We start from the raw sequence: 278,009 nt of genomic DNA on the forward strand, positions 1-278,009 counted from the left end.
GTCAGCACAGATCAGATGTTGGTTTTGTGCCCACACCTCCATTCTGGTTTTCCCCCTCATTGGAGCCCTAGTGTGTGTTGTTAGAATGGGAACGACTGCTTGTGAGCTTGGGGTAGTGTTTGTGGGGTCTAACTTCTCCTCAGTCCTTCCTTGTTCCCTTTGCAGATGTTATACTGCCCTGCCACCTGAGCACAGGGGTAGGAATTGCTGACAGGCAGGCAGAGTTTTGAGGAAGTGGTAGAAATAGATAGGAAATGTGTGCTAAGGTAGAAGATGGTGTTGTTGGAAGCTGCAGAAGTAGTGGCAGGGATGGGCAAGGCAGACTGTCTTTCTGGAAAGGCCGGTAATACCCTGTGTGGACAGTCTTTGCAAGGATTAAGGAAACAGAACTGCAGAAAACAAATGAATTCCTCAGGGCCCAAGGGCACTGACTGCAGCACACGTAGATACACTCGAGCCTGTTCTGAAAGGGCTTTCGTGGGCACTGATGTGTGGGTCAGTCACAGCACTGTGGAGCTGAGCTGGGGATCGCTGGCTCAGGGTCTTGAGCAGATACAGAACCCTGAGCTAACAGGGTTCTGTAACACATCCCTGCCCTGTGTCACATCTCTGCCCAATAAAGACTGAAGACATGAAACTGTTTGAGCTGCACTCATGCTTCTGACTGGTGTGTGGTTGCGTGCTCAGGCCTTCACTGTTGTGATGGCTCTGAAACAAAGCATTGGGGTGCTGACCACTGCAGTTGGTCAGTACAGCACCTGCTAAATGCTGGCTAATCATCAGGTGTACTAATATTAATGTAGAATAACCTAGTTGGGCTGAGAATAAATTCTGAGTCTGGAGTGACTTGTTCCCTATCAGTGAGCCAGATGATGTCGAGAATAGATTGGAGCAGCAGTGATAAGTGATGAGGTTGGTGGCTTACAAAGGTTTGGAGCTTGACCCAAGATATCACCAGTTGGTAGGCCCTACCTTGAAGGGATTTGAAAGTAGATGTGTTGTGGTAAGCAGCAGTTTGAAACAAGCAAAAAATGTTTTACTGTACACACCGAGAGTTCATATCCTGTTCCCTGGAGCCAAGGAGCTAACTGTTCTGGGATATGTGATTACTGGATTAATGCTGGAATTGGAACTTTACTGTGTCTGGTCCTGGAGAGACACTTTGTGGTTTGCTGCATCCAGTTCTTGAGTTCATATCTTGAAGAGGATGTGATAAATGCTGATGGCTTGTAGGCAGATTTTTCCTGCAACAAAAAAAAATCAGTTCCTTAAATTGTAATTGAGTCTTGTAGCCTGGTGTGATGAGCTGCCTCTTATGTGGAAGCACAATCTGATTGTGTGTGTGCTACCTTATCTTATTGAGCAAATGTGTAATTGGAGCCTAGGGCTGAGAGCCAAATCCAGATGCAAGCTGGAAATAAAATGCATATTAGCACCAAGAGTCACTTACCCACAGGAACAGAGTATCGGGGGGGTGAGAGGGGAGACAGTAATTCTAGTTGCTGTATTTCAGTCAGGAGCTAGACCCTGTCTGGAATGTTGTGTAGTTCAGTCAGCATTTGCTACGTGAAACAAGATGGTCATTGTGAAACTTTGCACCTGGTGCTTGGGGTAGTAAGGACATAAATGCTTGTGTGGGGTCAATGTGCATTCTGTTCTGCTGTGGGAATATGCTGGACCACATGCCCACCCTGGATCTTATGGAAGCAAAAGCTGCTGTTTGCTGTGTAGTGTGAGAGTGTGCAGGCATTCCTAGTAAGAGCTTTATAAAAATAGTCTCCTGTGTGACGGTCAGACAGTGTCAGAGCTAGACAGGGATCTCTGGACTTTTTGGCTTCTCTTACTGTCCTGGAGACCTTCCTCTCCTTTCAAAAGTAGCCTATATATTTTACTGGAACCACTGGGGAGCAGTAAGACCCTCTGGGAACAGTCATGGTGCTTTGCTGTGAATGTGGTGGACTTCTGTGGTGTTTTTGATAATAAGGAAGTCATTTTGCTTTGTTTATTCAGACCTTATTTTGAAGGACTGTCACACTCCAGCTCTCAGACAGAAATTGGTAGCATCCATAGCATCAGGAGCCAGAGAGAGCCATCAAGTCCTGTAAGTCATGTTTCAAGAGTTACCTATCTGCAGGTAATATAGCAGACCTGCACTAGCTCTATTTGCATGTGTAAATTAAAGCACCCTCTCTGACCTCCTCCAAAGACTTGGATGCAGAGATATGAATTTTCTGCTAAGAAAACACGTTTGGTTGTTGGTTTTCTTTGGGGGGTTGGGGCGGTTTTTTGTTTGGTTTGGGTTTTTTGTTTTGTTTTCTTTTTTAACGCAAATCCTGTATTAACTTAAGGATACATCTTCAGATTATGTATTAAACACTCGCTAATGGTATGATTAGTTTCAGATTCTCAGGTGAAATGACTGCCAGGGTGAGAGATGTTGCCTGGGAGTTTTAGGGACTTTTTGGCACTGTTTGGAGAAGGCTTTTACCTTACTGTTTTTGGCATATTTTTCGTGGTGGCTGAGAGCGAACACTGAGAGGCAGCTCAGCCCTTTTTCCATCCCCTCATGGATGGGCATATTGGCTGCATAAAGGGTGAGTCCCATTCCAGGGCACTTCCTTGCCTCTACTGTGTATTGTGCACGAGCTCAGCCACATCTCACACTAATATGTTTGGTCCTGGTGTGGCCAGGAAGCTCTCCTGTTCATCCTGCAGAGCTGTGCCACGTTTAAACGGAGAAGTCTATCTTTTGAGTAGCCTGATCCAGAGAGTGTGGCTGGAAACTGTGCTCGTGCTAAACCTCCTGATGATTTTTCTCCTCTCAAGCAGGTAGAAGTGCCTGAAAAGACAAAGAGTCTTGGAACCAAACATACAGGAGACAGTATTTCTGACACTGTCCCTTATGTAAGTTGAAAATGCATTTCTTGATGTTCCTCCTGTCAGTTTGGGTGTCAGCTGGGAGCTGCATTCTCTGCCATGTTTCTGTCTGTCCATGTAGTTGCACATGCAACACAACTTCCATGGGTAACATCAGCTGCAGTGAAGATAATGCTGCGCTCTCCTCCTGCCCTTAGTTGTTGGAGGTTCTTGTCTTTCAGCTTTTTGCAACTGAAATGCTCCACATGGCCTTCTGTTCAAACAGCCTTTCTCTTGGTTTGAGGAAGGCTGGCCCAAAGTATGCCACTGAGCATGTGTACCATCCTGAAAAGGGTTCTCAGGCCTGTTCCATTCTATTGGACAGAAGTATTACTTCGAGCTGAATTGGCAGAAATCAAGCTGGTCCTGGGGTAAAAATCCCAAAGCTCAAGTTGCTCTGCTGGGGATACGAAGTGTGTAATGTTTATCCTATGTCTTTCTCTTTCTGCTAGTTCATTTGGGTAAGCTGAATTAATCTGCATTGCATGAGGAGTCATGTCCCTGGCTTTCAGCTGGGAGAGTGCCTGTTCCAAATAGCATCCTACCTTTTCTACCTCAAGCTCCCTTCTGAGGCAGAGTTGGGAACTGGTAACCCCAGATAGCCAGTATTGGCTTCTCCCTTTTGTCAGTGAGTAGCATGTGTGGAGGAGGCAGGCTCAATGTGCCCCAGCCAGAGCAAAGCTCTCCAGGTGAGAAGAGGGGAGGATTTGTTCCTGGTAACCTTGTTCCCTGTGTTTTTTGCAGGAGTCTAACCAGCAAGCTGAGGTCCAGGAGGCTGAACTCCCCACACCAGATGTGTTTGTCGAGAAGCTCCCACCCAGCGGGAAGATCACTAAGACAGAGTCCCTCATCATCCCATCCACCAGGTAGAGGGGGGGGGGACAGCATTGTGCCTGCTGCAGGGCTGCTCAGGAAGTCAGGGACAGCGTGCTAGGGTTTGGTCATGATGCCACTGACTGCAAGGACACCCTCCTTGTGTTTGGGCATTTGAATGATGGGTCTTGAGCACTTGGTAAATGAAGGGCAGCACTGCCCTGAGGCTGCTTTGGTCTCCTGTGCTGTACCTGCTCCATGACCAAGGAAGTTTTATAAAACTCTGGAGCTGCTTGCTTAAAGATACTGTTGCTAAGTCAATATCTGATGCTGATTTTGGCCTCAAAGGTGGTTGGTTGTCAAGTCTAACCTTTAAACCTTCCCAGATAGGGTAGTGAATGTGGGCCTCAGCAATCCAACTGTATAGTTTCTCTGGTTTGCAAGTAAATAGATGTTCTTTTGGAGGTATTTCTGTGCCTTGGGAGTATGTGACTGCAGTTTGTATGGCTGGATCCTATTATGCTGGCGTAGCAATAGCAGAGCAGTGGTGTGGATCTAAGCATGGGCTGTGGAAGTCTTCCTGGGACTTCTGGGAATGTGCTTTGTAGCTGAACTGTGCACTCTGCACTATCAGAAGCAGAATTAACAGGTCTCAAGCTAACTCAGATCTACGTGCACAATTCCCCAGTGCCTTCACTCACATTATTGAGATTGCCAGACTGGGAGCTCTGGGATTTGGGAGGTGGGTCCCACTCAGATATGAGCCAGCTCTGGAATGTAAGCACGTCTCTCTAGCAGGTCTGAAGGGAAGCAGACGGGACGTCGGGGAAGAAGCACATCTCTGAAGGAGAGGCAGCCAGTGAGGCCACAGAACGAGAGAGCCAACAGCCTGGACAATGAGCGCTCTCCAGACACCCGGCACCACTTACAGGTGTGAAAAACATTGCTGTCTCTCCAGCCACCCATAGTTTTTCCTCTTTTCCAACTGTCTCCCATGGTCCTTTTCCTTCTGGTCCGAGTTCTGTCCCTGCTGGAAAGGAACTGGGCCCTGTAGCTTCAGGAAGGAGGGAATTTATGTCTTGGCTAAAATTGCATCTTCCATCCAATCTGCTGGGATTTGCCAGCTTGTTTTGTCAGCCAGCCATAAACTGAAAACACTGGAACAGATTGTTAGAATGAGAAATGAATAGGAATGTGTTGAGGAATTACTCCTTTGAACTAAGGCAGATTGCTAGGGATTGCAGTAGGGGACTGACTTGCACACAGCATATGTGCCATGCTTTTATTAGCTGCAGGATTCATTTATTTCCCTCTTTGGAGGAGACTGTTCCTGGCTTTTATGAATCCTAAAATGTTGGGCTACTATTAGTTGGTATAAAGTGATGTAAGCAAAAGTGCATGGCAGAAGAAGTAATGGCCAACCAGTCCAAGGTGGCTAACATTGAAGAAGCTGCTGAGTGTCAGTCCCAGCAGCCCATGTGCTCCTAGTGTGCCTTTGCTGATGGAATGACTGGCCAGCCATGCACAGCCACCTCTCATGAATTGCAAGAGCTAGAGCTGGTGGCTTGATGGTTACAGGTGACATCTTCTACTGTTCTCTTCTCCATGTCTTTATTTCCAGATCCCCAGGAAAACAGTGTATGACCAACTAAATCACATCCTGGTTTCCGACGACCAGCTGCCAGAAAACATTATTCTTGTCAATACATCTGACTGGCAAGGCCAGGTAAAGGCAGGAGACGTTACCTGAAGCACAGTTCTCCTGCGCTGTTCCTCCTCAGGAATGGACAGGCCTTGAGCTCTACCACTAACCAAGTAGGTTCTGTTGCTTGGTTGGAAGAGCAGTGGTGGTGCGTGGGGGCTGGCAACCTACTGAGTGCTTGGTGCCTACAGGTTGGATTTCATTTGACCTGGAGATGCTGTGGGTCTTGTAAAGCTTCTGCCACCTAAATGTTTCCACAGAGGTGTTTTCTCTTCTATAAAATGCCATTCCTTCTGGTTAGCAGCACACTGGGAATGGCTTGACCCTTGCACTTGCCTGCTTCTAAACTGTGGTAGAATGGAACAAAAGCAGCAGGGAGGTCTGACCTGTGGTTTAGGCTGAGATTTCTAAACACAGGTGGTGAACACAGGAGAAAATATTTTGGGTCAGCTTCGTAGCTGTGCACATGCACTCACGAATCCTGACTGCAAGTCTGTCACTCCCATCCTTTCTGAGTGATAGTTTTGTTAAGGAGAACCCTGAGCTGGCAACAAGGGGTGGTTCGTTACGGATTTGGAACACACTTTTCTCCTTTTGGAACCTTATTCTGAGAAAGCAATAAATTATGTATGGCAGAGGACCAATAAACATGTGCTGGGTGACTGTCGCCTGGAGAACTTCTGCCAGGCATTTGGAGTTACACTGTCTGGTTTGGCTTTCTGCTTCTGGAAGAACTAGGGTCTCAATGTGTGAGAGAGCAAAAATACCAGCTGAACTACTCGTTCCAGTTTCTCTATACTTGGAAGACAGAGAAATACCTTCTAGAGACGAGCAGAAAGCATTGTAGGTCATCTTCCAGTGGTTCTGGCAGCTTGTGCCTTCAGTGTCAGATGACATGCACTTAGCATTGGCTGGGTTGTATAGATTAGTAGTACAGAATTTGAAAGTGTGAGATAATTGCTAAGTGCCATAATTATGTCCATGTGTACCCAAGCTGTGTGTTGTTACCCATTAGCTGCATGGAGGGGAAACAGTCCCTCATGAGGAACGTGTATGTTGGTAGCACCCATCCCTTTTTTCAGTGCTCAGGGGTGGGCAGAACACTGCATTTGTTTAAAACCTTTTGAAATCTGGGAGAGATGCAACTGCAGTTCTAGAAGCAGGCAGGTAGACAGTATCTGCTCTTACCCAGTGCTGTCTGCTAGGTGAACAGTCTTCTGCTGGTGCCCTGCCCTCTGTGGCCATAAAAACCATACTGTTCTAGAGTTGTTGTTGCCTTGTTTGAGATATGGTCTTGTTGTCTGTCAAGAAGGTGTTTCCATTTTTCTAGAGGAAAAGCTTTCCTTTGGCTGTTGCACAAGGACGAGGTGTTTGAGAAACAGCCATATCACTTACAAATCAGACACGGGGAGAGAGCCCAAGTTTGGGTATGAGAAGACCTGGGAGGTTGGGGGAGGCACATTTTCTTCTTGTGGCAAGCTGTACCAAAAAAAGACTATAAAATGTTCTGTTCTCTCCTCAGTACCTATCAGATGTCTTGCAAAAGCATACATTGCCAGTGGTCTGTACATGCTCCTCCGCTGATATTCAGGCAGCTTTCAGCACTATTGTCTCCAGGATACAGAGATAGTAAGTTCTCACCTTGCTTGTGTTGTTTGTCTCAGCTGTGAAAACCTCTCAGTTCCTGTGCCCCAGGGCCCAAGGAGTTTATTTCTCAACTACTGGATGAAGCTTCTGCCTTTCAGTACTTCTTCCAGCCTGCTCTCCTGAGGTCGGAATTGTGTGACTCTTTAGCCCTCACCAACCCTACAAAGTTGTTCCTATTCTGCCATGTGTGGGGGGATGCAAGTCACCCACACCAGTGGTTATAAAAGGTTGTGCTTTGGAGGCTGCCTCATAGGTCAGATACATGCAGCAGTAAAGCATGAAAAACTAATAAGTGTTTTTTAAATAGTTCTTGCTTCCTCCTCCAAGTAATTCCCAAATGAATTCCTCAAGGCACTCCTTACTTATCTACTGATGTCTGTGGGTACCTGAGGGTGTTCTCTGACCCTGCAGTTAGTAGCAGTAGGTACATCCTAACCTAGATAGTTGAGTCCAGCCCTTTAGATGATCAAAATGTGTGAAGGAAGAAGCAAGGGGGGCAATTAAGAAACTACTGAAGAAATGTTGTATTTTATTAATAATGTTTTAAGCTGCTGATTATCATTGTGATACTGCCTTTTGTATTGAAGAAACTCTCTTCTACCATAATTGTTATTAAGCTGTTTTTTTTGTTGTTACTTGGTCTGAAATACGTGGTTGAAAGCACAATTACAAATATGTTTCCTCTTTTTCTGTCTAGCTGTAACTGCAATTCACAGCCTCCAAACCCAATTAAAATTGCAGTGGCAGGAGCCCAGAATTACCTCAGTGCTGTATTGAGGCTCTTTGTAGAGCAGCTGTCTCACAAAACTCCCGACTGGCTCGGCTACATGAGATTTTTGATCATCCCTCTAGGTAAATAAGGAATGGTTTTTCTTCATAGAAAGCTGAATGGGTTAAATGTGCTGTGTTTGCTCAGGAGAAGGCTTTCTGGAAGCTTTGGCTATAGGTATATGGCTGTTAAATGAGGCAAACTGTTGTACTATTGTGTAATGCTGGTGTTGCTGCTCTTGTGTGAGTGAATTTCATCTTTACATTCTTGATGCCAAGTCTGCTTGTAAACCTTTTATTTGAAGCAAGAGGTTAAGTACTTCTTCCCCATACAGAGAGATTCTTATATATCTTTTTATCATGGTACAATAAATGCACGGAATAATGTCCTAGAAACTCTTTCCCTGACCAAAATGTTAAATTCATTGGGCACCGTGTTTCCCAAAGCGAGAACTGTTCTGGCCTCCATGAGCCTGACTCCAAAAATGTTAGTGGAGAAGGGGTTGAACATTTTTTAAGGGCTCTGAAGCTGCTGAGGATTTTAATTATTCAGATTACATGCATCTTTTGACCTTTCCTTTACGTGCTGTTCTCCTCAGGTTTTTCCCTCAGTTTTTCTGCACCTTATGTCTGCCCTTTAAGCAGCTTAACAAGCCTGCCTGGCTGGAAAGTTACCCAGCTTCATTCGCCTGTGTTGAAGGAAATTGAGTGGACTGATAACAACATTAAGGGTCTTGTTCTAGTCAGAAACGTAAGGAATGTTGTAGTGGCAATGCCTGAGAAGCCAGGCAGTCACTGATGCTGTGGGCAGGGACCTCTGGGCAGTGCTGGTGTGGTAAGGGTGTGAGGCCAGGAGCTGGTCTAGTCGGAGTCTTGGCTTGTGTGAACAGAGCACTTGTGATAGCACGCTTGTGTGACAGCACACTTACACAATAGTACAACAGGTGATGTAGGCAGCAGAAAACTTTGAAAAGCCTTTTCTTGGTGTTTTCCAATTTTCTAGGATTGGGACCGGGTGATGGCAACTCCTGTGGGAATCAGAAGCTGGTGGCCCAGCACCATGAACAGTGGAGTTAGGCTGCTGATTCAGTGGTAGGATTTGCAGAAGTCAAATGAAAAAGGCAGAAGAGAGTTGGATCCTTCTGCAAGGAAAGGCATTTAGTTTCCAAAGTGGTTGGCAGGAAGAGAAGAGAGAGCCCTTTTGGGACTAAAAACAAAAAAATATTTTCTGCAAGGTTCAATGTGCTTTGAATGAGAATCTGTGTGACTGAGACTTTGATCCTCACTTGCTGACTGTCTCCTGGCCTCAGAAGAGTTTTCTGTCCTGCAGTCATTAATGATTTGAAAATGTTCTCTCTTTGGAAGTGAAACACAAGGTTCAGCTAGTGTGGCTTTGGGTTGGCTTTTTAATCGTAAAACTTTGTTTTGTAATTGAAAAAAAGAAAAAATTAACAAAGCACTTTGATAATGAAACTGCTTCAGAACTGTGAATCCTTTTTAAATGTACTTTAAATATAGAAACATCTCTAACAGGGCCTTTTCCATAGAAGTCTGCAGTGTTTCCTGGTCGGATCAAGAGCTTATTTCTGGCCAGCTTTCTGGCAGTTCGTTAAAGTGATTGAGGAGCAACCTCTCATTTCTGACAATTGAAAAAGCACCAAAGACAGAATGGTGACCGTGCCATAAACATCTTAAAGGAAAAGCCTCTGTGCTGCTATCAATACTTTTGAACTAGGGATGGTGGAATTTTTCCTCAGGTGGTTTTACCTTCTGAATCCACAACTACACTCTGCAATGACAGTGGTTTATTAATAATGAGAAATGTTTAGTGTCTGTAAGCAACTGTACTGGGAGATTCAGTCCTGCTTCATGCTGCTGATTCTATGGCTGGAAGACTCTTTTGATGTCCAAACCACTGTATAAACAACTGAAAAGGGGCAGGTAAAATAAAATAAGAAGTTGAGGGTTATTTTGGCTGTTTGGGGTATCTTAACATTTTATGTAGCTCCTGTGGATAGAACTTCTTGGGAGACCACCTGTTTTTTAGTTGTCTCCAACTGCATCTACCACATGCAGTGTGTTTTCCCAGCATGTGGGAAAGCTTCTCCAGTGCATGGTGCAGAGCTGTTCTGTGTGCGCTGTTTAAAAGTTCGCTGCAAAAGAAATGATGGGTGCGAAAGTAGCCATGATCAGGAGGGGCCGGGAAAGGATTTAGGCCTCAGTCTTTAATGACAATGAGGGGAGCTCAGAGAGACCTGCTGCTTGAACCTTTCCTGGAGGTCTGGAAATTAGCACTTTTTTTCCCTGAAAATTAGCAGGTTTTTTTCCACCATGGTCTTTACTGGAGCACAGTGAGTATAGTTAAGCAACTGGAGTCGCCTCAAGAGAATTTGTCAGGTTACCAGTTACCAGCTGGTGACTCAACTGTTGCAGCCTCTGGAAGTGTGAGATGTGAGAATGGAAGATGTGAGAATTTCGTATGCAGGAAAGATAAAAATAATCTGATTAGGAGGAACTCTGAGGCTGCTTTATGGCTGATTGTAAATGTACAGGATTCATGCTGAGCATGACTGCCACGTGGTGACTGGGAAGTGTGATCCTGGCACACCTTTTCTCTGATGTTGAAAGACTGGAGAGGTAGTTGCAAGAGGGTGCTGTCTGTTTTAGGGACATAGGTGGCCTAAAATGAAAATTTACCACCTCCCAGGGCAGAGTTTGTCACTTAAACACCTTCCCTCTCCTGCTCAGTGTAAGTATAAAGTCAGATCTCCATCCAGAGCTGGAGGCTGAACACACAAAGCTTCTGCAAGGAGGTCTTTCCATGCTCACAGAGGAGCTGAACCATGAGGCTTAGCTCGAGCAAGCAGGGACCTAATGCATATGCCAACATTCACTGGGGGCTGTAATCCTTGGACTCCGTCTTCTGTCTTTAATTGCAGTGCATTTATTGAGCTTATAGCCCTTTTCCACCGATTAAACAAGCCTCCCTGGGTTATTTTTCCTGGTTGAGGGCAATTGCCTGTTCTCAGTATTGGAGAACACCTGTGGTGTGTGAATGGTGATGGGAAGAAGAGGTCTGGCTCCTCCTGGCAGAGGTGACTTAGCCATGGTGTGTGTGGTGCAGTCTGTGGGCAGGGAGGGCTGTTTGGGAAAGCCCCTTGCAAAGCTGACAGACTGAGATGGAGAGTCACAGGGCCTCTGTGTTTTCCAAATCACTTATTTCCTCAGCAGTTTCCCAGTCCCGTTTTCTTTGGCCTTCTAAAATTTAATTTGTTGGGGTGAAGGGGTAAGTGTCAACTGAAGGATATCAGTGTGTTGAAGCAGTCTCTGCTGGGAAGCCTGTTTGCATGCTCTTGTAGAGATAAGCTGCACTAAATTACTTGGTTATAATTGAAGAAGTTTGTTTCTGGGATGTCTAGTGTAATTTTGATTTTGGAGTTTAATTCCTTACAGATAAAAATCATGCTTGTGTGAAGTGCTGGGAAGAACAACTGTCCTGTTCTCCTTTTTTCCTTAGGCTCTCATCCAGTGGCCAAGTATCTGGGGTCTGTAGATTATAGATACAACAACTTCTTCCAAGATCTAGCCTGGAGAGATCTATTCAACAAACTTGAAGCACAGACCACTGGTAAGACCATGTGTCTGTGTCTGACCTGTGTGGGATGAAAAGTTTGAATGAGTAATTTTAGCAAAGGTCAAGTAAATACAAGAGGAAGCAGACAAATGTTTCTGTTCCTCTTTTCTCCTCACTCCACCACATTCCCATTTCAGATCTGACCTTTGTAAGCCCTTCACGTGGCGGTTTGCAAAGAGTTGTTGGTTCCCAGAGGCACTAACTAGCTGCCTCTGAGTCATGCTGTTCTTACCTGGCTCTCAGCTTTGTCCTTTGATGCAGACATCTCACTGCCAAGTTCAGTACATTGCTTTCCTTCAGAAACTGTACAGCCTAAAGATTTGAAAAACTGGAAAGTCTGGGAGGATTAACTTCTCTTAGTTGTGTGTGAGAATGTTCTGAAGTCTGCTGGCAGGACCTTTCTTGTTAAAGAATTTTGTTCTTCACCGGTGTGGTAGCAAGTGGGAGCTGCCCTAGGTCAAATCAACAAATTCCTGTTCTGATCTGAGACTGTTCTGGGCTAGGTTAAAGCCTTACTCTATGTTAAAGTATTCATTTGCTTAAAATATTAATGCTTACAGTTTTTTCATCGATTTCAAGAATGGAAAGAAACAGGAGAGAGGAGGATTTGCATCTGGCATTTAGGGCTACATGAAAGCTTGAGATTTGATGCTGTCACGGCAGCATAGCCCATACGGAAATTTCACTAGAAGGAAAAAGCTTTGGAGTTTGTGGAGCACCGTGAGCGTGGGGAGGTTGCAGTGTGGTTCTCCCTGTTGGAATTGCAGTGCCTGAGACTCCCAGGATGCTCCTGGAAGTCCTTTAACCATGAGAGGAAGAGAGAGAGACCTCTTCACAGATAAATCTGCTTTTTTCAGCAGATGGGAAGGTGGCTGGACAAGGCTCTGGGAAACCTGTTCTGAAGGTGAAGTTAGTCCTGCTTGAGCAGGAGACTGGACTAGAAACACAGTCTACACATTTCCTTAATCCTAAGCTTGTGGAAGAACAGGTGTATGGAACTGGTTTCTTTTAATTCCTTACTGCACTTGAAAATGCAGACAAATGTCAATACAGACTTGATTTTTGTGTCTAGGTTAGGAATGCTTCATAATACAGTAGAAATCCAGCCCGAGAGCCACAGGTGTTCCTTGGTGAGATGTCATATGCTGGTTGTATGCTGCAACCCTTATTTATTTTTGCATTGTTGTTCAGTGCAAATCTTGTACATTCTGTGTTTTCATCTGTGCAGTGGGAACTGCACAGTAACCTTATGATGGCATAAGAAGATCTGGCAGAGAATTGTAGCTCTTAATAGTTCACTGTTCAAATACAAAGAGTTGGGTTAAAATGCCCATTTATGAGGTATGGAAGTGCCTGGTGAAGGTCACTTGCATTCCTGTGATCTCACATTGAGGCTCTTCGCTGGAAACCAAAGAAATATTGAAGGTGTTTAGGAAATGTCTTCCTGTCAACTTGAATCAAGCACAGTCTCACCTATCTGGAGCATTGCTGCCATAGATGTGATCTTTGTGCTTTTCCTATCCTTGCATGTCTCTCAGTCTTCTCAGTGAACTCAGCAAGGCCATGAGGTCATTAGGAATTCAGGTCACTGAATGCTGGTGTGAGCAGAGCAGCTCACCTGGGAGAGGTGGCCAGGCATTTTCTTCAGCAGATATCTTGCTGTGAAAAAGCCTTAATCTGACTCTGGGCAGGTACATGTTTTCAAAGAAAAGCTTTTAACCACTATAAAATACCCATGCCACTTCAGTCAGTAACGCTGTGTGCAGATGTCTGTACTTATGTACTTAGTGTTCCTTCCCAGTATTTTCACCTTAATGCTCTCGTAGGATGTTTGCTTTTGGTTGGACAGCTTTACTGTGCTCTGGAGTAAGCAGAGCTTCCTGTGGGAGATGGAGTTCAAATGCAGATGGCAGGGTACAATCAGCAAATGGGAGGACAGTGGTGGTGGTGGTCGGAAAAGTCACTTAAATGCTTTTCTTTGTTCTCTTGCAGTTCCAGAGGCGCCCGATGTCGTCTCCCGGATAACGCAGTACATAGCAGGGGCAAACTGTGCACACCAGTTGCCCATTGCTGAAGCCATGCTGACATACAAACAGAAAAGGTATGTCACTGCTGTCATACTGGCTGCCAGGGTGAGCAGCTGGTTGAAAACAGAGTGCTTTTCTCATCTCATGTGCCAGCAGTCTTGAAATCACTCCAAATAGCAAAACCCTTGGGAGCCTTACGGTAGCCTGCACCCAGTGATGTGTCCCACTTAGTGAATCTACAACAGTGGGGTTACTTCAAGTGCAGTGATTTTCTTGAAGATATGAGAGGTTTGGGGAAGTGGGTACTAAGGAGGATGAGGTACAGACAGGTTATATCTGCTTAGGTTCCAGAGATCTCTTACCACAGAGACCTTAGGTGTGTAAGACTGGACCTCAGCATTCCCCCTCCAAGTATCTCCCATGAGATCTAACCTTTTTACATTGGTGTTGATGGAACTGAAACCCTTTCTTTTTGGAGTGTAAATAGCAGAGCTTCTCGCAGGAGAGACAAAATCCTTGTTGATTGGCAGTTGCAGGCTACCAGGACTCCTTCTGGGGAGGGCTGATGTTCACCAGGTTTTATCTCAGCTTCTCTTAAGGAATAAGTAGCCTGCAGGAAGGTCAGTTGGGGTCTGAAAGCAAGAGCAGGAGTATGTAGAGCCTCATGTGGCCAGGGTCCAGGAAGAAGAGTAACTGTCACTGAAGGGTAAGAGAAGCATTGTTATCAAGGGACAGACAGAATAATAGATTCCAACTCACTTGCCAATAATTTCCAAGAGTAGGACAAACACTCAGCTCATGTGATTTTTCTCAGTTAGGGACTAGCAATTTCCTATGAGGCATGGATGGTGTTAACTGTTAATTACTTCTGTTTGGTTTTTCATTTTTGGTCCGTTAACATCCCTCATTGGTGTCTCCTTTGCATAAGAATTGTGAGGGATTAAAAGTGTGGATAGAGTAACTTTTTTCCTTCTTTTTTTGGAAATTCTCATTGTATATTGCTTTTCCATTCCTGTGTCTGTTCTTACATTACTTTGCAGAAATGATTCAGTAAAATTCTGCCCATTCTACATATTTTCCTAGGGAAAATATTTCTGAACTGATTGGTCCAGTAAAAGAGTCCAGTCTGTTCATGTATTTGTGAACTTCTGTAAAATTAACGTGATAATAAGCATTAAATTTGCAGAGCCATGGGGTACTTGAAGCTCTTGTCTTCAATTTTCCATTTTGTTTTTGTTGTGAAGTCTTACCCTAGTTACCAGCAGGGAGATCAGACACCCCTAGTGCAGTGTGAACCCCTTCTCAGGGCAGCCTTGTTCTTTCTCTGCACTCTTGGGTTGCTGGGTTCTGCACTGGTTTCCACTGCCTCCTCCATTCTGTTGCAGATTCATTTTTGTCATTAACACACATTTAATCATTTTGAGTTTCCAATGTGCTCATAAAGATCAACTCAGTACTTTGTTGAAAAACATCTGAAATGTACTTGAGCAACACATGCCCTTAGTCCTCCCAGCAGTGTGCATGACGGCTTTAGCAGGCTGGTCTGATCCATTTGGATTTTACATCCTTTGGACTCTGGTGCCATGCCTGAAGCTGTTGATAGGTTTAAGTCAGGCTCAAACCCTGCAGAAGGCTACTGGGAAGAGAGATTGCTGAGACTGGTAGTCAGACTGGCACAGCTGGCAGTCTCTCAGCGTCTCTGTGTGTCCACTTTAAAATAACTTCTGCGTTCAGGTCAGTACCGCACGAGGGAACCAGAGCGAGTTAGAGTAACAGGCTCTCCCATGGAGCGTGGGCAGTTGTGTCCTGGTGTGCCTTCCTTTAGATATGCCTGTCTCTCTCATTGGCAGCAGCTTAGGGAGGGTATTGTGAAAAACAGCACAGAAATTGTCTCCATTAGCACTATCTAAATGAATGCATCACTTTGTTGTAAGTATAATAACGCATTTATCTTTTTCTTTGGTTGCTTCCTGAAAAGGAAAAAGAGCTTTCATTTTGATTTTACCTTAAGGTATCAGTTCCTTTTAGGTTCCCTCTCCCATTTCCTATCTCTTTTCCCAGTGAACTGGTCTTTTGTGCCTTGTTTAACAGCTCCTGCGGATCTGGGATGCACAGTTTGTGCTTTAGGTTAAATTCTGCTCACTGCTTTGAAACTATGGCATCTGCTGGCAGAATGCATAACTGAAAGTGACTGCCGTGCCTTTGGACCACACATTTGGGTTCCCAGCATGTAGACTGAATGGGAACGAAGGAGTTATTGAGAGAGTAGCTTTGAGCAGTAAAATGTGGAGAAGGTAGGGTTTTTTCTTGCCTTTTTCCTGGCTATCAGAGGATATTGTGTAGCCCCAAAAGGATCAGAACTGAGAAAAGGCTTTTCAGTTCCCGTCTGTTGGAACTGGAGTGCTGTAGGTGGCACTCAGTGGCTCAGGGTGGGGTTCAGCTGTGCAGTGTCTGAGTGCAGACCAGCAAATCTCCTCCCTGTAATCAAAACAATTGAGGACTAGTCTCTTACTGGCAGGCTATCCCAAATGTATGGGACTTCTTTGAGCTTAAGAAAGAGAAGACAGATGTATGCTAGCAGTGGAGTTGTGCTCTCTGAGCTGCCTCCAAGACCCCCTTGCTCTGCGGGGTCCCATCCTTTGAATCGTATGAAAATTGGACATTGTTTATTTTGTCCTCAGCTCACAAAGTTACTGCAGCTCCCCCTCCCTTGAGGACAGAGGTGAATGGCTTCTCCAAGTCCAGCTTTCAATGCAGTGGTCTATGCAGAAACAGCAGCACTACCTACAAATTCATTGCAACAGAAATCTCCCAGAATCCTAGCATTTGCTCTGTTAAACAAGTCCTAGTGGTCCAAGGAAAGCCAAGCCAGTCTTTAGGACGTAGCTGTATGTGATGAGCTGCTTTATAACTTTACTGCCAGCTATCCCTATTTTAACCTACCTACACTCTCCTTCCCGTCCCCTCGTTCTGTTTGTCATGGCAAAAAGTTGGCGCATGTGCTGCCTGTGATGGACTGCAATGGTGCCAAAGCTTTGTCCTGTTCTTTTGGAGCATTTGCTGGCCTTACCTGGAATCAGGAGGGCTGGCAATGAGGAAGGGATTCAAGAGGGAAACGAATTGCCATTGCAGCTCCTCTGCGTTACACTGGGTGACTGACTTTGTCTGTGAGCTCTGGGTACTGGTTACGGAATTGTCAAGGAACAGTGCAGCCCAGGCAACATCTGGGGTGCTGAGACCATGGTGGTGAGGTGGGCTTCTCACTAAGAGGGGTGTCTCATTGATGTCGATGAACTCTCTGCATTGTTTTCCTGAAAGAGACACTGTGGTATTTGAGATCTGAGGCTCACCAGACACTCATTCCCAGTGCTGGGTTGCTGATCAGCTCTGTCAACCTGGGCTGGTGTCACCCACTGTAATTCAGTGCCCAGCACAGCTCATGCTATGTGGCTTCTGGATAGCCCTTCCATGAATCTGGGAAGCAGCTTGGCTGTTGGAAATGGAAGCATTGTTCACTTGTCAGGACAAAGGCTGGGTCATTTCCTGCCTGGTTTACCAAAAGCTCTTCACTGTCCTGTAGAGCACTTCCCAGCTTTTGCTCTCTGGAGCACAGTTGCCTTGGGTTGGAGGGTTCCTGGGCAATAGGAAGCAGGGGTAACACTGCTTTCTGCCTGCTGTGTGTCTTGGAGGCTCTGCAGAGTCCAGGTCATTGCTCTGAGTTCTGCTTTTCGAACACAACCTCCAGCAGTCACTGAACATGAACGCACTGAACACGCTGGTGAAGATGGCCCCGGTCTCTCCTCTGGCTCAGCAGAGCCCATATCGTCTGTCTGATTGCTTCAGGAACCTCCTTGGGCAGCTGGTGGAAACATAACAGGAGTTCACTGTGCCCCTGGCCTGGCCAAGCAGTGCAGCAGAGGAGAATCAAGGCTCAAGAAAGGCTGGGTGTCCTGTTGAGTATATTCAGCTCACTATGGGAATGTGAAGAGTGCTGTATGAGAGGTTTTTGGGAAGGTTGAGAGGTGACTCATATGATGAGTCCTGGGGACCTGGAGTTGCTTTGTCCCTTTTTTGGCTTGACCACTGGAGACTTGGTGGAACTGGGACAGTGTTGGCGAGCAGACAGCTGCAGCTGCCTGGTGATAATGCTTCATACCAAAAATAAACCTTGGACAGTTGTTGGTAGTGCCTGGTCTGAAGTGGCTCAGAGGTGATAAAAGTCCCCTCTTTCCTATTGCCCTACTTCAGGACTTGCCTGGAATAAAGGTAGTGTCTGAGACCCTCCTGCTAGGAAATCACAGATGTTTGGCTTCATTTGAATCTCTTTTGGGTTGCTTAAATTTTAAAGGCTAATAAGTGGCATAACTGCTCTAAGTGGTAATTCAGTCTCTTTTACTGTAATATCCAAGTGCTTTGCAGCTTAGCTTGTACACTGAAAGATATTATTCCTTCTGTTTGTCAGGTGACTGACTCCTGGTGATACAGCTGCTTCTCCTTTCTAAGAGTCCTAAAACATAAATCTGGATATATGTCTTAATCTGAATGAATTTCTTGGGGTAGGGAGGGAACCTGCAAGTCCATTTCTGGACAGGTTACCTTTGAGGCACGGATTACAGTTGCATGGATTTTGCCCAAGCAAGAATAGTAATTAGACAGCTCCGAAATCCAGATAAAGATTTTCTTTTCAGCCTCTCTGGTTTTTGTTGTCCTCTAGAATTTGTTGGTTTGTGCTTTTTGTTGTATGAGGGTTTTTCTTCCCCAGAATTAGAGACGTGAAATATCAATAACACTGTTGGAAATCACAACCCAGGGTCAGGTCTGGCTTTAAATTACAGCTGAGGCACCAGGGCCTTCAGAAGCCCTGTGGGTAAAAGTAAAGCCTTGGATATGGCTGTGGGGTTAAACCTCTGGAGCCTGGGAATCTGTGCAGCCAAGGTAATAAGGGGGAGCTGCCGTTCCAGGGGCAGGGGATATTTTTCATTGCAGGACTGTGGTAGGAGGAGTTGAAGAGGCTGTTACGAAGGTGAAAGGATTCTGGATTAATATTTTGGGATCTTGGAATCCTGAAGAACAAGAATTGTGAAAGAGCATGAAAGAGGATGTGGAGAACAAACACGATCATCTCATCTTTCCTTTCATCCACATGAAGAGCAACTGTTTTGAAAAGCTGCATTTTCAGAAGTACATGTGCAAGACCAGAGTTCCCAAGAGGACATGTGACAGGACTAGGCTAGCTGAGCTGAAATCCAGCTGGATTGCTTCAGGAACAGCCTGTGCATCATTGTGAGCTGTGATAAATGGTGACTGAAGCAGTGATTTATTTCAGAATTGCCGCTGAGCTCTCCGCAGTGGGAGTCAGAGCTCCCAGGGGGAACAAGAATGAGTTTTCTGCTGGAATTGGGCATGGTTTGTTTTTTGAGAGCTCGGAGTAAAGCCATTAGTAGCTGAGAGATGACTGGGCAACTGTTGTGCTTCCCTCACTTGGTCAGCAGGACTCACTTTCTGCCTGCTTCTCAGCCCATGGAGCTCAAGGAATGAGAAAAAAGCTGAGCCTCTGCTCTGTGCTGCACCCAACAGCTCAGTGGTTTCCCTTTTCAGAACTGGAGGAAAATATCACATGGAAATATCACGTTTGTAGGAGATGTGTTTGCTGGGGGCCTGCAGCTGTGTTTGCAAAGATGTGACCTTTCTGCCTTCCAACACAGAATCAGGGATTTGGTCACTTTGTCCCATGCTTTGGGGGAAGAATGAAGGGGTGCAGTGCCTGGGTCTGTGAGGTAGGAAGGGAGTAAAGCCCTATTGTTTGCCCTAGGAATGGATAAGAAGAGCTGAACCTAAGTGAGAGGCTGTTTGCAAAATTACACTCTGCTTTGGACCAGGAGAGAGCTCTGCCTGAGTCACATTTACTGCAGTTCTATGCCATTCTTTCCATGAGGCTTAGAGGAAAGTGTCCAGCCTGTGCTAATCACACAGTGGTTGACAACCTTTGTGCATTTGGTGCATTTCTGATCTGTGCTGGAAACAGCACAGAAACACCTGTGTTCCTGCAGTAGCCATGCTGCCACAAGCTCAATTCTGGATGGTTTTTCTGTGAGCAGAGGGATGCACAGAAAGAGAAACATGAGAAGTCTCAGTGTTTGTCTGTTTCCTACCTGTTTCCTGTGCTTGGTCACTGAGAAGTGAGTGTCTTGCCCATGCAGTCACTTCCGCTGCTGAGCTGTAGTTCTCGGAACATGTGGATGTGCTCCTGTGGTCCTCTCCTTACCCTGTGGGTCCATCTTAATCTCTGTTGCCCTTGAAGGGAGCAGTGGCTCTGCAGGCCCTTTCAGCCTGCCTTCCTCACTCAGATCTTGTTGCTCTTGTGTTTGTTGAGTCTTTCCCTAATTCCTTCTAGGTTTGACCGTGACCTTTGTTGCTGGCCCTTCTCTACCCTCTGGCTTCTGAATCCTGGGCAGGGCCAGACCAGGAGGGGCTTTCCAAGTGTGTGCATTGTCTTCAGTTGTTTCTGGGACATGGTGTGCCTTTTGTTCAGTTTGGTTTAGCTGTTTGCAGTTCTCGAGTTGGTGTCCTGACCTGCCCAGTGTGCTCTGGTGCCCGACCTCTCCGGTGTGCCTGTGGAAGGGACTGCGAGCTCCCGGTGGCCTGGGACGCGCGTGTGTGTGCGTGAGGGTGTGTGAGCACGTCCTTGCCAGTGCTTTACAAATAACCACGTGTCACGGCTTGTAACCCCGTGGCAGGCTAACTGCTTTAGCAGTGCCAGGATGTGCAAGGTATGGCACATGGCTCCAAAGGTGGGACGCGGGAAGGCCGTGCGTGCAGAGCGCTTCAGGGACTAGTAAGTAACGCACAGTTCTCTGTGTTGTTGTGGCACAAGATCCATTTCCTTGCAGTAGGAGGTCGTGTGTCTGTGATGACTGCCATGCCATCAAAGCATGTTTCTCTGTCAAGCGTGAGGGAGGGAGGAAGAGACTGTTCCCCGAGGTACATGCCATAGGCTGCGTGCTCCTCCCCACCCGTGCAGACTCTTGGCGTGCTGGCAGGGGGCCTTGAGAGGAGCGTTGGACTGGCGCTTGCATACTGTCCGTCCCTGCTGCATGCTGGAATGCAACGTATAAAGTGAGTACCGTGACCGGGGTGGAAGCAAAGCTGCTAACGAGTCTTTTCTCTTTGCCTTTAGCCCTGACGAAGAATCTTCGCAGAAGTTCATTCCCTTTGTCGGGGTGAGTGTTCTCGTAGTTACACTGTCTCAAGTCAGCTAGAATAAGTCCGTAAGCGTTAACCCGAACTTACCTGGTTTCTGGAGTAGAGCAGAAGCCATTGGGTGTGCTCTAAGGCAGAATATCAGCATGAGAATCTGATGGTTGAATGCAACTGCCTGGTATGTAAGCATATTCCTCTAAGATCCCTCAACAAACTACAGGGTGTATTTTACTTCTCAGACATGAAAGTGACGTGTCCCTGGAAATCTGATTGCTCTGGTTGATTTGGCCAAGTTTGCTGTTCTACTATCAGTCCTCTATGTGCTTGTCATGAACAAACTCCAGTTGTCTTAATATCCCATGCACTCCTGGGATGTGGGTAGTACATCCCACCAGGGAGATCATTTATACCTCTGTTAAGCTTGAGTCTGGGGCAGAGCTATTTAATGCATTTTATTATATGGACTTGTATTTGGGATAGTAGTCCCTAGTTTTCCCTCTTGTCCTTATCTTTAAGTGTTCCAGGCAGAGGTGGCCACATGCAGAGTATCTCGGCAGGGCCATGTTTGTTCTTCTGTCCATGTATTTCATGCACTGTGTCCTTTGCCTTTTCTAGCTTTCCTCCCCTTATTTGATCAAGCTCTTCAGTTCATTAAGTTTTAGGTACAAAGTCATTGACCTGCAACTAAAGAGGAATCCCCTGGCTGCTCTTCAGTTGTTGGATGTCCTTTTCAGTTTTTGCTGCTGCCTTGTAGCTTCTCTTTCTTGCATGCTGGCTGCCTTGCTCTGCCTGCTCTGTGTTAAGCTGACTTGTGTGCACTCCCGTTTGTGTCCCTGTCGTCAGAGCTAATCCGAAATCCCAAGGCATTTAAAGAGCTTAGCCTCTCTTGCCCTCAGGCTGACCCTGCTTTCACTCATGTGTCTCCTCAGAGTGAGAATCTCTCCCTGCATTATTCCTGAGAAGATACATCTTCCCAATTTGTTCCCTGCTGATGAGCTTTGCTTGATCTTGTCCCTCCCATGAACTGCAGTTTCTAGTGAACTGTTTTTATAAAACAGCTGTTTCACCTTTCCTAATAACATGAAAAGCTGAGAAGGGCGTGGAAGCTCCCAGACTCCTCTCATAGCTCTGTGAAGCTTTTCTTTGGGACTGATTTAGTTCTGTGTTATGTGCAAGCAAATGGGGCTCAAAGTGTTTATCAAGTTGCTCTAAAGTGGTCACTGTCCTGACATTAGCACTGCTTTTCCAGTCTGGATGTGATTGTCTGAAAGTGGTGGAAGAGTGAACAGCTGCCAACCCCCCAAAAAACTTGCCTTGAAAGCACAGACTGACTTCCTGTGTCAGCTGGTGATGAGGGTCAAATCAATGCTGCTTGCTTGTGCTTCTGAAGTGTTCCTGACATAGTAATTCCCCATGAAACACATGTAAAGAGACTCTGAAGGGCCAGTTGCAGGTGTCTCACAAAGTCAGAGGCTGGACATGAACACTGAGGCTCTTTCCCTCAGCTGCAGCCTGCTTGGATCCCAGAAGTGAGCAGGGCAGTGCCTTGCTGCTCAGCTGGGCTCTGAAGTGGTGGGAGTGGAGCCTCACAAGGGGCCAGGGTCAGGTGGTGAGGCTGCGTGGTCCAGTTGCCAGGAGAGTTAACAGGATGTGCCTCTTCCTGAAAGGAAGGGAGGCTGGCTGCTGACACATTCCTGGATGGAAGCATGTTGGAACTGCAGCAGTCTCAAGGGCCTCCCTGAATGGAGGGAAGGGAACGTGTTTGTGTTCCTCCCATGTGTCTGAACTCGAGCATCTTCAGTCGGCCAGCAAGGAGGAAAAAGCCAGAAGAGACTCCTGTCTGGCTTGCAGATCAAGGTGGCTGTAGGTAGCTTCCTGTGTTGCTTGTCTTTCCTAACTCTTCTGCCTTCCTTCCTCTTGCTCACAGCCAGTGACAGTCTCTGAAACATCCTCTTGGTGTTTAACACATACAGCACAAATGGCTGCTGGACTCCCAAGCCTGATTTGTTGCCCTTTGGATGGAGACTGGCCAAACTGAGCTACAGCCTCCTTCCCCCAAGCCAGTGACCCCTCAGGGAGCCTCAGTACACACTACTGAGTTCATGATGGCTTTTCCAAGACTGGATCTAACAGAGAATCCACCAGAAAGCCTGAGAGCTCTCCAAGATCAACGTACCTCTCCCCACTCTCAAAATTCTGCAAAGCTTTCTGCTTATAATATTAAGTCCTTTTTTTTTTTTTTGACCCCATAGCACAGAAACATGCTCCCTAGAGATGTGGTCCAAACATGGTCATGTCTGAACTTAAGGACCTCTATTTTCAAACTAAACAGATTGCATAGCGTCATTTCTCATCCTAAAGCAGATTTTATTGACTTGAACTCCCTTTGCAGCTCTTTCCCATTTGTCAACATTTACATAGGGTAGACATTAACCCTGGATACAGGTTTCTTAAAGACCTTAAAAAAGGGTCTCTGCTGTGTTAAGAGGAAGAATCCGTGTGCACCATAGCAGATTATCATTGCAGAAGGTCCTTGCTTTTGTATCACCAAGGGGCATTTTATCTTTCTAGATGTATTGTGTTCTTGGGAGCTTGTTTGTAGCATGTTCTGTTCCACAAATTATCACCAGTGGCATTTATCATTAATCTTAATGTACTAGCTGGTGGTTGGCCACACACATTTGTACCCTTATTACTGTGTGATTTGGATCGTTCTGACCAGTCCGTGTGGTAGTTTGTCCATGTCTGCATCCAGAGGCTTTGCTAGGAGCTTTATCTTCTTTGCCTGACACTGCCCTTGCTTAGAGCATAGAAAACTCTGAGCAGAAACTGTACGTTGCTGCTTCTGTGGTTTCCTGACAAACCCCAGCTATGCTGCACCCTGGAAGTGTCTGCACTTTGGTGGTGGAAGCAATGTGTATGTAATTAGCAGTGCTGAAGGGATATTTATGTCCCTTGCTCCTCCCTGACCCGTTCCCATAGGTGTCACAGGCACTGTAGTTGCCATAGCTTGGGGCTGATGGTGAACTGTTCAGAGCTGTCAGGTCTGTAACAGCTCCATAGGGTCTCTTCTATAGATCAGGGAAGGGCTGTGAGCTGGTACTGCTTGGCTGGGCAGTGCTGGAACCTGCCCAGCTCTTAGAAGACTCCACTTTTTCCACTTACTTCAGCTACTCTGACTGCAGGGACAGTGCCAAGGGGACTGCAGGGATGAGCTTAGGTTTGGGGTTGTGGGTTCCTGAAGTTCAAGGGACTCCTGTTTCATAGAGCTCTTCTGTTTTGCCCTCTTTAGGTGGTGAAGGTTGGAATAGTGGAACAATCTTCTGCAACATCAGGTAACGAGTATCCTGTGTGCCTTCTGTGTCCTACACATGGTAGGAGTCTGACTTCACAGGCTGAACAAACTTGTCCATTGCTGATGTCTTGGAGTGCTGTGAGGTGGAATTGGATTGTGTTGGCTCCCAGTTCCACTGCTTTGACTCCCAGTGGCTTGTCTGCAGAATGAGAGCCCTCTCAGTTGAGAGAGGCAATTTTTCTTGTTACTTTACAAGGAGCTTCAGGCCAGATGAAATTCCTGCACTTTCATCCATTTGTGCAAGCACCCATTTTTCTCACATGTTCTCAGTGGGGTGGATTCACTGCTATGGTTCCTGCTCCAAAATGGGGAAACAGGCCATCAGAAGTTCATACCTGTCTCCCTACACTGGGCTCAATTGCCTAATAAAATCAATCTCAGACATGTGCCTTACACTGGGAACTTTAGGATGGGCAAAATTTGTACCCTTTTATTTGTTAATGGGGGAGTGCAAGATGATTTACACCATACTGCCTGCTTACACACATGGATATGAGGTAGTGCTATTTTGTCAATGTGAACTTATTTTTTCCTCCTTCATACACAGTGCTAGTCAGGATTATTGTTTTCGTCATCTGTTGGAATTGTTTCTTGTATTGCTTCACTATTAAACCCAGATTCTGGTGGCCTGGGTTACACATAGGTTTGTGCATGGAGGCAGCCCTTCTGTGGGTTACTCCTTGTGGCCACAGTGATCCCTCCATTCTGAAGGGCTGACATGAAGGGAATGATGCCTTGGTTGTGGAGGGTGGAAGCAGATGGAGTGGGGAGGTCCCTGTGATCAGCCCAGAGGTACTGCATTCTAAGAGTGCTGCTGCCCTGCAGTGGTTGCAGGGGGAGATTCCCCATCAGAGATCAATGGGCTGGGCTCTGACTGTGCAGGAGGCTTAAAATCGGCTGGGAGCAAACCCTAGGAGAGCAGATGCCACATGAGGAGCCCAGAGGAGTGTGAATGTCTGTGCCTGCCTTGTACCCAAACATAGAAACCTGGTGGTTGAAGTGTGGAGGCCATCAAATCTGGTGGGCTGGCTGATCTCTGGATTGAGTGTGAGCAAAACCTGTGCAGCAGCAGCGTGGGCAAGGAGACTGAGCTATCCTGGTGTGTATGTGCTGGGCTGTGAGACAAACCCAGACAAACAGTTTGACTTCCTTTTTTTAAGGTGACTCTGATGATGCAGCTCCCTCAAGCTCCAGTGTCCTTTCTTCTACCCCACCTTCTGTATCTCCTGCTGTGAAAGAAGCCTCCCCCACACCCCCTTCCTCACCATCTGTTACAGGCAGCTTCTCGTCCTCAAGGTAAACCATGTTTTGTTTCCTCACAGCCCCCTTGGCTGCTTATCTGGCATATGCATAAGAGAGAGCTCCTCTAAAGGAAAACCCATAGCTCTTTCTTCATCCTTAACAAACACTCAAAGCCTTTCCCCTTCACCTCTTTTGCCTCTGGAGTCACGATATCTTTGCTGACTGACAAGGAGCTGGGGAGGGCAGGGGGGATCTTGCACTCAATGGGAAGGCTGCATGTCCCAAGGTCAGACACACTGGAACTACGAGGGGCAGCCTTGTTTCTGATAGTCTGGCAGAAACTCTGGTTCTGCTGAGCCATTGTGGCAGCCATTTGGGTAGGTTTGTTATTTCCATCTGCTGGTATTTTCCCTTTGAGACTGGATTCTTTTGAGGAGATATGTAGTCAAAGATATTACTGACCCTGATACACGTGGGTGCCAGGCTAATCCCTCATGATTCTTATGTTTTCAATGACCAGGTGAGTGTAAGGTCAGAGTGACTCTTGAAGGAGCTGACCCCTTTCTTTGTGAGGGGACAGCTGGAAGTTGTAAGGTGACATAGTGGAACTGCAGTTGCTGTTCATGTGTGTGCCTGAAAGTATATCAGAACTGCAAGGAGGCTTCAACTATAGATAATATTAAGTTCTGGCTTAGCTGAAATTTTTAGGGGTGAAGGGAGGAAACCTCTAGAAAACTGCCAGTAAAGATTTGCTCTGGCCAGGACTCTTTATTTTGTTGCTGCACAAAACATTGGCATAGCTGTCTAACACTTTGCCTGCAGTTCTCGTACTCAGAAGCACTTGGTGAAGTTCCCCTTGATTTGTTAACTCCTCTGAACTTCTTCAGCTGCCTTAAGAGTTCCCTTTTAACAAGAGGAAATGTAAATGTGGAAGGCCTAGTTTAGCAGGTGCCCAGCACTGGAAGGTGTTAGTGGCTGTTCACATGTGCCAGGAGGTCCAGTTCCCTGGGTCCCTCCTGTTGGCTCCCTGTGCTTTGGTGGCAGGAGAGCCCTGTGTGCCCCAGGCTGGTCCCAGCAGCAGCTGGGGGCTGTGCAGGTTCTGTGGAGCAGACCTGACTTCTCCTGTGTGAGCTTTGTATGGGCTTTCCAAAGGTGGAAGTGGTTTGGGAACCAATACCCACAGGAGTGTAGGATGTTCAAGTTGTGAGCCATGGATGTGATGTACCTGAAGTTGGCACCCAGGCTCTAGGAGTCTGGTACTTTTTGGTTCCATGCTGTAGGGTAAAATCATCAAGAAATGAGGAAGTTTAGGTTCAACATTGTTCCATTTCCCCTGACCTGTAAGTGACAACACAGGGGGTGGAGGGTGACCCAGACTGAAAGACTAAGCTACATGTTTAACAGGGAACGGAACATAAAATCCTGCCTGGGCATAGTGAACATTAGGGTGCTTTGTCTTTACAACTGAGTTGAGAAATGTGATGCAAAGGAGTCTTTAAACTCAAAGCAGCATCTCAAAAGCGTCATCCTTAAAGAATCTCACTTCTGAATATTGCCCTGAGAATCCAAAACCTGGTTTTGGTGATCAAAGATGAACTCAGCTTTGCGGTCTGACTCTCAGCTGAATAAATGGCAAACAAAAGGAAGTGCTGAAAAGACTCTAATGATGGGATGTCCTTGTTTAACCTTGAGAGTTTCTTATTAGACAGGTGGTGCAGAGGGATGCATATTTCATTCAAGATCAGATTTATCTTCCTTAACAATTGCCATTTCTCAAACAGGGGACATGGACTGGTAGATAAATTTAGCTTTTTGTCTAGTGCTTGCATATTATTCAACACTGATTGTCATTGTGTAGGAAAAAGTATAGGCTGTCAGCCATAGGTCTGCTCCCTTGGGGTTAGCTAGCAAGAGGCAGGGGCAGGCAAGGGCTGGAATTTCCCAGGTTGCTCATCTTCCCTTTTCTAGCTCAAGAAAGGCTGGCAGTGTGTTTTGGTGATGCACAACTGTTACCACACAATGCGCGGGAGTTTTCAACAGCAGATCGTGTCCTGAAATCTGCCATTGTTTAGCAAGCATCACAGGACTGGCAGAGCATTTTTCCATCAGTGGAATTCCCCAGCAAGTGGCAGGGCTTGGAAGGAGGCAGTTATCCTATGCCAGCTCCATAACAGGGACCTGGGGAGAGCAGAGATGCTGTTTGATTCTGAGCCAGAAAGGAAGCAGCTGATGGCAGGAAGAGCTCAAGAACATAGGATATGGAAGCAAGTCAGGAGACTGGGAACTGAGTGCTGGAGGAACTGAGTTCAGGGACCCACCAGGTCTTTGCTCACCCCAGTTCAGGGTTGATTCTGACAGTGCTGCACCTGGACAGAGTCACTCATCAGTGCTCAGGAGGCAGCAACAAGTGCTTACGGCCTCTTTTCCCCACTCAAAAGACAAAGTGATCTGGGACGCCTCAAGGGATGCCTTTGCTGGCTGGGTCACCGAATTCCACATTGTGGAAGGAAGCTTTCCCACTGCTCACCCCCATGGCTGTGCAACAGGTCAGCTTGTCTTGGCTCAGTGCAGTTCTGTGCTGCCAAGCTGATGCCCCTGTGCTGTGTGATGCAGGCTGCATCTCTCAGGGATGAGTTCTTGGGCTTTTGTAATTGCTGGGTCTCGCTCTGAAATGTTGCTGCCTGATTTCCAGAAGAGCCATGTGTTTATCCTTTGACCAGGAATGCCAGCCACTCTGAAAAAAGCACAGATGGGGGGAACTGCTGAGAGCTGTGCAGAAATTACCTTCTTGTCTTGTTTTCCAGCCAGGGCCTCGGTGCTGAGTTGATGGGCCTGCAGGTGGATTACTGGATTGCAGCTCCACCCGTGGATAGAAAGAGAGACCCGGAGAAGAAGGACCCCTCCACTACCAAAAACACACTGAAATGCACTTTCCGGTCCCTCCAGGTCAGCAGGTTACCTGCCAGCGGGGAGATTGCCACCACTCCAACCATGTCCATGACTGTCGTGACAAAAGAAAAGAACAAAAAAGGTAAGGTGAAGGTGGATACATTTGCTGCTGCCTAAGGCCAAGAATGCAATGCTGCTCTCCCTGCCCTGCTGCTCCAGGGCTGCCTGACTTGTCAGTCCTGCATTACAGCACCTCAGTCATGTTTTTATCATCAAAATCCTAATCTGTAGATGAGAAGTGACTACATAAGGTGATAGAGTTTGAAAGGATGGTTCCTCTTTGTGCTGTAAAAAGGGGATGTGTTCACTCTTACGGTTGAACAGCTAAGATGGTGTAGTCCAGAAGAACAAAGGTGGGGACAGAGTGCTGGAAACTTGGGAGAGCTATGCTTACTAGGATGATATCCCCATCCTGTGAGCCTTCAGCTCAAAAGAGCCACAGAGAATAAAAAAGGCATGTAAGGAAAAAAAAAAGGGGGGGGGGAGACAATAGTCCAGCAAGTACCACGAATCCCAGTGAGATGACAAAACAGGAGAACCCCCTGGAGTCTAGGACCTCCCACTTTCCCCCTGCACACAGCCTCACTCTAGAACCAGTGGGGTGATCTAGAACCTGGAGCAAAGTCATGTGGGAGTGGCTGAGGGAGCTGGAGGTGTTTAGCCTGGAGAAAAAGAGGCTCAGGGAGACTTTATCACTCTCTACCACTACCTGAAAGGAAGGTGGGGGTCAATCTCTTCTCCTAGGTAATGAGGGACAGGACAAGAGGAAATGGCCTTGGGTTCTGCCAGGGGAGTCTTAGATTGGATATTAGGAAAATTTTCTTTGCCAGAAGGATTGTCAAGCACTGAAACAGGCTGCCCAGGGCAGTGGTGGAGTCGCCATCCCTGCATGCTTGGAGGTATTTAAAAGATGTGTAGATGTGTCACCTGGGAACACGTTTTAGTGGTCCAGTTGGCAGTGTTAGGTCAGCAGTTGGATTTGATGATCTCAGAGGTCTTTTCCAACCTAAAGGATTCTGTGACTCTTATGCTTTTGTACAGAGTACTTTGTGGGTCAAAAGGAAGTAGAAGAGAAATGCTCTCAGTTCAAAGCCGCCTGTTGTCTTGTTTCTTTTTTATTCTTCTTCTTAAACTCACAGCTTTGAGCTTATTTTCTCAAAACAGACTAACAAAAAAGGCATTTTAAATGTTGTCAGTAATTCTGTATTTGCTCCTGGCCTTGGTAATGTGAAACATTTTTGAAACTGAGAACAGTTCTGCAGCAAAGTATTTTCAAGGAAGCAGCAAGGCAGTTCTGCACTTACTTTCAGCTGCCAGTAGCTGTCCTTCACAACATCTTCCTGCCTGTGGGCCTGGGAGTCACTCCTGATGGAAGCAGGGGTTTTGGGGGCTCTGAGAGAAGGCTGACAGAGCTTCCTTGCATGACTGTGTAGCAGTCCTGGGCCAACACAGCTGTGGCACTGCTGGTACCAGAGCTGCCACCGTGATGACACCCTTCGTAAGTGTCATGCTGATGGGAGAAGCAATCCTGAGGCACTCCAAATGTTCTTCCCTGGGGCTGGCCTAGCCTGCAGCAGAGGTGTTTAACACCACCAGCGTTCGTGGAGCTGGTTTGTACATCTTTGCTCATGCATTTGGACAGTTCTTAGGGAACTGGACCCTTTTTTAACTTCCCTTCTGCCTTCCCTCTCCACCAGCTGCCCCCAGTTTGTAGCCCCTCCTGCTCTCCAGGTGTCTGTGCAACCCAGCCCAGTTGGGGTGCAGTCAGTGCAGCAGACCTGCCACTGCAGATGCAGATGTTTTCCCTGCATGGTGTCTCGGGAGCAGGAGTTACCCTGAAGGTGCCCTTTGGGGCCTGGGTTATGAGCTGGAAATGCTTCACATAGAGACACTTAGGGCTAAGATGCCTATGTGCATATAGGTGATAGTGCTCAGCACTGACAGACTCCTGCCAAGAAGAGAGGATCTTAGAATTTTCAGACGTGAATGTTTAAATGCAAAAACTCAAATAAGTGTCAGTGCAGCTCCTGTGAGTGACATAGATTTACTGTGTGCTGGTTTGTTTTTCTTCCAGTGATGTTTTTGCCCAAGAAAACAAAAGACAAGGAGGTTGAGTCAAAAAGCCAGTGTATTGAAGGAATCAGCAGGTTGATTTGCACAGCAAAACATCAGCAGAACATGCTGCGTGGTAAGTGCATGGCTTGCATCCCGTTAGGCTCTGGGATGAGGCTCAGATGATTGTCCTCCAGGCAGAGGGCTGACTTGGTGTCCTGCCCTGTGCCCTGGTGCCAGCGTGATGGGGTGTTTCTGGGGAAGAGGCTTGGATGTATCCAGCACGGGGGAATGCTTTAATAGGTCTGGGATGTGGGAAAATCCTCCCTTACCTATGAACTTCTCTGAATCAGTGCTCTGGATGAGGACAAGGGCTGGACCAGGCTCCATTCCCCTCTGTTTCATTCTCTATTTCTCGTGCACAACTGGTACAAGTGTTGTTTGGTGGCAACTGGTGAGAGTGTGGCTGCTCCTATGGGCAGGTCGCTGGCACACAGACACGCCACAGCAGGAGCCATATATTCATCTGGCAGGCAGACCAGAAGTGGCTGTCACTGGAACTGAGCATTCAGGATCAAAAATATCCCTGTAGCCTGTTCAGTTGACAATCTCCAACAGAGGGATCTGCCTGGGTCACCTCCTTAATCGTGGCCCAGTCTGAGGCTGGTGAGCGTGAGAGGTACTCACAGAACATGTCACCCCTGTAAGAGACAAGGATCTCCTGGTTAGAGTGCCAGTGAGGAGAGACTGATGTGCATCTCTGTAAGAGTACATTTGCCCAAAAAAGAAAATGAAGTGTGTTTAGGAAATCTGAGCAATCGGATCAGATGACACTGAAATCAGCAGTCTGGGGAGCTCTGATGTCAGTGAGCAATTCTGGAACAACAATCTGAGCTGTTCTCCTTAAACCTGGTCTGCTTCCGAGCCTTTCTTCCCCCACGTGTGCAGCTGGGTGGGGTAGTCAGGCAGAGCAGTGCGTGGCCAGGCCTCCCTCTGCCGACTGCAGGGAGATTTCCAGCAAAGCCACTTCCCCTCCGTATTTTCTAACTTTCCTCTCTTTTTCCCCTCCCCTGCAGTCCTGATCGATGGGGTGGAGTGGAACGATGTCAAGTTCTTTCAGCTGGCAGCACAGTGGTCCTCCCATGTCAAGCACTTTCCCATCTGCATATTTGGACACTCCAAATCTAACTTCTAGCTGTGCTCGGCGGAGGAACCTTCTGCCTGTCCCAGGGACTGCACACCAGGAGCCAGGAACTGCGTGCCAACTCTGACTCGCGTCGCTCTGCCCTCTCCTGCAGAATTAATTACAGATGTGCTTGGATTACTTTTGAATTACTTTTTACTATTAACTCTTAAGTTTACTACAAGGGAAGGAAACCCCTTTAAACAAAGGCAAAAAAACCCAGTCTTAAATATAGATGTGCTGACAACATGAAGTCGTGGGGGAGTTGGCAGGAGCAGGCAACCTGCCCAAGAACACCTACCACTTACAAGCAGATAGCTGAATAACTGCACTGCTTATTAACCTGAGACCTCATTGGTGTGAGTGGGCTGGGGGAGCCGTGGATCAGCTCAAACGGATTTTGCAGAAGATCATGTGTGTTACTGTACATTTGGCCCCCTCCCTCTATATTTCTAGGAAAAAAGGGTGGCCAGTCTGTCTTCCTGCTGCCAAAGGACGGAGGATCAGCGAGTCTGGAGGGAGTTCAACGGTCCAGTTTGGAAAACAAACCACTTACATAGCTAGAGAGGTCTGGAGAGGGGATCCCCTTTGGAGCATGGAGCCTGCCACGGGGACAGGCAGGAGTTTGTGCTGAAGTGATGCCTGAGGAAGGTTGGTCAGGAACAGGAATTAGGGAAACACTAAGAGGAAGGAAACTCCAGTGTCCCAGGTCTGTGACAATGACCAAACCAAGCCAGTCACCATGTCCCCACAGCTGGCTGTGCTGCAGAGGGACACCATGTCAGTGGGGTCGCTGCTATTTACATACTCACACCAATTATTTACCTGTCAATAAAACCTCGTCCAGCCTCTAAAGGGAAAGGATTTTTTTTAACAGCTGCAGATTTTTTTTAATGCTTTCTAAAAAAAATAAAATAAAATAAAAAATAACAGGAAAAAATTAATTTGCCAAAAAAACCCACCAACAAACCCAGGAAGATGAGCCGTTGTCTGTGGAGTGATATATCACTGGAGTGGCTGGACTGGGAGCCAGCCAGGCGCTCTGCGTGTCCAGCTGCCTTCCTGTCCATCTGTCAAACTGCACACATGAGGTAGCGTGGGATGCTCTGTCTGCTGCCTGCATCCTGCCCTGACCACACTGCTCCCTGGAGCCTGCCTGGCTTCAGGGCCCTTGTCCTCGAACCACTCAGGATCTCTCCTCATGGGAACTGAAGGAATGGAACAGAAATGAAGGGTGCTCAGGGCAGGCAGCCTCCTCTGGGCTGCTCTGGAGATGGACATTGTCCTTCTGCTTCCTGAGTATTTCTCCCCACAAGTGTTTCTCTCTAGATCACATCCTTTCCCCAGCAGAATATGCTTTTCCTCTGGCACAGCGTTGCCCATGGGTTGAGGCCTTGTGAGGGGTTTCAGCTCGAGGGTGCAGAATGGAAGCTGTCATTGGAACGTGAGTGAGGATGTAACCAGACAGGTTTTCTGTCCACTTTGGTCAGCAAGATGTCCTGTGAGATGGAGGACTGAGATTTTAAAGTATCTGTTGGCTTGGCTCTGGCTGCACTTGTGTTCAGTTCGTATGCCTTGTTGCTGCCAGGGATGCTCTTACAAGGAGACAGCAGGACAAAGGTGCTGCAGATTGGGCCTTTTGCACTCCAGGCTTCCCAGAGCTTGCCTGGGATCAGGTGGCAGGTGGGATTTGGAGAGCAGAGTGTCCTTGATATGCAGAAAAACAGTCATCTCTGGCATTTCAGGGTAAGAGATTGAAATTTCTGATGGGTCCTTTTAGGTCCCACCCCTGCGCACAAGCCAGGCACTGGGAACATTTCCAGAAGGCACTTTCTGAGGGCAGTGATGCTTTTGAACCTTTTTTTTTTTTTTCAATCTGATCCTTTACCTTTGGGTTTTTAAAGGCTTGGGGCACCCGCTTTGTGCTGTGTAGCTCTGCACAGGACCCACACAGGTTCTTTTGGGCAGGGCAGTGGTGATGTGCTCTGCTGGGCCTTCTGCTGACAGGGAGTGAGGAGTTACGAGGTGAGAGCTGGATCTAGTGCCTGGCAGAGCTCACAGCATGGGCTGCTTCACTGACTGATTTCACAAAACCCTCTCCCAGCACAAGTGCAGCCTACTTGGCCAGGGGCTGGGTATTCCCTTCAAACCATGCAGGGGAGGAGGATACAGTCCCCTGCCCAGTGACAGGCTGCTGGGTAGGACAGATTGTCTAGCTGCAGTGCTCTGTGCCGCAGGCAGGTCTGCCTGCTGGCTCTTGGCTGTGGCAGAAGTTTGGCTGTAGTTGGGCTGCTGTCAGGTCCCTCAGTTCACGTGTTTTTGGTTGACCTGAGCTGGTGCTCTGGGACTGTATAGCGTTGCCTAGCAGCGGCAGCGTGGAAGATGGCCTATAAGCACATCACTTCTTTATCTTTATTGAGGCTGCTGCATCAGAAAAAGCTCTGTAAAGGAAATCAGTCAGTTTGTGATTTCTTCCTCGAGTCTCATGCTGGTGTGACAAGAGCAATCGGGCTGGGTTCCAGCATCGGGAGCTGCACGCAGCCTGGGCAACTCTCAGTGCTGGAGTGTGTTACTGCTGCAGAGCTGGGGTGGACTGACTGCAATAACTTTGTTTACTGGGGGGTGAGGGGAGAACCATCACTGTGCTCCTCTTTGTATTTCAACCTACTGTAAAGAAAAAAACTGGTAGCTAGGACAGGATTTCCAGGGTCCTGCCTATCAAATGTGTGTTGCCCTGCTGTACTCTGTGTGTGTGTGTGTGTATGTGTGAGAGAAACACTTCTGCTCGTTGCAGTTCATGTTGGTTTGTGTTTTGTTCTAACTATATACAAGCAAATTCACTGGGAAACTTTCCGTACACCTGAGGGCTTGTGTCTCTGCAGGGTTTCTCCCCTGTGGAATGCTGTTGTTGCTCTGAAATGCTCTTCCATGCAAGAAAACATCCTGAAGTCTCAACCTTGTCATCCTGGAGGGAGTCCAGCAGTAGCAGGCTGGGCTTGCCCAAGGGCAACTGTGTGCCCAGGGTGTGAATGTGGTGTTTCCTGGCCCTGGAGTCAAGGGCTGGCCGTGCAGATTTGGTGGTGCAGGTCAGATCAGGCTGTTGTGCCTCTGTTGTTTCTCTTGTATCACGTGGAGCCACTTTGTGTGGCTGTTTCTGTCCCTGACTGGAAGAGAAACAGATTTCTATCTCTAAGGAAAATGAGTGTCAAAGCATGTATGTGGCTCAGACCTTTTTGGAAAGGGGCTTTGCACCTGGTGAATAAGAGGTGAATGAATGACTGACCTCAAGTCTCCCACCCTCCCACCTTCCCCAACAGTTTCTGAGGGGACCCTACCAGGAACAAGCCCCACTAGCCAGAGGGATCCCTGCTGCAGGACCAGGGAAAGCTGCTGGGGCAGCAGTGGGCCTGTGCCTGCAGAGCTGTGCCAGCCTGTGTGGTTGGGTGATTGCAAGTCGGTGACTGCAGAAGGATGGCTTAGAGCCGAGACAGCACCACTCTGCCTTCAGCTCTCTAGAGTTTGGGCAGTGAAGGTACATCTCAAATGAAGAAAGGCAGTGGGGTTGTCTCCCAAGTCGGGCTTGCTTTTGAGCTGTGTGGTCTGACAGCAAAGGCAGGGGCTGGGGTGGGCAGCATCTGAGTGGATCTCCAGAAGGGAGGTGCTCTGAAGGCAATGTCTGTCCCCTGGTGTCCCTGTCCCTTTATGTCCCAGAGCTTGCCCCTGCTCCCTGTGGAGCCTGTCTCTCCAGCTCCTCTGGCTGTGACTTCTCAAAGCAGCTGCTTTCTTTTCCAGCTGCAGTTGGAGAAGGCCCCCGCCTCGCTCGGAGGTGAGCTCTCGGGAGCGGGCTCGCTGCCGCGCCGAGCTGCGTGACGCTGACCTACTTTAACAGCGCTGGCAAGGAGATGAAAGATGGAAGGGGTTTGTGGCATTGTGTTGCACCTTGAGTGCTTCCTGGTTTTCTGGCTTAAGTTTCCTGGAGACAAAGGCTGGGCTTCAGCCCTGCCAGCGCTCAAGCAGGGCTGGCTCTCCTGCGGTGCTGACGATGTCATGGACATCTTGGGCGGCTGTTTTAGCTCAGTGCTGCAGTTCCCATCCAGTTCAGTTGTTACCATTTACATTGCAGCGGTAACTGCAGAGTCCTCCTTAATTACACATGAGTTTGGGGAGAGCCAGGGTCTCTTTGGCTGTGTTTTGCTGCTTTAATTAGAACAGAAGATAAAGCTTGTGGCTTTATCCTGCAGAGAGGGCAGGGGTAGGTGGCTGGGAGGTTTCTGGGACTGAGGAGATGTGCCTGTTTGCTTTCCATCATCAAACTCAGTCAAGAACTACAATGCCCTGTGCTTAACCTGCGATTGCAGCACAGGCCCTGTTGTGTTTCTCACCAGCAGTGTGTGCTGGAGACAGCACAGGAGAGCCAGGGCAGAGGGCATTGCACCTGGCATTTCCAAAGTTTAAGAAGAAAATCCTGTCAAAAGGCAGCAGAGGTGATGGCCTTCTCCTGCTTCTTGGTGTGCTGAGGGATCGGAAAGGCTGGGATTAGGACAGTCCTCCCATGCAGTGGTAATGGACTGGGGGTCCTGGAGCTTTCTTGAAGCAAGGTAGGATGCAATGCCTCTGTCCCCTTCGGGGGGGCTTGATCTCAGTGGATGGCTGTGTGGTAGTGTTTAATGTGGCACTTCCTCTGGGCTTACCTGGCAGGAGAAGGCCAGAAATGAGCAGCAGCATCACCTGGAGCCTCTTCAGCAGTGTTGTCATGGGAGATGTTCCTGGCAGGGCCGGCTCCTGCAGGATCACTAGGGTGCTTTGGGACAGACCGGGGCGAAAGGGGACGTGCCACTTGCAAAGCAGCAGGTCACTGGCTTCCTTAAGGAAGAGCACCAGTTTGGGGCCACATCCAGGAAGCTGCTGCTTTGCTCCTTGGCCGGAGAGCTGCCAGGGTGTGTTGCCTGCCTGGTTGCGTACACGTGGTGGCTGTGGGGAAGCGCCCTGTGAGCACAGTTCCTGGGGCTGCGTGCCACCAGGCTTGTCCAGACCAGGACATCATCACTTTGTAGATTCTCGAGTTGTCCATCTGTTTCATTGTTGTATTGTTTGGGTTCTAGGGTTGTTTTTTATGAAGACAGATTAAATGTAAATAGCCTTTTTTGGAACAAACTGCAATGTGCTCGACCTCGTCAACTATTTTATGGTACTAATGCAACACTAATAAAACTGGACATGAAAGCACACACCCGTCCCCTGAGTCGTCTCTCAGCAGGGGCTGCTCTGGCATGACTGGGGCAGTTGTCTTCATCAGGAAACAGCAGCATGACTTTCTGGCGTGGGGGGATCTCTTGTGTTATTTATCCAGCTGCCTGGCAGCACTTCCAGGGCAGAGCTGGTGGCTTGGCACGTCCTGCCCAGCACTGAGCTCTCCTGTAGTTTTTGCAGCCCTGTTGCCCTCTCCACTGTCCCTGCTGCCTCCTTTCCCTGCATCTCTCCTGGATCTGACAGCCCTCTCCAGTCCTCACCTCCTCGCAGCAAGAAGGGACCAGGCTGGTGCCAGTTTCTGGTCTGGGGGCTGTGTTGGATGGACATGGTGGTGTTTGGGTATGAAGAGGGGGGCATCTCAGTGGGAGAAGATTGAGGCTGTGGTAGCCTGAAGCTGTGTGTGCTCCTGGGAGCACCATGGGAGAGGAACTGGGATGTATGCGATTCCAAGGCTGGGGAGTCAGCAGATGAGAAGAGCTAAGCAGCTGTTTTGAGGCAGGAAGGTGAAGAAATTTTGGGTAATGGGCCATGGCCTTGGTCTCTAGTACACAGCATGTTGAAGGCAGGGGGGAGGAAGCCAAGCTGGAGCAGCCTGCATCCCTGTGCTCCCCTGACCGAGGGTGAAGGGTGGAGGAGTGGCTGCTGATGGAGCAAGGAGCTGGGGTGAAGGGAGCCCCTCACAGTGGGCCAGGCTGCTCTCAAAGCACTCGGGTCTCAGTGGATGTTCTAGCCCCTCTGTGTGGCCTGGCCAAGTGCAGGCACATTTATGACCCGAGCCCTTTGCTGTAGGAGGGGACACAACTCTCACCCAGGTGGCACGGAGCAGGCATTGGCTCATTCCAGGCAGAAAGAAGGTGGGTGGATCAGGAGAGGGCAAATTCAGGACTCTTGAGTGCAGAAACAGCACCATAAGCCACAGAGGGAGCCTGGCTGCTGGTGAGATGGGGGGAGCACTGTGGGGCAGCTTGTGTAGACAAGCGTGTGAAGGCTGTTTTGGCTGTGTATTTTTTGCACAGGTTTAGCTATAAACTTGCACTGAGGGCACAGCTGTGTGAAAGAGGCACATCCTGAGCTTCACTTTTTAGAGTCCATGGAGGAGCACATCTCAGTATGGGAAGGAGGGTGCAAGTGGAGGGGACTGAGGTGATGGGAAGGCTCATGTGCTGGTGGGGGAAGCAGAGAACCAAGCCCCACATCAGTGGGGAACACACCAAGCCAAATGCCCTGGTGGGACCATGGGCACACTCTCCTGTTGTTCAGAAGTGAGGAGAATGAAATGAGGGCTGGGTGGAGCAAGGATGGGTCAGGGCCAGGGTGTGCCAGGTTGCATGCAATGGGCCTAGAGAGACTCCCTCACTCACATGCACTGGGACAGACCAATTTCTGCCAGGAAACCTCAGACTGGGCTCTCAAAGCACTGGTGTCCTTTTGCAGGTCTTGCCCTTTCTCAGAGGATGTGCACCCTCACTGCCACAGAAGAGCTGTCAAACAAAAGTGATGCCCTGTCAGGATGCACCAAAAGCCTTCCGAGAGGATGGGGTTTGCCACAGTGAGAGTCAGTGGCACCCCTTGGAGTGAGGTTTGGTGGTGGGAGACAAGGCATTGCAAGAGTCTGTTCCTTCCCAGGCTGCAGCACTGGCTCACCTCCCGCCCACTGCATAACACCCCGGCTCTGGCCACAGCTGTTGCTTAACCTGGAAGAGGAACGGCAGGGAAGTTCCGACACGTTTTTGCTGCTGTCGTTTAAAGCACACTTCAGCATCTGGAAAAAGCAGTCAACACCACGTGACCCTCCGCTTCTTCATGTGCAAACTACCGAGTGCCCTGTGATGCGATTTGTAAATATTTATTCTGGATAATTTTCCTTCGTCCTACTGGATTATTTTTTGCTCTGCTTAATGGTTGCTGAAGCAGCCTGGGGAGAGCCAGCCCTCCCTCGTGTCCTGTGGTGTGCTCGGTGCCTGTGCCGGCACACGCTTCCCTTGCTGGCTCAGAAAGGAGGAAATATCACGGTGGTGCTCCCTGGCGCACTGACCTTTTTTGGATGACCAACTTTCACCCCCAGAAGCGTTCTCCTCACTCAGCCGTGCTCCTTGCACACGTTCGAAACATGTAAGCAGAGCCCTGTGCCCTACTGGGATCTGAGGACTGTCAGATTTGGTGTTGTAGGGTTTTTTTTTCCTAACATGCAAAGCAAATTTTAACAAAAGCCCTGTTCTTTCTAAAAAAAGTATGTATTTTGGCAGATGTCAATGTTTGGGTGGTCTTGCATAGCTGTTTCAGGACTTCAGGAGAACCAGGGTTGAGAGTGCAGGTAGAGGCTGTGCCCAGCCCTCATAAAGGGCTCCAGCAAAATGTTTCATGACAGATATTTTTTGGCCATTCTGACCTGTCTGATTATGTAGAGGGGTCCTGGGCTGACACCTGGCTTAGGCAACACCAGGTGACTCTCCAGCTCTGCGCTGATGCTGAGGAGCAAGTATAGTTGTCCTGCTGATCCCAAGAGCCCAGCAGTTCTCTGGGTCTGCCTGTGCTGACCATCAGAGGCGTAGCTTTTCCTTGAGTTCATCAACCAGCCTTGGCCACGTGCATGGAGAAGTCTTCAGAGGGCGATGGACTGTCACCTCTGCTACTGCACTTTGTCAGTCTTTGCTGGGGGGACCTGCTGAAAAAGTGTTATGATGGTTTCTTGGGGTGTTTTTGGTGTCAGCCTGTTGCTTCCAGTAGGAGAGGAAATGGTAATGTGCAATGTGAAAGTTTTGCAGTGATCTGGACCAGACAACTGTTCAACAACTGTGTAAGCATGGCTGCTGGAGGAACACCTGGACAGGAGCTGTGCACAAGTGAAGAAGAGGTGTACCTGTGTGGTGCAGCCCTGGTGCACACAGGACCGGTGACCTCTCCAGGTTAGTGGGCAAGGGAGAGCTAAAGCCATCAGCTATATTTCACTTCTAAGGCTGACACCCGAAGGGGGGGGAAAGCCCCAGTGTGGCAGTGGGTGACACAAGTGCAGAGGGAACAGTCCAGGCAGCCTGTCACCATTGTGGGGATCCAAGTGAGACAGTGGAGGAGTGGGGCACATGAGCAGGAGGCGTATGTAGGGCATGGGACTCCTGTGTATGTAGGGCTGGAGGGATGTACAGGGAGAACAGGCAGCATATGGATGTAGGTGCAGGTGTGAGGGGCATCTCACACAGTGTGAGCAGGCTGTGGGTGTGCACGAGGAGGGCTGTGTCTGTGGAGTGACCTGTTGTTCCTGCCCAGGGTGGGGACAGGATGGGGGTGTGTGAGGAACACTGTGTGTGTGTGTGGACAGGCAGCATCTGCAAGCACAGGTGGTGCCTGTACATGGAGGCTTGTGTGTGAATACAGGTGACACATGAGAAGGGCTGTGAGTACAGGCAGATGTGTGTGTAAGAACAGGTGGAGTGTGTGTAGGGCTGTGTATACAGGCAGGGTGCTATGAGGAAGGCTGTGTGCAAGTACAGGCAGATGCATGCGTGAGGAGAGCTGTGTGTACAGACAGATCTGAGCATAAGTGGTATTTGAGAGAGAGAGAGAGAGAGAGTGTGTGTGTGTGTGTGTGTGTGTGACTGTACGTGAGCACAGGCGGTCTGTGCATGTGAGGAGGCTCTGTGTGTGTGAGGAGAAGCCGTGTATGTGTGTGTGTGTGTATGAGGACAGGCGGTCTGTGCGTGAGTGTGTGCAGGCAGCCTCTGTGTATGTGCGAGGACCGGCGATCTGTGTGCACACAGGCAGTCTGACCCCGTGTCTGTGGATGTACACGCAGTCTCTCCCTCTTTCCCTCTCTCCCTCCTCCTGTGTGTGTGTGAGGAGCCGTGCGGCCCCCAGCCCCGCTCCCTCCCGTCCCGTCCCGTCCCTCCCCTCGCGCAGCCGGAGCGCCGCCCTCTCACGCCGCGGGCGGGCGGCTCCGGCTCCTTCCCCTCCCTCCCTCCCTGCCGCCGCCGCCGCCGGGCCCCCTCCGCCGGGCCGCCGGGCCGCCGCCCCGCCCTCCGCCTCGCTCCCTCCCCGTCCGCCGGCGCGGCCCCTTTAATTCCCCCGCTCCCCTCCCCCGCCGCCCGCTCCAGCCTCCATTTTCCAGCGGATCCGGCACCTGGAGGCGGCGGGAGCGGCCCGCGCCCCGCACTCGGCCCGGTCGCGGGCATGGCCGCCAATATGTACCGGGTCGGAGGTAAGAGCGGTCCCGGCGCCGCCGCCCGCCCGCCCGCCCCGCGCTGCCTCCCGGTGCCTCCCGCGTGCGGGCGAGCGGCGCTCGGGGCCCGGCGGGGCAGGCCCGGGGCGGGGCGGCGGCACCGGGGGGGCCCGGGGCAGCCCGCGGGGGAGCCCGGGGGGGCTCCGGGGGCGGGAGCGGGGCAGGGGCCTGGGGGGCTGCGGGGAGGAGAGGCCCGGCGTGGGGTTAAACGGGGTGAGGGGCTGCGGGGCCCGGAGCGGGGCGATCCGGGGTGGCTGAGGTGAGGGGTAACAGCATCGTGGGGCCGTAAGGGGCTCGGGGGTGCGGGGAGATGGGGCGTGTAAGATGCGGGCTGGTGGGGGCTCGGGAGGTTTGGGCAGGTCCAGGATGGGGCAGGGGGAGGTGGGGGAGCGGGCTGGAGCGGGGCAGCCGTGGGACCGGGCCCCGGGATGGGGGCCGGGGAGCAGCGGCTGCTCGGATGGGCGTCATGCGAGGTTGTCGGAGTGGGGAGCCAGGAGGAGTTGCTGAGATAAGGAGCACAAAGATGGGCAGAGGCTGCTGATAGACCGGGGGGCTGGCGTGAGGCACGTCCTGCAGATCTTGGCCTCCCCTTCCACTCTTGCTGTTCTGTTGTATGCTTTTCCATTAGTCTTCTATTCAGGGTTGCGCTCCTGTCTGATTGTCCTTTGTTTTGGCTCACGTGAAGAGAAGGGAGAGGCGATGGGGTTTGGGACTGCATTTTATGGAATATAAACTGAGGGTGGTCTGGCATGAATTTGTGCTCGGCCATTTTCCTTCCTAAAAGCTGGTCCGTGGAGCTTCCTTCTCCCCAGGACTACAGGATGTACGGGAAGACGTTTTCGTGGAGTTCCCTCCTTTTCAAAATGCCTTGTTTCTTGTGGAGTTCTGCAAAACTGGAGTAAAGTAAACAAGGCAAAAAATATAGCAAAGGTGGCCAAGCCATCCTGTCTGGCTGTGCTCCATCAACAACTACTTTCTGATCTTTCTGCTGTTCTGGCCTACCCTTACTTTGTGCTCTGAAAAATGCTACTTCTTTTGTCACGTTCATACTATTTTTTTGGTTGTGCCTGGTTTTGTAGCGGGATAAGGGATGACTCTTGGCTGTCCCAGCTTTGTGTCTTGGGTTGCTCCAAGCTGATAGTGTGCATGTAACGTTGTGTTGGGATGGACATGCTGAGAGCAGAAGGATAGTGGGCAAGATGAGTTGTGAAAATTCACCCTGGTGTGACTTGCAAAGGGAGTTGTTTCCTGGAAATTGTTGTTCGTCTTTTAACGGCCAAGTCTTGTGGGGAATGTCATCTCTTAGCATTTTGTATGGCTAAATCTGTACTGTGCATCCCACAGGAGGTGGGAAGGCACCTCTGGAGGTCTCTAGGCCAACCTCATGCTAAAAATGTCCTGTTAGAGCAGAGTGCTTGGGGCTGGGTCCATCCCAGGCTCTCTCTAAGGGTGGTGATGCCATCCTAGCTTTGGGCCCTGTCAGTGTTTGACCATGCTTATAGCAAATATTTGTTTCCATGTGCCTAGTTGGATTTTCTGTTGTTCAGCTGTTGTCCCTTTTTCCCTTATCCCTCATCCTATTCCTGCTTTTAAGCAGGGCTGGCTGATCCTTGAGGGGTGCCATTAGTAATGGGCAGCCAGGTGAAGGTTGTAGCTGCTGATCATTATCTTTTGAGCCACATTGGAGGTTTCCTCCCACCTTTATTGTCCAGTTACCCAAGCATTTTGGTTCAAAGGATGCTGTGGGAGACTTAGCATGGCCTTTGACACAAAGTCCAACATCCCCTGCTCTCCCCTCAGCCACAGAGCCAGTCTCCTTGGCCCAGATAGGGGAGTCACGTTGGTCAGCTGTAGTTTGCCTTTGGTATATCCATTTTGGCTGGTCTCAGTTACCTTCTTGTCCTTCCTGTACTTGGAAATGGTGTCCAGGATTTGCTCTGTAGCCTTTCTGGGCAGAGGACAAGGCAGGTGGCTGACAGCCAAGGTTACAGTGCTCCATTATGGCTCATATGGATGAAGTCTTGATTTGATGTATTACCAAGATCAACATATGGATGGATGCAGCTGTTTCTGTGTGAGCACTCTGTTCAGCCTGAGCCCAGGGGTGTGTATTATCGAATTGTTTCTGACCTCTGGTGCTGGTATCTCCCACTAATAGCTTTGTGCACTGAAGTTGTGTGTGAACTCCAGGGCAGGATTAAATCCTGAATGGGATTTGTGCATAGTCATTTCATACACTTCCCACTGGAAGACAAACACTCAGCAGATAATCTGTTATTACTCTTGTGACTGCCTTGTTGTGCCACATGAACTCCAGGCCCAACAGCTGCCAAAAGCAGCTTCCTCACTAGAGATCAATACTACTCCTAGAAATGTGTGTTGACTCAGAAAGGCTGGTCGTTGCTTTTGGCGTGGTCATGAAATACTGTGAATTTTTGTATTCAGAAGCCAGTGGGTGGGTTGCACCGCTCTTATAAGTCCGATTTTAAATGTATAGTTGAAAGATCTTCCAGAGGACAGGAAGTGTCTTGCTCTCTTGACATGCAGTAGTTCCTGGGTAGATGAGCTGAGGATCCTGGACTATGGGGGTGAGGGTGGCATGCAAGTCTTCTCTGTGTTGAGTGAGCATGCTGGGGGCTTAGGAGCTGCCCCTTGAATGTCAGGCTCTCTGGGTAAATTGACTGGTGGCATCAAATTGTTTGGAGAGAGCAAATGGTTCCCCTGGTTCCTGTAACGTTTCTAGTGGTGTATTTCTGATGGCAAGAGAGTTGGTTTCCAATACAAATGGGACTGTCACACGCTAGCACAGCTCACAGGGGATGTGAAACTTTTGAATGTGTAGGGAAGATGCCAGGGTGTCACATTCCAAAATGAAGTATGGGATCTTACTCGTTGACCAGAAGGAAATCCTGGAATTGCCTGGCTCCAGTGTAGCAGAAGTGAAGATTTTCTTAACAGCTGCTGTAGAGCCATGAAATAAACGGCAGCATGATGAGAGTGGAGATAGTGGACTGGTCTGCATGATCACAGACCGTGTGGGAATGTTGGATAAACACCAGATCTGAGAACTTGGGACCTCCCAGCTGGAATTTGGGGCCTCTAATGAAAAAATGCATGTGGGAGAGATGTTCATTGTACTAGCTTGTGCCAGGCTCCACTTTCAGGAGAGTGCTGTGTCAGCTGCCTGGAAGAGAACAGGTCATCTTGGTATCAAGAGACTTTCCAACAGCTATTCTGTCTCCACCTTCTCCAGGAGAGTGTAACTGTAGTGCGACAAGTATTTCTTTAGTGGTGGCAATTGACTATGCCCCTGTGGCATTCCCTGGATGCAGTGAAACAATGACTTTTTGAATTTCCATCTTGCAGTGATTTGAGGAACCTAATTTTTTTCCACCTTCCCTCCTCCTCACTCTTTGTTTTTTCCTGGATTATTTTTAATCTTGCATCAGCCACCCAATCTGGTTCACTGTGGGACTGTGTGAACAGCTGAATGGTCTCAGTGGGAGGGCTGGTAACAAGGGGATGGGGAAAGAAAGGAGAGGAAGGATGGAGGAAGAAGTACTGAAGGCAACACTTTTGCTGAGACAAATGTCAGTTTATGCTTCTAGATGAAAAGCTTTTTGTACATTCTTGACTTTTTGCTTGTTTGAGAGAGTACTTGGCTAAAAAATTATCACTGTTTTTGAGTCTGTGGTATATTTAAGGTATGTTTAAATGGCATCAGGAGATCCAATTACAAGTCAGCCAGACACATCAGTACTTGCTACATCTAACATGTTTAAGGTAGGAGAAATGATGACCCACAGTGCCTGATGTGGGCACCTAAGGTTCCCAGCAGCTTTATTCCAGTGTGCTGGAGGCTGAAGCTCCGCAACTTACTTGGTGTTATTCTCGTTCATTGCTTCCTTCCTGGTGGTGGTGTGCCTGCCTGTGCTGCAGTCATACATCTTATTTCAATGTGAAAAACTTGGGTTGTCCCCAAAGTTTTTAAGAATGGCAGTATGACATCATTTCTCTGTTATTATAGGGTGTTTAATTAATGTGTGGCTGGGGACTGTGGTTTGACCTACCCCCCATCCCATTACATAGTCCCACTTGGCATCCAGACTCTCGTGGCAGTGTACAAGTCTTGACATCCATACTCTCCTGGAGAGCTCTGAGCAGAGCAAATGGTGCATCAGTCCTCTTGACATCACGATAGTGTCAATAATAATATTCTGAGCTTTCCCTGGTAAAGAACTGAGAGCTGTTAAGGAAGCTTGCATAAAGTATGTTGCTGCGTCCAGATCTGGAGCAAATTCAAAGCATTTAACTGCAGGATCACATGTAAACCTCCTGTTCACTTGCTTTGTTGTCAGTGTGTATATGGTTTGGGTGGCAGGAGGGCTTACTGTGGGATATCCTTGTTTTGGTTGTGTTTGTTGGGGTTTTGTTCTTTTTTTAACTTTGCAGGTAACCTGAGCCGAGAGTGGGTTTCATTGAGAGAGGTATTAAATAACCAGTAAGGATAAAAAGGAGAGTTTATTCTTGAAAATTACTAGTAGGCTTCTGCAGTCGTTGGCCCTAATAAATTTAAGACAGCTTCTAGCTTATCACCTTTCAGCAACAGCCAGGCAGTGGGTTTCTTCATCTTTTCCTTTCATTGTTTCTAGTTGCACAAGTTTATCTTCTCCTGTGTTACAGTCTTCCTTTCCTTCCCTTCCCTTCCCCCTCTCCTCCATATTGGACTTCTTCAGCATTTGTTAGCCTTTTGTTGGGAAATGCTTCGTGGTGGACAGTGGTGTCTGCCAGCTTAGGTGTGTCTGGGGCTAGAGCTGTGACAACTGTGTCGATACATGCTCCGTGGATTTGTGATAGCTGTCAAACCCTTTGCAGCTGGTAAAATGGAGCTAAAGCACTAAGCTTGCTTCTGCCAAAGTGGGGAAATCCAGCTTTCCCCTTCTTGTCCCAGCAGGGTGGTGCTCACCTACTGCCTCTTGGGCCAGATTCGTGTCACTGGCCCATTGGAAAGTCAGCAGAGGAAAGGAGACAGGTTTCAACTGGGTTGGCTTCTCTAGTCTTGTTACTCACAAACTTTTCAGTCTTTATGGTGCCTGGGATTTCATGGCTCTGGTTCTGTGCATTGCCAGATCACCAATCATGATCCATGTCAGATGTGGCCCATGGTAATGTTTCTGTTAAGTTGCACGTGATGTGCTCTGGTTAATTTGGGGACTTCATGCTTTTCTGCAAGATGTGGGAGAACAGATGATACTTGACCAAGCATAAAGTTAGTGTGACGTGAAGAGATGATCCCTGATTTAGCACAGAGCTTGTCGTTACAGAGTTAAGTTGCTAACATCTGAGCAAATTTGAGCCAGCCAAGTGAGGCAGTTTCTGTGGATGTTTCTTTTGGTAGGGTGTTGGTTCAGGCATAGATGTGTTACTGTCCTCTCCTTCCTTCCTTTGCTGGGCTCACACAGCTCGTCATGGCTGTGCAGCGCAGGTCAGGGAATTGTTTTGGTTGGAGACAGTTTTTTGACCCGTATGAATTCCCAGTGGGGTTTACCACGTGCATGTGTGCCTCCTGCCATCCAGGGAGAGGCTGTCACAACTTGAGGGAGTTGTATGAGAGGGCAGGGGATGAATCAGCCTCACTGGCACTCTCATTTGAAGAAACAATTGCAAAAACTATGGCAGGAGTTTATACTTCGTCCATGTTTTACATTGTGAAGCCATGATGTTTCTGATCTGGCACTGAAACCCCTACCTCTGGACTTTATATTGTCATACTATGGCCAGAGCAGTTAATTCACATTGACTAAGTGAAGTTTAACGTTGCTCTTAAACAAACAAGCAAACCCAAAGAAAAAACCACAACATTTGTTTGTTTGTTTGTTTCTTGAGGGTGATACCAAACTTGGTGTCCAGGTACTTCAGAGGTTCTTGTTTTGCAACTCTTGAGATACTTGCAGGGAATAGGAGTCTGATTTCTTGTCATCTTCTGTGTTGCCTGAATATCTTTTGAAAAATAATGTTTTTCTTATCTGTCCTTAGCACTGAGAATTACAACGGAACAGGCTGTTCTCTTGGCTGCTACAGAAGATGATTGTTAGGGTGTAGCTTGAGGATACTCCTCTTCCGTCTCCCCCCCCACCAAATACTCCCCCATGATTTGAGGAGCTCTCTTCTGACTAGTTTCTCCATCTGCTCAAGTGTTTGTCTGACTCTTCTGTGAATTAGACCATTCTGCTCTTTTCTTACAACCTACCTTTGGGGGAAGTTTTTCTCTTTTTAAGCCCAAACTATTTCCATGAGCTGGTTCATGGTATTGCCCCACGAAGAGTGGTAGTGGATGCAACTGAAATTACATAGGCTCACAACTGCAGCTAATGTTTGTATGGCTACATCTTTGGAAACTGAAGTGGCAGAGGAGACAATGCAGACACTATGCGTTGTGCCCAGAGGCCTTAGAATCATGCTTAGATATCTCATGAAGAGCACAGATTAAAAAGTGGTTCTCCAGGAATGTTTAGCATATGCTTGTCCTGCTGGAGCTGGATGAGGTTGACTTAGTGAACCTGAAGGGTCAGTGCCACATGCAAATGTGCCTAAGTTACAGCTGGGGTATTGGGAGCAGATTAATTGAAACTGGTTTTCTTGAACTGCCATATAATTGATTTCTAACAGCAGAATTGCTTCTTTGTCCTCGGGGTAGTGCTTTGGAAGCTTAATTTTATTTCCAGGATTCTCACGGTCTATTTTCAAATCTTGTTTGTACACAGTCTCCTACCTTACCTTTAAGCTGGCATCCCTAGTAGCAGTTACTTCAGCATGGCACAGCTCTTACCTAAGAGCGACCCATGAAGTGCAGCTGACACCCATAACCACTCTGGCAAAAGGACCAGCAGACTCCTGTCTTTGATTTTTACCACAGATCATCTATGAGTGAAAACAGCCAGTGGTGCTGTGAGGAACAGAAAGAAGGACACTGACAATCTAAAAGTTGTGTTCTTTCTTCCATTACGTGACTCTTTGCCGCCTTCTGTTTCCACTCCTTTGGAACTTACACTTTTACTAGGAAAGGTACCATATGCACCATTTGTGCCTTATGAAGTGCTGAGATCTTCAGATCTCAGACCGTTGCTGAGAGGCAGAATACCTGCCTTCTTCCGTGGCAGAGGAGGAACATTTGGGAGCACACTTGGCCATCATGAAGTGGTTCAGAAGTTAATCGAGCCCAGGACCTACCTTGAGCAGCACTGACAGTGCAGGTGTTGGGAGGTGCACAAGAAAGCAAGCACTTTTGATAATTCTTCCAAACACTGTGGAATCTCCAGTGATTTGCTTTAAAACCTAGTCTATTAATTGTTTCTGAAATGGGAACCATTTCATATCTCTAACTTATCTATCTTACCTTTCTCACTTTCTCTTTGTAGTTTTAGTATCTATGTCTTTAAGATAGGGAACAGTGATCAGAACTTAATTATCTTTGAGACTTCTGTCCCTCTGTGAAATGTCTGAACAAAGGGTTCAGGAGTTAATAGAGAAGAACTAATGCATGGATAATGGAGTTGCATAAACCTTGTTTCACTAAAAATCAGGCAAAAAATGACATGAGATGGCTGGACAGGAATTTTTCCTCCCCCTGCCTTGACATGATAGAAAACAAAGAACAGAAGACCTCTGGGAAGTTCCAAATACCTTAATGTTTCAGAGTTTAAATTGGATCGAGCAACTGGCAGTTTAACCCAGCAAGTTGCATGTTATTAACTTTGATTTGTTTTGGTTTTTTACTTATCTTCAAAAAGATAAAGAATATTTCTTAGCTTGAGTAGATTTCTGCATGGTAGATACTTCATTTTTTGTTTGTAGCCATTACGGGTCCTTCAGAGGTTTGGTGTTTTAGTGGGTTTTTTGTTGTTGTTTGGGCAGTTGTTTTTTTTTGGTTGTTGTTTTGCTGTAATAATTCTTGCTATAAGAGGAGAGCTTGCAGAGATAAACAATTGTATCAATGTTTTTATAGGTCTGTTCATAGTCTGTAGTCCTGCTATGTGGACTTTGCCATGAATCCCTTCTCCTTTGGGCGATGGTTTGGGTAATATTGCACCTGGACTTCTGGAGGCGAGTCAGAAAAAGTGATGCATAGGTTTCATCTCAAAACAGCCAAGTAACTTTGGCTATCCCTCTCTAGTTCTGCACATTTGGAAGAAAATGTAACATGAACATATTGTTTACCATGTTAGCGTGTAGATAATCCTTACTCAAGAAAGAAGAGCAAAGCTGTCTTGATTTAACTGGGGTGCCTCAACTTATCCTTGCTAAATTTACTGATGATTTGCTGTTGATTGAATGAAGTGGAAATTTCTGCAGGAGATGGTGCTTGCTTTTGCCATGTCCTTCACTAATTGGTTATAGGTATTTCAGGTGTTTGTGTGCTTGGCATTTCCACACCTTTTTGAAGGAGTTGAGTGTTGCCCATAGCCTGTGCTGCCTCAACCTCAACTTGCTGCACCCTGTGCATGCAGTAATCACAAATACTGCTGTCCTGTAAATACAAATTGAGCTCGTACTGACAGTATGTCTTCAATACCTTGGTGGATCCATGAAAGACATTTGCTTGTAAATACCTGTTTTGTGTATACTGCTAGATCTATTAGACCTCATAATTCTTTTAGCAACAGAAACAACTGTTTCAGCGTTGTCTTTCTGGTAATGAAAATATTGTGCTGGTAAGGCTTTTTCTGTTGAAACTCCGTCTGCTCTGTAACTAAACATTTCATCGTGTTTTCAACAGCCAGAAGGCAGTGGGACCTGGGCTCTGCCAGGTGAGATTGCAGGACTGTTGGCTGAAAGTAGTGTTGCCTCTGCAACCTTCTCTTTCATGGGAATATGGACCAGAAGGGATTGTATTATCCAAAATATAATGTCACTGATGGTTTAGGGGCCAAGCTGGTGAATAATTTAAAAACTGGATCTTAATGAAAGAAACTGGCTCAAAGTTGAATTGGAAACCTAGACTATGAGAGGCATATATTTCCCATAAGAGAAGTCATAAAGTAAGCAGGTCATCATAAGTTTATGCACTCTCTTGATGCTCATCTTTAATTCAGGGCAGCAGCTCTGTGGATTGGGCAGGGGAAATACACAGCTGTGAAGTTACTTCTTTATCACGTGTCTGGAAATGCACCTGTTACCCAACAGGGGTAGTGAGTGTGGGAATGGAAAGGCTTCAGCCTCCCTTAAGTTCTGAGAACGTTTGTAGGCTGGTGAAGTATAGTGTGTAAGACTTTCTGGGGGAAAGGCAGGGACTATTCAGGCAGGTCAGTCCTCAGAAAGCACTTGTAGCTTGAAAGGCAAATGTACATCGGGAAGGATAAAAATACTTTTGGGCATTTTTGCAACTTGATCACCTAAAAGCCTGTAAGGTTATTAGGTAGCTCAGACATGTCTAATCTTATAAATATATGACCTCTAGACAGTGTGTGTGTTCTTTATTTTGCTGTACCGCTTCCTGATTTTTCTTTCCATGCACTGATGTAGACATAATCAACAGCTGACATGAAGAAGGTAGAGGGGGAAGTTATTTTGTAATAATGTCTTAAAAGTGTACAAGAGCAAAAAGAAATTCTGTTATGTTAATTGCTAATTGAGAACAATTATTTTACTGCCTTTATGAAAAATTTCCATCTTTTATGGTCTGTAGGCTACCATTCTAGTTTTAGCTGCTAGACCACTGCAAATGTTCTTGTGTCTGTGTGTTCTTGCAGTTCAGTCGGTACCTGTGTAATACAGCATTGCTTTCTAGCAAGTTGTGCACATTCAGGAAAAACATTACAGGATATAAAGGCTTTTTTGGGTAGATTTATGTACGTGGGTACTTCTGCTCTATAACAGCACAGGCAAGAGGAAGAACTACATCTTGAGTTTGAGTCAGAAGGTGACGTGTGATGGTCTTTACTGTCTTGTGGTATCTCCATACTCCTCAGTCATTGTTTTAGCCTTATCACAGATAACTGTAATGTGCATGAGTCATGCTGTTAATTATGATAGTGATGTGGATGCGTGGCTGATTAATTTGGGGATCGAATTAATGTGTTGTGAAGGTATGGGATTGAAACTCCAACCTCTCTTCGGGCAGTTGAGTGGTGAGGGGTTAGCTTCATGTGCTTTTTATGGTGGCTGCTGCGTATAAGGGTCATCCTTGTGGGATGCAGAGCAGTTAGACTAGTCCTTTTCTTCAATTGTGTAAGTAGGAAAGGAAATAAATCAGCAAGGATAGACAGTATGTTGAGCTCGAAGGGTCTGACTTGTTTTGCTTGCTATCAGGCTCTACTTTTCTGTCCCTAGACCTTATTTTTTGTTTTAGTGAACTCTTCCTTCCTGTTCTTAGTAGGAGTTGAGATGCCTATCTCCCTGTTGCCTAGAGATTTGCTAATTTTGTCTCCTTCCCCATCCCCTCTTTCAGTCCAGGGCACAGAGACCCTGGCAGTTGTGCACATACAGGATGTCTCTCATTGACAACTGGGTTCTTGGGAGCCTGTGGAAGGTTTCTGTTATCTTGTGTGTGTTTGTGCACATGCACCTGGGAGTAGTATTAGTTGGGTACACAGTATGAGAAGGGTGCACTTTCGTGGTGTGGGAGGAAGCTGGAGATGAAGGGAAGTGCTGCTCAAGGAGAAAGGTGGTGTTTTGGAGTGTGGGGACCAGTGCTGTGCCTCCTTTAAACCTCCTGTGCAGGAAACCAGCCTTTGTGGGTTTTGTTGCTCTTGGAGCAATTTTAGAGGACTGTTCTCACCAGCACAAGCATCAGTTTGGAGAGTGGTTTGTTGAACTTAAAATTTCCTTGTTGTAAATGCGGGAGAGTAATTCAAACAATTTTCTATGCAGGCTAGCATTTTAATTTTAGTTCAAGTATTTAAAATCTCTATGAAAAATGCAAATCAGCCCCCTCTGATCTGCTCACGTTCTGAGTCATGTGATTTGCAGAGTGCTCTGCATTACTTGCTGAGAGGAAGAAACCCTTTTCCAGGTAATTTGAGTAATGGGAAATAGGTCTCCATTAGTTGCATAGCTACTAGTGAAATGCTTCACATAGTTGTGGGATTAGTCTAAAACATGGATGAGATGTACTGGGCTGTGGATTTGTGTCATGGTGAAGTCATCAAGCACTGGCCTAAGCACACACCTCTACAGTGTCATGTGTCAGCTCCTGAAGCATCCCATGGGACAGCTTGGGCTCTGCCTTTCTGCCAGCAGTGTGCAATTGGCTGGTTCCTGTGAGGTTGGTTTGCTGTTGATCACACGGTGTGGGTTTGGGGATGTTCCTGCTGCTGACTGAGACAATGTTTAGGGGTTTTATTATTCAAAACTGTTGGATACCACTGTGAGCTATTCTTTGGTAAACCATTCATCTGTGATAAGCTTTTTTTAAATCCATGCCAGATTTTACAATCAATAAACCGTAGTTACGTGAAAAATTGAGTTAATGTTCACTTGAGGTATAAAATGTGTCTCTGAAAATATATGCACGTACATGCACACAAAAAAAAGCTGATTAAAAATGATGTGAACAAATGAACATTTGTAACAACCACCTGAAAACCATGGAATTCAAGACAAGGTTATACTTTCAAGACATAGACTGACATTTCCTTTAGTTTTAATTTTTAATTTTCAGGCATAGTGTTTAGAAAAGTAAGATTTTTGCATCTGCCTCAACCAAAGTATCTGAAGTGAGGAGTAGCTGGTTGTCTTAGGAGTTTTTGGAGGGGTGGAAGGAAAGAACTTATTCTTTCTTTACATGTTGGAGCCTTCTGGTGAGAGGTGGACATTGAGCTTGGAAGCACCTCGAAGCTTTAACACCCTCCACTGCAGTGCCCTTGTAGGGCATGGGTAGTTCTGCTGTGGAAGAAATTTCTCTTTACTCTGCTGATCAGTAAATTGCTTAATGCCCATCATTGTTATTTCAGTCAGCAGTTGTTATTGCTGAAGCTGCCAAATATCTGTTTGGTTTTGGGACTTTTGGTAGAGTTGGTCGTAGTAATGTTGAGCCTGTTGTTTCCTGTTTGACGCTCTGCACAGAGCCAGGGTTTGGGAATGGAAATTTAGCGTCTAGTTACTTGGGCGTTTTAACCATTTCTGAGAACTTTCTGTTTTCTACAAACCAGAGGTCCAAACTGTATTTCTCATGTGAGATCATTCTCCAGTCTAAAGCCTGTAGGGATGTGACATTTAAGAGGAACCAACTCCTGCAATTGGGAGGAAATTTTTGGAGTCACTCAGGTGCATGTTAACGTGTGTGAAGATAGCTGATGATCAGTCTGAGAAGTCTGGAGGAGAGAGTGCACAAAAATTGAAAAAATCGGGTGTGCTATTTCAGTGCTTTCTTAGCCCTGGTTACACTCTCTGGTTGGGTAACCCAAGATTTGTGCTGAGTACTGGCATTGCAACTTGTCACTTTTCACTTCAACCAAGACCATGTTGAGACTTCGCTGTCAAGGTGTCTTTGTAACTCATGGCATGCAGCACATTTTTTGCAAACACAAAAGCTTGAAGAACAGATTTTTAAAATTTGATGCTCTTGGGATTGCAACCCCTGGGATTCCTGACCAGTGACCTCTCTCCTAAGGCAGCCCAACCCTGTTAAAGGGACATGAGGGCACTTGAGTTGTTTGCAGGTAGTGCAACCTGCAGCTTCCTCTGGGTCATGGGCCCGGCAGTCACTGCTGTGCTCTTGTGTCTCACATAGCAAGGAGCTTGGTCTGTAAATCCAGGGAGACCTATGGATAACAGGAGCTGTAAGCAGTAGTCTGAAAAAATCGGTGTCTGTAGCTTGAGTAGTGTTGGGGAATTGGAAAAGCTGCACAAGGAGAGTTAAGGAGCCCCCTTTTATCTCCAGGGTGGCCAGGGAGACACCAAAACATTCACCCAACACATCTTAACAGCAGCAAAGGCCCTTGGGGGGAATGTCTTCCTTCCTCTGGGCCGGGGAGGAGGGAACAGTATCTCTGCTTCCTACAGCCCTTTTCACAAGGATTTCAGGGAGATTGATGCTAACAGCTTTGGTAGTTGTCCCTATTTACAGAGGGCAAACACTGCTAAACACTCGTTCATCCTGGAGCATCATGCTAATGTAGGCTATGCAGAAGATCACTTGAGGCGTGCCCAGAGGCTATGGGTGTTTAGCTCCAAACACAAATGAGCTGGGAAATCTGGAGGGAAATCGTTTTAGGTAGTCTTGGAAGGAATTCTTGTTAGATCTGTATGCAAGGTCAGCACCTTGTGGGGGGGAGGTGGATTCAGCCCTCTCTTTGCCTCAGTTCAGGCTTAGGGTTTGGTTTCTGGATTGTTGGGAGACAGAGAGGCCAAGTCCATTTTGGACTCTAGAGTATCTGTTTCCTCACCTGTAAAAAGAAGTGTTAAAGCTTTTGGAGATCAGTAATACCCCTAGTAATTTATATGGCACTCCCGGATGTTTCTGTGATTTTTTTAAAGGTACTGTCTTGGGTAAAGAACTTGTTTTCTTCGTGTAACTTTAGATGTTTGTCCTCCTTGAAAATATACAGGTATTACTGAACAGTTTGGATGGTTATATGTGGAGTTTGGTTGAGGCATTCTAGGATCATATAGGTGTAAAAGACCAGGAAGTAGAGAAAAAGATGAGAGAGAGACAGAGTAAAGCTATTTGTATTCTAAGTAAATGAGCAGTAAGTGTAAACTGGGCTGGAAGGGCAGAGAAGGATCACATATTGCTGCTGGATTTTGTTAAGAAGAGGAAGCAAGTAAAAAAACAACAGGGTGGTCAAAGTGGAAATAATCTGATCAGAGAGAGAAGGAAGATCATATGCTTTGCTTTCCAGGCTGACAGAGGTTTTGGTTTGATTTTTAGCAGTTCATATTTTAAAGAGTCTCTTTTTTTCTTTTTGTCAGATTATGTCTACTTCGAAAATTCTTCAAGTAACCCTTATTTGATACGAAGAATAGAAGAGCTCAATAAGGTAAACATTTTTTCCATCAAGTCTTTGAAGTTAATTGAATTTGTGATCTGTTTGATTTGATTAAAATCAAAACAATTCTTTAGCAGTTCTCTGGTAATTAGAAGCTTAAAAATACTTTTGTTCTCTGATAATTTTCTGGAATGCTTTAAGACCTTTTGTTCTCCTTTGGTATGAAAGGACTGAATGTCAATGGCAGGTCATTCTCAAGGTGATTATGCCCACCTTTAGGGCAGGAGATTTCTGTGGTTCTTCAGTTCCATGCCAGGGATCGTGGAAGATAAAGACAATATAACAGTTTGTCTAGAGGATGGAGAGCTTTAGTTTGATCTTTCTTGGGGGAGACTCTTGCTCAACAGAAGGGTTTGTAGCTATTATCTGCTTTCTCCGACTTTGCTGGTTGTCCTTTGGGCCTGTGCATTATTTCATCTGCCAAATTCCCTGTCAATGGATCGAAAAGGGAATGGTGATGGTTTGTATGTGGGAAGCCAGCTGAAGTTCTCAGTGCTGAACTTTGACCTAGCTGAGGAGGTAAGACTGTTCTGAAGCCATTGGATGTGTCCTATACATTCCACTTCGTCGGGTTTAATACCAGCGTTGGAGCAGCCCATGCAGAAGGTTTGGATTTGAGTTTACATTAGCTGACTAAAATTAAGTATTTTTCTTCAGCAACCAGTGATGGAAGAGCATGTAGTTCTAAAAGAGTTACTTGGAATAGAAAATGTATCAATTTGATGACAAATAAAGAGTCTGAAGGTAAGGACATCCTTGTAAACCCTTCTTTCTTTTTTTTAGTGGAGGTCTTTTACAGAAATATCTTCTCTCTTCCCTTAAAGAAACTCGAGTGAGCTCTTAAAATGTTCCCAGTGGATCCTTAGCCATGAGGTATCACCAGCTGTGCTCCACTTGTCACAGGGTGCAGATTTGTCAGTCACTTCCTAGAAAGCATTGTTTTCCCCTCTTATTTTTCCTCTCCATTCTTCCCCATACCTTTAAAGAAATGAACTTGCAGCCTGGATCTCCCATCTTGGTGCAACTCTTGCTTGAGCTATGATTTCTCTGACCTACTCTTTGAAATGGGTCTCTCAGGTTGAAATTAATCCTATATCTTGTCCTGCCTTTTTTCACTGAGTGCAAATGAAACGTGGATAATTAAATAAATCAGATAAACTTACATTGTAGCTGTCTGTGTTTTAAGAAGATGGCTCCTGCATTTGTATTTTAGTTCCTCAAAATTTGAAAGTTCTGACATATTTAACAGAAAATTATAGAAAGTCTGCATGGTCTGTCCTAAAAACTGTTATTCTGCAAGGGAAATACTTGTGCATTTATGTGTTGTCTGGTTGCTTTTTCTTTGTGGTAGGAAAACTGGTATTATAAAAGTTGAAAATTTTCCTTCATTCACATCTTAGAAACAAGCATGTACACGAATTTTTGTTTCCTTGTGGACACATTGCTGGTTCACTACCTTTTTTGGACACTTCTCAGCATGGAATTTGTGTTTTAGTCTTCTAGTTTCTGAAACTGTGTGCCTTCATTATGATTTTCCAAGACTCTTGAGCAGTAGGATACAATTCCTAAGCTACATTTTTATTATTTGATTTTTTTGAGTAAATTGTCTGATGCTGTTACAAACCAGGAGGTTTATTTCCCCTAGAGCTTGTAAAAAGCCAGTTTCACAGTTTAGCAAGTGCCATCTTACAAGTAATTGATCACCTGTGTAATATTAAGAGTTTAAAGAAAACAATCTTTCAAAAATTCAGACCTTTTTTGTGTGTTGTCACCAGTGTAGAGTTTATTGCCTGATCCAGCTTCCTTGGTTCTCCTTCTGGAATGATTTTTTTTGTGTGTGTATGTTGGTCATTGTTTAGCTTAGCACTGCTGTCAGATAAAGAAAACCTTACTTGATTTCTTTTGTGAAAATAATAATGGCCTGGTTCTTTCTTGCTTTCCTACCACCCTGCAGAGTTTGGAGGACAGTTTAGATCTGAATTCTGTTGTTATATTTCACAGTTTTTTATTAGGATTTTAAAGATGTATTTGAATTCTGCTTAAGGTAGGCATCACCTCAATAATAGCAAAGTGGCTTTTTAATATGTTGTAATTGCAGGTAAGTGTGGGTTTTTTTCTTACCCCTTGAAACATCTGTAACCTAAAAATGGTGATCCCACAGAAACAATTAGGAGGGAAGGGCCAAACTACCTGGAATTTCCCTACCCTGGAATGGATGGTGCTGGAGTTTGTGTGTTAGATAGCACGTGCAGATGGAGGTGCTAAAAGTAGATGCTGTGTAGCTCCTGTGCAAAATTCCAAATTATTTCTGCAGTTTCTAGTTAGTGTGTACAGTTCTGCTCTTGATTATTGGTCAATTTATTTTCTTTTTTTTCCCCCCCTGTTTCAGACTGCCAATGGAAACGTGGAAGCAAAGGTGGTGTGTTTCTACAGAAGGAGAGACATATCAAGTACACTTATTGTATTGGCAGACAAACATGCAAGTAAGCTTGTTTGTGTTCAAATTAAATTGCTTCTATGCAAAACTGTCAAACTTGGATATGACTTTGATATTGAATTCAAGTATCAGTCTTACTATTCGTAAATGTCTTTTTTCAGCAATTTGCATTACTTGTTCGACTGACTTCTGTCTTTCTACTTGCCCCCCTCTTTTGTTATTTTTTGTTATTCCTTTCCCCTTTCCTTACACCTTTGAAAACCTCATTTGTGTATGGTTTGATTATGGGGGGACAAGACAAAAGTTTTCAGTTAGAGCTGAGTAAAGGCATCATCTTATTTGCTCCAGAGAAGTGAATTTTTTAATTTTTGGAATGAGAAGGGAATATTCTTCCTGTCTCATATTACTTCTCATGAATTACTTGGTTTGGTTTGTAGATTAAAAAAACCCCCTCAAACATTCTTTATAAGTAAATCAAATAGACTGATCAGAGGAAACCGACTTGAAACGTGGCCAGCTTGAAACCTGACTAACAGGATTTCTCTTTAAATTTCAATATTAATATTTTTTGTAGTGACATAGCTTTTGTCTGAACATGTTCAGTAAATACACTTCAAAAGCAGAGAATTTTAGGATCTCCTATGACTGTTTTGAATATTTCAAGTCCTTTTTTTCAGAAAAGAAGTGTCTATGCTGAGAGGAGACTTTAAATTTAGAACTTTTTTTTTTTGAGTATTATATTCTGATTTTTTAAAAAAGCATGAAAATATCATAAAATTCAGATGGTTATTCACGCTATCTTACATCAACCTCCCTTGTGTGTATACATTGTGTAACTAATTTCTTGGGGGGGGGGGTTAAAATTTTTTTTTATTATTTTACAGAATGTTGTGTTCTGTAGGCATGTACTCCTCTCCCAGGATGATCAGAGGCATGTGGAACACCTAGATGAGTAAAGGTGGAAGCTTATTTCTAAACAAGAATTAATTGCTACAATTCTTTTTCAATTATAGAAACAGTTTTAAAACAGAGCAACATATTTACACGGCGTTTGGCACTTTATGTGAGGTGCTTCCAGCCTGTTTGACTCCATTCCAATTGCCAGGGAGAATTAGATTTAGGTTTATTACACCTTCCTGTGCCAGTTCAACATCCCTCTTGCCCCATCCTTGCAAGATGATGGAAACAGTACTAATATAACACTTTCCAAAACAGAGATATTGAAAGGGAGAAAAAGACTGAGCGGGTGGAGTTACAAAACTGTTTTTTCCTGTAAGTAGAGGAGTGTGTGAGATGTAGCTGTTCAGATTGCTTAAAATTTAGCAGAAAGCATGGACAGCCATATGAATCCTTGTAATTCAGGGCACATGCATAAATGAAAGAGAAGCAATCAGATATGGGCATGTGAGAATTATGATATAGCTGGCAAGCATTATTGTCTTTTAATGTGCTGCTTGGTGTATATATGAATAGAGTGATGTATATGTAATACAAATCTTACGTAGTTTTACTGCATGGGGATTGATTAAATCAGATATTCAGTTTTAACAATGAATATGGTATCTTGCTGTGTTCTCACTCCTGTAATGCCATTGGGGAAAACATGCAGCAAAACTAGTCCCTTCTAATAAATTTGAGTATTTTCTGTTGTAGATTGGAGTCTGTCCAAATAATTCCTCCATTGCAGCCATACCTTGAAGAAAAGGTCATGAGGCTTTGAGATGGGGTTTGGCTGCGAGGCAGAATTGTGGTGGCAGGCAAAGCTTTTTTGATATCTCTTCAATACAGTAGTACTTATTTTATCTGAGAATCCTGAAGCTTAATAGGAGCTTCACCATAAACAACATGACTATTGATTCCTTCATCTGTGTCTCACTTCACTAGGTTTAGTAAAGGAAGCAGGTAGGAAGGATTCACAGAAACGCATTTCTGAGACTGGCAATGAAACATATTTGAACCCATATAAATGCTCTTTGAATCTGCAGAGGCTGATTTCTCTTTGTGATTAGAAACTTAAATGGATTTTTTTTTTAATGCAAACAAATAATTCATTGTTCATGTTCATATGTGTTTGAAAGATGGGAAAATTCTTCTATAGCACAATGCTATTAATGGAGCCACCAGAGACAACTGAGGCTGCCTCTTAGGGTAAATTTCATTAGTAACTAACATTTTCTCCAGTATGTTTCTTTCTGGTGCAGAATAAAATTGCTACTCAATGACTTCCATTTATTTAGATAGATGTGCTGTTCTGTGGTTTCCGTTCTTCCTAAGGAGGGAGAAGAGAGTAAAATTAAGCTTTTGGACAGCCATTAGTTCTTTACTCTGAAAAAAATATCTACATCTTGCATGATATAATGAAATTAAATTTTGTGGATGTTAAGATTCTGGTACAGATACTCCACACTGTCACTGACTTTGAATTCATTTCCATAAAGTCTCCTGTTGCCTCATTTTGATGCATTTGCAGTAGATGTACGTATCTGCATCGCTGATCTTTTAACTGCCTTTGTTCAGCTGATTAATGGAGCTTTCTGACTGCAGACATTTCTGGATTCACACAGTCTTCTGTTTAAGATGCCTTTATTTCAGACCTACTGTTGAGAGCAGTGCAGTGAGAGAGCCAAGTAATGGGAAGATACGGCCAGAACGTGAATGGAAAAATTATACACATATATATATATATTTTTTACTCTTCCAATAAAGGAAGGAAAAAGGTGTGATTGTGAAATGAATGTTTTGAAGTTTAAAAAAAAAGAGCCACTTTAGATTGTATGATCAATCAGATATCTAAAACAGACAAGTCTGAAATGTTGTCTTTTCTCATAAGTCTTTACACAGGAAAATGGATTGGAAGCACCTTATTCTGTAGTTGGTGGCTGTAAATTAACACCTGATGTATGCAACCTGATTCTTGGATTTGATCTGTGATCTTACTATTTTTATCATATGATATAAAGCTTATCTGGGCTGTCCTGTAAATCTTTCAGCCTCATAATGTCTTCCATACATTGTTAGCACTTTTTATTCATAAACCTTTTTAATCACCTCGCAAATTATTCTACGGAATTTCTCCACCTGTTTCTGAAATGAACCTGCTTCACCAGTAGGAAACTGTTTAATGTTCTTGCCCAGAGACGTCATAGTGGTTTAAGAGAGATACTGTATGCAAAGAAGATTGCGGGCAGGACTTGATGGAAGAGAAATGGGAAAGATACTTTACTCCTCAAGCTGCTGTTGGGTGCTGTCACTACATATTTTCCCTATATGTCTTATATAGTTTTTTATAATCAAGTTAATATTTTCAGCAGCAGGAATACAGCTTCCTATCCTCTCTTCTAATGATCTGCCCCCATCCATGTCTGGATACTTGTGGCTTGCCTTAGGACCACAGTTTTCACTTCATAAAAATGTTTGCCCCGATTTGCAAAGCAATGAGTGACCAGTTGGAGAACTGAGTAGTTAGTGCTGGCTGGTTTGGCAGATTTATAGTTAGTTTTCAGCAGCTGATGTTTGGGTGCCAGGCACACATAGCAGAATGGTTTGGCAAATGCCAAAGCTTCTGAAAATAAATGTCTTGTAGCGGTTAAATGTCATTGCTCATTCAGTCCATGAGTTGCATGATACCTGCATACCTAAACAGGTAAGGAGTCTATTGAGAATTTTTTTTACATTTTAGATAACACCAATCTAAATAAAGTTTGACCATAGCTTCACAAATAAGATGGTTTTATTTTATTTCTTCCATTTTATTTCCCCTTTCCATTTTTTCCCAACACCACACTTGCAGGTTTAAGAGGAGTCAAATTCACATATCCACTAATGACACTTTGGCTCTGTTGTTACTGGGAGGAGGAAACTGTGGTTTTTCTCTTTGGGAGCAGTGCAGGGAGGGAAGATACAATAAGAGTCCAAAATAGTGTCTGTTTTGCAGCCATGGCCACTATTACAGGTAGCAAAGATGATGACAAGGAGTTTGTGGCAGGAATCCTGGTGGGATGTCTTGATGATGTGGCAAACTCCTTCTGAAGTGTCAAGGTATAAGGATTTTTAGTTGTTTAAACTTTCATCATATTTTCTATAGCTACAAATCAGTATCTGGTTTTTGGTAGAGAGAAGATAAATAAGGCTAAGGCTTCATACAGACCATTTGAAACTGAACCTGGAAGAAGGAAACTGGTGTTGTATTGTTCATTTATTCCAGTGCAGCATTTCTTTAATGTCTTTCTAAGGTCCTTAGATGAACTGTTAGAGCAGCAAGAGTTACAACTTCCTTTGCTGCTGAAGGAGCTGTTATGCAGGTCACCAGCGCTGGCTTTACTGTGTTTCCCAGTGTTTTGGCTCCACTTTTTTCCTTTACGTTATTTTGTTAGTGATAACCTTGTTAACTAATTCTTCTGTTACTACAGGCTGTCTCCCTAGTTGGACAGCCTGGTGTGCTCTCTAAACCTCATTTCTGTATCTTGTTTGCCTTTGTGCATTTCTGAATTCTGTCATGTAGCTACTTGTAAAACACACAGAATGCAGAGCTTTCTACCTCTGATGTTGTTGAGAGCCCAATCTGATCTATGGCAAATTGCTATTCTTTCTAGTGTCTAGCAAATATTGATGTTTAATTTCACATCTCACACACCCAGTCATTTTAAATTACAATTACTGCCTCTTGGGTTTCTCCTGCCAACTCAAAGTTTACTCTTCCTAATTATTTTCCCCATATATGTTAGCTTTCACATGAGTCTTGCTGTTTGTGCCCAGTCTGTCTGTCTCTTGTTCCCAATATAAGTCATCTTCAAGCTTTGTTAATGTGCTATTAATGATTCTGTCATCAAATATCAAATAATACTTAATCTGATATGCTCCTTGCAGCATTCCACTGGCTATTTCTGCATAGCTGATATATTACTGTTTGTATTATGGTTAAATGTTTAGTTTCAAATCTGCACAAGCACATCTATCAAACAGAGAGATTAATTTTGAAGTAAGGCTTTAGGAGAGCATTGAAGTCCCAATATATTGTACCTCCTGTATTCCCGTAATTCCCATAGCACTTACTCTAGAGTACTATCAAAATGCAGGCAAGTCTTTCTGAAAAGATTTCTTGGATATTTTATGAATATATATTTCTTTTCTTTTTTTTCTTTTTAAGACTATGGTTCTTACTTCTCATAGGCCACCATTCTTGAGGATGGAGTCTGCTTCACTTAGAGTGTGAGTGGGTGAGCTGTAGGAAGGTGAAATGCAGATGTGTCAGACCAGACTTGACCTGGTGCTGTGGCTGGGACAGACCCTGTTGTGGTTTATACTCTGATTTAATAACCCTTTGCTGTCTGTGCAGAGGTGGTGATGTGGTGTCAGTGGGGTGTGAGGTGGTATTGGTTAGTTTTTGTCAAGGTGCTTTTGCATGACTTCAGTGAGGTAGAGGTTCCTGTCCTGGATCCAGTCCTGTGGTCTCTCCTCCCTCCCTTGGTTTCGAATGCATTTGCCAGTTTCATTCTTTTCAGTGCTAAATCATGCCTGTGGAAAAGGAGAGAAGATGCTTGTGTAGATTTGTTTGTTTGTTGTTTCTTGGAATATTCTTACCTCTGTCTCTGACAGTTTTGCCTCTGTGTGTGTGGGGAGTTGTTTGTTACCTGTAGAAACTCTTGTCTGTTTTTAAGAAAAAAATGTATCGTGCTTTTTGATTTTTAAAAGGTTGTGCATAGCAGAGCTGGAGTAAGAACAACATGTGTGCTTCCCCCCACCTGTATGTTATTACGAAAGCTAGACACATGAATAAAACACTAGTTGAAAGGCAAGCCTACCTGAAGGGATGCAGTTCCTGGGATTAGCTTGGTTGTGCTGGTGCTTTTGTTTTGTTTGTGGATTTGACTGGCACGCAGCAGTTGACACACTTTCTGGAAAAATGTAATTTTTAAAAGCTCTAGGCTATCAAATATACTGAAGATATTAAGTATTTTAGGTTGCTCCTTAGAGTGTTTTCCCTGCATTACACAGGGCACTACTGTCATTCTCCAAAGCTGTTTTAAGTACAAGTGTGAATTGCCTTTTCATTTGTGCATCCTTCGGTTTTCAGGAAAGCAAGCTTGGAACTTGCTGACTTGTTTGTGGATTGCTGCTGGTGTATTTATAGTGCAGGATAGCAGGCGCAATATTAATTTTCAACTAAAACAGAATCCACTTCAGTAAATAAATTGCAGACCCATGAAACTGTGGCACAAATGTAAATTTGGTGTTCCAGTTCCCAGGAAAATATTAAAACCTAAGTGCCTGCTGCTGTATGCTTAACAGCTTGTGTGCTGTAACAGGTATTGTTTGTTGCAGTCTGGTTTAATTATGCTACTATTTTTTTCCTTCCTTGCTGGAACAGCCTACCTGAGGGGCAAATAAACCACAGGTCCTTTTTCAGGACAGTAAAACAGTGATAAATTGTGAGGAACCTGTAGGGTACATAATTTTCTGTCACCCCCTTTGGCATAATGTTGGCCTATTTAAAACTAAATGCAATTTTAGTGTTTTATAAAATGGAGATCTCTCATTTCTGTTTGCTTTATTTTTTTGATAACTATAAGGATTATAGTTAACTAATCTTAAGGGTATGTAAATCATAACTGTACCTCTGTGTGTTTCTGACTAGCAATGTTTCTTGGCAACAACTGTTGAATTAAGCTGCAGGCAAAAGTCCGCTCTTTGAGAGTAATGCTGCTGTAAAATTAGAGTTTTACAATTCATGTATGAGGCTTTACAGCTCATTCTACTACAGTCTGGGAAACCTTTCCCATGGTTTTGCAAAATACAGTAACTGCCTTAATTTCTTAGAGAAGGAAAAGTCTGATATATTCTTTCTCAGTTCATCATGGAGGACCTTTGCAGCTTTTTTTTATCAGTATTTTGCCTTTTACAGCTTTATTTTGCATAACTGTCAGGATACTTGCTAATGAACACAAAACATACAATTTATTTCTTACAAGAAAGATACCTGGAGATGTTTTGGATCAGTTGTGTATTGGTGTGGATGTGATTTCATGTATTTACTTGGGCATACATTTAAGAACTGGTTGGATGGAAATTGGATACCTTGAAGCCAGACATGGTGGATCCCGACTGTTGAAATGCTGGAGTGTTGCAGTTGAATGTGTGTGGTGGTGTGGTAGGGTAGAGTGGCAAGACTGGCCTTAGGCACTTGGTTACATTTCAGTTAATCTTGTGGCTGTGATCTATTGACTGTGGTTGGAGTGAGGACAATAAAATACATTCATTAAATAAACTACCCTTTTCAATGGGCATTTCCTGCAGATGCTGTTGAGGTCAGGATGGGACAGTGTGATATCCTGAAAGAGGAGTAGGGTTTAAGAGAACTGATGCCTGGAAAAGAGGAAAGACTTCACTTTTATTGCCTCACTCAAAGTGTGTCAGCTTCTGCCCGGTGAATCTGATAGTGCATTGGTGGTCTCCAAAAGCAGCTCTCTCCCCTCAGAACTTCTCTGTTGGTAGCAGATTTGTGACTTTCAGTGTGACTGTGTGAACCTGGGGTGATTTGATTCCAGTGGTGAACGAATAAATACATTCTTCACAGGCATCATTTCAATTATGTAATTGTTCAATTGGCTGAAATGTGAGAATTCAGATGAAGGTAGATTTAATCTGGTTGTTTATTATTTAGCAAAGGTTTTAGAGCAGCTCATCCCAGTTGGCTCAGAATCAATTCTTACCCTGTTCTCAATGATCAATTTTGTCTCTTTATAACTAGGAGAAATGGAAGAAGAGATGGAAAATCCAGAAATGGTTGATTTACCAGAGAAACAGAAGCATCAGCTACGACATCGTGAGTTGTTTCTCTCACGACAGCTGGAATCTCTGCCAGCCACACACATTAGGTAATAACTGTTTTCTTCCATCTTATTCAAAAATCAAATAGCATTGTTATTACTCAAGCATTCTTCAATGTAAGATCAAGTTCTGTGTATAACTTCAGTAATACCATCTTGTGAATCACATGAGCATTTACGATGTTTTTTCATAAGATGTTTCTCTTTTTTTAGAGGCAAATGCAGCGTTACTCTGTTAAATGAGACAGAATCCCTTAAATCATATCTGGAACGGGAGGTAGGAACCATTTTGTGTATTGTAAAGCTTGAACAGTTTATTCTGGCACAATTTAGGATTGGTGCCTTTTTGCAGTTTTTCTAGAAAGAGGACGGTTCTTTCATTTCTATACGTACTGTGCATTGACAGTGGGAAGCTTTAGGTCCAATACAGTTTGCATTCTGCTATAAAATTTTGTGGATCCAGGGACCAGACCTGGTGTTTACATCCCTATGACAATAAGCTGCCTCTCCTTCTGTAAAGAGAGCCCAACTTGCTCCTTAGTGTGCCAGGCTGAGGGTTCAAACCTGGAGGCTGATGCCCCAGCCAAGACAAGGTGGGAGATGCAGTAACTGTAGAAGGGGGACCAATAAAGCAAGCTGTGTTTCTGTATATTTGCTTTATCCTGAAATCATACAGATTTATGTTAATATGCTTTAAGCTTGATCTTGCCTCAGATTTGAGGAGCTTAGTTCCCTGTTCTTTGAGTTCACTGTTTAAAATACTTATCTGTAGTCCTTCATATGCCACCACAGACACTCAAATCCTTGAAAAACTGCTTGTCAGGTGATATCTGACTCCTGCAGAAATTTACTCAATCTTTTTAAAGGTACCTCAAAGCAACCACTTGAAACTGAATTGTCTTGCACAGTTAATCATCATTCAGAGTATAAACATTGGGGTTTACTTTTTCTAGGTATTTTGTTATATTAAAAATTGCTATTGTATTTTTTAAAAAATATATTTATATCCCTTTAATTGTGGCCAGACCTCTGGCTGCTGGCTTTGTCAGACAGTCTTGGAATTTGACAATCTGGGAGCTTTACTTAGTGAGATTAGCAAAGAATTTCACTATATTATTATTTGAATACATCTGCAAGCAAATAATTTGCATTTGAAAACTTTAAAAGGTTATACAAGAAAGGAAATCTTATAATTAAAAACAGCAGGGTGATGGTCATTCCTGGCTTTTAAGACAAGGAGAAAACAGGTCGTTTTTTGCAAGGAGCATACTGTAGTCTCTCATAGCTTGGCTTTCTTTTTAAATGCTTTTTTAGCTTTCTTTAGTATTTATTTAAGCATAAGATTAATTTTAATCTGATACTTTAGTTTAAGAGAATTTTAAACAAAGCATAGGGTTTAAATAGTCGAGTTTCTCTTTGGAATGTGAAACCAAAAAAATCTTGGGTCTGCTGAAGGCTGCCAAATGGCAGCGCATCAAACAAGGGATGTTGTATTCAGCAGTGCTTGTAACCAGTTAGCAGCCCAGGATATACCAGTTGGAAAGCAAAAGTTAATCAAACTGAAATTGTTCTAGATTTTCTACTACCCAACTTTTAAGTTGTGTTTGCTCTCAGTTGCTCCCAACATGATTTTGTTATCACTGATGTTACAGGTGGGTATGCTGAGACAGAAGGGAGCTGCCTTCTAATCATGCAACTGCTCTGTTGCAGATGTAGGCACAGAAAGAGATTTTTTTTTTTTCATCCTTTTGAACTCTCAAAATGCAAGATGAGTGATGTGGGTTATTTTTAAAACTGAGCAGGCACTTGGAAATTTCACAGAATGAGAGAGTTCCCTGAATGTGTCCTGTCACTTAGCACGGTATTTTGCTGTGGTGCAAACTAGCTTGGACAAATGGTAAAAAAAAAGCTCAGAACACAAATGTGCTTGGGTGGAGGGTAAAGAGATTAAGAAAAGGAGATAGTTTGTTGCCTGATAAATTCCTAACACTGGATGGTATTGTTTTGAACTGTTTCTTCTTTCCCCACGCCTCCTGTTCTTAATCCATTCTTTGCTTTCAAAATGTTTCAGGACTGTTGTTTTGTTTGGTTTTTTTTTTAACATGACTGCTGTCAATAAAGCCTAAGCAGTTCCAGGGAATCTGTCATTTGATTTCTTAAATGTTATGACCAATAAAAGTAGGCTTTCAGCCCAAGGGTGTCTGCCTTGAAGCAGGTTAAGCACGCAGACACAAATTTTTAGCGAGATAGTAAGCATAGCAAAATTACATTTGTGTTATCTCTATTTTCTTCCTTCCACCCCTCTATCATCTTTCTCAGGAAGATTGCCTTGTTACATTTGAAAAGCAGGCTGAAGGGGACCAGCATGGACTTTTTATTGTGCCTGGTAAAACTGGGTTTGTAGCAGGAGTGAGGAACAGGAAGAAAGAGGGAAAAAAGAAAGTAACTGGAAAACCTGAATTTTCTGTAGATACCAAATTCCCATGGAGATCAAGAGAAGGGCATAGACAATTATGGCAAAAGCACTAGATTTCCCTATTCTGCAGGAAACTATTTTATATGTACCGTCTATTTTACAGCTCTGCCTGAATATATCTAGATGCTTGTGTGAATTTGCCTGCTGAGCAGATGTCTGGCATTTCTGTTCCTTTTGGTACCCCCCTAAAAATAAAATGTTCTCTAGTTAAAATATATGAAATACATGAAAGTAAGTTTGCAAGCTCTAATGAACTAACTGTTATTTCTGTACTGTACTTTCACTTTGGGTCTGTCTTTTTCTAGTTCTTCTGCCGTTTCTTAGTGGCTTTGGTTCTTGACTGTAGCTTTGGGTAGCTTAGGGGCTTGGGTAGAGAAGCTCTGAGCATATGTGTCTGTCTAACAGCTGGGAGATGTAGAAAGTCATGATTCAGTTTTAATTCTTGGCAGGTCATGTTAATTTTTCTGAACATGTTGGGTGTTTTCTGGAATCTGAAATTAAAAGAGGAAACCCTTCTCTTTCTTGACTACTGCAGACTCAGCATACACAGTTGTGACAGCTCAAATGATCATGGAGCATCTTGAACAGCTGTTCTTTTGTTGTGAACATCACTCTTGTAAAACCCTTGTGAAAAATTGTTCTTATCAAATAGTGGTGATCAAGAGTTCACGTGTGCTGTCGAGTACAGAAGGATCCGACTTGTTTCTTAGACCATGGTTTGCATTGTCACTAAACTGACATTTATTAATGTTTTCAGAAATCCCACTCAGTTTGCAAGAATGAATTTCATATCTATGGGGGAAGATGGTAGTGGTATTTTATTGTCTCTGGAGGTTGCAGTTTCTGTTGTATTCACACTTGGCCCCCCCCAACTTTGATCTTTTCTCTGTTGAGGAGGTTCTGGTTGGGAAGAAGCTTTTAATTCTTTTGTTGAACCTGCTCGATTTGAGACAAAACTGGATAAGATACAACAGGATGACCTGAGATTGGTAGAGAAGGATGGGGTTTATTATATATATTAGAAAATTCATAGTGATAACCAATAAAAGAGAAGCAATAGGGCATCCAACAGTCAAATACCATGGCAGAAAATCCCTCCACAATGTATGACTTTCCCTGGCCAAGAAAGACTGTGTAAAGAAATTGCCTGTTGAATAGGTCTTTCTTGGGGCCCACTGTGTTATACTACAGTGTTTGGGTTGCATATTTGCTGGGCAACGTGCCTCAAAAGCATTAATGCTGCACTGCATCTACTTTGTCCTGCAGTTAAGTATTTTGGAGCTGAAACAAATAAAACACTCTATTTATAACCTGGAAGTCTGTGAGACAAAAGCTTTTCTTACATTTTATTCATGCAATAATGCATTTTCAAAATACTGTAGTGTCTTCAGCTCTGTGTATGTCAGGGAGCAAGAGACCCAGATTTCTTTACATAGCTGTAATATAAATGAGTTTTCATGTACTCTGGAGCTGCCTTCTGTCAGGAGGTTGATGTAATTTGACCCTGGTGCCTGTGGGAGTAGGAATCAATTTTGTCAAAAGTATCATTTATTTAGGATGCAACCAAATCCCCCCACCCCAAACCCAAATACAGACAACCCTTCCAGTTGAAGTTCAGTTCCTTTCCAGAATTTTTGCTATGTTACTGTGGAAATTCACAGCAATTATTTTTTTGTTTGGCTGGGGAGGTTTTGTATGACAGATTGGGAGACTCTCTTTTCCTTTGCCACCTCTTCATAAAGCTGAACAGGGCTTGAAACTGATGGTGGTTTTGTCCTAATTTTTGTTGCATGCTGTTGACACATACAAATATAGGGAAAGGGAAAATGAGGTGAGCATGAAATGAGATGTATTTAAAGAGAGTGCCTGCTAGTGACACAGAAATATGGGGAAAGGGAAAATGAGCCAGTAACCCAAAATGTGAAAAATGGCACATCACATGTCCTGCTTCTATTCAGAAACATTTCTCTTCCCTGGTGATGATGTTGCTGTGGACGGAGGTTACAAAAGGTCTATTATACCATGTCCTACCAGAGCTCTAATACTGCCTAGTATCCCACACTTTACTTTGGTGGAGCATACCTGGTCTCTGATGTGTCACTCAATAGCTACAGCTAAGTACTTATCCATGCAGAAACGTTTAATTACTTATACTATGCAGTTTTAAGTAGTTAAAATATTGGCTGTTTTCTTTCCCTGCCCTGGCAGAATGTTCTCATTCTGCTATGTCTTCTTGCTTTAATTTTACACACCCAGGTAACGGAAGCTAAGCAGCTATTTTAGCCTTTTTCTCATCTACTTGAACAAAAGCCACAAATTAATGTATTGCCACCTGCAGCTAATTACTGCTGCTGCCAAATCTGCTGCCCCTCTCCCCATAACGAACAGAAGGAAACACGGTGATTTAAGCTTAGATGGTGGCAGGCAAGAAGTTGGTCATCAGTGCATCTCTGTGACAAGGAAAACTGAGCACATCCTGGTCTATATTAGCAGGAATGTAGCCAGCAGATGGAGGAAAGGGATTCATGCCCTCACTTCATCACTTGTGAGTCTACTTCTGGAGTGTTGTGTCCAACTTTGGGCCTTCCAGCATGAGAGACATTGACAGACTGGAGCAAGCCCAGCAGAGGCTGTAGGGGTAGTCTGTGGGGTTGCATTAGTCTGGCTATAACACTCTGAAGTTATGCTGCAGTTTGTACCAATATTTCTGTGCAGATAAGTCACTGGCATCTGGTACTGCTGTTTTGGGGTATGGGAAAATGCAATTTTGTGTTCTGAAACAGCCAATAGGACTAAAAATTGTCTCCTGGCCCTTCTGAACTTTTCTTGTGCAAGAGGATCTTTCAGTTCAGTTCACTTCAGTTTGAGAGACTGTATGTTAAGGGAAGGACTGCTGTTAAGGAGAGCTGTTATACTTCCAATGTAGAAGGAAATGGCAGTGTTTAAATAGGGTTTTAAAGCTGGTGGTTCATTTATTGTTTGTTCATTCAATTTTAAAATCTATATATAGGTAATAAAACCAGACTTAAAACGTAAAAGCTGGGTAATACGTACGTAAAGCTGAAAATAAAAGCTAATAACACTGTTTACTTTTTTGCTCTTGTTTTATTTTTAGGATTTCTTCTTTTATTCACTAGTATATGATCCTCAACAAAAGACTCTGCTCGCTGATAAAGGAGAGATTCGAGTTGGAAACCGATACCAGGCAGATATAACAGACTTACTAAAAGAGGGTAATTTCTGTAATTTATTTAAATTGTCAAGAGTCCACATTGAATGTGGCCACTTCTGTGTGTGCAGCCTGCCAAGGTGTGGGAGGTGGAAGTTCCCACTGCCAGGCCATGTGTACAAGGATGGTTGGGTTTGTTGAGGCTGTTGCCCACTGAAGGCAATTAGTTCTGTTTCAAACTGGTCTTTAAATGGGCACTTGTCCAAATCACAAATGTTGTTGAAATAAATTGAATTAATGGGCTCTCTCGGAGTTTGCACTCTTTTTATTAGGAGATTTCAGAATTTCCATGGGAAGCACAAATTTCCATCGTGTCTGTAAAAGCCTTTTGTGTTTTTAATCAAGACTCACTTCCCTATGAGAGCCCCTCCCAAATTACTGCCAATTAAATGCTGTCTGCCCTCATCAATCTGGCCATTATTGCCGGGTGCCTTTTCCCTGGAGCCCTCTCCCATTCCCAGTGTTGGCTGCCAGCCTAGACTTCTCACCTGCAGAACAGGCAGAGGGAAGAATTTGCTGGCTGGAGTGTGTGGTGAGACCTCAGCCTGCCCCCACTGTGTCATGAAACAGTAGGACACAAGGACCCTGGCCCAAGGAAAAGGGAGTCGCAGCAGTAACCAGTACTAGTTACCAAACAGTAACTAACTTTAGATGTATTTGTCTCTGCACAGACAAATCCAAAAGATCACCACGCTACAGATCCGAAAGTGGGTGCAGAAACTGAGAGGGATGGGGAGTGTTGGCACCTAACTGTTCTTTCCTGAGCCCCGTGCAATGCATGGGGAAAGGTCTGTCAGTACACTTCTCCTAAGAGACCAAGGGTTGTGACCCATGTTGGAAAGGCCCTATCCAGACTGAATAGGCCAAGATGTGAAAGCAGTGAGGTGCCTCTGCTGCCTTTAGGAGCTTTGCTGGTATTGTTAGTCTCATGCTAGAACAGGCAAACAGATGGGTCAGGACTCTTGTTTAATTTATCTATGAAACTGGTATTTATTCAACAGCTGGGCAAGCCTCCTAAGTGAGGGTGAACTAATTTGAAAGGAATCCTCTTCCCTCAGCGGGCCAACATGGGGCTTCAGAGAAGGATAATCTCCAGATGTTTTAAAGGGAACAGAAAGAAGAGGAAAAAAGTTCCTCCTGCATTTTTCCAGGGTGTTTTGGTTTGTACAGAGTTGGAAAAATAAAAACAAGATTGTCTGATGCCATGACTTACCCCTTAGAAAGCAGCCAACATGAGTTGAACCAGTTACTTTTTGCCTGCTCAGAGCAGCTGGGAATGTGTCTGTTTTCCTGAAATTGCTGCAAGATAAAGGAGGAAGAGAGATGAGCTGAGGAAAGAAACTGTAAAGAAACTGTCTAGTTTGGAGAAGGATGTACTGTTTGCCATGACATGTCCTTTGAAACTAGTTATTGAAAATCTGATTGCCTGATTCAGACAAGCTGTGTTGCTGTGTCTGTCAAGATGAAATTGTCACGTACAAATAAGTGAATAAAATTTTCACAGTGGCCTGTCAGACTGAGTAACCAAAATGAGCTAAGAGTGACATTATTGTGAGATAAAAAAATAATCTAGAAAGTACTTTTATTTTGAAAGAACCATGCTAAGCATTTCTGATTTGTTTTTCAACCAGGCGAGGATGATGGAAGAGATCAGTCAAAACTTGAAACAAAAGTTTGGGAAGCCTTTAACCCACTAGTAGACAAGCAGATAGACCAGTTCCTGGTGGTAGCACGGTAAGAAGCTTTTACCTCTCTTTTGGAGAAGTAAATGTTAGTAACTTTTCCAGGCACTTTAAGTTCTTTATTAGTATGAATGCAAGTTTTAGTTGCTTGATTCACTTGGTCCATTTTGAAAGATGGACATTTTACCTGCCTTCCTGGGAATTGCATGACTTCAGGAACAGCTTCTCAGATTTACAACTTAATCAGTTGCATTAAGGAAGAGCAAATGGCATGTAAAAACAATCCTGAAATTGGTGAGGTTTTTCAAATGCTTTGGCCAGCATGCAGAAGACTCAGTGAGCTAAATTCTTGGCAGTTGTTTGCTCAGTCCATTTTCTGCCTTTTTCAAATCCAATGACATTTTGACATCCATTAACAGTTTGCTGAGAATTCTAGTAAATGCTTTTGATGGAGCAAGGATGTTTTCTAAGGCCTAGATTCGAAAAGGTAGGCACAATAAAATAGAACCCTGCAAATCTGTACTGATGGTGTTTTTATTTAAGCCCAAAGCAATCTTTCTTGATCAACTTTTCATTTTTTAAAGGTTCTTGAGCTAATTCATTGTTATGCATTTATATAAACAGAAGACTATATTAAATTTTAGGCCATCATAGCAATTGGTGACTGAATAATTTGGAGAAAAAAATAAAAAGGTAGCACACTTCACATTCTATATGGTTTAGGTGCCTGCTGCAGCCACGGGCTTTAGCCCTGGAAAACAGAGTTAAGCCTTTTTGGGTGAACCCTGGATCTGTCAGCCTTCTGGTTCTTTCTTTTCCCCCCCTCTTTTGTTTTCATGTGGGTTGGTTTGGAGTGACTGTAGAGCTCCTTTGTGGTGGGGTTTTCCACCTTGTGTAGGCTTCTGGTGGCAAAGCTGGTTTTAGTGGTTCTTTCTGTCTGTTCAGTGCTGCCCACTGGGTTTGCTGGTACAGCCGCTCTAATGAGAAGCACTGAAAAAATTCCTTCTGTCCAGAATCAGCGAAGCATTCCAGTTTATTATTAGTACACACACACACACACACAAAAGTATCAGTTCAGCTAAAGCTGGGGATGGGGGAGTTGTGAAGTAGGGATGGGGATAGTGACTGGGAGGCTGAGGAGAGGGTGAAGCGTGAATCGCTACAGACACTTGGATGGGGGAGGCTGCTTTGGATTTCAGCCAAAATTAGATGTTTGATGACAAGTAGTGCTTAAACATTTACCTTTCCTGCTCCTGCACTGCTTGGCACTAGTGTGTTCCTCTGTGGGCTCAACTAGTTTTGGGAAGTGATCTGAGTGGAGGGGGAAAAACCTGACCCGCCTTCTTTTTGTTGTTGTAGTTGCTCAGAGGAGTTCAGCTCCAGTTCCCTTGTGCAGGAGGACAAATGTTTCACCCATGTGATGTAGCAAGCAGGCAGGGGAGTAGGAATTTCGAGAACTGATGTTTATGTTAAAGGTTCCTTCAACTAATTTCTTTAGGAATAAGATGCAGAGCATGGGGATTGTAGCCTCAGATGCAGAAATGACTGATATTGTGAAGTATTCGAGAATTGCTGTTTATGCAGGCTTTATAATAAATATTGTATAATATTAAGTTGTAAAATAAATATTGTTTTTAATGTCACTGAAACCTTTAGAAAAATGTTTGCATTACTGCTTTTTCCTGTATGGTTTTGGCATCTGCCTCTATACCTTCAGACAATGCAGCACTGCTCTTGCGATCGTGGAAGAGACTATTGCCATTCATAAAGCTTGCTTGTGCTCAGTTCCTTTTATAGCTTAAGTCTATGAGAGATAAGGGATAAGAGAGCAGGTCAGAACTCCCTGTTGGTGATCCTTCAGTCTTTCTCTGTTTCCTCTCCTATACCTAAACCTCTTTGGTCATATGAATTAAGTAAAGTGTTGATAATAACAAACCACATCGAAGAGAATGGTCTCTGGCTCACAATGAGCACCAAATCACATCCTCTTGTAACTGAGAAATGAAGTCTGCTCATCTCAGAAAGCGTTGGTTGGGTGTTTATATTTGTGCTGGGTTTGCATGCAAAGTTAGTGCTGTGTTTAATTTCTTTCAGGTCTGTTGGTACGTTTGCCCGAGCGCTGGATTGCAGTAGTTCTGTCAGACAGCCAAGTTTGCACATGAGTGCTGCAGCAGCCTCCAGGGACATCACGCTGGTGAGATTTTTTTTTAAGAGGACCTTAAGTTTGTGAGAGATGCAAAATATTCACCTCAGCAACAACAGTTGGCAAAGAGAGAGGGGCAGATGGATTGTAATTGTGGCCTGCTGTGAAGCAGACCCTGTCTTTGTAAAGGAATCCTTTAGTTACAGATGAAGTAACTTTTTCTGGCCTTGGGCCTCCTATGATCCGTCATGGATAGTTCTGTGAGTTTTTTTATTGTTGTTTTTTAGTTTTATTAAAATATTCTGATGACATGCTTTACAGCCCATCTCTTGCATGGGCTTGGTAGCTGCCTTGAGAAGAATGCAAATGATTGTCTGCCTGTGTGCCAGAGTGCCACTCCTCATCATTTCCCCACCACCAGACTGTCACTGGCATCCTTGGGCAAGATTGTCTAGGGGAAAAGCTTGTGGTCAGATAAGAAATGCCAGTGGATCCAGTTGTTCTCTTTGAGCTCCATTTTAGAATACTCGAGAAGTGGTATTATTGTTAACATTTTATAGTTGTAAATGTTGCTGAGTAGATCAAGGAAAGAGAAAATTTGAGATTTATGGATTTACTCATATCAATTCCTCCCTCGCAGCTTGTTCTCAGCCCTTGTAAATCACAAGTTGCTCAGCTTTCTGAGGAGTAATTGCTCCTGAGAGTCATTCTATTTTCCTACTCAGCTGTGATGTGCAACTTAAATCTTTTGGGGGGCTTCTGGCCTTTGGGGGGAACTGTATGTGCATGTTGCTACTCTTATTTTTCATATGATGAAGGTGCATGGCCCAGTCTATGAGAAAACGCCCTTGGACCTCTGTCTTCATGCCCCATATGTGGAATGGTAGTTAGCAGGGCTGCTCAGTCTTTGGGGGAGTGGGTCTATCCCTAACTAACAGTATTGCTGCAGTAGTGGTGCTGAGTAGGAATTATTGATACACAAGGGCTTGTATTCCACACCCCCCACTACTGCCAGTGAATGTTAGACTTGTACACTGACAATTGCAGCGAGTCTGAGGTTGGAACAGTTTTTACTGACTTTGTTTGGGGTATAGAATACTGCACTCTCAAATCTTGGTGCAGCATTTGTCATTGCTGTTTAACTGCTAAGCATTTTCCCCCCCAGATGCTTGTCCTTACAATTCTCTTTCTCCTTTGCAACCACGTAGTTCCATGCTATGGACACTTTGCACAAAAATGTCTACGACATTTCCAAGGCAATCTCTGCGCTTGTGCCACAAGGTGGGCCGGTCCTGTGCAGAGATGAGATGGAGGAGTGGTCTGCTTCAGAGGCAAACCTCTTCGAGGAAGCACTAGAAAAATATGGAAAAGATTTCACTGACATTCAGCAAGATTTTGTAAGTATATAAAGCAAGGGCCCCTGTGGTGACCGGTTCTGATCAGTGACAGAGCTGGTTTGCAGCTTGTCTAAACTGTGTTGTTTTTCCTCGTGTTGAAGAAGAGGGCTTTGAACTAGAGCATGTGTCTTGCTGTAAAGTGGGGAAAGGCAGACCTCATACTGATGACAGCCTGTTGTACAGTCAGAATTTCAAATCACAGATGATTGCTTTTCCTTTAGAGATGTTAATTTAGAATCATCTGCTCCACTACAGCTGAGGGAGGATTTAGGAAAGTGTTGTGACAGCCGAGCTGCTCTAGATTAATTTGTGTTTGAAGGAGAGTAAGTACTGGGCCTTCTGAAACATGAAAATGTAGTCACTCTTACAATGTCATTTCAGAAAGGGCCTTTGAAAGTTTTCAAAAGGAATCCTGGACATCCCAGGGAAGTGTCCTGTAGTTTGGCCAGAGCTCCATGCTAGGTGCTCAGCCTGTGGATTGAATGGAGCGCTGTAAGGAGAGCCAAGTTTCACTGTGTCACTGACTGAGTTCTCTGGAACAAAATAAGTAGTTTCAGTGTTGCTTGTCCAATGCTCTAATCTTTTAGGCAGAGGGACTTGAAAATAGCACAACACTCTGCGATCCTGCTGAAATCCTTGTGCTTCTCATGCAGAGAACAGAGCTGGCAGAGCACGATTCTGTTAGTTTGTTTTGGTTTTGTGTTTTGGTGGGTTTTTTTGTTTGTTTGTTTTTTTTAATAGGCCAGCTCCACTGAAGCCAAGTAAATTGGAACTGTGATACTGTAGTTGTGGCTCTTGCTTGAGTCTCTTCTTCTCAGAGAGAGTCTGAGCCTGTGGGCTCCCTTCCACATTGTGCCTCTCTTGAATGGTTTACTGTGGAGCCAGTGCAGCATGAAGATCTACCTGTAACCTGCTCCACTTATACACTGAAAACTATGTTTTTGAAAGGGCATTTAATTTAACATATGTCCCATGTGCATCTAATGTCCTTGGGAGATTCAGACACTGACTTGTCTTCTATTTTTTTTATGAGGAGAGTTAGTAGTTGCAGGATTCTGCTACAAACTGTCAGTGAGAGGAATCCTGTGAATTTGTGAGTCTGTGTGCCAGCTCCCTTCGATGACTGCTGCTTTTCCTTTGTGTCCCTAGCTCCCATGGAAGTCCTTAACAAGCATAATAGAATATTACTATATGTGGAAAACTACAGACAGATACGTTCAGCAGGTAAGAGAGTCAGAATCACCTCTTTCATTCTAACCAAAGTTGCTTTTCTTGCCTGTGAAACTGAGCCTTGTTGCTTTATTCTCCCTCTTGGGGTTCAGCCTTTCCATTAGGTGGGTTCTGTTATGATCGGAACGATCTCCTGTCACTAAACTCATCAGCTGTTCTGTAGATACAAACAGGTAGGAGTGGCAGGAGTACATTGTTTTCATGTTTGCTGCTACCCTGTTTGTTTGGAGCTTTCCAATGTCTGTTTTGGAATTCAGCAGAGGAAGGCAGTGCAGTTACTCTCTGCCTGTAGAGTTCAAGGTCAGCATTAACTTCATTGACTTTTTTGGGGGGGGTCAGCTGCTGTACAAGAGGCACCCACTGTTGATTCTCCACTGCTCCTGCCAATGACTTTGATGGCAGATGCACGAGGCTCCCCCATGTAAGCTCTGCAAGTGAAGTGTTTGTCTGGGAAGTGTTGAGGGCTCAAATTCCCAGACACGTTATACTTGAGAATCAACTTTGACTGGTGTTTACAATCATTTTTATCTCTACGTGTTTAAATATGAAGGCTGGTTGGTTCCTGAAATAAAGAAAGCACAATGGAAGCAACATGCAAAATGTTGCAGAGTGTCAGTTGCTGAAAACTACTTACAATATTTATTAGGAAAATCAAGTAAAAGAAGGGAGAAATTTAAAATGGAGTTTTCATTATAATTATCAGCCTTAAGCTGAGGCATCTATTTGAAGTATCAGAAAAAGTGGAGTTAATGAAAATACCTTGCCTTAACATGCTTCCTTGGAAATTCAGCCTGGGGTAAAGACTAGATGCCTGAGGCATTGACCAATGTTTGCCATGTGCTAATATTTGGGCACCTTGTTTTGTAATGTGATTTTTACCATTTTCTTTCTGGTCAGGACACTGTTTAAATTATAGAGGGGTCCTCAGGACAAACAAGAAACATAACTGATACAAAAAAAAAGACTTTACTTTTAATAAAATTATTAATGGCATCCTCACTCTAATATTTTCCCAAGTTCATTCTTTGAAACTTTTCCTTCTGGCAAGGAAATGGGTGGTAGGAAAGTGGGATGGTGATGGAAGCTGGCATGGTGGGGAAAAATGGTTCTGGAGAAATGAAGGCATGGTCTTTCCTTCCCCATTGCTTTTTCCTCTTCCATAAGGTTTGTCATTACATAAGGAAAACTGCAGAAGGGATAGGTGTGCAAAATACTTTATTTGTTCTTGCATCAATTAAAAAACACAACAAACTTACATTTTCTTGTACTATTTTGCTCTATTCCTGTGCACTGGGTTTTCTATCATGGTTATATGGTACCTTACATCTACTGCCCAGGAGTCTACCAGGGATTTGGGGAAAACTTCCAATTAGAGACTCTGCACTTAGGAGACAGTATGAGTGAGTATAAGCTGAACTGGTTGAAGTTGCAATGCAGAGATACCACATCAATTAAATCTGAACTGAGCTGAAGACCTCATCTCAAATTCCTGGCTTGTACGAGCAAATAATACCATGAAACATTTATAAAAAAACTTGAAAGGGCTATCAATATGTAACCACAAAGAAAGCATAGGAAATTGTAGTTGAAATAATGGTGTATTACATTTATATTCTACTTGATGAGTGCAAAATCTTTGGCAAAGCACATCTGTTGCCACTTATTCCATCTGTTTCTTCATCATGTTTGATCTATGCAGAATCTTCCCTTGGTCTATTACCACAAAATGGTTTGGGGGCTAATAGCATTTGTGTACATAAGATATTGAAAATATGCAAAGTAAGGATATGAAAAGTGTGGATCTCAAGTTGTTACACTTCCACTTCCCTCTTTCCAAGAAGATGATTAAATTATATTTCAAGTCTGTATGTTATTGTCTTTAATAAAAGTATTGATAACTTGCTTATTCCTATAGAATCTTTGAATGAAGACTAAAAGTCCATTTAAACTGTCTGTTTCTGTGAGTTACAAAACATAGGAATAAAGATTTTTCTCACCAACCAATTGCCTGCTTGGATGAAAAAGCAACAGTTACTTGGGAGCTGTTTACATCCTTCTGTGTTTCCCTTGACAGTTTCTTGGCATGAGAAAGCACTGCTATAATCCTGAAGTAGAATCTATCTGTTTCTTGCCTCTGAGGAAGGGACATTTTGAGTTGCCTTCAACAGAAGGCCCGTTCTGAGAACTGAACAATAAAGTGTACTCATGCTTGGTGTACCTAAGATGGAAGGGCTTAATGCAGCACTTCCTTGTCTTGTGAGTAGGACACTCACAAGATTGAGATACGTGCAAATTGACTTCTTTTGGAGCATGCACTTGGATTTCTTATCCAGTAATTTTTCTTTTACCCCATGCTTTTGAAGATTACCAGCATAATCAGGAGTTCAGTCGTTTCAAGGGAAGGACTGACCCTCCAAGAACAGAACTGCTAGAAGGAGTAATTCTACTGCAATGTCAACACAGAATTTGTGGTTTAATGTAGGCTCCTGAACGCCTGTCCAAAGTGATCCCAAGAGCTGTCCTGTCAAAGACACCCTTTCAGAGTTGTTCTGAAGAAAATGAGTGTGATGCATTCCAAATTCAGTATCCCGGGTCCCCTTTGAATGCATTCTTTTCTTGGGACAGATTTCTTGTGTTCAATTCACAAGATCATATATTTCTGACTCAGAAAGATTTGAAATGGCATGACCAATTTATCTGCTGTTTGTTGGCTTCCTTCAGTGATTTGAAAGCTCTCTGAGTTGATGTGATGTCTGGCTACATTTTCATTCAATGTAGAGGTTCTTACCTAGTTGTGAATTCCAGAGTGATTTTTTTAAAAAATATTTGTAAATGCTTCTACTGTTTTGCATATCATGAGGGGAAGTCCTGAAAACTTTAAAACATTTAACTTTTCATAGGTTGAGAAGAACTCTGTGGAGGTGGCAGATGACTTGGAATTAGTCATATGCTTTCTGAGAGTGAAAGGCTTTACTTCTTGCATTTTATTTGTGTCTGAGGAGCAGGTAACTTCAAGAGGAAGGTCAAATACTATGAGTTTCCACTGTTCTATTTCTTATGTGGAAGTGCCATTAGAAAAGTGCCATTAGGAGGAATAGACAGAGAAAATCGGTTTTAAGGTATGTATAGTATTGGGAAGATACTGGAGAAAGTGCCATTATGTTTGAGTCAGTGAGGTAGGGAGCTCTGGGACAGTCTTGATGCAGATAGGAAACATCCTTATTAAGGAAACCAAGCCTGCTTTGTACCTAGCTGAGGGCTGGGAGTGATGTCTTAATGTACCAGCCTTCATGAAGTCCTGTGTGTAGCAATGTAGAAATAACATCAATGAAATGTTTTTCCACGTCCGTAGGATATTTTATCCCCCAACAACTCCTGTTAAAACTGCAGTATTGTGGAACTCTGTCACTTGCTTGCCAAAACTGCCAGAAACTGTAGGTACCACCCCTCAGTTCTGAGATGTGTTGGTGGAGCACAAGCAGCTGGAAATATTTCTCCCAAGTGCATCACAGACTAACTCCCTTTTCTGTCCCATCTCCCCATCCACCCTTGTATATACAACATTTTTATGTTCAGAGGTTTGAAAAAAAATAAGCAGTATGAAAGTTCTCCTCTAAATCCAGAAAATGCAATTTATTTTCCCTATCATAAAATAATAAAGGCTTAATATTTGAGGATGTTTGAGGCATCCCTGTGCTGTCTACCAACCCAATTCTTGCATTGTGAATGTTGAAGTATCCCCAACGTTCCTGGTTTTCTTCTGTTATTTCCCCTTTATAAATGATTCACTCTTTAGAAAAGAACCACAAACATTTGCTCTCATACGTCATGTGTTATAAAACTCTTTCAAGCCCAGTGGATAGAGTGAAAGATATCAAATCTAGGGAGAGGATATATAAAGGATAGATGTTTGCACCAACTTGAATGTACAGTGCTTAGTACTTTAATCCCTTGGTCCCCAGGGGATAGACAAGTTGGTAATATCTTCCTTTTATAGATGGGGAAAATATGATGAGGTAAATAAGTATATCCTCTTAAGATGTGTGTATATAAATAACTGAAAGAGAAAAGATTTATTTTAGGCCAAACTACTAGAAAAAGTTACAAATGTTTAGGGTTTTTCCTGCGGGTGAGGACATTCATAACTACATCAGACAGCATTAAGAATTTATAGTGTAAATATGCTTCAGGCACAGATCAATTAATAACTGGCAAAGGACCTAGCAAAGCACTCTCTCAGGGAAGGGATTATTCTGAAATTGTGCATGACTGCATCTCAGGCCCCCTTCTTTTGTACCTTCTGGAATTGGCCACTGTCAGGAAATAGGAAACTCATCATATCTGGTCTATTGATTGCCCACAGCTGCAGGTACTTAGTGCAAAACCTCTTCTTATCCAGGACATTGTGGTACCTTCTGGAAACCTTCAATTTTCCTTGTATACTATTTGTAGTAAGGGGCGTATGCTGCGTGTTGTACATTGTGCTGATCCCCAGGCAGCTGTAGGAGAGGAGGGTGTTGCAAGGTCCAGTGATCTATGGCAGTTGTTAGCTCAGAGCTCATGCCAGGATCATCAGTAACAAAGGAAATCTGTGGTATGAGGTTAACATTCATCACCTGTTTACAAGAATGCTGCTTAATACCCTAAATTAACCATGTCCCCAAGGCAAATGACTTTACACTGTGGACAGTAGAATATTTCAGCTGCTGATAATGCTGCATGCTTAAGTGAAGCTCTTGCATTCATATATTTCCAACACTGTCTTAACATAATGGGAGATGTTGTCAAGAAAACTGCAGCTTTTCCCTCTCACAGTCTAGAAATTTAAAAAAACAGCAGTTCTCTGCCAGTGTAAGTTTTCTGAATTTCTTGCTTAGGTCTCAAGGAAATTGGTTTCTTGTACTGTTCATCAAGCAGTATTTTAAGCTGTTAATCAGTATCTGATATTGGGTTTCCAGGTATTTCCTGGGGAGATGAGCTCTATGGCTGTTCATCTGCTGATGTAACTGCCCACAGCAGTCTGTGCCTGGAGCATCAAGTCCTCCTTTTCAGTTGAGGCTGTGGGTGGAACAACCTCCAGTTCCTGAGCAGAAAAGCATGCATTTTGTTAAAGGATGGGGTTTTTTGTGTAGTGTCTCTCTGGAAGGTAGAGGAGGATTTCTGATGCTGTTTGGAGAACCATTATCACAGTACTTTTTGAGGCCTCTCATTGGGTGCTTTTGTTTCTTACATAAAAATGCTCAGGTAGGGTAGCTTGAAAACCTTCAACTTGAATTTGTAGTTTGTATTCAAAGGGAGAACTCCTTAGTTCCGTTACTGATTGCCAGCAAAATGTTGGTTCCTCCAAGTTTATAGGATTGATAAGGACTGTTTCCACAAAGTCTTCATTAGGTTTTTCTTGAGGTCGGTTTTCAGGCAGCAGTTCCTGTCCTAGGTGAGGTTTAACAGAAGCAATCTTGGAAACTGGCCTACACCAGCAGAAGGGAGTCAACCAGAGAGAGTGCAGCTCTCTTAAGGTGTACTCTTAGTCCCAGGAAGACTTTCAGAAGTTCTGTTTTCTCGGTCCTTGCTCTGTTATCTGACAGCTTAATTCTTTGATTTCTAAGATAGGTCGACTGTTATTTGCAGGAAAAGGGAAGAGGGGAATTCTTTAGGAGCCTGGAGAGCTTTGGTGAGGAGCTATCAGATTGTCATATGGAAAAACTGTTGTTCAAAACTGTCCTGATCAAAGCTTTATGCTTACAGGAAACATTTACTTCATCATTTTTGTGTGTCCAAGGTGTCCCTGTAAAAAGGATTTTTATGTTTGTCCGTTTCCTCAGTGACACACTCTTCAATGTTATTACATTTTCTGGCACTTCCTGCTTCTATGAAGATACTGACTTCAGCTTTACAATTATTTTCCTAGACTGTGCCTTGAGGCTGCTGCTTAGCAAATGCTAAGCTAACCTGTTTGTCTGGAATATCACAATGCTGCTTGTTTGCCTGGAAAACATTGTTGTGGCTTTATGCAGGCCACTCTTACCAGCTTTGAACAGAGGGTTGGACTAGAAACCTTCAGAGGCTCACCCTAAATTTATTTTGCAGATGTAATAAAGAGCAAACTTGAACCTCAGTGTCTCTCTTACTTTTTAAATGGTGAAGGTTTGAGTTATAAAAGGAGCTCTTGGCCTTCTTAATGCTTAAATAAAATCTTCTGTGTCACTTAGGCCTCGGAAGTTCAGAGGTATCAACACAAAAGTCTTCCTTGAAACTCTTTGAATTGCTGCAGCTGTTCAGGAACTGTGATGGAGAGGGTGCATTTCTATACCTGTTACTGTCCAATTGCTGAATGTTGTCATGAAGAATCAACACTGACTGATGTGTCAGATCTTCCTCTGCAGGAGAAATAAAAAATTTAAAAAACGGTTGTGGGGGGAACAGTTCATGTTGAAGTGAATGGGAATGAAAAGTTTGTCCTTATTAATAGTAGCTTGGCATCTCTGACTTTTTTGAAAAGCTGTGTACATAGTCATTTGATGCCCACAATTGTCTTGGGTGGATATTTTCTTGTTGGAAAAAGGTTTAGTGGTAGTTGCTCAGTAAAAGGTAAATGTTAAGAACTGCTAAAGTTTTTATAAGTGTATTACTTGACTCTCAGGTAAAATAGCTTTTATTTTTTTTTTTTAATTCTGTTTTCTTTTTTCTGTTCTTTCTATTTAAAGAAACGATTGAAAGCAGCAGAAGCAGAAAGCAAGCTAAAACAAGTGTATATACCCAACTAGTAAGTATCTTTTTGTATTGTTTTGTTTCCTATCTCATTGTAGAGGGACTGGTGTAGCAGTTTCCATGGCCTGCCAGTATTATATATTTGCTTTATTTGCATAATGAGGGACATAGTTGAACAAACACATCAGAGAACTATTAAATTAGGATACCAGTATAACCAACCTTCAGCTGATGCTTGAATTCCTTTTGATTTTTGCTGAGTTAATGCTGACCACTCTGATACTGATAAACTAGGTGCCCTGTGGAAGAAAACACAATAGCCTTGGTGTTTCAGAGCTGGCTGGAACAAAACAGCTCCTCCCTCTGTGCTTGCACTGCTGCTTATGAGTGTTGAAGCTGGTTCCACATGCTGACCTTCCACTGTGGGACACAGGGTATTTCCTCCATGGGCAGCAGAGGCCCCTGTGGGGCTTTCCTGCTTAGGATGTGGTGCTGTCCTGTTGCTGACTTCCTTCATCCTGTATAACATTCCCATCCTGAAGCGACCGTTACTTAACTTCTAATTTTTTATTTTTATATGGACTAGGCGTTGGGGGCTTGCTGACAAGTTCACAGTCACAAACAAAAGGGTAGCTACTTAACTGCTCAGTAATTTCTGGTTTTCTTAATTCTTGTCAGCAATGGATCACCAATGCATGGTTGTTCTCTAATGTAATTTTTTTATATAAAAATTTCTCTCTCTCTGTAAAAAGTAATATATTAAAATACATACTATACAGAGTATATATTATATATAATGACATATCATTCTTAATATATAATGCATGTATATGCATTTTAAAACAAAAGTCATAGTAAAATGTTTTCTATTGCATTTCCTCTGCATAGCCAATCAACAGTTGCTATAATGCAGAACTTCTAGTCTACTCTGCCCTTTCTCTTTTCAACTTTCACTCCTAGCTATGTTCCCTTGTGTATTATCCCCAATATCTCCTTTACTCTTTTATGCTGTCTCCTTTTAAATATTTATGAACTTCTACCATCTGTTCTGCTACTTTAGACAAAACTAATTTTTATATATTTAACTTGCAAGACAGTCCCTTATTTCTTCTGAAAATAGAGGATTTCTTTTTTGCTTTGAAATATGTCAATACCTCTCAGGTGAATTTTCTAAAAATGAGGTGTAATATTCAGAGTGAAACCAAATAGATTTCTTGTCATGCAGTTTTTCAACAGTATTGCTTTCTGTGGATGCTCTTACTCTGCAGAGGGACACTGGACCTCAAATTAAACATGAATTCACAATGTGATAAGCTCATAAAGCAAAAGGCAATGTAATTTAGACTCCAGATGCAAAAGGATATTGCAGACAAGAGAGCCTGGTAGTCCTGCTGCTGCTCTTGGATTATAATGTATGTAGGTAGGGCTTTGTGTTTGAAAGGTTGTGGTGCTCATTCGATAATGGCTGTCTGGAGTGGTGTCTTATCCCTCAGCACTGTACCTCAGCAAGGTAATTGTTGTTCCTATCTAGAGAATACAATAAAATCAGCAGCTTACCTCCCTGCTTCAGGAAAAGATTTCTGTCTCTACCCACGTCTCTGACTCTTTTTGTCTCTGGCTCTGATTTCCAGTTATGGTTGATTCTGTGAGTGTTATACCTTAACTTACATATTGTTTAATTGATGAAACGGGGATCACATTTTCCTCCTTCTTCAATCTCCTTTCATGCCTATCAGGAAAAGTAGCAGTTGTGTATGTGATTTATTAAATGCTACATGAACCATTTCTGCTGCTTTTTTGCTGTTAATACCTCCAAATGTGGCAACAACTAAGTATTTCTAAGCTTTTGGATTATTTCCACTCAGGTTTCAGTACGAGGTCTGGCACATAGGTAGTGCACACATACCTAGAAGAAGATTATTTTCTTGGCTTGTAATAGCAATACACAGTGTAGGGATCTAAATATCAATGTTATTGATTTGTCCTTATCGTGTTACTGAGCCCATTCCTGTTTCAAGGCTTGAACCATAATGATTCACTTGTCACCTCGAAAATAAATTACTTGATGTAGGCTGTCACAAGACCTATGCAGAAGCAAATCAGCTGATTGCCTGAAACCTATTCCAGCACTAGCTGGTGTAGAATTGTTGGCAGGGAGAGACCCCAAAGGATATCAGACTTAAACAGTTTTATCTTTTTTTTGTCTCTGGCTGTCTTCCATTGATAGGACTCTTGTTGTGATGTTAATAAGCAAATCTAGGAGAGAGGAGGAAAATAATAAGAAAAAGAATAGAAGCTGTCTTCAAGGGTCACATACGTGTTATACAATGAAAAATAACAGCTCTGTGTGAAGCATTAGAGTTGGTATTTTTTGACTTGAGGCTGTGCCCCAAATTTATTAATGCAGGTAACTGAAGCGTGGAGAGTCATACAGGTAATTGATGTGAGGTTATCGAGTCCTAAACCAACATCTTAGAAAAAACACTTCTGTCCTAGATTGGACAAACATTTATGTACCTCTTCCAAGAATAACCCTGGTTTTGGGACAGACATTTGTAGTTGACATGACTGAACCAAATGCCTGTGTATACGGCTTTGTGGCGCAGCCCTTTGGTTGAAAAGCACTAATGTGCTTTCCTGGTGAAAGGAAAAAGTATAAAACCATTTAAGTTCTGCATTTAGGAATTACTGAAAAAAATGGTTTAGTTGTTTTCTGTAGCACTGTCTCTGTCAGTGGGAGTGGTGTTAAAGCAGCAGCAGCAGCCTGAATGCACAAAGAGATTCCACCTTCTCACATACCTCATTCTGCCACCCTCCAATGTGAATGCAGGGCTTGGAGACCTTTCTTCATGCAGGTGTAGTCTCTGTCTCTTTCTCCTTCTAGTGTGTACCCAAACGTACCCTTCAGGCTGTTGTGGAAGTCACATTTCGGGTTTATTAATCTTACAGGCATCCTATGTACGTACTTCTTTTTGATGGCAGTGTGGTTGTGTAGCTGGTGCTTTTTGGGATTAGGACATCTGAAGTCATGGAGGCTGAGACATCCAATTTTGTGTGGCTTTTCTCTCTTTTGCTTTGATCTAAGTGATATCAGAAGGGGTAAGAACAGAAAGGGAAGAATGAACTGCTCCATACAATGTTTAGTCTCCAAAATGTATTGATGTAAAACATGAATTTTAACTGTACATCTGTAAATGTAAATTAATACATTCTATTTACAGTATTTTATCTGAGAATCTCAAAGCGCTTTGACAAGCTGCAAACGCTGCCTCGCAAAGACATGTGAAGCAGGGAAATACTGTTCTCCCTGCTGTGCCCCTTTTGTGAAGCCAATAGGGAAACTGGAGGAATAGGTCAGAGAAGATAATTCTTTGTTTCTTGGTTGTCCTCTGCTCGAGGAGCAAGACTTTTTTTCCTTCCCTGTTTCATTGTGCAGAGGTCTATTGCAGCATGGAAAACTTAAAGGTGTAACACTGCTCTTTCTTCTGAGCTGTGCTAGTTAAAATGGCGATCTTCAACATTTTGTTGGAGAAAGCTCCTCTTCAAAAAGCATTGTGTATAGGGGTCATTAGACCTGTTCTTAGAAGTGGGTATTTCCAGGAGCCTGGAGAGTTGTGAGAAGAGCTCATCTCTCTGTTGCCTGGATAAGGAATCCAGACACTTGCATTTACCTGGAGGTAAATGGCATAAATGCACCTTACAAAGGATTTTGAATTGTTTTTATTACTGAGGCTTTATTTCTTAATTGTTCTGGTGCATTTAGCACAGATGATTCCTTTAATAACAGGAAACATTCACCGGGTGGTATTAAGTTTATAATTATTTGTAACAACAAAAATTTTACCACTGTGCTGTGGGTCAAATGCTAGCCAGTCATCTAGTGAAGTGATTTCAGTCTCCTGTGGGGTTCAGGATAATCTTCAGGTTGGGTTTTTTTGGGGCACGAGCTTCAGTCCATGTTGACAGGCTTCCAGTGCCTTCTTTCTGCATGTGCTTTATTGCCTTAATCTCTTCAGTTGAGACTGATCTTATGCAGAATACAGTCCAGAAGGCTGCACTTCATGGTCCCTGTTCTAGCATAACTCGCTGCACCTTCACAACTGTAACCTGTTTAAGAGTTCCATTCCTGATATAAGAACTAGAAATGGTAGTTTGCCACACCATCAGTATTCTCATTACCTTATTTGCATCTTTCTCTTCAGCTTCATTAATTGCTTAATGATTCATCCGCTTACTCATCCGATTCTCTTGTTAATAGCTGTAGCAGGCTTTGGTTATATCAAACAAGTTTAATTAACATATCATCAACAATTACAAGCTTTTTGCTTCTCATATGATGAAAACATTATCTACCTGAATTTTATTATTACTGCCACTTTGAAACTTGACCTTAGCTTTGGAGCAGGACAGTTTCTGGTGCTTGCTGCAGCTTCATTACTTGTAGTGTTTCAAAATCCTGAAGTTTGGCACAACTACAGGATGTTAGTCCTGCTGATCAACATGGTTTGGTGATCAGCTTTCACCTGGGCATCCCTTCCACTTGTGTTTAAATACAAGCTTGGTAATGGTTGTAGAGAGGACAGTGGAGTCAGGCCATCACCCTCCTTTCTGATCTCAGTTCTTTGAATGTGCTTTGTTGGGATTTACTGATGGATTTCAGACTCTTTTACTGCCCTTTTGGAGGATAAATCCAAGGTTTAGAAGGGAAGCAACATGCCTGATGTTAAGCCATAAAGCCTTAATTTTCTTTACTTCAGTCTTCTGCTCTGTCGAGCAATGCCACTTGTAACAGTGTTCATCTGTGAGGGCTGTTTGTTTTGCAGTGTCTTTGGTAATGTTTGCACATGGAGTTTGCTAGTGAATCATTGGCAAAAGTTCTTTTGCTGCAGGTTACTATAGTGACATCCCAGAGCAAAGTAGTGTGTGAATGTACCCTCTTTCAACTGCCCCTTTGTTAAACGTGCCTGCAGATCTCCTGCCATCTGTGGTGTCAGAACTTCGTGCCATTCTGATAAGCACTCTGAAACACTTTAGTCTTTGTAAGAGCTGGGTGAATTAATAAGCAAAGGGAGATGAAAACCTTATCAAGCTTGTTAATTAATCTGAATGCCTTTTTCTTCGCCTCCTGTGCTGCTTTTGGGCTGTGTATGTGCTGCTGAAGCTACTTACAGTGTTCCTGTGCCACTTGGCCTCCTGAGCTTTCTCTGCTGCAGAAAGGCCCTGAGCTTTACAATGAGAACACTATCAGAAGTTTTTCCTCGACTGGACAAACACTCTCTTGCCTCCTTATGCAACATGTGTGTGGTTCCTGTAGTTCATTCACAGCAGAACCTATTTTGTCTCTATAGAAATGGAGCTTTCCTGAGCTGTGTATCTCAGGACCCGATTTGACATTTTTTGATAAGAAGGGTGACCTTCTGGCTTCCAGGGCAGTGTCAGCTTTCCAGCGGCATTTGGGTTTGTTCTGGAGCTAGAAGGGACAGTTGTCTTCAGAATTATAGCACTTGGAACTCCTTTGCTTTCAGGGGTCATTGCTGAGAATGTGAAACCTAATACTGATACCCCATTAGAAAGAAATTATTTTGGCTGTATTCCCACAATGCTGTTTTTGCAGCAGTAGCCAGGCTGAAGCGTAATAAGTATGTCGGGTCACTAAAATCACTGGGACTTCTGTGTCAGTGTGCAACTAATGTGTAAGAAAATGGGTTTTCAGGAAGCCATTTAAAGATATTTCTGCTTGAATAAACGGATTCCAAATCACGGAATTTATTAGTTGGAAATAAAAGGAATATACCCACTCCCTGCAGTCTTCAGGTAAAAGAATATGAGGGAAATGTAATCAGCAGTGCAGTTCGGGGTTGTGTTCAGCAGTTGGCTCCAAAGCCTGCCTGCTCTTTGTTGCTTCTATAATGTGAAGTCCTAACAGCACCCAGGAGTCCTTGCATGTTTGATAACTCCTTGTGTATTCCTGTCTGAAACTTCGTGTGTGACTTCTTCCATCTTCCTCCATTCCCCAGAAATCCTGTCCGTGCAATATTGATACTCTGTCCTTCTTGTTCCCACCCATGCCAAGGATTTTTTTGAATGCCTCATTTTCCGCCTCAGATACCTCTTCCCTTGCAGAGATTCTGTACTATTCCATATTATTCTCTGTGCCAAGGTTTTGTTTGCCCTTCCATTCTCAGCTCCTGCTAGTAGGATTTTTTTTCCTCCTCTTTTCCTGAAATCAGCATTTTAAAGAGGGTATAGGGATGAGGTGAGGTGATTCGGATGTTGTTATAATGTGCTGGATGTACTTGTGGGAATTGTGGCCACATGATGCAAACCTTTGCAGTAAGACAAAATAGAAACATTTGTGACTGCAGTTTAGGGTTATATTCCCCTGAATAAAGCAGAGGTTGCTCTTTCTCTGTCTACATTTCCTGCTCCAGTCCCCAGCCTTCTTTTTGGAGGTTTAAGTAAAAAATATCCCTCATGTTAAGAACCTGTAGGTAAGATCTTTTTTTCACCTAGATTTGCATGTCTGGGATAGTTAATAAGATACCTACCTGTCCTCACTGATTTATTGTTTTCTGAAAGGTTTTAAACTCTTGTAAATGGCATCCAATTATCATTATTTTCATTACTGATGTTATTTAAATATTATTGGAGGCAGTGTGTTCATGGAAGTCAGGTTGCTGGTAAGTACAGCTGGTTCTGGAAACCACGTGTTGAATGAAATTTAAATTTTCAAACATTTTGGGCCATACTTTCGAAAGCCAAGTAAGAAATCGTGTGCCTCAATTAATGCTTGTCCTTCTTTTTGCTTTGTGTTTTAAGTAACAAGCCAAACCCCAACCAGATCAATGTAAATAATGTCAAACCAGGAGTGGTAAATGGTACTGGAGTCCAGACACAGAACGCAGGAGCAGGACGGGCCTGTGAGAGCTGTTACAGTAAGTGCAGTGCCAGCATGGCAGCTGTGTGTGCAGAGTGAGTGCTGTGTTGTAAACCTTAAAGTAACAGCTGTGTTGTGGTGGGGGTGGCAGACAAGGCTTTGCAGGGATGTGGGGGCAGAATTGAATGTAGCAGCCTTTAAGCAAATCTGCTTTTGTTGGGTTTTTCGGGGTGCTGTTTTCGTTTGGTTGGTTGGTTTTTTCCTTACTGGTGTTATATTTGTAAATAGAATTATAAAGGGGGAGTATGAAAGGGGGAGTTAGTAAATGTTCTACATAGTTGTGGGTAACTATTGAGTGAATACTTACATTACCAAGGTGTGAATTTGACAATTTTTTCATCATTTTTTACTAGATTTCAAAATATGTGATACTCCTATATTTGGTCTGCTGCCTGATATTAATATACAGAGTTCTAATGATTGTGTTTCTTTGTGGGGAGCTGGAATGTAGGACTGTATGAGAAGTCAAGTCACAGATTCTGAACTTTCTTTAGCTGTAAAATTAATGTATGGGGAGTTCCTGAAGACAATCTTCCCTCTCTGCTATGCTCTGCAGATGTTGTTGTCTACCAGTCCTCCAAAATGAGAGCCTTCAGTTCCATTGGCAGGAAGTTTTCCCATCCTAATAGTTGTTTTTTTCTGTTTATGTTTTAAAAGGGGTTTAGATTAATTAATGTAATTGATTCTGCTGAAATCACAAGTATATTTAACAATGGTGATGACAGTGAAGCCATTATCAGTTTTTTAAGGTCTGTTTGAGCTTTGCTCTGTCTGTGTGTGGGTTTTCTTTTGTGATGGTTCTAAAGAGAATAAGCTCTGAAAAGTGATCCTGTGTAAGGATATATATAATTTCCACCTTTGTTATCTCTAGCCACCCAGTCTTACCAGTGGTATTCTTGGGGTCCCCCTAACATGCAGTGTCGCCTCTGTGCATCCTGTTGGACCTACTGGAAGAAATACGGTGGCTTGAAAATGCCAACACGGTTAGATGGGGAGAGACCAGGACCAAACCGCAATAATTTGGTAGGTACCCACGAAGCAGGCTGGTACTCTCACCTGGAAAGCTGGGTGTTGTGGTATCTAACTAGCTGTTCACTGTTCTGAAATATTTAACAGCCCAAAGAATGCCTTCAGCCTCCATTGTTGTCCTTGGGTTTGGTATTTCATGTCTTACAGAAGTTGGCACGTCAGCTTCAGCTAGAAGTAATTTGTTGCCAAGTACTACCCTGAGAAAAAAAAAACAAACACAACATCATTTGTTTAGCAAACTAGCCATCAAATGCATGGGATGACTTAATGGAGATGGGGAAAAACTGAAATGCCAGCCAGTGTTTCTGGTATTTGGTTTCCATGATTTTTGCTGTAGGGGGAAGAGGACTTTTTTTTTTTTTCTAAATCCCAAAAAGGAATTAATTATTTCCTGAAAGCTGTTTGCTTTCCCAAGGCACATTCAAAATTAGATACCCCAAATAGCTAGTGGCTTTTTAGAGATCCCTTATCTTGTTTTTCTGTTTCAGCCTGGGTTTTTTTAATAATCCTCCTTTTTGGGTAGGTTTGAGTAAGCATTGTATGAGCTGCTTCTGTTTCATTTTTCCTCTTTTATTTGAAAACCAAAATTCTTGGATTTTTCTTTGAATTTGTGGAAGTTCAATCTGGAAGCATCAGACATTGGGCTGGTTGGAAAAAGTAGCTGCATCACATGAACAGGAGGATAGTGCACACTGAACTTTGGGTTTAAGTTAATTTCTTTCCTTTCTCCTTTTCTTTGCTATCATTCCCTTTCCATTTCTTCAGTTTAACCTCTACCCAGGCTTCTCCTAATTGCTGAGATAACTGCCAGATTTTATCAGCCTTATGCTTCTTGTTTGTTAATTAAAAAATATGTAAATAGTCAGAGAGGGGAAAGCCTTGTTCTCCCCAAACTGAAATTTCTTCCTGTTTTCCATCTGTGGAATAGGTTTGAGATAACAACGTACTACTTGCATTATTTTTTTTGGTTGATTTGGTTGCTTTACATGAAGAAGATACTGCTTAGGCTCTCTGTAGTTGCTAAGTGTCTTCCAGTAGTATTCTTTATTACGTGCAGCCAATATTTGACATCTGTGAGTGCATTTGTTGAGTTCAGAGTAAGAATTAAAAATAGTTCTTGTGATTTTGAGCCAAAACCTTTCCTGCATGCAGTTATGTTTGCTTTGGGAAGCGAGTTTGTGGTGTATATTTTCATCACGCAGCCCTTCCTGATTTTCTTCTCCTTACAAAAGTTTTGTAATAAGGAGCTTGCATTGTGCATCCAGAGCAACCCTAAGCACCCAAAGTTGCAGAGTCTTTCTGTTGTCTTTATAAACACTACATCATGTGATAACACCAGGTAACTTCTTTGGATCCCTGCCTTAAAACTTGGGATAGAAATAAATACTTCCCCGTGAAGTGAAAAGGTTTACCTTCATTTTATCCTTTGAAATATTTTCGATAAGATTTGGGAAATGGGGAATAGGTGGGCTGAAAGTATTTCTATCTGCGATACCATTTCTGTTTTCATGTCTGAGAGTCAGTAGCTGAAAGTGATTTTATATGCTATTCTTTCTCTTCTTTAAGACCATACTTTCTAATTATTTTTTTAGAAACAGTTTTTATTTTGTTTTCTCTTTAGAGTCCTCACGGTGTGCCAGTACGAAACAGTGGGAGTCCCAAGTTTGCTATGAAGACACGACAAGCTTTCTATCTCCATACAACAAAACTGACAAGAATTGCCAGACGTTTATGTCGAGATATCTTGCGCCCTTGGCATGCTGCAAGACATCCCTATCTGCCTATTAACAGTGCAGCAATCAAAGCAGAATGTGAGTGGTGCTGCAGTTGGGACCTCCTTGCAAAGGAGCTCTTTGAGGCTCCTTTCCTGTAAAGTTTGAGTTGCAGCTTGTTGAGATGCTCTCTTGCATGTAGCTAGTGGTTTCACAAAATCTAGCTATACTCGCAGAACCTTCTAACTGATTGTGGGCTAGGCAAATAACTTTGAAAATTCATATAGTTGTCTGTTTTAATTTATTCATGTTCGCTGTTACATCGAGTTGTTCTCCTGCATTTGTGTCATGTTGCCAAGACATGCTTGCCACCTGTAAAATTTCTTTTAATGGGAAAGCCTTTTCAGGACACTGGAGTTATTAATTTAGTTTTGCTCTGGTATCTAAATGTCTTTACCCTCTAATTATTTTTCTGTGTTTTACAGGCACAGCACGTTTACCTGAGGCATCAGAAAACCCATTGCTATTAAAGCAAGTGGTTCGAAAGCCTTTAGAAGCAGTACTCCGGTATTTAGGTATTAAAAAAAACAAACACCACCAAATGCAAAAGCCCCCAACCATAGAAAACACCCTCCTGGCAATTCTGTTGACCATCTGGTTCTTCCATTTGGTTCTAAATTTAGATGCTCATTCTGGACTAAAAAAAGCCCAACAAAAAAATCCCCCAAACAAAACCAAACATGAAAACCTTCCCCATAACTTGTCCTTTTTCCTTTTCCTACTCAATCTGACAGACCTAGTGGCTCCACAGTCCACTCCGAGCTCATTGAGCTGTGTCAGAAACTTTTTCAAGTGAAGGGAGGAACGTGTTTGCTGTAGCTTCTGTTGTATGTGGGTACAAGTTACCAGCTGCTAACAGAGGCACAAACATAGTGTTTTGGGAACAATCCGTTGTCCACTTTTACAATTTTTGGGCTGTCTGGAGGCAGTTAATACAGTTGGGTCCTCCAAGAAGCCTCTTGGATTTGGAACAGCACTGTGTCCCACAGCTTGTGTCTCAGTTGCTGGCTGTTCTGTTCTGAAACTAGACAAGGGGACTATATGTCCATTCTTTACTTCCCCTTCATTTTTTTGGAATTTTTTTTATTTTTTTTTTTTAATTACAATTTTGTAGAGGACTTGGGCCTCATCAGCTGATCTGTGGGACAGTACTGAATGTCTCCATCCAGGACTTGGGTGTAAGTTTTAGGTGCTGGAAGCATCTGGAGTGATGCTACGTGACATGGCAGTGCTGACTCCAGATGAATGCAGAATCGTTTTCCCTGGTGTTGCCGGTTGCTGTTGATACCCTGCAGACATATCCCGGGTTGTTCCAGCAGCCAAATGCGAGTCTAACCGCAGAAAGCCGGCTTGGACGGGGGCTCTTTGAAGGCTCCCGGCCTAGCAAGGAAATTGATTGCCTTCTTGTTTAGATAAGCAACACTGGAGCTGATTTTAGGTTTCTTTGAACATTTTTGTTTATGCAATATTGTAAGGCTGAGGGTGTATTAAATATTTACTGCTTCTCTGTTGAGTGTTGTACTTCTGCTGTAAACTAATGGGATACGCAGATTGAGGAACCCTTGGATGCTTGCAGTGCAGCAAAAGAAAGCCAATAAAGGGAGAAGTTTGCTGTTGGATAAAATCGTTCTTTTAATAGTTGTACAGAATGTAGCAGTAGATTTTGAGTTTTCATTGCACTGTGTCAGGGCTCCATTGGATTACTGAGGTAATGATAGAAATGGAAGGAGGCTGATGCACTGGTAAGAAATGGAGGGATGCTGGTGGACTGGCAAGAATGTATTTTTGGAGATGTTGTGCTTAGTGGGATTGAAGTAATATGTTACTCTGCTGTTGGGCCTGGAAGAGAAAAAACTCAGTTGAAGATCCCATTTGCCGCCGCTTGTAACTTTCTCAAAATCTTTTCAGTTGAAGAGTGTGTGCTTCATCTCTGCCTTGGCCCAAAGCTTAAATTCAGACTCCATGGGTTCTTTATAGTGGGTCTTCAGATCTTCATTTGTTTGGCTAGTTAGGAAATTTTATTTTTTATAAACCTTGCAAAACTGGCAAAGCTGTAATTTCCCCAGAGTTAAGGAGTGTTTCATGACTGTCCAAAGTTGGCTTTTAATATACAGCACCCCCCAAAATCACTCCATATTGTCAGAGAACAGTATTATGGAAATAGATACAAAGTGCTTTTGTCATCAAATCTTATTTTAGGATGATATAATGACATTGATTTTAACATCTTCAGTAGCGGTGAATTCCTAAATATATGGATATGCTTTGTATCAGTAGCAAACTCAAGTCAAAATTATTGACTGAGATCACTTGTATATAAGGGGAGGTATACTTGGTCACCTTGGAAGTTTGCAGGGTGTTTTCAGATTTATAATTCCAGTATCTTTGCTAATAAAAAAACACCACTTTGCTCTTTTTCAACAGAGTCTCATCCATGTCCTCCGAAACCAGATCCTGCAAAGAGCTTGTCCAGTTCTCTCAACAATTTGACTCCTGCTAAGTTTACGCCTGTCATTAACAATGGGTCCCCAACTATCCTGGGAAAAAGAAGTTACGAACAACACAATGGAATGGATGGTAAATATTTTTCCACAAAATGTATATTGTCTCTATAGGCTTTTTCTTCTGTCCTTTCGGTATACAAAGAGATGATGTAAACCCATAGTCCTTTATATAAATTCCAAGTTTCTTATTCTTGAGGGAGGCTATTTTTTCCTGTTGTACAAATCACCTGTCCCAGTTCTCCTTCTGGGTGAGACACACGATGTGGACTGCCTGGGAGGTGCATGCACACAAAAGTCGCTGTGCTAGTGGAACTTTGCCTGGCTTGGCCAATCTTGCAACTGGGATAGTGAAGGAGAAACTTGAGTTTTTAAGTTAGTAGTACAAAGAATAGCTTAATAGCTTTTTCCAGTGATGCTTCCTTTTTCTTTTGAGGTTTACAGCTTTTTAACCTGTAGGTAGTAGCTGTGCAGTTCCCAGGTGGCTCTCTAATGTGTGGGTCACCTGGCTTTCAGCAAAGCTACCAGGGGCTGCATGGCCACAATAAAGGCAGGCTGCTGCTTAGCTGAAGGAGGCAGAGGAGCCAGATCTGGCATGGCGTAAACTTGCTCCTGCCTTGGAGCAAGTGACTCAACAGGGAGGGAGAGCTAGAGAGTTTTTTCATTTTTACCTTTAATTTTAACTTTATATGTAGCTTATCTGAAATATAATTACAAACATTTGATATCTGATTGTGTTTTAACATTAAGAACTTTTAAAACTGCTGCTGTTCAGGTTGCTGATGTGATGTTTTTCTCTTTTCTGTTCACTTGTGCTCTATCAGGCAACATGAAGAAGCGCCTGTTGATGCCTAGCAGGGGTAAGACCTTGAAGCTGCGCTCAGCTTATGCTAGGAGAGTGATTTTTAGTTTCATCTGCTGGCTTGTCTGTGCTTTGTGGCTAATGAGTCTGTGTGCACCTTCTGTGTTGATGTCTAAGTGTTCCTTGGGTAACCACTTTCACCCATGGTTATGCTGCTCACCTTTCAGGCTTTTCACGTGCAGGCGACAAGTCGTACAACCCTACTGAAGACACGAAATTCTGTGTTCAGAATTGATTACTAATTCCTCCAGTTGACAGAGCAGTCTTCTAGCAGTTCTGTGAAACTGCTGGCAGCTGTGATGGTTGGTTTGAAAATAGCTGTTGTTTCACTGTCTTTCAAGAAAACAAAGTTTCGTGGATCTTGAACTACTTCGAATTCACTTTGACCAAAAGAAATAGAAGATAGTATTTACATCAAGTCTCAGTGTCTCTGTATTTTCCACTGAGAGTGGACAGTCTCACTGGTGAGAGACTCTCTGCATGTTCTCTGCTGGCAGTAGAAAACTATTTTCCAAATTTCCACTGGTTAAAAATTAATCTGTTCTGAGTACTGAATAGACCTCAGAAGCTTTCATTTGTGATAATGCAGGAAATGCACACATGATGTCACTTTACCAACTTCAATGGAACAAACCCATTTTGAATAGTTAGGCTAAACAAGTGTCATTGTGAGACAGGCAAACACAAAAACTTAAGCTTACCTGTTCCCATGAACTGGCCAACACTGCATGCCCTGATGTTGAGCTTCGTGATTAATGGCTGAGGCAGTGGATGGTTACCAATATTTACATGCATGCATATGTGAGTGCATGTGGAGAATACAACAGTGAGGACAGTGGTGGTTCTACTGTCTGGCTGTCTTTGGGAATTTATGCCTTGATACAACGTTGCTGAGTTTTCATGTGCTTTGTAACTTGTCTTTTGGGAAGAATAACAAAGCCCTGCTGCCTTGGTCAGTTTTGCTTCCTTGGAAGCTTTGTCCAGTAATGAGGGATGTAGATGAAGAGTAGGTCACTGAATTTCCACAGCTCCCAGTGACTACCTGCTTATGGGCATGGCAGCTGCTCCTGCTAAATGTCCTCCTCAGCACAGGGACTGCTGAGTCGCTCAGCAGATGATGCACTTGTGAAGCTCAGAGATGTTGTGACCCAAAGGAGGGAAGTAGAAGAACAGATCCTTCTCTCAGGAAGGCTCTCTCTGCACTGAGCACTGGACTTAATAATCCAAGATGATTCTCTGGAAATTGAGGTTTTTTATTTTAGTGTTCCAAGATACAGAACACTGCTCGTATATGTATTTGATTAGATACATTTCAGTCATAACTGTTGCTGAAGCAGTTTGCAAAAAGATTTTGGAGGAGTGCCTGTTCAGGCTCCTCAGAGTACGTGTTCCTCTGAAGCAGATGTGTGTAGCTGTGCAGGAGATCTCCCTGAGCACCTGCTGCTTTACCTGCTCAATCTGTTCTCAGCCAGCCACTGAAATACTTGTCTCTGTAACTGCTTGGTAGCAGAATACAGTTCAGTCCCAAAATCTGTTTACCTGCTGAGGGAGTGAGTGTTAACTGAATATTTTTGTGAGCAGTTCAGCTTAAACTTGTTGGTTGATATTTATTTGTGAATGTAGAATGTTTGCCATGCTGCAATTTTGACATCTGAAATACTTCCTGACCCTGGGTTGCTGGAAGCTTTGCCAAGACAGGGAAGGAAGGGAACCACTTGCAAAGAAACAAAGTTTAAAGAACTTGGATCGAGATCTGCTGGGCACAGAGAAACAGGTGGTGGAAGTTTGGTGGATCTCTGTCTGTCCTGTTCCCATTTTGTGTGTTAGTGCCCCTTAGCACAGGTTCCCAGTTGCCTTGCCTGTGAGCTGGTAGGCCTTGCTGGCTGGTGAGCATGGCTAACACTGGTTTCCTGTGCCGTGCAAGAAGTGGGATCATGGTGCAGAGAATGGAGCCATATAGGCTTACTGATCTGGGAGGGCTGTTGGCAGGAGGGAGAGGAAGAGCCTGAGTTGAAACTGTTCAAAAGAAGTGGCAAATGGCAGTGAGAGTAATGAAGCCTTTTGACCGGAATTTAGGAGCCAGCGAGTGAGTTAGTATAAAAGGATAGAAATAAACCCATCTATCCAGAATTTTGGATTATAGCTGACCTAAAGTAGAAGGAAATGATTAATGAGGGGTAAACTGAATTGGTAGAACCGATCAGATTCTGCATTTACATGGGTCCTATAGATACTATGGGAAACTGTGGGGGTTTCTGTGTTGTTTTTTATGTTTCTCCTCTCCCCTTAGTGATACACAGTGACATACTGGCTTAGGTCACTGTAGAAGTGTACTGAAAAGAAAAGCTGGTGTTCCAACAACTGCACAGAGGCTGAACATACTATTTCTGCACAAATTTAGGTGCAGGAAGACACTCTGTCCACCTATGTTGAAATAGTTTTCAAGGAGATGTTAACCTACTGCAATGTTGTATGGGTTATCCAGGTTTTTCCTCTGCTTCCTGCTGCTGTGCTGTGTTGTTGGCACCTGCAAGACACCTTACAGTTTGGACAGGTCACCGTGTCAAAGTCTCTGACAGGTGACAGTGGACAGCTGTTGTGGTGGGCTTTAGCTGAAGTCTCTTTGCTGGTGATAAAAGCCTTTTGGTGCTGGGCTATTACTTCCAAAATCAGAGGAGAAGTATGTACACTGTCAGTTATGGCTGGTTGCTGAGCTGATGGCATGTGATGAGTTTGTAAGGCTTCCTCATGGCCAGGTTGTAAAGCAATATATAATCAAGAGATTTATTTGCAGGAAATAAGCCAAGTAGCAGCTTGTATTTTTGCTAAGTGTAAATCATTAAGATCCATGTTTATGCATGGTAATTGCTGAATTTTAAGGAGTACTTCAGGTTTTTCCTTTGGAATTTTGTTGTTTAATTGCTTGTTTTTTTCTCTTGCTACTGTAACTCCAGCTAAGTAATTTTAACTTTTCTTTTTCTGACTCATCTCTGCTTAACCCTTGAGACCTTAACTTTTTCAAGCTTTAAATATGATTTGTCTGGCCGGGCATCTTGAGTTTTGACTGGTGCCTGAATTCCAAGGGCAGGAAAATATTCTTAGTCTCATCTCCTCACTACCTCCACTCTATTTTATAAGAAGGGTGTAGTCCTTTCATCTATTTTGTTTTCCTCCTCTTTAAATCATCTTGGAGGCATCATTAGGCATACAGTGCCCTTCCCAGCTCTCCTTCAACATTAGATTAGCATGGACAAATTGCTGCAGGATCCTATTTTTGGAGCATGAAAAGTACAAGGAGTCTCCTAAGCTGTCAAATACAGTAAGATTTAAAAAAATTACCAGTTTATTGCTTTTTCACTAATGTTCTGGAGCTTGACTCACAATCTTCGCCATGAAACTTCCTCTAGAGAGATAGAGAGGATGTTTTATGTTCTGGAACCTGTTTACTTGATTCCTTACACCTATCCAGTGTGGGATCCATGTGGTACTTGTCTATGCAAATTCCTGCTGGGGGAAGGGAGGGAGCATTGTTAGATTTTTATTTTTCTCCCCTCTCTTTTATACCATGTTAGCTTTCATGTAATCAAATTTGTTTTTCAGGGTCATCACATGCACTCTAGAATTGGCAGAAAGAGGGAGGACACGAATGAGTAGCTGGAATAAAGGGAAGGCTTTTCCCAGCAACAAACTTGCATTGATACCATGGTAGTGGATCGAATGCTGAAAATTGGAGAGGGTTTATAGAAGAGCTGTGAAAACGGTGAAGGGACTGGAAAACACACTGTATAATGGAAAATGCTTTTACCAAAGTGGAAGTTGTAGATGTTTGTCTCTGCTGACAGGAGCAGCAGAAGTATAATAATAGAGGGCTTTTTGTCTAGCTGGGAATCTAATAATGAGCTGCAGTAGCCAGAAGGTACAGTAGAAAAATTTTGGCTGGAAACAAGCTGCAGATTTTCGAGCGAGGTTAATTAACTGTTGGAATACCTTGCTTCTGCTGCTGGGGATTTCTAAACCCAAATGGAATGTCAATCCAATTTAACGTATTCTGGTTCATTGTCTCTCACCTCCTTTTTGGGAAACGTGAATGAACTTCTAGAAATTGAAGCATTCATCAGCCTAGCATGGCTTTAGTTCAGTTATCAAGAGATGAGCATGACAGTGGAAAAACTGTTCTTGAGCAAAACCAGCTATTGAAGTGGGAAAGTAGGGAAGTTCTGTAACATCAGCTATGTGGGGGACCAGAATTATCTCAGAGGTTTTTTTTCCAGCTGACTTAGACCTTGCAGAAAATGCATCAAAATTCTGCCTTTATCAGCAGTGGCCCCAGTTGTCCTTCCAAAGTTGAGGAGGGTGTATTGGTCCTTTAGTGAAAAGTGCGATACAGGGGGTATGGGGGAAAAGTCCTGGCCTTAGCTGTTGATATCCAAACCACAGTAATGTTGACTCCTGACAAGAGAGAAAATGTTCAGTGTTTTTTAATGGAATGACTGTTTCTTGCCAACAGCAGCACAGCTGGGAAGAATGGCAAGTTGCTTGTAAAGCTTGTGCCTGTGCAACTTCCTTGCTTTAGATTATTTGACAAAAGTACTGATTATTTTTGAGAATTTTACTTAGGATTTTGTATTCAGATGTTAGGTGAAATTTTTTTCACTTGCCTTCAGTTTAACCATGATACTGTGTTTAGTTTCTTTTGGTGTTATGGATAAAGATCTGAAAATTAAATCAGCAGATGGGCATCATGCTCTATGGATCAGCTACTAAAAACCATTTTATCTAGGAGCAATGGGATGGAGGAAGATGCAGATGTTGATTGAGTGAGAGGCGAGTGCATATCCCAAGGCAGTGGTAGAGAGCAGGTGTAATTAATGTGAGAGGAAATGAATGTATAACAGTGCAAGGGCAGAATTGCAAATTCCGAGATAGTACAAAGCCTGAATTTGTAATTGAGTGGAATCTACCTGTGTGACACATATCATTCATATATATATATTCACACACACACACATATATGTATATGATGTATAATGCTCCTAAATCTAAGAATAGTGAATAATTCAGTGCTTTCTAGTTTACATAGCTTGGATCAGCAAATCCTAAAGCAGTGAGATGTGCGTGGTTTTGTTGCCTCTTTTAAACCACTTATTGTGTTACAGCCAGGCAGGATATATATGATGCTCTTTTTCTAATGCAAGTGGATAGTATTGATTGGCTCAACCGTGAGACAGGTGGCAGCTCTCCATTCTCAACATCCTTGTCCAAGGGTAGCTGCTGACTTCTTGGAGTTGGCTGTCACTATCCAGAAAGTATTAGCAGGGTCCTTGAAGTACTTGTAGCAGGAGGTACAGCTTTGCATGAAGAGACACATCTGTGCGGCACAGTGGTTACAGTAAATTAGTGAGACCTGTTAGACCAAGCATTGTAGGAAATGCTGTCCAAATCCAATGAAGTTAATGTGCAGGGGTTAGTGGAAAGAGGTGGGTAACAGACCAATACTTACTCATTCAAAATTAAAGCCACTCTTTGCAAAATCTCTCATTTGGAGTTACTGTGTGTTTGATGTTGTCTTGGGTTTATCTGTGCAACAGAGAACTGTGATCACTTCTGCGTTTCTTTACAACCAAACCAGTCTGTATATCTCTATTTGTTGCATGGGGCTGGGCTGTATTCTGAACTACGTCAATCTTTCTCTTTTTTTAACCTTAAATCTTTTTTTTCCTTTTCCTTTGCCAATCTTGGTAGGAACTTACTTAGGTAAGTAAATTGCAAATTTAACATTGTTTTATGTGCAACAGAATTTGAAGGAAATGTTAGTCTAGGTGGTGTTTGGTACAATTTATGTTCTGTTCTGCTTGTTGCACTTGCATTCCTGAAAGTTTGTAGCCTCTGATTGTTAGAAGGTGGACACTCAATCTGCTCACAGCAATAACACACTCTTGGTAGTTATAAGAAAGGGAGGGGTGCTAAAGTGTTCTTCCAAGCTTGCAAAAAGTGTATGTGTGTATATGTCAACAAACTGAGACTGCCTCAAGTGAACCAGTAACCTGGAATTGAAATCCTTGTTCATCAAGCCTCATTCATGCATGAATTTTTATTTTTTTTTTCTAACTTGCTCACAAATATGATACTGTTGATGTTTTTGTTACTGCTGGGAAGGATGGAATCCCAGGAGGAGGATTCCTTTTGGAAAAGGAAAATGCGTATAAAGAGTGTATGGATTTTTGAAAGGAATGTATTTTAGTGAAGTAAAGTTGCTGGTTGTGAAAGTGTACATGAAATTCTCTACATTCACTGTGACTGGAGATGCACTTATGAATCTTGCTGCATATTGCATGCTCTGCATGATACTTCTCGTTGGTAAACAGAAGGTAAAAAACAAAATGCCATCTGACTAATTGCTTGATGAAGACCTATATTTTTGTGTGTGGTAGGTACTCTGAAGACTGAAGTTAGTAACTTTGTATAAATATAAATTTAACTCCAGGTTGTGTCCAGTGGCTGGAAGCTGGGCTACTCTTCCTCCTTGGTAATTGGGTCGGTTTTGTACAGACTTGTGTCGAACTATGAAATGGACTGTAAATATCCAGCAGCAGTGTTGTATGTTCAGACATGGAAAAGCACTGGAAGGTTTCTACCCAAGCAGAAAATTGTCCATGCTTCAGCTTCTTGAAGCTTGCTGTAGTAACTTCATGGGAACATCCCTGCACTCCAGCCTGTGTTGGGCATGCTGCTGAGGGTTTAGGCTCTTCCACTTCTCAAAATGGCAGTTGTGTATTGTGTGGTGTTGGCAAAAAAGCAGGCACAAACTGAGCAGTGGGAGTGATTTTTGTATGCTGCCGCTGAGATGCTGAGGTCCTCTCTCTAGAGTCACAGGGGATGGGACTGGATCAGCAAAGAGCATGCTTAGTGTCAGGCTGCCAGTGGGAACCAGATGTGCTGGTTTGCTTTCCATTGGGAAATTAGATTCCACCACTCCACTCGATGTTATTGGGTGCCACCTATCCCCTGCTCCCTCAGTATGCTCTTGGGGTAGTGCTCTAGTTGCTGATGGAAGTTTAGGTATTCTCTCATTCAGAATTTTTATTTTAAACAAATCTGAAAGCATGAGATTCAAATGGAGTGAGAGTGTTAGAAAAGGAACGGGTTGGTTGACTGAGAGGTAGTTTCCCAGTAATAACAGACTTGTGTTGCTGTTTGTGGTAGTCCTTCCCCACCTATGCTTTCTTAGGTGAAAGTATATTCATCTGCAGCTTTGATACTTCAAGAAGAAAGGATCAGTAGGGCATAGTAACCTGCTGGACTGGTTTTCAGCCAAAATCTCTATGATTGTGCTTATGCTTGAGGAACAGTTCTGAGGTCTTTGGCACTAAGTTGTGGGGAGGGAAAGCCTGCTCTGAGGGTGTCAGCTAATCTCTGTACAGGGATTAGGTGTTTTATTACCATTTCAGTAACAATGTAGAATCATCTGTGGCAAAGGACATTTATGATTCTCTGCAGCTATACCTTCAATTTGTCTTCATTTTTTCCTCTGGTACTTCCTCTTTATTTCAGAGACTGGCAGGAGGAATTGGATGTCAGGAGATTTTCTAGGGCCTTGAGTTCTTTTCAATGCTGTGGAAAAAAACCTCAAACATTTAATCTGGAGTTTTCAGAGTATATTTCAATTTCTTTGGCTGCAAAAGAGTGGAAGACCTACTTACAGGCATGACTGTAGACCTTTACACTTTGTGGTTTTAAAGGTTTGGTCAATCCTAAAAGCTCCTTTTGTTGTTTGTGTATTTCTGTGTCATTTGGAGGAGGTCAGTGTTGTTTCTGATGTGGAGCTGTGTAAATTCAAGCAGTTGGACCTTAGATTATCATTTTAGCCCCCCAAATGATCTTCTGATGTGGATAAAGTGAGGTTTGCCTCAAAACTTTCTGCCCCATGGCTTCTCTAGACATTCCACCATAAAATAAAGTTGGACAGTTTTTTTTCTTGGAGAGGAGCTGCCAAAACTGTTGTATTCTGCTGCTGATTTAAATTCCTATGTTGTCTTATTTTTAACCTGCTTGTGGATGCATGTGTGTGAGACATCTCTCTCTCAAACCTTGATCTGTGAAAATGGAGCAGGCACGTGGGGCAGGTCTGAGTCTGAGATGGTGAGTTACCTGTCTGTACCCTGCTCACCCAGAGACAGAGGATTGGTTTAGTTTGTAGAGGTGTCTGCATCTCACAGACTTCATCTCTTGCACAGAAGCCACCAAAAACTTTTGGGTGAGAATCCATTGTTTCCAGTACAGATGCATCCTGTTGACTTGCCAGCTGTTCTGCAATGGGTTACAGATGTTGTGCTGTCTCTCTGCATCTCTTTGGTGCATAAAAGTTGCTCATTTAACAGCAGTGCTTTGGCTTCATATACTTTTACTGTAATTTTTTTTTAATTGCCAAGTGAATAAGATCTTTTTAGTGCCTGTTTTCATTCTCTCAGACTTCAGTTATTGAAGTGTGACTAAAGGGAAAATTCACGGATTAATTCACTAAGATTAACATGCTAATTGATACCTTACTGCTGTGATACCAAGAGTATAAATTCTATTGAAACTGTAGCTTTGTTTTGTGTCCTATTTTACTGGAGCAAAAAGTGGTCATGGGCAGCTTTATGCTAGAAATGGGAGATTGGGAGCGAGGTGTGTACCTGTTGTTAGCACTGCTTCTCTGCTGTTTGAGGGCTCTGAAGCTTTGGGGCTCAGAGCAAGCAGCACTTCTGCTTAGCCTTTGCTCATTTTGCATCTGTCACTTCTCCCCATGGAATATTCTGGGTTAATTGTGGTGCTTAGGAATAGCACTGTTTACTGTCTGTCATACATCCAGCAATAGTCATCGCAGCAGCCACATATCAGCTGCTTCTGTAGCCCAGTGGTTTTTGGCATCAGGGATGGTCTTCATGCAAGAAAAGAACTGATCTGGTCTGCAGTTAAAACAAAATGTGTGGCTTCAGTCCAGGGACTAGCATCAGTTGATTTACATCTCTCAGAGCTCCTGTGAATGGAGAAAACATTATCTTTCAGTTATGGAAGGGGGAAATAAAAGACGAGTGCTGGAGCTTAGCTCTTAAGCTGACAGATTCTGGTTGCATCCTGCTGGCTGTGCTGTTTCCCAGCATCCGTGGAGCTCTTTGTCCATCCATCTCAAACGGCTGCTCACAGCTGTGTTTTGGATGCAATTGCTGCTCCCATGTAAAAAGGAATGATTATCTGGCGCCTGCATTGCCTTTGTCAACATCCAAAGGTTGCTATTGGTCTTTTAACTTGGTGCCTGGTACATCTGTCCTACAGATTTGGTGGAAATCTTTTTGGCAATTACTTCTTCTTCTCCGTGGATACTTAAACACAAAAATGCTGCAAAAACTGAAACCATGTGTCTTCTCATTTAGGGTAGCTGACAGCATACAGCTACACAGAATGCAAAATACACTTGATATAAACTGTCGGTTTTAATGTGGTGTCACGATACTCAGTGCTCAGAAAATGTCCCCTGTTCCGCCTTCCTCCCTCCTGATACATTGCTGTGGCCTGTGTTTCCTGTCATACCTGATGCAAATACAGTATGTTTGGTTTTACAAAGGAGAACCTCAGGGGACCTGTTGGAATACGGACCATGAGCTGTGAAAGTTCATTTTTGCTGGTTTCTTTGAAAAGTTTTGCTTTCTCATCACAGCTTAACTCACTGGCAGTGGGAAGGTTCAAGCTGGGAAGCTTGCTGTGAATGTGAATGCAGAATTCATAGTGGTACCTTCTGCAGCCAGTGACAGCATTTGCTGATGCCTGTCCTGTAGTACCTGTTGGATTTGATGTACTGACGTGTTGTTTCTCAGCCAGAAGGGGATGAGAAAGGTGGTTTGGTGCACGGATGTTAATGAAATGCTGTTTCCTGAGAGCATGCATCTTAGAAAACCAAATGGTGCCATGCCATGCTGCCTTACAGCAACACATCCTTCTCCTAAACCCCCAGACCTTTGCTTGTCCTGCAGGGACTGTCTGCAAAGTGCAGTCCAGTGCAAGCACTGTGGCAGCGTGATGGGGCACCTGATAGTGCAGCGAAGCACCTTGTCAGACCAGGCTGTTGTGCTCGGTGCTGTAGGGCGCTGTTTGTGTTGCTGGGGAAGGGCTTTGTGTGGTAGCTGGAGTCGCTGTGCTCTGTGACTGATGGAGCTACGCCTGTGGAAGTATTTACTTGTGGTAGGTTCAGCAGATATGCTCTGTTTGCTAACAGCTTGTAGCTGACGTCTGAGCCGAGGGGTTCCCAGGGGACCCAAGGAGGATGGAAAGATTCTTGTTTGTTGCTGTCTTGACAGTGAATAATGCCTTCCACCTTCTCCTCCTTGACGTCAGTAAATTCCTCAAAGTAAAAACAGAACGTCAGATTTTTCCCAAGACTTGCAGAAAACCTTGGATCCGAAAGAGGAGGTGTACTTTTAGTGGTAGTTTGAAGAAGGTGAGAGTAAACGGAGAAAAGACTGGGCAAATGGAACGTGTTTGTAACTTGGGGCCTCTGCTCTTCAAACCATGTTGTTAAGGAAGCTCTTTTCTCAGTCACTTTTCTAGGATGGGAGAAGTTAGTTCAGTAGACAGCTCTAGTCTTAGCAAAACAACACAGTTGCAATCATAGCTGCGTGTGTTTTGATTTTGTACTTTTTTCTGTCTTGGAAAAGCAATGGTCTTACCAGCTCTATTCTCTTTCCTGTTTGTTAGGTCTGCCTAACCACGGACAAACCAGACAAATGGTAAGAGAATGTTCATTTAACCAAAACAGGGAAAAGAAGAATTATTAACCCGTGCTAGATAGAACACCCCATTAAACCGTAGTGCTCACTTCCACCTTTGCTGTTTGCAGCTGGTCACATTTCCCAATTAACCGAAAAGTTAAAAAAAAAAAGAATTTATTTTGGGGCATATGAAACATCCAATTGGTTAAATACATTTTAAACCTCAAATCTATCTACCTGTTTATCTACAAATGAGATCCTGTTTTGAATGGCACATTTTGTTTCTGCTCATGCAGAAACTGAGTGGCTGTTTACAGCAAAGTTTTGGGATGTGTTTCTAGGTGGAATGTGTTTCCCTGCAGGAGAAAGGTTTAAATGATGGAAGGTTTGTTTGGAAAACAGGGATTTTCGTTTGTTTTTTTTTTTTTAGGAAGTTGGTGTGCAAGTTGTCTGCTGAGAATGCTTGTATTTTATGTTCCTTTTTTTTGTTGTTTTTTGAGTAAAAATTATTCCTACCCTTTCACCTATTGTGCTGAGTTTAATAAAGGACAGAAGCAAATAGCCAGTCTCAGTGATGTCTCTGGCAAAATGCTTTCTCATGAAATTCACCCCAGCGTGAAGGGGCCAGTGCAAAGGCTGTGTATCCCCTTTGGCCCTTACATGTGGATTATGGGAGACAACTTCAAGCATATTTCCCCCCCACCCCCCAAATGATCTTCTGATGTTGATAAAGTGAGGTTTGCCTCATTAGCTGAACTGCCACAATGCCCTGGTGTCAGCAGAGTCCCTGTGACACAGGTTAGTCAGCAGCAGGTGTGACTGGTGGTCACTGAACAGCAATCACGGGCATTATTAAATCTGACAATGTTCTGGCATAGTGTGTAGAGTCCTGAGGGGAGGCTACAACTTGAGCATGCCAGGCTGCTTGTAATAACAGAGTATTCCTTCAGTTTGTTCCTTGATCCGAAGTGGTAAATTGTATTCCTCCGTGAATTCAGCTTAATTTTGTGTCACTGAGGAGACTGGCTACTTGTTTGTGTCTGCTGAATAAACCAACTCAGAGCAGTGGGAGAAATCTGTGATGACCTAATAACTTTTTAGGTGTTTTAGAGTGAAACCTCCAGAACTGTCTTGATTTCTGGTTGCCTGATAAAATGTGCTACTGAATGAAAAATAAAAGGTCTGCATTTCAGGATGTATCACTTGAAATAGATTTCACTGTGCAGGTAGAGAAAAGGCAACCTGGAAGCACAGGGGTGCCCTTTCTAGGTATTTTCAAGAACGTTTTCCAGGGTTGCTCTCCTGTGTATGTTGCACATGTGGAAAAAATATCCTTTGCAACTTCAACAAAAGGATTTTCTTGGAGAAGCCTGGTGGAGGGGAAAAAAAAAAAGCCATCAGAAAAGCTTTTATTTGAAACCTTTTGCTTAACAAATGCCAAATCTAAAAGCAATTGTTGAAGTATTTCAGTGGTCTGCTGTGGTGCCAAAGTTGTCTTGTTTCACACGGAGCTGGGCAACTAAGAAATTAAACTGTTATTGTACTCGTATGCAACAGTTTTAAATAGGTTAGGATTTTAAAAGGTGGGGTTTTGTTTGTTTAGCTCTAAAGCCCTGATGTTCTACAGGAAGCAGATCTTGCTAGAGCAGTTGATTAAGGCTGGTCAAAAAAAAGTCATCTATCATTTTTTATTTTCTCCTCAGATAAAAAATGAAATAGATGCAGGGTTTTGTTGGGTTTTTTCCCTTGGTTGTCAGACTGAAGTCTTCCCTTTGTAAGTCAAGGTGTTATAATTTGGTTGAGCTTTTGCAATGACCTGATACTTAAGGATTTGAACACCTCATGTCCCCACTGTTCCTTCTGGGGTGGATCTCCCAGCGCAGACATCTCTGACTTACATGCTCAGTTTCCCATTCCTTGGGCAGAAGGGGAAGCCTTGGTGCATCTGGGGAGATGGTCTGACCTCGAATGAATTAAATTTATACCAGGATGTTTTCTGACCAGCTTTAATTTATTCATATCAAATTTTCTGGGCCTTCATTTTGCATCTTTCCCAACTGTTCAGTGTTAGTGATTTCAGTGGGATTTCTCAATGTGCTAATCAGCAGGAAGAGGGGCAGCAGAACTGGACTTCAATGATCAAGGACAACTGCATTTGAGAAGCTTAACACTTTGCTCCCTTTCATCTGCACCTCTCTTAATAACAGTTCATGTTTTTCCAGTTGAGTCAAAGAGGGGTTACTGTGGGTCTGGAAAATGATGCCTGTGTTCATTCGCAAAGCAAAAGTTTTGTTATGGGAAATCTGTGGTGCTCAGTACTAAAAGGATTTTATTATTAAAGCTGCTAGATTTGTTTTCAACAACATATTTAATTCTATACTATCCTCACTAAATATTAACCTCCCTAGAACAAAAAGGATATGGGTAAGTTTAGTACCGCAGAATAACTGTAAATACTGATTTTTGTGTTTGATTTGCTCGGTAGCTAGATTTCCTTCCCTGAAATCAGTAGAGTTGCTCTAGATTTATGGTAGTAGCTGAAATCTTAATTCTTATGCTCAATCTTTTGAACTTGATGTCATCTTTCAGACACAAGCAACAGAATATTGGTAATGCCTGCCATTTTATTATTTGTCCTGTCGCTGGAATATTGCTGTCCTATTGCATATTGAAGGTGCCTAACTTGTACTGCTTTGAACAATTGCTTATATGTGAATTCTGTGTTCACTTCTGGGCCAGAGGGGAAGTATTTATCATAAACTCTCAACAAGTTATACGAAAACTTTAATTCTCTTTTCCTTTGAGTGCTTTTCACATGTTGCTGCAGGTTTGTTGCAGTCCATAACTGTACGTTTTTATGTATCATGTTAGGGACCAAGCCGAAACTTGCTGCTCAATGGGAAATCATACCCAACAAAAGTCCGATTAATTCGTGGTGGATCCATGCCTCCAGTGAAAAGGAGGAGGATGAACTGGATTGATGCACCAGATGATGTTTTTTACATGGCCACTGAAGAAACCAGGTAGGAAACATGGTCTTTCAGAGGATTTAAGGGGAGGCCTTTTGGTTTGTGGGTGCTGCAGCTGATGTTGTGGTTAGGCAGGGATCTTGTCAGCAGATCTGTTGCTACAAACTGAAGGCAGAGACCACTGCCAGTGTTGAGGTGAGTAAAGGCTGGGAAATACCTCATCATGCACTTGCATTCCAGAGAGAGCAGATTCTTCTTTTTCCAGAGGAGTTACTGTAAGAGATGGGCACAAAGGGGAGGAAGACTGGGGTGAGAAGTTCACCTGGTTCAGACCCATCACTTCCCTTGGAGGTCCCCCTGCAGTGGGACAGGATTGGGGCCCCCTGGCTCACAGGTGATGCTGTGGAGCAGAGCCTCCTATACACAGAGCTCTGCGTGCCCTCTTGCATGTTGAACTCTCCTGTATTACCTCTCAGAACACCTTCTCGTGTGTCTGGGTACTGAAATCTGCAAGTGACAGAGGGTTTCTGTGGGCTGAGTTGACTCATTTCTTTGGTGGTTTATATTTGCCACCACTAGTGGTTAGATTTAGCCCTGCAGTGTCCTCCTTTGATGGTACTGCTTCTACTAGTCCCTCTTGTTGGTCCGCCCACAGGATAAAAATAGCAAAAGAAACTCCTTGTGTGAGTTTCACTTTAAACTCTGTTTACAGACTGCTGGCAGAGTGGTAGAAGCTATGTGGCCTGATCCCTAATGCAAATGCTTTGTGTGTATGTTCCCAGTATTATTATTACTAGGAAGGGAGGGAGAGTTGCTCCTGGGTGTGGTGAGAAGGCTTGTGTGGTTTCCTCCCAAGAACTTGATGTCTCTCTCCTGGGTGACCTTGAAGAAGGTCAGAGCAAAGCTGCAGCCCTGCTTTCCAGCCCTTTCTGAGAGCAGAGGTGCCATATGGCTTCTGTCATGGTCTGAAGCCTGGAGTTATCAACACTTGCAATATCAGTGCCCCAACAGCAGAGAAGCACTTATCTTTCTCTCCAGCTTCTTGCAGAGATGGACCTGGGAATTACTGGATGTCTGAGCCCTTACAAGTGACTGAGGAGGTCAGGAGTTTTGAGTGCTTTGTCTCTTCTGGTACTACTAATTTGGCACTACTCTGAGTATTGATTTGTTCAGCATGAAGTGAATAGTCAGTCTTGATATCCCCAACCTCCATCTTAGCCTGCAAAGCATGTCAAGTGTCTGTGGGCCTAGTACCAACAATGGGCTTCATAGACAAGCTGAGACTGGTAACGCTGGAGCTACTGACACTGATCTATTGGATTATCAGATTTCAGGGCAGGAAGCACCCTGTAAGAACTCAGAAGAAACATGAAATAAATTTCCCTCTCAGACTTGACCCTATGGACACCTCTAATGCAACTGTGCATTTCACACCAGCTCATATCTTGACCATGTCTTTCCCTTCTTTCTGTGCCTGCAAGATGCTGTGAAAGAAAGCAGAGGGGTTCCATATATGATTGAAAATTAAGTGAGAAAAGTATTTAATTTTCAGGGGAAGCAGTTTCCTTATTCCTGTTGTCATCTTGCTTTGATAAAGAGGTACTGGAACCCTGTTTCAGACCTGCAGCTCTGGCAAATTCACATGCCATTGTAGATGCAGGCTGTATGGTCTCTAATTCACTCCTTAGATGCTCAAGGCTTATTTCATAATCCTACTTCTACAAAACACTTCTTGACATCTTCATCATCCAACTCACATGAAATACTGCAGGTGTGTGGTAGCAGTGTGTCAGTACAAGGTCCTGCCCTCTGACCTGTACAGAACAGTGAGAATATTCATCAAGTGTGATGTTGGTCATGACAACAATTTACTGTAAAGACTCAGAATCATTTGCTCACACAGAACCACTGACTGACACAGGAAAGATGAGTCCCACAGCAACCAGCGCATCTCTAATGAAAATCGTAGTTCAGTGATAAACATCAGCTCAGTAAGATCTTATCTCTTCTATTTAAAAATAGAGAAAGAAAAGAAAAAAAAAGTCTTCTTTGTCTGACAGCCTTGCTGCTTAGCTGACTGGTGAGTGGTGAAAGGAGATTTTTGGCAGCCTGTTAAAGAGCAGGGAAGCCTGAGCACTGTAGCATTGTCAGCGGCACGGGTTTTCTGTCGGGCATTTCACCTCTAACTTTTCCCTGAACCATCTGCTGCATTCCAGTGTCAAGAATGTAAGACTTGTTTGTGAGCTCTGAAACAATTTGAGCTTTGTGTTGGCTCCGTAGCAATCAATCTAGCTGCAATATCTGCATATCATCCTCCAGCTGAGGGTCAGGCTGTGTTCTCAGTCACAGAAAGTAGGTTTTTCTGAAGTTTTACATGCTCCCTCCTCCCCTTTTTGTGTAGCACTGTTGAGAACGGTGCTGGAAAACTGGATGGCTCTGAGGGAGTAGTTTGAAAAGCTGGTCGAATGAAAGGAGTAAGTCTCTGCATTCAAGCCTCACAGTAAGAAACTTGGCATTTATAACTTATGCAAGCGGAGGCAGCGAGTGACCTGATCAGAATCTAGAACTGCTGCAAGATGTGTTTCAGATGGTGGCATGGCTAAGGAAGCACATGGGGGTGCTGCAAGGAGCTCTGCTGGCTAAAAGGAGATCAAATGCGGCCAAAAAAGTCTTGGAAAAATCGTTACATCAAGGTTTTATTTTTTTTCTCCCCCACCATCACTTTGCCACCTTGTTCTCTCCTCTTCCTGTGGCCTTTCAACTTCAGAGAAGAGAGAAAGAGGGACACTGGGCAAACAAAAGACATGTCCGCATGGGTGTAAGTTCTGTGCAGCAACTTGTCTTGTTCAGTGGGCAAAAAAAACAAGTGAAGAGATGACCAAATCTGACAAGAGCCGATTCAAAATCTTCAGCTGGATTTGATGATTTGTCAGTTGTCATGATGCTAAGGGTAAGTTTTAGAGGAGAGAAGGACCACTTTCTTCAGCAACCATCGTATCTCAAAGACAGAAATCATAACACAGTGATAGGCATCAGCTCAGTAAGAATGTATCTCTTCCACTGACAAATAAACCAAACCAACCAACCAAAAAAACCTCAACAATCAACAAAAGGGGGTTTTGGTCCCAGCAATGTTCACTAACCAGATTTGGGGGATGGATGGCTGAGATGTGGACTGTAAAGCCCTTCCCCTCAGGTCTCATGCTAAGCCAAAAACTTGTTCCATCAGGAGCCTGCAAGGGAAGGCAGTGCTGCCTTATCAGACCCTCCCTGTTGCCCCAGTTCCTCAGCTCAAGGCTGTGCATAGTGGGTACTGGTGCACTACTCTTGTGAATATTTATTACTTTCCTCTCTAATCTCTATATGCCTTTGACCACTACAACATCCTCTGTAAAAGAATTCCTCATTCTCATTACACAGTAATGAGAATGTTGCAGGTATTTTGGTTTTGATGGGGTTTTTTTTAGGATACTTCCTTTACGTCTAAGCCTGGTATTGACAAAAAGAAACAAGCAGTCATTCAGTATTGTCCCTGTCTAACTTATTTTGGTAATTTTAAAACTTTGGTATATCCTCTCCCTTTTCTCTGTCTCTGTTGCTTTCTCTCCATGTGGAAAACTGCTTCCTGCATCTGATAAGACTTGCTGCCAGTCTTGTAACATATAGGGAAATCCTTAACAAGTGCAAGATATGAATATTGCCCATTTTTGGGTTGGGCATACATAGTGTGGAAGAAATAAGAAGAGGGGACTCCCTATTAGTGTTCCCAGTGTGAGGGAAAGGCTCCAATACTGGTTCACTGGTTAGAGGCTGTCACGGAGCATCCCTGCACAGCTCAGCCTTGAGGCACAGCTCCGTGTTGTGCTGTGGGTTTCCAGGAGCTGTGAGCTCCTGCTTGGGGCTGAGGAGCGGCAGAGTGCTCTGCATTAGCAGGTGGGGAGTGACCAGCATTGCCAGAAGAGGTTTGGTTGTAACTTGGCTTTATAAATTCACACAAAGCTGCCTCCAGCATGTCCGACTGCTGAAAATAAATTCAAAATAAATCAGTGGTATAGAAATGGACTATCCCGACCATTTCACGTTATATTCACAGCAGTAGACCCTGGTGCTACAAGGCTGGACCAGAATGTCTTCTGCTCTGAGGGGGAAGGATTCTGGAACAGAGAATGCAATTTCCTCATCATTGGGGGGTTTATAAATCAGAAAACCTAAGTTTCCCAGGGAAGACGTTGCAAAAAGAACCAGAGTCAGCCCACCCCGTTAGCGAGCAGCCCCTGCATGTGTAGGCCTGATTTCCCTTGGAGAAAGGGAGAAACCTATGCTGCCTTAGCATCCAGTCTCTGTAATCCCTTCCTTTCTTCCTTACTGTCTGCAGGAAAATCCGCAAGCTGCTTTCCTCCTCCGAAGCCAAGCGAGCCGCCAGACGCCCTTACAAGCCTATTATCCTCCGGCCCATCCAGACAGTGCAGCTCCGCCAGCCCATGAATGATGAACCCATAATCATCGAGGATTAACACACGCTGAGCAGCTCCGCACGGCGGTGGATCTGCCCGACAGAATCTCTCCTCCAGTATCTACTTGAGTTTCTATGGCTCAGCATTGAACTAACTGTCGAAGAGAGGGAACTTTTGAGGAACTGTTTTGCATCTTTTAAACCCTTAAAAGGAACTCAGCCCTGCTCTGAGCCTCTGACCACAGACTGCTCTCTCTCTATCTCTCTCTGTCTTTCTCTCTCACGCTCTTTCTTTTTTTTTCTTTTTCTTTTTTTTTTTTTTTTAATTTTTGGTAGCCTCTTTTCCCTTTTGCTTCTACCCCTTTTGTAGACAGGGGGAGGGAAAGTAAGTTTAACTTATTAAGAGAATGTGGACTAGTACTTTTTAGCTTTGTTTCCTCTTCTGATGTACGAAGAGCTAGAACCCTTCATTTTGTGACTGAGCTCTCATTGCTAAGCCATTTTTACGAGGCTGTGTTGTAAGATTTTTCTTTTCCTTTTTTTTTTTTAATTTTGTGGACGGTGCCATTTTTTTATTTCATTTATATTATTTCTTTTGTAGATAAATTTCCAACCTTTAACTGCTATTTGAAAATAGGAGCTGAAAGCCAGCCCCAGGTTCAGCCAGTTTTCTTTGGTCCTGTCCCTTCTGTTTTTTGGATCATTTTGCACAGCCAGTTGTGCTCATGCACGAGACAGAACCAACTCAGGCTGAGAAAGGAGTGAGCTAAGAACTGAAGAACCTTGCAGAACATTACACTAACGTTGTGTGCAGTGGAGGCCAGGCTACCAGAATTAGGTGTCCTTACTGTAGTTGCTCCCCGGGAGATGTGGCCCGTGGCATTTCTCCCAGTAACCAGCAGTTTGTGTGCTGCCTTCTCTATGACACCTGGAATCCTACGTGCTGTCAGGCCACCGAGAGCCAGCAGTAGGCCCAGCAAGTGTAATGAGTTGCTTTGCTCTGGCTCCAAGAGTCAAGTACACCAATGCCCAGGGACATTTTGCTTAGAACTCTGAACCTGTTTGTGCATCAGTGCTTTTGGACACGTTTCCCAGGATGAGACCTGGTTTCTCTTTAATTGCATTACTGTATGTTTCCCGTTTTGAAGGGACTTTAAATTACAGATGGCTTTTCATTTGAACACATTGTGTCTGAAATTAAGTGGTTTTTTCCCCCTTGACATTTCTTGTGTTTGAGGTTTCTTGCATCTCTTGAACTTCTTATGTATTTGCAAGTCTGTATCATTTCTTTTTCATATGTCTTCTCATGGCAGTGCATTTGCTGAATGCCCTGCTTGGTTTTGAAAGGATGTAAACTATCATTTGCAACTTGTGCTGATCTGTACATGTACCTGCCTCAAGCAGACACAGCATGTAATAACCCCCAAGTCATTCCATATGTGTCAGCGGTGAGATGAGCCAAAGTTGTATTTGGGTTATCACAGTCCAACCGTGATTCTGTGCAACTCTGCTAACCTGCCAGGTTAGACGGAAAGGAATCCCCACAAAATGAAAACAATTCAGTTAACTTTACTTAATAAACCTGGAAAGTGAGCTTTTGTGAAACATCTGCTTTTTGTCTCTTGTGAAATAGCCGCCGCAGCTCGGGGGCCGTCTGCCTGGTGCACGCACCTCTGCACCTTCCCTCCCACCCTGGAGCCGTGTTCTGCTCTCCAGTGTTTGTGCATCCCTGTGCCACTGGTGCTGTTATGTTGTACTGGGCAAGAGTCACTCACAGTTTGATTCCCCTCATGTGCAGTTCAAACATTTCCAGCGGTTCAAGCTCCCTCCTCAGCATCTCCCTCCCTCCTCCTCTGAAACGTGGCAGCAGATGCAGCGCCGGGGCTCTGAATGAGCCTTTTGTGCGCAGAGGCTCATGTGTCCTACTGCTCAGGGCATGACTGGCATGTGGCAGAGGGAGATCCCTGGGGGTCAGCAACCCAACCCGGGGGCAGTTCTGTCATTCTGTGTTGCTACGGCCGCTCCTTGCTGGGATGAGCAGCGCAGGCTCCATGTTTGGTCTCGTTTGCTGCTCAGCAGTGGTAGGATTTACTCCGTGGCTGTGAGTAGCTGTGCAACTTGGCAGATGTAAGTGTATCCTATATTACTGGTCATGTTTCCTGTCCATAACTTAGAAGTGGAATGAAACAGCCATTCCTGAAGGATATGCTAATCAGGAAGGGCACAAGCTTACTCGACCAAAAGCCTTCAGGGCAAGGCACCAGTGTCAATTGGCAGTTTTACTTTGTCTCCATCAATCTTTAGGATTAACCTTTTGTACATAAGAAACATTGCCAGCCGCAGGAAGGTTTTGTAACGCTTTTCTCTGTGAGGGAAAGCTCTCATAGGGATTCCTTCCTGTATCAAAATGAAATCTGAATACATCACTTTGAAAAACTCCATGCCCGAGTTGGCTTCAGCCCCTCTGTGGTGGGATTTTGAGCCGATGCCTCTGCGGTAGCAGAGACCTGTGCTCTGCCTGGGGCTGGGGGAGCTCTGACACCCCGGTGTGCCAGAGTCTCTGCACTGTGATTCCCAGTGGATGAACTATTGATGAGCCTGGTGAGAAGCGGCTCCGGCTGCACCAAAGGCTCAGGAACCACTTGGGGGTGCCAGCCCTGCAGTTTCCAGCAACTTAAAAGCTTTCTTGGAGCAGCTCCAGAGATTGCTCTGGGAATGAGTCCAGGCAAGGAGAGAGCATGTCCTGTGCTGCCCTGACTTTGAAGGATCCTTGTGTGTCCTTCAATAGGGATGCTGGGTTTTGGCATGCGGTAGCAGACTCCACTGCCATGTGTTTCACTGGCTTATGTTTGTACCAGCTTGGGAGGAGGGGTTGGAAGATACCTTTAGCAACAGAAGGAAAATGCTGGTTCTTGGGAAGTGCAGTGAGTGGTCCTGCCACTGACCTATCCAAGCCTGAGGCGTCACTCTCTTAAGCCGACTGCTGTCACTAAGCCTCTCCTGTACCAGCCTCTCCTGTATTCACATTCATGTGCTGTAGCTGCAGGAATTGCCTGTAGTTATTCACCCTCCTGCTCTAGAGCCTTGTAAAAATAAAACAACGTTCATACAGCTGGGATACTGTCCCATTTTCTGTGTCCCTTCTGCCCCCTGCTTCTACCTCCTAAAGAGCCCCTGAGGTTGTAGGGGACACATTCTGCTGGGAGCTGCAGTGAGGGCCAGGCAGGCACTTGGGTGCATTAGCTCCATGTGCAGAGCCTGGAGTTTGGAAGTGCTCACCTGAAGCAGGTCAGGTCTACCACACGTGTCCAGGACGTAGTAAATTTTGCCACATGCATTTGGGTGTTTTCCTTTGGCCATGTGTCCCTGGCATTCCCATCTTTCGCTTGCCTTTCTTGCTAGCAGACGTGGGAGCAGGCATGTCACAGGCTCAGCTCTGATCCCTTGGAGAAGGCTGTGCTCCGTGCTCACGTGGATGGAGCATGCTGGCCTCCAGACTCAGTACCATGCTTGCAATTTTACAGGCTTAAAAGAAGCAGGAAGCTGGTCAGGAAAGTATTTAAAAAACAAAACAGAAATCCAAACATTCCTACAATATTTTATGCCAAAATGCTTTTGTTACAGATTTTGATTTTTTTTTTTAAGTTAACTGTGGTATTTTGGGAGCTTTTTTTTACATTGCATTTTGCATTTTACCAGCCTGTCAGTAGCAGCTCCCTGTGATCTCTGCTTTTGCTGCTGTAACGTGAAGGCAGCGCCCTGACTGTAACAGCACTGCTGAAACACTATGAAAAAAAGCAAAGCATGACCAAAACTAACAATTCCGAACCTGGCATTCCTGCTGTGGGAGGAGGGCTGTAACCGGGACACTACTGGAGAGTTGTAAAGCAAAATACACGCTGAAATTGCCTTTGAAATGGAAATTTGGAGCTGGTGCCAGCTCTGCTGCGGGCTCTGGCTCTCAGAGAGAGTGTTACACAAACCAGACCTTAGGAAGCTGGAGAGGCTCTTTTGGATGGTCGGCTTGCATCATGGTGGAGCTGCCTCCCACTCCCATGGGAGGAGAGGGCACTTACCTGCTTACACAGACAGGGACGTGGGCCTGAGCACTGGCACGGGAGTTGTGCCAGCCTGGGGGATTTCTGGGAAGAGCACGAATAAAAGCTTGCAGATTTTGACTGGCTGGGGGAAGCAGGGGTTTGACACAGTTACAGAAACTGGACCCTGCATCTTTTCTGGTTTTCTTAATCCATCAAGAGGGCACAGGCTTAAAAACACCATTAACCCAAATAAGCTTTGGCAGCAGCTTTAGAGAAAGAAAGGAGAGATCGCTGCAGAAAGGCAAGTCGAGGCATGACAGTCCTCTCTAGCTGGCGAGGGTTTGTTTGGGGTTTTTCCTGTAAATGTACTTTTTAGTCAGTGTTTTTCTAGGTGAGCCTGCAAGAGCCAACAGTGATGGGATCTACTGTGATGCCCATCTTCAGGATATAAACATGTCTTGGGCATGTGTCTTGAGCATGTCTTTACTGCCCGGTCTGAGGGAGTAGGCTGGCATAGCCCATGGCCCCATGTTCCTGCTGCCCTCTCTTCCCTTCCTGGGGGCTGACAGAAGGGTTTTGCCCTGCTTGGCCACCTTTGAAACCTGGTAAAAGACTCAGTGTCTGATGATCACAATTTATGCATGCAGGGGGAGGAAAGCTGCCACAAGAAAAGGCACACAGTAAATTCAGATGGGCTGTGGGGCTGGGGGCTTGTCTCCACCTCCTCTTCAGCCTGGAAGAAAGTCAGGCAAGGTCAGGGTTGAAGCACACTTGATTCCTGCCCTGGGCTTTGCAAGTTCATTCACCACATTCCTGGAGCGAGTATGAATAACATAAATTCAGCATCTTTCTGCAGACAGCTTCCTCCCTTCCCGCCTGCAAGGGGACTCTCCACCTGGATCCAGTGCTCCGTGGGATGCTGGCAGCGTCACAGCCAGCAGATTTACAGGTCCTTCCTGGAGGGTTCCAGCCAAGTCGTGCTCGTTCAGAGATTTTCCATCTGAGCAGGAGCGAGTTTGTTCCCCCTGCCTGCGCCTTGGCTGCCCCCGGGCAGGACACGCGAGAGAGGAGCGTGTGGAGCGTGCGGACGAGCGCCCTCCTTTCCCTGCATCCCAGGGAGATGCCCATATTGTCTGGGGCAAATGCATCCTAATGGGTGGGTCTTCCCCCTTGTGATGCTGAAGAAGAAGATGGTGCCGTGGAGACATCACAGAATTCGTGAGGTGCTGGATTATGTGTCCAGCCCCATCCCTACCCCAGGAGCTTGCTGAGAGCTGTGTCCTGGAGGTGGTGTGCACATGGGCCACAAACAATGAAAGCTGGGCAGCCACTTTACACACTTTTCCTTCTGCTGTGCCAGCCCTCGGAGCTGTGTTCCACCGTGGCTGGCCCGACCTCTGGCCACAGCATGTCCAGCAGGGGCCATGGGACTGGGAGGGCTTAATGACAAACTGCCCTGAGCTGAACTTTGCCACCGAGGCCTGGCTCTGAGCACAGCCTGTCCCCTGGGGCAGCATTTTCTTCACGTGGAAAAACTGGGGAGGAGCCACCAGTGCCAGCCACCCCTACACCTGGCCACTCTGCACAGCCTCCCCGCTGCAGTCCCACCACAGTGCCTGGCTCTCCCAGGGGTTTGAGTGCTGGTCTCTCCAGCTGTTTTCCTGCCTTTTTTTGGTTAGAGCACTGCTGCTCAGGCACTGTGATACTGCCTCACAGAGGCATTGTGCCTGCTCTGTGGAGGTTCACGTGCTCCACATCAAGTATTTACATGCTTGGCATCTGCATGCAGCCTGCTGGGATGGTCCCTGGCCCTGGGTGGGCCGGCAGCCACAGCCCCTTGGGAAGGGGTCGCAGGGACAATGGGGACATCCATTCCAGGTTGCAAGGACAAGTGGGATATCTGTAAACCTGTTTATTGCAGGCGTGACAGTGCTATCGACTGTGCCTGATAACGGCAGGGACTCGGGTACCTTTTAAAGGAGAGAAGTGACAAGTGGATGGTTGGAGCTCCAGATAACGGGCGCCGGGGCCAGGCGGTGACGTGCCGAGCCCTGGTCAGTGGCATGTGCTGCCTGACAAGAGCCAGCTCCTGCCAGCCCCTCGGCATGCTCTTGCTCTGCTCCTCCATCTTCCCATCTCTTGCTAATCCTTCTTAAGCCCCTGTGCTCCCCTTCCCGAGCCGTGTGCTTATCCTGCAGATGCCCTTGGTCAGCAAGGCTGGGTACCCGGCATGTGTGGGCTGTCCCTGCTCCATCTGCAGTTCCTCCCCATCCCAGCCAGCCCTGGGCTCCTTGTGTTGGGGGCCAGGTTTCCCCTGCTGCAGGCAGGCTCCTGTGCAGCCCCAGCAGCCCCAGCTCCCATGCAGCCCCAGCTTGGGATGTAGGACAGCCAGATCCAGGCTGGCAGCCACTGCATGTCCAAGAGGGCTGTGGAGAAAGAAAGAAAGAAAGAAAGAAAGAAAAATGTTTTGCCAGGTTTTGTGAAAGGCTTCTTCTGTCACATCCCTGAGCAACCACAGGGAACTGCTCCCAGGCTATGAAGGGAAGCCCAAACAGTTTTTCTATGAAACTCCTGCCTAACAGCAAAGACCAAGGCAAAATGCAGGCAGAGCTGGGGCAGCCAGTGGGCAGTGTCTGTCACTTGCATGGGTAGCAGGTGGCTCCTCTGCCATTTGTAACCAACCAGCACCTGGTTGTGGGTGTGTCTGGGGGTGCAGGAGCTTTAGGGGTGACAGAGAGCTGCAGCGTGTCGCCCTGGGGTGACCCTGTCATGGGGGACAGAGGGGGCTGGGCATGTGGGTGGTCTGCAGGCCATGCATAGATCACTGACCTCTGGGCACACCCAGCCAGCAGCAAGGGGTTTTGCCTTAACATTTTTTATTGGGTATTTTTTCCCCTTAGTCTCTTCTTGCCCTGTAACAAATCCAAAAGATCCTAGGTGCCAGAAAACATGAGAGAAGAGGAATGCTGTCCAGCTCCAACTCCCCATATGAGCAGCTCTGTCTGGGTCCATGAGTTTTTGTGGTATGTATCTGAGGGAAGAAGAAAGAGCTGAGGGGCGTCAGCGCAGGGAAGGGGATAGAGGTGAGCCAAAGGAGAAGCAGCCTGAGGGGAGTTATTCCTTATTTATTCCTTACTTTCCCTTAATCTCCATGCAAAGCTCTCTGTTCGACCTGCCCTAGGCAGAGGTCCCAGCCTCACGCCTTTTGCAGGCTCCGAGTGGAGCTACAGACACTGGCTTTAGGATGTGGGCTTGCTTCAGTCTCAGTCCCATCTGGAAAGGATGTTGTAGGGATATGGCTCCTGCTTCACTCTGTGCAGCATCCCTGAGGGAAGGGGGTGGGTTAGAAGCCCCCACTTTATTGGGGAGGGGGATGCTGGGCTGCCAACCGCTCAGTGGAGGAAAGCCCCCTCACGCCCCCGATGTGGGTAATTGAGGGCACAGCCAGATCAGCAGAGCTCCAACATCAGTGCCCTGCAGAGGGATGTGTCTGGGCCAGGGAGCCAGCTGGCCACCGCAGCTCAGGAAATCCTGAGGCTGCCCAAGGCTGGTGCCATTGGAGGAAAATGGGTCACCCACGTCCATGGGGGTGAGGGCTGGGGGGATGGTCCCCTCGGCCAGGACACCCCCAGGCACTGCTGCACTCCAGAAACCTCCCATGGCTGCTGAAAGGCAGCTTTGTCACCCGCTGCCAGGGAAACTCCAGCTCAGCCCTTGGGCAGGGATGAGGGCCCATAAATTTCTGATGTAAAATTCATCCTTTGGTGAAAATTACTCCCCAGCCTGTCCCCTGTCTGGGGAGAGGCACAGCGAGGTCAGGGGTGTCCCTCATGTGTCACTACACCACTGCTCACATCCTGCATCCCCCTGGCAGCAAGCTGTCCTGTGCCTGGCACTGGGTGTCCCGTCCCCAGAGAAGCCGGGCTGTCCCTGCTTGCTCAGTCAGTGTCACCTAAGTCACCTGTCCCCAAGACAGCCCTGCCCTCAGTGCAGGAGCATGCCGAGCCTAAATCAGGGCAGATTAAGACACGACCAGCTAAAGCCACTTTGCTCCTGAACGAGCATATCCGCTTGGGATTTAGCGCATTTGCAGACAGGGATTCACACCTTTAGGTGATTTGTCTTAATTCCCCCCAGCTTCTGTGTGTGAAAAGCCCTTGGCCGGCGAGAGCTGGGCTGGGTGCTCGTTCTGCAGTGTGGCAGAGCCCGGGCTTTCTCCTGTGGCCGCCCCACACATGCTATTGGGTGGATGCAGCCTCCTTCCTCCTCCTCCTGCCCCCCCAGCCCCCACGGCTGGGAAATCAGCTGAAATTTTCTATGGATCTGGAGAATTTGGACAGCAGACCCTTTTCGGGATGTCCCTCACAGTGCAGGAGAGGAGCTGTTGCAGGCACAGGGATGCTGCTGGTGCTGTGTTGGCACCTGTCTGCTGCCATGGGCTGCTTTAGGGCTGCAGATACACTGGGCAGCACAGAGGGACCCACTAGAGCGCCGTGGGGCTGTGCTGAAAGGGGTTAGCTGGTCTCTTAGAAATCGACAGCTCCAAAAAACCCCAGCTCTTGTCCTACCCTGGTGGCTGCTGGCCTGGGCTGGGACATGTTGGCTCCGTCATGGGACGCACAGGGCTCAGCTGCCCCTCCCAGGGGCTGTGAGGGGCTGGGGCGCCCCGGAGGCACCGCTGCCACCTGCCCTTGTGCAAGGACCCCCCAGGCCACAAAGCCACACATTGTTGTGACAGCAGCTGGGCGAGGAGTGACAGGGATGCCTGGGCTTTTCTACCCAGCAGGATGCATGAGCGATGGAGAAACCCACTGTCAAGCATCCCTGTCCCGTCACCCCCATGCAGCTCGCCGGCAGGGTTACCCTGTCCCATCCCGGAGCCTCGGATTCCCTTCCCGAGCCTGTCGTTGCGCCGGGGGCCAGGCAGGCGCTTGGCAGCTGCACCAGCTGCCGGCAGAGAAAGGAGGAATTCTGTGACAATGGCGGCGGAGCAGAGCCAGGCTGCCGGCTGATGAATAATACAAGAGCTCTGCTTGCGGAGCGGCAGATGTCCTGTTTACCAACACCCGGCCCCAGCCTGCGGGATGATGGTGCAGGGACGCAGCTCCCAGAACACCCCAGTCAGAGGCCCTGCTGCCCCGCTCGCCTCCTCTGGACACCCCCTCCCCTGCGCTCCCCACAGCCCTCCCCGTGGGGCAGGATCTGGCCGGGCGGGCAAAGCGGGGCTCCCCCGGGTGCAGGGGTTCTGCACCCCACCATGGGTCTGTCCTGCCTCGCCATGGCTTCGTAGCTCCCAGAATATCCTCGCCATGGCTTCACGGATCCCTGAGCATCCCTTTGCAGCCGAAGGGGTTTTTGAGCTGGAAGTTTCCATGGCAACGGAGCGGGATGGCGCCAGGAGCCGGGGGGCGCGGGCGCTGTGGCCGGACAGCCGAGCGGGGCTGGGGCAGGTCCGGGCTGAGGGTCCCGCGGGGCGGTGGGAGATGCCCGAGCCCCTCCGCGGGGGATAGCCCGGGGCCGGCACCGTCCGCTCATGCCCCGGGGGCGGCTGCTGGCCGGAGGTAGCCGGGGGGGCTCTCGGCCGGTGCCTTCGGGGCCGCTAAAAACCCACAAGCCGCGTCGCTTAATTGCAACTTGTTTATCATGTTTTTTTTTTTTCCCGGGCAAGGGCAGTCGGGAACACGCGCGTGCCGACTCTGGACTCTGCGGGTGGGGGACGGGACAGCGGGGATTCTTGTCGCCCGCCAGGACCGGGCACCTGCTGCGCTGGGCCCGCGGCCGGCCGGGCCGAGCCGAGCCGTGCCGGACCGCACCGCGCCATCCAGAGCCCGTCCGTGCCGGGCCGGGCCGGCGCTTGTCGGGCGGCCCCGCCCCAGCTCCCCCCGGGCGGCGGCGGCGGCGGGGCCGGTGGGCGGGGGCCGGGCGGAGCGGGGCGCACGGCGCGGCACATCACAGCACGGCTCGGCACCGCGCGGCTCGGCTCGGCTCCGCTCTCCCGACATGGCATCCAAGTGCCCCAAGTGCGACAAGACCGTGTACTTCGGTGAGCGCATCTCCGGGGCCCGGCCCCTCGTCCCCTTCCCCGCGCCCAGACGCATCGCCGGGACCTCAGCCCGGTTCCCCTGCCCAGAGCCGGCGCTCACCCCTGCCTTCCCCTTCCTCGAGTCCCGGTGCATCCCCGCCTCCTCTTCTCTTTTTCCCCCTGGGATGTGTCCCCACACCCGCCCTCCCTATGGCCGGCGCATCTCCCGCTTCCCTCTCCGGACGCACCCGGAGACCTGCCCAGCAGCAGCTGCTTCTCCCCCGGAGCCCCCCGGCAGCGGCCGCGAACCCTCTGCTCTGCCCCTCCGCCCCCCCGGACCCTCATCCCCGGGCTGTGCCTGGGGGTGCTGCTGGCTGGCCCTGGGACAGGGGACACGGGGGCTGTGGGTGACAGGGGACCCCGGGCACCCTCCCGTGCTCCCTGGTTCGGACATGTGCCCGCAGTCTGAGGTGCTGAGAATGGGGTGGCTCATGTCCCCAGGTACCTGCTGGCTTGGGTCAGGGGAACCCAGCCCACCCGACACGGCCGGGGTGCTGGGCAGGGGGAGCCCATGATCCAAGGGTCTCTTAGGGAGGAGAAGCCGGCGGTAGCAGGTGCAAACAAAACCTTCTCCCAGCCAGTTTCTTTGATTCCCTGCAAGCCTGGCCCCAGGTGTGCCATTCACCCCTCCCTGTCTGGCCTCGCAGCCAGCCCTCTGCGGGCTGTTCCCATCTGGGTGAGCTAATTAAGGGTTCTGGGGTTTGTACGGGACTTGTTCAAAGACAGCGCCTGGGCTCAGAGGTCCATCTTGACACGCCCGTGGCTGGGTTAGGGCAGCAGCGAGTCCCTGCAGGTCTCCGAGGGCCCTGCTTGGGGTTGAGGCTGGTCAGGATCTTTGGGAACCGGGGCTGGGATGTGTCCCGTCGGGCACCCCGGGCTGAGCGCCGCCGCCCGGCTTGCAGAAAGCCGGGAATAGGTGGGTGGAGGTGGGAGCAGGGGCTGGCCCTTTGTGCCTCCCTGACGCTCCCCATGGAGCTGCCCCAGCCTGCTTCCCCCTGAGTGGCAGTGCCCGGCCAGGAGCTTCCCGGGGAGTGAGCTGACCCCTCTGGGTGAGCACCCTCGGGGTGGGCACCCGTGGGACTGTACTGCAGGCTCAGGATGGATCCAGCACTCCAGCCCAAGTTGCCTCCTGGGACCTGCTGGCCACGGAGTCCAGCTGGCCTGGCACTGCCTCCCTGCCCCCCTCCCTGCCCATCTCCCTGCTGTGCTCGGGGTCCAGCCCCTGTTGCCTCAGTGCGTTTGTTTGGTGAAGAAATACCAAAAGGTCCTGATGGTGCCTGAGCATTGGAGGCGTTGGTGCTTTCATTCCTTTCCGGCCATCTCCAAGTAAACACAGGGAAATAGGAATTTGCTGTCTTCCTCCTTTAAATAAACCTATTTGTGTGGGGGTGGGAAGGGCTCGGCCCCTTGGATGTCTTTCTTTGTGTGAATCTTTTCCCTTTTAAGCAGAAAATAGTGCCCGCCCAGCCAGCTGGGCACTGACCCGGGGTCAGAGTCGCTCCTCTCTCTCCAGGGATGAGCCTGCCCTTTGTGGGGGGTTGGGGCTGGGCTCTGGGACCCCCGCCTTGCCTGCGGAGGTCGGGCTGTGCCAGGAGGTGAAGCACCAGCCCCCAGCAGTGCCCGTGCTCTTTCTCTCGCCCGTGCTGGGGGCCTTGTGGGTCTCCTGAGGGGGTGGAACAGGGCTGTACCCCATGCCCCCAGCTGTGTGCCAGCTCTCTCTCTCCAGAAGGGTTTCTGTAGGTGCAGTGGTCCCTACCTAGGTCTCTGCTGCTTCGTGGCTCCCTGTTCCTGCCCCACAAGGGGTGGACACTGTGCCCTACAGGCAGGTGCCTGGCAGCAGAGGAGTGGCAGCCCCTACCCCACACCTTCCCTCAGGAACTGCCATCCCTGCTGCCCCTAAGAGAGACTGGGGGGGGTGAGTTGAGACAGGAGCAAGCCAAAAATTTCTCTGTGCTTGGAGCTGAGATAGGCTGGAGCATGTCCCTGTTGATGCCTTGAGCTTTTCCTTGAGGAACCGCCCAGGCTCTGGCAGAACAAACCTAGGTCCGTTTATTCAATGCATAAAAGCTGGATGCAAACTCTGAGCCGTCTTTCCGGGACGCGGCCCCTGGGCTTTCCTCCTGATGGACCGCGTGGTTTGGTGGGAAGGTGATGGCAGCTCTGCGTCCAGGGTTTGGTATCAATTGTGAATTCCTGGGCTGGCCCGAAGCTTAACGGGGAGGTGATTCATAAAGCCCCGCTTGTTCGGGAGTCTCCTTGCCTGTGCTGAATGAACGCTGGCAGCTCGTAACTTCTCGAATGCCTGGGATTGCAGCCGTGGGTCATGTGTGAGAAATGCCACCGTGTCCTGTTCCCAGCCCCGTGCAGTGCCAGAGAGGCTGCCCAACGCCAGCAGTCGTGGGTACCTATGGAAAACTCATTTCCAGCATGCCTGTTGCTTCATGCTCCCTGGAAAAATCCAGTGGGCTCCTCCCTGTGCAGTCAGGAGGATGTGGGCGTTTCCTGAGCTACAGAATGAGCTTTTTTTCTTTAAAAAGCACAGGGAAATATAAAAATAGTTTTCTGGCTTTTTTTCCTTTTTTTTTTTTTTTTTTTTTAAAGCAGGCTGAGGTCTGTGACATTGTTTCCAGGAACGGCCAGGGCTAACTTTCCCGCTTTGGGGAGGTTGGCGGGATGAAGTGAATGTTTAACTGGAGGAGCAGCACTGCTGGCGGCTGCAGGATCAGCTCCCATCCGCTGGCAGGTGGCAGCAGCCTGGGATTGGGTTTAGGTTATCACTTCTGGCAGGAAGCTCCGGAGGGACTGGAGTCTCCTGCAGGCAAACAGCCACACATTTCCCTGGCTCCCTTTTGCACTGCTAGCCTTAAATGAGTTTTGCAGGGTCACCGGGAGCCCTGGCCAAGCCTTTCCGCCTCCTGTCCTTTCTTCCCAGGGAACTGCGGGGGATTGCAGCAGCAGGGGGTTTCCTATTTTCCCATCCCAAGCACAAGGCAGGAAAAAGCCCCTGGGATGTGGCAAGCACACGTGCAGCGGGGTCCAGCAGTGGGCGGCTTTTGGGGAGCTCACTGCACGTGCTGGGGAGTGTGAGGGGTGGTGGGAAGCTGCTGCACTATTTGTTTGGAAAGGGGCATCCTAAAAGCAAGTGGGAGTCACTCAGTAGCCCTCCAGGCTTGTCCCAGCTGTGTCTGCAGCCGGAGATTGGGTTGCTGGTGGAGTGCCAGAGGGGGACTAAGGGCATGGACACATCCAGCTGGGAAGCAAGGAGGGTCCAAGCCCAGCGTGCTTCAAGGGGCCCGCAGCAGATGCCTGACCCGTGGTCACGCTTGGAGTGCAGCAGGACACGGGGTGCCATGAGGTGTAGGGTGCTCTCCCTGCAGAGCACTGCACTGGCAGGTCAGCCCAGCGAAATTCAAGCTGCAGAAGCTGCTCTGCAATTAATAAGTAACCGCTGTCCTTGGCTCCAGGCACTGGCTGTTGGGAGACGGTGGGGCAGGAGAGGCAGGAGGGCTTGATTTCCTTTACAGCTGTCCCTAACAAAGGAAGCGGCTCTTCAAGTGCAGCCGGTGTAGCCATTGGCACAGAGCTGGCTGGGCTCCTTGGAGAACCCTCTGCTCCCATGTCTTGGGGTGGCTGCTCTTGGAACAAGTGTGGACCTTGCAGAGTGGTAACTAAGGATGCTCCAGTTCCCTGCTCCCTGCGCAGGGCCCTGCTGGGGGGAGGGATGCCTCTGTGGGAAGCTGAAGAACAGGCTGATTAGCATGAGCTTTTCCCTCAGGAAAATAGCATGAGCTGTAGAAAATTATCTGTGAGAGGGTGGAATGGGATAGTGTGAGTTCTGGATCCCCTCACTCTTGCTGGAGCTGCTGGGGCTCCTACACAGTGTGGTGCCGGCATCGCCAGCTGTTGGGAGCGGTGCTGCTCCCGGTGCCATGGGTGCTGGAGGCTTGGGGCTAGCAGGCTGTTCTCTGCAAGCCTGGCTAGTCCTGAGTGACCGCCGCTTGTTGTCTGGATTATGAAGTCCTGCACCCATGTCTCAAATCCTGGACAGGCAGAGATCTTTGTGTTCCTGTCCTCCTTCCCTGTCCCTGGCAGGAGCACAGGGATGGGGAGAGGCGAGGTGATGGGACTGGAAAGGAAAGGCAAGGAAAGGCGGAGCAGGAACGCCTAAGCAAGAAGTAATGGAAAATCTGTCACTGCAATGTTGCAATCGAGTGCAGAGCCTGGAGTGTGTGCCATGGTGCCATTTTTGGCTATGGTGTGATGGTGGTGCCCATTGCTCCTGCCAGAGGTCCTGAAGCAACCAGGGAGGTGATGGTAGGGGATAGATCCTGGCACATGGATGGAGGAGAACCAGCTTGATGTGCACTTGCTGGTGGGGAGCACCAGTGCTGCAGATGCTCCTTTCTGAGCATCCTCTCCCCCTGCTGTCTCTGTTGCCCACAGCCCAGGGCCAAGCCTTGTTTGGAGTTGGGGGGGCCAGCAGGGTGGGGAGGTGAGTAGTCGTGGGGCTGGAGGGGCACTTTGACAGGCTTAGCCGCTCCAGCATGTCCCAGAATCCTGCTCTTGCCAAATGGGCCAGGAAGCTGTTTCATCCCCCTGGCACTGCATTCCAGAGATGGCATCTCAGTGTGCAGAGGGAACACTGTGCTCTGGACCAGCACCTACCCAGGGAGTGGTTTGCTTGTGTGCCTGTGTGTGCCCCCCTCTCGCTGGTCGCTCTGCTCCCCTGGCTGTGTGGTGGGCAAGGGAAGCACCACTGGCTCTTGGGCTCCTGCTGCTGGCCGGGGTCCTGCCTGCCGTGCCTCCCATGTGGGGCCGCTGTGCAGCTGGAAAGCAGCTGATTTTTTAGGCTCAGCCCTGGCTGAACCCAATGCCTGGCTGGAAACACTGCTGGTCCTCTCCCAGCACAAACACATACACAGTTGAGCTGCCTGACCTCAAATGCATTCCATGCAGATGCTGCTTGATGAAGCCCTGTGGAAAATGGAGAGGGACTTGCTGGAGGCTGCCCTGGTCCTGTGAACCAGAGTGGGAGGTTGGAGGCTCACAGCCAGAAAAGTGCCTGCAGTAGGTGAGGTTCTGTCAGAGGAGAGGCAGGAAGCAGTGGGGTGGACAGGAGCCATGCTGTGCATTAGGGCTGCACCTGGAAATCAAACAACTCTCCCTTGCACCCGAGTGACTCAGCTACATGGGTGCTTGGGTCCTGGGGAAGATCTTGTCTCTCCAGTTGATTGGAAGCAGGAGCCCCTGCCTGGGATATTCCTTGTTCCCCCTGGGCTGTGCTCTGTGGTGAGGCTGTACTGAGCTGGCTTTGTTGTGCACTTGGAGGGAGCCCAGCAAGTGAGTGGCTGGGGCTGGAGGGCTGCCTTGCCTTGCCTTGCCTTGCCTTGCTGCAGGGAAGCTAAATATATATGTCTTGGCCACAAAATCACGGTGCGGTGTAACCGTCAGCACCGGCTGTGGGATGGGGGAGAGGAGCTGCCTGGCCATGCCTGAGGAGGGCAGGAGGGGGGACAGGGTGAGGGACATGGGAAGGCAGTGCAGACCCTTGGCAGGGCAGCATGGCTGGGATATGGCCCGGCATGGCATGGCAGGAAATCCTTAAGCTCTCCCTCTGCCGTTTTCCTCTCCCGGCCACTTTGTGAGGAGCAGGGGAGGGACGAGGCTGCCGGCTGCCCCGGTTCTCGGCTTTGTTTTCATTTACCCGGCTCCTTCTCCTGCACTTTTCTCTTTTATTCATTCCTTTGTGTTCCCAAGCAACTTGCTCGTGTTCCCAAGCAACTGCTTTGAAGTGCATCTGCTGTCGGTCTGACAGCATCCCTCTCCTCCAGGGATGCCCGTCGCTGGATCCCTGTGAGGATTTGGCATCCTTATTGTGAGACTGGGCTTTGTCAGCCCTTCCCTCTGCCCTTCCAGGGCTGTGGTGGGATGGATGGGGCACAGCCCAGCCCTCCGCAGAGATGCAGCTGCAGCTATGGTTGCTTTTGCTGAATAAGCCTCCAGCTGGGAGCAGTGCTGACGTCAGGCTGTGGAAATACCTGTGCGAGGGCCTGGAGCACAGAAACTGGGAGGAGGGATGCTCCCTTCCCATCCCGAGAAGATGCGCTTACCTCTGGCCAGCGCCAGCTGCCTTGTCTGGGCACGGCAGATAATTACGGGATGAGCTGCGTTGTCTCTGGGGTGGGGCTGCCGCGGAGCTGTGGGAACAGTCTGCCTTGACAGTCCCCTCGGCTGCTTTCTCGCTCCTGGCCTCTGATTTTACCCAGCCCTGGTGCTGTCCCTTGTCAGTGTGGGCTTCACCCCCCGCGGAGCAAATCCTCCTCACAGCTACATCCTGCAGCCGGGCACGTACCCGGCCCTGCCTCCACCTCTCCGCGGGGGCATTTCTCTTGGGGAGAGGTTTATTATGGATGGGCACCACGGCGAGGTGGGTAACCCAGGGCTGGCAAACCCTGAGTCACACACGTGTGGCAGAGGCGAAATTCCTGCAGCCAAGTACCCTTAACTCTGCCCTTCCAGAGGGTGCTGCACAGCTGGTTTAAATTCAGCTGTCTTGAGTGCAGCATCTTGCCCTGGGCTGTGTGCAAGTGCGGGATCCAGCAAGCAGAGCAGGATGAGCGTGCACTCTGTGTGTTGCTGGCAGGACGGGGGCATGGCATTCAGTGGCAGAGGCTGGGTGTGGTGCGACATCTGCACCGGAGCCCGCTGACATCCCACACTCCCTGCGCAGAGCTGGATGCAGCCCGGGCACTGCTTATCCTCAGGCTGCTTTTGCAGTGCCGATGGTGGGGTGCGGAGCGGGGCTCCCCCCAGCAGCTGCCCAGCAGCAGGAGGATGTGGCCAGAGACTTTTCCTCTGGAGCTGATGCAATGGTGGAGCAGATGTGGCCGGGTGACAGGAAATCTGGGCGCTGGTTCTTTCCCTCCGCAGTGATTTATGGGATGGCGTGGCCGCGGGCGGGACGCCGCTGCCCTGGAAATGGGCTGGGGTGGCTCCAAGCTGCTTCCTCTGCTCGGCTCGAACAATGCCTCCTGGAAAGCCATCCCGGCTGTGCCGGTCCCGCACGCGTCCCCCGGGAGTCCTTGTTTGCAGCCTTGTTTGTTGACCAACCCCTGCGTGGCGTTTCCATCCGGAGGCAAGGGGCAGTCCCCGTAGTTCCCGGGCTGTCCTTGTGCCCCGGGAGCAGGATAGTGCACTGAGCCACCTCCTCCCTCCTGCCCCATCTCCTGCCAGGGACTGTGGGTGCCAGTGGGATCCCTCTTGCCCTGCGCGGCCCGGGGATGCCTTGGCGGGGGGTGCATCCGTTCGGGAGGAGCAGGGATTTACAGCTGCTAAAACATTATGGAGGGGGGATGTTGGATGAGCACCTCCTATCGCGGGAGCAGGAAGGAGCTGGCGTGGGCTGTGGCCGGCTGTAATTGCAATGACCTCTGGAAAACATCCGACCGGAGCTTCCTCCTTGCTTTGTACCCAGGGCCATGAAGGCGCTGGGTCGCGGTGGCGGGGGGAGCTGGGGGTGACGCAGCCGCAGCGCAGCCTGGCCTGGCTGTGCATCCACTTTGACAAAGCCGAGTGGTTCTTTGGCCCCGAGCCCCTGGCTCAGCTTTCAGCCCATCACGCTCTGTTTCCCTCCCCGGTCACCCTGGGGAGGGACCTGATCCTGCCAGGGAGGGCTGGGAGGATGCAGGGCTCCTGCAATGGCCCCATGGCAGCAGCACGCTGGGACCTCTGTGTCCCCCTTGCTTTTGGGGAGTACTTGTAGCCTGGGGGTGGTCCTCTGCTCCCAGAGACAGATAAGGGCTACAGAGGAAAGGAAGGGCCCCTTCCTCATGTGGTGCCTGCTGTGAGGGGCTGGGAGGTATGAGCCCTCCTGAGTCCCTGGGCTTGGGGCCAGCAGGAATTTGCCCTGGCAGCTTTTGGCAGGCAGGCACAGACCCTGGCTGTGGTGGGGCATCCCTTTACCCTGCTGTGTGCTCCCACCTGGGTTTGATCCAACAGCCTCGACCCATCTGTGGCATCTGGAGGGTGGGTCTGGAGCTTTTTCCAGCTGATGCCAGTCCCCCAAGTCTATCTTCGAGGTGCTTGCTTGGGGACACTCTCAGGGGTCTCCCTTGCACCCTGGTGCAGTGACTCTGGCTCTGCCCCCTAGTGCTGCCCTCCCCTGCTACTGGCCACCCTGCTGTGTGCTGGGATTGAATTTTTGGGTGGTGATGGCATTGTCTTGGCTTATCTTGGCCCTGTGGCGTGCCCTGGACACAGCTGTTTGCCTTGGGAGGAGGGTGGCTCTGGAAGCCAGGACTTGCCCTAGAGGAGCTCTTGACCCCCATCTTGACCTGATGCAAACAGGTGACATTTGCTGAGGTCCTTAGAGGGGAAACTCGACATCCCAGAGGAGGTCTTCTTGTAGAGTGGGGCTGGCTCCGATTGCGCTTTTATTTGCTTGTTAAGTATTTTATTTGGCCCTCCTGATTTAGTTTTACGGTGGCTTTAACAGGCTCACACTGTTTTCCAGCTGTCTCTGCACATGTGCAGGGGAGGGGGAGGGCAAACAGGAGTTGGTGGGGGGCACAAGGCAGCCCTCGACCCCCCCAGGAGCTGAGAGGGAGAAGGGAGGGTGCAAGGCTGGGGATGCAAGGAGCACTGGCAGCCTCCCAGGGTGCGTCTGAAGACATACAGCTTGGAGCCAGCCAGAGGGATTGTGTTCATTATAACCAGTCTCAAAGCATTCGCCCTCCCTGAATTTGCCCACTGATACTTTGAAACTGTTTTCGGTGCCAGCAGAGAGTTGCTCCGCAGGTTCCTGGCCATGCATGGATGGTGTCTGCGCACCCATCTGCACGTTGTGCCTATTCTCGGGTGGGAAGTGAGGGGGGAACACCCACATGCCCAAGGGACAGGTGTTTTCCAGGGCCAAACATCCATCGGGGTGACAGTGGAGGCTGTCTATCATCTTGTCCCCCTGGGAGCAGCTCTGGCTGAGGGCTGGAGCTGTGGCTGAGGCTCCCCGGGCAGCCTGAGCAGCTGGAGGTGTGTGGGGGAGGCATGACTAAAACGGGCGGGGTGGGCATGGAAACGCTAAATATTTGAATGGGAGCAGAGTCATTCTGGGTAACGTGGCGGGTAAAAATAGACACAGGGAGTAGGAAGGAAAACGCTACCGTTGCTGGACTGGCTCGTGGGAAAGGGTGTCTGTGGGATGGCAGCTGGGTGGGTGTCCTGGCTTCAGCAGGGATAGAGTTACTTTTTTTCTTAGTAGCTGGTGCAGTGCTTAGAGGGGGTCAGAGGCTGGGGGGGCTGTGTCCATGTCCCTCATGGCTGCAGGGACCCTGTGGGCTGCAGCAGAGCGGTCCCTGGTCCCTGCAGTGTGGCTGATGTGTGCAGTGTGCTGGTGATCAGCCCCTGTCAAGCGCAGCACCCCTCACGTGCAGCCCCCTGAGGTGCCTGGAGCCTGACTTCCCCAGGGGCTTTAGCAGGTGCTGGACGGCCGCTTACCCCTTGCTCGTGTTCCCTGCAGCTGAGAAGGTGTCCTCCCTGGGCAAGGACTGGCACAAGTTCTGCCTGAAGTGTGAGCGCTGCAACAAGACCCTGACCCCGGGCGGGCACGCTGAGGTAAGAGCTGCTGGGGCAGACGGGGTGGGAGCTGTGCTGGCACGCATGGGGAGCCTGGTAGGCTCTCCAGCACCCCAGCGACAGGGATTCCCAGGAATAGGGCTGGGGCAGGTATTTGATGCCATGTGGGTGGGCTGTCCGTGTGGCATGCAAGCCCAGGAGTGGATGCTGTGGCTTCAAACGCTGTGGCTGCAACTCATGGTGCTCCAGAGCTCTTGTGCACAGCCCTGGAGAAACCACAGAGTGGTACTGGCACCACATGTAGTGTCCCAGCTCTGCCACTTGGGTGTGGGCTCCCAGCAGCTGTGGCAGGGCTGGTAAGCACTGGAAACAGCTCTGTGAACTGGGCAGGCTTTGAGCATTGCACAGGCTTTGAAGGTGTGTGGGTGCTGAGAGCCGGCGCTGACCTGTGGTTAAAAACACCAAGCACGGGGATGCCTGGGTTGTCATGGTGATGCAAGCTTGGCATTTGTGCTCTCTGTGCCCTGGGGCTTGTGCTGGAATGTGCTGCCACTGCCACTGCCCGGGAGCGTGAGGGTGCCATGCCGGCGGGGGCAGGTGCTCAGGCTTGGGAGCAACTGTGTTTTTCCTGTGTGACACCCCAGCATGACACCCAGTACCCTGAGTTTGCACAGCACCTGTCATGCCACAGTGTCACCAGCTCTTTAGCATGGTTTTAGCAGGCAGCACAGCTGGGGAGCAGGTGGTGGTAGCAACAGCTAGTGAGGGAACTGGGGCCTGTCTTGCCAGGGAGAATGGGGCTGCATGGGTGGATCTGTGCTTCAGGCCGGGTTAAGCCCAGAATTGCTGCTTCTCCATATAAGGTTGGATTCTGCTCCCATGGGGGATGGCAGCCAAGCCCCCACCGACTGTGCCGACAGCAGATTTGGCCTTTCCCTGCTTTTTCTCCCTCCTTTTGGAGGCTAGGTTGGAAAGGTGTCACAGGGAGACCAGCTAAATGTTTACCCTCTCCTCTGGCATGGTAACACTGCAAGTATACTGATATTTATGCCTTGCAATATTTTATAGCTGCCTTTGGCCAGCCCACAGCCTGCTCACTCCCCCAGCCTTACCTCCTGCCATCCCAACCCTCGGCTTTGGCACAGCACTGCACAGGGAGGCGAGGGAAGGGACAGCACCTCTACTCACCTACCACCCTGCCCTTTTTGGGCAAGGAGTCCTTGCCTTGCAGCAGAGGGGATGGAGGGAAGGAGCACAGGGCAGAAGCAGGGCTGAGATGCTGAGTGGAGCCGAGCAGGCGGTGGGGTGGGTTCCTGCCTGAGAACAGGCTTCTAGTGGGTTTTCTAGACAGGATAGTGTGTGTGGCAGCTCTGCTGGCCCCCTGCTCCAGCCACAAACACTCTCTCTTTTCTCTTGGACTCTGTTCCAGCTGGCCCATGAGAAATGGCTGTGGGGAGCTCCGGGGCTTATCGCCTGCCTCATGCCTTCCTGTGATAATCGCCCCAGACGATAGTGGGGCCGATAGCAGCTGGGCTGGGACCAGTGCCCACGCAGGGCCTCTGATCTCAGGCCAAGGCGAGGGGGAGGCGAAGCTCAGTGCTCTCATGGTCCTTTGTGCCCCCAGTAATGGCCTGACTGTGCACAGGATGCTGAGAGGGCAAAGTGATGCCTTGTTGGGTCCCAGTGGCACACCGCTGGGTCGGGGCTTAAGAATGCTTCTTGGCTGAGCTGCTGCAAGGTGCTGGTGCTCCGGCCGCATGGCATGGCACACACAGAACAGCCTGAGTGTTTATACTGTGGTCAGGTTAGGCTGTCACTTCAGACCTGCAGCTGGGTGTGTTTTGGGGTGTTGGCAGGGCCATGGTGGTCTCTGAACACCAGTGGGGGATGAAAGCAATCCTGTGGGAACTGTGGTCACTGCTCAGCATCCTAACACTAACCCTCTCTCCTCAGCACGATGGGAAGCCTTTCTGCCATAAGCCCTGTTATGCTACGCTCTTTGGCCCCAAAGGTATGTCCGTGCCCCCCCAGACCTGTGCAGCTGTGCTCAGGGCTGCAGGAGGGGCCAGGTCCCCTCAATCCCCACTGGCAGCCCCAAAAACATCCCAGGAGCCAGGCTAGCATGGGCTGAGCATCAAGCCAGCAAATTGCAGTCCCAACCCTGCTGTTCCCTTGTGCAGAGGGAGAGGAGAGCTGCCAGAGAGAGGAAGGGAGGGAGGGAGGAAGGAAAGAAAGGAGGGAGGGATCCATCCTGACAGCTGCCTTTTTTTTTTTTTTTAAAATATGTAGAAAACAAATTCCCATTTAGACAGAAGGTGGAGTCACTCTCCTATCCCAGATGTGGCTAGAGAAAGCCTGGGTCAGGAGAAAGCAAGGCGGGGCTGAGATGCAGCAGTGACTGAGCTGGCCCTTGGCTCAGTGGGCCTGAGGGAGGAGGGACGGGGGGCTGGGGGGAGGATGGCAATCCCGAATGCTCCCAGGTCATCGCAGTCTCCTTCTGCCCCTGTGCAGGGGTGAACATTGGCGGCGCCGGGTCGTACATCTATGACAAGCCGCAGATCGAGGGGCAGACCGCGCCGGGACCCATCGAGCACCCGGTGAAGGTGGAGGAGAGGAAGGTGAATGCTGCACCTCCCAAGGGACCCAGCAAAGGTGAGGGGCAGGACAGGACAGGACAGGCAGCCTGGCCCTTTGCCATATGGGCAGTCAGTCCAAAGTCACCTCATTTGGCAATGGTGTGGGGTGCAGTGTTTGTGTGGGGGGACCTTCCACACCTGTGTGTCCTGGCTGAGATGTCCCACCGCTTCCCATGCCCATGACCTCTTTTTTTCCAGCTTCCAGTGTCACCACCTTCACCGGGGAGCCCAACATGTGCCCTCGCTGTGGCAAGAGAGTCTACTTTGGTAAGGTGGTGAGCAGGCAGTGGGTGATGCCTCGGAGTGGCACGGCCCATGGTGCTGGGGCTCCGTGCTGGACCCCTGGGGCATGCAGAGTGGCTGGGATGGGGGCTTAGGGTTGGGACCACAGAGGGATGTGCCTGAGGAGCCTTCAGGAGTGGGTCCTCTTGAATGTACTCCTGGGTGCAGGGCTTTATCTGCATCGTATCCCCTGCTGTGACCTCCCATGTGGTAATTGCTGTCCTTGGCCACCATCTGTCACCTGCGAGGCAGCAGAGAGGTGGGAGCGATGTGGGAGGCTGGGTTGCACAGGGCTCTCTTGGGATTTTGAATGTGGAGGTGACATCCCCACGGGGAATGCTCCCCCTGAACATGCTGCAGGGAGCTGGTGTGACCCTCCCTCCTTGTCCCACTCCAGCCGAGAAGGTGACTTCACTGGGGAAGGACTGGCACCGTCCCTGCCTACGCTGTGAGCGCTGCAGCAAGACACTGACCCCGGGGGGCCATGCTGAGGTAAGGGTGTCCCAGCCCCGGGATTCCTGGGCAGCACACACGGGGATGTCAGGGGGGTATGGCTGAGCTGAGCTGTGCCCAGCTATCCCAGCTGGCAGCCCCTGCCTTTGCAGGAGGGCAGGGCTGGGAGGAGCAGCTCTTCAGCTCCTGGGGGAGTGCTGGGGGTGCTGGGCTGTCTGCAGGGACGAGCAGAGCAGGAGAGATGCCCAGTCAGGAGGACGTGTCCTGGGGACTGGATTTTCCCTGGCCCTGGGTGACATGCTTCTCTCTCTGCCCCACGCAGCACGATGGACAGCCGTACTGCCACAAGCCCTGCTACGGAATCCTCTTTGGGCCAAAGGGTGAGTGCCTGGGGGCATGTGGGATGGGGAGCCAGTCCAGGGGCACGTGCCCTGCCTGGGCTGCCACTCTCAATGCTCATGTCACCCAGAGGGGACATCCACCCGGGTCCTTACCTTCTTGCATCTTCCCTTGTGCAGGTGTCAACACTGGAGCTGTGGGAAGCTACATCTACGACAAAGACCCCGAGGCAAAGAACCAGCCCTAGATGGCATCCCCCCTCCTGCCTGCCTGCACGCTCTGTGCCCCCGTACTAACCTCCTGCTCACAGCCAGAGCAGACCCTCACCAGGCTGGCCACGGAGCTGTGCCCTCTCTGCTGTCTCCACAGCCCTGCCCCTGGGTTATATATCATAGTCTTTAATATAAGCTTCAGTGTTTAAAGGCAAAGATAGAAGGTATCTCTGGTGGTTCCCAATGCGCTCTGCCCTCCCCAGCCCTCCCACCAGCCCTCCCAAGCATGGGAGGCAGCAGGGCAGGTGTGGGGATGTCACCGTGTGCAGGAGACAGCAGGTGGCACCCAAGGGACTCGGGATGGGGGGAAGCTGGCGCCAGGAGGGTGCTCCATGCAGCCTCGCAGCGCTCAGGAATGGGGGCCGGGGATCAGAGTGCCCAGCCCTGTTCCTCACCACTTTCTGGAGTTGTGTGCCATCTGCAGCTCTGCCCTTCTGGCCATCCCGGGCTCCATGTCCTGGCTTCCACTCTCCCCAGGGTCCACAGCTGACCCTGTCCGCTGTTGTGTCTGGCACCTCCCTACATCCCCATCCTTGAATCCCTGTAGGTGCACCTAGGAAGGTGCCCAACCTGCTCTGCTGGCTGGTTTAGGTTGGTGCCCTCCCCAGCCTGGCCCCCTTGGAGGCAGAGCCTGTGCTGGGGAGCACCTGGCAGCTGCAGCCCTGGTGGAGTGGGCTCTCCCCACCTTTGGAGGACAGAGCGCATTGGGTTGGAGGCTTGGCAGTGGGATGCCCGCCTGCTTCCTGAAGCCGGAGGTTTCTTGTTGTTTATTTATAACCAGTTGTAAATGTGCCCCTTGCTTTGGAGAATGACACGTGCCCCCATCTCACCCGTCCACCCCTGTGCACACCCCCCCTGCTGCTGCCCAGGAGGCCGGGGAGGGGCTGGTGTGGGGGACCCGCAGGGGCAGTGAGCCCTGGGTGCCAACACCCTGCTCTCTCCAGGCTCCCTGTGCTGCTGCAGGGCTGACTTTTGTTATTTGCTGACAATAAAGGTTTTGAGAGATGCGTTGTGCAGCTCAGCTCTGGGTGGAGGTGAGGGAAGCTGTGCACACCACAGAGCATCCCTCTGGTCCTAGGACAGTGTGGAACCCTGCCACTATGATCCTATCCCAGGTGGCTCCTCCTGGGGCCAGACCTTAGCGCCAGCTGAGCCTTAGCTGCCCAGGCCAGAGCTCCTCTGGGTGCAGCACAAGCCATGGCTGCTCCTCAGGCTGTGAGCATGATGGGCTTGTAGGAGGCTGAGCTGCCCTGGCAGCCGGGATGGGATGGGATGAGATCTCTGGCTTTGGAAGGTGGAAGACTATTGGGAGAGAAGTTACGGAGCAGGTGACACTGTTCTCCATAGCTTGGGCTTGCTCAGCAGGCACAGTACCTGAGCAGGGCTGCCAGTGGGAAAGCTCAGCCTGGCAGCAGCAGGGCAGGAATGCAGGGTGGGCCAATCCCCATCCCCAACCCCTGGGAGCTGCCAGGTCCCCAGCCAGATACCAGCATGGCTGCCAGGTCTGGTTTTAGACATCTAGCTATTCCCCCTAGGAGCTCAGTGTCTGGAGAGCAAGGCACAGAGACTGGGGCTGCCAAGGCAAACACCAGCTCTGGGAATTACTCCTCTGGCTCCTCCCTTCCATCACATTCTTGCAAGAGTCCTGTTATGCTGCCTGCTGGCTGTGCCCCCTCAGGGACCTAGGCATCCCTGTGGCCCCTTTTCTGGGGAAAAAGGGGACCTGGTGGTCTCTGCAATGTCTTGCATCCTTGGAGTAGCCCCAGCCCTGGAGCTGCTCCACTGCCATGAAGGAGAAGGGGAAGTGGTTGCCAGCCCCAGTCCCTGGCCTTGCTCCTCACCTGGGCACAGCTGGGAAATGCAGTGGGCACTGCAGAACAGGGACAGCAGGGAGCCTGTGGCTGCAGCCACATTCCTGGGCTTGGGGGTGAGAGCCACCAGTGTTCCCTTCCCGGCAGCAATCCCAGCAGCATGAAGCCTTTTCCCAGGCACAGAGGGCTCAGCAGTGCAGTTCCTGGGCCAGGGAATGGGCTGCGTGTGTTCATGTTTTGGTGGTGTTTCCATAGAGACTTGACCCCTCCGATGCTTTAGGGACAAGGCTGCTGTTTAAATCAAAGCCGTGTCGCTCAGCTGGCTCCTCCCCTGACCTGCAGCACAGACCTGGGCCCTCACAGCCCAAATTTGCCAGGTTTGCCCCATGTACCAGCAGCAGTGCTGAGATGGGGGGGATTCCCATCGCTCACCCGGGATCCAAACCAGCTGCCAACAAAACCCTTGGCATGAATCCATCTCTCTTTACTACTCTTTATTTCCCATCATTAATTAACAAGCTTAATATGGCAGCCTCTTTTCTAGCCTGTGGCAATCCCCTGCAGCAGGGAGTTTCCCTGATGGACTGCACAGGCTGATTTTCCTCCCCGGCATCCATCTGGCTCCATGCTGTGCACCCTGCCAGGTCCAGCAGCCCTAACAGCATCGCCACCGTGGGCACTGGCCCTGGCCCCTTGATGGGGGGCCAAGCAGCAGAGCCCCTCTCCAGTGCCTCCAGTCGCCATCAAACACAAGATCTTATTTATTTATTTTTTGCTTACATTTTCTTTTCCCCATGAGAGTTTTACTGTTGGAATGCAATGAAATTAAAAATAGACAAAATTCAGCTCTGCTGCACAAGGGGGTGCCAGGAAGCCTGCATCTGTCACAGCATCCTGCTAGCCCAAAGGGGACAACCTGGCTGCTCAGGCTCCAGGTGGGAAATGTTCCCCCCCTCTGAGGGGGGGGGCGGGGCTGGGCACCCCTTGTGGCAGAAAGTGGTCCCCAGGTTAAAACTGTTAAAACCAGGAACCTGGAGGCTGTAGCAGGGCTTTGGGATCCCATGTGGGATTATCTGTGTGTGTGCCGAGGGGTTGGGGCAGTGCCTGTGCTACTAGGTCAGTGTGGGGGCCAGGGCACAGAGTGGCACTTTGCTCAAGCAGAGAAGGCAGCTCTGGCCTCTAATCCTTGGTGCATTTTTGTATTTATTTTTGGGAGGCCTATGTGAGCTGAAAATGCTCCTTTACTTGAGGCTTGGAAAACATCCTTCCCCTCAGGGATGTCAAATACTTTATTTTTTTTCAGCTTGGACTCGCTAGTGGGATAAAAAAGTTACAGGCTCTGATGATTACAGACATACTCTCCAGGGTACGGAGCAAAATAAAGAATAAAGTGGATGCAGCTTTGCTTGGAAATCCCCCAAGCCCCGTGAACTTCTGGGCAGTTTTACTTGCTGGCTCCCAGGTTTCCTGGGAGCCAGTGGAGCTCAGCAGGGAGCTGGCCTTGGAGCTACTTGCTGGGCATAGGGCAGGGATACCACCAGCTGGTGAAGGGTGTCAGCCCAGACTATAGGTGCCAGCCTGAGTGATGGGTGCCAGTCCAGGTACCCCTGAGCTGCTGGAAGAGCAGGATTGTCACCTAGTGGTGCTTCTCAACAGAAGGCTGAGGGTGCCCATGCCACCAAAAATGGGGCTGCACTGCTTGTGCTGTCCCTAGTGACCCAGAAAAGGGGTGGTGTGTGTACAAAGGCTGGTCCCAGCGAGGCACAGCAGGTTGCACACATGGAAAACACCAGGAAAGAACTTGGTGGGGGCAGGAATGATGAGGGCAGCCCTGTGCTCCAGCACCTGAGCCAGTCCATGCAGGGATGGGAGATGCAACCACCATGGTGTGGAGGGGTCCCGAAATACAGGGAGATGGCAGGACAGCATGGCTCTGATATGCTGTGGGCCAGAGCAGCACAGCTGGACAGCGAAGCAAGACAGATTTAAAACATTTGCTGGGAAGTCAATAAACAGGAGCCAAAAGGGATGAAGTGCTGGAAGATGTGATTTAAGATGGGATATTAAAAGCGACCGAGTAAGCACAGCTTGTTTCCACAAGGGCCGAGAACCAGCTCAGATACTCCCTGAAGTCAATGGTGTGGCTCTCCCTGGCTTGGATGAGCTTTGGCTTGGTCCCAGTAGGAGGTTGAATTATTGGGTGTAAATACTGGAGAGGGTGTAGGAGAGCAGGCAGGGATGAAGGAGAAGGAAAGGCACAAAACCAAGCAGAGGAGGATTTGGGTTCTAAATCCCCCTGCCAGTGCAGTGCACTGGGCTGTCATGCAGGGTGAGCTGCTGGTGCAGGCTCTGGCTGTGGCACAGGCAAGGACGGTGCTTCCTGCCCAGCTTGTTACTGCCTGGGGGCATCCATGAGGAAACCCCTCCACGATGTAGGCTGATCTCTGCATCACCCATGTGGGGTGAGTAGCTGGGGACCGTCCTGGGGGGCTTAAGGGTCTCCTGGAGTGCCCTGGGAGGCTTGCTGGGGGAGGAATTCCTGTGCTGGTGGGATAGTGTGCAGGCTGCTAATGGGTGTGCAAACCTGAGGCTCCTGCTCTCCCTCTCCTCTCTCTTGCTCTGTCCTGGCCTTCTGTCTCGCCTGGGTGTGTCAGAGCACAGTAGCCATATCCTTCTCCCCTTCCTGCTCCACTGCCATGGTGTGACCACGCTGAGCAGTGTGCCGACAGAGAGAGCAAACACCTCTGCACCCCTTTGCCTCACCTCCTGTAAATTTTTAACCAGGAATAAAAGGTGTGGCATCAACAGCCTGGACCCAGCCCAGGACAAATAGCAATGCTGGGTGAGTGGCCCAGGGCAGGGAGGGCTGGTGAGGTGATCCCTGGCATAGGTCCCCCGTGAGCAGTCCCTGAGTGGTGCCCACGCTCCCCAGCATCCATGTGCATCTTCCAGGCAAGCAGACGCAATGCTTTGCAGGCACTGGGCAGCTTTCCAAAGCAGCAGGCGTTGCTTCCTTGACAATCCCGGCTCCGTTTGATAGCCACAATAGAAACAGCTAGGCTGTGCCAGGAAAATGCACCAAATCCTCCCTCAGCAGGATTTAGCCAGGAGGTTTCCTTGGGCTGCCGCTAATGGAAAGCTTGCAGAAAAGAGCAGATGGTAGTGGAGACTTTGGCCAGACTGTACTCAGGGAGACTGGGGGAGCAGTGCCTGGATGAAATTGGAGATTTTCCATGGAGCTGTGTCTTGGAGGGGTTGGAAAGGCGGGTAAGGGCTGCCACACCCTTTTGTCCTACTGATGGAAATCCCAGACATGTCCCAGTTGCAGCCCACCATGGGCAGCCCTGCTCTTTCCATCCCCACCAAGCCCAGGAGCTGGCCCACGGCTCTGTGTTTGTTATTGCTCATGCAGTGTAATATTAACCGCGTGACGATAATTCACGCCTTGGCTCTGAGGGTGAGAGCTGACCTGACAAGGGACTGTGTGGGCAGCCAGCTGCCTGAATATGCCTGGGAGCGTTTTTACAGTTTCAGCTGGAAGCAGCCATGTGACTACCCATGCCCATGGCAGGATGGACTCTGCACTGCGTCCCTGAGGGCAGACCAAGTTTTGGTGTGGCAGTGAGCGTATTTTTCAGGCTCAAACCTTTTGGGGGATCTACAGCAGCAGTTGGCTGCATGCTGGTGGGTGTGCCAGAAACCCCCAAAACACCCCTTTCCAAGACCCTTCCCCAAGCCCTCCACTCCTAGAAGGCCTTTCCTGCTGCTGTACTGTTCCCAGTTACTCCCAGCCGTCGGCTGCCTGTCAACTTTATGAAGATGTATCCCAGAGGTTTTCCTTAAGGTATAATTTGCCCTGACAGCCGCTTTCATGCTGTTGTTTTCCTGGCCGTCTGGTAATGGGATTAGCCGTGTGCATATCCGGAGGTGATGGAAGGCAAGTGCTGGGGGGGTGCACGCCAGCCCCCGTTGAAGGGTACACAGGGTACACTGTGCTGCTCCACAGTTCTGCAGCACCAGCATCTCGTGGGCCTTCTGATGGGATCACGCGCCTGGCGGCTCTCCCCAGCTTCTGCTGGGCTTGTTTTAAGCCACCCTATAATTTTCTTGTCAAATTAGAGTCCCATGCTGGGCTGTGTAGTGCATATTTTACAACAAATAGTTCTTCGCTGAGAGGGCCTTTGACTTGCACAAGTGTTGGTTGAAATACGGCCAGGGAGGAAGATTTCAGACTCACAGTTGTGCGAGTGCTGGGAAAATGCTGGACTGGTGTGCCACTGGCCCCCGGGTCATGCCTTTACTGGTGCATCATCTCCCCACTGTGCAAGTGTGCTGGGGGGCTGGGAGAACTGTGGGAGCCCCTGCCCCACTCCTGCAAGGCGGGGCACGAGGGAGCCGGGAGCTGCTGCCAGGGCAGATGGGCTGGTCTGCTACATGGAAATAGCTGTTTTTTCTTGCTGTATTAGCAAAACAAACCCAAATTGGCTTATGTCACCGCCCCGCCTGCAAAAATGCCAGTGGCTTTTCCAGTTGTTACTCCAGTAGTCACCAGGGGCCAGGATGCTCGCGGGAGATGTTTGGGCAGGCAGCGTGTGCCCACAGCTCCAGCACACCTGGGAGCTCTCAACTTGCAACTCTGCCCCAGGAGCTCAGGAAAGTCTTGTGGGCTGCGAGGACCTTGCACAAAATATGACACAGATGGAGCTGGGGAGCTGGTGCTGGCTCTTGCCAAGGGACCAGGAGGGGATAACCCTTGGCCATAACAGTGCCACCCAAACAAACAAATGGGACAGCCCAGGTTTTTACGAAGGCTGTTGCCATGCCATCAAGGAGCGCTGGCGCCTGATGCTCCAGGATAGAGCCTCACCCACAGATTCCTATCAGAGGGCATAGACAGCTGAGGCATGCTCAGTCTAATGGTTAAATTAGCTGGAACAAGGTCTCCAGATAAGATAAAGCTGAGGTTTGCTGAAGAGGCTTCTCTCCATTGGTGCTGGCTGGGTTGTTTCCTTGACAGGCTATGAACCTTGATTTGAAGTGATGCTTTGGGTGGGACCTGGGCTGCTGAAAACATTACTCTTGCCCATCTCCTGCTGCTCCCTGGAGCTGTCTCTGCCCAGCATCAGAGCTGCCCACTGCCTGACCTTGCCTGTGTGCATGGGCAGGGCACCATGGGCAGCATTCCAATGCAGAGGGATGAGCTTGCTGCTGCCCACTGCCATTCCAAGAAGCCTCACACGCAGTTGCAGCTTGGTTTTGGGTCCTGGGGGGACCCTGGATGGCAGAAGAAGCAGTGACACCAATTATCAGGCTGCTGTAGTGTTTCCAGCCAGCTTCCTCCAGCGCAGGCCGGCATGGCCTCAATTTATTGCCCTGCCACAGAGTGCTGATGGGTTTTGCACATCAGCATTTGTAGTGTTTATGGACTCTCTCCCTGTAAAATGAGCAAGAGGCTGTATCTCATGGGCTCCTGAGGTGCTGCTGTGCTCCAGGAATGCCTGTAGCTCTTCCTCCTTTCCTGCTGGGGCTCTCTGCCAGAGGGCTTTGCTGTGCTGCCCTGCTGCTTTGCATGCCTGCTGATCAGGGAGACAAGAGCGGTGTCACAGCCATGAGCAGAGGGCAGGCACAGCTCCCGCGGGGTGTAGGAACCGGGGCTGTGTCCCAAAGCAGCCTTCGCTCGCTGAGATTCATGTAAGTTTGCAGGGCACACCAACACCACGCTTTGGTTCACCCCTTGGTGAAGCAGTACTGGCGTAGCCCAAGGTCCATGGGTTTCGGTAGCCTGGCAGGGCAAGCTGGGATAATCAAGGAGCAATGAGGAGCCAGCAGTCACACAGCCCCATGCAGGCAGGGCCGGCAGAGAGCAGCGTGTGGCTCGGTGGTGCCTACTTTGCGAGAGCTACCCTGGTTCTGTGCCTGCTCTGTGGAGTGAACAGAACAGTCTCCAGAAACTCCATGGGGACACTAAGAGGAGGGGGTGGCCAGGCTCTGCTTCAGCCAGGTCACTTGGCATGCAGTGCCATGTAGGGGCACCTGCTGCCCTGTCTGGGGCAGGAGCATTCCAGCCACAGGGGGAGCTGGGGCAAGTGGTCCGTGGGGACTGGCCACAGGGCTGGCCAGCTGGAGGAGACTTTCAAGTGGGCAGTTTTCAGCTGCCTGCTAACACAAAGTCTGCCTTAAAAGGGAGTGCAGCTGAAGGCGTCTGTCCTAGCCAGGCAGTGGTCCCAAAGCAGCCTGGTACCATGTAGATCAGGGTGCCAGATGTACCCCATGTGGTGTGAGGAAGGAGTCCTGACCTGGGTGGCACACTCACTGGGTGCTGTGTCCTGGTGCGGGGGGACATGACATGGCTTCAATACGGCGCCTGCCTGTATGTGGTGCCTAGGGCGGGAAGGACGGGGAGGAGGCAGGGTGGAGGCCCTTGTAGGACACCTCTCTCCTCCCAAGCTGACTGTCTCAGCATCTCAGCATGACTCACGCCTTAGCCGGGAGCGGGCTTTCTGGTGATGTCCCACCAGCACGGGTGCTGCCCACCCATGGGCACCCAAACGGTGCCCTTGCAGCAGGATGCCAGGGGTGCTCCCCATCCTGCGCTGAGGCTGCCAGCAGGTGGGGTGAGCCTGGCACCACCAGCAGCTGCAGTGAGCATCAGTGGGACAAGGGATCCTGCTGGCAAGAAAGGCTGGAGCCAGGCTGGGTCATAAAGCAGTCCCAGCTGAACGTGAACTTCGCCTCTGGGCACAGCTTGCCGCCTTTCCTCCTGCACCCACGGGTGGGATCCGGTGTCAGTAGGGCCCTGTTTGTGGAGGCGAGGGATGCCTCGCATTTCGGGAGGCTGTCACTAGGCGTCCTGGCGCTGGGTTTCACAAGCCCTCATGACCTTTCCAGCACAGCAACGTGCCCTGGGGAGGATTGTTTCATACAAAACAGACCTTTGGATAGGCTTTTCATTTCCTTCACAGCCAAGCACAAAGGAACAGCAAGTCCTCCCTCCTAATAAAATGACAACAGCCAGTGACACAGATGGGCTGGCTCTCCACAGTGAGCGGAGCCACGTCCCGCACCCACGCCATTCCCAGCGTCCTACAAGAGGGGGTTACAGCCCCGCAGCACCCTCCTGCTTTATCTTGCACCCCAGATTTCCCCAAGGGCAGGAAGGTTGACTTTTGCGCTCCTTTGGGAAAAAAAAATGGATCTGTGCTCCAAGGGAATGAGCCCAGGTGTTCAGCAAGCCATGAATCATTATCTGGCAGTGTGGTTAATAGACCGATGCCAATCACACCTCCAAGCCCCGCTCAGAGCGGGGCTCTCGGCTACCCGCACAGCACAAGCGTGGGCAGGGAGCTGGGGTGCAGAGGGGAGAAGGGTGCAGAGTGTGGGCTGTGCGGGCGGCGTGGGGAGCACTGGATGTAGCGGTGCACGGGGTGTGGAGCTGCAGACTGCAAAGGGTGCGCGAGGTGCAGGTGAAGGGATTGCATGCGGCAAGGGGTGCAGGGGTTATAGGGCTGGAAGGGGTGCAGGATCCCACCCCGGGAGCTCCTGCAGGGCTGTGCCCCGGGCGGGCGCTTCCAGCTGCGGGCGGGGCCGCACATCTGGGCGGGGCGGGGCGGGGCGGGCAGGCAGTGACTCTGGCGGGGCCAGCGCGGAGCATCCCACAACCGGTGCGAGCAGCGCCCCGAGCCCAGCCGAGCCGAGACCATGCCTAAGTGTCCCCGCTGCCAGAAGGAGGTCTACTTCGGTAAGGGCTTCCTGCCCCCTTCCCAGCCGCCCCCACCCCGCCGGGACTGTCGGCAGGGCTGTCGGGCATCGATGCTGCACCCCGCCCAGCAGCGGGTCCCCCGGCACTGCGGGTTTTGGGTGCCCCGATGCTGCGCGCCTCATCTTTGCAAATTCTTGGGATGCCCCAAAGTTTCTCACCCTGTGCTGCGGGTCTCCGGGGTGCCCCGGGTAGGTGACCCTATAGATCCACCCAAGGAGGTGCCTGGCTGCGGAGCGCAGGCTGCGCTGGGTGCCCCCAGCAGAACATGGGAGCTCAGCCCCATTTCCTTCCCAGCACAGCCCGCAGCCCTGTGCCAGTCTGGAGCCCCAAGGCCCAGCTGGTGCAGCTTGCTGCTCTGAAAGCCAGGGCAGGTGAGCAAATCCTGCCCTCCGGCAAGTTCCTGGCTCAGTGGGTTGCCACACACAGTTTGGTGAGGTTTAGCACAGTGGGATGACACCTCTGGGGTGTTATTTTTAAGCCGCGGTTGCAAGGCTAGTTGTGAGACTTGTTGGGCTGCTGTCTGCTGCTCGGCTTTCTGCAGATGTCCTGCCTCCAAACTGGGGCCCTGAAGCTTCTTCCCCTTCTGGTGCCATGGTCCTGCTGTCCTGACAGGGTATTTGGGGGGTTCAAGCCTCTCACCCTGACAGCAGCTGCTGGAACGGGCAGGTTCTGGCTGCCAGACCTCCCCACTTTCTCGATGTAGCTGAACTTGAGGGGAGTTTGCTGGGAGCAGTTTATACACACTCCCTGCTTTTTAATTTACTGGAGATGAGGGATCTGGAACCTAAGTGCTGTCACTGACTTCTCTCTCTTCTTTGTGTTCTGCTTGTGGGTGTGCCCCAACGACTTGTGTTCTTCCAAGAAGTTTGAGGCTCAAACACAGGGGCTGCTCTCCTGATCAAACAGCTGTGTCCATTAGCACACCCTGTGGGTGTGCACTGGGTCTGGCCTGGGCACTGCCCGGAGGGCTGCCGGGGATGTGGTTCCTGCCGTTGGGGAACATCGCTTTGCCTAAACTCGAACTCGCTTTGAGACGAGGTTTTGGCACAATATAGTTTGTGTCTCCCTCCTGCGACTGAGGGTCCTGGGTCTCCTCATTTACCCATGTGGTTTGATATCAGGAGCTACCAATGTGGTGGTGTCAGTATCTGCCTTTCCCTGTGGATCTTCGTCAATCCCAGTTGGGCAGTCAGGGTTTGCCGTGCCCACAGGTGCGGCTGTGGAGACGCCGGGACAGCACCATTTGACCAAGGAGGGGTTTGAACTTGTGCTTATCAGGCTGCTCTTACGAAATGTCTCTGTTGGTGCAGAGGCTGAGAAGGGTTCAAAAGCTGCTGGAGGACCGACACTGATGCCTGATTTCTGTGCCTGCAGATAAACCGGAGCACTGACAGAGGAGGCAGAACAAGCCTCACTTCAGGGCACCCCGGGACTCTCAGAGCCTGGCAGTCCTGCTCAGGGATGCCTCAGGTTGCTCTGGGTCAAAATCTGTCTGTAGAGTGCAGGGATGAGGAGGAGGTGATGCTGAGAGCACTGTGCATAGGGTTTGCAGGAATCTCACCTACGTGTCCAAGCGCCAGGGGGGCCCTGCTGCAGTGAGCCTTGACAGAGCTCCTCCCCAAGTGTTGGTGCAAATGTGTGTGTGAGAGTTGGGGACGCTGAGCTCCTTCCAGAAACCCTGTAATGAGAGGGCCCTGCCACTGGCCAGGCTTGGGCTCCTGGGGGTGCCCAGATGGGGAGGACACTGTGGCCCCTGCCAGGCTGCGGGCACAGGAGGCTCTTTGTGCCACTGGGGAATGGCAGCAGGGCTGCCTTGTGACATTTGGGCACTGCCCCCGCTCCCACCTCTGCAGCTGCCAGCTTGCTCCCTGCACAAGCTGTTGTGGGCATATTTGGACTCCAAAGAAGAGATGCGTCAGGCTGCCGAGGGCCCCTCAGGGCGCGCACTACCCACAGTGGCTTGGTCCCATTGCTCGACCTCCTTTTGCAGGCATGGGGAGAGTGCTCAGACCTGGCTCTGGCAGGGTTCCTGTGGACAGCTCTGTTTAATCACTTAATAAATTCCCAGGAGCGCAGCTGCCAATATGAGGAGCACACGTCTGCAAAAAATACCCTCCTCCCCTGCTGTGCTACAATTAAAAGCCACCCTGTGTTCCCCCCTCTCTCCGTAAACATATCTTGGCTCCAGGATGTTGTCCCTCCCATGACAGCCTGAGCCCCAGCCAAGCTCTAGCTCCGCTCTGGTTTGCCATGGTCCCTGTGGAATCAGAGCTGTGGCTGGAAGGGACTGGTTCATATTGGCAGGGCATGGCAATGGCTTTGCCTCCCCAGTCCTTGCCAGCATTCCCCTTCGCCCCTGCCAACTCTAGCATTCACTCGGGCTCCAGTTTGCTGGGGAGAAATTAATCCCCTTCCAGGCTGCTGTTGGAAGGAGGGAGGTCCTCAGATCTTTGGAATGTAGACAGAAGTCAGCCCATCTTCATGGATGCAGTAGTGTTCACCCTGGGCGTGGCACTGCTGTTTCGGATCTGTGCGCTTGGATGTGTCTGGCGCTGTGTGTGCACAGTGAACACTTGTGTTTGAAACTCAGTGCCCTCTGTCCTGGACAGATAGACTTGAGAAAATGCCCAAAAATGTCCTCCCTAGGGTTGATGACAGGGAGACCAATCTGCCAAAATGGACTTGTGCCTGTTCAGTGCCTCAACTAACCCGTCTCCCTTCTGTGGCAGCTGAGAAGGTGACTTCTCTGGGGAAGGACTGGCACCGGCCCTGCTTGAGATGTGAGAAGTGTAACAAAACCCTGACATCTGGAGGCCATGCAGAGGTGAGGTTTGCTGCCCAGGAGGTCCCAGTCCTCTGCAGCCAAGGGCTGGGATGGGCAGAGGTGGAGCTGAAGGGTGGTCGGGGCTGATGCTCTTTCTCTCTCCCTGCAGCACGATGGCAAGCCGTACTGCAACCACCCCTGCTATGCCGCCTTGTTCGGGCCCAAAGGTAGGGTGGCTGTGGCTGGTGTTGCGGGAGGGAGGGCAGGGGGCTCGGAGATCCTGTCTCTGGGCACGTTGCAGCCCTCAGTGTGCTCCCCATTCCGCAGCAGTGCTGACCCTGCTCTGCCTCTCTTCCAGGGTTCGGCCGGGGAGGAGCTGAGAGCCACACGTTCAAGTAAACCTCAGGTTGGTCCTTCCCTCAGAGCTCCCCTCCTGCCTCTGGCTCCATGGGCTGGCTGGGGCTGTCCTCCCTCAGGCAAGCAGGGAAAGCAGGCTGTGCCACAGCATCTCTCTGGGCTGGCTGTGACTCCCAGTCCTTGCACTGGTGTTTGGGAGCAACCTGCTGGGTGCCAGCTGCTGCTCTCCACCAACCCCGACTGTCAGCACCCGCTTAGCTCCGGCAGTGGATGACAAAGGCTTTTTGCTTTGTGGCTTGTTGGCAAAGACAGGGTCTTTCCTGGAGCACTGTTGTCCCTGGGATATCTCTGCTCGCAGCCCAGCCTGACTTCATCCACTCCTCTTTTCCATCCCTCTCCAGGTCTGACGGCCAGGGTTCTCAGCACAGTCTGAAGACAGCACAAACACACCGCAACAGACATGCATTTTTGTTTTTAATTCACTCTGTACTAGACTAGAACGTTCAAAGCAATAAGTAACCAAGGCTGGGGCTGGTGTGGAGAGGGGCGTCTGCTCCAGATGAAGTACTGCTGGGGTGGGGCCTTTGGGTTGCCCTGCCGGACAGGAATTTGGCTGGTATTGCTGAAGGCTGCCTGGAGAGGAGACCACACCCTTCCAGCCAAAACCTAGCTCTGCTTCTGGCACCCAGCTCTTGTGGCTGGGCCCACAGTTGTATTCTCAGTCTTTAATAAACCAAAAGATGCTTCCCCCATGTAGCAGCTGTGCTCTCTGTAACGGGGGTCCTGCAGGACTCACTTGTGAAGCGCTTGCCACTTGCTTGAGAACTCCTGTGTCCTTTGGATTGAGAGACTGTGTGATGGCTCCATGTGCTTCTGCTCCTGGTGTGTGCAGAGTCTTGCCCTTGGCTGCCCATCCCAGGGGCTGCCTGAGCCCTGGGGCAGTGAAAGCAGTCCCAGGTGCTGTGGGTGAGCATGCCCCAAGGGAAGGGGTGATGGGTGTTGTACTGGTGCTTGTCCAGGGTTGGAGCCTCCCTGCTTTTGGGAGCAAGGTCCTACTCCACCCACAGCCTTACCGGGTCTGTGTGGAGACATTTGCAGAAGTCTAGAGCGTGGTTGCTCCTACCATAAGCCAGCTCTTGTTGCCTGTGGCTGTCATGGGGTTGGAGGCATGCAGTGCCGCTGAATGAAGGGCTGAGACTGTTGACCTGAGGTCTCTGTGGCACTCTACAGCCTCCTGGCCATGTCCCGGCCTCAGGCACTGCCTGCTGGAAAGCCATGCCCATGGGCAGCCCCCAGATCTGCTCCTGGATATGAGATGGCCCTGTGCAGCCATTGTTTGGGGCAGAGAAGTGTCTTGCTGGGAGGGGGGGGTTACCTGTCACATCAGGATAACCTGGTATTTGCTGCTTTTGCTCTGAGCAGGCATACAAAAAGACCAAGTGAGCTGGGAGATTACGGTTGAGGCAGAGCCAGCCTCCCTTGGTAGGGAAAGCAGAGGTGTGGTGTTACAAAGCAAGTGCTGGCTCATAAGAGCTTTGCTCTTTTGTGTTCTAATGTCTTTGCCCCATTGGAAGAACAGCACTCACAGATGTCAAAGATGTCAACTTGAGGGATGTTCCTAAAATGGCTTCTTAACCATGTCTTTCCCTAATCTGAGCCATCCATTTACATATTCAGACATACTTCATCACCCACTGGGATATTTTCATCTACAGTTTATGCATGCATTTCCTTAGAGACTGCTTTGCATCTTACGGTTATGCCAGCTCTCCTGGGACTCGGCCAAAACCCTCAGGGGTCAGAGGTACATGTCCAATGTCAAAATCTTCAGTGTCAAAAGCAGCCTGATCTGATAAGCATCTCAAAACTTCCAATTAAAACTTGCTTGATGCTACAAGGCTCAGCACCCACTAGGAATGCTTCAGTGGGATGAACTCGAACAGCCGGCGCTGCGTCACCTCCCACCCAGTTAGGACAACAAACAGGCGTCTGTGTCAAAGGCAAACCCCAGCTATTGCTGTTCAGCTGTCACCAGACTTCCCAGCCAGCCAGGCTCGTAGGGTCCCCTGCCCTCCTGCTCCCACCGCTGCCCTTGCCAGCAGCCTTTCGGGGGTGCCAGCACCCATGGACCCATGGCTCCTGGCCACTGCTGCTGGCACCCAGCCACCCCTGGGGCACTGGGACACGGCTTTCCTCTGCCAACTGAGCTTCAAAGCAAACTAGTGATAGAATCTCAGCAGCTTTGAGCATGCCTATGAGATAGTGTTTTCCCTCAAGCATTAAAAATAATGGCAAACAGAAGCCTTGTCACCCTCTTGATTTGCATAAGTGTGTCCAGCTGGGAAAGGGACCTGTAAATTGGGCTCCTGGTCTTTCCCAGCAGGGCCTTGCACTTGAAACTTCAGGAGCAGCTAATTCCAAGTGCAAGGCATCAGGCCATCAGGGATGACAAGGGAATCAGTGAGAGGTATGGAAAAGCAAGTTCTGCTGGGGTGATCCAGCCCTTCATCTGCCAGCCCTTTCTGTGGGCAGTGGCTGCAGCTGGGGCTGGAGGCAGTGTGTTGCTGCTTGCAGTGCATTTCTGTTTGCAATGTGTTGCCTGGGGCTGCTTTTGTCCCTGCCATGGATTTGAGGTGTAGTTGTGGTGGCTAGAGACATCTCTCCCTGCCCTGGCTGTGTGGAGGGATGTAGGAACTGAGCTGTGCCAGGTCTGTGCAGCTGCAGCTAAACTTGATCCTGCAGCTGCCTCACTCTGTGCTGCCCAGGGGAACGTGTGTTAAAAAACAGGGGTCTCTCAAGCAAGGTCTGTGGACAAGCCCTTGGGTATTGATTCCCAAAATCTCCTTAGTGTCCTGTTTTTCTGCCTACTCTGCAGTAGGAGCTCCCTGAGCTGGCTTTTAGCCCCAGGACTCATTGCTGGCATACTCCCCTCCAAGAGCTGTGCTTGTATAAGCCAGTCTCTGCCTGCTCCAGCCTTGATGCTGTGAGGTTGGGCAGTTCAGGCACAGGTCACATCCACAAGGAACCTTGGTCAAAGAAAATATATGATAAATTGATTTTTTAAAAACTTGCTTTGGTCTATAGAGAGGAAGCAGAAACAGCTGTATCGCATTTGGATAGGAAATCCACGCCTGAGCGGGGCCTCCCCTCGATGCGCAGGCTGGATCAGCAGTGGCCAGTGCGCCAGGGAGGTGGGGTGTCACCAGGCACAATCTTTTCTCCATGGAACAGTATATCTCTGTGGCCTGCAGTGTGAGCTGCACAGACACGCAGCAGTCTGGCTTCCAGTGCATTTTGTCTGTGATGCTCTCAGCTCTGAGCTTAGGACAGGCGGGGATGGTCCCTTCCCTCTCAGTGCAGTGATGCCCTGGCTGTGCTGCTCCTGCAACAGGGAGAACAGGATGCTCAGTGAAAATCCCAGCTTCCTGGGGGGAGCAGCCAAAGCATGACAGCTTGGTGTGCCCCATCAGCTGCTCCCAATGCTCAAGGCAGAGAGCAGACCCTGGGGAGGTGGCTGGCAGCCCCCATGTCCTACCTGGTCACCAGGGAGCCATCATGGGGATATTGCTGCCATTGCATGGTCCCAGCCCCAAGGTGCCTGTCTGGGACAGCAAAAGGTGTAGAGTAATTTACAGTGTGGTGATGCCCAGCTCAAAGGTCCCCTGCTTTGGTGACCTGAAACAGCACCGTTACTGACCCTGGAGAAAGGGGCTGTGCTTTCTCTGCCATTATTTCGGAAGCTTGGGCTGAGATCAGTGACGTCTTTGGATTGTGGAGTGATAGTTGCTATAAACACTTCATCACTGTGACAAAGAAAACAAACAACATCACCAGTTTCTCTGGCAGCTGGGTGTGGGCGAGCCTCAACGCCCTGGGTAGGGAAGCAGAAGAGGTTTTGGCAAAGGACAGGAAACAGGATGGGCTCAGAAACTAAACGGCCGTTGCTCCCCACCCTGGCTTTGTGGCTTTCTCTACAGAAGAAAAAAGGAGAGGCAGACAGAAAAGGGCTTGGGGGTCCTTCGGCTGATCTGTAAAAGGAATGGATGCTATTTCAGCTCCGGTGGGGGGCACAGTGCAGGGAGGAGGGGCTAGTTTGAGTCACCTGGCCCTGCGTCCTTCTCTCAGCACAGATTGACAGACCTTAATCCAAAGCAAGGGACCCACACGGATCACTGAGTCCAACCTTTAGCCCTGCACAGGACCATCCCCAAGAGTCACACCATGTGCCTGAGAGTACCAAGGACATGAGAGCCCTGGAAGCACAGATGAGGCCAGGCACCTGCTGTGGGGTGGCAGCAGTTTGTTTCCCTGCAGTGTTTCTCCAAATAAAGCTGTGTCCCTTCAGGGACAGGCAGGGTGCAGGCAGGGCTGGAGGAAAATGGCACAGGGGCTGTGGCTTCAGGGGGTTCCTGCTCTTTCCCGTTCAGGGATCATGGGGATGAAGCCAGTCTGTAACTGTGTGGTATCCAGCTCACCACTGCTTTGAGTATTTTTAAAGCTGATTTGTGTTAAGTTCAAAGAGCTCTAATATCTTTTAGGTCAAGAATGTGTCTGCCCATCTCCTAACACCTCAGAAATCTGCCTTCTTATCTAGACAGTGTGGTAAGAAGGACTGTGCAGCCGATGTCAGGCAGCAGGAGCTCTGCAAGTTCTCGTGGTGAGCTGGGACTTCCCGTCCCAGCTCTGCAAAGCAGTGGATTGGGGAAGCCCCATCTCACCAGCGGAAGCAGCTTTGCAGAGGTGTCAAAGAGGGGCTCAAACTTTGTTCCTGATGGGGAACAACATCCCCAGCAATTATTGAAGCAGCTGAAGATACTGAAGGCAGAAGGACTCCGGGTAAGTGGGACGACCAGGGGCATAATGAGAGGTGAATGAGCCCATGAACTAGCCCTCAGTACTGGAGACTGAGATCTAGTCAGGGAGCAAGGAGAGGAGGGGACAGGCTCTTCTACCCTAACCCTGTTCTCATTGCTGGTGGTCCACATTGGAGAGGAGCTGGGTGGGGAAATGTGGGGTGGGTGGGATGTTTGTCAGGTCCTTGGCTTTTCCAAGGAAGGAGTCCAAGCATAAAAGTTGACATCAGGCACTTAAAGCTGAATTTTACTTTCATCCCTCTTGTGTTATTTTCAAGGAATCAGGGAGAGTTTCCAAGGGGGAAGGGCGCAAGAGCTTCCTGCCAAAGCCTCTTGTCTTTCTTTGGTGAGTCTTTTGTTAAAGGCCTGGGGGGAAGAGGTCAGAGGGAGTTTCCCTCTGTGCAGAGGAACGTCAACTTGTCTATTAAAGTAAAAAGGGTGAAACTCTGAGAACAGAAAGTTGCTGAGATCTCAGATCTCTTTTCTAATCCTTCCCAATTCACTTATCATACTGAAAGTTCAGACCCCTGCATCAGAGGGCCAACGCCCATCTTAAACATCCGACTGCCGGGAGCTGACCTTCAATTTTGGCGCTACAGCCCACACACAGGGCTATTGCAGACTGACTGACTGTGTCTAGGACAACCTGCACTAGAGCATTCGTGGAGCTGTCATGGTCCCTTTCAGGGATCTCAGTCATGTAAAATTGTGACATGATGCAACTCAGCATGCTAAATGTGTGCTGGCCATGCCAGCACTAGCAGCACGTCTTGCATACACTGGTGAGGGTGGTGTCAGGAGGCAGCTCAGTGCTCTCTGGCAGGGAGATGCCAGGCAGATTGTATTCACAGCCCCTGTGCTGCTCAGCTCCTTCCTGCCAGCATTATGTTGGCCCTGCTGCCATCCCATGCCTTTTCCCACTCTGGTTAACCTGGTGTCCCAGCGAGGGGAGAGAGAGAGCATATAAAAGAGTTGGGAGGGCGCAGGGAAGGGGCTGGAAATGTCTGCAAAAGAAAATTATGCAGCCTGCCTGACCTGCTCAGGGTGTGAAATGCTCTGGTCACCCAAGGCCTCCCTTGAGCAGGCAAGGAAAGAAGCTGTGCTCTGCTAGGATGGCTGCAGAGGAGGAGAGGGGAGAGCAGAGGAGTGAGGAGCTCAGGCTGCCCGAGCTGGCGGTGGAGCGTGGGAAGCACTGATGCCTGGCCTGGAGAACAGGCTGGCTCCTGCCTGCATCTTCACGGGGATAAAAGCATTAAAAAAAAAACAACAAACCACCAAAAGAGCAAAGGAGTTGTTTTCCCAGAAGGAGAGCTCACACCTTCCCCTTGGCAGGGCTGGGCTGAGGTGAAATCAGGAAGCCGTGCTGCCGCTGGAGCGGGCAGAGATGGCCGTTATCACATACAATCGGCATGAGGCAATGGGACGGGCTGCTGTCGTCTCTGGCAACGCTGCACAGAGTCTGTGGTGGCGGGTTGCCATGGCACGGGTGCAAACAGGCGCCCTTGGCCCCGCTGAGTCACCCAGGGCGGAAATGACCCCAGCTGACACATCGTGCCAAAAATGTGCGGCTGCGTGGCTGTGCAGCATCACATGAGCCCAGGAACCCAGAGAGGGCGAAGTCCAGTGGCTTCTCCCCAGGAGAAGCAGCCCTGGCCCCTCAGTATGTAGCCAGACCTTCCCTTCCTATTGTGGTCCCCACTGCCATGCTCACTGCTGGGGCAAACTGCAGCTCGGTTCGTCCCGAATCTGTCCCAGTGCTGGGGGGGCCCAGAGCAGCGGCCAGGCAGGTCGAGCCAATGAGCCAGCTCTGTCCTGCTTCCCCCTGCCATACAGAGGGTCCTAGAGGCTTCCAGTGGTCTCTTGAGGCCTCGCAGGTACCCATGGTGACATCAGGGTGGTGTGCTGATGTCAGCCAGCCATTGCTTCTTTCCATCTGCCAGTCCTCATGGGACTGGTGCCTGAGATAGGGGAGGGAAAGGAGGCCTGGATGCAGCAGGGCAGGGGCTTGCTGCTGGTGGGGTGCCACCACCATCCCCGCTGGGACAGCACACTGGGGGCTGTCACGCTGTCACCTCCTTCATCTGTCCACAGCACAAGGTCCATCTCTGCAGCAGGAAACCATCGTCTTCCCATCGGCTTCTCCCACCCTGGGAAAACCACCCAGGGAGTCAGCAGAGCAGATAAGTGGGGCCTCACATGCCGGGACTGAGCCCCCGCCACACTGTGCCGCGCCAGAGAGGCTGGGATTTGCTGCCTGGCGTCCGACTTGCCCATGGCCAAGCGCCAGCTCTCTGCAGCACCAGGCGTGTTGTGTCAGCTGCGCCCACAGAGCTGTGAGCTGGGGGAGCCACGGGGCCAGGGACCAGGGGACGCTGGCCAGGAGGGCAGCCAGCCTGGCTCTGGGGTGCTGTGGGGTTGGTCTGGCCCATCTGTGGGATGGAGAGGCGCCACGGGGGCTCTGGGAGTGCTGGGATGGTGTGGATCCCAGCTGCTACTCCCCTGCTGGGTGGTGATGCTCACTGGCCTGGGGGACCAGTGAACTCTTGGCTTAGTGTGTTGGCTGGGGGACAGGAGCCCAGAGGAGGGGTGACGGCAGAACCACCCGTGCGTGCAGTAGGTGATGCAGGAGAGCCCTTGTCTCGGCAGCTGCCCTGGGGAGGAAAGGGCTAGACAGAGGATTGTGTGTGGGGACAGGGATAGCTTTGAGCAGGGTTTATGGAGTGGTCAAGAAAACACAGGAAATTGGCTCCAGCTGAAGGTCCTCCTGCTTGGAGATTACGGCGGGGACGGGAAAATAGACAAGCGATGTGTCATGGAAGGAACAGACAGCACCCATAAGCAGCAAGGTATGGAAAGCCAAGGAGGATGCCAAAGACAGCAGAGGATTGTCCAGGTTCGATAAGGCTCTGGGCAATAAAAAACGACTTTATGGGCCGTTGGGAACCAAAGGCAAAGAACTGTGTGGAGGTGCCAAACCTGTTAGGAAGGAGAGCAAAGAAGTGGATAGAGATTGCTGAGCTAGAACTGGATGAGGGATAAGGAAAATGCTTTCCAGGCCATTAGGAAAGGAGGATGTGAGACAACAGCTGCTAGAGAAGATATTTTAAAAATCCTTAAGCCTGGATAACTCACACCCAGGGGTCCTTTGAGGGCTGGCTGGAGTAGCAGCCAGGATCCACAGGACTGCAAGAGTTCTAATACAGCACTCAGCATTGGAAAGGGTTGCGCTCCCCAGCACAGGGGTGGGAGGCAGGAGAGGAGCAACTAGAGGGAAAGAGTGCAAACACAGTTCATGTTGGTTGGAGGTCTCGTTGGACCACTGTGATTTCTCTCCTCACTGCGAGCAGCCACTTGGCTGCAAGAGGCTGTTCTGTAGCAGGAAGGAATTTCACACGTTGTTTCACGTTGTTCAGATATTGGGGGAAAAAAAAGAAGAAGCATCATGCTAGATCCACAGTGTGCATGTTAAATGGGCTATGAACTGGGTAGCTGGCCAAGAAACCACCAGTGGGAGTTTCCAGCAGGTCTCATGTCTAGGCACAGGCAGGATCCCTGCAGCGCTGATGGAGCAGACTGGTGTAAGCTCTCAGCGGGAATCCATCTCTGGGCCAGGTTTTGGCTGTGTAAACCCTGGCCAAGGGTGGACTTTCCCTCTCAGGTACTCACGCTGTCTCCCAAATGGCAGATCCGTTTCTCCCCCACTGCCACCCAAAGATTAATCCCTGGGATTGCTTCAGTTAAGGAGTTCTATGCCTGGGTGCCCAAACTTGCTGCATCACACCCTGCTGAGCCAGAGGCAGGTGGGAATATCCGCAGCCCTGCTGCTGCTGCCAAACCCTGTGCTCTCCCATCACTCGAGAAGCAGCTCCCTGGTGTGCCTGCAGCAGAGCTGCGTTTTTGGAAGAACCGAAGCAGGGTTTTGCAATAGCTCTTCCCGCCAGGAAAGGATGGATGGTTTTTTTTTGCCGGGCGGGACACGCGGCCGTGGCTCAGGCCACGTGCGGGCAGTGGGAGGTGACATGTGCGGGTCACTGACTGCCCGGGGATGGCCAGGGGCGTTCTCTGCCCCCAAGCCGCGCGCACAGGCGGCACGGGCAGCGGGACGACCCGCGATCCAGGACATCCAGGGCGGCAGGCGGGGAGCCCGCAGTGCTCCCTCCCGGCGGGCAGGGGGCGCCGGAGCGGGCGGGACGGGCGGAAAGGCAGCGCGGGGAGGGCGGGAAGCGGCGGCGGCGGCGGGATGCGGGGGCGGCAGCGCGGGCAGCACCAGGACCACCGGGAGCAGCGGGAGCACCGGGAGCGGGGCCGGGCGCTGTCCGCCGCCGCTGGGGCGCTGTGCCGGGCCCTGCCGCCCCGCGCCCGGCCCGCCCCCGACACCCTGCGCCGCGCCAGGTTCGACCGGCCGCAGGCGGTGAGACCCCCGCCCGCCCCAACCTGCGGGACACGGGGACAGCGACAGCGCACAGCGACAGGGACACACCAGTGGCACTGGGACTGGGGCAGCTGTGCGGGGACAGGGTCTGGGTGGGAGGGTGAGAGGGACTGAGCCTTGGGACAGGCGCCTGGGTGGTGAGGCTTTGGAGCGGTGCCCAGCTGACACGTGTTAGGTGACTCTCAGCTCGCTGCTCTGGTAAGGGTTTTATCGCACGGTGGTTTTAATTTAGAGCTTGGTGTTTCACCGTGGTCTGCAACACCTTTCCAGTGTCACCTGAGGTTTGCTGCCCTTTACTGTACCCCAGCTTGGGTCTTCCTGCTTTGCCTCCAAGGCCCGCAGCTCGCACACAGGGTGCCCCCCTTGCTCAGTTAGCTATTTTAAGGATTTTACGAGTGTTGACTGAAATTCCAGCTGTAAGAATCGCTGTTTCAGTTTGTCAGTGTGCTGCCCTTGTGTGGCCAAGAAATGATTCCCAGTTCCAACTCATTCTGTGCTGCCTCTTGTCTGTGAGTTTTTGACACTATCGTGGCTCAGATCTTTTCAGTGTCTTCATGTGCTTGTTTGACCACGGGTGAGTTTTGCCATATGTGGTTATATCATAGCAGATTTTGGAAGCTATGCTCCTGCATGTATGTGCCTCAGGGTAGATGTGCTGGGTCTTGCTGCACAGCCAGCATTAGCCCTTCTCTTTCTGAGTGCACCTTAACTGTAGGTAGAGTTCATAAGACAGGTAATACATGAACCTGCCTGATTCAACAGTGTTGGCAGGATGCAGGTGTGCCCTTCCATGTATATGATGCTCAGATATGGGTTTGTCTAATTAAGGCTAAATATATGGCAGATATTTTGCCTGCTGATCTTCTCTGCCTGTGTCTTTCTTTTGCAGAGCCTGGATTTCTGGAGGCTGCTCTATGCACTTCTGAAACAAATCCATGGAGGCAAATGGACAGAGTCTGATGCCATAGGTAACCTGGTCAGTCTGGCTGACTGTGATTTCCATCTGTCCCAGGATGTACTGGGACTGGTTTTGTAGCACCTTTTCTTTGGGTCCTTGCTCCCTGTTCATAGTGCTCCATTTTTAATACCTGTACCACCAACGTACTGTGCATCACAGCTGTGCAGGCAGGTTTACTCCTCTTTGACTGGCTTTGTCCAGGAAACTGGGGTGTTCTCGTGTCTTCCAGAGGCTCTTGCTTCCATTTGACGTTTTGTTGCAGGTAAATCTCTGCAATAATCTTATGCATTCTCAGCATCTACAGAGAGATTTACAGAAATAGACTTGTATTTCCTTTGATTCCTTCTTTCCCCATTCCACATATGACACGTGATTTGGTGGTTACTTTTCTATCAAGTCCTGTGTCAGAGCTGTGAATTATAACATGTGAACCATAAAGGCAGTGTTTTGTATTGAAGTTCTAGACAAAACAAGAAGTAGAGTGTGTGATTATTTTAGGGAGACCATGAATATCTTTGTGGACAGGACCACTACTCCAGAGAGGAGCTGAATGTAGGTTGGCTTCTCACAATGACAGAGCAATATTTACTTCTTAAATGCATGTTATTTCAAGTACGACACGACTCCCCAAACTTCTCTCTTGAGACATGTCTATCTAGAGCCTTTTCATTGCCAGAGGAAGTTTTGAGAATAGGATTGTGATGAGTCAAGAAAACACTCTTCAGGCCGAAACCACTTGAAATCCACTTTTGCCATGAAAGCAGAAAACCCTAAACAACACTGTGTAAGCCCCTGAATAGCTGGGAGTCTGGTGGCTCTGTAAATGGAGTTAAAAAAGGTTAAGCATTGTGGAGCGTGGAGCAAAATCAGCATAGTTTTGCTGGTAGCTCAGCAGGAAATCAGCATGGTTCTGTTACTCACAGGACTGCTATTTTTCATTTGGCTGTTTTTATTTTTCCACTCATCCACAGTCTGCTGTGTATGGTAAGTCTGTTTATTGACTGTCTCCTACAGCTTTGTGGATGTGGTACTGCACAAGTGCAACCTCATTGGATTCTGGCTGCTTCCATACTAATTCCCTGTAGCATTTGGAGACGAGATTTCCATGTGCACGACGTAGGTTGCTGGCTCTAGAGAGAGCAAATGCAGCCTCTGCTGGTACATTGTGGTTCTGCTCAGCACTGCTGAGCTGATTTTTAAGAAACTTGTTTAGTTACAACTTGATGATTAAAGCTGATCAGACTGGAGAGCCTGTTTTTCAAAAAGACACTAATTACCTTTGCTTGGCAAGTGAATGAGTTGTCTGCTGTGAACACGATCAATGTTTTACTACTTTTCTTCTCTGTCCCTACTCTGGTCTCTTGTGTATTTAATGCAAATGAAATAAGGTCCCTTTGGTCCCTTGGGCATAGGGACCAAATAACTTTCTCAGGTTTGTACAGGATCTTGTTGTACAACAGAGAATTGAAATGGATTCCTCTAATCCAAGTCTAGTGCATTAGTCCATGGATCAGGCTTTCTTTTTCTTTGCTGTTTTTGTACAACCTCTTAATTACCTCAATTGAAATGAGGAGAGCACCGGTTGCCAGATCCCAGTGAAAGGCTATGAAGACTCCTTCAGTATAAGGGTTACCATGTGCATAGGAACAGCTTTCTGGAAAAGAGAAGCCATTCTCCAATGGTCCGAGATCCTTTATTTTTCCAAAGGAAACACTGAACTTTGGTCCATAGTTAGCAAGTGTTGTATGGGGTCACAGTGGTTCTTCTCACTTTCAAGGTGTGTATTTCTGTTTTGAATTGGTAGTTTTTATTAGTCAGTTTTTGATCTGATCTTGTCATATAGGTGAATTTTAGAAGAGATTGAAATGTGCTTTGAACAGAACAGCTCCTAATCATTCTCTTGTTATGGTTGTGATGTGATATTTAGCAAAAACTTTCTGCATTATGTTTTGAATGGGTTGATGTATTTTATTGCCTAGCTAGCAGAAAATAAAATAGTTCTAAAATCGTATTTAAAAAAGCCCACACAGTCTGATGTATTAAAATATAGGAACTACTGTGTTCTTGCAAAAAGAAACCAGCAACGCCACTGAAGCCTGCCAGTCGGTGGTTATAAAATTCTGCACACGGCTCTTGGTTTCTCCTTTTGGAAGAATTTTTTCTTCACACAGTGAAAAGCACTTACTGTAAACTTTGGTGGGAAGCCATTAGTACACTCCAGCCCCTTAAGTATGTTGTAATAGTTGGTGTCTTGTCAGTGCAGTGTGAGTTAGAGTAAGCTGTGAAAATACTCTGGGCATAACCTTACTGATGAAGTCATGATTAATGGTTTCATGCTGCTTGTCATGCTTCAGGCTGAGAGTCAGTGAACTTGGTTAACAACCTGACAGCCACACCAGGTAGCAGTGCAATATGCATGTAGACAGTTGGAGGAAACATTTCTTTTATGGAATGGCTATTCAGTTTTTATAGTATGGGAAAGAGGTCTGGAGCTGCAGTATATTTTTGTTTGTTTGACAAACGAAGCAGAAAATGTTGTTCTGAAGCAATATTTTCCCATAATACCACTACCTATGCAGGTGTTTCTTGGCTGAGTGAATGAGGTAATGTATCTGTGTCTGTTCTTATTCTTGGTTTATAGTTCTTTTCCATTTTACCCTGCCAGGCATGTTTCTTATTTGAATATCATCTTGTAATTCTCTGAAAATATTTGTCAGGATTCTTAAAGCGGAAGAGCACAGCTTGAGTATAGTTTTAAGAGAGTTGAATCCTGAGGACCATCCCCAGCTTGATTTTACTTGCTGAACATACTTTTATAAATAATATGTGTGAAGAAGCGGACTAGTTGGAAGGCCCATGTTGAGTCTTTCTCTATAAATTGCCTAATGCTAATGAAATGCCATCAGATGTTGTCAAAGAGGAGGTGTTTGAGTGATTCGTGTTATCTGCTGTCTGAGTGATGGTTTTTCCTCTCATCTTTGTGTTGTGGAGGAATCTATGGTGGTCCTGGGTGCTTGTATAACCTTTACTGCCATATATCTGAGCACTGTTGCTTTTTAGGTAGAGCACTGTAGAGATGAGAAAAACTAAGTGACTTCTCTAAGATCATGGAAAGGCTCTTTGAGCCCCAGTTTCACATCAGTGCTTTGACCACTCACCTGCAACTCCTGCCTGATGCTCACACCGATCTGTACCCTCTCCTGTGAGGGCAACATGTTGCAGGGAGAGAGATGAAATATGGGTAGGTAAAGGACCAGAACAACACAGAAATTCAGGTGGTGAATTGCTTTGGTGGATCTGTTGTATATGAGTTGTAATATCAGAGCAGGGAGATAATGATAAAGGAAAGAACCACCTGACTTGCTGTCCTTTCCTCCACTTTGATATGTGATTTTTTTGAGGAGCTCCTTGAACTGCAGATGGCAGCATGTGATGCTTGTTTGCTTTGAAAAGGGAGGAAAGCATGTATTGATCTTCCTTCCTTTTGGAATATTTCTACTTTTACCTGTTATGGCAGTTCCTTTCTTGACAGATGCACAAAGAAAAGGAAAGGACAGCCTGAAAACCCTGCTCATGTGAGAATGTTCAAGAGTGATCAAAGTAAAATCTCTAATATCAGAGTCCTCCTCTTGTGCATGAGGGATTGGAGTGCTTATGTACAGCAAGATGTTTAGCAAGCATAGACATTTCTGCCACCCTAACATGGTGAAGAGAAGCTGCTTTTTTCATTCACAGGCTCTGCAGAAAGAGCAGTGATTTAGGTGTTTAGGTTTCCTTTTTGTGTCTCTAGTGCAGAAACAAGCTAGGTTTAAAACTGCCATCTGTCTCTGCAGGAGCTCTGCTATGCAAAACATTAGTCCTGCAAAAAATTAGTAGCTCTGTGCTTAATCATACTCCCGATCTTGTTTTTTCTCTTCAGTCATGGTTAATGTCTTTGTCAGGAGTTCATTTGTAGCTTTCACGTGGTCAATCACATATTTCTGCTCCTGCTGCTGAATATGTGCAGTAATCTGGTAACATTTTCAGCTGTGTATTTGGACTGAGGAGCACTCTGGAAGGAGGCATCTCCTTAGGGATCTGCACTTTTGTTTCCCTAAATCCTAAAGTTGGTCAAACACTCAAACAATATACCTTCCTCTGGGTTTTCGAGGCACAAAGGGCTTGTTGGCTTATTATGTCTCCAGCTCCTCCCAGTCTCAGCAGAGCTGTAACAATGTGCTGCTCCTGTAGGGTTACTGCTTGTAGATCCTCCCTGTGTGTTGGCTGTGTATTACTCCTGGTGGGTAAGACCCCTTTAGCATTTTGCAAATCAAGTTAAATCGACCTCTCTTCACTGTGGGAGTCTCTTGTAATTAAGGAAATTCCTTTTGAGCGCAACATGATTTTTTTTTTCTTGTTTTGTGTTTTGAAGTTGGTCATTATGTGGTTTTTGAGCTTCAGCAGGTGATGCCAGATGCAAACAATATGTGTCAATGCTAAGGGACACTTTTAACACAAGTGTCAAGGACCAGGCAAATGAGTATGTAATGTGATGAATTGGTGTGTTAATTAAGGACAGCAGTGGCAATCCTTGATTGTGCAAGGTTTGTACTTCCTGTTATTTTTGTGTGTGTACGTTTTATATGAAATGCTGTGGAGATACTGAAGCATTACACTGGAAAAGAGGAGCAGCTTTCTTCCTTGCTTTGTAAGAATGCCTAAACTGCATCAAACTGTAGATTCCTCTAGCTCCACCCAGCTGTGACAGCTGTCAAAAGTGAATGCCCTGGGGAAAGGAGAGAGCAAATATAGAAGGATACTTTAAGGGTGGGGGTATTTTTCAGTCTCTAATCTCTTACATCTTAGACTTCCCAATCCAGAGAGGTTATATTTGTGTTTCATAAGCTTCCATGAACTCCTGTTCTGTAAATCCAGTTCCTCCTTGAGCCTGTGTGACTCTTAAGAGTCCATAGTGTTCCATGGCCAGAAATTTCAGAGCTTTGGTGTATGTGTGAAGAGCTTCTCTATAACTTGCTTTGACTCACATGCTTGCTAACTTTGGTGGCTTGCAGTTCTTGTATTGCATATTATGCAAGCAAATTATCCCCTCTTCATCCATTCCACAGCACTCGTTTTGAAGAGTTTCGTCATATCCGATCTCAGTCATCATCTTGGTCTTCTTCATCAGTTCTTACAATGCAGCTGTCCTTGTGATTGTACCTGTCCTTGTGATTGTACCTGTCCTTTCTCTTTGTTTCTTTCTAAATCTTCTGTAGCCTTTATGGGACCGAAGAAATAAGGGTCACAGTGAGTATAGACAATGATGGTATGTTGTTCCTTGTGTTCTGTTTAGCGTCCTTTCTAGGTTTCTCACATTGAGTTTGCTTTTGGATGCATATAAGAAACAACTGTGATATTGTTATTAAAAATCTTATCACCTAAGATTGTATTCCTGAGTCCAGTGATCAACTCCAAGCCCATTCTTATGTCAGTACAGTTAGGAAAGTTTCTTTCCTTGTGCACTCGTTTTTCATTTTTTCTAAAAATAATTTTATCTGTCATTTTAAAGCTTGGCCTCATTAGGCTCTGAAGCTCTTCACGATCTGCCTGCATTCTTGACTACTAATGTCACATCAGCACCAAGTTTTCTGTCACTGTCACGTTGTCTGAGTGTCATTTTGAGTTGTTTGAACAGCAGCTGTTTAGCACAGAGTATGTGAAACCACTATTTGTTCCTGCCTTCTGGTTCTTGTCTGCTGGGCACTTGTCATTGATTTAAGGGCCTTTCTTCTCCCTCCACCACAGTTGCCTTAGTTTCTTTGTGCTAGTTGAATTCCATTAGGAAGTCTAAATGTCCTGCATTGGTTGAATCTTCCTTAATCACTTCTTGTTGCCTTTGGAGAACTCCAGAAACATTTTGAGCAAGATTTCCTTTTGCAACTCTTAGTTCCTAGCCAGTATGTGTTGTTTGTCATTGTGCCCCCTAATTATGTTCTTTATTCTAGCCTTCCATTAGCACAGAACTGGGGATTACTGGGCAGAATCTTTTTTAATAGTAACTTTCCCTTTTTTGCTCAGTATTTTACAGTTCTGTAGTGCCTGTCTTTTAGCTGTCAGGTAACATTTGCTGGTGTGAAGGAATATGGATCAGAGCATTCCTAAGGATTTAATTGCGCATGTGGTGTGCTGCTGTATATCTGTCTGCTCACTGGAGCTCACAGATTTGCAGCAGGCTGTGAAACCCCTATCTCTAAATTCCAGTTTCATTCAGGAGCAAAGTGATTCAGAGTGTTTACTAATTCATAGCATGCTTGGTAGCTCATAAAAAATGAATAGGTGAATTGGAGTCCTGTTGTAGTGGGCATGGCTAGTTACCTTTTTTCCCTTTGTTAATCTCCAAGAGGCCATCGCTGGCCTTGATCTCAACTTGGAATTTCTTCTATTCCCTTAGCAGTAGTTCCTATAGATCAGAATGGGGCAGCTTAAAGAGGGCTTTTACCCTTTGCCTCTCATCCTTTGCCAATTGTTGATAAAGACTGTAGTCCCCACAGACTTCCAGTAATCTGAGGCTTGATTAAAAATCTTGCTCTCAGAGGGGGCAGCAGTTTCTGGAACTGAATGGATAAATGCAGTGAGTAGTGCAGTGTGTTATTCTCAGTTGTTTTCTTCTTTTCAGGTAACCAAATCGGGTTTGTAAAGTCAGCGTTGTGGTACCATGGCTATGACAGGCTGGAGCTCTATCAGCTCCCTGCCGACGGCTCAGCGGGCAGTCGGGAGCTCCTGCTGGCGTTTTCCTGGATGCTGCACAGACTCGGCCTCTTGGAGCGGCTTTTGGCTCGGAACAGAGTGAGGACCGGGGATGAAACCTCTGTGTGCACGGTGAGCATATTCATGTCCTTTCACCTTATCCTGTCCGTAAGTAACGTTCTGTGACAGCAGCTGTGTTATCACTAGTGTGTAATGGGTGGTATCTTGCTACCTTGGCAAACAAATGTCTTAATCCAGCTTTTAAAAAAAACAAACTTACAGGGGCCAGCATCTGGAAACTGTTTTCTTTCCCTTCTCTAAGCTTTCTGTGTTCTGCAGGTCATCTGGGTTCCTTCTCATTCTCAAACTCCCATCCCTGCCTGAATTCCCTGATTTCTATTTCCAGTGTAGGTGAGACCACAGTGGAAGAGTGCAAGTAAGTGAATGTCTTCAGTCTCTGCTTCTGAGTTCTGAGCTTCCAGCCTCTCTCTTGAGTGGTTTTGCAGTGCAGGCAAACAGGTTAGCAGTGAATGCTGGGTGTGTTGCCATTGGGTAGAGCAAGTAAGGATAAGGCAAATAATACTTTAAAAAAACCCATCAGTCTCAAATGGCAGCTGCTGCTCTTGATGTACCTTATGACCTTGTAACCTCTTTGAGAACACAGCAGGGTATGTTGTTGTTTTCATCAATAAAAAAGATGTTAGTACATAGAAAGTCTGCTCTGAAGTAAGCTAAAGATACCTGTGTGTCTGCTTTAGCTGCAATATATATATACTTGATAAAAAAAGGCAAAAACCTGCACAAAACCATAGCCTGATAGTGTTTGGTAATATTGCTTTTAAAATCTAGTCCTTGCATTTAAGAGCACACGCACATGTTACTGTAAAGACAATTGCTCTGGAACACAGTGTGAGGAGCTCAGGAGAGAAGGGGTTATTCTTTTCATCTGTGTATCTTATTTGTTGCAAATAAACTGTCCCTGCTCTCAACATAACAGAAGACAGGCTGAATTTAAACTGATCAGTGAGCATGTATGTTGGTGTGGCCTCTCTAGATGGTTCTTTTTGTTCTAAGTCATTCTCATCTAGTCAGACATTAACTACTGGTCAGTCTGGTTCAAAATGACAGGCTCACAGAATTTTTAGTTTCTTGTCAAAGGACACTGTAGATCAGAAACCCTACCTGCTGATAATCTTGTGATGTCTCAGGCCTTATGGTCTTTCATGAACACATAAGTTTTTCCCTAGACTGTAGGCTACCTGGTTTTCTAGAATCTTTTTAGGGGACAGCAAAGCAGGAAAGCAAAAGTTTGGAAAGCTGTGATATAAATACAGTGTCTTCAGAAGGAAAACACTTGTACAAATGGAAAACAGTTCAGAGGGAAGAATCACGTTTGTAACAACATTATGGACAGTGTTTTGAGGAAAGGGACCACTCTTGCTACACTACAGTTGTTGGCTGCACAGAAGAAGGAGCAGAAGAGGCCAAGCTTTGAGTGGTGGTGCCCTCTGCTCGTGTGAAGAGACTTAAAAAAAACCCCCATACTTCTGGAGTTTTTACTTTAAACTTCTCTTTTTCTCAGTTTTTTTCATGCTACAACAGCAGTCTTATTTTTTTGTGTCCTTAATTTCTATTACAAAAGAGTGACAAGTGAGGTGTGACATGAATTCAGAAAATTGGGCAGCACCTATGTCATTTTCTCTGAAGGTGTTAAGTTTTGCATTTCCCAAAAAAGGGATGGAAGACCTATGGTAATACAGTGTTATCTCTCATGGCCACACTGAGAAATTCATTGGTGTGTCTTACACTGCAGTTCTAACCTGCTGTACCTGTATTTCTCAAAAAGTATGGAATGCATATTTCATGTTTTTAGTCAGTAACTCTCTGAAACAGTGTTTGGAAAGGTTCAAGAGTCTGGAATTATTTTTTTTCAATAGACCAGACAAAAATTTTATAGACTGGAAGTTGGAGTTAGCTTGTGTATGTAAGGTTCATTGTATTCAGGGAAACATTTCTTGTATGGTGTTCATCTAGCAGTTTTCATGTTCCAATAAAATAGATGTTCACGTGGAAAAAAATAATAGAATGTAGTTACAGTGCAACTGGTGGGTTTTGTGATTATCCATCACAAGGAAGTTAATACAAATGGAATTTTAAGGGAGAGGTCTTATCTTTTATTTGATGAACTAGACATTACAAAACCAATAAATGCAACCTGTAAGAGCCAACCAAGTGAAGATCTAGAAATACATTGTCAAGGATGTAAGGAGGTAATGGTGGGTGAGGAGATAGGTGGGTCACACACCTCATTTTGGCTCCTTGTAAACCGCTCATGAAAGCCTGCTGTATGTTGCATGGAAGTGTTATGGTTTTGTTATTGTTAGATATTGTTATTTGATGGTTATGGTTATTTTGTGAGATAACCTTGTGGCAAAGCCTCTCATCAGTCAGACAGCGTTCAACGATGTAGCCCCAAAATCTTAGCAAGAAGGTGAGGTTGTCACTTCATTACCTGACATTTTGTAAGTTAAAATACAACTGGAACAATTGAGGTACTGGAGTTTTAACTCTGGGAATGTTAAATACCAGGCATTTATGATGCTTCAGCTGAAGTGTTGGAAGATGTATAGCAAACTGTAGGGGCATTGATAAACATGCCAGAGATGTAGTCTCTGCAGTCCTAACATCTTCTATATTTAAGTAAATTGAAGGAAGATGGTAAAAGAAGAGGAAAAAAGGTTCACTGGAGAAAGATCTGTGTAAAAATAAAAAAAGAGAGAAAGAAAAGGAAATGCTCTTTAAAATAACTGAAGTGAAATTCTCAGCTGAGCAACGGCCTGAAAAATCTTCCACAGCATGGGGTCTCTTTAATCATTATAAAAACTGGAAAATATTTTCCTGAAATGAAAACGTTGCAAAAGAAAAATCCAGGAAATAGTATTTGGTTCTATGCATTGCTAAGATCTCTGCCAAAATGAGCAAGGCATGAAAGCCAGTACTTACTGGCAAAGTACATCTGTTGGTCTGCTAGTGAGAATAAATTTGAGGTAAATCCTTACCCCTTATCCTCATCTAAAAAAGTGGAGTCTCAATAACTGTGGGCATAGCTGTGGTTCAAACTGATATTCATGTGGTTTGCTTTTAAAATTTTGTCTGAAATCCACAAAAGTGAACAGGGTCTGTTGTACGAGAAGAGAGAATGCAGCTAATCCCTAAATTAAGTATGCAGTCATGTTCTGAGTATTCTTTCAGCCTAGGTTTGAAACAAAGCCTGCAGCCTGCTAAATTGCTGATAATATGCCAAATACCCAACATATCAAGGGCCATTGAAATTAATTCATTTCATTTCAGATTACCACTTTCTGGCCTTTTTTTTTTCCTTTGCAGTTCCTTAGCAACACTGTTTTCTTTCCCTGCAAGTTGAACATTTCCATCAGCTCTAAAGGATTTCAGGCCAGTTATTCATAGAGGGACAAGGGTGTTCATGACACATGATGGACATGGAGCTCATAACCTTTAGATCCTGAGCTGGGGAAGGTTTCCACAAGCTTACTTTTACGTGCACTTACATCTTCAGAATCAAAAGCCAAGTGATTCTTGAAATTATAAACTCAGCATTGGTGAAAGTGTGATGAAAGGTGGTAAGAGGTAGTGCTTTGTGTGGCTAATGTAACAAGAAATCATCTTGAGGCAGTTGTTGGTAAGGACAGGAATGGTTAGTAGCCTAGGATGATTATGTGGGTTGCCTGCTTTTGAAGTTAGATAAGAAAGTCCTTCAGGGCACCTTGGCTCATGGCCTCCAGCTTGTATTTTTTGGAAGGGCAGTGCTGCAGTTCCTCCTGAGCCGGGATACTGATGCCTGCAGCAGGATGCCTGATGAGCAGGACTGAAGAAGCCTTCTCTAGCCTTCCACCCTGTGGCTCTCTTCCAGAATGTGAAGTTTATAAACTGTGGGGGAGACAGTTAAAAGAACAAACTGGAACCTGTGCTGCTGTGCAGGAGGAACGAGAGAGGGAGGAAGGAATTGGTGCATCTCAAACATTAGTTCCTGGCTGCTGTAGTTCAGGTCTGTTCTCTGAATTTACTGTGCTGCTCTGTCAGCAGGTTGGTGACTCCAGAGGCAGTAAGTGAAGGTTCAAACCTTGCATTGGACAACACTTTAAAAGAGGTAATCACTAACTCTATTAGATCTATAAAGACTTAAGTACAATCTGAATTGGAGGCTCACATCGATTTACTGAAGTGTCTACTTGGGAATTCTCACTTGTTATTTCTTTAAAGCGCTGGGCAATTAAGTGATGGACATGGTTTTCAAAGGCTTTTTACACCCCTGGTTGATCTCCATCTCAGATATGCACTGTTCTGGTGTCAATTTTAATGTCTTTTTTTGCTTTGGTGATCATGTACAGGCAGATTATTGTCGAGTGCCATTCATTGATTCCTGTTTACACATATAAAATCCTAGTATACAAGACACATGAAAACCTGGATGGGAAACACTCTCCTTCACTGAGCTTGTAAGGCACACCTGGGGAGTTCTCATTCTCTCTCTTTGAGAAGCAGATAATTGATATAAACTTGCCTTTTTAGCACATTTGGTATTTGACTAAATTTTTTTTTACCTGACTTTTTAAATTTTAGTGATATCATCCCATCTTTCTCCAAATCTGTGATGGTTTGTGCAGGTAATAGCAGTACTCCATGAGCAAGTATTCCTTCTGTTTCCAGGGAGGAATACTGCCTGTAGTGGTATTGTTTACAGAAATCTTGACAGTCACTGCTATTCCATAAACCAAGTTATTAGAGGAAAGTGTTAACAAAACAGTCAAGCTTGATGTTTCCCCCAGCAGGAAACCAGGAAACCGTTGGCACTAGTTTCAGAAAAAAAATAAATTTTCTGGGTTTTTTCCACCTCTTCACCTATTCCAGTGAGAATGGAGGAGGGAATTTTATTAACCTTATTGATTCTGACTCAGAAGCGTAATTACTTTCCAGATCTTTATGGGCTATATTAGTCTGTCAGCTTTCATTTTTTGATTTCCCTCCCTTATTCCCTATGCTTTGGTTCTCTTTGTCCTTCTGTCTTCCTAATAACTCTCACCATTTATGCTTTTGCCCTTTTTTTGCTATTATTGTTGCTGTATTCAGTAGCTTCTAAGGAACACTTTTTTAAAAAGCTGTCTATAAACCTGAACAAAGGGTGTAGGATCTGTAAAGTTTCTCCTGCAGAATTTCCCTCACCTCAGTGTGGCTGACAGGTCTGTTCTAGCACTCTTGATTTGCACTGCTACCCTTACTGTAGAGGCTTCTACCAGAAACTAAGGGAGGAAAATGCTTAAGCTTTGATTTTCTGCCTTTTTTACTTTTTAAAGTCACTTACTGTATAGGTAACAAACTCTGAAGTGTTAATTTTTGTCTTTAGTTACTGACATTGCCTGTAGGCTTAAAAATATTTTGTGGAAGAGGTGATTAAATTAGGAATATATTTTTGCCATACAAGAACTGGAGCACATTTCAGTTTGGACTCTTGAAATACACTTTTTTTTTTTTGTGTTAAAGCACAAATTACAAGTGATAGCTGAAATTGTCTCCCTGTCATTCTGTGTGTGCATATGAACATGCTATTCCTTCTTATCTTTTTATTTTTTTCCTTTAATTTCATGCTTTGAACTAGTCATGGAACCTTCTTCCCAATGAAAAACAATTTCCTGTGCTGTGCTGGAAAAGGTGTAGTTAGCAACATTTTGCTTGACACAGTGAATACACAATTAAGAGGTGGATTTTTTTTCCCCAGACAGAATGTCAAAGTAAATGCTCTAGCAGATGAGTCTGAAATGATCAGAAAAGCTTATAATTTATTGACTCTGCTGCCTCTTTGAGAATGTCTGAATTTCAAATAAATGCAAAATGTCTTGAACTTGACATTACAGCTGAAATGTTCTGGATGGGGTTTGCTGACAGGCACTGGAGTCACTTGAGCTGTGGGAGAAGAAGATGAGGACTGGTGTGCTAATAGTAGAATTTAGTGTGGCCATACTGGTACTCTGCTGAAATCCAGTGTAGGGAGCTCCTTCCTTGGCTGTTGGGGAAACAGAGGGACTATAACACGTTTCAGTGCCTCTCCTGCCCTCCAGTGACGGGGAGCAGCCAGTACCTTTGGTACCTTCTGATTATCCTTGCAGCCTTTTAATTTAAATGTAAACGTCTCTGCATTTGGTGTCACACTATAAGTGATCTGGGTTTAACTCACATTGAAGGATCCTTTGAAATAAAGCACATTTTCCTCAGGAGAACAGAAGGAGTGTGCAAAGAGGGGCATGGCAGGGCTCCTACCCATGGCAGAGCTCTGCCTCTCCTCTCCTGGAGGGCAGGCACTGTTTCTCCTGTTGGCCTCTGGCTCCAGGTGGGCTGCTGATGCAGAGTGCTGCATCTGCCTCTCTCCATGGGCTACCCCTGCCCTGCAGCTTCCCACAGTGGAGCAAATGCACATGGGCAAACAGGGCTGCAGCTGCAGGCAGAGGAAATGCAGTACGAGCCATTATCTGTCTTGCATTTCTTGAGCCCTTCAGTGCTCTCCGAGTTAAGATCTACCCTGTCATGTATTTGTCTTAGTATATTTAGTTTCCATGTTTTGTCTGAATACTTAATGCAGTGAGCATTGGGATTTTCATGTTCTTTTAAAACCTTGCAGCTCCAAAGATTAGGCAGTGCTGCCACGCTCTTTTGAAGGCACAGTGCTTTTGCTGTATTGCAGAGCTCTTAAATAACCTCCCAAATGAGTGAGGAGGGGCGGGATAAAGGGCTGACTTGCTCTAGTGCCTGGGGCCTGTGGCTACTGCCAGACAGTCTTGTTTGAACAAGGCAGGCAGTGGTAAGAGCTGTGTTCACATTTTCTGTCTTCCCTCAGCACCTTCTCTTTTTCACTCTTTGCCAAGAGTAAGCTCTTGGGAGTGCTGTTGTAAGTAGTAATTTTTACAAAAGACAGGGAAATTTGAAAGCTAAAAGGCCTTGCGGAAACACAGGATTTCACTTTTTTTGTTAATTGCTGAGTACACTGTAAACGTAACTTCTAGAGCACTTACGTTTGTGGAAAACTTACCCTTCTGTGCAAGTATCTGGAGATTTAATTGGTACGTGCATCATGTGGGAGTGGATTTTTACACCATCTATCTTTCCATGCATAAATTTAATCTGGATCCTACCTTGTCTAGGAGGAAATCCAATTAGTGTTGTTTATGGTGCTATTAATGAGAATAGTGCTTTCCCTTTTGCATTCATCTGTTCAGATTGCTCCTTTTCACATTTTCCCCTCCTGCAGATAGATATATGACTGTATTAATTAAGAAAGCATGTCTGATACTGTTATTTCTGGCTATGGTGTTTAATTTAAAAAAAAAATTATGCTCTCTTTAAAGATGTGTAATTACAGAACTTAACATATGTTATGTCACATCAAAACCATTGTCTGAATTATGAGTGGTTTGGAACGAACGCTCAGTAGAAGCTGCAGAAGGGCTTTATTGGCTTGATTTATGTGGTTGCTTTGCCTTTCCCAAGCCCTGCAGTGAGGATCTAAATATGCTCCTTTCCACCTTTGTGATACCAGGCTGTGTACTTAGTGTAGTTGGGTGGTAACTGAGTGAATATTTTCTGTCTAGAGCCAGAGGAACTCCGCTGCAGGTGAGGAGTGGGCTGGGAATGTGCATTGGAGGTTTCAGCTGGCAGTTGCTCTGTTTTGGATTAATGTCAGGGAGTTAGCACAGGACCCAGTGCAGATCCCATGGGTTGAATGTCTTATCCGTGTTTCTGTAGGCTTGTTTCTCCATGGGTAAAGTAAGCAGCAGGTTGTTTGCTGGCTGTTCAAATGTGGAAGCAGAGAGCTGATCCTTGGAGGGATTTAGAAGATGTCTGGGGAAAAGCCACAACTCTCTGGGGATGAGCTGGAGGCAGCTGGGGCCTGTCCTATACCGACAGGTGGCAGCTTGTAGTTAGAAAAGAGCATCTCTGGGGGAGCCAACCCTGCCATAGCCTTGTTTTACAGCAGTGCAGGCAGCACAGGCCTTTTCTTTTCCATTGCGTGTACAGGGCATGTTAAATTTATTAAGGTAAAAATTTATAAGTGTTAAAGATTCCCGTATCAGTAGGAATAGTGCAGAAAGTGTAAAAGGGTGATGAAGTTTCATGGCAGAGGTTACCTCTACAGCATTGCTTGTGACATCTTGTAAGATCGCCACTGACTCTGCAAGGAATTTTACATTAAAACAATGTTTGGAATTTGTTTAATTCAAAGTGTATGAACAGAGCAACTCCATACCAGATCACTGAAATCCTCAAATGGAGTAAGCAGTGCAAAAAATGCTCCCTTCTCACATGTCTGCAGACACACTGATGTTTGCATTGTTCTTTTATAAACTATACGATGAAGTGCTTGTTTAATTTATCTCCATCCACTGTTAGTAGACCTGTTCTCTGATTTCTGATAACATGGCATTGCTTTATATTTCAAACTGAAAAGAAAAGCTTCATTTCTGCTATAAGAGTTGGAACTTTGTAATCTTTAATTTCACTCTAAGCATGTTGCATGCAAATTGTTTGCTCAGATGTATGGAATGTAGATGAAAATTGATATATCACCATGTCTGTTTTCACACCCTCCTTTCTCCCACCTCTTATTCTTTTCCTCTAAATACTTTTATATCTGATGGCTTTTTTCAGTTCACTGTGTTTTGTGAATCTGACTTGTCTGCTCAGAACAATTCTGCTATGAGGACTTTGGCAGTGTTGGCCTTTTTTTGCACTTGCTGCATTGTATAAGCACAAGTCTGACACGTTTTTAGTATTATCTGGCACCTTTTTTCGTAACAATTCGACCTGAAATAGCCTGGGGAGGAATGCTTAGGGGAAAACTCGTGGTGTTGGAGACTGATTTCTAGCCTGCCTTGCAAAAAATTTTAAATATATGATTTTAGGACATAAACTTTGTTTAGCTCTGACAAAGCCAGAGATGTGTCTATGAGCTTGGGATAGGTTTTGTAGTTTGTGAGCTACCTTAGTTGGGATGGTGATGGATGGTGTCCAGGAATGTGTATTTGTTATCAGCTTCACTGTTTATTTGCCTGATCTTTTACCACACAAGAGCTGGTTCTGGTGAAGTGTGGGCAGGGTGACAGTTCAGGAATTAGCTTGAAGGAGTTTGTGTAAATATATGGTTGTCACTTCTATCAGGCTTGTGCTTGGTTTTCTGAGCCTTACCAATAAATGGATATTGAAATTTAACAGTGGTACTTTGAGCTTTTAGGATAGAAAGCTCGTTTGGGGTGAGTTACAGTGGAATTGAGGGGGTTCATTCTGACTTCTGCTTAAGTTACACTAATCACAGGTGCTTTGGCAGGTCCAGATTGTCCAGTTTGACAAGACTAGTTCAGATATCACCAGTCTGATAGGAATAGACTTGACATGGTAATGAGAGTATGGATATGTGTTGGTATGGATTTTGTATTGCAAGCCTGTGCACCATTCTGTAGCTGGATGCCTTCTCTGAAATGAAATCAAAGAGAAACATTAATTGCAGCAAACAATTTGCAAGCAAAACAATTCTCTGGTAAGTGGCTATAAAATGATCTCTTCCAGAGCTGGTGTGGAGTGTTCCAAGTGTGGGAAAGCCATCAAGGTGTCTGGGTAGTTGCCTTGGCTGCTCTCTTTATATACTGAACTAAAAAAGATGCACTTTTGTATCTCAGAAGTGAAGGTAGGTGTGTACCTGTATTGCTGCATAGATTAGATAAATTCACAGTGATATTTGAAGCAAGGGCTCTAGATTAGTCTGGTATTTTAGTGATTTTTCTTCCACTGGGAGAGCAGTAAATAGACTTAGTTTGTAAAGATGGGACTAGAAATTGAGGTCACAGTGTAATATGTAAGATTTTTTTTTTTTACCTTGTTTACTTTATGCCAGGCTAAGTATTTCATAGCAAAATTATTTTTTTTGTGCAGTTTGTGGAATAAATAATGGAGAGATCCTGTTAAAAATGCATTGGCTGGCTTCCTAATTTTAATATTAATGAGGCAGGTTGCTACAATAAAATTAGCTCTGCATGGTGTTTGTCACTGTACTGCCAAAGCAATTGAGTCTAATGCCATTCCTTTCTGAGATCAATCCCCAGGAGAGCAGTATTTGGGCTGTTCTGAAACCTCTTAACGGGGAAGTTGGAGCAGAACTGTAAATTATGGAAAATGCAGATTTTAATCTGGGATTCCCAAGTCTGTCTTTGGCCTTGCGGCTTTCTGGCTGCTTATGTGAGGTTTTTTTAATGTTCTTTACACATGTGTTTTCTGTTTTGTAGTGGCTAATATCCAGTTGCTTGGCTTATGATGTTTATGGGCAACTTGGTAATCAAAGCTCAGTTGTTTCATAGTCTCCTGGTTGGGGCAAGACAGTCTGAACCACGGAGGTACTTGGCTGGGACTGCAGTGCCCAAGGACACAGTGCCTTGGTTCAGGAGCTGAAGGAGCAGAGGAAAAAGAAGGACTTTGCAGTTGGCACAAAGGGTGCCAACTATCTTTTTTTTGTTGTTGTTAAAGATGAATCTGTTCCTTTACAAGGAAAAGCCCTTTACCAACCCTGCACCTCTGTGATTTATAGCATGTCTTTATCTGAGCTACAGAGCAAAGGGAAAAACCCTGTAACATTGATACATTTTGTTATGTGACCAGAACAGCATTTTTGTGCTTATAAATAATAGGAACACTCATTGTATTAGAGACTCTGTCAACTGGTGATATTTAGGTTAAAAGAAGTGTTAGGGGGTTATTTGATCATGGTTATAGATACACTTCTGTTGAAAGACACACTTCTGTTGAAATGTGCATTTAAAGCAAGATTAAACTCTCTTAATTTTACAGTTTCCATTGTTACTTCCAGTTTGGATCCTAAATTACATTCCAGCTTTGCCTGCCAACTGGATCTTTTAAAGATGTTTTTGAACGTGGAAATCTGTGAAGCAGGGAAGCACATATGTTTAAATACCATCAAGGTCTGTGGGTCCAAATATGTGCTTAAGTGTTTTTTTGAAAACAGTCATATTTCAAGTAGGCTTTTTAAATTTCCACTTTAAAGAAATGTCTTGAGGGTCCAAGAACTGGGAGGTGGATCCTTACCTGGCAGACACCTGTTCTGAATAACCAGGTCTTTACAGTTCTGTGTTATTTCTACTTCTTATGATATGTCGTAGTAAAAAAATTTGGAATTATGGGTTGTGTTTATTGTATGTGATTTCTGTAGACTGTATGAAACTGACAGCCCTACTTTAAATGTTGTTACAAGCATCAGAACTAAAACTACTCATGTCTTCTTCCCCTTTTAATTTGCAATCTACAGGAGTCAGCTGAAAATGGAGAGATCTGTTTGTACATGTGAATGATCTCTTTGTGCAAGAGGCTGGGGGAGGTGGAATTCCCCCCATGTTCCTTGGGAAAGAGATATGATAGAAATGTGTTGCTTTACGCTGTTGGCCAAGCAGAAATTTCATCCAGTAGATGAAGGTGTTGGTTGTTGTTGGTTTTTTTTATCTGCAGCAGAAGGAAAGCGGGACAAGATGAACAAATGGAAACTCTTTTGCTTCTCCCTTTGTTATAGTGTAGGCTGCAGTTTGCTTTCATCTGGAGGGGCGTGCAGTGCACCTGGAACCGATTGCCCCAGGGGTGGAAACACAGTCCCACCACCTGCCACGGCCTGGTCCAGGCTGCACTAGAGAAGGGTGAGGCTCCAGAACATCTGCAGTATATTGACGACATCATCATACGAGGGGACACAGCAGAGGAGGATTTTGAGAAAGGAAAAATAATTATCCAGATTCTTCTGAGAGCTGGTTTCACCATAAAGAAAAGTAAGGTCAAGGGACCTACCTGAGAGATCCAGTTCCTGGGGGTGAAGTGGCAAGATGGGCGTCATCAGATCCTGACAGAAGCCATCGACAAGATCACAGCAATGGCCCCACTGACCAGCAAGAAGGAAACTCAAGCCTTCCTGGGTGCCAATGGGCTTCTGGAGGATGCTTCTGGAGGAGTACAGTCAGATAGAAAGCCCTCTCTATCTGGTAACCCGCAAGAAGAATGATTTCCACTGGGGCCCTGAACGGCAGCAAGCAGTTGAACAGATCAAGCAGGAGATTGCCCATGCTGTAGCCCTTGGGCCAGATGTGAAGAACATACTCTATTCTGCAGCTGAGGATAATGGTCCTTCCTGGAACCTCTGGCAAAAGGTGCCTGGCAAGACCCGAGGCCGCCCACTTGGATTCTGGAGCCGAAGCTACAGAGGATCTGAGGCCAACTACACTCCAACAGAGAAGCAGATCCTAGCAGCTTATGGAGGAGTGCAAGCTGCCTCAGAGGTGATTGTCACAGAATCACAACTCCTCCTGGCGCCTCGACTACAAGTGTTGAGCTGGATGTTCAAGGGAAAGGCGCCCTCTACACATCATACCACTGACGCTACATGGAGCAAGTGGATCGCTCTGATCACACAGCGTGCCTGAGTCGGAAACCCGAATCGCCCTGGGATCCTCGAAATCATCACAAATTGACCTGAAGGTGAGCACTTTGGTCTAGCAGATGAAGAGGAAGAAGAGCTGGTGGTACGGGCTGAGGAAGCTCCATCATACAGTCAACTGCCAGAGGGAGAAACATGGCACACCCTTTTCACTGATGGTTCCTGTCGCATTGTAGGGATGAACCGAAAATGGAGAGCAGCTGTATGGAGCCCCACATGACAAGTTGCAGAAGCTACTGAAGGGGAAGGTGGATCGAGTCAATTCGCAGAGCTCAAAGCTGTCCAGCTGGCCCTGGACATTGCTGAACAAGAGAAGTGGCCAAGACTTTACCTCTACACTGACTCATGGATGGTAGCCAATGCTCTGTGGGGGTGGTTGAATAGATGGAAGAAGGCCAGTTGGAAACACAGAGGGAAACCCATCTGGGCTGCCAATATGTGGCAAGACATTGCCATCCAGGCAGAGAAGCTGATTGTGAGAGTCCGCCAGGTAGATGCCCACGTGCCCAAAACTCGAACCAATGAGGAGCATTGGAACAATGAACAGGCAGAGCGAGCTGCACGAGTTGAGGTGTCACGAGTGGATCTGGATTGGCAGCACAAGAGGGAGTTGTTCCTAGCTCAATAGGCCCATGATGCCTCAGGCCATCAGGGCAGAGATGCCACCTATATATGGCTGCAAGACCGAGAGGTGGATTTAACTATGGACGCTATTGCCCGGGTTATCCATAATTGTGAGACATGTGCTGCCATTAAACAGCCTAAGAGAGTGAAGCCCCTGTGGTATGGTGGATGTTGGAGTAAGTATAGATACAGGGAGGCCTGGCAGGTTGATTACATCACACTGCCACAGACCCACCAAGGTAAGCGCTCTGTGCTCACCATGGTGGAAGCCACCATGGGATGGCTGGAGACGCATCCGGTGCCCCACGCCACTGCCCGAAATACCATCCTGGGCCTTGGAAAGCAAGTCCTGTGGCAACACAGCACCCCAGAGTGAACTGAGTCAGATAATGGGACCCATTTCAAGAACAGCTTAGTTACCACCTGGGTGAAGGAGCATGGCATCAACTGGGTGTACCACATCCCAAACCATGCAGCAACCACGGGGAAGGTTGAATGCTGTAATGGACTGTTGAAAACCACCCTGAAAGCATTGGGTGGAGGGACCAGCACTAGCAAAGGCTACCTGGTTAGTCAACACTAGAGGTGCTGTCAGTTGAGCTGGCCCTGCCCAATCAGAGTCCCTTCACACCGCAGATGAAGTTCCCATAATACACCTGAGAGGTATGTTAGGTAAAACAGTTTGGATTAACCCTGTCTCAAGCAAAGGCAAACCCATTTGTGGGATTGTTTTTGCTCAAGGACCAGGCTGCACTTGGTGGACAATGCAGTAAGATGGAGAAACACGACATATATATCCCAAGGGGACCTTATCTTTGGGTGAACTGTGCATAACACTGTGCCTGTATTTGTATGTAAATATTTGTAATATGCGTATAGTTGGGGTAGTGTATGTATGTATATGGTTGGAAAGGTTTAATTTGATATAGTGCGTTGGTATGAAAAAATTTGGGGTGGATATTGTTACAGCTTCTCTCAATTTTGGATTTATAATTGCTTAGGGGGAGGAGCTTGGTCTTCTTCATAACTTGCCCTCCTTAGCAAACACTTCAGTCTCGTTAAACTGAGACACCCTTCTTCCTTCCAAATTACTCTACAGAAAGGCAAGACAAGCAAGACAGGTGATAAAACTGTAGCTGGGAGTGCCTCTGTGGCCATTGCCAGCTGCATCGTTTTTTCTTTTCCTCTATCCTGCCAGATGGGAAATGCTGGATGGAGAAAAGAAAATAGCTGGGTAAGCACAGGCCCACGATTTTGTCCTTATATAAGTCATTGATTTACAAAATAGGGTCTCAGGAAGACACTGGAGGAGCTAAATCTGTTCTCTGACATATTAGAATCTAGTCAAATGTGATTTTTTCCATCTGGGTAAAGAACATGTTTGCTGCCTCAGGAACACTGTGTCTTCCTGGGTATGGAAAATGAAAGATGGGAGAGGAGACGGCTCACCAAGTCACAGCTGAGAAGCTGATATTTATTCCACACTTCTCTGCTTGTTTAGGCTGTTCCCAATCCTGTATTTTAAAAGATGACAATTTCTCTGTGCTGCTGAAATTGACTTCATTGTGTGGGGGTTTTTTTCCCTCTTCAGCCTCTATATCTTGTATGTTTTTCACTAGCAAATGACTTGAAAGTGTTCAAACTAATTTAAAACTTTTTTGTACTCTTTTCTCCTTTTAGTGTGAAGATGTTCTGCCTAACATCCAGAAGAGTACACCTGAAACAACACCTGAATGTGGGCTGGAAGACAGAGTGGATGTTCGATACCTTCAGTGCTTAAACGGGAGGCTGAGGTTCCAATGGCAGAGTCTGCATGCTCAGCACCAAGAGCAGTGCAAACTTTTGCACAAGGTAAATGATTCTTCTAACTCACTATGACGTTGTTTATTATTTAAAAGCCTTGTCAGCTAGAGCTAAATGTACAAATTATTCTTGTTTGCTAGTTCTGCCTTTTCTGTATATGAGTGAATTACTCTAAATGTAAATATCTCCACCTTTCCCCAGTGCAGCAGAACCTTGAGAAAATGCAATATATACAGTTATGTTTGTAAAGTTATAATTGTATAAAAGTGTCCTTTGCAGTCACTTCTGCAACCATAGGCTGTTTTCATTGTTCTAGAAAATGCCTGGTAGAAACAAGACAGAGCATTCTGGTCCCACAGACAAGAAGTAGTGATTCAGAACTCTTAAGTTCCCTGGAAACGTGGATTCAAAATACTGAGCACAAATATGGAAAGCAATAGCAAAATAAGATAGCAGTTTCCCATTCCAAAGTACTAGGCTACGTCTGAGCAGAACCCAGAATCAACCTGGTTTTAAATCAGGGATCAGTAATAATCTCTGCATTGCTAAGATTCCAGTTCTGTTTCTGTTTATGAATGTTTAGATGCCTGTCTGGAAATCACATACATCTGGGAGCATTATGTCTGTTTAGGATGGAAACAGCCTTCAGTCCTGGAGTTGACGGTGGTGACTGCAGAGACAAAGTAAAAATCTGGTTCTGAAGATAGTCCTAAAAGTTTTTAAGCTTTGTTTTCCCTAGGCTGTCTTTTTCCATTCTTATCTCTTTGGATAACTTAAATGGAGTCAGTTATTATTGTACCCAGAATCCTCACAGAAAACCTCTTTTTTTGAGACTAAAAACAGCTTTGGGAAATTTCTTCTCCAAGAACATTTATCAGAAAGTTGTCAGGATCATCTTCACCTTTGAACGAAGATGCCTTCTTGGTTTTAATCCTGTGTCTGACAGAGCAGTGCTGAAAACTATAACGAGGTTACATTTTGTTCTTTCCATGAACTGATTGCTGGGGAAGATGTCTGATTGACAGCACCAGGGGAAAGATCAGGTGCTGTGTGTGCAGCATCTAAAATAACCTTTTGCTTCGCATTGACCACTGCGGATGTGGTTCCCTGACCTGGGAACAAAAGATAACAATTCACTGTAAGTGCAGGTGCAGTCCTTGGCTTTTGCATTGTGATTACAGGCTGTGATGTTATTGAGAGAGGTGAAACCCCAGTGAAATGATTGGCATCTTCTCCCCATGATAAGCTACTTCTGTGTAGGGTATGTTGATTTTTATAGTAGGTGAGGCAAATACCTCCATAACTCATCATCAGCTGTCTGATTTATTTAGTACTTGACAGTAACAAGTCATTAGGCAGCTCCAGTGCCTCAGCTTGCGGTTAATGAGCCCAAGGAAGAATTAAGAGCAGGTCAAACCTAAGACCTCAAGTACAAGCAGAGATACTCTCAACGGTCCAGATCAAACACCGAAATAATGAAGAGATGTGCTGATTGGCAACATGCTAAACTTGTTGACAGGGGAGATGAGGAGATGATGACCTTCCTGGGGGAGGTTGTACTTTGAAATAAACTTGGACTTATTTTTTATCTCTGAAGGAAAAATGTCTTCCAAAGTTAGGACAGCTACACTCAGACAAATCTAAGAGACAGGTTAGTTATGGTGCCAAGTCCCTGGACCATGATTTCCAGAATCTGGAAGAATAAGCAGGAGGGAGATTGTTTGTCTGTTCTTCCAGTTTCCTAAAGCTGCCATTACTGCCTTCTCCAACCATCATCACTGGACTAAACTGAAAGCAGTAGTGGTGCTGGTGATGAGTGTCATGGTCAGGCTGTTTTGCAGTGTGTAGAGGGGCTGCCACCATGGATGTAAACAGAGGAGGGTAGAACAGAGCCCAACTCCCTCCCTCTGTGATCCCACGCTGATATTATGTGTGCTCAAATACATGTGTGCAACTGTGGGAGTTCTGTTCAGTGCTGTAATGAAGTGCAATATCCTGATTTATATTTTAGTCTGAATTAAAAGCAGGAGAATTGGAAGGTAAAAGTGACTTTGGAAGGGACTTCTCTACAGAGCCACATTAATGTTAACATTTACAGTAACACAAAATATAACATACTTGCACAATTTAACAGCTGCATAAACAGTAATTGATATTTCCTGACTCTTTCTGGAGAAATTGCTTCTACTGGTGCATTAAGTTCAAAACTTTTAAACTATTGCATGTGTTGAAGGCTGAGCTGACCCAATATGACCTCTATGTGAGCTGCTCCTTTTTTCTAATAAACCACAAACACAGTGTGCAAAAGGCTAATGAGTGTTATGTTTTTTAATTATGCTGACAGATTTACAGAGGGCTTTCTCTACAAAATTATAATTATGGCTTTTACTTGCTCTATTTAATAACTTACCAGGTTATGTATCTCAGCTGTGAAACACTCTTATTTACTGCTGATCATGAGCTATAATTCTTGCCAACTAGTGGCAACACACAGATTTCATTCTGTGACTCATGTGGGCTCTAAAATACCATATTCTCTATTTGGGGCTTTCTGAGAGAAAAACACCGCAGTTGGAAAATATGTGCTTATTCAGAAGATGACTGCTCTTCCACTCTTTTTCAGTATGGATATTGCTGGGGCCTCTATCTGCTCGGTCCTGCCCTTGCCACTTAAGGTTGATGGTGTGAAGTTCTGCAGTACCCAGAGCAGGTTGCCGAAGCGGGAAGCCTCTCTGGAGCTAGAGCTGGTTATGTGCTGCAAATTGCTTGTTAGGTGGTCTGACTGGCTGTTCCTCTCTGCTAGTTCTTCTGACGAGCTGCTTTTCAGTGATTTCAGCTCCCAGAAGGCATGTTGAAGCCTACAGACGCACACATGTCCTGCTGTAGTAGGAAGACTTCCTCAGGGAAATCTTAACCTCTCTTACTGCTGAGGAGTTTTGCAGCCTGAGGGTATGAGCTGTTGAGTAACATTATAATGGCTTCTCATTGCGGACAGGTTGGCTCGCTTTGAAAGTATAATGTAGTAATACCATTATAATTCCCTCGAAATTCTCAGCGGTGCATATTTACTTGATATGCCTTCAAATATATGGAAACGTGAAGAAGGATCAATTACCGTGTGAAGGCAAGCCTCTTGGTTCTTCTATTCTGTTTCTCCCTCTTTCTGCCAAGTGCCAGAGGAATATCTGTCTGCTCAGTTTTTGATCCCTCTTGAATTCACGGGAGAGAGCAGCTGTTGTTATTTAGTCTCTGAGTTACAGCTTTGCCTTAAAAAATGTGAATGAGAAGCCTTGCATAGTTTCAGAAAAGCAGGTAGGAACTCTATAGTTTCAAACCGGCATTTTTTGAGTGGTCTGTTAAATGTACTGTTCCTTGATCAGCTTGTGAGTTTGTGCAAAACTGATGGATTTCCTGGGGGTATTTTTAGCTATCTTCCATCCTGAAATAGTGGAGGGTTAAATCAGATTCAGAGATTAATTTTTTTTTAAGTAGGTGAATATCTGATTGTGCATATAGGTTAGTAAGAGTAAAATGATATTAAATGGAATTCTTGATAATAGAAGAAGAGTTCAACATAATTGGAATTATCAGATCATGGTAAGGCAACAATAAGGGTTATAATATGATTGGAAACTGTAAGAGTTTTGTTTTGTCAGTAAGAATGCAGAGCAGCACTGAGAGCCACCACCTTTGAATGGAGTGATTTCTTGTGCCTTCTCCTAAGATAAACAATATAAAATAAGATGTAGTGCAGTGGATTGGTTTGATCATATCTATATATCTGATGATGTGGTAAGAGTAAAGGAACAAGGATAAAGTCTTGATCTATGAATAATAGAGGGCAGAGACTGACTGGTGCTGGGTAATTACCTCATTGTCAGTAATTCTTGAGTGAGCTAAACTGCAATTGTTAGATGCATCTCTGTCTTGACATGAAGAGTCTACCATGTTCCTCTGTAAATTACTACATTGGTTATTTATATATTTCTTGTCTATTTGGTTTGAAAATCTTTCCTTTTTTTCCTAAATCGAATCTGCCATTACATCTCAAAAGCACATCCTTTGATGCAGTGGAATTTTTTCCTCTCATGCAAATGTGTGTGAGCTGTGACCAAGCCCCCTTTTCATCTTCTCTTAGGTGGATTAGACACCCTGCAGGGAGAGCAGCTTGTCTAAGCTCAAGGGCGTTTAGGAATTGGTGCTGGAAACTCCCCAGAAGTGGTGCTAAGTGGGGGGCTGTGCCTGCACTCTCATGCCAAGGTTAGTGTGAGGTTAAATCAGAGTCTGATTCCTGCCTCCACCTTGGTGTATTCCAGTGCCATGAAGCAACAGCTATACGTGCTCTGTCTCTCACCCTTTCACCTGCTGCTTTTGCCTTGGTACAATTTCCCTCTTGAAACGTTGTTTTATCTTCAGTACCTCGTGGTTATCAGTAACAGATAGCAAAAATACAAATACTGGATTATTCCATTATCCATCTAGTCTGGTCTCAGGGGAACACCTTATTACTCTGTTGTTACAGCTTCAGTGTATTTGTTTTGGGCTTTAGCCAGTGATGCTGCTGCCACGTACATTTGAAAAGGGGCTGAAATTCATTGCTAGTGGGACCCAAAGGTTTGGCAGCCGGTTGCACAAGAATGCAGCAGGGAGAGGAGTGGCAAGAAGAAAGGAAGAACATTGTGTGGGGAGGTACTCTTTTATTTTTAAACTCGCATAGCTCTGCACATGTGACAGATGGTTGCCACCAGAAGTGAGTTTTGGGAAAGGAACGCTAAAATATTCTGAAGTTTCATGGAAGGGTTGATAATTACCCAGTGCCTGTCAACTTTAAAATAGTTGTCAATACCCAAGTGTATGATAAAGTTCATATTAGAATAAAGAAAGAAAAGCAGGAAACATTCTCTGTCTTCTGGCAGAAATATTAATGAAATATGAGTGATTGTCTGACAAATGTGCACTGCTATCTTGTTTGGCAGCTGCAGTTATTACAGTAACAAAGAGATCAGCTCTGAATAGGAGGAATTGCTTTTTATTGTTCCCTTGACTAACTTGGGAAGCTTCTTCATCAAGTAATTGATGATACCAGCACCAGTGCAGCTGGGACAAGGTCTTGGTAAGCAAAAGCCAAGTATGTAGCAGCAAAAGAGAAACTTACTGTAACTAGGTAGCATTTTCTACTTTAAAGGAAGAAATAAAAAATTATTCTGAGGGTATCCTTTAGCTCTGTTAAGACTCCTGCTATCTGTGTAAATGGTTTCTCCTTTCATGCTATGCACAAGAGCATGTGTACTGTAAGGAAAAAGACTTTAGGACAGGATGAAAAGAGAAATCTTTCAGTTTTACTGTGGCAGCAGCGATCGCAATGCCTGCATGTGGTAACACTACCAGATGGACTGTTTTGTGAGATAATTGTGGTGCATGTTCAGCCTTTCCATTCTGGCTGTTTTAAAAAGGTCTGTTGTATTGGTGGTAGTAGTTATATTTGTACATATCCATTGGGAATGGGCTTGTAACCACTGGTTCACATCACCATTCTAATCCATACCAACTGTTAGATGTTAGCTAATGATCTTCCAAATGATCTGGTCCTTGCACTGACAAATATCTTTTAAATCAATCTATTTCAGATCCATTTATTCACTAGTGGCTCCCATGTGGACCAGGTTCTTGGACATTTTTCTGTCACAGAAACAGATCTCGTTAGACAACCTGAGAACTACAAGCAGGTAATGCTTCTGTAATTCTTGGATGCTTGGTATGCTTTACACAGATGTTGTTCAAGAGAAGACTGCACTCCCTATAACATTTTTTTAACTTGGTTTCCAACTGAAGTACGGGCTTATATATTGAATTGTCAGTTTCCTCAGTTATAACTTGTATTCACCAAATCTGGTTTGATAGAACATAAACTCAAAGGTATTAGGCTATGACCAGATGGCTTTTGAATATTTCCAAGACTGGAGACTCCATAGCTTCCCTGAGTGACCTGCTCCATGCTCAGTCATCCTTACAGTAAAGTATTCCCTTAATGTATTCAGACAGAACCTCTTAGGACATCATTTTTTAGTGTACTGTTTTACCCTTAAGTGTAGATTTCTACTGTTCTCAGTTATAATAGATGTTTCAATTTATTGTTCGAAGTAGTATAATTCACTTCTTTTAATACAGTATAATAAATTTGTTTTAAAAATCAGTTTGTAAAAGTTCATTTTGTGTGAAGCTGAAGCAAGGTGGAAATCTTAAGCTCATCCCTAACAAAATCAATATTTGGCAAATTTCTGCAGTCTGTCCAGGTCTGTTTGCTCAAAGAAGATATTCTTTCTGCTGCTAGCATAAGAACAAAAGTGGGCATTGTAAATATTGTGCACAAAGAAGTTCAGAACAGTTGATTCGAAGGTGGGAGGATAGTGTTATGTTCGAACCCCCTAAAGTAAAGTGCACGTTAGTCTTTCATTACTGAGCATTTCTTGGATGAACAGCTCACATCCAGCCTCTTGATAAAATTCATCTGTTTAGAACATTTTCCAGGAAAATTATTGTTTTTCTAGAGCAAATGGCTCTAAGTCAACTTGAGATTTCTTTTTTGCTTCTGCTTTGCGGTCCCTCTCCTACGGTTTGCTCAGCAGCTTGGAACACACAGCAGCACATTGCTCTGAAGTCTATACTTTGTAGTCTTCCAGATCTTACAAAAGTCTGTAAGGTATGACAGGCTGCTATTAGAAACTTAACTGGCTGCATAGAAGGACTTTGCAACTACCTTTTTCCCAAAGCCTTACCTTGATTATGACCCTGACCTGTGACAGTAAAGCGTAACAATGCTCCTACAAAGCCTGACTGGTTTTGACTACTCTGTTAATTAATCATTCCAGGAGTTTTTTCTTGCACTCTACCCCCTTTCCTGAAGTCTGCTCCAGGTGCACTGTTCAGGGTGGGGCTCAGGATAAAATGGAAGGAATCCTTCTGTACTGTAAGCATTGTGGTTAGGCAAAGTGCTGTACTCAAGTAGGTTTAGTTGGCTAAGCTATGTTGCTTAGTTAAAATGAATGGAGTCTTCAATCCACCTTTCCCACGCTTAAACAGCAAATACGTGAAACAAAAGCGGGGTGATGACTGAGAGGCACAGAGGCAGGGTGGCAGAAGAAGTTTTCTTTAAATAAACTATGAGTGGCCACAGTGTCTGTCTCCAGTTTGTGGGCTCTGACAGGTGCAATCCCAAACAGGTTCCAGCTCCAGTGCGTGTGTGTTGGAAATTCTTTTCCTATGTCACTTACTGCTTGGACTGATCCAAAATTGGAGTTGTTTGTCAGCCTAATCAGCTGTGAAATTCTTAACCTCTTGAAGCTCTCAAGCCTATTCAAGAAAGGAGGTGTCCTCTAAGCTGCTCTCATGTGCCTGATTCTAAAATAAACAGGCAAAATTGCAGGAAATCATCACAACACTTCAGTATACATGTTTTCGAGAGCCTAATGGTTTTTATGGTCACCATATGAGCAATCTTTGTAGTTTTTGTCTCCCCTTACCCTTATTTCCCAAAAGCAGCTTCCAGAAGTCATATGTTCGGTATGTATGAATAGCCTGATATAACAAGGTGGTACAGACTTGAAAAGGCATCATTGTTTCAAGTGTCACTTTTCCAGATGGATCTAATATTCAATATGCAAAGTGATGCTGCTTTGGAGAATGTAATAAAAAGCCTCTAATTTTCAAATATCTTGTTAAGGTTAAGTACATTATGCATATTTGAGTAGCTTGGTTTTCAAATATTGGTGCAGATGGTAGCACTCTGCCAAATGCTTTTTCCAAAAACTGTGAAATAGTTTTTTTTCTTTTCAAGTAATGCGATATTTCTCTTTATGTTACTTCGAGTAAGAACCTGCTGCATGGATCAATAAAAAGAGCAAGCATGTCAATATGCCTTACTGTAATGCACCTCTCTTGGTGGATGATGTTATGAATTCCTTCTCATCTTAGGCATCCTCTAAAGCATAGTAATGCAAAGTGGATCGAAGCGTCAGAAATTAGCTATCACAGAAAGGACTTTGCTCTCTTTTTGTTGAAGCCTCGAGTTAATTTTCGTCAAAAATATCCTGTGGGATATGTTGCTCTCACAGCAAAACAGGAGATGTTTAGTCTGACAGGAGAAGTGTCATAGGATATAGAGAGCTGTGAAGTTAAGCTTCAGTTTATGAAATGGAAGAGTCATGCTGCTCCTTTTCTATAGGAGTTGCACATAAATTTCTATAAAATGTTCTTCCCTTGGATTTCTGATTATAAAACTCTTTTAGTGCTTTTACGTACAGGGATTTTACTGGACATTATTATTCTTCTATCATCATAAATGTCTTTGTCAGATTCATGGAGCTGGAAGTTTTCCAAACCTAATGGTTTTAATTATGTTTTTCTCCAGTGGGGCATGATCAAAATTCCAACTTTTCCTGTCGTTTGGCTTGGCTGTGGTTATATATATATATATCTGTGTGTGTGTGGCTGGGAGTGGCAGGTCACTGCTGCATTTAGTTCCTGTGCTGCCCAGGGGTGTCAGTGTAGGGGAGGTGGTGTTATTTCAGCTGGAGTTCAGTTTCCAGTTGAAGTGCATGTGCATGCTCATGTTAGCTCTTGACCTCTGCGCATACATCCTTTCCTTCCTAAGATGCTGTCGTGTGTTTTTGACCCCCCTGGCTTGCAGGGTGTTGCAGAAATACACTGGTGGTCACCTTCTCAGCAGAAGCCCCTCAGTCAGTGGTGATGGTTGTGGAGCTGTTTGCTTGCCAGGCTGTGTTAGAGCGAGCAAACTGGGGGATGCGTACAGGGAGCTTGGGTGGTCATTGTGTATTTTCTTGAAAATCTCTTGCACGTGTCACTTAGAGTGTCCTAGAAAATAGTCCAGAGCATCTTAAATGTCTTGTGTTTTGATGCGTTTTCCAAGCTGATCAGTTTTTTAAATGGTTCCCTTAATAAACTGGGGTACAGTTGGGGGGCTGCTGGTATTTGCCAGCCTGAAATATCTCGGGGCAGAAATGGAGTTCTCGTGTCTGGCACTGCAGCTAAAATAATTTGGAAGCATACTTGGAAGAGCATGAAGAAGATGTGGCTGAGGGTAAGCAGCATCTGCCTCAAACTTTGCTGGGCAGTAAGAATTGTCTCTGAGGATGTGATCTCATTCCTCCTGTGGCTGTAAGGACAGTGGCTGTGATGTGTGACCACTTGGGTAGCTTTTAATTTTTATGAGCTTAATATAGTCCCATTCTTGTCTATCAAGCCTATTTACCTTAATTCTTCATTGCAGTGTCACCAGTTCTGAAGTTTACCTTGAACTTGAAAAATGTATGTTGCAGTTGAGTCCCTAAATTAACTTTCTCATCAAATTGTTACCATATAGAGATCAATGAACTTTGAATGAGAACAGCCTAGTCTTTCAGTGTCTTCTGTCTCTTCATATACTGCTTTATATGTGGAATTCAATCTAAGTAGAGATTAAATGTTGAAACTCGGGTCATTGGTACAATGCTGGCAGTGCTGAAGTGATCATTGAAATTGTAATGAGTGAAGATGACATCTTTAAATGCCAGTAAATCAATTTATTGAGTGTGACAGCAAATAAATAATGCAACTGTCTGCCAGATGGACATGCAATGGAGTTGACAGAACTTGGATGTGAATAGCTAATAATTTTATTTCAGAAATATATGAAAAATATTTATGCTTGTTGATTGTTAACATGTTTTAAGGGTGATTTATTTGGCTTAAGAAACTAAGGTCCTGGGTAGCAAGTAAATAGGAGCAAACAAGTAGTCTGCCTGACTTTGCATACATAATGAATCATCAGTTCCATACCCATAAAAATTCAGGTGAGCTTTAGCTCTCCAAGCAGCAGGGGTTGGGTAGGATGGGATAGGATGGTGCAGGCATAGCACCAACCCTTTTTCTGGACTGTTCATGTATCGGGGAAGGAAGCCAATGTAAAGTGTCTGTATTGCTTCCTTCAGTCAGGTGGGATCCATAATTTCTTATTGGGTCATTCAGGGGGTAAATGATCAAGATGTATGATCAGTTGATTGTGAACCCTAAATCTTGTGGCAGTTTCCATTTAAAACATCTGTCCCAGATGGCTGTTACAGATGGGTGACACAACAGGTTTATTCTCTGTGAGTTACAGCCAATGATTTGAATTTATGCAAAACACTAAAGAGCTTCTGTGCCTTTCAGAACAAGTGCATTCAAATTGGGATCATTAGGAACTGATAAAGTTGGAATTTTTAAAATTGTTGACTGTGCATTTACTAGTTACTTTGCATGAAATTTGAATCTTCAGCTGTTGTCATGTGCATGCACACGTGGGCTTGTGCACTTGTGTAAAGTCCCCCTGATCTAGTGAAGTCTTTTATCTGCATAAACGTGTTACACAGAAAGAGCAACCAGTGTATACAGAGCATCCGAGGGACAGCACCACCTCCTGGCATGTGTGGGAGGGCAGAGCTGCAAAAGGGAGGTCTGTTAGCTAATGTAAGTTCTTCGGTTGGCTACTGAATAATTACTGTGGTATTCCATTATCTCCAGAAATGGATCCTAAGTTGCTGACCCTCTTGGATGAAATTGGAGTAACTATGGCAGGATAGTTCCAGCTGCTGTGTCCCAGGCTATATTTGGTGTCCTTGTGCTGATGGTTTGGGACCTCATGGAATGTTCCTGGTGGTGACACACGCTGCAGGCAGGCGCTAAATGAAAATAAACAGTTAAAACCCTCTGATAAGCTTGACACCGTGTCACATTATTGATTTGACACAGACCTGTAGTAGTATTTCTGTAATCAACCCTGTTGTGGTCTTATATGGTGGGGTGAATAATGTAACCTTATTTGAATCTCAAAGAGCCTGTTAGGGAGCCATCTGATATTTTATGATGTCCTTCCGTCTGTTGTACAAGAAGCAGTTGAAGAACATATTTCTCAGAGTGTAGATACCAGTGGAAAAAAATTACATTCATCCTATAGACAGTGATGCTGCTGTGTGGAAGGTTAATTTAGAGACTGAAGGCTTGTACTGCATGTAAATTCCAGAAAAAATATTTGTTCTTTACTGAAAAAATGTCCTTGAGCTTCAAGGACAAACTGCCTTTCTTTCTATAAATTATCATAGATTCAAAATCTTCTGTGATGCTCTGGCAACTAATTCTGTTTGATCTGACCCTTAGCTTTTTGTATGTGTATTTCTTCATTCCCTTAGTAAAAGCCATAGTTCTGTCATTTTCATCATGGAACAGGGATATTTTGTGTTGTAACTACTGTTCTAATTAAGGGCAACTTTGCCTATTTGTCATCGTGTTTCAGGTTTTTTTGAAAGAAAAAAAATAATTGAATTTTTCAAGTGGATCCTGCATAAAAAATAACACAGCATAAGAGGAACTGCATTGAAGCTTGTGAATGTTTGTGAAAACATGGGATTTTCTTGTTTTGGTTTAACTTTTGTGCATTTTCTGTGGAAAATCCCCCGTTGGCCAGTCCTGATGCCACAGAAATCTTCACGGATTTATTTTACTGGGTGTTGTGCCGGGGTCTGTGTGAGCTCTTCACAGAAAGATTGTAGTGTGAACTGGTTCTCCAGGTGAGGAGAGACTGTGTTGCTGCGAATGAGATTGTAAAGGTGGAGAACAGTCTCCCCCAAAGGAGCACAAAGGTCTGTGACACAATTCTTGGAGCAATAGCACAGAAGAAACAGCCAAGCTCTGAAGAATTTAAACAGAATGGGATTTTAGACTTACCCTACACACTGCCAGAATTAACTTAGTTTGAATTAGTAGTGACTCCTCATCATTTACCAGATATGCTTCCAGGGCTTCAAAATCCAAAATCTTTGGATTTTGGCCTTGTTGAATTTTCAGAACACCAAGTAAGCTGATAGTTTATGTAGAAAGAACAATTTTTTTCTTTTCCTTTTACAGAACTTTTTAAAGGTACAGGTTCTTCTAGGCCAATGCATCTAAATTTTTACCTGTTTTAAAGCAAGTTTGTTTTTCATTGAAGATTGCTGATGGCTGCATGTTAAATAAGTTTTTTAATGATGAAATGAGATGCAGTTCTAGAACTGCTGACCTTTAATAAATTTCAGGGTTCACCAATGAATTGTATGTTAGGCCCATGGACACACGTGTTTTGAAAAGGTCAACTATGACAAGTTTTTTGAATTTGCATAATTATGCTCACCACAGCACTTTGAATAAAAATAGAATATGCTTTGCCCTTTTAAAGTATTCAGGTTTTCCTCTCCTGTTTTTAACTTACTTTTACTAAACCATTCTAACATAATTGATTAAAGAACACAGGGAACATGGACTGTGTTAGGAGCTGCAGACTAGGAGCTGAAGTAAGACTCTGAACAGGCAGAGGAAAGGGATAGGATGGACAGTAAGGAACCTTTTTGCTCTGGCTCTTGTTTAGTGAAGTCAGGAGTTGGGAGAGACCCTTGGACTAGAGGCCTGCATAAGGGCATTGGGGAGGCAAGGTAGCTGATATGAAAGAATTCAGATTGTCTGGGTGAAAAGAGCACGAGGGACTAAATGTGGACAGGAAGGTCAAGACTGGAGAGGAAAATTAGGACAGGGAGCTGTGAATGAGGAAGATGAGTCTGTCTAAAGACTTGAATCGCTGTCTTGCTCCTTGTGGGATTCTGAGAAATTACCTGCTTGCAGGAAAATGTCATCCCCCTCCAATGATGATCCAAGTGGACTAGTTCCTGATGCTGCAGGAGGAATTTTCAGAAGTATCATTCTAAAAACATCAAAGTTATCAATAATCTGAATGGGAGCACAGTGTTGCACTGTAAGATATGTTTATTAGGAACCATTGTATCATTCAGAGAGCAGAGTGCCTTATTTGTGAGTCAGAGCTGTGGTGAAGAAAGTGGTTGAAGAAAGGTGAAGAAATAGGAGTGAGAGTGGGAAAATCACTGGAAGAGGAAGGAAGCCAGAATAGCTGAGGCAGCAGGGCTTTGTCCTAGAGAGCTGCCATGCTTCTGTGTCGTAGGATTCTCAAATTCCCTAGGTTAAGTTACTTAAACTAGACTTACCATGGTAGGAAAACTGCCTAAAGCATCTGCAAGTTGTGGAGTTGTGCTGGATAGACGTATTCATGAAGTGCTTTATAGTAATTTTTAAATTTCCTGAAAATCGTGTCTTGGAAGTCTCAGTTGAGGCATCAAAAAAAGGAATGGAAGCATTTTACTTACATCTCCTTGTTTTCATTTTCTAGTTGCAAAATGACATTAATGTCATCGTCTCGTCTCACATGGGTCATTAGGAAAGATAACTTGTTTATCTGAAAGATAAAAATTCTGCCTTCAGAATGGGATTTGAATGATGTGTGACAAATAAGTCTATGGCTTCCCTGTGAAGAACAAACAATAATATGCCATTTAAAAGGAAAAGGAATAGCATGTGGAGTGAGCATCAGCCAATCTGTGCCCTTGGTGAGACAGATTATGAAGGAAAATATTTCGGTTGCATAATTCTAAACCTTATACACATGGGATGGACAAATTAGTGTTGTTTAGGCAGCTTGAATTCCGGCACTTTTTAAGTTTGAATGCTTCAGTTTCCAACTTTAGCATTTTTCCTGCTGGGTTGTGCATTAGAGGTGTAAAACATGCTTACTGCCATGTGCTCTGAACAACACTGCCAGTCAAAGGCAATGCTTTTTTCACCCTTGTTAAGTGACTTAATGCTTTGTGTTGTTCTTCCAACCACAGTTACTTTAGACATTTTACATGCATGATAGTCAGGTTGGTGAGAAATAGCATGGGCACTGACATTAATATTGCAGGGGAAAGCAGATCTAATAACGTATTGCATTATAGATGGGGCTCCAGCACCTAAATGCAGGAGGCCTGGAGGCTCACACAAGAGAGCTTGAGGGAGCTGAATGATTCAGAGCATTTGATTTTTGATGGTTCAAATAAGAAGTGGAGGTTGTAAGGATGGGTTTAATACGAAGGTCACCTGCAGGCTAAAATGAAATGTATCCTCTGTCCTGTTTATGATGAGCAGGGTCAAGAGTGTGTTGGTGATCCTTGGCTGGTCTGAGCTGACTTTCTGACCATGTTAGAGACTCCTGCCCTGTCCTGGACTACTGCTTTCCTGTTGGTGCCCTGGTATCTGTAATCTGAATGATGGAGCAAGGACTAGCTTTAAGCCTCCATGAGTTATGTTGGTTGAAAGGCATATTCTTTCTCTGTAGATATCTCTAATTTGGTGTTTTGGTGGTGTTACATCAGGAGTAGAGTGGCTGCTCTTGTGCTGTGCCCAGTGAAATTGCTGCCCTGGGATGGGTAGAGTTTCAGACCCTCCAGGGAGGATGAGCTGTGCTAGGAAACACACATTTTCCTGGGAATGTTCAACACAATGAAAGTTTTTTGGTTCTCTTAGTGGCACTGCCTGGATTACCTTTAAAATCCAGAATACTCATTACTTATTGTTGTTTTTCTGGGAGAGGACTCTCTTGGTTTGGTTTTAAAGCTTGGTACCTTGAAGGTTATTGGGAAAAGCTGTTGTATTTTGTTTCTTCTGGCTGTGTACATGGGAACCCCTCCTTAGGCTGACTGGAGCTGACAGTGCATGCTGTCTTACAAATGAAGTGATTTGGTGGTTGTTATGCATTTCCCGTAGAGGAGGAGAGGGGCTACTGAGAAAACAATTTAAAATGGAAATCAAAAAGCTCTGGGCGATTCAGATATAATTTTTCTTTCCCACATGTCATTGCAAGGCAAGAATAAGTGCTAAGAAAGCAAAGAGACTGTCAGTGACAGCATGTGCTGCCCACCCTCTGCTGCGTGGCAGGAACAAAGAATGTTATTCCTGCCTTTTTTAATGAGTCACTCTACAGAAGGCGCAGGTAGGCTGCCATGTCATTTTCCTTCTGAAATGCTGTAGGCAATTGGTTTTCAGTTCATTTGCTGACATTTGTCACATAAAACATGGTTTGCTGTAGTAGTTATTAAAACGTGTTGGAAACAGTGGATCCAGGTACTCATTTGCAAAAATGAGGCAGAACAGATTCAACCCTTGTCATCTGTGTAAGATTAGGAAGAATTACAGAGGTCAAATGGCTTCAAAGCTGCTTTTAGACAGTGTCTATTTGTAATTGAGTTCCTGATCCTTGTTAAGAAAGTGAAAGGCTCTGATCAGCTGTGCACTGTAGAAGCAAGAGCAGTCAAAGTGTGCAAGGTAATGTATATTGGAGTTTCTAAGGCAAATTCAAGTCAATTTTAGAAGGAAAAACTTCTAAAAAAAAGTTAAAATACAAATGACTTGCCTTTGAATGCTTTGTGTGGTCTCCTCTGGGGGCAGGCAGTGGACCAGTTGTCTTGGGTGAGGAATTCCTTTCCTAACTTCCCTGGTCATTCCTGTCGTGGTGGTGCTGGAGGTTTTAATATCCTTCTGGAAGCAGTGGGGCTTGGCTTCCAGATCCTGTCTGAAAGACAAGCAAGCATTATCCAGAGCTAAGAAACAGATGCTAGTCGGGGTGGAAGTTTAGGCTTGATGACAGGAGAAAAGATACCCGTGGGAGAGTTAATTTAGGGAGGTTCAAGAGGTCAGAAACGTATGGAGTGACTCTCCCTCATGCTGTAGAAAGAAAGAAAGAAGCCTCTGCAGGAACTAAACTGCTTTGAATTTCAAAAGATGAATATGATCAAAACAATTCTCCTTCCCCACAACTGTCTGTGGCATCAGATGGTTTCTGTTCCTCTGATGCTGGCTGTTACCAACTGGTTCAGTTCTGCCTGCTCTGGGACAGGCACTTCCCACCTCTGCAGTCCCCTTGGATCATGCTGTTGGTTCTCTTTCAAAGCAGTGTGGAGTATCCCATCCCAGAAGGAGGCAGAGACAGGTAATTAAAGAGCTTTGAAAAGCAGGTAAGGACAGAGAATGGCCAGTGTTTATGTGTCGCTAAAGGAAAATCCTTATATCCTTTTAACCAGCTTTGTTAGAGATGGGCTGGATTAGTGAGCGGGAGCATGAGTGGAAAACTATGGGACACTGAGCTCAAATTGGTGTCTGATTGTTATTGGTGTCCCTCTGGGATCAGCTCTTGGTCCAGTACTGTTTAACATCTTATTCATGGCTTGAATGATGGGATGGAGCACACCACCAGCACGTGTGCTGGCAATACCAGATTGGGCATAGCAGTGAATATTTGCTCAGGGGGTCCGAGATGGGCTGGAGAAATGAGTGAGAGGAGCCTCGGGAAGCTGATCTAAGGCTGGTGCAAAGGCACCAGCTATTCCATCTGGGGTGGAATAAACCCCCTGCTGGGAGCTATCTGCTTAATAAGCAGCTTTGAAAAACACCCCACACAGGGGAAACGGAGGGATCCTGTCCCTCTTCCCAATGCTCGTGAGCCTGATTGCCAAGTGTCTGGTTTGGGCTCCCCAGGTGGGATGGTGGCACAGGAGCAAGTCCAGGAAGGCCACTGAGGTAGTCAGAGCTGGAGCATGGGCCAGGCCCTTCTCAGAGGTGCACTTGGACAGGAGAAGGAACAACAGACACAAGTTGGAACACGACAAATTCTGGCCAGATAGAACAGGAAAAAATTACTGTGAAGGTGTTCAAACTCTGGAACCAGATCCTGGAGAAGGAGTGACATCTGCATTGTTGATGTTTAGGACTTGCTGGGCAGAGCCCTAAGCACCTTGCTCTCAGCAGAAAATTGGATTAGAGACCTCCAGAGGTCCCTTCCCACCCGCATGGTTCAGCTCAGCAGCTGGCGGTGAGACCCTTAGCATGAGACCAGCTTCTTCACTGACAGGCACTAGCTTGTCACCAGCCATGAATCATTTAGTTGTTGAACTTGCTGCCCAATTTCATTTTCCCAGTGCCTCTTCTGAAGGAAGGGTGCTTTATTTTTTTTTTTATTACTCCAGACATGTTTAGTGCTAAAATATTTCTTTAGATATTTTTTAAGCAAGGTGGCCTCTGGCTACAATTAGTGTCCAGTTGGAAGAACTGGAAGCATTATATAGCAATGCTAAAGCAAATCATTCTACCTCATAGCATTATTACCTTGATCTGAAAATTTCCCCAGGCTGCAATTTGTCACTAATATTGCTTTCAGCTAAACTTATCCGTACAAAAAAAAAAAGGATTTAATAGAGCTGCAGTTCTGTAGTTGCCGTCACCATTTTTTTGGTGATGAGTTATTACTTAGTACATTTTACTGACCAAGCTTATAGAGTTCTTGGACCTTGAAAAATGATGCAGTGGTTTATCACGGACTCCATAAATTCTTGGGTTACGTAGCAGCAATATCTTAGTCTCCTACGCCATAAGAAAGAAGGGTATCTCTGAGACACGATAGATACATACTGCACTGATACAAACACTTGGTTGTGATTGCCGGTGGCAGAACTGATAGAATGATACTGAGCTTCACTGCTGCTTTTGTGCTTTTGCTTGTTTTATGCTGTACTTAACATAATTTGAATGCTGTGACAGTGGCAATGACAGTGACATACTATAATATAATTCTACCTGAGACAATGCAGCTGGAATTAATAAGCTGGAGAGACAAGGCTGAGGTGCTTTGTCATCAGTTGGCATTAGATTTTTAATTTTTTTTTCTGTGGAAGTGCCAGCAAACCCAGTGATGGGAGCAGGCTGCCCTGGCTCAGGTGGTGCTTTGGGCCAGCACAGGGAGGCCGGGCAGACTCTGAGGTCCCACACAGTGCTACAGAAAAGCTTGTGCCAGCATCATATCTGTTGTCTGTAAGCTGAATGATGAAATTCCCACTTATCAGCTGAGGCTGCTGAGGTGTGAGAGGTGTGTCTTGTATCCACATTTATATCAAAATACCCCGATCACGCCGCCTCTGAACTTTCCTTGTTAGAAAAGGTTGGAGTGAGAGTGGCTCAGTTGCTGACAGTCTTTAGCTAATGGAGTCTGAAATGGTCTCAATGGTCCAGCCAAGTTGATTTTAACTGAGGTATTGGACCCTGAAGGAACAAATTAAGTATCAGGAAAAAACGTTTAGGTAGGGAGCTTTCAAACTCATAACTCATCTCTTGAATTGTGCCTTGAAGCTCACAGTAACCACTAGAAAGTGCAGAGCATCTTTGCTTGTGGAGTCTGTACTGTTGTTGTTTTCATCCAAAAGAGAAATCAGTTATCAGCTTCTAACAGAAAAGGGACCTCAGGCTTGTCACTCTTCTCTTGTGCCAAAATACAGCTGTGGATCAAGTCTGATCCTGAAGTGCCCCAGAGCTATGATGACCTTGTGATCCCTCACTGGGGCCTCATGTTGTCCTCCATCCACCTTTGCATCACTTACCCCACCCAGAAAGTCAAGAAGTTCAAGACCACTGCATTCTCCAGCCTCGTGCTAGTTAAAGGAGACTACAATTAAATTCATACATTGCAATGGCTTTGGCCACAACTGAACTGTTTCTAGAAAGCTAAACTGAACTGAACCCTTTTTCTGGAGGCAAGAATGCAGCTCAGATTGGGAAGAGCTTTTTTTATAGCCTTGTAAAATTAAACTTTGTGTGCAATTGGCCCATAATGTTAACTCAGCTCTACTGGCAGGTATTTTTTATTTTTTAAATAGCCAAGGAAATAGTTATAAAATCAGCTATTACTCATGCTTTGCAAGAGGTTTTGGATTTGTGGTTCTTTTTAAATATTTGTTGTTTAATTTAAAGGACTGTGAAAGAGACTAGCAAGAGAAATGAATTGACATGAGAGACTGTAGCACATTTTAAATTAGTACTTTCTTTAGTCATTAGTGCATATTTTAAAATGTGTGAATATACCTGCATACACGACAGTCTATGATGGCTTGTCAAAGGAGAGCTAGGCTGGGAGACACTATTCATATCAAGTTGGCAAGCTTAGACTAATGCACATATTGAATAAATTTCTAAATTAATTAAGTAACATGAACATCTGTGATAATTCTGTGTGCTGTTGGATCTCCCAGGGTGGAAGCCATTCTTCTTTGTTTCTTTTTCTGTCTTTGAGTGAGAGCTAAATTTTATTTAACATTTATATATGAGAGAGCTGTCAGGTACTTGGTGTCAGGGCAGACATGGAACACATGCACAGAAAACATACGGCACATGTACATATGGAAATGCTTCTCCTATAACTGGCACTTCTTCTTGGTGTAGTAACATCCCATGTGGAAACACACAGAATCCAGGTTATTGGAACTGTTTGGGAGTGTAGCATCAATGCTGAATTCTGAACAGTTTAAGAAGCAAATTAGAAATTGCTTGTTCTTGTTGATTTCTATGTGTATTTCTGTGGTCTGCTAAAAATATAGGGAAATGGGCAAGTATATGGGGGGGGAAGGAAAAATAAGTATGGATAATGCTTTGTTCTGTGTAGAGGAACAGTCTGAATAAAAGCAGAAGAATAATGGTCTTTCTGACATCTGCTACATAGGGGTTCTGGTTGGCAGTAGAATAATAACAGCTGTCAGGCAGTACTGTGGTACAATTTGATGCTTTTCTTTGAAATCTTTTGGCTGAGATTTCTCTAAAGTAAATTGGGATTTTTGGTATCTACTGGATGTGCTTTAACTGAGCTAAAGGTACTTCATACTACCTGAAAATTTGGCTCTTCAGGAATGCCAGGTTAGGCACCCAAAGTCAGTTGTACCTTAAGGGGAGAAAATATGTACATTTTCCATTCCCCTATATCTCGATCTTGGCTGTTGAAGTAAAAACTTGCACTTTAGTCTTCTTTTTAATAATATTTTTTCCCTCTTTTAATGTTCCATTTCCACAGGGAAAATGCCAAGCGGTCCGTTCATTGACCTGTTCCTTTGCAAATGAATGTCATTGGTACATCCCAGTTCATTGCCCGTCACTGCGAAGGCTGTAGTACAACTTTTATCTGCCAAATGCCTCATTTTGTTTGTTTTAAATTCCATTTTCTTTCAGTTGCATTTTAAACAGCTGTTTTCTGAATCCCTCCACAAATAGCAATTATGTTTTATAATGATGATCTTTGTCACTTAAGTCTTTAACTAGCGGTTTGATTTCCTGCTCTCAGCAGTGAAAGACTGAGATGGCTCAATTGAAGTTTGAGCTGCAGTGGTATAAAACTGGTGTTGGTGAGTGCAAAAGTCATGTATTTTGCTTTAGGTGTTGGAGTTTTTGCACATGTCCTGGCATCTGGAATTACGCTCCTCCACCCAAAGCTCCTGTGTTTTGTATTTTATGTATTGCAAAAGATCCAAGTCCCGCTTTCCCTTACAGTCTTGCACCACAAAAAAAAAATACCGTTGCAATTCCAAAAGAGGTGATGCTCAGCACGCATAGAAATACCTGCTTCTGGAGCCACAGAGGGCTTTTCCCACTCCCTGCTAGGGTGTTGGTCAAGGTCCCTGTAGGGTCCATAGCTGGTGCTGGGAGAAGTTCTCATCCACTTCTGTCTTCTAGGTGCCTTTCAGATCTACTTGCCTCATGGTGGTTGGGCTGTGGTGCTTCTCCTGCTCTGTCTCAGCCCGCAGCTTTCACAGGCAGAGAGATGACTTGACTAGATCCTTATTTGCCTTGTGGCTAGAGGCTTCTTATTGTTCTGTTGGTTTTTGCTCTTCAGCTGCTAGTATTTCACACTACTCCAGCGTGACTTTCTAGTTTTCAGGCGTATTTATTTTTGCTTTAGCCTTCAAGGGATATATGGCAATGTCTTAAACCAGCTTTGCTTCTGGAAAAATCAGTGTGGAACTGAATCTTGGAGCACTGGAGTGTGTCCACCTACGGTGTTGTTTTTCTGTCCCAGCCTGAGATGTTTGTGATACTGAGATCTTCTCTGGGTTTTTTTTGGTGAAGGCAATCTCAAAACTTTTCCCTGCTGAAGAGCAGTTGGGGCAGTGTGTGACATTTTAAACTGAATGTAATCCACTAACAGCCTGCCTGCCGAGAGGCTCTTATTTGTCAAGGTTTAAGTGTTTTTTTCGATAAGGGAGTTTTGTACTGATGGAGGTGAAGCTGTGTTGAATTTGTTTGTTTCATCCGATGCTTGGTTAGGTCTCTAAATCCTTAATCCCAGTTATGGTTTACTTCTGATAATGTAAATTGTGTAACTCTCATGAACGTTTACCCCTTTCTTTGCATTTTTTGGAGTAAACTTCTCCACTTACCTTTTGTGGTTGTTAGATATTCAGAACTAGGATTCAGATTACCAAAATTCACATTTAATAAAACCATTTCCTATTAAACAACTAAAGTTTAAATAGTCTTGATGGTTCCCCCTATAAGCCTTCATACTAAACCAACCCTGTCTCAAGCCTGGAGTAATACTCCAGAGATGCTGGCATTTGGAGTGAGGTTTGCAGTGCTCAGGAGTCCAATGCAAGTTTTCTGTCTACAGACATATGTGAATAGGTGATGAATCAGCAGTAGTTTGTCTCTGAGCCAAGAAACATAATTTATTGCTGTAAGACCATTTTTTTCTGTCTAACAATAAAATGATTTTCTGAACATTTAGGCAGAGCAATTTTTGATTAAAAATACTTTTGCCAGTGGTGTGGTGGTTGAATGATGATTTGTGGGCATTGGAGATTAAGTACTTGTTGTGGGGAGCTCTCTGGAACTAAGCCTGTAAAAAGGGTGCATTATGCTGCAAATTATGAAATATTGATTTCTCTAACAGTCTACAGGCATCAATGAATTTTGTAATATGCTAGTAAATAATATGAAAGAGATTAATATCTCAAGAGCAAAAGTAATTACAAATGTGTTTAAATGGCATATGCATTAGATTTGTGGATACTGAAGAAGTTTCAACTTTGACCTCTTGTTGAGTACCACAGAATGGGTAGGGTTGGAGGGGACCACTGCAGGCCATCTAGTCCAACCTCCTGCTCAAAGAGGGTCCCCTGGAGCACATCAGGTTTGTGTCTAGATGGCTTTTGACCATCTCCAGGGAGGTATTCAAAACTGCCTAGAAGATCTTGTCACCTCAGGACTTTTGCAGCCGAAGTTCCCAGAGCTCCCTGAGGCCTGTGATCTGTGTTGGATGCTGGATGTTTGGCTTTGGAGATCACAGCCGCATGCCAGAGGAAGCGAGGCGTGTTCTTTACAAAGCTGGCATTCTTCTGCATCACTCTGAGGTTTCCTGGCAGCCTGCTCTGAAGCAGCTCAGTTAAGCACAGTTTACCCTCTATAGCAAAGCTGTTGCTTGCACCAGGGATGGTTTCTTTATAATGGTTTAAAGAAGTCGTTACTGCAAAGTGTTTGCTCTCAGCATTCATTATGAAATTGCTTCTCCACAGAGATTAGCAATTTGAATTTGTCATTACTTTTTCTCTCAGTGTAAATATTTTAGAGCAATAACTTCCTCCAGAAGAATGAAGGAAATGGATTTTGTTGTCTTAATTTTGTGTAGAGGGAAAGACAGTTTTCAAACGTTATCCTTAAGCATCACTTAGATACCCATGTGATGCACATTTCTGATTTGCTGCCTCGCTTTGTTCATGAGACAAAATTAATGCTTTTCTACAGACTTCAGTCTTTAAAATTTCATTGCGAGACGTGATAGCATCTGGGTCCTTAGGTCACTGAAAATGGGCAGCCAGCTTTAGTTATAGCTTATGAATTTTTTTTTTACATTTTGAGGGGTTTATGTAGTAGCAGAAGTGGAACTGCTTATTGCATATGTGTGAACTCTTGTTGGTACTAAATGAACAAGAAAAGGAACTGTCTTGGGGGGAAATGCAGAGGTACAGTTTGGGCCTTGGTTTCCACAATTGCAAATACACCTGAAATACCAGCTCTGTGTGACTTCCAGTGAGTGACCTAAGAAAATGTACGCCATTGACCTCAAAGTCACAAAAAGCATAGCTTAGTTAAAGAACAAGAAATGCTTGTGAGAGACTTGAGTAAAGGATGGAGATGGGGGAAGGAAGCTGTCTGATAGAGATGTTCATTCCTGAGTGCAGGTAAGTCTGAGTGAAAGTCTGTCACCCCTGGGTCGTGTGGAGGCTGTCCTTGTGACCAAATTCAAGACATGCAGACATGCGTCCCTTTCCAGCCTTGAATATTTATTTGCTTTTATGATTTTAGCTAAGATATCTCAAGGATATTTGTAGTACATTAGTTTTTATTGTGTTCTGCTTTATTCTCTGTGTTGCAATAACATCAAAGTCTTGCAAGGCCCATATAAAGGATGGCAGAGGATATTGTCATTCAGGAACAGTGCCTAAAGTCCCTCAGGGTAGAAACTCAAATGTTGGCTATTGCAGGCTTGCCTAAGGCTGCCAAGGTGTATTCCTTCTAGGTTGGAAACTGTCCTAGGATGAGCAGTGCGGTGATCCCATTACTGATTTAAGGCTGAAACAATCTAGGACACAGTTGCTGGCCTGATATTTCTGAGGGTGGTAATACCGTAGTGAAAGGTGAGGATGCTGTAGGTAGGTGAGTCAGATGAATGCTTTCAAATGAGCTGTTCAAGTTTTGTATAACTAATGGAGCAGTTAAAAAAAAATAAAGGCAACAAAATGCTCCCAAATGCAAAAGATCCTGAAGGGTTTGAGGTTAGGGGACTGCTCAGAAAGCTTTGATTATTGTTAAGGTCAGTTAACTCCAACAGATCCTTTACAGATTTGGTACAGTTTCAGAATCATGTCCTTCCAGTTGTGGTGTGAAAGCAAGTGGCAGTGGCATATGGCACTTCTAGCATTCAGGAGCTCCTCTAGTGAGAATAAAGATGATGACTATCTTTTTACTATGATTATTTTTTGTGAAGGCTCAAAATGAAAGACTCCCCATTCCAAACTTCAGCCCTCTTTAGTTGTAATAAGACATGTTCATAGTGCAATCACACACAGCTTGTGAGCACATTACAAAGCTACTTTAAAATCAAGTAACTTAGCTGTTGCCTGAATATTTAATCAACTTTTTGTCTGGGTTTTATTGCCAGCAGCAGATCCCATAATGTAAACCATTTGTGCTGTAGATATACCTAGGAAAAAAAGTAGAAACGAAAAAGGAGATAGAAACCCATTCTTCCACCTTTTTATCCCAGCTGAGCTTGAAACTAGCAGTCATTAAGCGTAATGCCAAGTGTCAGTTGTGCAAACAAATGTGTAATAATTGTATTTTGCGTGCAACAGTGTTTTAGAGGAAACTGCTTATAATTTCCAGCAGTTACTCTTGCAAAGTGCATTCCTTTCTTTGGGTCCTTTATCTTCAAGTTATATCTGCAGAATAAAATTGCAAAGTCAACTCATGCTTTGCAGTTACTTAAATTAGGTGATGTAGTAAACTCAACAAAACTAGCAGAAGACAGTTATCTGTATAAGGTGGATTTAACTAGTACTGATCTGGTCCTTATAATTTTCTTTGAGGCCACAGTTTTGTGTGTGTCATCTTAAAAAGTTGTCTTTGGTGTCAGATTGGTGCTAAAATTGTTCATTTCAAATATACATCCAGTACCAAAATTGTTAAATCTGATAAGCTTTGATTTATACCTAATTTGTTCACCCTGTCGTTCTTTCCAAGAACTTTTGTTTTACTGATATATAAATATTTTGTCTTGGAATGTTTCCTCCATATATGTGTGTGCATACATATGTGTTATGTATATATTTGTGAAAAAATAATCATGTACCTAGAATGTAAGTAGGTCTCTCTTTCATGTGCTCTCAGGTAAAGAGAGGGATTCCTCATGCAGCAGATCAAACAGTTTATCACATTTTTAGTACTATTTCAGAGTGAAGGGGTAGATGGGGTAAAAGTACTTTTGGATAAACACAGCTTATTTTGGTAGTCAAGAAACATAGAAGATTTGAAGATGGTCATGCACCTAATTATTTATCAGAACTATGTCTCTTTGATACCTCAAAACAATATGGAAGCTCACAAATATGCACAGAAAAGCCGATCAAGTTTGTACATTTGGACTGAGGGTGATGCTGAGAGAAATGTTTTACATCATGTTTCCACAGCTGGTTTTACAATGTCCTTGTAAAGCAACCCAGTGCTGTCCCATGTACCACTCACTCTTTTTGTACTTCAGACCAAACATACATTTCATTTAGTTCACAAGTGACCAGTGTTACCTTATTTCCTGTCCTTTGTCTCATTTCCTCTAGCTTTTACAGCTTCTGGAGTCTGAAACCATGCAACTAGAAGCCTTTCTGGAGTGGAAGCAACTGGAACCAGTTTACTGGCAGTGGATGGTAATGAATCAAACTGATTTTGAAATGTGCAACTTTCTTGACTCTAACATAGCTAACTACGTCCAAAGGCCCCTTTCCGCAAAATAAATGTTGCAAACCAACTGTTCAACAGCATTTGAGATAAAGTCAAAAAGCCTTTGGTAAAGTAATGTTTTCTTAGTTTTCTTTTGTTCCTGTTTTCTTCAGTAGGACTCACCCAGCTAAGCTGAGGAATTGCAGAACAGAATGGCAGAATTTCATATAGTTAACACAAATGTAAACGTCTGATCTTCATCTTGTTAATAGTTTTCGAACATAGCAATCACACATTTTCTTAAAATTAAATGGCTTTTCAGAAGAGGGCCTCTAAGGTTTATTGCAGTCTTGAGAATAACTAAATTTGCAAGCAGCTGATATTGAAAACAACTTCATTTTTCCCAGCCAAATAGTGTGTTGACATTGCTGATTTCCCCTTGAACTGTGTTGAATGATCATAAGAAAATCAATAAGCCTCTCTCTGTGCATCTTAGGATTTCTCAAGTAGGTGCAAATGATGCCATCCATCTCACTTCTCTCTATGACTTTTGCCCGTTCACTGTTGCTGAAATAATTCTTTAGAGCACCACATTACAAAATTTTCATAATCAGTGAGCTGGCTGGTAATTGCCCATATACCTCCTTCTACACTAAAATCAAGGCACAGGGCAGTGTAAAATTACCTCACTTGAAGGATGTTTCTAAACTGCTGTTAGTTCTCTAATGACTTTTGCTTTACAGGTTTACCAGCTTAACATTTTTTTGGAAAGCATCAACACTAGCATAGGCCTGGCTCCTAATAGGCAAAATATAACTGCAAGTGTTATGGCCAAAGTATTTGCCTTTGGCATGTTGCACAGTGTGGGGAGTGCTAGGGAGCTTCCTGGAGTTAAGTCCTAAATAAATACTTGAAAAAAAATCAACTGACCAGCACATCTTTTTAAATGATTCAATATGCTGGATGGTGAATTTGCCTTTTGTTTTGCTGGTGGTTGTTCCCAGGTGCAGTAGGATGTATGGAAATGAGATGTGCTTTGAAAATACAGTAGTTTTCACTTTCCCCTTAACCTGTGTTTTGCACTGGTGATCTGATGGATGGGGTGGTTCTTGCGTAGCTACTGCCAGGTCTTCCTGATGGTTGTGGGCAGGAGCATGACAGAGCATGATATCACTGCAGTAATTATAGAATATCCTGAGTTGGAAGGGACCCAGAAGGATCATTGAGTCCAAATCCTGGCCCTGCATAGGACAACACCAAGAACAACACTGTGTGCCTGACAGCATTATCCAAATGTTAATGTTACTTCAAAATTTTGTCATTTAATGAATTCAAAATATGAACAAAAAAGGCCTCCAAAACGCAACAAAATCAAAAATGCTTTGTTTTACTCCCATGCAGTTTGTTATCCTGTCATGTCCCCCCATGTCTGTGTTCTCCTGAGCTGGGCCTTGGTCAGCATGAGCTGCTGGCCTCACTGATGCTTTGTGCCAATTTGCAGTGCTGATGCTTGCTGAGAAAGGAGGTTTTGTAGGGTGTCTTATGTCATTCTTAGCTGTCTTATGAAGTTTTTTTCTTGTATGAGCCTAAAAATCTCTTGCTGTGGATTAAGCCAGAGTTTTTAACCTATCTTCAGAGAAAAGAGAGAAAGAGGTGAAAAAATAAAAATTCCCATCCTCTTTATAGCAATCTTTTATATAAGTGAAGGCTGTTAGCATGTCACTGCCTTCCCAGTCCCTGTTTCTAGGCCAAGCAAAAGTTCTGATGTCTTTATGTCTCTTTGTAGGCCATTCTTCCAAACTTGTGATGATTGTTGCTGCTCTCATATAGGACTTTCCCTCCCCTTTGTCTGTGTTTAACTTCAGGTGCCTCACCTATGTGTCAGTGTTACAGTCATTGCTCTTTTATCACAGAGACTTGTGTTTATACTTGCTAACATGGTACTTGACTTTAACAGTGTGATATTGGTGACTTCTGGCTTTCTGATCTCATCCAGCAGTGTTGCTGCTGAGCCAGTAATTATGCACTTGGTTTTTCCTCACCTGCATGTAGACCATGCTGTTCAACTGCTGAATTTCCTCTCAGTGTTTTTAAATTACTTCTTCAATTACTAAAGATAATTCTGAATGCAAATTATGTCCTTAGAAGTGATTATGACTTCTCCTGTTTAATGTCTTCTTGATAACAGTATGGAAATAAATATTTAATACTCTGTGAGTGAGGCCTGGCTCCTTTGGTTATGCTGTGCTACCCTGGCTTGAAAACTGTGTGTTTCTACACAATCTGTGCACCAGAGTGAATATATGCATTTCAAGGACTCTGAAGGTTTTGTTTATTTGGTTGTGGGTTGGTTTTTTTTTTTTGAGTATTTGAAATATCAGTTGCTATCTTGGAAGGCACTTGCAGAATTAATTATCAAGTCAACTAGATGGTCATGATCAGCTAGAGCTGACAGCTCCTGACCAGCCCGGAGCAGGGATCTCTTGGGGTTCCTCAATTTGTGGAGTTTTCCATGGGCACAAGTGATCCCATGGGTGTTACAGCTTGCTGTGCCACGTATCAGGTGAGGCTCTCCTGTACAGTGTAAGCACTTACCTCCTTCCTGATCATCACTTTGTTACAAAAAACCATAGAAGTGCATCCAACCTCAGAGTTTGAGAGGAAAGGGCATATCTAGAGCTGCTGCAGTACTAATCACCTCCATCTCATGAGTGTTACTTCATGCTTTAAAGCAGTGGAGAGTAGCTGACTGTGCAGTGCTTTTTAAAATAAGCTAGGTTAGCAACATAAGTTTTCTGTTAACTTGGAAATGTGTTACAGTGAACTGAGGGGGTTCTCTCTTAAAATAACTCTGAAATTGTGGAGCAACTGTATATTGAGATTGCAGCAGTGAATTCCTAGTTATGAATTACCAGGAGGATGGGGGGGAACCATTTTAGCTCCTGCTGAAAAGTAACTTTTATTGTTTTGCCTTTAGGAAACTGTGCTGGATAATATGGCTGAAGAGGGAAATATGTGCAAGTCCCAGGACACTCATGTAGAGAAAAAAAGGCTGCCAAAGCTGACCTCCTGCTGCCCCTGGGCTGACAGTCTGACTGGGCAAATTGACAGATTATCCAGAGATCTGATGACTCTCCAAGACCAACTGCATAAGCTTGTAGCCCACCGAAAGGCTGCGTGGTGTGAGAAGGTGAGCTTCAGGTGGTGTTCATGATCACTAGTGATTCCTAAGATCATTCCTGTTTTTCATCTCTCTCTCTTTGGCCCATTCTGGGGCAGCCTCCCTGATGCTGCTCTGTGTCAACCTTGCTGCAGTCACGATGTCAGATCTGTGGTTACTTGTCTGTTTATGCCCACAGCATGCCAAGTGCTCTTTCAAACACAAAGTAGGCATCTGTCCCGGAGAGGCAGCATGCTGAAACAAAACAAGTGTTCTTTTGGAAAGGAAGGTTTCAAAGGAGAGGAGAAGAGAGGGGAGAGGAGGGGAGGAAGAAGGAGATCGTGGCAGCCCCCAGAGGGGATAGATGCAGTAGGCTGAAAGCACTAATGATTATAGTGAGAAAATAAAGGTATTCACAGGGAAAGAAGGGTGGGAGAGGCCAGAGCTTGTCATCTTTCACTGAATTAGGAGTCTTTGAAATGTCTGATGGGGGAAGGAATAAGAGGGATTTGAAACCTGTGAAGTGAGAGAAGAGACTAGGCATAAGATTTGATGGAAGAACAGACTGGCTGTGGGAGGCTGGCTGTGGAGGAAAGCAGGTGATATGAGGGAAGTGTACATGGTATTCGCTGTCATAAGGATGGGGAGATACTGGGAAGCACCCGAAGGGGGTGGTGGGGCATAAATAAAGGAGATGTTAATGTAGATGTAAAAGGTGAATCTGAATATGTTGGCACAAGGAGAAATTACAGTGAGGATGCAGGCATAAAAAAAACTAATGATTCTTCTCAGGCATCAAGAGGAGAGAATCACAGAATCATAGAATCAACCAGGTTGGAAAAGACCTACCAGATCATCAAGTCCAACCCTTGGTCCAACACTGCCGTGGTTACTAGACCATGGCACTGAGTGCCACATCCAGTCTCATCTTAAAAACCTCCAGGGACAGTGAATCCACCACCTCCCTGGGCAGCCCATTCCAATGTCTGATTACTGTCTCCGTAAAAAATGTCTCACCCTGCTCTCACTGTTCACTGGCTCCAGGTCACCGTGCTCCCTGCAGCAGTTTAAATCTCCCAAAAATGACCTCAGCTCCACTCCTTGATCAGCTGATTAGGCCTCTTAGGGCAGCAGGGCTGAGCTGGGCTGAGAGGAGGATGCCAGAGAATTTATGATACATCTGGATGGAGAAAAAGTGAAAGAAACAGTTTGGGCAGATTGAGCAGCAACAAAATTGCTGTTTCACTATTTTGTGTCTGTATTAACTCAGGAGAGGGTTTTTTTGCTTGAGGTGTTAGACTTCTTTCTTTTCAAGAGAGGGGGGAGTATGTGCTTTTAGATTGAAGTGTTGGTAGACAGGATTGTAGATGAGTTGACAAAATGAAGATGGCAGGTTGTCAGATCAAGAAGTATTTGCCCAAGAGTTCAAAACAGGTCTGGCGTGGAAAAAGTGTGTGGAGAGCTAATCACTCTCTTCCACTGTAAGGAAAAGGAACTAATTAGGATCAGTTGGACAGGGACAGGCCCAAGGAGCTGCTGCTTCACACAGAGTACAAAACCTCTTCCCACAGGGCACTGTGGGTATAAGCAGTGTACACGGATTCGAAAATGTTGTACACATTCTTGGAAGTTGAAATCCATCAAAGACTATAAAATATGCAGATAAAAATTACAACCTTACGAGTTAGCGGGAGAACAAATCATTGCAGGCTGTGGGAATATTCTGAGGAAGTATCTCCATATGTTTACCTTTGTCTTACAGTATTCTCTAGGCACTTCTGTCGATCACTGTCAGTGATGGGGTTCTGGACTAGGCAGATCTCAAGTATCATCAGATTTGGTTGCTTCTGTGGCAGAACGGATGTGACTGTTGTGGGACAACTCAGACCTAGAATTCTAAAAATAAAATTTGCAGTGTGTGATTTCTAAAGCAAAATATGCTTGGACTTCTCTTATATATAACACTATATATGCTGTTAAATATGATGTTAGATATTATGTAATATCACACTGAAATTTTTTTATGCTTAAAAAATTTAAGTCCAGAAAGATTTAACTGATGATTTCTTCTTTGAAATAGATGCACTGATTGGATTTGAATAATGGTTGGTCATGTTTCAGTGTTTCTGAGATTCTGTGGGTATCATGGGTTTGTGACTGGGTAGTAGATGGAGTGCACTTTAGGCGTGTTGTTAAAAGGATGGATTATCGCAGATGCCTTCTCTTCTACATGCCCTGAAACAGGATTGTTTTGTAATGCTACATGACAGCATTTTTTGGAGTGCTGGGGGTCAGACGACTCTCCATCAATCCTCTTTATATCAGGCCTTCCTTTGCATAGTGTTGCTGCTTATGTGATGCTTTTTTGCCTGTGGTCTGTCTTTTTTCCCCACAGGCAGGCTGCTTGCTGAATGCAGGCTCCTCTATCAATTGGATGTTTCTGACCCCTTCAGTCTTTTCCCTGGAGAAATAAGCTTATCAAATCTTTCCTTCTGTATTATTTTTTTAATCAAACAAAGGGAAGATACAGCAGTGGCTAAAGTCATTATCACTGACTTGGTATCTTGCAGTACTGAGACATCTGGAAATTATCTTGGCTCTTACAGGCGTGCCCAGCTGAGGGACAGTGCAGTTTATTACAGCTCTTGTGTCCACTACCTTGTACTTCACAAAGAACATGATAATCCACAGAGTATTTGTCTGTTTTTACCAGTGGGCCTGATGCCTGTGCCAGGCAACCGGGTAGAAACTGTTCTGAACAACAGAATTGAGGGCACAGCATTCAATGTGATATGCTGGGGAAGAGACAGCACAGTTTTTTTTTGCAGAGAGCAGTCATGACTCTCAAATCTGTTGGAGCTCTCTGAAGGGACCAGCAAACATGTGGGCAGGGGTGGTTGGATTGATGTAGTTTAATTGCATTTACAAATAGTATTTGATAAAGTCCCTTTCTGAAAAGATTCCCAACAAAAATAAACTGCCCATGTGAGTGTCTTTCCTCTTTCCCTTGAGCAAACAGCAAAGCAGGAGGCAGAGAGGAAGGGGCTTTGTGGAGGTGGTCACTGGTGCAGCCTCATGGCCCTGTGCCACTGCTCTGGGAAAGGACCTGTATGGGGAGGTGCCCGAGTGGAGAGGGGAGATTAAATCCCTGAGAGCACCTGAAGGAAAACAGCAAAGGATTATTGAGGGTCCCTGTACTGAGTGGTACAATGTCAGATGAAATTGCGTGGGGATAAATCTAAGAAAATGCATCTGAAGGGAGGATGATAATTTTACATGTGTTTCTTCTGATTGTCTTGGCACATGAATGAGCTCTGTGGAAATGTCAGTGGTCAGAAATAGTAAACTGAATCCTAAAAACTGTTAAGAAAGCAGAAGAAAGCAAAACTTAAAATATTCCCATCTATTTTTGGAATGCCGTGTGCAGTGCTAGTCCCATTCATAAATAAATAAAAAGGTGGTTGAGCTGAAAAGGCACAGGGAGGGGATGTAATGATGACCCAAGTTGTGAAAGGGTTTCTCTGTGAGGAAACTTACCTAGGCTGGGCTCCTTGCACGAGGAGAGAATGAAGAAGGATATTACAGTGGAGCAGGAGGAGACAGGTTTTTTCTGTTCTTCTGATGCTCCTTGGTTTTCACAATGGGCGAACCTAGAGGGAATTGCTGGACAAATTAATGAAGAAAAATGTCATTGTTAGAAATATGGAAAGTACTCTCTGTTCAGAAAAGACCTTCAGCCATAAGCTACAGGAGTTTAGGAAGTCGTATCTTTAAGTGAGGTATTGTTCCATATTGTCTATTCCTAAACCTATTCCCTAGTTATTTGCTATGACTGTTGAAGACAGTGCTGGGTTAGATGGAGCTTCGATCTAACCAGGTACAGTTCCTCTTTCCTTATATCCATTGTTGAACATCACCACTGAGGAGAGGAATTAGGGAGAGTGCAGAAGACAAAAATAAGTCTGGAATGTAAGGTCTTTGAAGATCTTTGTGTTAAAAATGGCAAGACTAAGGTGAGGTATATGATGGTTTGTTTTTTTTTTTCCCCCCTGTATCCTCAGTGAATGGGACAAGAATGTGTGTAAATCACAACACAGAGATTCTAATTAGATACTAGGAAAAATTAGATACTTAGGAAAAATTCCTAATATCCAGGGCAGAGAAACATTGGGAGTAGATTGTCTGGTGAGCTGTGAAGTTTCCGTTCTTGGGCCCTGCATAAACCAGGTTATCAAGTATCTGTCAGGGATGGCTCAATAAGAATTGAACCTGTGCTAAGACTGTGGATTTGGCTTGAAAATCTGTTCAAGTGTCTTTAATTTACGAAAGCCTGCAATTGATTGATTTGTTTATTTTGGACTGTGTAGAGGTATTTCAGATGTGTTACTCATTGCTATGCCATGATGCCTGGTTTGCACCACTAAACAACTGCTTATGATTCAAGATGTGGTTTCAGGGGCAACGTGTCTGTTTGTTGTAAGTTTGGTCATTTGCACACTGTGAGTCTGATAATTAAAACTATCAATCTTAAATCTCTTAAAATTAAGAAACTTTTTAGTTATTTTGTTTCTTTGCTTGTTTCCTTATTTCCTTTTGTTTGTTTCTGCCTGCCCCCAGCTGTTTCTTTGGTTATGTGCTTGGAATGACCTTGAAACCATTTCCCCTTTCGGAGACATTCAGTTGAAGACATTTGAATGTTACAATGGGATTTGGTGATTTTTGAAATCCTGATTAATATGACATTTTAACTGATATCCATCTCTAGGCAGCAGTGTGTTCAGTAACTTGAAGGAGGAGAAAAGGTATATGGCAGAGGTGTGATCTGAATATGGGGCTTTCTTACTGTTAGCTTTGTTCTTTTCTGTGCAGTGCTGGGCAAATAATCATAATTTCTTTGGTGACATTTTGGGGATCTGTAAACTATCAAAAAGTGGAGGAGAATGGTTAAGCTTTAAGAATGTTTCTCCTCTCAGAAACAAACTTAACTGTGAGAGATGAAATCTCCTATTTCCAGAAGAGCAATTGTTTGTTTACTTTTTCCTTTCTGAATATTTCATGTTATCTGCTCCTCACTTAGAGGGGAGGATTTGATTTCAGTCTTTGTTAAACATTTGGCATCCACAAGCTGGAATATGGAGTATTGGACTCCAAATGGTAATCGTTTCAGTTTTTCATCACTAAATCTGAGCCTTTGTTGAAACTTGGGATATTGTATCCTGGGATCCTCTGTGTTCACTAGCATTTAAAAGCAAGCCAGACTCCTTTGAGATGGCGATATGATGGGATGGAGCTTGCTCATGCATACACCTCTGGAGCACGTACCAGAAAGGCTTAGAGTCATTAATCTGAGCTTCAACGTGCTCTTTTCACACTAGAATTCTCCCCAGAAATACTGGTGGCTGTGCTTGCGTGCTTGGCTGATGATGTGTCCAAGTACCCTGAGTTGAGACCATACCAGACCTCCTTAATGACAGTGGAAGAGCACTAAAAACTACATTCTGTCTTTGGTTCTGTATTTTTCTCCTGATTGATCACCTCCCCCTCCATTCAGTAACCTCTAACCTTCCCAAACTGTTGCACCCACAGCCTGGATAGGGATAGGAGAATACAGGGCTGCCTCATTTCAGAAGAAATGCCCTTTGAATTCGCAGTGTGTTAGGGAGGGGCTGTATGGAACTGGGATGTTTTGTTTTCTCTTTCGGGGGAGAAGGAGGATGCAGGGGTGTCAGGAATGGCCTGGGACACCCCAATGAGTGGAGGTGGTGAGGACTGAAACACAGAGGCATTTTCTCTCCATCCCAAGAGTTCTGTGATTCACTCAAAACTTTTTGCCACTGCCAGCTCGTCGCATAACGCTGCTGGAGACGTCATAGAATCTAACAAAAAGGTCTTTTTTCTAAGGATCTTACATTTCTAAAAGACAAAGTGGTTTTTGATGCATTTTGATTTAAGTCTTCAATATTTGAAGTAGGGAAGCAGCTCCAGAGGCTGATGCTGAAACATAGTCCTACATCCTTCTGGTTTTGGTTGGGTTTGTTTTTTTCTTACCAAGATTGAGTTGAATTTTATCTACTCAGACAAGTAAGTGCACTTCCAAAGTTTTTCTGTGTGACTTACAGTGAATCAGAGAGGAGGGTGAGGAGCTGTGGGTCCCTAGTAGCCACTCCTAGTGTTTGCTGGCTGTACTGTGGCTAACCTGCATGAAGATAAAGGCATGTGCAGTATGTATGTGGGTGAGGGAAGCATAAATGCTTGTTACTGTCTCCACCATGTGAATGTTGAGGAGCACTGGTGGGGCTGGACTGCCTCCTGGTGTGCTGCTTTCCCTCCTGCACTGGTGTGGGGCTGGATTGTTTCTTCTGCCTTAAACCAGGGACTTGTGGCAGAGACAGCTGAGCTCTCACTGAAGAACTCTCTGAGGCTTATCAAAAACTCTTTTTTTTTTTTTTTTTTAAGCAAGCTGTTCCCATTTCATCTTTGCTATTGCTGCTGCTTATTCTAGTTCTCTGGGCTTTCAGCTAATATGAAGATGTTAGTGTAGTGAGTAGTTAATTATCCAGGCTGTCTGGGGTGGAGGAAGTGGAGGAGTGGTAGGGAATGGTTCAGTGCTGGTGTATTTCCTCAGTCAGCATATTCCCTTCTCCGGTCCCAGAGCATTTCTGTGTTCCACTTTGTATTTGCAAACCTCCATCTGGAGCACCAAGCAGCTGTCAGTGGAGCTTCTCATGCGAAAAGAAACTGAAGAATTAGCAAGACCACAGGAGCAGCTTTTGGAAGTGCATGGTTGGCTGGGCCCAGATGCCTGGGTAGGGAGAGGAAACCCACAGAGATCATCTGAAACATCCATCAAAGGGAGCAATGGAGGACATGGACAGGAGGATGGCAAGGGGGGACAAGGCTAATGGCTCTTACGTGTAGTTCTTATTTAGTTAAATGCAGGATTAAATTTGCAGCTGATGGAATTGCCATGGTATTAGCAGATTTAGGTTATTAGAAGTCATGAATCTGCTCTAAATAGTAGGAAGTAAATCCTGATCTTTGTGTTCACTCTTTGCTCATGTATTTTCCTGCATTGGTTTATTTGTCACTCCTCAGTATTCCTAGCAGGAGATCTGAGGCTTCTTGCTTTTGGTAAGTGCCTGTAGAGATCCAAGTGATTGTTCATAAAGGGCAGTGTGCTGTCTTGTGATGGAAGGAGAAAAGGAGTCATCTCTCTGTGTTGGTTCTCTGTTTGACAGCAGGATCTAACATCTACTTTAGCCCTGAAGCCCCTAGGGAGCCTGGTTTAAGGCTGGTATCCATGTGGAAAGTTACTGCAGATGAGCAGAGCTGGGAGATTTTTGAAAGACTTTTGCTCACTTCTGAGAACTGTATGTAGGTTGGCCAGACTTGAGTAGTCAATGTTAAGCTTGCAGCATACAAAGGGTTGAAAAAGATAAGTATTTATTCTTGGTTTGCAGATGCAACTTGCTGCACAGATTGCTGAATAAGTGCTGAACTGCGTGAGAGACAGAGACACTCTGTGTACCAGTGGCTAAATCAGCAAACTGATTTCAAACACACACAAAAACTGTAACTGGAAATAAATTACCTAGCCTGACATTTTTCATGGGGCTTATATACGCTAAAAGACTCCAGCTCCTTAGGGCGGAGAGAAACATTAAAAACTTGAGTGCTGTCTCCTGCTTTGTGTGCAGAACTCTGGGGTTTGAAATAAGCGTGGGTGAAAGGTTTTCTCGCTTCCCAGAAGATTCTGTTTTCCCTTCCTTTGCCAAAATGCGGAATGTTTGCTCAGGTGACAGGAACAGTTAAAGTTAAATAACCAGTGTTAATATTTTACTCGCATTATTTACGAAGATGTTGGATACTGACCAAGGCAATGAAACATGTAGTAAATGCAGCTGGAGAATTATACTCCAATAAATTATAGATGAGCTTTATTTAACGATAAACCGTAAAAAGACCCCGTTGCATTGAGAGAATGTGTTTTGTAGCCACTGTAAATGTTTTAGTGCATTTTAAAGAAATAAGTGTAGCACTTAGGTTGTCACAGTAAAAGCACACAGTAGAACAAGGATGAAGACTAGGAATGCCTGTAGGGTCAGATGCACAAGGCATGTAAGGTCCCAGCACTGCCTTTATCATTCGAATGTGAAAAGCTTGGAGGCTGGTGTGTGGGATTTGAGGTACCAGCAACCACAAAGTTGATAGATTTGGAGACTGTCTTGCAAGTGGTGAGCCACTGCAACAAACCTTGTCCTCCACGAGGGCGGTCCCTTGGGGATACAGCTAATTCTGGCTGACAGGGGCCGTGCCAAACACCATAGCCAGTGGCTGTGTTTTAGATAGCTCTACCTGAAACACTACTGGTGTGCTTTACTGAACCTTTCAGAGTGGGTTTTGGGGACAGTAACTTCCAGGAGGTAACTGGCTTGCCTTGCAGCTCCAGGCAAGCTGTCAGCATGGGTTCCCCCTCTGCCAGCAGGAGTTAGTCATTGCCTGCTTTGCAGCACTGCTTGTTTTTTTGGGGAGTTGACAGAGGTGTTTTTAGAAGGACTGTTTGCATTCATGCATTCAAAGCTTAACTTTGTTTCCTTTTTTCTTGAAACCTTGGCCTTGTTCTCTCAGTCGTCTGCCTGAAATCAAGGGTACTTGATCATAAGAGGAAAAAGTATCCAACTGGTTTCTGTGTCTTTGTCCCTTGTGCTTTTGGAAGAGCTGACATAAAAGTAAGTCTGTAATTTGGTGTTGTCACATACTTTCTTTGCAGCCAGAGATGCATCTAAATAAAGCTTTAGTACACTTCTGAGCTCAGAACTCACCACTTTCAGCTCTTCCTCTTACTGGCTCTCTCAAAACCCTGAGACCTGTTTGATTTCTCTCCTTGCAGGGTAGCTGTCAGGCCTGGCCTTTGACTGCTGAAAGAGTCACAGTGGCCATTCAAGCAGCTTCACATCCACCTACAGCTGCTACTCACCATCAGATGGTGAGATAATAAGAGAAACTGCTGAATGCACTTTAGGAGTAGTGGCTTTAGAAAATGTCTGCTTTTTCACTGAGACGCTGAAAATGTTTTCAATAGACAAATCTCTACCTGGGAGTCAAAGTTCTTTTGCCTCCTGCTATAGCTGTGGATAGGCTGGGCTGCTGGAGTGACCTTTGCTGCTCTGGATGCACTGCTCCTGCCTCCCCCAAAAGCAGGGAGAAGAGCTGCAGGGCGGGGTCCTGGTGGAGGTTCTGCAGTGGTCATGCAAAGCCCCTGAAGGGGACAAGGAAGTGTTTTCTAACTGGAAACCAAAATGGTTTGGGGGTGAAGAAATTCCCTAAAAGTTGGGTGTGAAGGTGGGGGTGCTGTTTTTCTTTTTTTTGGTACTTTTTGCTTAAGAAAAAACCTTTTCTGAAAATTTGTATGGCTAGGTGGTAATGCTTTCCTCTCATCTCTGTGTTTAGGAGTGGTTTGCATCAACATTCCTTATTTTGGCTGTCTGTACAGGGGCTGCATTGCTTGAATTTGATTCACATCCTGTTCTCCCAAAGCAGGGTGATATAGAGAAGTGCAAGACACAAGCAGCACTCTTTCTGAAGGGGTTACTTTTATGTTGCACAGTGATAAAGGTCTTCTTAAAACAAAGTGGGACCCTCCAAGCCTCTGCAAACCACTTTGATCTGAGATGATCTATCATCAGTGTTTGTCTCTGCTGCCCAAGATAAAAGTTTGGTAGAACAAATTGAAAAGTAAGTGAGCAATTTATTATACGAAGCAATACTTGTCTGTTGCCTTCCTTTGTAATTTGTAGTTGTCAGGGTCTTTTTCAAAATGGCCCTGCAGCTTTTCTGCAAGTGTCTGAATTACTTACATATTCTGGGTTTTACATCATACATTTTCAGTATGTGCCTGTTACTACTTCAATTTGTGTGATCTTCTAATTAAATTCAAGAATTTGGGAAAGTCTAGAGGTAAAACTACAGTTAAAAAGAAATGCATTATGAAAGGCTGGAATGTTAGAATGGAACTTTTTTAATTACTGCAAAATGCTGAAGATTTCTAATTTGGAGAGGGAAGTAGGTGTTTTTCTTCTTATTCCCTGTGGTCTGCATTCAGAATTGTGTGGCATATGGGACTTTCACAAGTATGAACTGTGTCTTCTTGTAGCTGGTGGTAAAGAATCTGGAAGTTTGATATTCCTGCTTGGAGCTGTCCCGCTTCCTTAGAGCAGTGGCAGTCTTCTTGGGAAGAAGCTGTAAAGTTTTAGATGAGCTCCTGGCTCCAGAGCACAGTGATTCTGGTCATCTTCTTGTATGCTCTTGCTGAAGCTTCATATCTGCTCTTTTTGTGCTGGAATCCTCTTCAGGTGAACAGAGGTGATGCAGAAGTTTCTTTGAGGACCATTTACTATTTTAAGATTTGTCCCTGTCTGGTTCTGCAGAGTTGTTGCAATAGCATAACATTGACTCCCATCTATTATTTTATTTGATTTCAGTTGTTTTCCTCAAAAGTTAACCAGCGGAAAAGCAAATTATATGCGCCAAAAGCTCAGGCACAGAGAGTACAAAAATATCATAGAACAGAATCATGGAATTGCTTAGATTGGAAAAAAAACACTAAGATTGTCAAGTCCAACCCAGCACTGCCACGCCCACCACTAAACTGTGTCCCTTAGTGCCACATCTACGCGTCCTTTAAATCCCTTTAAATCCCTCCAGGGATGGTGACTCAACCACTTCCCTGGGCAGCCTATTCCAGTGTTTGACAACCCTTTCCATGAAGTAATTTTCCCTAATATCCAACCTAAACCTCCCCTGGCACAGCTTGAGGCTGTTTCCTCTTGGCCTGTCGCTGGTTGCCTGGGACAAGAGACCAACCCCCACCTGTCTACAGCCTCCTTTCAGGTAGTTGTGTAGAATGATAAGGTCTCCCCTGAGCTAGGATACATTTTTATAGCTTTGTGGAGGAGGAATGTGTCTCACGAGGCTTTCAGCGTAGCTACCTGAGTTCTGGGCTGTTTGCCTCAGGTATGTCCTTCAGCAATCCAACCCAAAGGCTATCCTTGAAGGAGCTGCCTCTGTGCATCTCTTTTAGGGTAGATCCAGTGCAGCTCCATCACAGGAGGAGAGCTGGGTGAAGCCCTCACTGTAAGCAGGTCTGCTCACACAGGCTCACGGTGCAGCTGTCATAGAGTTCAGTTGCTCTGAGGCCAAAGAGGATTAATTTCCCCTTGGCTTTGCCTGTGTCGTAGTTATTTGTAAGCTCAGCACACAGGCAATGCTTTTATCAGTCGTGAGCTTTTGTGTTGATATTTGGAGGTATATTTGTATTTTGCTGGTAAAGTCCCTGAAAAATCTTAATGTTGTTCTTTCCTGTTTTCCTAATCCCATATACTTTTTCTTTATATTAAGCTAAATTGACTTTTCTGACTTCCATCAGTGTGTTTAGATACATGAGTCTTAAATACAGACCTATTGGAATATCTTAAAAAACCCCCCACTAAAAACAAAGCAAAAAGCCCTCAAAACAAACCAAACAAAGCCAACAAAAATATGTTATCCTTTCAGACAAGAAGAGATCACTCCTCTTTATGAAATTCTGTCATCTAGATGCTTTAATTAACATCTAACTTCCCATTACTGTGCTTCCTTGCTATCTAAAAGCTTTCCATTGGAGAACAGTGTGGATGTTGATCTGAAGGCCTAGGAAGTGCTTTGCAGTATTGGATGTATAATTGAAACAGAGCAGCAGTGCCCTGCCAGACTGTGGCAGCCCTTTCTGTCAGATGCAGCTATGTATGTTCTGGGTATTAAAACTTATTTTTAGTTTCTTCTCAGAGGACTCCTCTCCCAGTTAAAGGATTTATTCCTAGATAAAATAAGTACCTGGCCTCTCCTTGGCTTCCCTGTCATTTTGTTTTGGAATGACAGTATGTGTGCCTGGGAGTTAGCATTCCGAGAGTGAATGTCTTGCCTTAAAATGCAAAAGATTGGAGATGCACACATTCCTTTCTAATTGCAGGAAATTGCAGATCTCGGGCAAAATTTGGAATGCAGCTGCATAATTACATCTTCTGTCAGTTGCTATAGCTCAGCTTTACAACCCTTCTAAAATATCTTCGTAGTTTATGGTACAAATAATGGCCCCATCAGTATTACTTTGGGATCACCCCTTTCATTTCTTCACCACCAATTCCAGAGGCCTGAGATTTTTCCTCCTGCTGAGCTAATAAAAAGTGTTAGAAATTACTAATTATAGTAAGGTGAAATTTTGTTTTAGCTGTTGTAATTATTGTTAAGCTGAAAGAAATTATTTGAGTTTCTTACTGTTGCTGGGGTGTGGGTTTAGTAAGAAATACCAGTGTGTGTACTTCAAATGAGTTTGATCTGCCTACAGCATCAGGTTTTGGATATGTGCAAACCTTTCCATTTCATGGCCTTAGGAAATAGAGGGTAATGGGTCATGGAAGAGATGTTAGGTTATTGGCAACTAAATGTTGCTGTCTGCCACTGGGCAGATAAGATATAGATCACAATTCAGAGCTTAATGAAATGTGTTGGCCCCACTTATACCACCCTCACAGCTGGGAAATGCTTGAAAGATTGGAAAGGATTAAAGGAGGGGTAATAAGGGATTTAATTTGGTCCAGCTCTTTGAGAAGTGAGAATAGTGTAATTTAACCAAGGCAAAGTTCATAGCTGGATCATGTTCTGTAGGTTCTTAGGCAGAAGAGGAATTTTGAGAGTATTAGATGAAAGATGGTAAAAGAAGACACAGTGGCTGAGGCGGAACTTGCTGAGAAGGGACATATTTTTAACCATAAATATATTTCACTGCTGAGGTAATGCAGTGATAGGGAGCTGGAGCCTGTGTTTAAAACCCCAAAAGTATATGTTTCTACAAGAAACCCTGTAGTTTACCAGGAAGTAGCAGAGCATTGCAGAAATTACCAGGTGAGATACTGTAGCTTGTGCTTTTAGTAGGTTAGACTATTCAAACAGTTTATTATGACTATAAACCATAAATGCATGAGAATTGGTATTAAATGGGCTATTTTAGGTCTCTTTGTGTACAATCAAGGATCTCACCAGAAGAAAGAAACCTCATTTAGGCAGGACAGTGTGGGAAGTCTTCAGCTATTAAAATAGCAAGTGATGGTTTTCAGCTTTTTAAACTGGATACTCTTTAGTGTGTAGAAATTGCTGCAGAAAATTAAAACCTTTGAAAGCTTACAGCAGAGAAGCTTGATTCAATGAGACAAGGTTTATAGAGCTGCAGTACTAACTCTGTAGCTTTCTTAAAGGTTTGAAATTACATTTGGGCAAGTTACTATAGGACATGAATTTGAAATTAGAGTAAGGTAAGGTATTTTTTTGTAGTAAAACACCTGCTTACTCAGTGTTGTAGTGTTTCCAGAACAGCTGATTGCAGATATTGGTTTTGCTTTAACTTGTGGACTTTTGTGTATAAGCAGCAAATGGCTTTAGATGATTTTGGGGGCCTGATTTTCCTGCTCTGCGGGGTCCTGTCCCCCCTGCTCTGTAATTTTTCCCAACAGTAGGAGCTGCCAGATTTGATTTTGTCAATTATGCATTTACAGCATCCCTTGAAGTGGTGCCTTTCTCTGTTCCTCTGAGGCTGAGTGGGTTACTGTCTACAGCTAAGGAAGGGGAAAGCATTTGTCATATCCTTAACCATCATTGTTCAAAAAAAAAAACACCGAAGAATTTTGTTAAAAGAAACTGGTGCCCAGCCAAATTATTGTTTATTGTTAAAGAACTGTAAAGTCCTCACCCTACTTATGTGTGAAAAAGGCTTTATTTTTATGTCTTTGGGGACACACAAAATTCTTGGGTTATTGATTTCTGTTCTGTACAGTGAGAAACATGGGGAACAGCAATGCTGGCATGTTCAGCTCTCGCTGTCCCTAGTGATATCTGGGACTCTGCTTGGACATCTTCTCTCACAGACAGACCATGGTGCTGATTCTCAGTGTTCCTCTGTGTGCAGAAAGGTGCAGAATGCATGTTGTATAGCCAGGAAATTCCTGTATGGGAGTGTAAAGTGGTTGTGGGTGGGAATTGTGGGATCCCTGTGACTATTTTGATTGTATTCCACTCTTATTAATACTTACAGGTATTTCTGCTATGCTTATAGTGACTCTGCTCTTCCCCCTAATATGTTATTGATACTTTTGCTTATCATTTCCTTTTGCTCTTTTCTCTTGTACTTGATGCTGTTTTTTCAGTGATGACAAGGAGGACTTTCTTAAAAAGAGTTTGCAAATCCTCCTCTATCCTGTTTTGTGTATCCTGTTTTCTGTATCCTGGATAGACTGTCAGCTGGGATTGCAACTCTGCAAGGCATTCCTTGGGGGTGGTGGTGGAAAAAACACTAGATATAAACCGTAAGACAATACAAGGTATAAATGATGATCCTTTAGAAAGTGTTATTCAGGGTGTAGTGATTAAAGACAAGTATTTGCAAGGTTCAGCCCCTGGACTGACCTGGCTTGCATTGTGGAAACTGAAAACTCCTAAACCAACCTCAATTTGCCATACCTGGTTTCCAGTGCTCAGCTGCCAGGATTTGTGCACAGCATCCATGCCGACAGTCTCTGAGCAGTGCCAGTATCTCCATGCTTATCCCACTTCCATTTTTTACATACAGACCTTTATCTGAAATTGATACTTGTGCGTTGAATGAGAGTCTGCTCAGCTTACAGGGAGACTGGGAGCTCTGGGCAGCTCCTCTAGGCTGGGGAACCCGTGCTTGGGGTTTTGCAATGTGCTGTGGAGCTGTTCAGAGCCAGGCAGGTGAATGCTCCAGCTGGCCTTGCAGGTCTCTTCTATTTATGCAGGCTGACCCCTCATTAATATTCTGTTTCCAAGCATGTAATATTTCACTTCAGGGGCCATCTTAGACGTGATAGCTTTAAAATAAAGCTTGGGAATGAGCTTCCTTTAGGAGTAAAAAATTCTGCAAGTTAAAATGCTCTGTATTGTTCTCAGAGGAACTAGATGAGTTTATGAAATGTGTTGGGTTATTATGCCCTGATAGCAAAGGAGCGTGACTTCGTGGCTTGGATATTGCATCCATTTATATTTCCTAATTTCCTTTCATTCTCCAACTCAAAAAGACAAGATCTGAGATTTTCCTGTTTGTTCTTTGTGAGTAGAAGCACAAAGAAGCAAGCTGCACTGTTTTTTCTGGCAGAGGCAGGCATTGCAGTTTGTAGTATCTGTACAGCACGGCAAGGATAATTTGTGTTTCATCCTGTATGCATGTGGGGTCTTCTCCCTGTTCATGAGAGAAATATGAGAGGAGTGCATGGATAGGACTGGAAACAGAAAATGGGCCATTTTTAGGCTTTTCTGAAGAGTGATTTTCTGAACGATACTCTTATAACCATTTCTACAAAACCCTTAGAATAATATGAAGAGATTGTGACTTAAAAATAATGACATGATTCTGGTCTTTATCATCCACTTCTGAAGGAACTCCGGCCATTTGGTTCTCTATTCCTTCTTTGAAGCTGGCAACAACGTGATAATAAAATGGAAATGCTCCTGTGCCTCTCCCCACTCTTTTCCTCAAAGTGGGTGTTTGGACCTTTCCTTGCTGCTGCTTTTTAAACCTCCATCACTAGCTAGTGGCTTCCTTCAGGCTTGTAACTGCGAGGCAGAGCATCCAATTTGCTTTCTGAGGCTTTCAGGCTGCCACGTGAAGTTTTAACAAGCTGAAATGTTCACTTTCAGCATTTGGAAGATTGTCAATTTTGCTAGGTCATTACTGGAAATTATTTAAGTAACATGATGTGGTTATCTAGATCTCTTAGCATCTCTTTGGGATGTCTTGCATGCTGGTAAAATTCCCTCCAAATAAGTTCACATTCAGCTTGCTTCTTAGCAGAAAGAGAACCATTTTGTACGTAACTTTTACTACACTTTTCAGTTGTGGGTTATTAATACTGTGAGAGAGATCAGGCCCTCTCGGATGTTTCCGAGCGCTACAGAATGAAACACAAAGCTCTGGGAAGCTCATGACCAGAAGTGTACAGGCAAATGTGAGGGAGCTGAGGGGCTGGAAGTTCTTCTCTTTGAGGAGAGATCAAGTGAACTAGATGTGTAGAGCATCTTAAGCCATTGATGGAAGTGGAGCTTCACAAGATGGGCAGTGGAAAGACCGGGGCGGTCCACATGACAAATTATCACGTGTCCAGGGGAGGTGAATCTGGGTATTACTGTTCTGGCCTCAAAACAATGGAACATGCAAAGAAACTGGAAGGCAGCTCACCTAAAATGTGTGACGTTACCTTTTCCATGATTTGCCCACTGAACTCATTGTTGTAAGATTTATTCAAAGCCAGAGGATTCCCAGGACTGAAAATAGCTGGGATAGCTGTCTGGATGAAAAGGACAGCCAGTGATATCTTTGGTTAGAAGACATTTCAGAGAAGGTAGGGATGATGAAGTGATGGGGAAATTCATCATGTTTGTTAGTGTTTGCAGGCTTGAAGTCCGTTATGTGCATTGGTGCAAAAGTTAATTCGCTGTGGTGGGGACTGAGCCAAGCTGCCTGCTCAGCTTGTTTTTTGGATGTAACTCACCTTTGGATGTTCCTCTTTCCAATTCTACTGGGCCCATCCTTTTCTGGTTTGGCTTGGTCATTTTCCTCAATCAGATGTCAGCCTGAATGTTTTTGGAAATGCAGCATCTGTCATAATGATGTCCTGGGGAGATGGTAAATCCTTTCCACACTTGATGGATGTCTTGCCTGGCTTGATCCCACCCTGTCAGGAATGAGAAGGCAGCTGCCCACCCTCCAGCTAATGTTGATCTGTTTTATTATGGTGCTTATTTCTTTGCATATTCCTGTAGGAGAATCTGCTAGCAGTATCTGTGCATGTGCACACTGCAGCCCTTCATACTGTGCCAGGTTTGGTTGGGAAGGGCAGCACAGGCTGTCTGTAACTTTGGTCCCTTTTCAGTCTGATCTAAGAAGCAACACTGCTATCTGCAACTCCACTAGCTTGTTGGCTTCTCCTTAGAACATGGAAGTTATTATAGTTTTCCCATTAGCTTTTAGTTTCTAATACATTTTGAAGACTGATGTTATTGAAAGGAAAACATTTACGAGCACTTGGGGCAGTTTGGCCCCAAACAGTGGTTGGTGACAGGGTGAGGTGAAGAGCTGGAGGGAACCCAGCAGGAATATTTGCCTCAGTGTGCACTCATGGCATCTCTCCATCTACAGCCCTTGTAGAGCTGGTGAGGATGCCTGTGTGCCACGGGAGGTTCCTGCTCTCTTATCATGTTCTTGGGAGAGTGAAATCTGGTAGAATATGTTGATACTGGAGTGCACAGAGGGACAGCACACTGCCATGGACTCAGTGTCTGTGAGTGGCTGCTCTGCTGTGAACAACTAACCAGGTCAGTACCCGCCGCAGAGCGGGATATGTGTCATTTTGAAGATGCTGATTCTTCATCAGTTGATTCCCTCTACATTTGGAGTGGATTTTCTCAAAGCTCCCTTTGGGATGAGTTTGATTCTGTAGAAGTGGAAACGATGATTATCATGTTGTTGTATTTATTTGGAGAGGATGTGCAGCAGTTGTCAGACAGCACTACGCACCTAATTGGGAATTCAAATTCCGGCTGGTAGATTGAGACTGAAAGGCAGAGCTGTGAGATAGAAATGGGCAGGCACAAAATGCTGAGGCTCCTAATCTTTTACAATATGTTTGTTTAATACAAAGTGGTCTATTGAGATTGTTTTGCAGAGGAGAATAATCATTGTGTGCTGACTAATGGGAGACAGCAAGCTGTTAGAGAGCATCAATTAACCATACAGGAGGAGATTATTGAGTATTTTCACAAGCATTCAGGATGTGAAGAGTAAAGGATATTGCTTGAAGGTAACCCTCAGAGATTTTTAGCAATTGAAATCTATAAACTGCAACAAGAGTATATTTGTGGCCATACATATGGCTGCAGAGCCTTCCGAGAAGAATAGTGTAGGAAAGAAGTAGAGGTAGCTTTCCAACTCCAGATTGTGCTGATAGGAAATAAATAGTGCTTTGCTGAACTTGTTCTCTTATTTCATATTCATTATTTTGAAAATTTTCCCTCTTAAATTTATCTAATGTTATCCCAGGAAATACTGGTCCTCTTTATAGAAGATAGTATGTGCAACGCCCTTCTGATCCTCGGATGTAGGAATTTATTACACTTCCCTGACTGTAAGGCTGTTTTTCCTGTCCTTACAGCTGCTCCTGCTTCTGTATAGTAATTCTTATCCCTACTGTTGCTATGAGTTAGAACTCAATGCGCTTAGTACTGAGAGGAGCATGCTGCTCCTCCATCATGTGCCTCGTGTATGATATTAAAATTCTCTAATTTGGACCAGTGGAAAGCACGAAAACCTATGTTTCATTAAGAATGCTTTTATACAGCCCTACTTTGTTTCTGCTTGAGTTTAATGCGAGAAATAAATAACATTTTGTGGGCTCTGTTTGTTGAGTGATGTTGTTATTTGTATGTAACTGGAAATTTTTCCCATCCTGGATTCCAGTGTTAAATCCACTTTGTGCAGACATAATTTTCCATTTATTCATTGGCTGTGGGGAGACTAGATAACATTGAATTTATTTTTTCGGTTTTGTTCCTTCTAAAGCGGTGTTAGAGAATTGGACCTCATATTCTTTTAGCCAACAGCAAGAGATGTCCTGGGATTCCTTGGGGATTATGATAAAGAGGGACCCCTGGTTCTTGGACAAGGACAAAGATAGACTTCTCTCAGCTTCAATTCTCTATTCAAATACCTTAATCAACAGAGGTCTCCTTTAACAGATGGTTCTGCATCGATAAAGCCTTTAATGTGTTAGCAAAAATTCAGAGAAATTTACTCCCTTTCTGATTTGATTGATTTTCTTAATCTTTTTTAAGCGGAGGCTGAGGGGTGAGAATAACTCATCAGAAGACTATGGAGAGGATTAATTACTTGGCTGCAAAACTCATGAAGATACTCTGAAGGAAGATGTGGGATGAGTGAGTGAAGCCCTGATGAAATTGGTGTCAGTGGGGAAATTTGACTGTGACTGCAGCCCTTGCACCTGCACCTTGCACCTGTTAGAGAATGTAGACTGATCCCCTGTATTTCATAAGCTTCTGAACTTGTGTCAGTAGTAAAACCTTCCCCACTGATCTATGGAAAAAAAGCCCTTTTTCTCCAGATACAGCAGCTGGCTTGACTCTGAGCAGCTGTAGCTCGATGGTGGCAAAGGCGAGGGGGCTTTTCTACCTTAGGACTCTTGTCCTTGCAGCTGTGGCTGCTTTGAGCTCTGCTTGATCTCTGGTGCTTCAGAGAGCTGCCAGAATCTCTCTGACTTTACAGGGAACTTGTCAAAGCCCTAATGCGTGAGGTGCTGATATCTTAATGCAGATCTGCAGATTTAAAACCCCAAGGAGTTGTTCAGCTTCACCCGCGGCCAGGAACGGGAGGGGTTGCAGAGCAATTTCAAGGCTGGAAGGGGTATCATTAGCACTGAGCTTGACCTGAGCTGAGCTTTGGCCAAAGGATTCATCCCTGGAGCTGCAGTGAAGCATTTCATGGTTCATTATCCTCACAGTAGGAAACAATGTCTTACTCTGAAGCTGAATATCTAACTTGAATTTTCATCTATTTGATCTTCATATGGCTTTGTCAGCAGTCTGGTCTCTCACCACCTTTTTTTCCACTTTCTTTTAGGAACTAACTAATTATATATCTGTCTCCATAAATGGGATATTTTGAACTCTTGAAGTTTCATACTCCTAAAGCTTGTTTTCTGAGCTGTGGGTCATTGGGTGACCTGCCTTTGAATCCTACTCTCTGTTTCCCTATGGTTTTTTGAAGCATGAACTCCAGAACTGCACACAAGTCTCAGGAGAGCTCTGGGATTTGTGCAGGTTGCAGAGGCAGCATCCCTTTTCTGAAACTTTGCTGCTTTTTGGCTGAACTGATTTGGCAGCTTGTTGCCATAGCAGAAACAGAAAATCCCATTGGACCAAGAACCATTTCCCTGAAGGCCTGAGTAGGGTGCCTCTTCTTAGTGATGTTTCCCCACTGACAAGTGCATTTTGAGATGAGTCACTGAATTCATATTTAATCCACTAGTAAAATTGGCAAGGCAATTACCATCTTGCAAGTTCTTCAACTCAGATTGTTAGAGAACATTAAGTCAAATGCTTTGGAGAAATCCCAGTATATACTATGGCTTTTATCATCCAGACTGTGATTCTGTCAAAGAAAAGCTTTTGTTTTATTGAGGTCTGTCTTCACTGAAAGTGTGCTACCTGGTACTCATTTTTGTCTTGGCCTCTACTTTGTCTCTGGTCCATTATTTTCCTTTTCCTAATTGTTACCCCATAATGGGAATTGAGAATTAAGGAATTGCTAACTTACAGTTGTCATCCCTACTTTTTAGCATTGCCAAATGCAGAAAGCATTTGCAAACTGAAATAATGCTGTTATTCACGAGGCAATTAATCTGTTATGTCAGCCTGGTGGCTTGAAGCACAACAGTGATGAAGGTTGCTCTGCTGGGTCCCCCTTTTTGCTCCGTGTGTTTTGCTCTGAAGCCAAACCACCCACTCCTCAGTAAGAGGGAAGCATGCAGAGCCCTTATGTATTAGTCATCAGTGGAGAGGCTGGTGGACTGTGAATCTGCAAACAAATGACCACAGGCAGCTTTTTGGTTACTGAGGCTGCTGCCTGATAGAAAGCACATGTTAGCTTAATTCAGTTTTCACTGCCACACGCTTTAGTTTGTACTCACAGTTGGGTCTTCTTTTTGGTACATCCTAGTCCAAACATGACAATTTTGTGTTGTTTCCTGGTGGGAGGATTTTTTTTTCACAGAAATGTACCATACTCTTCCCCTCCTGTTTTTTTTTTCTCTCTACAGGTGAGGACAAGAGAGGAAGAACTACAGAAGGAGGGCTTCTCTGCCACTGCTAGAAAGATACAGGAAAGTGTTGAACTAAAACTGCTAAATCTTACATGCCTTTGTGCTCCAAAAAAAAATAAAATGCACGGTTTGTACAGACTGGTGTTGAGGAGCAAACATCCTGCCAGCAAAACGGGCTTTGGCCAGTGTGTATCCAAGGAGCCTGTTTCAGCTGTCAGTGCTACAGAGGTGATCAGAGAACTGCGGATGAGAGAGGCCAGCCTGCAGAGAGAGCTGGAGCAGCTGCGAGAGGAGTGCCGGCACAGGCTGGATGCAATTGCAGAAGGGTTGGATGGAGTGATTTGTATCTCCCCTTGAGGAGATAAAGCTGGTCTGAGAAGAGCAAAGGAATAGGCTGACATGATGAGAACACGTTGTGCAGCCTGGTGTGGGGGAGCGCGAGGTGAGGAACTAAATGTAAGTTCTAATTTTTTAGCCTGGGAATCATAACTTGTTACTGCTTTGTGACTTGCACTGGGGCCATAACCTTTGTGGCTCTCTCTGCAGCCCCTTTATTGCCAACCTTGCCAATTAAATTCTGCATTAGGCCTTGGTGGGAGTGTGCATAAATCTCCCTTTTATCTTTGGGATTCTTCTGCCAAGCACTGTGCTCTTTTACAGTGCTCAGCTGCTAGGCACGGCATACATTGAGGCTGTGCACTGAAGTACTAATTGCATTCAATATTTTGCAGCAAATAGAAGAGTTCATTAGTCAGAAAAATCCAAGTATTGGAGAACATGTAAAGTACCAAGGCTTAGAGGGATTGGAAATATTCAAGAAAGTATGCTGTTTCAATACAGCTGGTTTGAGTATTTGTGGCAGCTATAATGCAGTCATGATAAAGAAAAACAAATGCCTAATAATAAATAAAGCAGTGCACCAATTTCATTTACTGGTGTGATGCACTTGAAATAATTGGGTTCTCAAAGAGAACAAACTAGAAACCCATTCCATCAAGTTATGAGTCACAATGAGATACATAAGTTATGGATCTGCTATAGGAAATTTCTGTGGTGTAGAAATATGACCTTAACTTCCAAGCTTGAGGAGTTTCCAAGATCTGTCTCTGGAGACTTCTTCCCTTGGAACATGCAAATGTTTTTCCCTTGACCTTCATTTCCTACCATTTTCTATTTTGCTTTCACCAAGGAATATTGTTATATTCTGGTTGTACACTTTCAGGAATAAATATATTTTAAAAAACCCAGTTTGCTTTTCATTTGTGAATTGCTGTGAGCAGTGGGCTCTCCTCCATCTGGATTTCTGTCTGCTACCCCAGCTCAGTGGTGTCACCAATTGCCAGTTGCTCTTGGCTCTCAGCAGGCAAAGGTAAGCACCTCTAAGGACCTCTTTCCAGGCATCAGTACTATTGCTGCTCCATGGGGAGACCATGTGCGGCTGGGATGGGTGGACAAGGCTCAGGTCTCTTTAAGGAAATTTCAGATGCTTCCAGACTCTGCTCATCAGCACCTCCCATATTGGTTCTCGCGCAGGTCTTGCAGAAATGAGTGGCAATGCAAATGTCAGTGGAGAGCCACACAGGGAGGGCTGGTTTGCCCTGGTTTCACCCAGTTGATCACAGCATTGCTGGTAGGCCAGGAGTATACAAGCTCAGTTTAATGTGAGCCAAGTTTCAAACAGCCTTTCCTCCGTGTGGACCTGGTGGTTTGTCCAAGGACCAAACTTGAGAAAGGCTGTTGGGAAGGGCAACTCTCACCTTGAGACCTCAACTCCAGTCAACGCTACAGGGATGGGACAGCCCCTGGGAGCGGGGTGTTTGTGTGTGTTGTCCAAGGCTGTCTCACCCAGTGTGCCTGCTGTCAGCTGCCACCGGGGGTGACCAACAGTCCTGGAGCAGAAAACCTCTGTGGACTGATGAGATCCATCTCTGGGGCAGGTGGCCTCAGCTGCTGCTCCTGGAAAAATATCAATGGCCCTAAAAAGCCAATGCACACCACTTTGCTTTCCAGACCATCTCAGACCAAGCTCAGAACTGTTCAGGCTGGCACAGTTTTGGGCGGGTGTTGGATCCAGGGCTGCTGACATTTGATGTACAAGAGGACTTACTCAGACGCAGGTTTCACAGAAAATTATTCATGAATGGGAGAGAAACAGTATATCCTAGAACTAACAAGAGTGGCAGCACCAGTCTATCTCTTTGAGAATTTCATATCCTCCTTTAGCTTTTATAGAAGGAAATTTTCATACTGCATCACATTTCAGTTTAAAAACATTGCCCTCAGAAGACCCTTTGTTCTCCTGAGATTTTCAACAGAGAAGAGTGTGCAGATATTCTTGAGCATGGCAAGAACACTCAGATTCAAGTGCAGGTCTAGCTCATGCCTTGCTGTGGCTTATCAGGGTTGGCTTAATGCCGAATGCCACGATGTATTATGCTGCTGTCCCCTTGAACTGACAGTAGTCATTTATGGAATGACTGACTTCGGATTATCAACTCTTGTCATTGTGCACTTTGTGCAGTGTGTTCATCCCAGGGCTCTGCCTCATCAGAGACCACAACTAGCAGTGCCTTTGCCCTGCTTGATCCTGAAGAAGTGTTTTTCTCTCTGGTGGAACGTCAAGAATGGCAGTGCTCAGTATGTCTGTGTATGTGTGATGTATAGAAGTGCCTACAGTGACTCACAGAAGGCATAAGCTGCTGAACTGACATAGCCACTGAAGCTGTCAGGATAGCCAGTGGGAGCTGGAGCTGCTTGTTCTGGCTTCTGCACCGGGAGGGGCTGCAGCTGAGGCAGGTTAAAAGATCACCTTTCCACCTGTGGGGCTGTGCTGGTGTTGCATGCTGCAGACACCTTGCACTAAGAGCGCAGGCAAGTATGGTTTTTATTTTCTGACACCAGTTTTCCACTGCCTTTTGTTTCAGGTACCAATTAGCTTAAACCAGAGCAGCTTCTCTGCAGTCCTTCTTGAAGGTCAGTGGGGCATTTTGAGCTGCAGTGGTTTTAAAACCAATACCTGTAACCTCCTCTTTCCTTTGCCCTCTTCTCAGCACCAGCACAGAGAGTACAAAGCGGGAGGTATTATAAGAGCTTGGCACTCTCACACATCAGATTTTGGAGGGTGGTTTTCCTGTGAAGGCTGTCTTTTTAATATCACAGGAATTGGACACACAGGGTCATGTCATGTGGTCATGCCTCAGTGACTGGTCACACAACTTTTGATGGCTTTGGAGGCATATTAATACACCTGAAATACAGATGCTTTCCAGCCTTCATCAGCTGTCTCTCCAGTACTGGTGGGAGATGCTGTATGATAAATATCACTTGAAAGCCTAATAAAATACTCCTGCATTAACACCAGCTGCAGTGAGAGCAGGAAAGTGAACTGGGTGGCCACAGTCACACTTAATGGGATATAACCTATGAACACATAGGTGTTTGTCACCTCATACTGTTACCGTGGCATTTGGAGTATTTTCCTTCCCTTGTTCAGGCTGACTTCTCTCACCTGCCATCACAGCCCAGCAGTTTTAAAGGCTGCAGTGGCCCCCTCAGTCACCAGGGCTTGGCCCCGTATCAGGAGTCGGGGATGCTGCAGAAGTGGGAATGGCTGCCCTGGGAATTGTGCGACAACCAGTAGCCAAGTGACTGGTTGGTCTCTGGCAGATGCTGTGGCAGGCGGAGGATGACTCGAGGAGTACATGTCATCTATGGGCTCCTGCATGCTCAGTAAATGTTAGGCATTACTTTACAGGAATTGGGGAGTGTTGGAAACAACCCACTGCAGGCTGAAGGAAAGACAAGAGCTGTTAAGGGGTTTATCCTTTGCCATACCACCATGCTGGTTGTACATTTCCTTGTGAAAGCAGGGATCTGCCCTAAAATTGTTGATGGAGTTGAACAGAGAACAGTGGGTATCACTGGGGAAGCTGTGTTACGTTGTGTGCAATTGGTTGTTGAGTGATGGGAGAAGGCTCATGGTGATGTTGTCTGAACATCTGAGACAGGCAGCAAGGTTTGGTTTGGTTTCTGCTTTTTTGAAGAAGCTACAGCAGAAGTTATCCCTGTTGGTGCATTCTAAAGGGAGTTAGTTTAGTTTGGGTTTGGATGCAGGGTTTCTAAGTGATGTTAGGGAGAGAGGAGTCTATTAGAGGTGATGGCCCATGTTGGAAAAGCAGGAAACCAATGTTAAATCAGTACCTGGCAGAGATGCTGCACGTGGTAGTGGGGTACACCTGACAAGGGTCAGGCAGTGAAGAGCTGTCCCAGATGTTCACCTGGTGACAGCTCCCAGCTCAGCCTGTCTCTGTGAAAACCCCATCACAGCTAAGCCTCCTTGTGGAACTGGGAGTACTTGGCTTTTGTCTTCATGTTCTGGTGATGCTTCACTGCTGCAGTGTTTGAACTACACTCTCTGGTGATGGATTGCTTTCAAGCATAGCCTTAAGAGAAGCTTTTACAGGACTTCTGTGTGTGCAGGTTCTGGTAGGCCAGCATGGAGGTGTTTATAGAAAAGCACAGTTTAACCTTTTGCTCTGATGTAACTGGTGCTTGCTTTCCAAGCATCTTGCTAGGAAAATGGAATTGGCCATAAATACTTAATTGGCTGATAACTCTGGCTCGCACTGTGTAGCTGGAAATATTCCTCCCCAAATAACTGAGCATCAATCAGCTTGCAGTCAAAACAGGAGGTTTACTTTGCAAAAGGCAAACGTGGCATCCGCAGTCACCGCTCCTGACAACATTGTGCCTGCTGGTAAATAACGGCTGCAACCTATGTTTAAAAATAAGAGCTGCTGGGAGTAGTGATTTCCAGCCTAGAGTGTTTTGGGTTCCCTGTGGGATCCCTCCACCAGCTCCTGCTGGAGGATGAGCTGCTAGCAGTTGGTGTGAGCATGTGTGTGTGGCAGCGTGGTGCAGGCTCAGTGGGAGTTAAACACATGCCTGATGGTTGAGCTCCTTCTCCTCTGACCCTCAGCCACTTGCAGTGAGAGCCTCGGGTCTTTCACCCTCACGCTTCGCCTCCTGGAGCCAACAGCTCATATGGAGCTGTCTGCCAGTACTGCTGCTCCTCAGCTGACAGCCCAAGCCCTCAGGGATGGTGTCTTGCCCCTAGGTTGGGAAACCTCTCATCCTCCCGGACACTTCATACCCACCCTGTGTCACAGCCACCAGGCCACGGCCAGATCCCTGTACCTAAGGGGTTTTGTTCCTCTGCTGCTCTGAAATGGGAGGCAGGAAAGATGAAGATGTGCAGCCCCTGGAAACTGTGAGCATCCAGTCTCACATGCAAGCTCCTGGCCCAGGCTGGGGGTGCCTGTCCCAGCCCCAGCTTCTGGCCCCGATGGGATTTGTGCATGCAAATCTTTGCCAATCTCACCATCATCCCCCAGCATCCCTATCTCTTCGTGTCCCACTAAGGAGCTGTTGCAGGCAGGTGCCTTTGTTGTTAACTGTGCCACCTTATTTCCCAGCATGAATCTTAGTGTCTGCATCCAGTCCTTCTGGTTTGCTTCCTTCTGCAGGGCTGGAGAACCTGCTACTCACCAAGAAATAGTCCTCGTGCAGGTCCATCTAGGCAATGAACAAAGGGAGTGGAAGCAGCTGTGGAAAGCAACCCCCTGCAGCTCCTGGGGGCTGAGAGGGGCAGCAGGGAGAGGCACAGCCCCCCAGCCAGCCTGGGCTGGGTGGGCAGTGGGACTGGGAGGGAGCCTTGCTCTCTTGGTGGCTCATGCTTTGATTTAGCTTGACGTACAGCTAAGAAATATTTGAGCATGGCAGCCTGCATCAGAGACAAGCAAACAAGGGATTTACTAGGGTAGTGTCAAAGCAGGCTCTCAGTCACTACTAATGCTCTCCTTCTCCCATCTGACATTATTAACTCAGCCTGGTTGTTTCACAGGACGCTTCCCTTGCCTTGCAGCAGCCCACAGCTGCTCTGGAGGGAACAGAGCTGCAAATCCTCTGGAAAGACCAAATGGCTCAGTGGAGCACAACCAAAATGCCAGCAGAGAGCAGGATGTGGGGGGTAAGCCAGCACAGCAGGACTGTGCCTGCTCTTGGGCTTGTCTTGCAGGAGCCACCAAATATCCTTTATGTTACAAATACAAATCCAAGGTAAAAAGCTGGTATTTTCTGCCATTTTCTGCTCAGTTGGCAAAATCTCCAGCAGCTGGTGTGTGTGTGGAATTTGCTTAATCCTGCTAGGCTGTTGTCATCCACCTGGGATTTGCAGCTTTCCTGGGCCATGAGCAAATGAGTGCTGGGGCTGTGCTGACAGCCGGGTCCCAGAAGGACACAGGGCATGAGGGGTCTGGCCATGGAAAGGCAGCAGTCAGATGTTTTATTGGGGTGCTATTGCCTTAAGGCAATAGTGGAGTGGCCCTGGAGCATAGTGTGGGAGCTGGTGGGTCCCCCAGCCCCCTGGTCTCCTGCTGCTGTGCCCTCCTTGTCAGGGAGGGATGAAGGGGAGGTACAAGCCTGTGTGTTTTCTGTAAGCACAAAAATTGCTGCCTCTTGTGCTGGCTCAGCCCCATCCCTCGACAGCGTCAGGCCCTGGAATGACGTCGCTTGTCCAGTTTGAACCATTAATGCCGTAAAAAAGCCCACTTCTGTCACGGGCTCAGCAGGGAGTGGGAAGAAGCCTTAGATTGACAGTGAACTCTGAAGCAAAGTTCATCCTGTTGTTGGCATGAGGTGGTCTGTGACTTCTGGAGCAGGATTAGCCCCGATCCAAAATGAGAGAAGAGGGTCCCACCCCAGCTGTGGGATGAGCCTCGACGTGTGGTGTGAGGTGTGGGCGAACCACGAGCCTGTGGTGGTTCACTTTGCGTTAATGTTTCAGTGCCCTGAGATGTGATATTAATTCACTAGTGTCCTCTAAGTAAATGAGCTTTCTAAATAATTTTTACAAAAGTATCTTTTTTCTTTATACTGATTAATATTAAAAATGCTAATATGTATTTTTTAATGCTAACCGCTGGCAAGGAGACCATGCTATCACCCTTGATTAATGCCAGCTTTCATGGTGCTGACATAGTGTCGTCTCTCTTCAAAACCCCCTTTTTAAAATGAAAAGGCACTGTAAAGCCCTCAGTCAAGGGTCTGGGCTGCCTGGTGGATGGGGAAGATGTCCTGGCCAAGGCTATGCCTGTCCCCTCACCTGCTGGGTGTCACCACGGGGGACAAGGCAGCATGGCCAGCCTGTGCTGTGCACACTCATGTTCCCTATTAATCCCTGGCTCCCTGCAGATTCAGGGCATGCATTAATTTCAGGCTCTTACAGGTTTCCATTTGTATTCTCCCATTTTCATTGCTACCCTCTCAAGGCCAAGGCCAGCAGCAAAAGGCATCATATCAATAAAGCTCGATTGCAAGTTATTTCCTTGGCATCGTTGGATCTGCCAAACAGTGATATTAATTTTGTCTCTCAATGAAGGAAATATTCTGCTGATTAGCCATGGGGGCAGCATTTGTTCTAGAAAGCAGCTTTTAATAGGTCTTTGTATCATGCTGTAATTCATATTGCTAAGTCAAGAAGAGCTTTCATTGACACACTCGGGGTCTGCACCTCCAAGGCTGGACAGGGGGATGGTGGCTTGTGGCACTGAGATGAACACAAACTTGTGTTATGGTGGAAAGTCAGTTGTCATGATTTGGACTGTAAGTGCTGTGGGGAAGGAGAGGGCTGCAGGATGGGAAGGGCAAGGACTACAGTGGGGAGGGACAGTGTCACCCTGAGCTGCCATCTCTATGAGGGTGCTATGGGGATGTGCTGCTGCAGCCAGCCCAGCCCCAGGGATGCACAGCCCTGCTGCTCCCCCAGGAGCTGCGATGGGGACAGGGACGGGCTCACCAGGCTGTGAAACTTCCCAGGGAGAAGATTGCAGTGCCGAGAGGGTTGGAGAGCACATGTTCTGCAAGAGTGCTCCACTGCCCACCAGCCATGGCCGTGCTCCAGCCTCTGCAGGGAGAGGGATGGGAGTGATTTATGGTCTCACTGCTCAGCAGGGATTTTTCTCTCGCCTATGTTTAATTTTGTTTGGAGATGATAGTGCTTTTTAAAACAACAATCTGTCGTGCACTTGAAGAGATAACCTGGGGCGAAAGTTTCCTGGTGCTGCCCTGGCACACAGTCGTGCCGTGAGTATTTAATGTGGGGTGCATGGAGCCTGCACCAGGGTGCTGATGGGGACATTCCCCCCTGTTCCAGCTACAGCTCAGCATTTCTGCATACGTCCTTTGTTGCTGCAGCTCTCACACGCCCTGACTAGATGTGCACTTGGCCCTGGCTGCACTGCCAAAGGCAGTGCTGGTGGATCTGGAGCCCCTGACAGCTCCCTGCCACCCAGCTGCCCTCATCCCTGTCGGCAGTGCTGTGCATTTCTTCCCTCTCTCAGCACCATTTTCCCAAGCACAGCCATGTGGCCCTCGGCTTTGAGCTCTGTTTTTTCTGTCAGTAGCCCCACGGAGCACAGCAGTGCCTGTGGCAGCCCCGGGGGTCCTGGTGGGCACAAGTGGGAGCCGGCTTCCATCCGCTGGCTGCTCAGGGGGAGGCAAATGCCCTGGGCAATGCTGAGGGAGCAGATGGCATTCAATTTCTAAGGGTAAAAAGGCTTTTTAAAGTATTTTTTTTCCCCCATCTATTGCTCAGAAATTGTTTGCCTTGAAAGAAACGGGTTAGAACAGAGCAAGGAACAGGGATTTTGCTGTTTTGCCTGCAGGGACTCTGTATGCTAATAAATTATCAAAAGGACCCAGGTCCCCCTAAGAGTCCTGCTGTAAGAGATGCTCCAACTGCCGCTTATCCCTTCCATTGCCACCTCTGGCTTTGGGGATGGAGCCTCTCCCTGTTTACCCCTCTCAAGTAGCAATCCCAATGAGAAAAAGCGAGGAGGAGGATGCCACCAGGCTGTACGTTCTCTCCTCTCATGTGTTGCTGAGGGATGGAAATTGAGGTGTGTGCCGCTGTCCTGGACCAAGGGCAATGGTATGCTCTTCAGTCAGGTGAGCTGGGCAGACCTGGGGGCTCTGCCAGTGGGGCTGTGTGGCCAGGGGAGGATGGTACAGGGTGCTCCAGGGCTGCATTTACCTGCTTCATGCCCTACCAGACTGGGCCAGTGAGGAACAGGCTGCCACCAAGACTGAATGCTGCCAGCATATCCTCTCTCCTGCCAGGGAGCATCAGCAGCAATCCTCTGGGATGAGCTCGGGGAGGTTTTGGTGCCAGTGCATGGCCTGGAAGGCTTGCTGGCACACAGGACTGCTCCCACAGGACCCTCGGAGCCCCAGGCAGAAGGCCACTTTCAGGTAGGAGCTTGCTAATCCTGCAGCTGGAACATTTCAGCTTTACTCAGTGGGAACATTTCAGTGAGATGTAGGCATTTTCCCCAGCTATTTCCAAAGAACTGCCACAACCTAGTCCTTGAGATTAATATTATATTCACAAAGTTATTGTTTCGTAAAGTGTTTCTTTAATAGTATGAAGTTTTAATGCAGTTTCAAGTGTGTTTCTGTGTGGGAAGTATGTATATTTAGGAATGCTTATTTGATAACTGAAGACCTGCTTATCTGATAGCTCAAGACCTTTCCCCATACACAAAATCCCCACTGTCTTGTAGAGCTCCCAGGCAGAGTCACGCATCATGATGTTCATTTGTTTTGAAGAATCTGTACAGAAAATTAGGCAGTATCAGCCTCTCTGACTGATGTACTGGTGCAGGTTCAGCTCTCTGGGTTATCAGCCTCCTGAACAATCTGTATTTCATTCCTCATCCTGCCTCTTTGCTGAACTTGGAGACCTCACGTGGCTGCCAATCAAAGGAAGAGAGAAATTAGAAATTATTTCAGATGAGGCCAGAGTATTTAATCATTTCAGTCTCCAAACTATTCAGTGGGGGGGTCATCTAGATAACATCCTCAAAATACTGTCCAGTAGTATGTGATCAAATAATGAGGTGGCCTGTTTTTCAGGTTGTTTGAGTTTTTTTGTTTGTTTGTGTGGTTTTTCTGGTTTGTTTTTGTTTGGGTTTTGTTTGGTTTTTTCTTTTCTTTTTTTGGATATTGCTGCTGCCTGTGGATCCCTCCCAACCTTACACTCCGTGCGATAACATGCTCCCACATGAAGGGAAAATCTGTGGCATCTTTGCCAGAGCCGCGCATCCCCAGCGCCCTCCGGCTTGAGAAATAAACTAATAAAGGATAAAAGGGAGTTATGGGTCTAATAAAAAGGATTATTTTTCCACAGGACAGGCCGTGTGCCTTCAGCCCTGTTGCACAGGGCATCTCTGAGCCTCACTAAGTGTCAAGTGAAATGGGCTAATGAAATGTATTAGGATCTTAATAGCACATTTGATTAGTGAAGCTCTCACCTCCGGGCACTCTCTCATGTGTGTTAATGGGCGCTGCGGGGGACGGCTGCCTAAATGAGTCTATTAATGTGGATGAGCTGATGTGGGCTCCCGTCACCGTGTCGGCCACGGTTCACCCCGGCTGCAGCCAGAGCCCCTGGCTGCCCACGGGGAAACCTGCCTGTCTGGAGTGGGAAAGTGCACTTTTGTGTCGAAAAGGGGGGAAAAAAAGAAAAAAAAAAAGGAGAAATACAATTTTTTTTTGTCTGTCGGTGAAAAGAAAAAGACGTGTCTGCTCTTGAAGTACCTCACTCTAGGAAGGTCTGACATATTGTGATGGATGGGGATCTATGAGTAGGACTGCTGTTCTAAAAGTATTCCTGGAGCCCTTTAAGAACGTGCTGGGATAATTCCTGCGTACTGGTGCACCACCTCTCCTTTCCCCATGGCTGGATGTCCCCGAGGTCTCAGGCTCAGGGAGAAATGGCTCTGCCTTAGTGGTGGCTCCTGATGTAATTAACGATTCCTAGAGCGGCACAGGGTGAAATCAGTGTCTGCCACTCATTAAGATGATTGTGCCCAGTCAGTGCCTGCTTTGCTGTCCTGGAGGGCTTGGAGGAGGAGGTGGCAGGAGCAAGAGGGCTGCAGGGAGGGCGAGAGGGAACGCTGCCGCCCCACCTGCAGGTTGGGCAGCGGAGGGTCGGATGCATCAGAGAGATGTAAACGCTGCTGCACTGCATCCAGGGTGCCTGAATAACTCCTTAACAAATTTTCATAATGTATCTTATTTCAGTGTCAGGCAGTAAATAACACAGAGCCATAAACAGTTAGAATGCTGTAGGGAGCCAGGAGTTATAAATTGCTGATGCAATAAGCTATCACATATCTTAGGGAAGGGATTTAAAATATTTAAATGAATAAACATACAGAGCTGGCCTGGTTTCTTCTTGTTTTTTTGGTGGTTTTTTGTGTTTTGGGTTTGGGTTTTTTTTCTGGTTGGTTGGTTGGTTTTTGGTTTTTTTTAATCAGATGGCTCCAGGATCCGGCAGATCCAGCAAATTCAGAGAAAAGGAGTCCACAGGCAGTCAGCCCTGCACATGGCTGCTGTCTGCTGAGAGCAAGAGCTTCATTGTCCTGTCCTGTGAGTTGTCTCTGACTGGGGCCTTTTTTATGGTATTTGTTATTTCAAAGCAAAATAATTGAACAGCCAACTTTTTGAGTGCCTCTCACGTCAGCCCTTGTGGCAAAGTGCCTTCTTCCTAGAGTTATTCCTTGTTCTGAAGTCTCATGAATTCTCTGAAATTATGTACTGAGGGGACAACCTGCATCTCCCAGCCCAGACACTCACTGTGCTGTAGGATGTCTCAGACTTCTCTGTGGGTTGATCAGGCATATAGCAGCCTTCAGTACCTAAAAGGGTTATAAAAAAGAGGGAGAGGAACATTTGTCAAGGGCATGTAGTGACAGGACAAGGGAGAATGGATTTAAACTGAGAGGGCAGGGTTAGATTAGATAATAAGAAGAAATTGTTTACTGTGAGGGTGGTGAGGCAGTGGCACCGATTGCCCGAAGAAGCTGTGGATGCCCCATCCCTGGAAGTGTTCAAAGCCAGGTTGATTGGGCTTTGAGCAACCTGGTCTAATGGAAAGTGTCCTTACCACCATTCTATGATTTTCTGGTTCTGCCAGAGGCAGAAAGGGTTCTTGAACCGTCCTTATGGTAGTGGGCAAGGCAAGTGATACATCAGCTTTCAGTCTTGCTGTTGAGATTGAGCTCTTTCTTCTTCACCTTTGGGGTTAGCATGCCATTGACAACTGTGGGTGCAAGTCCTGAAGTGTGCTCTTGTTGGTCCCTTTCTGAGCTGCATAGACCCAGCTGCCCTGCCTGAAGTGGTTCTACACACAAGACTGGGTATGAAAGCTGGGAAGGGTTCTCAGAGTAGGAGCATAAGGAGCAGTTACCATGAAGGACAGGAACAAGTAGGCACTTGCCATGTGTGCAGCTTCCAACTGTGTAGCCAGAGACAGGAATGGCCACAGGGGTGGCACAAAGCATTGTGCTGGAAGCTTGGGAGAGCTGCACTTTTTGGGATGATAGGATCCTCATCCTAGGACCCTTCAACTCAAAAGAGCCACAGAGAAAATAAGGCAGGTAAGGAGAAAAACAAAATAAGAGAGAAAAAAGACTAGCCAGCAGCAGCAAGTGCCAAGAGATGACAAAACAGGAGTACCTGCTAAACTAGAGTCTAGGCCCTACCTGGGCAGCTCAAACAGGTAAAAACCAGCTCTTAAGAAGCCCAGAAAATTAGGATTCAAAGTAAAAGTGAGCTGGAGCCCAAACAGCCCCTCTGTGCCACACATCCAAACCCAGGCAAAGGTCCCCAGCTGTCCTTTTCCAGCCCAGCTCAGAATCCCTGCAGGTGAGGGATGTATTTTGGCATCTTCCTGGATGTTAAATACAGATCTCTGGGGCCTGGAAATTGTTTCAGTAATTTGGCTCACCGTTGGTAAAGCAATCAGTCATTGGAATAACGTTAGCAGCGCCTGATGTCACCACCGTTTCCATGGCAATGGGCAGATTCCTGAGGCAGACAGGAGTGTGTATATGTGTGTGTGTGTGTGTGTGTGTGCACAGGAGCTGTGGCATGGGGTGTGCAGGAGAACAACCAGCCCTGAGCCGGAGTCCAGAGGTTTCCAAATCATTGCACCAGCAATGCCAGCCCTGCCAGTGTTGCAGCACAGGGCCATCCCAAAGCAGAAGGGTTCCAGTCCCTTTGGTCCTTTGTCCCTAGCTGGCTGCTGAATGGTGCTAAGAAAATGATGCCAGGAAGGGGAATAAATCCAGAGCAGTGATGTGTCCCATGGAAGGGGGGCATGTCCCAGGGGTAAATGACTGAAGGGGGGATGCCCTGTGCTCTGCAGTAGCAGTCTGAGAGCAGAGGGAAGTGACAGGCTGCTTGTTAATGACAAATGTCATTAGAACTGATGTGAAATACAAGGTCAGGTGAGTTATGGCCTAACTTGTATCATATTTTAGTATGCCAGCTCTATTAGAACATTTATACTGCTTTTCTCCCTAAGTGCTAGCATAGCACTGAAGTGACACCTTGCTGTCCAGAGCCCGCAAGACTCCAGGTATCCCCTGGGTCCCTGAGAACCTGCTGGGATGGGAGGTGAGACAGACTAAGCCTCAGGACACAGGAACAGCACCAAAAGCCCTGATTAGGAGCTGAGAGTGAGGAAAGTAGTGTTGCTACACCTCTGCTTCATAGAGAAGGTCTGCCTGGTCTCTCTCCTAAATTAACTCCCTGGTGAAGCTGGAAGAGGACCTCTGCCCAGCCTGGTCAGTTCCTGACCCCTGGCTCCAGCCTGTATTAGGAGTCTGGGAAACCTGTGAGAGCTTGTTTGCATCCATCCTTCCCAGCCAGGTATGACAGGCAGGGCAGACACTTTTCCACTGCCTGAGCATTCAGATCTAATCCACGTTGAGGGCAAACTTCACGAACTGGTGGAGAGCATCCGCTGGCGAGGTACAATGACTGGGAGGGAGATAATGCAATTGCTTCATTTGGAGCAATTAGAGCGGAGCAAAACCATGTTTTTATAAAGGAACTCAATATTGGTAAGTGATGCATGGCTGCTTTTTGTTAGCACAGGGTTGAAAAGCAATTTTCCTGCGCGTTAGGGGCAGCGCAGAGGGCTGACTCGTTTGCATTGTGGGCTGTGGTGGGAATTTTCAGTCTGCATTGGAATGAGCTACTCCATTTGAATGAGCTGCCCAGGGAGGTTGAGGAGTCTCTCTCTCTCTCTGGAGACATTAAAAAATCACCTGGACACGTTCCTGTGTAACCTGCTCTAGGTGACCCTGCCTTGTCAGGGGGGTTGGACAAGACGATTTCCAGAGCTCCCTTCCAACCCTGACAATTCTGTGATTCTCTTTCCTAGTGAATTTAGAAACAGGCTGTGGACAGGAAGAGGGGACAGTGGGCACCTCCCAGATATTTCCAGGCTCTCAGTGGCACTTGTCATGGCTTGGGTCACAGCAGTCCTGCCTCAGCAGCATTTGTGTCATCGGGTTTTGGACCGTCCTGTCCTCCTGGGACAACTCCTAGCTTAGAAACTGCTGCCAGGGACAGATGCAAGAGGACACTGGTGGCTGTGGGGTGCATCACTGGATGCTGAGGGACATCACAGCATGTTCAAGTCAGCTCTTGGAATAAAGGTTGTAAGGAAAGCTGGGTTTTAATCCCATTGATCCAGCCTCGGGATCAAGGCTCGGAGAAGACAGCATGATGTAGACAATCTGCAGATCAGGAAATAGCAGCAAGAACAAAAGAGCATGAAAGCACTGCCGTTTCCTCTGGCACTCAGAGATGGGGCCAAGGAAATTTAGGAAATTGATACCTGACAGATGCCTTTTATATGGCAAGGGTTCTATGCAGGAGTCAGAGAGGATTTAAGCTGTTGCCAGAACAGAACCTGATAGCCTGAGGTGTTTCTATACCTGTAGAGAAGATAACAATAATGATAACAACAACATAAGGAACAAGGTAATTAATGCTCTAAATGGACTGCAAGGTCAATCCTATAATTTTTGTGGGAGGTGCAGGGATGGTTTGTACCCAGTAAGGTCACAGCCACATCCAACTGCCTGCAAAGCCATTGCCACCTTCCTCTGCCCACATCCCTCAAGTGCAGCTGATGTGGTGCCAGGCACAGTGGTGTCAGCTATACCCCTAAATCCATGCTGGGGCACAGATATGTGATTAAGCCCCTGCCTTGGAGAGCTGGAGCTGCTGTGGCCACCGGCTTGGTGGACTTGTTTGGTGGGGCTGAGCCATGTGACAGTGGATGCCCTTCCACAAGCACATGCTGAGTTGTTTTCCAAGGGTGTTTGTGTTTGCAGCTGATTCCGGTTTCTCCATTGGGAAAATGAGGTGAACGTCTGGAGAGCATCGGTTGCAAAGGAGGGAGGCAATTGCACAGTGAGATCATTACTTGGAATGGAAAATGGGAAGCAAAGTGTTTCCATTTTGGGGCTCTTTCTGTGCTGGCTGTGGGCTGTGGGTCCCCTGCATGGGGCAGCAGCTTTGTCTGAAAACGCTGGTGCCTCTATGGTGCCTCTACAGCACAGCACAGCTCAGCTCAGCATGACTCATCTCAGCTCTGTGCCAGGAAAGTTTGGTGTTGATCTGGGTCAGGAACAAGGGTCCCTGTCCCACCAACTGTGCCCAAAGGGACATGGATCTGGTCTGAGCTCAGGGCAGCCCATGGATACCTGGGAAGTCACACAGTCCTTGGGCATGGTGGGCAGAGTGGGCATGGGGCCAGGCACCAGGGAGAGGCTGAAGCAGCATCTTGTGATATTGATCCAGCCTCTCCTGCTCTCATCCCACAATGCCTTCACTGACAGCCATGGTTTAAAAGTCACGGACTTCGAGATTAACTGGGCTGTCAATTCTTTTTTCCAGCAAATGAACTATCCAGAGAGTCTTTTCCAAGGTCCTATTTTCAGTGGGCAGAAATGTCATTTCAACATTTGGGGAGAAATATAGGTGGGAGCTTTGTGAAACAATTTATATCCTACTTGCTCTGTTTTAAAGCTGAAGCTAATTGGAGCAAGCCTTTATGGCCCAGGAGCCAATGTGTTTGATTGATTTGAATTACTTCATGGCTGTGGGGTGGGCCAAGTACTAATCGATGCATGAGTTCTCCTATGGGATGAAGGAAAGGGTGAGACCTCCCATATGGAAGGAGAAATGGGCTCTTTGGTGTCTAATATGCTTTAAATTTGGGTAAAAATTTTTCCTACCTATGGGGTCTAAATATACCAACCAACACTTCCTTCATAACATTGCTGTTGTTCACCCCGTAATGTGCTTCTGCTCACCCAGGACCTCAGCAGTGTTTGGTGGGGTGTGAGGGTCAGTGGGCTGGGGAGCAGTCTGTGCTGAATTGGGGGATCTGACTCCTTTCCCATCACTGCCACAGCATCTGCCTGCCTTCATCAGTACCTGAGCCCAGAAGTCACCATGGCTCATCACATTCAGTCTTTTAATAACTAACTAGAGATTAAGTTTTATTAGCTTAAATGCAGATGCATTTTCAACAGCCCACTAACCTTTCCTTCTTGAATCTTTGCTTATGACTTAAAAATCCACTTTCAGTATAAGACTGTCAGATTAAATCCTTTTTAAATATCCTTTTCTCTGGTGAGGCAGCAAGATTTCCCAGGCAGCCCTGAAACTTGCAGATAAGATTTTACTGAAATAAGACATCCAGATGAAATGAAATCTCTATTTAAAGCAGCCTTTTGGGGGGTATCCCACTTTGTCCATGTTTTTCTGTAACTTTTAAGCATCAGTTTCTTCACAAGACAGCTCATTTAAATTGGGCTGGAAAAAATCAAAGCTTGTTTTGCTTAACAGGTGAGAGTCCTCAACCCTGGTTTTAAAGTGGGCTGTGAATCTGGTGGGTCTCTGACAGCTTGGTGTGGAAGCTTCATTCCTGTCACACATCTCCAAAGGGCTCTGCTGGAATCTCCTGGGCTTTTCCTTGTGGGTGAAGACCTCAAGGAGCCTGAAGACGGGACTTGCAGTGCACCAGCAACGTCTTTTGGTGAACGAGCCCACGCTAGTCACCGCCAACTTCTTCCCCATCCCCATCAGGTAAGGCACACTGGCCCTCCTTTTTTAACACCATGCAACACATCCCATTAATATTAAAGTCTGGAGCACATGTTTTTATCCTGAGCTCTAGGACTGATGATTGATGGAACCATCCACGAGCATGTTGGTGGGACTGCACAGAGGGTGGTGGCACAGCTAGGGGAGGTTGCTCTCACAAGCACAGGAACGGGAGCAAATGGGTCAGGCTGGGCTGGGCTGTGGTGAGTGAAGAGAGACCTGTACACCAACAGGCTTTTCCCTCTCCCCTGCTCATGCTGTATGCCCTGCAGAGTGGCAGGGAGGGGGCTGAGCCAGCAAGGTGGGGGGGTCTCTGTGTCCCAGGTGGGCTCAGGCCATGGGACATAAGCAACAGAAAACCACAGACACAACCAGCTGCAAACAGGACTCACAGTTGGTGGAATGGGAGCTGGGAGGTCCTATTCCAAGGAGAGATAGGTTTGCTTTTGTGTGTGCCTTTTATTTATTTATTTTTAAATTAATTTTCTGCCCAAATAAGTGTGGAGCTACCTGCTTCTGGGTCACTAAAAATAGCTGTAAACACAATGCTAAGAAAGCACTGAGCAGGTATGTGGCTGAATGCCTGTATTTCAGGGACAGCTTTGCCATTTAGAGATGCACACCACGATTAGATTAAAGGCTTAATGGCTGCAATTAAACTTCCTGCAGGAATGATTTCCTTGCTGAGCTTTACTCGGCAGCAAACTATGCGGTGGCAGCATTTCTACAGCAGTAAGGAGGTTGTAGAGGCAAAGCCCAACATGAGCCCAGCCAGAGGTGCAATGTCTTGCCTCTTGGCCAGCTCTCAGGTTAAATAAAAACCCTCTGCAGCCATTTCAGTAGCATTTCTGATGCATCACATACTTTGCAGATTGGGTGTAATAAGGCATGAGGAAAGCCAGCGGGTAGGTGTCAGGGTGCTATCGGGCAGCGCTCAGCTTGGGAAAAATCCACCCACTTCCAGCAGTGCTGAGGAAAACCGCTTGAAATGAGCACACAGTTCAGCTCAGAAACAGGGAGAAAGTGCCTGACAGGCATGGGGCAGGCAGCAGGCATTCAGCATTGGAGATTTACAGGTACCACACTCCCTGTGCAGCAGCCCAGCCAATGCATGGAGTGAGGAGGGTCCCCACTGTTCCCCGTGGGGCCTCATGCCCACATGCAGAGGCAGGAGCCTGCCCTGCCTGTGCTTTCCTGGGCGTCAGACATGCCAAAGGCACCTGGGTTTCACAGCCTGCATTTCTGGGGTGAAGAGCAGCCACCCCCAGGGGAACGGAGACTTCACAGCAGTGGCTCCTTGAACTCAGCCTGTGCAGCAAGTGTTTCATTCCAATTAGTCCTCATTCCTGGGGACACAAAGACAAGAAACAGACTCTTCAAAACTATAGAAGTGAGCCAAAAAGGATTTATTTAACAAACCACATTTACCTGCAGAGAGAAAATATTCTGAGGTGTTGCACACGGAGCTGCAGCAAGAGCCTACAGCCCCATGCCCCTCAAAATACAGTCCTAAGCGAGCACAAGATTGTTGTTTTGACTTTTATTTCAGCCCCTTCAGCAAACTGCTGCTGCCCTGTTCAATATGAAGTGTTTTGCCTTCTGACATTAGGGCAGCTGAGAGATGCCCACCCCAGGGGTGAAATGAGTCTCAGATGTTCGTGCTGGTCCTGGTACTTGCTCTTGCAGGATGTGTCTTTATGTGTAGAGCTGCTCTGATGAGTCTGGGGACATTCAGGGTGTGTTTGCATCATCACCTGGGTTTGCCCTGACCTGGGCCAGGATTTGGCTCAGACTGTGCCATGGTGCACAGCCCCCCAGGAACAGCCACACAGAACAAGGCACACAGAAGCCAAGCTGAGTTAGCCCCTCTCAGACTAAAGCCAACTCTCTTTATTAAATGGGAAGGCCAAAAAAAAAAAAGAAAAAAAAAGGAGGATTCAGCTAATCAGGCAAGAACAAACCTCTCCTTGGCCCTTGTGCTGCACACCTCAGGTCCCATGGGGCGGTCACTGGGAATATCTTTGCTCAGCTAGGAAGGCATGGCCATGTCCAGGGGGAGCAGGAGAACTTATGAGTCTAATTAACAAGGTGGTTTTTGGCAGAGGAACACAGCGAAGAAAGGAAAAGGCATATTTCTGCTCACCTTTATAAACAGGGCTGCTGACAGTGAGCTCTGTTGTAAAGCACTTTGCTGTGTGAGGATGAAAATTGCTAGATGAAAGCTTTGTATATTATTTTTGCTACAAGTACAACTGTTATCATTTAAAGTGATCTTTAGTGCCTGCTTTTGACATCTTCTTTTCAACCTTGCAGACTTATTTTCATTGGCTTGAAGAGTAAATCTGGCCATTTCCGAGATGAAACAATTTTCTGCTAGAAATTGCAGCAAGGTCAAAATTAAGGCTAATACAATACTGTTTGGAACCATTGTATGAAATGGTGTTCAGATGGAAACAAACGTAACAAGGGCCCAAGAAAACAGCCAAAACTTACAGCACCGAAACACTATATTTTTTCATTACAACAGCAATGCTCCCTTTGAGCTGGCCATTAATTTAAAAGTCTTTAAAAAGAGGAAGTGCAAACAAGTTAAAAAAAAGGGATCAATAAAAGCAAAGGAATGAAAAGCAGACTTGTATGAAGGTTAATGCCCAGCTCTCAATAATTACACTTTTACTGCAGTGGCACTGTCAGGGTTCAGGAAAACAAAGGCCACACCATGGCTTCTCTCCTTGGAATCACAACAGAAAGATCTGAACTAAAAGTAAAACACGATTAAGTTGTTCTGGTCCAATTGCAGAGGAGGTAACCTGAGAGGAGACCGTGCTCAGCAGTTAGGAGGGGGTGTGCTCAGCTGTGCCGGCAGCTCTCCATGTTGCACTTGGGGTAGGCAGCAGATCTGCTTTTTGATGGTTAGATGAACCTGAAAATCAGGGCAGAGGGTGTCTGTGGTGCTTTCTGCCAGAAGGTTTCCATGTGGGAAAGAAAGGGCAGTGAGATGCAGAGCAGTCATTTATCACAACACTGGTTTCTCTCAGGGGAGCAAAACTGCCTGGAGAAGGGTGGGTGAGCAGTGATACTCCAGAAACAGCATATCCTCAGCAAGTCCTGCCTCTTCAGGCAAGGATGCTGCTCCTCAGATGAACCAGCTGGCATTTCCCCAGCGAAATGTTGTATATTACACCCAGGACCTGAAAGCTGCCTTCATGCACCCCTGAAGCAGAAGCTGAGCTTGGATCCGGCAAGTCAGTATCAGGACCATGCCCAACACCTAAGAGGCTGGTGTAAGCTTCTCAGCTGCCAGCTGGACATGCTGCTTTTCACCCCCTCCCACCCAGTCTATGGGCACTGGTGGGCACACAGTGCATCTCATCACCAATGTGGGAGATCAGCCCTGTAAAACACATGGGGAGCAGGAGGCCAGGGGGAGGGTGGCATCACTGTGGCTCAGGTACAATATCCGTGGCCATCCACCCCTCGATGGTTTCCACAGCCCCACAGTTTCCATCTGTTTTCATGCACTCCAGGTAGGGGAAGGTGGCTCTGGTCTGGTTCAGACACTAACCACAGGGCAGGAGTGGCCCAGGCAGTGCTGCAGGCTCCAGAGAGGCAGCTAGGTAGGTCAGCCAATTTTAAATTTGACTCTTTGGTGAAAATAGAAGAGAGAGCATCCATCACCTTCAGCTGGTATAAATGCATGCCCTCTTTCTTTCAATCACACCTGCCTGCCTTTTCCAAACTGTGAGCCTTTCCTGCCCACAGGAGGATCCGCTGTCTCTTTTCTCACTCTGTTTAAATTCTCCTTGGAACATTGGCATCTATACCAATGTTGAACATTTTCTTATTACTTTGCTTCTTATTCCAGTGTCCTGTGCTTCTCATGGCATCTTCTTCAGACAGCTTTCCCTTCCTTGTTTCCCAGCTATTGTTTTCTTATTTCTAACAGCTGTCAGGCTAACTTCTAAAGTATTTCCTTCACTGTTTCTACAACACCTCTTAAAGAGCTCTTTCACTTTCTGCTTACAGCCATTTAGTTATTGTTTTTTTCCACCCAGTCAGTTTTGCTGGTAATTTCCCCTGATTTATCTCAGCCTTTTTGAAGCATCGAGTGGCTGTATTGCTGTCTGGGGCTGCCCTCTGCTCCTACTGACTATAATCGGACCACAATCAGTACTTCCCAAGCAATTACCACTTCTTTATCAATTAAATCAGTGCAGCAATAGAGCATCCTCTTGCATCTGGCTTCACTGTTCCTATATCAGGAAATGTCCGTGTGAACCCTTTGGAAACTCTCCTGGCACTTGCCCTGGTCACACACACCCCTGGTAGGGGTTTCTCCACAGCATCACCATCCAGACCGTGTAGAAGGGAGGCTGCTGGGACCTGTCACCAATTTCTGCTTCAGTGCAGCAGACTTTTTTTCCTCTTTCATTTTTTTTTTAATATGCAACAAGAAAAAACCACCAGAAATTGTAAATTGCCTGATGAAGCCACCTGAATGAATTATCAAAAGGTTTTTATTAAAACGCTCTTCTTCAAGGGTGCCCTCAGTACAGAGTCCTTGAAGCTTCCAGGCACATCTAATGCCAACTGCACCGTCCTCATGACATTAGCCCGTAACACAGCAGGAGCAGGAAATATGTCCCAGGTGCTATATAATTCTCCTACAACTATAAAACAAGTGGCTGGGCCCATTTTCCCGTTTATTCTAGTTCAGATGCATCCGATCAGGTGCAATCTGATGCAATTCTGTCCTCATACTGCACAGAATGGCTGTTAAGTGTTTTTGCTTCAAGACTGTAAGAAGAATGATTTATAGCCCAGGGATTTAGTGACATCTTTTTCTTGTTAAATCATCTCTTTCTCATCCAAGGTGTAGGACTCGGTGTCTTTCCGACAAGAAAAAAAAGAACTAGCTTTTTGTCTTTCTTTTTTTCCAGTGGCATCTTAAAAGGCTCCTTTTTCTGTGCATCTTCAGCACAGGTTTTGGCTGTGCCGAACAGTCCAGGGAGACCTACTTCTCAGAGCTGAGGGGGAAAGAAAGCCTGGGCCCTTCAGACGACTTTTCCCTTCCAATATTCTCAGCTGCCTTCTAGGCTGAGGATTGGCGGGGAAGGACCTAAATTACCTTGTTTTTTTACAGCATCTCTTCTCCTTTCATGGTGTCTGCCTTGCCCAGGAAGGAAGCTGCAGTGGCCAGACCCAGCAGCTCATGTGGAAACATGTCAGCATCGGGGCACGGCTGCTGGGAGTCACCTGCAATCAATCCTGTCTGCAGCCCCCCAGGAGGTGAACTGAAGCCTTGCTGTCCCGACTCTGCTTGTGGCAGATCCCTGGGTAGAAGGAGCTCCAACCTCAGCCCTGCTCCCTTTACAGTTGGAGAGGTCTTAGCCGGCCTTGGGGTTGCTCCTCTGGTGTGTAATGAGCTGAGACTGTCACCAGCCCCTGCAGTCCTTCCCTACTCCTTCCCTGCAAAGTGCTTTACACACAAAAAAAAGCTTTGCAGAAAAAAGAAACCCTCTGCTTTGCCTTTCTCTCCCACACAGCCTTTTGTGCCAAGAACAATAATAATCTGTTTTGTTTTTTTTTCTTGGGAAAGAGTTTCTACCTTGCCCTGGTACCAGTCCCAGACCGGACGGTTTTAGCCCCGATGTGTTGCCACAGTTCCCCTTGTCCTGCCACCTATTTGTGCCCTATGGAGGAGTTGGGGGAGCAGCTGTGATGCCTGTGGAGGTTTTGGAGGTTACAGCCACTTTTCTCCACACTGTGATGGCCGAGAGCATTGCCGTCATATTTTACACACGGCTCAGTCTGTGTTTGCTGGGGTTTGTGTTATATATTTTCATTACTGGAAAGAGCTGAGGGCTAAGGATACTTAAACTGTAATAAATACATAAATTGTTGCTGAAGACTCCCAAACACCCTGATGGAGGCCTGGCGAAGACACAATTACCTTACAGTGTAATTGAAGCCCTTGGAGAGGTCACTTTATTTCCATAGCCTTTAATTTTTTATGACGAATGGTTCCTAATATGCGCCTGACAAAGATGCTCATATAGTGTTGCTAAGTGAGAATAAGAGAATAAGAGAGGGAATGTGATTACGGGGCTGCAGAGGGTGACACACTGTCTTTCACAGCACTGCTGCCAGTGCCCCCTGTGCCAAATGCACAGTGGGGCTGAAGTGGGCGAGGGGCAGTCTGGCTATGGGGGGGCCAAAGGATGCCAGCAGCATGATTACACCTTGTACATCCAATTTTGGAGACCCTTAGTCTTCCCTCCTGGCCTTCCAGGGCCATTAGGAGGAACAGGCAGACCCACTGTGGTGGGCTGGTTGCCCCCAGAGATAGCAGTGAGTGCCGTGGGTGGCTGTGGACGGCTGCCAGGCAGTGGTCCAAACAGTCCCTTGAAAGACAATCACAGACTCATAGAACAGTTTGGGTTGGAAGGGACCTTAAAGATCATCTAGTTCCCACACTCTTGCTTGGCAGGGACACCTCCCACATAGATGGCCCCACTTGGCCTCAAACACTTCCAGGGATGGGGCAACCACAGCTTCTCTTGGCAACCTGTGCCAGTGCCCCACCACCCTCACAGGAAGGAATTTCTTCTGTATATTTAATCTATATGTCCCCTGGTTCAGTTTGAACTCATCACTCCTTGTCCTGTCACTACAGTTCCTGATGAAGAGTCCCTCTTTGGCTTCCTTGTGGGCCCCCTTCAGGTACCGGAAGGCTGCTATGAGGTCTCCACGTAACCTTCTCTTTGCATATCTTCCAGACAACTAATTAGTACAACCTGGAACTTGTTTGTTGCTAATTTGTGAAGGGAGAGAGGGAGGGGAAGAGGAAAAGCAAGTGACAGCTGAGTCAGGGGACAAATGTGTGCCCCAGGCTCACAGATAGTGCAGTGCTGTCCCACGGGGACAAGTGATGGAACCTTTCTTTTTGGTGGAGAGAAAGCTGCTGGGAAAGATTTGCACCTCTAGTAGGTGGGCAGAGAGCCCCTTTGCTGCCTGGTGCCCTGGCAGGGGGTGATGCTTCGGGGGCTCTCAGTGAATCCTGGCAGGCACATGGCAGGTCAGAGGAAACCTCGATGCTTGCAAATGCAGAAGCTGCTTTTGCTGTGGTGCTTTATCTGGTGCATTAACTCCTTGGGACTACAAGTTATTTAGCTTTGAAATGGAGCTGGGAGTCCGGATGAAAGGGACTGACAGCTCAATTTTTCAGAAATTTATTGTCCCCAGTATTAATTATATGACCAGCTTTGGCTGCAGGCTTTTATCTTTGCCTGCCACTCATTTTGCTGTAAATCTCTGTCCAGGAGTTTTGACTCATGGGGTACCATATAATTTGGTTCTGTATATTCATTAGTACTTTCTGATATCGCAGTAAAACCTTTTTGCATAAAAGTGGCTATTCATTTTCCTGCAGTAAGTGTAAAAGACAACCAATGTTACCCATAAAAATAGCAGTTTATTCCAGCAGCAAGTGTCTCCATGGGAAGCAAAAGGATCACTGCCAGGCCAGCTGCCTTGTGTGCTTAGATACTGCCCACTTATAAGGAAAAAGTGAAGCCTTTAACGGGTACTGCTCTGTACTTCTGCAAAGGGGATGGCTGGTGCAGGCTGTGAGGTCACCCTGGGAACCTGCCAGTCCCCATCCCTGAGGACCCTGGTCAGGAGCAGTGGCCTGCTCAGAAAGAGGAAAGACAGGAGCTGAGATCCTCTCAAGCCCATGGAAAAGGATGTATTTTGTTTGTTCTTCCCCTCTCCAGCCCTGATAAACGCAAGGCAGTGTGTCTTCAGGCTTTTCGTTGCATTGTTTGTTGGCGTCTCCCCCGCCATAACAAGCACTTTCCATTTTATCCCACCTAATAAATGACAGACTCTATTACTGGGCTCATTACTGAGGCAACTGGCTGATATTCTCCGGCGTGGCTGTGCTCCTCCTTAGGCAGCACCTTGGACGCTGCCAGTGCGGGGTCCTGGCAGCTCCTGGGATGTGGGCAGCCTCCCTGCTCCCCAGCCTCAATTAGGCATTCAGAGAAGGTTCGGATCAGAGGATGTAATTCCATTCCCACACATTCCCCAGAGAAATGAGAGTTAAACAATGAAAAGATTGATTTTCCAATGAATGCCAATTTGTTTTCTAACTGGAATATCAAATTACAGAGAGCTGGGAGGAGGGGAGCACAGCACAGTGCAAGAGGGGACTTCTCTTAAATGGGCAAACAATTAATTCCCAGATTCATTACAACGATTTTAAGCGAGGGTACACGAAACAGTAAATGCATTTAATTTGGAGCCTAGCATTTCCCCTGATGAGTGGGGAGTTACAATATGCTCTTGCCATTGGCGAAGCTTCCTTTCCACTGCAAAATTTAATTACGTCTTCATTACTTCAGGAAATTGATGGGAGACTGACGTGAGGCTGGAAACTTCACAGGACGCTCCCTGAGTTGCCTCCTCCATCATGCCACAAGGGCTGTTGAAACAGAACTGAATGAAACTTCACGTCCCAGATATGTGATTGGGATGCCTCGCATCCCCTCAGTGGATGCCCCTGTCTGCAGGAGAAGCTTACCCTCACTCCTCTGGGTGTCTGTGGCCTCTCTGCAGGGATGGAGACCCTGGCCAGACCAGGGCTGGATGCTCCAGGCTTCTGGTAGGGTGGCAGCATGCCACCTCCTGAGCTTGCCTTGATGGGGCAGTGGGCAGTCATTGGGCATAAGGTTGGGGTCCTGGCAGTAACAACAGCAGCTGAAAGACAGGACAAGACACCTGCACAGATGATACCCTGCAAAGGCACAAAGAGTGAGGGATGATGCTTTATGCTCCACCAGAGCAGCTCAGTGTCTCCTGGTGCAGATCCTGAGGATCCTGGCCATTTGCATCAGTACTTGGGAGCAGCTCTTCAGAGCTTGTGGGCCTAGAAGAAATCAGCAGGATGGGTGTGCAGTAAATAAATTGATCCAGGCAAGCCCAATTGACTTCCCAGGTAATTACCTAATGACTAGCTGAGAGGAGCACAGCAGATAGAACAGCACAGTCTCCAAGAGGGCTGCTCCAGAGACCTTGCACATCCCAGGCATGACAAGAAGATCAGGTACAAATACAGGACTTCAGACCTAGCTGATGTGACAGACTCAGAGGGTGATGCTGAGCAGGGATGCTTGCATCATCATGGCACTAGCCATCCCCCAAAACCTCACCCTGCCAATGGCTGGTGAGGATCCAGCTGCCAGTGACTGCTTCCAGAGCAGGCAGCAGTGGAAGGGGACACTGACCGCTTGGCACCAGTCAGCAGGGACAGGTTTTGTCCCAGGAAGGGAAAGGAGAGCAGCGTCCCTGGACTCAAGTGCTGATTAACAGGTTTCAAGTGCATGCGACTGCTGTATCCCTTCCACAAAGCCCTGGCACTGCCTCCAGCACTCTTGAGGTGCTTCCCCTGGAAAGTCAGCTGCAGACAGAGCTGTCAGCAGTGCCGATGCGATAACAGCTTTTGTTGGCAGTGCTGGTAAACAAGTGCCTTGGAAACTTCAGCTGAAAATAGAGTTGTGGCTGTCTCCTGCTCTCCTAAGGAGAATGGAACATTTCCCCCCGCCCAGGCACTTTTTCCAAAAAGTCCCCAGATAGCTCAATCTGCCAGTGAAAGTGCAGCAGCGATCTGGTCCAGATGGAGCTGATGGTGTGGAGCCTCCCTCGGGTCCTCCTGTGCTCCCCAGCCAGCACCAGTATGCAAGGCAGACCTCAGCTGAGCTTGTGATTACCTGCCCATGTCTTTTAAGACAGATGATCCATTTTATGGGCTGCCATAAAAGGACAAGGAAACTCACACAAATCAGGCAAAACTGCCATTTGCCTGAAATGATCCTTTCTTCACTCAGTGACAGGGACCCACGTGGAGCCCATTAGCAGCACTCCTTGGAGACCCCGGGGATGCTGGGGAAGCTGCCAAAGCACACAGCCCACCACGGGGGAGCTGCTGGGAGAGGTGGCAGCTCGCCCGGCACACACAGCTTCCCAGGTTTGATGAAGAATCACTGGCACTGTGGCTGCTCCCAGGAATACCCGGGCACTGCAAGACCCTTTGGACAAGGTTTAGCTCCTTACAAACAGATCCCTGTCCTGCACGCTGACCCTCTGACTTCCAAACTGCTCCCTCTGTTAAAATGTATTGTAGTTGCTTACAGTAAGAGGAAAGAAGCACAGTAATTTGGGCAATTGGAAGTTGCCCAGGGTTTGGGGGAAAGGGATTTTCTATATTATTTATTTTACTGCAAAGTGAATGGTTAAATTGCCCCTGAGGCACTTGCCCTGGTCCCCCAAAATTTGCTTTTACCTTCCAACACTACAGGCAAGTTGAAACCCTCAAATTTGTGACCAGCAAGATACAAGTCAGGAAGAACATTATGCACGTTTTAGGTATGACATTAACGGTGTGTAATTAGAATGGCAATAATGAGAAGTTATTTAATAATACATTTCTTATGAATTATTCGATGTGTTCTTAACTTCACGGCCAATGTGTTATTTGGCAAAGAACACCTCTGTAGCCCTCTCTGGGCATCCTCTGGGTGCTGCTCACGCTGGAGCCACCACCCCCGAGGGCCAGGGGGTCAGCACCGTGGAGCTCTGAGCTGGATCCTCAAGTGCATCCCCAAATGCAAAACCTTTCAACTACAGAAAATCTCATTTCAGGCAATAATGCAGCCACAAGATACTTCTGCTTCTGTGGAGGGAGGAGAGACCTGTCACCCACTTGCCCATGTTTATGGTCTGAGCCCGTTTGCTCTTGTTAACTCTAAGTTACTAAATTTATAAAGAAGCATGTAAATCAGCCTTGGCCCTTCACAGGGCATGAGATGTTATCTGCAGGCTGGGTTATTCACAGAGGGCCTGAGCTCAGCTCTCAGGATAAATGAGTTTTGGCTGCAGATGCAGAGCCATCTGTCCTGCCAAGCTCAAAACCCAGGGGAAGCATCATCCTAGGGACTTGTGGATGCTTCCTGCTGATGCCAGTCATCACCCTGCCCACAGCCTGGTCTTGTCTGCCTTCCCTGCCAGCCCTGTGAGGTGTCTGGGTTCTACTGGGCACCACAATCCCCTGGGCTTTCCAAGCCTATCAGCCCTATTGCCTTTGGCAGTGTCTTCCCAGTGAGATGCTGACACTAGCAGGACCGTCTCTGACTGCATTTCTCACTGTGGTGTTTTGCCTAGCCTGGTTAGAGACCCGTGTCAAGGCTCATCTTCTCTGAAGCAGAGCAGCTTCTCCTGTGGGGTTTGAGCACACCGTTAAATTCATCACCCATTACCAACTCTACAACACCAGCCCTATTGCTCTGGCAGGCTCTGGCTGGCCACGTCTGCTCCCCTCACCGTTCAGATAGATGGCTCAAAAGATTTTGCCTCCATCAGGAACCCTGAGCCCCAGGGTGCCACAGGCCAGTGGAATTACTGCTTTGCACACCTGACTCTGATGCCTCTTGCCAGAGGGCACTGTGACTGTGAGTGTGGGCGGGCATTGCTCACACCACCTGCTTTTCCCATTTGCTCTGTGCACACAACCTTTCCATGCAGGCTGAACCTCATATGCAGGCTCTTGGCACCTAGGGATGGTTCAAACCACTGAGTGTCGATATCCGGCCGAGCGTGGGGTTTACTCCATTGGCATTTCCATCTTCATCGCACGTGTTAGAAGGAGCTTACAGACACGACCCTCCTACAGGATACTGATCCCTGGCCTTTGCTGCTGCTGAAGTAGCCAGGGAGCATGTCTGTCACAGCTATACCTGCCTGAAGATCCAGCCTGGCGGAAGGAGCTCAGCACTTCAATCACAAATGACTTAAAATTCATAGCTTTTTTTTCCCCCGTCCTTGTGTGCTCTTCATTGAGCAAAACCCCCATGGTTTTTCATTGCATAAATCTGTTGGCACAAAGCGATCAGCACACTTCAGCCCTTGTCCTGCATGGCTGGACCCTGTGGAGAGGATGGGTTTGGAGCATGGAAATGCTCTTCTGGCTCCCGGTGGGATGGCCAGCATGGCACAGGCTATGTCTGCTGAAAATGCACAACTGCAAGGTTCCCATGATGTCCCAAGAGGTTTTTCTCTTTCACACAGACATGACTAACTTGCAAAGCATGCCAAAATAGGCTCAATTTGTTCCTGGTGTTGCCTCATTTGGGTGTCTCTCCATTTTCTGAGTTTTTACAGGGACTGCAGAGGGACCATTCACCTCCTGGCTTAGCAAAATGAATTGTGTTGGACATTTACACTGTTATTATTTCTGCCCATTACATTTTCTTTTTCAGACATGTTTTAATTAAGTGAATTTTCCTTTAATTTTGTCTTTTTTGGCTGATCAAGAACAGCATTGAAAATCACAATTAAACCCAAGAGAAAAAGGTCATTCGTTAAAGCAATAATTTTATTTTTTCCACCTTCTTTCCCTCTGGCAAGGATTCAAGCAACCACCCACAGCCTGGTTTCAGTTTGAATTTAACAAAGTGCCAGTGAAGTGCCTCCTCCTCCCAGTGAAGGACTACTCCTGCTGCTCTAGCAGGAATCCATGCAATTTATCATTGCAAACACGATGCTGCCAAGGTGGGATGCTGCTTCTGGGGTGGGCAAGTGGTCCCAGGTGGGCATCTTGGAGCTGCCACAGCAAGCTTCAACTCTTGCCATATTTTGTTTCATTTTCTGACACAGTCTTGGCACATAGTACCTGGCAGTAATTCTCTATATACCAACAGAAGGATTGATTTTTGATATTCAGCAGTACATCTCCTCCCGACCTCTCTCCAAGGGAGTGCAAAGGGCAACGTATCCTGTGAGAGCAAAGGCAGTGGCTAAACCCACTACATGTGCAATTAGCTCTTCTCCTGTCAGCCCTTTCTCAGCACCCACTGCTGTGCCCTGCTTGTCCTGCCCTCCCTCTTTTCGACTCTGCTATCCAATTTCTTTCCTTCAGGACTGCCTCCCAGCAGTGTCCTTGACAATGGCTCTCCAGGCTGGCATGGCTCCTCAACAGCATTACCTTACAATAAGCTTTTCTAAGCTATTAGATGGCAAGAGTTTGATTCCCCCCCCCCCTTTTTTCCCTCTGCCTTCTGAAAACCTTTACCTGCAGTATCCTCTTGTTCCCTTCCTCCTGAGTTTATGTCTCAGTGGCTGTAATAAATTGCAATGGAAATAATGCTCTGTATTTCCAGGAACTAATCAAGCATGATTGTGCCGCAGCAAAAAGCCAGCACAGCTGCTCAAAGGAGTAAATCCCAGGGGAAGGAGGGATATAAATCCCTGTCAGGCCAGGAGAGCAGGGTGGATGGAGGAGGAATTCCAGCTCACCTGGCCTCCATCCTTCCCCCGCTGGTGGGGACTGACCAAACCCAGCCATTTAAAGCATTAGATATTGAAAAAAAAGCTGCCTCTCATTTTACCCAGGTTTTAGCCATTTATTTGGTGGAGTTGGTTGCAGTCCAGGCTTGGCATACATAGGAGAAGTCATCCCATGGAGACTCTCTGAGAAGAATTTGGGACGAGGGATCTGCTAATATCAGTGTCAAGATGAAACGATTTTGTAATTTATATACACTGATGTCAATCACACTTCCCTTTGGTGCTTCTCTCCCTGCAGGGAGAAGCAGTAAATCTCATGCTGCTTGGCCTTGGAGGCAGAAGATGAAGCCCAAGCATCACGTGGGTGGGAAAATACAAGGACTCCTATGAACATCAAGGAAGACATCCGCAGCTGGTGTAAGCCAGCAAATCCAGCTATGCCTGATCCTACCCAAGGTCCCATACAGCCAAAAAGAGGCTTTAAAATATCCCGGGGAAGAAGCAGCGATAGATCTTGCTGTGTCCAAGTCCATGCATTATGTATTTCTCACCAGAGTTTGCATGAGATCAATGAGGCTGCGCCCATCAGCAGCCTGCTCTTTGATGAACGCTGCGCTGAAGCCTGGGCACGGCAGCACTGGCTGGTGGTGGGAGCACAGGTTGGGCAGGGCACAACTTTAAGGCAGAAGGAGCAGAGGGAGAGGAGGAAGAGGATGCACCCCAAGGCTTGGAGCAGTCACCACTGCGAATTCCTTGCAGCCTGGATGTTGTGATGCTTCCCTGGGATAAGACGCAGAGCTGTGTCCCTGCCACTTACGAACTCTTCACTCTTATTTATGCACTCTTCCCTACATGCTCTTATTTATACACACAGATAAAAGCTGGGCGGTCACCCACTGCATTATGAAAAATCCTGCCATGCCCATTTTACCTGATTTAGTGTGTGCTAAGTAATTTTCAGAAGATAGCCTTAGGACAGCTTCACATCTCTCTTTTTGAGAGATGCAGCACCTTCCTGGACCACAGCAAACTGTCTTCCCTCCAGCTTCCCCTTTGCCACAGGGAATGAATTTCAGAGCTTTTTTCAGCTCATTATTCTAAGCATTTCCCGTTACGTGTCTGATTAACGTTTCACAGGCTGTGTTGTGGTATAATATCTGCTTCTGACGTGGGCTGCGGCAGGCAGAAGAGAAATCCATTGCATTTTAGATGGAGATAACAGTTTAATCTGATCTGCACTTGGAAAAGAAAAATCTCTCAGGGGAAAACCCAGGTCCCTGAAGGCAGTGTGCGAGGCCAAGGCGCTGCTGGCTCCCATAACCATCCCTGCAGAGAGGTGACCTATTCTCACAGAAAGCACTAGGAGGTCTTACATTTTTCAAGCTGACTTTAAGCCTGCAGTAAGACCCGTGAGCAGGCTCTGTGCCGTGAAAGATGAGAGAAACTGAAGCTTTCCCTGGCTTTGTGAAGGACTTGATGCTCAACATGGAGAAACCTCTGGGAGTTTGCAAATGGTGCAGGAGGAGCAGCAGAAATCTGTTGTGCTTGAAGGGAAAATCAGCCTGTGGTCTGAAAACAGGGCAAGAACCCTGCTTGGTCAGGGGAAGGACTGTCCCCTGTACACCACATCGAGTGCTCACTCTGCTCATCTTAAGTGCTACTACAGCTATGACAGCCTTGAAACCTCAAAGTCGGATTTGGTTTTAAGATGAAGTTAGCCAAGAGCAGCAAACAGATCTATTCATTTTAAGCCTATTCCTTTTTTTGTTTTTGTTTTTCCTACTGGCTGTAGTTGCATAGAAAATCTAAACCAAAAAAATAAAGTTTCTGATTAATCATTTCTTATGTTTGAAGAAGAAAGGCTTTGGTTTTGAATTTTTCTGAAGACAGAGTCCTTCCATGCTGGGCAAACAGAGTTACCCAGCAACAAGGCAGGGGAAAAGAAAGGGAAAAGGAGATGAGGGGGGAAACACAGAGCCTGTGTTCTTCCAGATGTCCTTGGTAGGCTCAGCGTGCAGATGCAAGGGTGGGTGTCCTGAACTGGTGCATCTCCTGGGGCATCAACCACTGCCTGTCCTCCTCTCCAACACTTCGATTGGATACTGGTGTGCAACGGGACCAGTCCTTGGCAAAGTGTGGGGACAGTCCCCAGCCATCCATGGATGTTCTCACTCCGTGGAAAGGCACCTGCTCCAAGAGACTCAGAATAGGACATTGTTCAGACCCTCCATAGCATCATTTGCTTGTTCTGTACAGTTTGTTCCGGCTGTACCCTGGCTCTTTAAAGAGTCAGTAAAATCTGGCTTTGAAATGCCACATGTTGGAACATCTAGACTGAAGTTGTGGTGGAGCATCTGAGGGTCAATTACACTCCCTGCATAAAAAGCATTAAGGGGCATCCTGTCCTTAATCTTTTTTATGGTTTTGCCTGCTTTAAAAGCTCTGTATATAAACAAACCTTTAACAAATAGACTTGGAAGTATAATCTCCTCACATAGATTCTTACAAAATTGTGTTCAAACCATCTCAATCTTCAGGACAAACTAAATGGGTTGAAACCATTACGTTTCTCCGTCTAAAGTGGCTTTTAGAGATGACCCTTCTATGAGCTCTCCTGTTTTTTCTACTTGTGCTTTTAGATGTGTAGGCAAATCAGTAAGTGCCAATACCAGCCTTAGCTGGTAAGCTAAGCCTCTCTGCTTAGCTTTTTCCTTTTTATTCATCAAAGGATCTCACCAGTCCGTTTGTGCACAGCATCAAACTCCTCATGGGCACTCATAATTCCTCTGACAGTGTCTTCATCCACAATTGCACAGGACTTTAGAAGAATTACACTGTGTTTGCTACCTGGCTGATCGGAACAGTCCTCCATCATTAATAAAGGCCTCTATGATCAATACTCTATTGAATCATGAGTGGGATATTTTTAGAGGGATAAATTTCTAAGAAAAGCTTGGGGCTAACCTATGCTTTCACTCAAGTACCAGCTGGAAGCTGGGAGCTTCTTGTTCCTGACCAGGACAAAGTGCTGCGTCTACCCTTCTACTTTTTTTTGCAATAGAGAAGTTGTAGCTGAGCCATGGTTGAGAGAGGGGTCGGGCACATGATTTATGATATAAGTATAGTTCATTGTAACTCAAGATGGCAGCTGCATAAGCCAAACATAACTCACCTTTCCATCTGGTGGCTGCTGGGAGTGCTATTTAAAGAGGGAGAGATTGCAACAGAAGAAAAGAAATGGATGCAAAGAAACAAAAATCTCTGTGAGGTACTGTGCCAGCACAGAGATATGGGGATGATGGAAAGCACTGCATTTCCTTTGGGTCTGTTCCTTGGGAAGCTTTACTCTGAATTGCTTTGTGTTGCATTCATCTGTTCTCTCAAGAACCTTCCCATTTTGTAGTTGCAGCCAGCAGTAGCATCCCCCAAGCCTTCTCCTCTGAGCAGACACTGTGCTCTTGGCCTCTCCTCGCCTGTCATGTGCTCTGTCCACCTCAAAGTCTTGCTGGCCTCCACTGGACTCACTCCAGAATATTCACAGTCTCCTTGTGCTGCTCCTTTTTCTTATGTGTCCAGTGCAGAAACAGCAGCTCTCTGAGCCTTGCTGCTATGCAGCCAGGCCTGGTTTGGAGACAAAAGGCTTTCCTGAGAGCCTGTCTCTGACTGCTGCTCCTTATTATTGTGCTTTCTTGCATTTGAGCCAGTATCAATGATCAACCAAGCCTAAGGAGAGGAAAATCATTACAGTGCACCAGTTCCTCCTCTCTTTCACTTAGTGAAGACAAAAATCATGCTGGCAGCAGACCTGGAAGCAGTGTGTTACTTTTAGCAAACACATCAGCTTAGTCCTTCCCTGAACATCCCAAGGCAGATTGCCAAACAGAGGACCTCCAAGCTCTGCAGAGACAGGGTTCACAGAGTCCCCTCAGTAGGACCTTGGTAGGGACAGGACAGCAGCAGGACAGAAGCACAGGCTGCTGGGTCACTAACCTGCCTGAATCTGAGTCACAGCCTGTGGCTGGCTGTGCAAGGATGCCAGTGAGCAGCCTGGGTTAAATACCCCAGAAACAGCCTTGGTGCAGAGCATGCAGCTTTATCCAAGGGATCTTTCAGTAGGAAATTAAGCCACCATGGCTCCTCCCCCCAACCACCCTCTCCCAGGCTGTGTCTCCTGCATTTTTTCCCTTGCTGGTCCCCCACACCCATTTTTTCCTCTCCCTCCCTCCCAAAAGGGCAGGTAACACCCTCCCTTTATATTTATCTATTTCCTTGCTTGGCCTCAGTTACTTTCCTGGGATCCATCACCTGCAAAGCTCTCCTGGTCAGAGTACCAGGTACTCACCAGTACTACCTGACAGAACATCTCACCTCCAACTCCTTTCAGCATGTGTGCACCTCCTCCTTTTCCAAGCCTTACTAATGACCTCAGTCCCATGGAACAGGCTAAGCATTTGTGTGGAAGCTATATGCAACTCAAAACTCATCATTAGCCTAATTATCCATTAAGGATGCTAAAGCATGCAAAGTACATTAAAAACTTCTTCTTAAACAGCAAAGTCACCTCATGGCTTTTAGGGTCAGTGCAAATTGATATGTATGGCATTAGTGCAGCTGCAGAGCATCAGCAAGTTCTGCCCTTTTCTTCCCATAGCAGAACCTTTGACCTGTGAAGCTGCAAAACAGCTTTGAACTTTTACAGCAACCTGCCTCGCCAAAGAGATTTGTTTGTTCCTTTCTACAGGTGACAGCAGTTAGATGTAATTTACAGTGCCAGGCCAGCACAGGGAAATGTAAGAAGCATCACTTGCAGCACAGCTCCAGCTGTGGGTGTGCCAAGGGTCACGGAGCCTGTGCTCCTGCCCCAGACAGGTTCTCAGTGAGCATCATGCTGCTGGGGGCGTCTGTGATCCCCTGAGGGCAGGAGGTGAGCTCAGGGGAAAATCTGGGATGCCCACATCATAAGAAGCAGGATGCAGTGCAGGCATGGATGTTAGGGGTCTGTGGGATGCCCAAATTCCCTGGGAAGTACCAGGTTTGAAGCCTAGCAGGCAGGTAGAACTTTACCTCTGTCCTGGAGGCTCAGCTTTTGCGCACAGTGCTGGACAGCCAATATCAGCCTGTTTCAAGCCTGCCCCCAGGCTTTGAGAGCCACTGTGACCTGACTGAGGCCTTCATGACTTCTCCCAGCACGAGATAAAAGTGGTTTATTGTGCAGCGCTAACAATGTGATTTGTTCGCACATTACCCAGGGGTGGCACAATCTGTACTGGTTAAAGGGAAATGTTAAACCTGTCACTTCAGCAGGAGATATTCGAATGTGCTAAATGGGTCCTGCTGTTAAAACAAATATTCTCAACCTAAATTTATGAAGTACTGTAAAGGGACAGGTATTGGAATGCTACAGCATCTAGAGCTTCCCTCTCACCGGCAGCTGCAGCATCAAGGTGCTGGTGTGTGGCTGAGGCTCCTTTTGTGCAGACAAAGAAATTCCTGTGCAAGGCAACAAATGCACTGGCAAGGAAGGTGGTGTTCCCAGAGGCTCTTAACAGTGGCCAAAAGAGCCCATTTAGTTGCCATCCAGCTGGGCTCTGACAGCACCTCCGGGAGTGCAGGTGCCACCTGCCCAGCACTGGGTTGACAAGCACGCCCAGGGCTGAGGGACACAGGGAAGGGGAGGACGTCATAGGTTTGGTTCTCATCTTGCAAGGACACCACAGCAGAGGTTTGTGGTGCGGGGGCAGGTTGTTTTGATGCACTGCACGTTCCTGCTGTAGCCGAGAGATGCTCTCCGAGACAGGGGATGTCTTTGTCTGCATCACGAAAAAGGCCCAGAGGAGTCTCCTAGCAAAAGGGAGAGCTTCTTATCGCCTCTGCTCGAAACATTCGGGAGGGAACTGGACTTCCAGAAATTACCTTCTTTTCACTGAACACACGAGTGGGGAGGGATTCCCAAAATTTCCTGTTCTTTTTCATCTATTCCACAGTGTTATTCTCAGCTGGCCACTTCCACAGGAAAAAAAATATGTGAACCAGTGTTGGATGCTGGCACTGGCCTGGCCCTTGGCGCATCTCGCTAGTAGCAGAGCAGAGATGCAGCCTGGACCTTGCGTGTGCTCTGGCTTACCTTCTCCTCCCAGCTGTGGGGGGCTGCTGGCCTGTGGAGATCTGAGCCTGCACAGGCTGTTTCCTCCCTCATACATCAGCTCAGCCGTGCTCTCGCATTTAGCCCTCCCTGCCCGACCCTTCACAGGTGCGAAGAGAGCTGTTGCCCTCCACGCTGCCTGCGAGAGCGATCCTGCCAGCACCATGAACAGTGCTTCACCCAGCAGCACTCAGTAATTACGTGGAAAGGATCAGCAAAAGGCAAATCCTGCTGTTCCTGAGATAAAAGGTCTTCAAGGGTCCCTCAGCCTTCCTGCTTGCACAACCCCCTGGTATCTGAGCAAGGCATTTGTGCTCTGCCATCCCCTCCAGGTGCCTGACTTGCTTAGGTTAAAAAGCAAAAGCCCAGGCACCTCATATCCTAGTGCTCCAAGGACAGCAGCTTTTGGTTGCAGAAGGAGTGGTGTCTTACTCTACAGCCAAGGGGTTTGCCTCACTGACTGGCCTGGGAATGACTGGGAACTTCTCTGGTTTTCAGCCCCTTTAGCCCACACTTGCCCCCAAAAAGGTTTGTGTTTTTGAAGCCAGGGAAGGAGAAACTTGGAGTGCGGGACACCCCTGCACCATCAAAGGACCTAGAGATATTTCTTCAAGATCTTCATCTACCAGAAGGCACAGCTGAATTTGCACATCTCCACCTTCTCCCTCCTTCATTTTCCTGTGTATAAGCTCTACTGTCAGATCTTTTCTTCCTTGGACATGCCAATAAGCACATAATGAAAGTGCCGCCTGCACTGTGAGTAGGAGCACACTGAAATGCACACAGCAGTTGGTATCTTGCAGTAACTCTTTCAGGCTCTCTGCAAATCATAGCAGCTCTCCCCAGTTCAATTACACACATTTTCCATTCTGAAACCAATAGCTGCAAAGCCAGAAGCATTATTTTTGCTAACACAGAAGGTCAGGGGATGGGGAAGAACTCCCATCTTAGATGGAAGAATACAAAAAGAATTCAACATTGCCATGAACTCCAAAGCTCTAACACAATGCAGTAGCATGCCAAGTGAATATACTGCCTCTTAAAATCCCTAAGATTTGAAAAGACCTCTAAGATCATCAAGATAAATGTTACCCCAGCACTGCCAGGTTCACCAGTAAACTATGTTCCTAAGTGCCACATCTACACATCTTTTACATACCTCTGTGAATGATGACTCAACCACTTCCCTGAGCAGCCTGTTCCAATGCTTGACAACACTTCCTCTGAAGACATTTTTCCTAATATCCAGTCTAAGCCTCCTCTGTTGCAACTTCAGGCCATTTTCTTTTGTCCATCACTTGTTACCTGGGAGAAAGGTCCCACACTCACTTGGCTACAACCTCCTTTCAAGAATTTGTGGAGAGCAATAATGTCCCCCCAGAGCCTGCTTTTCTCCAGGCTAAAACCCCCTCAGTCCCTCCTCATCAGACTTGTGCTCCAGACCCCTCCCCAGTTTCACTGCACTGAGCTGGACACGCTCCAGCATCTCAGTGTCTTGTGGGCCCACTTCTCAAGCTTGTTTTAATCCCCCTGGATGACATCCCTTCCTTTTGTTGTGTCATGTATTTCTTGGCTTCGTGTCATCTGCAAACTCACTGAGATGCACTCAATCTCCCTGTCTGTGTCATTGGTAAAGATATTAAAGAGTACCAGTACCAAGACAGAGCCCTGAGGGGCTCTTAATATAATATAAAGCAATCAACAGAAATGGAAAAGTATCTTAAAACTAGATATTGATTTCCTGTCCAATGAGATATATCTCAGTCACTTCCCAGCCTCACTGAAGTCACAGCTGTGGGGCTGTGGCTCTGTTCTCAGGCTGTCCCAGGTAAAGAGGGCCCTGACCTCCAGCAAGAGCAAGGGCTCACCCCATTGTCTCCCAGGAGCTTAGATCAGAGCAAACCAGGAAAAATGAGATGAAGTCAGTTTCAAAAGCATCAGAAGGGGAAGTTCCACACCAATAGCCAGAGTGTGGAAATGATATTTTAAATTAAGAGCCATTTTCAAGCGGTCCCCAGCTGATTTCTCATTTGCAGTCCTCTTCTCTCTCGATCTGCAACAGATGCATCTCCACACACCTGCTTGTCGTGGAGTACTGGAAATGTTGCAAATATCGTTCCTATGGTGGAATCACCTTTGCGTACATAGCTGTGCACACCCCAGCCTGTACACGAGGAGCTCACTACAGGGCAACAGCTGAACTTGTGCAGAGATGCTCATGCAGCCAGTGACTACCACCAGCAGCTTATCAGAGTCATGGGCAAAGCATGGGGCATGACAGAGCATGGCCATCCAAGGGTATAACAGTCAGGGACAGGTTTCTTTTCCATTACTTGCCTAGAAACTTTCAAAGCCACGCTGGTTTTTTTCACTCACTGCACCTTATATACCGAGCCCCACCATTTCAGTACCCACCACATGGAAAGGAGTATGGAGGTCCAGTATACAGGGATTTGTTCTGCTCTTCCACCCCTCACCAACACAGACCCCTCGGCTGGCCCTTGGAGCCATGCTGGTATGTGTTGTTGGATGCTTTATTTCAGAGGATCTCAGGATTGCCCAAGCAGAACCGAGTCACTCCAGAACTATTTGTTATTGTCATACCAGTGCAAAAGAATTGTTTCTTTTTGTTGGTATTTGGAAAATCAGAAGAGGACTAACAGACCAGCAGAAAAAGCAAAGGGACTCCTGTGTGCTGCCCATAATTTTTTTATTCCTGACCAAACCATCCACTCCTGTCTGCTCAAGTTGTTGTTGGGCATGAGTGAGCCTTGTAGAGCCCTGGAAACAACCAGGGCTGAACAGCAGAGTTATCAGGCTGCTTTGATCATCCTCTACTTTCCCTGGGGTTTGCAACCAAGGCTATTAACCAAAGGAAGAACTGGGATCCACTTTACTGCCTGCCTGTCACTCCCACCCTTGCAAATGCCTACCATTGCTGCAGATTCACAGGCAAACTGGCAGGGATCTTTCTCTAGGAAGGGGGAAACATAACTGGCATAATTAACAGCATAAGGAAGGTCTTTGATTTATCAGTCTGTTGAATAAAAATAAATTTCTAGGAATAATCTGTAAATTACCAGCATGCTAAAAAACCAGAAGGGAATAGACTTTTCCAACTTTGCCCTTCCTAATTTTTGAAATGTTATACTGAGTGTCACTAAATATGGCTAAAGATGAGCACTAGTTGAATAGTAGGACCTAAGTTTGTAAAACCTGGGCTAAGTAAAGCAGAGAAACATCAAGGTATCTCAGAAGAGCTAGAGGTATTGGAGGGAAGGCTGAGATTTTCCTTTTTTATTATATCTGATCTAGGGCTATTAAGCCTTGTGTTGGGGGCGATGTAGCATACTCAAAACACATTCCCATGGGCAGATATACTTACACAAACCTCAATTTGATAGCAGACATTTGTGTATCCTCATGTAAGTCAAGATGTAACAGTCAAATACAGTCATCTCCTTGCTATTGTTAACAAACAACCTCTACTATTCTTGCTCTGTATGACATGGTTCTCTGAAACCCCCACAGTGTTACTGTCACTGCAGGTCACCTGTAAGACAACAAAACAAGGCAAAAAACCAAACCAAAACAAAACAGTGGAGGTTTTTCATGGGCTGTCCCTATTGTAAGAGAAAGGTCCTCACACAGCAGAGACCGTGACCTTGCCCTGTACCAGGCAGGTTTCTGCTCCCTGAGCTGCACCAGCAGCGAGTGCATGGCTGGGAGCTCAGCCAGACCTCAGCCTGTCTGTGAACAAGGGGCCCCAAGGGAGAGCAGAGCTCTTCACCTCTGCCGTGATCTGGGAGGCAAATCACTCAGGCTTCAGAGGCTGCCTAAGGAACTTTATTTTTAGAGGAACCTCTGAATTATGCATGAAACATAGGGAGGGAATGTGGCATTTTATAGGAGACTGTAGCATGGGACTGCATCAGCCCCTTCTTAACAGGGGCACTGGGGATTCAATCAGGCACCTGCACAGAGTGTGGGACTGCTGCAGCACGAGCTGAAAGGAAAGCTTTGCTGCAAGTACCCCTTTGGGACCATGCCAGCCCCAAAGCCAGCTGCAAGCTCAGCTTAAAGCACAGGGAAGCTCAGAGGGGAGCTATAAAGGATCACTGGACTGGGACTCAAGCTCTCAAGGTTCCCTTTACTCAGTGGCCACCAGTCCCATGCAGCACAGGGGGTAGTCCCAACAAACACAGCACTCGTCTGAGCGTGGTGCCTACAAACAGAAAACTGTGGCAAAGAGCTGTCTAGACAGGGAAGCACAGCTTCATCCTCCAGCGCTCATCCAGGCTCCTCTGGGACACCATTTGGATGGATGGAGAGCTCAGCTCCCAGCAGCTGTCAGAGATGGGTCCAGCTGCTGCCCATCTATCCAGATGTAGAAAGGTTTCCAGCAATTGCCACACAGGCTGCAGGGAATGGGCAGCAGTGGAGATATAGGGGGGACATCACAGCTGGGAGATGCTGCAAAGCTCTTTCTCATCTGCTTTCCCACGGAAAGGGCCAAAAAAAGAATTTGCTACAAGACAGATGTGGTTCTGTGGTGTTTTTTCTCCTCTCAGCTACTATTTGAAAAAGTTCATCCCTGCTGGCTTGCTTTCCTTGATCCTCCTTTCCTTGTTTTTGCAGAGGCAGGAAACCTCCTGAGGTGGCCTCCAGATTCACACATGGTGACTTGGGCTCTGGAAGTAGCTTTGGATCAGCTGATCCAGATCAAGGTGGAGAGGAGCATCCCCTGTGGACTGTAACACTGACTGTTCCTGAGATGGCACAAACCCCCCAGGTTTTGCTCTTAGAGGAGAGTTTATCTTCAGAGCTTCAGGCAAACTCTTCCCATGTTCCTCAGCATAGCCAGGGATGATGGCTCAACCAGACTGTGACACCTCGCTCTGGGCAGGGGGAATGAGAGGAGGCAGTGGGAGAGGGGCCAGAGACAACCCAGGCATCCCAGAGACCGGACAAGGACGGCAATGGAATAAGTAAACATGTTGCTAGGAGACACCAAATTTGAGATCATTAATTCATGAGATCTCTGCAATGAAGTGAATAATTTAGGTTGTGGGAGGCAGGGGGAGAAGTGGGGAAGAAGTTTAAAGCCCCCCTCATCATCATTGGTCCCTGCCCACACATCATGCCAAAATATCACCCAGCTTCACATGGATGGAGAGAAAGACCTGGGGCTTCTCCATACTTGTAAGAAACATTCAGGACACCAGCTCAGCCTGGCCACATCAGCACTAGTGGGCCCCAAATGAGGCTTGGAAAACACAGCCATCTGTTTAGAGGCTGTTCACCATTTCAGGCTCACCTAAATGACTGTACTGGCAAATTGTTTTTTCCTTTCCCCAAATGCGATCGTTTTTAAGTCATAATGTTAAATAGAAACAATCCTGAAAGGCTCCAGTGATCCATTAGAAATGTTTCATTTAGAAATCAAGCTAAATTTAAAGGGGAATTATAAGTACTGAAGAGCAAACCCAAAGTATTTTCTTATGAGTTGAATCAAGTGCTCAATTCAATGTGAAATAAGGTTGGTTTGTTTCTTTAAAAAAAAAACAAAACCAACCACAAAAAACAACCCACCTCTGGTCACTGAAACAGTAAGAAACTTTTTTCCAGAATGCTGCTCAAAACTAATTTCTGCAAATGAGTTTAGGGAGGTAACTTGACTGATAACTCGTGCATCTTTGGACACTTCCCTGAATATAAGGTTAAGGCTTTACCCAGACTCTCAGGAGACAGTTTTTCCCCCCCAGCCACACAGGTTCACGTCAGCTTCCCTGTACATTCCTCCCCAGCTTGGAATTCACACAGCCACTGGAGAATGGACCAGCTTCTTTTCCCTGGGAAAGGAAAGATGCCCTTGGAAGTCTCAGTACAATGTGAAAACATGGAGGGAGCTGGGAGCCATCCTATTCACTACTGGTTTGAAAAGGATACCAAGGCCAGGAGAAGAAGAAAAATAATCTCTCCCTCACCCCCTTTAAGAAAGTCCACTACATTGAACCTGATGGGAAGATTTCCCATGGCTCTGTAAAACCCAGTATTCATTGGCATTCAAGAGAAAGATTGTTGTTTGAAACTGCTTCTGCTCCTCACAAGTCAGAAACAATTGGAAGAAAACAACAGAGTTTGATTTGCTCTGAAATGAAATGGACTTTGGATAGGGACAGGCTCTAAAATTGCCTGGTGCTACCCAAGCAGTAACAGCTGAGTGAGTGAGTTGTTCATGGAGTAATGAAGAAGGTTTTTCCCCCACAGAAATATCACTTTGCCACTAGCAGAGACTTTGTGAGTAAGGAGGGTCAAATATTTCCAAACCCAGTTATATCCTACTGTCAGGCTTGGGAGGCCTCCTGACAGCAAGGCTTTTGCTCCCTGCAGCTTTGAGCTGGGCACCCCATGGGAAGTGCTTTGGGAAACAGTTGAAATGGAGAGAAATGTATTACTCAGAGCTTCGAAAGCAAGCCAGAGACCTGAGGGGGTTTCAATAACAGAGAAACCAATTCTGCTCTATTTGCAATATTATATCCCCTCACTATGGGCTTTATAAAGTGCTGGGCCCTGACGAACTGACCTTTTCCTTTCAACACATTTTTTGCAATAGAACTGCAAGAAGCTCCTTGCAGGAGGCTGAGCGCAAATTAAACAAAATAAGTACTGATGTGCTTTTGGCTCCAAGAAGACTAGAAATTGCTGTGGCTATAACTCCAATTTGTGCAGCTGACAGGAGGGAGAGGGCTCGACACGAGGAGCAAACCACAAACCCATCTCCTCCAGCCTCCTCATCCACTGCTGCTGGCACTGGGGTTTGTGAGCATCACCGAGCTGTCAGAGGTCCTTGAACAGGGAAATAGATCAGCTCAATCTCTAAAAGGACAAAGCTCAGCTGATCTTAACATCCTTTTCTTGCACACACTGTGCAGTTGTAAGACATAGTCACATTACAATGATCTACAGGATCTTTTGCTGGAGCCTTGCCACATCCTGGCTGGGTTCCTGGAGGAGCTTGCGTGCCCTGCAGAGACAAAGGCTTCAACACTTTGTGGCTGCATGTCCCTCTCTCCATTAGACCCCACATTCCTCCTTCCCAAATGCATTCATTGACATGCTGCATGTAGACATCCCCTTTTGGAGCTACATCTAGTGCTGCCAAAGCATTGCTCTACAGCATGTGCAGAGGCAAGCCGTGGTGGCTTTACTTTCACAACAATAATTACTCCACAAGGCACTTGTCAGTTATTGTGCTCTGTGGTAATCAAAACCTCCACTTTGAAAACACAGGGTGTATTCCCATATGTTTCTGCTCTGCTCTGTGTGGGAAGATCACTCATTCATGGCTCTGTCTTGCAGCCAAGTCATGACAGATGGGTGGGCTGGAGTGAAATTCAGGATGTGGTGACTCATGAAATTGCTCCAGCAGTTCAGGGGTTTCACTCTCCCTCCCAGCACCCAAAATTGTGCCCTGGCTGCTTCTCTCTTGCAGCTTTTGGGTGAGGCACGTTGCTGCATCATGCCCCTATGGCACTTCATGAGCAGGGCTGGGGGCTGCAGGGGGGCCCTTCTCACAACAACAGTAAGGAATGGGAAGGCATTGTTGGCGATTCATCCCAATTAAGGGAACAGGAGCAATCCTCACCTAACTTCACGGTCAGCTTCATCAACTCCCAGCTCCTCTACCACTGGATCAATCATAGGATAAAGCTGCATGTCAGCACTTAGCCATCTCCTGGTCTCAACTCCAGCCAGCTCCCACACACATGGTCTGATGGAGCTGTCTGAGCTCAGCCACTCAAGCCACATCCACCCTGGAGACCCCTCTCCCAGCTTGGGGGAGGTCTGGGGGGTCTGCGGGGTCCAACACAGGATGCTGTGAGTGCCTGCCTGCAGTGACGGGATTGCACAGGCAGCCACCAACACAGCTTGCAAGTGGCAGGTCCTGGGATCTGCTGCCAGAGCCAGAAGGAAATGCACCACAGTGGGAGGCAGTGACACAGACTCAAGGGTCTGCACATGGCCACATGCAGTGGCCACTGCAGTGCAGGCTGAGACCACCCTCCATCCCCAGGACCATGCATGATTCTGCAACAGCACATACACCACTGCCTGCTCCAGCTCCTTGGAGTTCATATGAGCTGAGTGTTCCCTACAAGACATATCACATGAATCCAACATTTTCAGCCTTTGATCTTGGGGCTGGGAGTTTCAAAACCGTAACTTTCCTGCTAGGGCCCTTTTCCTGACCAGCTAAACCCTTGGGCATTTTGGCTGAAAGGTGCATGAAAAAGGCCAAATTCACTTCTTTCCATGCTGGAAAATTGCTCCGCAGGCCATGCCACCTGGACTGGGTGCACCAAGAGTTGTGTCAGGCACATGCCCTGGAAAGTGACACAGCACCATGATCCAGGTGACAAGTTTCAGCCTGAGAAGTGGTTTCCTGAAGGGCAGAGACTGCTGGGGCAGGAGAGCACCATGAGCAGAGCACAGCAGGGTGGAGGAGGCAGAGGTGTGTTGCCCGTAAACAAAGACACAAACCAACAGAGTGTCGGTTTATGC

General features: G+C 46.2%; 5 protein-coding genes and 1 long non-coding RNA gene across 14 annotated transcripts in view; 5 read left to right on the forward strand and 1 right to left on the reverse strand.

Annotated features, from left to right (window-relative positions):
• Positions 1-32,443, forward strand: part of PACS2 (phosphofurin acidic cluster sorting protein 2) — a 73,925-nt gene extending 41,482 nt beyond the window's left edge. For 2 of the 5 annotated variants that reach the window (XM_027694619.1, XM_027694623.1), the window contains exons 10-24: positions 2,011-2,101; positions 2,830-2,904; positions 3,661-3,782; positions 4,528-4,660; positions 5,351-5,455; positions 6,954-7,060; positions 7,776-7,930; positions 11,364-11,474; positions 13,473-13,581; positions 20,685-20,727; positions 24,000-24,042; positions 25,223-25,358; positions 28,109-28,335; positions 30,328-30,441; positions 31,382-32,443. In XM_027694619.1, coding sequence (XP_027550420.1) covers positions 2,011-2,101; positions 2,830-2,904; positions 3,661-3,782; positions 4,528-4,660; positions 5,351-5,455; positions 6,954-7,060; positions 7,776-7,930; positions 11,364-11,474; positions 13,473-13,581; positions 20,685-20,727; positions 24,000-24,042; positions 25,223-25,358; positions 28,109-28,335; positions 30,328-30,441; positions 31,382-31,500 — 1,690 coding nt within the window. In that variant the 3' untranslated portion in view covers positions 31,501-32,443. Of the gene's footprint in view, positions 1-2,010; positions 2,102-2,826; positions 2,905-3,660; positions 3,783-4,524; positions 4,661-5,350; positions 5,456-6,953; positions 7,061-7,775; positions 7,931-11,363; positions 11,475-13,472; positions 13,582-20,684; positions 20,728-23,999; positions 24,043-25,222; positions 25,359-28,108; positions 28,336-30,327; positions 30,442-31,381 lie in introns of all 5 variants that reach the window. The other 3 variants (XM_027694618.1, XM_027694620.1, XM_027694621.1) reach the window with 3 other exon arrangements.
• An 8,316-nt stretch (positions 32,444-40,759) lies between these two features.
• MTA1 (metastasis associated 1) lies at positions 40,760-116,940 on the forward strand. 5 transcript variants are annotated; one of them, XM_027694632.1, is made up of 21 exons: positions 40,762-40,930; positions 54,863-54,930; positions 57,329-57,422; positions 65,124-65,250; positions 65,416-65,479; positions 70,794-70,911; positions 72,539-72,641; positions 74,684-74,783; positions 75,941-76,129; positions 77,279-77,353; positions 84,064-84,122; positions 90,887-91,002; positions 91,876-92,027; positions 93,655-93,844; positions 94,231-94,320; positions 96,230-96,382; positions 97,131-97,166; positions 102,911-102,922; positions 107,900-107,931; positions 110,785-110,936; positions 115,258-116,940. In XM_027694632.1, the coding sequence occupies exons 1-21, from the start codon at positions 40,903-40,905 to the stop codon at positions 115,394-115,396; spliced, it is 2,097 nt and encodes a 698-aa protein (XP_027550433.1). In that variant the 5' UTR covers positions 40,762-40,902; the 3' UTR covers positions 115,397-116,940. The 5 variants fall into 5 exon arrangements, 4 of the variants coding, with proteins under 4 accessions (XP_027550433.1, XP_027550434.1, XP_027550437.1 ...); XM_027694633.1 differs by lacking the exon at positions 102,911-102,922; XM_027694636.1 differs by lacking the exons at positions 102,911-102,922; positions 107,900-107,931.
• An 8,287-nt stretch (positions 116,941-125,227) lies between these two features.
• Positions 125,228-140,030, forward strand: CRIP2 (cysteine rich protein 2). Its single transcript, XM_027694721.1, has 8 exons — positions 125,228-125,418; positions 134,972-135,066; positions 136,981-137,038; positions 137,539-137,679; positions 137,862-137,930; positions 138,343-138,437; positions 138,721-138,778; positions 138,917-140,030. The coding sequence occupies exons 1-8, from the start codon at positions 125,376-125,378 to the stop codon at positions 138,982-138,984; spliced, it is 627 nt and encodes a 208-aa protein (XP_027550522.1). The 5' UTR covers positions 125,228-125,375; the 3' UTR covers positions 138,985-140,030.
• An 8,422-nt stretch (positions 140,031-148,452) lies between these two features.
• CRIP1 (cysteine rich protein 1) lies at positions 148,453-152,456 on the forward strand. Its single transcript, XM_027694738.1, has 5 exons — positions 148,453-148,558; positions 151,309-151,403; positions 151,513-151,570; positions 151,702-151,749; positions 152,102-152,456. The coding sequence occupies exons 1-4, from the start codon at positions 148,519-148,521 to the stop codon at positions 151,740-151,742; spliced, it is 234 nt and encodes a 77-aa protein (XP_027550539.1). The 5' UTR covers positions 148,453-148,518; the 3' UTR covers positions 151,743-151,749; positions 152,102-152,456.
• Positions 152,457-154,782: 2,326 nt separating this feature from the next.
• Positions 154,783-155,456, reverse strand: LOC113973070. Its single transcript, XR_003536113.1, has 3 exons — positions 155,398-155,456; positions 155,236-155,302; positions 154,783-155,082 (listed from the first exon to the last, which is right to left on the reverse strand). It is a non-coding gene; the product is annotated as an uncharacterized LOC113973070 (long non-coding RNA).
• A 5,142-nt stretch (positions 155,457-160,598) lies between these two features.
• On the forward strand, positions 160,599-234,165 carry TEDC1 (tubulin epsilon and delta complex 1). The gene is made up of 8 exons (XM_027694541.1): positions 160,599-160,964; positions 161,875-161,953; positions 168,599-168,801; positions 183,521-183,691; positions 189,271-189,369; positions 208,732-208,818; positions 211,809-212,021; positions 232,925-234,165. The coding sequence occupies exons 1-8, from the start codon at positions 160,599-160,601 to the stop codon at positions 233,282-233,284; spliced, it is 1,578 nt and encodes a 525-aa protein (XP_027550342.1). The 3' UTR covers positions 233,285-234,165.
• The last annotated feature ends 43,844 nt before the right edge of the window (positions 234,166-278,009 follow it).

The sequence above is a fragment of the Neopelma chrysocephalum genome, unplaced genomic scaffold (assembly GCF_003984885.1).
Source record: "Neopelma chrysocephalum unplaced genomic scaffold, ASM398488v2 Primary Assembly neopelma1_98, whole genome shotgun sequence".
Taxonomy (NCBI): Eukaryota; Metazoa; Chordata; class Aves; order Passeriformes; family Pipridae; genus Neopelma; species Neopelma chrysocephalum.

Coding starts and splice junctions, on each gene's coding strand:
- MTA1 (XM_027694632.1), top strand. CDS start 40,903: ATGGCCGCCAATATGTACCGGGTCGGAG. Junction 65,251..65,415: donor CTGCCAGCCACACACATTAG/GTAATAACTGTT, acceptor CTCTTTTTTTAG/AGGCAAATGCAGCGTTACTC. Junction 94,321..96,229: donor AGCAGTACTCCGGTATTTAG/GTATTAAAAAAA, acceptor CTTTTTCAACAG/AGTCTCATCCATGTCCTCCG.
- CRIP2 (XM_027694721.1), top strand. CDS start 125,376: ATGGCATCCAAGTGCCCCAAGTGCGACAAGACCGTGTACTTCG. Junction 125,419..134,971: donor CGACAAGACCGTGTACTTCG/GTGAGCGCATCT, acceptor TGTTCCCTGCAG/CTGAGAAGGTGTCCTCCCTG. Junction 138,438..138,720: donor CCCCGGGGGGCCATGCTGAG/GTAAGGGTGTCC, acceptor TGCCCCACGCAG/CACGATGGACAGCCGTACTG.
- CRIP1 (XM_027694738.1), top strand. CDS start 148,519: ATGCCTAAGTGTCCCCGCTGCCAGAAGGAGGTCTACTTCG. Junction 148,559..151,308: donor CCAGAAGGAGGTCTACTTCG/GTAAGGGCTTCC, acceptor CTTCTGTGGCAG/CTGAGAAGGTGACTTCTCTG. Junction 151,571..151,701: donor CGCCTTGTTCGGGCCCAAAG/GTAGGGTGGCTG, acceptor CCTCTCTTCCAG/GGTTCGGCCGGGGAGGAGCT.
- TEDC1 (XM_027694541.1), top strand. CDS start 160,599: ATGGCCAGGGGCGTTCTCTGCCCCCAAGCCGCGCGCACAGGCGGCACG. Junction 189,370..208,731: donor AACCTGAGAACTACAAGCAG/GTAATGCTTCTG, acceptor CATTTCCTCTAG/CTTTTACAGCTTCTGGAGTC. Junction 212,022..232,924: donor AGGCTGCGTGGTGTGAGAAG/GTGAGCTTCAGG, acceptor TTCTCTCTACAG/GTGAGGACAAGAGAGGAAGA.